Source organism: Pecten maximus, chromosome 3, assembly GCF_902652985.1.
Source record: "Pecten maximus chromosome 3, xPecMax1.1, whole genome shotgun sequence".
NCBI classification, from domain to species: Eukaryota; Metazoa; Mollusca; class Bivalvia; order Pectinida; family Pectinidae; genus Pecten; species Pecten maximus.
The window spans coordinates 18194144-18437936 of NC_047017.1; the positions used below are offsets into that span (position 1 = coordinate 18194144).

Sequence of the window (243793 nt, forward strand, 5' to 3'; positions counted from 1 at the left end):
TGTAAGGAAGTGGGCATATTACCAAGATGTAAAGAAGTGGGCCTATTACCAAGAAGTAAGGAAGTGGGCCTATTACCAAGAAGTAAAGAGATGGGCCTATTACCAAGAAGTAAGGATGTGGGCCTATTACCAAGAAGTAAGGATGTGGACCAATTACCAAGATGTAAAGAAGTGGGCCTATTATCAAGAAGTAAGGAAGTGGGCATATTACCAAGAAGTAAGGATGTGGGCCAATTACCAAGATGTAAAGAAGTGGGCATATTACCAAGAAGTAAGGAAGTGGGCATATTACCAAGAAGTAAGGAAGTGGGGCCTATTACCAAGAAGTAAAGAGATGGGCCTATTATCAGGAAGCAAGAAAGTGGGCCTATTACCAAGAAGTAAGGAAGTGGGCCTATTACCAAGAAGTAAGGAAGTGGGCCTATTACCAAGAAGTAAGGAAGTGGGCCTATTACCAAGAAGTAAGGAAGTGGGCCTATTACCAAGAAGTAAAGAGATGGGCCTATTACCAAGAAGTAAGGAAGTGGGCCTATTACCAAGAAGTAAAGAGATGGGCCTATTACCAAGAAATAAGGAAGTGGGCCTATTATCAGGAAGCAAGAAAGTGGGCTTATTACCAAGTTTTAGTTAATTGTCAAATATTAGGGTAAACATGGTACATGTACATTAGTGACAATTAATTAATATGCACCCCTTCCACTAAGAGTGCTTTGCTATCTGTTCAGGAAAATGACACCGGCATCACTGAATTAAGGTTCAGTGTTGGAGTCAAGCCCAAATCATTAATCACTTTACAACTGTAGTACAGGTCAATTAAGATGTTTGTGACAAATCATTGTTACCACAGCATTGCTAAGACTTTCATTGTCACTGACAAATGTTAATTAGCCTGATTCTGACTCAATCAAAATTCAGGTTTCAAACAAAGTCCTGTTAAATCCAATACTCATCTCATGCCATCAATACAAATCCTGTAATAGATATCTTAAAACCACTCTTTTCTTGGAAATTTGCCAAATTTGTAACCTAACTCCAAAAAGAGATGTTGTTAAGTTTCAATAAAAATCTTTGTCTTGAATATAATTGAAAAGTTTATGCAGTCACAAGATTCTGATGCAAGTACATTGCCTCCCATAATGTTGTCCTATTAGCTAACTTGCTGAAGGTTTGATGTTTTATCAAAATATACTCGCAGCATACCTGATAATGAACTTCATGGAAAAACAAACATTTTATAAAAGAACCTTGCTACTGTACGAATGAAACATGATAGAATCAAAACCATTAGAGCACTGACAAATATGGCTTGTATTGAAGTCTCAAAACCTGTGTAGTTGGCCTTGGAACCAAAGCTCTGGTCCATACAGAAGGCTGGCCTGGTCAATTAAGCTAAAAGTCTTTGTATCCTTTAATCATCCATACAAATAATTGATTTTCCAATTTAGAGAATTGCAAAAGATTAATTTAAAATGTTTTTGAATGCATAATCTGTAAATAGTCCCACAGTCATAATGGGGTGCTTTGATTTCTATTCCCTGACAATTCAATCAGACAACTAAAACACATCCCTGAAAACAAGAAGAATTACTGTACACACCTGATTTTATACCAGCCAGTACCATCAAGATACTCAGACAACTAAAACACGTCACTGGAAATGTGGAGAATTACTGCACAATCAATACACATTTGAGCCATTATGATAATCCATACACAACTGAGCCAGTATGCTAATCCATACACATTTGAGCCATTATGATAATCTGTAACAGTTGAGCCATTATGATAATCCATACACATTTGAGCCATTATGATAATCCGTAACATTTGAGCCATTATGCTAATCTGTAATATTTGAGCCATTATGATAATCTGTAATATTTGAGCCATTATTATAATCCATACACATTTGAGCCATTATGCTAATCCATACACATTTGAGCCATTATGTTAATCGTAACATTTGAGCCATTATAATAATCCGTAACATTTGAGCCATTATAATAATCCATACACATTTGAGCTATTATTTTAATCCATACATATTTGAGCCATTATGATAATCCATCCATATTTGAGCCATTATGATAATCCGTAACATTTGAGCCATTATGATAATCCGCAACATTTGAGCCATTATGGTAATCCATACACATTTGAGCCATTATGATAATTCGTAACATTTGAGCCATTATAATAATCCGTAACATTTGAGCCATTATGACATTCAAACAGATGAAAGCCAGTACGATAATTATATTCTTATAAGTTGTGCAATTATGATAATCCAAACACCATATCCAATACAAGCAAATGTTTCAATAATATTCCATACAAGTTGGTACCATTATGGAATTACAAGATTGAGTCCAGACAAATACCTAACATCAACATACATTTCTCTCAAAATATGATCACAAAACACCAAACACCAATAAAAAACAACTTCAATAAACAAATTTCAAATTCTAATTCAGGAAACCACTTCAACTTCATCAGAAAAGTTAACTTTGTTATTTAACAGGAAACAATGAAATTTTACTTCTAGTGAAACGTGAATCATTTAACAGACTGATTAAACTTTGTCACCAAAATGATTACGGCGAGCTAAATAACGAACAGCACACTGCTAAACTAGCTAACGAACAACACACTGCTAAACTAGCTAACGAACAGCACACTGCTAAACTAGCTAAAACAGCTAGAGCTCTATACAAAAACCTTCAGAAAATGGTCTGAAGCTAAAAATAGGTCTACACATCGACACAAACCGCATAGAAACATTAAAAGGTTACAATATACTGGTATATGTTTATGAGAACCATTCTTCATCAAAACTCCATACATCTAATAGCAATGTAATATGGCCAGTGAAACAGTACCATATGGAAACTATATACAAACATTTTTCAATGACCTTGTATAGAAATGACCTTGTAGCAAGCATTACCAGAACTTTAAATTGAGAAGGAATTTTATACTGAATCTGAGAAGTTCTTATCACACCCACACACATACTTATTCCCATGACCTTGTGTGGCCATTCCAAAGCACATCAGGTTTCCAACTTTCAACTTTCTCAGGATAATTCATGAATGAAAACCACATTCAGATGACCATCTTCAAATGTGACATCATAATCTTTGTATTCATATATGATTTCTTTAAGAAAATCTGCATTACATCATCAATATAATCAAAATCAAGAAATCTATATAAAACAGTACTTGCAATTCTTTTGAACAAGGAATCCTCTTTCTCTCTACATAACATTGCTCTTGACCTCTGGTACTTGATCTGTATGGGCTTAATGGCAAAGAAATCAAAACATGTTATTTTCAGACTCCAATAAGTTGAGAAAGAGCTTTTGAAGTTTGGGCAGCTATCGGCTGCTATCCTAGAGGGGATGAAGTAAGGAGGGCACTAATAGCCTGCCTACATTGTTTATGGTGTAGGTAAAGATTGAGTTTCACTTACCATGTCTATGGCTCACTACTACACAATTTACAAGTATTTTCACAGCACTGAAATAACTAAGGGGAGGCCTCTTGACTCCAGTCTTACGGATTGTATTACTGTAGTTGTCACATCTGCCTTAGATCTACATAAGTAAAAGGCCTGCACCATTAGAATCTCAAGTATTCTCAAACAGTAAGACTTGTTACAAATCCACCAACATGCACAACTTCAATTATCAGCGGTTTTATATCTTGAAATTCAGTTTGCATGTGAATATGATTGAAATGTTTCTCTTAGCAAGGCATGCCAAATAAAGGGACAACCATATTTTCATCATATCCTGCAGCATAGCATTTTCATAATTCATATCCAGAAATTATATCATTATTCAAGAGGTACTAGTTTGTTGAAGTCCTCAATATAGGCCAGCACCAATATATACTAAGGAAAAGTTAAAGGTCAAGGATATGGATTTATGAGGAGTTCAAGGTCAATGATACATGAAGAGTTCAAGGTCATCGATATATGTGAAGAGTTCAAGGTCATTTGCTTGTATATGAACCTATCATATGTTAGTGTGTTATTTAATATTTTTCTGAAAGTTACTGGTACTAAATAACTCATATTGGCAATGGGCCATAAAACAAGACAATACTCATTACTGGAACACTAGTGTGAGTTGTGTATTTCACATATGCATGTATGACCTTTACTGACCCTGCATCCATCAACCTTTTAAATACCACTAAACACGTATATCATCTAGACATATATGTATTCTTGTATGGGCAAAAAGTTAACTTTGGCTGATATGACCTTGACTTCTCATCAGTTAATCAATAACCTCATGATCACTGCCACAAAGGTGAGGAGAAGTGCTAAGTGGAGCTAGCTGGTGCCAGTTCACTGATCCATTTGACCTTGAGGAAATTATCTTTTTTATCCATGTGACCTCAAGAAACCATATGTCCAACACAATTTTTTTCTCCATACAAATGACTTCAAATTGTTGACCAATGACTGACGACTTTTTGGCTAAAAATACAGTTTACATTATGTAAGAGAATAACAAAAGCTGTCTCTAGGCTTTACTAATTTTAAGGATTTCAAAAATAATCTACTTCCACTAAACCACCCCTAGTAATACAAAAAATTCACCAGCTTTATTGATGAAAGAGGTTTTAATGGTGTATTAAACATTACTTAGTTATTCCTGCATATTTTATGTTTTATACCTTCAATGTCAAATCTTATTGAAATTCTTGTAATTTACTGTATTTTGAAATGAAAACTGAAAATCTTCCAACATACACTTATATATAGTTTTGGCCTGATCGCCACGCTCTGCTGACTGGGTATTTTGTACGGAGGAGATTACCTACAGAGTGTATGAGAACAGGTGATATCATTACTTCACACTGATGGCGAGGAGGAGATTCCTAAATGAATACTCTAACAAAAGATAACGTCACTACTACATAAATAGACCTGGCTGATGCCCTCAAATAACTTCCTTCGCTCACCAAGTCTCTCACAAAAAACACTTTTTTTATCATACAGCCGAATTTACTGCTAAACAAATATACGTGCTACAGATTCCGAAAGAAAGATTTCACGCAACAATCATTCAACTTTCTCCCTAAAACACAAAGGATAAACCTGCATGGTCCGATGACCATCAGCAGATTGTATATTATACAAGCTTCAACAGGAACCTATCATAGAAATCTATGGACAAGTGCAACAGGCCCTTGAATGTCAGGAGAAAAAAGTAAGACAGGACTATCTTGTTGAGAATCTAGAAACATCCAAAGAAATTCATTTTTGAGTCTGTACATATCTCACAGAATTTGTCTTTTTGATAGTCCAGAATCATCCAAACACAGTTGTCTCTTGATTTCCCAACAGGACTGTCTCTTGGTTGTACTTTGGTTTGTTTTTGTTTAATGTCCTATTAGAGCCAGGGTCATTTAAGGACTTGCCTGGTTTTGGAGGTGGAGGAAAGCCGGAGTGGCCGGAGAATAACCACTGGCCTATGGTCAGTACCTGGCAACTGCCCCACGCAGGTTTCGAACTCGCAACCCAGAGGTAGAGGGCTAGTGATAAAGTGTCGGGACACCTTAACCACTCGACCACACGGCCCCAGATTGGTTGTACAGAAAACAACAAATCTCACAACATTATCTATGGGGAATTTTTGGACATATTCAACAGGAATCTGTCTATACAGAAACCTATTCTAACTCTGAGAGCCCCTGGACAATAGTCTCTATAGATAGAGAGCTATGAGAGACGTATCCACCAGTATTTATAGAGAAGCTGTTGGAATTGTACCAGCTACCCCTGGGTAATAAACCATAATTATGTGGTGAAATATATCTGCTTATGTCCACTTTGTTTTACAGAACTTGAAGAAAGTTTCTTTATGATACACAGACCTGTGTCAATACTGACAATAATTTTAACAAGTGATGTAGCATACTGAACCTTACACAGTGCCTTTCCTGACCTCAATGACCTCCCTGGAGAAGGAGAATGGATTTACTACACACAAGGCAGCGTTTTATGGTCTTGTCTATAACAGCCATGTTGGTATTGTTCTGTGGTGATGCTCTAGCTGCTAGGGACCTGATGATTTTATGAGGTTCTGATATGAAGTCGCTGTATTTATCCTGTAAGAAGCCTGGGGGACCAACATCTAACATCTTATACAGAGGGTGGGCTTATTACAAGACAATAAAATTTAATTCGTTGTTAATTTTTCTGAACAGCAATAGATAAGATTGTGTTAATTGCCAGATAAATACTGTAAACTTACATATTTTAATTTAAATCCTATTTTTTCACGCTGAATGTATTCCTCTAAATTATGATTGTGTTAATTGTAGTTTATCTACGTTGGTTTCTATGGTAATCATTGTTGGTGCTCCAATTCATCATACCACTTATCTGTTTTAATTTGGTCTTACGCTATGATTTGAGTGTGTCAAATTACATACGCTTACAGTATAGCATATGCATACCATAACAAATATTTTATTTGTATCACTGTTTAAGTTGACAATTTGTTTTAACTCCAACACCTTCTTTCCTCAAACATTTAATTGTCCTGATTAACATTAAATTGTTTTTTATTATGATTTTTCTTTTTTTTTCCAATATTTATCAAATTTTCCTTTTCTTTGTCAGCGTAAGCGCCTCTACTTTTCTGCTTATAATATATACATCCAATAAATATCTATTTGCTTGGATTTTATACTGGACCATTTCGTCATAATTACTTATGAGACTTATCGTATATATTGCAGTACCAAGTAAGGAACTTGATTGCTACTTTAAACCACTGAAGAGGAAGGAATGAATTATTCAACAAAGTAGGTAAATGGCTAGCTTGCCGAAATCCCTAAATGCCTCAGTGTGGTACAACATGAGAATTTTATCTGTATTAATGGAGACAAGGAAATGTTATTAAAACACAGGCAACCCTTTGCTTTACCAGATGATCATTTAAAACCCATAGTATCTTTAATAGATGAGTAGGTCTCCATTCCTAGTATTGATTCGGAAGCAGGAGGTGTTGGAAAAACGAGTTGGAGCTTCCACGTTCCGACATTTTCTTCAAGAGCAATTCTGTGGTTTTCTTTGAAGAACTTCGCAGCGAAATAAAATCTTCATGATTTTTTTCCAATTTCAATAAAAGAAAATCTTATTAACCACATTACAGAGGGTCTATTATTTTGTACAAGGATTTCTTGACATTTTTTAAAGAACAGTTTTGGTATGCTCTAGATCAACATTGGAGGTGTTGGAGAATTATTTGGCCGGTCTATGTGCCCTGGTGTGGGGCTACAGTGAGAAAAAGACAAGCTGATGTGTAATACCTATTATTGGGCTGAATCAGAGAACTTACACAACTACAGGTGAGGAGCCTGCTGCCTTGGGATTTAATTAAAGGTTAGAATACCAGTACCTCAGGCTCTGGTAAGGCTCTTAATCCCGACACAGTGTTGTTCTGTCAATACTGGCGCAAACAACCAGACTTGTGCCAAGCAATTTTTTTTACTACATATAATAATTTCTGATGAACAATACTGCTTTAGGTGTTGTAATATGTTAACGCTAAGTTTAACTATAACCTAAACACATCATTTAAAAGGGGAAAAAAGAAATAATTACATCTGTATGGAGTGTGGAGATTAGTATATTTTAATCCAAAGACCATTATATTTTTTGGCATAAGCAATTTCATTTTTTCTGTAATAAACTTTGTCCAAAAACCACAATTCCCATTTTTCAAATACTGCTTTGCCGGACCATCAATCATACAAGAAACCGGAGACAAAGTGGATGAAATAATATTGTGATATAATATCTTTAATGATATATCACTGTCACTCACTCTCACCCATTGTAAAATAATCACTGTTACTTATATATATTCAAGCTATCCTCCTTGGTAATGCTCTTATAAGGATGGGGGCTAAACTGTAATTTTTTAGAATTTTGTTTAAATATTGAATAATTTCACTCGGATAGCCAATAGAAAAAGCCCTACAGTGACAGTGTTGAGACAAAAGTAACTGCGACTGTACAGAAATAAGGAACGATTATAATCAGATACCTACTTCCTTGTGGATAAAATCTTATCCTTGACTTCTAAATAAGGTCAAATATGATCTTGTCATTTATATCTGAATGGCTTGATAAGTTAAAGAGGCTACTCCAGATGTTTACACAGTGTGTCATCCAACACATACTTCTTCCCTGTCATTTTCTAGATGTACATACATATATAGAAATCAAATCTTATGAATTTCAGGAAATGGGAGAAATTGCTTACATTTCAACCTCTTACACAGATTTTAAGTGTCTTAAGCTGGTCGTACTTGGACTATGACAAAGTCTAACAACAACAATGACCCCACATTTGTTTCTAAATAAGTTTCATGGAAATGATGATATATTGTGTAGGCAGGTTTACTGAAAAAATCTAATGCATGAAAAAGCTGAGACATTCAATATTTTAAACACTAAAATAATTTTTAAGCAGAATGAGTCAACAACTCACCAATTTACCATATAACAATATCGGATAATGCATTAATGTTTCCTGTACTTCTATCAAATCAAACAATTTTAATACAATTTCCCAAGAATTCTCAACTCTTCGTGACATCCGCGATACTTTTCATTAAGTCCATGTTACATGCAACAATTACAAAAGTTTCCAAAAAAAAACGTAACAGAATTCAAAATCAGTTAGCATCAAATTCTTAACATCATCTGTTGAAAATGATGTGCATTCCAAGAATATTCTTAAAATGACTTTTTGCCAGTTTTCCCATCAGCTTAAACATCAGTTTAATTAATTTGTACAGGAAACTACTTTTTGTATCACCATGACATCATCACTAAAATTTAAAAAAATCTTTTAATTTGGTTTAGTCCATTAGGCCTAAAGCTTCCTTTCCATGTGACTGGGTTTTCTATTTCTTCAGCTGAACTGAAAGAGTGCCGATTTACTCAGCGGCATACCAGTGATGTCAATGATTTGATTCCAAGATCCACAGCGAACACAATTGGACGACATTAAGACACATATCAAGAAAGCTTTCTGTGAAAATAGCAAAATTGTCTGATCAATCGTTTTCAATCTATAATATATGTCACAAAAATCCTGACACTAGGGTTATTGAATGGATCAGTGATCCCGACACCAGGATTGAATGGATCAGTGATCTCGACACTAGGATTGAATGGATTAATGATAACGGTATATACACAGCGTTTATTTCAATAGAAACAACTGTCCCAGTACATATTGAGAAAATACAATTAGCAGTCAATACTGGACAGAAGATGACGACAATGATTTTAAGTGTAACCATAAACTGTGTACTGTTTACCAAACAGGACAATTAAAGTAATGTGCTGGGTATAAATGTCGGTTTTGTAAATCAATTGTCGGTACCATTGTCCTGCTAGCCAGGGTTATCGGTGTGGAGGGTGTGGGGATGAATCATACAAATCCTGTTTACACTGACAAGTGCATGTGCTCATTGATTGACCTATAGCCATTACGGCTATTACTCCAATTATTCTTAAGGAGGCCCCATTTTATTTACAGAATAACCATCGTAATGCTGAACCTAGACATCAAGGATCTGGAGTGTTTTCCCCATAAAGAAGAGTTGGTTTGGGAACTAAGAGGCTATCCATGTGCTGTCTTGGGTAATGGTAATGAAATGGACAACTGAATTAGTTACAAAGTACATTTGGACTGTGGACAATATAATCCATCAGAGGGCAATGAAATCCTGCTAACATTACACTACCCATTAAATTATCCTGAAGTCACCATGACTATTGAATATTGAATACATTAGCATAACTAGTGTTTTAAAAACAGATGTTGTATATAAGTGCTTTCTTCTTTTTAACCTCAGTCTGTTTGAATGTAGGCATCCTGTGTGCATAACTGAGCTGAAGTCAACAAAGACAACCAAACAAAAGTGCACATGTGCAGCAAGCAGAAAGAAAAGTGCACATGTGCACTAAAAGGATACAGGTGACGTCCAGATGCTCTGCCGTGATTTCTCATGTGCAATGTGATAGTTTGTTTTCCAGACAATGATCTGCCTGACTGGAGATTGAGCACGATGGAAATTAAATGCGTTAACATGGATTTAAAATGGATGTAGCCATTCCCTGCGGCACATTGAGTTTTATCCGGGAGTATAAATATGCAGAGAAAGGGCAATTAATGTTGGAGTGATTAGACCTTGCTGCAACGTCTTCTGATCAATTTCCATGGCAGCACCATATTTATGGTACATTAATGTCTTATTGGTGTATATCTTAAACCAACCATTAAATGATTCCCTACATCTTGGTTACCCAGGTCCTCTCTTGGGTATAATTATAGTGGTTATACCAAGGTCCTCTCTTTGGTAACTATTGAGGTTACCAAAGTCCTCTCTTGGGTAGTTATAGTGGTTACCCAGGTCCTCTCTTGGGTAGTTATAGTGGTTACCCAGGTCCTCTCTCGGGTATAATTATAGTGGTTATACCAAGGTTCTCTCTTTGGTAACTATTGAGGTTACCAAAGTCCTCTCTTGGGTAGTTATAGTGGTTACCCAGGTCCTCTCTTGGGTAGTTATAGTGGTTACCCAGGTCCTCTCTTGGGTAGTTATAGTGGTTACCCAGGTCATGTCTTGCGTAATTATAGTGGTTACCAAGGTCCTCTCTTGGGTAGTTATAGTGGTTACCCTGGTCCTCTCTTGGGTAGTTAGAGTGGTTACCCAGGTCCTCTCTTGGGTAATTATAGTGGTTACCCAGGTCCTCTCTTGGGTAATTATAGTGGTTACCCAGGTCCTCTCTTGGGTAGTTATAGTGATTACCCAGGTCCTCTCTTGGGTAGTTAGAGTGGTTACCCAGGTCCTCTCTTGGGTAGTTATAGTGGTTACCCTGGTCCTCTCTTGGGTAGTTAAAGTGGTTACCCTGGTCCTCTCTCGGGTATAATTATAGTGGTTACCCAGGTCCTCTCTTGGGTAGTTATAGTGATTACCCAGGTCCTCTCTTGGGTAGTTAGAGTGGTTACCCAGGTCCTCTCTTGGGTAATTATAGTGGTTACCCAGGTCCTCTCTTGGGTAATTATAGTGGTTACCCAGGTCCTCTCTTGGGTAGTTATAGTGATTACCCAGGTCCTCTCTTGGGTAGTTAGAGTGGTTACCCTGGTCCGCTCTTGGGTAATTATAGTGGTAACCCTGGTCCGCTCTTGGTTCATTATAGTGGTTACACTGGTCCTCTCTTGGGTAACTACAGTGGTTACCAAGGTCATGTCTTGGGTAGTTATAGTGGTTACCATGGTCCTTTCACAGGTCATTATAGTGGTTACATTGGTCCTATCACAGGTAATTATAGTGGTTACCTTGGTCCTATCACCAGTAATTATAGTGGTTACATTGGTCCTATCAAAGGTCATTATAGTGGTTACCTTGGTCCTTTCACAGGTCATTATAGTGGTTACCTTGGTCATATAACAGGTAATTATAGTGGTTACCCAGGTCCTCTCTTGGGTAATTATAGTGGTTACCAAGGTCCTCTCTTGGGTAATTATAGTGATTACCCAGGTCCTCTATTGGGTAACTATAGTGATTACCCAGGTCCTCTCTTGGGTAGTTATAGTGGTTACCAAGGTCCTCTCTTGGGTAATTATAGTGGTTACCAAGGTCCTCTCTTGGGTAGTTATAGTGATTACCCAGGTCCTCTATTGGGTAACTATAGTGATTACCCAGGTCCTCTCTTGGGTAACTATAGTGATTACCTTGGTCATGTCTTGCGTAATTATAGTGATTACCCTCTCTTTGGGTATTGATATCATATCACCAGTAATTATAGTGTTAGCCTTGGTTCTATCACAGGTCATTATAGTGGTTACCTTGGTCCTATCACAGGTAATTATAATGGTTACCTTGGTCCTTTCACAGGTAATTATAGTGGTTACCTTGGTCCTATCACAGGTAATTATAATGGTTACCTTGGTCCTTTCACAGGTCATTATAGTGGTTACCTTGGTCCTATCACAGGTAATTATAGTGGCTATATTGATCCTTTCACAGGTAATTATAGTGGCTACATTGGTCCTTTCACAGGTAATTATAGTGGTTACCTTGGTCCTATCACAGGTAATTATAGTGGCTATATTGATCCTTTCACAGGTAATTATAGTGGTTACCTTGGTCCTTTCACAGGTAATTATAGTGGTTACCTTGGTCCTATCACAGGTAATTATAGTGGTTACCTTGGTCCTTTCACAGGTCATTATAGTGGTTACCTTGGTCCTTTCACAGGTCATTATAGTGGTTACCTTGGTCATATAACAGGTCATTATAGTGGTTACCTTGGTCATATAACAGGTAATTATAGTGGTTACCCAGGTCCTCTCTTGGGTAATTATAGTGGTTACCAAGGTCCTCTCTTGGGTAGTTATAGTGATTACCCAGGTCCTCTATTGGGTAACTATAGTGATTACCCAGGTCCTCTCTTGGGTAACTATAGTGATTACCTTGGTCATGTCCTTTCACAGGTAATTATAGTGGTTACCTTGGTCCTATCACAGGTAATTATAATGGTTACCTTGGTCCTTTCACAGGTCATTATAGTGGTTACCTTGGTCCTATCACAGGTAATTATAGTGGCTATATTGATCCTTTCACAGGTAATTATAGTGGCTACATTGGTCCTTTCACAGGTAATTATAGTGGTTACCTTGGTCCTATCACAGGTAATTATAGTGGCTATATTGATCCTTTCACAGGTAATTATAGTGGTTACCTTGGTCCTTTCACAGGTAATTATAGTGGTTACCTTGGTCCTATCACAGGTAATTATAGTGGTTACCTTGGTCCTTTCACAGGTCATTATAGTGGTTACCTTGGTCCTTTCACAGGTCATTATAGTGGTTACATTGGTCCTATAACAGGTCATTATAGTGGTTACCTTGGTCCTATCACAGGTAATTATAGTGGCTATATTGATCCTTTCACAGGTAATTATAGTGGCTACATTGATCCTTTCATAGGTCATCATTTATGATAATTCCTATTAGGACAAACAGCTGTATAATGTGCACTTTGATATTTAACATATGGCAGAAATTCTATCCATCAAAGAATTAATATTCAAATGAGCTAATCATGTGTGTCTTTTAAACAATCCTTTGACAAGTTAAAAGTTCCAAATCAAATCCTGCCGCATCAGATGAAAAATGATTAATACATGAAATAAAATTCTAACTAAATCAATATCTCTTTACCACCTTTTACCTTATCCTTCAGATTATATTGTCATGTTGTCATGGAAACATTGACACCATCTCTTACGTAATGGCTTATAACAAACACCCTCGTTTTGAACACAAAACACAAATTGTGGGGCTGAAACTGAAGACCGCCTATAAATGTCTATAAACTTGGCCAGGAGTGAATGTAAACTAGGTTATTACCTAAACAGTAATTCCAAAGTATGATTCATCCCATCCCACTCTCGTTTTACTCGTCAGTAAAAAACGTCAGTAAAAAAACGGGAAAGTCAGGGATATACATATAAACAGAGATATATATACATAGATAGGTATACCACATATACCCAATTCTGTAGCCTTGTCATAAATAAAATCATGCAGAATTATTTTTAGATAAATATTAATTTATAGGTTTTAGTAGATGCACAATCCCACAGGGACTAAGAACAAAATCCCAGCCCACAGTACATTATATATATTTTATAATGTGATATATACATATTTGAACCAAATTGGATGGGATTTCACGCCAAGTCCCTGTGCACAATCCACAAGGATCATGTACAACATTGTCCATACATCAATCACAGTCAATGTTGTCAATGTTGTACATAAAACTTAATGGAATGTCCAGTCAGTGTTTAATACACTGACCATCAAACACAGAAACCTCATCATGACATCAGGGCTAAAAAACTTTACACAATGAAGGAATATAGCATTGGAAAACCAGATGTAGGAAATTCCACAGATAGCAAAGGTTCCTAATTCAAGTACAATTTACTCATGTGATAAACACATGATGGTATTTACATTGTAGATAAATAAGGGTTATTGACTTATCTCTCTAATTTACCAATGATACATCAGGTCCTGGTGTGAAGAACAAACATTAGAGTTTAAATACTGTAGATGTATGTATTCTAACAGGGACTTCAATTTCACAATGGAATCATTTCATTACAAAATGACTGCATCTATCACACTTTCTATCAATCTGACTAAAATTGTCTCTTTATATAATTGCTTTGTATCTTAGAGAATTTCTACATACATGCATGTACATTGAGCTTTGAGCTTAGGTATCAAAACATTTTAATGCACTAAATTTGAGGTTCCTCTACACTTTGAGCTTAAGGTATCAAAACATTTTAATGCACTAAATTTGGGTATGTCAAAATAACTTTATATACAGAATTCTCTTTTCTATGTATACAGGTTTTATTCTGATCAGGTAACTTAACAGCTGATGCAGTGGAGTCATTGACAATTTGATTTCAGTGTCCAAGATAATTATTTTTCTAAATCAATCGATAATGACATGAGTGCCAGGAATATTGATATATCCAATTCAGAAAAACTAATTCATTCTATAAATTTATCAAACTGAAGTGAAATTGTTTTAATCTCCCACTACATTTAGCATTTGTAATGCAAATCATAGATAGTTGTATAGATTTACCTACAATTGTGTTAAATTTAACCAAATGCATAAATCATTTTCAAAAGTCTCCAGAAAACCAACATGCCAAATGGGCCTGTAGATGCATTGTTATTTATAACTTAACCTAAAAGTCAGAAAGAAGACAAGTGGTTATTTTTCTTAACACTTTTCATCTAAGTGACTTTGATATTTGGCCAAGGGTCATTGTCACTCAAAAAAATTTTAATACTATATTCAATCTAATAAGTGAGCCTGCCCCTATAGGTGCACCTTCACTTTCTTCAGGAAAAGAAGATGGGTGCTAACCAAAACAAATTAAAAATATCCTTACCTGATCTGCCAATTTAAGCTTCAGTCTTTTAACCAAAGTCTCTGGATTATTTTTGCTACAGTACAAAAAGGTATGTAAATGAAAAAAAATGTTATTTTTCCCATCCAACTTTCATATCCAAAATGTGCACATTAAAATATTTCTACACTTATTATGTCGAATATGGCTCTTTGCACTTTAGCATGCAACTAGCTGAGCAAAACATATTATGGGGCTGATCCTCTGTTTCAAAGATATGCTTAACCCTGGTGACCTTGATGGGCTCAAGGTCATTCCTGTGAACAAATAGTCATCCATCAGAGATTACAAATTATCACATCCTAGATACACAATCATATCTGTTAACATAAATACAATATCTGTCACAAATATTGATCTAAGTAATTCTGCCAGAGTAAAAGATAGTTTATTTTATTCCGCTACAGAAAAAGATAAGTTTATTTTATGACAAAGACATGCAGTATTTCCTCATACTGTTTTTTTTTAACAAGGATATTCTCCTCACAAACTGATATAACTAATACAAAGCTCAAAATTCCCGGTTAATAGATTAACCTTTCACAAGATAATTTTTACTGTTGTTATGGGTGGTGTTAGGGAGTTTGGGATGGGTAGTGTTTGAGGAGAGAAATATGGAATGATAATTATATATATTACAGGTTATACAACAGTAGGAGTGTACAGATCGTAGAAAGGAGAAACACCGGTGTGAAAAGTTCAGTCTGTATCCCCTATAATCTGGTGTATATTTACTCAGCTTTTGTCAGTGGTTATAATTTCCTCTTCCTTCTTATAGATTACAGACAGCTGATTAATGAAGGATGTACTGCCCTGGTACTTTACACTGACCAGTGTCCGTGGGGGATTGTCTGTATAAGTTATAATACTGACCAGACTGACCGACAGGGAGAACAGACTTGCAACTAGTTTGACCCAACAGCATAGTATCTGTTGAAATCTTATGGTCAAGTATAGCATTGAATATAATATATTTGTACTCAATTGACCTTTGACTTGAAGATGAAGGTTGCAATGACCTGATTATAGTACACTGTGTATCACCTGTAGGCGATGTATGTATGTTTAAAATATCATCAAAGTAACTGTTCAAAAGTTATGTCCCAGACAAGGTTGTATTAGGACAACATCAACAGGAAAGTATCAAAAGAACAAAACACAAGGTACTTTTATTGGGTTGTAATGACCCAATGACAGATCACTGCACATTATCTGGAGGTGATACAGATATACAGCAACTACCTTTAAGATATCTTTAACAGTTTAAAAGCATCACACACCATCATAACTATACAACATATCTTAACTGAAGCATCACGTACACACACCACCCTAACTATACCATCTCACACACCACCCTAACTATACCATCTCACACACCACCCTAACTATACCATCACACACACCACCCTAACTATACCATCACACACACAACCCTAACTATATGACACACACACCACCCTAACTATACCATCTCACACACCACCCTAACTATACCATCTCACACACACCACCCTAACTATACCATCACACACACCACCCTAACTATACCATCACACACACACCACCCTAACTATACCATCACACACACCACCCTAACTATACCATCTCACACCAGGAAAAACCACCCTAACTAATACTATCAACATCACAACAACCCTAACTATACCCATCTCACAACACCACCCTACACTATACCATCACAACACAACCACCCTAACTATAATAACCATCTCACACATCAGACCCCCGTAGACTATACCAATCTCACAACACCACCCTAACTATACCATCTCACACAACCACCCTAACTATACCATCCCGCCACCTACTAATACCATCTCACACACCACCCTACTACCAACCCTCAACTACTACCACCTCAACACACCACCCCTCAACTATCACCACTCACCCAACTACCTCTCCATCCACCTACTATTAACACACACACACCACCCTACTATACATCTCACACACAACCCAAAACCCCCACATACACCATCCAACTATACACACCACCGCCATCACACCCACCACCCTCAACTTATACGCTCACACACCCACCCTAACTATACCATCACACACTCCATCCAACTATATGACACACACACCACCCTAACTATACCATCACACACACACCACCCTAACTATACCACCACACACACCACCCTAACTATACCATCACACACACCACCCTAACTATACCACACACCACACCCACCTCAACTATTACACACATCACACAACTACACACCACCCACCTAACTATACCATCCACACCACCCACCCTAACTATAACCCATCACACACACCACACTATACCACACACCACACCCACCCTAACTATATTACACCCACACACCACCCTACCCTAACCATCTCCACACACCACCCTAACTATACCATCTACACACCACTCCACCTAACTGCACACACCACACACCACCCTAACTATATGACACACACACCACCCTAACTATAGACACACACACCACCCTAACTACCCATCACACACACCACCCAACCTATAACCATCCACCAACTCCCACTCCTAACCTAATACACACCACACCACCCTAACCTATATGACCACACACCATCCTAACTATATTAACACACACACCCTAACCTATACCATCACACACACCACCCTAACTATATCACACACACACCACCCTAACTATATGACACACACCATCCAACTATATGACACACACACCACCCTAACTATATGACACACACACCACCCTAACTATACCATCACACACACCACCCTAACTATATCACACACACCACCCTAACTATATGACACACACCACCCTAACTATATGACACACACACCACCCTAACTATACCATCACACACACCACCCTAACTATATCACACACACCACCCTAACTATATCACACACACCACCCTAACTATATGACACACACCACCCTAACTATACCATCTCACACACCACCCTAACTATACCATCTCACACACCACCCTAACTATACCATCTCACACACCACCCTAACTATACCATCCACACCCCACCAACTATACCATCACACCACCCCCTAACTATCTCACACACACACCACCCACTATACTATCACACACACCACCCTAACTATACCAACCACACACACACCACCCTAACTATACCATCTCACACACCACCCTAACTATACCATCACACACACCACCCTAACTATACCATCACACACCACCCTAACTATACCATCTCACACACCACCCTAACTATACCATCTCACACACCACCCTAACTATACCATCACACACACACCACCCTAACTATACCACACCACCCTAACTATATGACACACACACCACCCTAACTATACCATCTCACACACACCACCCTAACTATACCATCTCACACACCACCCTAACTATACCATCACACACACCACCCTAACTATACCATCACACACACCACCCTAACTATACCATCACACACACCACCCTAACTATACCATCACACACACCCCTAACTATACCATCACACACCACCACCCGAACTAGACCATCAGCACCAGCACACACCCACCCTAACTATCCCATCACACACACCACCCTAACTATACCATCACACACACCATCCTAACTATACCATCACACACACCACCCTAACTATACCATCTCACACACCACCCTAACTATACTATCACACACACCATCCTAACTATATGATACATGCTGTATACAGAAATGGGGTGTCTGGGTATAAGGTGCAGTCGTAACACATTACTCCGTACGGTAATGTAAGCCATTCATTAAAATGGTCCCCCACGTTCATACCGGGATGTGATCCAGGGAACGGATACATAATGGACCTTTTCTTCAACCTGTGTGGCATCTTTAAAGAGATTTATTAATGTTGTCTACCAACAAACATGTAACAAGTTACGTCTGCTGCATACTATTTGAAAAGTTGTAAGTCAATATCATTTCTTTGTTGATTTCGGTATTTATCTGCTAAATACTGTACCTAAAACTAAACTGTTCGCAAATATATATCGAATACTTACCATGTCGATTTTTAAAAGCAGTACTCTTTATGAAAAGTTTATTTTTATTAATTGTTTGAGATTTGTTTTCCGATAAGCAGTCGATATTCCTGTTCGCTTTAGTATCATTTCCGTCTTTGTGCGAGTTCGCCGCACACACACGGACGAGCGCATGCTTTGAACGTGTGCTTCAGTACACAGGGAAATTATCAATAACGCAATTTTACACGAGAAATATTGAAAAATAAAATTCAACTCACCACTAGAATGGATATGGCAACGCCGATCAAAAATCTATGTAAAAACGAGAAATCCTGGTCGGGTGCTGTCTTCGACTACTTTTCTGCGAAATCCTTAGAAGGAGAAATTAAACTTGTAGCAGAGACACAGAACACCGAGTAGCTTAGGCCTTTACAACCCGGCTATCGACAACGTTCACTTTGTGACACACATCGCTAGGTCACGTGGTTCGGGTCTCGTCTGCTGGGGTTTTCAGCTTGGTTTCAGCAGTGTAAAATGTCTCGAATTTCTACTATTTCATATCGATATCGTGCCGAATAACATTACGAGCCGAACTCATCCATCCCCATAAACGAAGGGGTTTGTGGTTGTGTGTTGTGTCGTGTGGGGAGCAGTGTTGTTGTCAATAGCTAGCTGTTTTAACTGATAAATTCTTGCAAAAAAGGCAGAAAATATCTGTAACGTATTTTGTACATAACTGAGCTATATACAGTATATATTTCGATACAGAAGGGAAAAAATTGTTGCACGTGCCCCGATACATGCCCGAAATAGCTCTAGGCACGATGAGACTGTTGTCCAGACTTACATTACGGTATATGGGTAAGAAGTGATGGTTTTGAACCATTTATAAGCATTGAACTGCTTGTCATGACATGACTTCTGACAAATGTCTTAAAGAAACACAAGAATATCTATGGCTTAAGCTACATGTACATGTGTATGCAAAAGTTTTCGACACATAATATCTTTGGCGCCATTGGTTGAAAAACAGTCCATCACCACGGACAGTTAATTACAATTTTTTTGAGTATTGGAAGTGGGACATTTGAGGACATGTGATGTCTCAACTGTTGAGGAAGCATTACCGATAATATTCGTGGATAAAGGTGTGTGTGTTTTTTCAGATAAGATTCATATATTAGAAATATATAAAATTTGTTCGTACGTATAATTTTCAACCTGATTTTACCTGATATTTTCAAAAAATACACGAAGTATATTACCTCATTGATTAAAAAAATAACAACAAAACAAACAAGAAATATCTTTAAAAAAGATAAACGGCATAGTTTTAATGCTGGTGGTTATAATGTAAAACTGCTGGTAAAATAAATTAATGAACTAATTAATAAATGCGTTTCAGCACGGATAACAACATTATATCAGTTTGAATCATTTTTTGGTGATAATAAGGTGCATTTGAATCAGGAATATAATTTTTGATAATGTGTCATTTTAATAGATACATCCACTTATTCAGCTTGCATTCAATCTTAACTTTGTTTCGTCTTTAACTACATATATGCATTTTGCATTTACCGCTACATTGACCAATCACATTCTTCATCTTGACCAGTAACGCCACCTTTCGCGTCATATCCGGGACCAAAAGAAAATTAGACGGCTATGCCGAAAAAGGAAGAGTGGTGGGGTCAGAATTTTTACTTTGGTTTTTATTCTAAAAGTATGATAATTGTGGTAATTTATCATCTGATATGATGTTATTAAGTCAACCTTGTGTCAATGAGATATGCTAAAAATTGGCTGAGAACAAGACAAATTTACAATAATTGAAATTACAATAGCCAAAAAAGGGCAATAACTCTTTCAAAGATCATCAAACCAAACTCCCGCAACTGTTACACATGTCATAGGACAATAACTCTACGAAAAAAGACAATGAATCTACATGTCACTTTCATACAGCTTACAATTTTTTTTATCGAAATCAACTGAAAATTTATAGGGGAGATATCCGGACAAAATTCAGATGACGAAAAAATATCAATAAAAAAGAGTAATAACGCTTTAAAATTTTGTCAAACCAAAGTAACACTAAGAACTAAGAGCTTTATGTTGTGATGAAAAAAACTAACAAATCTTGAACATGTCGATAAAAAACAGAAAGCGGGACACCTACGGTCAAAAGATAGCAAACTCGAGTACCACGTGTGGGATATCAAACACTCGTCGTATGTCAAAGCGATACAAATTCTGGAAATACAAAATATGTATAACAAGAATTGTCCAATCAAAATGCTGTTTCAGGAAGCAGGACTGAATCGCTTGGTAATAAATCATTACAGGTCTATTAGAGATCGTTTTAAACCGAAAGGATCCCACGACAAGATTGGATTACTTGAAAACAAAACTAAGGTCATTAAATCTGTCAATGTAGTAGTCGAATTAAGCTGCCGCTCGGTAAAGCCCAACTACATAGTTATGAAGTTTGTAAAGTTTCAGTTTACAGTAGTCGAAATTAATAGAGGGAAATTACTTTTTTTTTTTTCAAAACCTAGCGAATCAAAATGCCACTCACTATAAAGTTTACCGAGTTTAATCCTTTCGGTGCAAACGTTGTCGTGACTGTGACGTCAAATAGGGAGGGCCTTTGCGGTAGCCGGGAAATTCATTAAGCTCGGAATTTCTCTGCATTTTCAATTTATGTTCTAGCATTATTTCGTGCAACTCCAACTTAACTTAGGTATTTTTTTCTCTATTTCTCATCGAATAGCAATTCAGAATATCTTAATTAATACACTGAAAACGTAAAACATTAATAGGTTTCACGTTAAAAAAAATACAAAATGATTGAAATCTACTTGATTAAAATGTTCCATTTCGCGATATCTTCCATTTAACCAAGAACAAACACGCTATTTAGATAAATGAAACGCGAAGTTTCGCTGAAGCGGACCAGTTGTACGAGAATATCTCATACATATTACAAATGATAATATTACTGTGTTTGTTACAGTATATTATGACTGATGTTGTATATTGTGACTGATGTTGTATATTGTGACTGATATTGTATATTGTGACTGATGTTGTATATTGTGACTGATGTTGTATATTGTGACTGATGTTGTATGTTGTGACTGATGTTGTATATTGTGACTGATGTTGTATATTGTGGCTGATGTTGTATATTGTGACTGATGTTGTATATTGTGGCTGATGTTGTATATTGTGACTGATGATGTATATTGTGACTGCTGTTGTATATTGTAACTGATGTTGTATATTGTGACTGTTGTTGTATATTGTGACTGATGTTGTATATTGTGACTGATGTTGTATATTGTGACTGATACTGTTGTATATTGTGACTGATGTTGTATGTTGTGACTGATGTTGTATATTGTGACTGATTGTGTATATTGTGACTAATGTTGTATATTGTGACTGATGGTGTATATTGTAACTGATGATGTTGTATATTGTGACTGATGTTGTATGTTGTGACTGATGTTGTATATTGTGACTGATTGTGTATATTGTGACTGTTGTTGTATATTGTGACTGATGTTGTTGTATATTGTGACTGATGTTGTTGTATATTGTGACTGATGTTGTTGTATATTGTGACTGATGTTGTTGTATATTGTGACTGATGTTGATGTATATTGTGACTGATGTTGATGTATATTGTGACTGATGTTGATGTATTGTGACTGATGCTTTTGATATTTTGGAACTTTGAACGGCAAAGGTATAAAAATCCAAAAACTCAAAATCGTGAAATGATTTTGGATATTTAAAAATCTAAAAACTCAAAACAATTTTGAAAGTTGAAAATTTAGAATCTTGGTCAAAAATCTAAAAAAAACAACAACTGAAAACTCATTTTTGTTTTGAAATTTGATATTTTAGGTTTTTGGTCAAAAATCTAAAATTCTAAAACATTTTAGAATTTTGAATTGTTAAGTGTTACAAGGACCTTTAAAGCCCCCGTGTTGTCATTATAAATAATCGAGGGTTCCTCTGTCGATACAGATCAAGACACCTGGATTTTGTAGACGCAGGTTGGTGGACAGTGTGTGGGCTACTCTACCTGTGAGATCTCGTGACTTTTCTCGCGGCAGTTCAACGAGGGACTTTTTGGCCCCTACGCCATTTTTAATTGTGACATGTTGGTCATTATATTTCTTTCATTCGACATTTTACATCTGTCTGTTTGGTGACCATCACATTAAGATGTCCAGGAGAATATATCACGCGTAGACTGGCCTAAATATCAAAATAAATAGTAGCAAAATATGACATTTTGATAGGTAGACATGACAACGAGGGACGCCTGCACAGGTGGCCATCAGAGATTTATTACCGCGAGGCGTTTAATGTTTACATTTGGAGGCATTGTTTATGTTTACATTGTGATTAGATGTGGAGCTACTGGATAACAATATTGACTGGCCCCTATCTCTAGAATATCAAATTTATAAATAAAATTCAGCTTTAGAATGTCAGTCTTTTGGAGGTAAATCTCATTAAGGAATTGAGCTGTGTCATATTGAATTGGTCTCTTGGATAAGTTAGAATCCAAAATTGAAATTCCGAGTTTTGTTGTCTTGTTGCTTTGATCCAAAGTTTCAAATCAGGGGAGATAATCTAGTGTACGTATTACCTTGTATCAAATTAACTAAGGAGATTTTTCTTAATATTCAATAGAGGTGAGGAAAGGTTTGGAGAGGGTGTCATCTTTTTTAAATGCAATATTCAAAATCATGAAATTCTTGAATTATGGCACTTCGCCTTCCAAATAAATTTTGACATTTCTTACGACCAAATTTGAGTTTGCTCAATCGCATCTTAGGCATACGAAATACATGAAGCTACAAGTATATGGTACAGTTTAATTCACTCTGTATCTACGGTATATAACACTCAATTAATATTGAAAGGTCTTGTCTGTTTTTTACAACAAAGCGTAGAATTTTCATTGGCCGAAATGTCTTATTTTTTAAAGGCTGTTTCTTCAACAATGGTTTTTTTTAAATTATTATTATTGTTTAATGTCCTATCAGGACGGCCTTCCCGCTCTGCGAGATGCGTGAGGCTGAGGTATGTAATGTTTGTCTTCTTGTGATAGCGCGGAACTAATGCTGAATGGTACTACCACACTGACGATACTGTCGAAGACAGCAGAACGCCCCATCCGCTTATAACATACTGACAACGGGCGAACCATTGACGTCCCAAAATGTATGTCGTTGTCAGGGGACAGAACCAAAAGTCATCGTCATCGGGCGAACGCTCAACTAAAGGCCAAAAAATGAGGCGGTGTCAAGGGAGACATACATTGGAAAACCACTCGGGCCTTCCACTATACGATAATTGTAGGGCATTTCATCCAATGTAGGCGGAGTTAAACCTCAATATGTACCGTATGATAAAACCCATATGCTAATGAAAAAATGCACCATTCACAATGTGTGTGCAGTAATTCAAGTTTGCAGGAAATAACAAAAAAAACCAACAAAAAAACAAAAACCCTCAATATATTGGAGTACGTGACGTGCGTGTATGGCAATTCAACCCTCAATATTTATCGCGCATTTACCGCAAGAGATCGCAATAGTTATATAGATGTCTTTAAGCAATAAATTATACGCATAGTACAAAAAATAATATACAACTGTACCTTAATGTTATAGAGATATACTATATTAACCAGGTCGTCCTTTTAATAAAAAAGTTACACATGTATCTTTAAATCTAATAGTTTAAAGCCCCATACTCCCAAAGAAATATATATATATAATATGTTAACAGTTTGTCCTCTTTACAGTTTTCAGACTTGATATATACATGTACCTAACAAATTATCGCGAATCAAAAACTGGAAGGAAATGTGTATTTATGAAAGTATACGTGAAATTCCCAAAAATAATAACTAGGTCCGACAGACCAAATTTCTATGCAAATTAGTATCACGATGCAACGGGCGGGTTATCATTCAACACGAAATGGCGGAACGCCGAAAGCGTGTGTCTACCAAAACGCAGACAGATTCTGCCAAAAATAAACGTAAAAGGGACTGGGATCGGCAAAACCCTAGGATATCCTTTGCTAAAGAATTTGTTAGTTTGAACTTAGCAAAGGTAGAAAAAGGAATAGACTCGATTCCGACTTCACTTATCTGAATTTTATCGATGTTTTATTGTATGCATATTGCCATATTTCAAAATTAAGTATTTAGTTGTATGTTTGTTTACATTTATGAGTTTTTACGAGAATATTTTGCTAATATGTTCACATGAAAGCATTATTAGGAAAGTTTACGTATACTCGATATGTAAACAATCGGCCATATGTGTAGTTTATGTGTAGCGTACGTTGTTGTAGCCTCGTTCTCAGTTCCGTGACGAATCTCGCGATGAGTAACCTGTCCCCGGTCAAGCGTCCAGTCCAGTGGTCATTTTAATGTAAGGAGAGCGTGACTGACCACCTTCGATTACCAGTAATACATGTGTGCAACTAGAATTTAAGGTTATTTGGGGGTATTTAAATGAAATCACATCAATGTGAATGAATGAACGGTATCCAAGAGAATTAAATTTCGACCGTTACGACATCGCACGTATCGCGCCATTACTGCAGCCTACCTGATGGCGTAGGACAACATCCTACTTCTGACACTCGACACAGCGCGAATAACGTGATCAAATTCAGTCTCTCCAATAATTGATCGTTTTCTGACTCTTTTTTCCTTTATGTTCATTTCTTTCATGTTTGATATCGAATTAACCTAGACTGTTTTTTCCATCCTATTTCCCTTATGATACTCCACGAGTTTAGTTGTCTTTGTAGCCATGCTGTCTCGGCATGCACGGGTCGTCTCTATCAAAACGAAACGAAGCTACATGTAAGTACTGAATCCCGATAGATCTGCAGTGTACCGCTCTCCTATTGCATCGCTGAGTGACAAGCTTTTTACGCAGAGCGACTTTTTAAAAACTGGATAGCTAAACAATTCAGCTTGTAAGGGTTTTAGGAAATGTCAAGCCATCCGTGCCCTACTTAATGACCGTGTGACGTCAGGTCAGGTGTCCTTGAGCGCGATCGGTAAGTTGACCCTAGAGTAGTATAAGAATCGTCGCCCAAACGAAGAGAATATTGCCGAGAACAAGAGGACAGAACTAAAAACATCACCTGTTTTAATGCAACATTTCAGGCATAGATATTGACGGACCTGTAGATGTTAATACAAGCATGAGAAGTCTTTGTCAAGGCTAGTCCATCTTTATTTCATAAACGAATATTATGAAAACAGACATGACCATGCGTTGGCGACCATCTTTATTCTCCTCACCCCCGCTAAATGTCGTGTGATTTTTTTTCTTTCGGAAACACTGCTGCGAGTTGATGTTCTTCATGTTTGTGTCATTTTTTCACCCCAAGAACGATGTTCCGTGTCAAAAATATTTCGCCTAAGGACGCCCGTTTGTGGCAAGTTCCTGTGTTATCACATGCGTGATGAAATTGACTACTTCCCTATACATATAAAGAAGTGACTACACCATACATGCGTAAACATGGGTATGAATGGTCATTAGTAACCATCACTTTTACATGTGCATACAAATTGTATTCGAACCTGTCCAAAAGACCAACTTGCGTACACTCGGAACACCTCGGCCATTAGATGGAACGGAATCGGCCGAGTAGTTACGAATGGCTTGCGCAAAGACCATGTATTTCCGGTCTAATGATCGTGTTTAACATTACAGATGTATGCTATCAAGATACATTGCTGGTCGTGTTTCACAGATGTAGCTTAAATAAGACGCCGATAAGAAAGTAGACAAATTTCACAAATTTAATAAAAAGTACCATTAATTTTTTATATATGCATGCATAGGAAAGTGACGCAAATCCACAGCTTCAGGTCCATATATATATGTTTACTTAGAATAGCAGAATATATTTCGTTTACCAGATACGGACTGTGCACATGGTCATGTGGATCTTAAAGTTGGGATTCTATGCTAAGTCCATTTGGATCTTTGTTGTAGTTCATTGTTACCGTGGAATAGAAGAATTTTTCTCCATCAAAACCTCGCAGGCTTGTGTAGTTCGGTATGGACAGGATGTGAAAGTGCACCTTTCATCACCTGTTTTATGGTTACTCGTGTTATAGGGGTCAATACCTTTGTCCATGTATAATTTATAAACTATATCTTTAGTATAGTGTCCAAGCCATTAAAACGATATACGGGGCATTCCTTATCTTACTAGCGGGCGGTATGGTGAAACAGCTGATCTTAAAATACAGTAGGGATTACGACTGTCGGGGGAGAACACTAAATTATAAACGACATTTGCAGCTAGGCGTCAATCCGGCGGTTCTAGCACTGCATCAGCAGTCTAGTCACATGGTATTTCCTTGCAAGAAGGCCGTGGAACAACTCGGAGAGAGCGTAAACGTTTATTGAGTAAATCTCGTAATTAGTAATTAGCGATCATGAAATTGCATAAGACCGCTTTCTCTGGAATATTTTTTTTCTTTATAATCACGAGTTTGAATATTTCTGTTGATTTTGCACTGGTCGTTAGGCATTAAGTGTCGTTGCCATGCAAAATTATTAAAATGTGCGCAGTGCGCTAAAGTAGTCTGTCGCTTCAGACACATATAGCGTCGGCATCGTTTGAACGTTTGACATTTGTTTGCGGCGAGAACAGAAAGATAATTGCGCGTTTGCCTTGTGACAATTTGTTACAACTTTATCATAGGGGGTATCCTCAGATACGGGAAGCCATTCCGGTCGTTTTAGTTAATTTTGACACAAATGGCTCGAACGATTTTGGCTTTTTTCAAACATATTGATATTTATGACGCGTGACATTCATAAAGGTCGTGGCTTGATTGACGTTATGATCGCCACAAAGGGAAAACGTTGTGCCATCGAAAGACTACGTCACAGTGCCCCCTGTTGGCAGAAAATGAAACATAACACATCATTTGGATATGGAAACGTATTTTTATGTAATTTAATTATTCAATGTGTCTTGTCAAAGGGGAAGACTGCCTCGAAAATGATTGAATTATATTCAGTTGGCACAGTTGCTATCTGCAAGATGCTGCTGTATATGAGATATGAAAGAAGACGTTTATTTCATTTGTGCTTTTATTTGTCTCGGCCTCGAATTCGCGATTTAAAATCATCTAATTAGCTAGCCAACTCTTCAACACCACCACGGCCTTCTCAACAATCTTGGAGATATTAAGATAAAATGGACAATACAGTCTGGTATTTTTGACTGACCGTAGGGATTGCACTAGCAATAATTACATATACAAAATTATCATTATCAACGGGTTTAAAGGGACATTCCTTCGTTTGAATGAAGTTGAGGTAGTCAAAATTAAACTATCGGAAAAATTTGTATTTTTTCCAAGTATTAAAGTAATAATCTTTACATTAAAGAGGCAGTTTTACTCTCAAGATAAACCAACGTTCTTCGAGTATTAAGTCTTGAAAATTATTAATTCGACCCGAAGTATCACTTATTACCGCAAAGACATACGGTATTTGCATACGATAAGCCATTTTCTTGTACATTTCGGCGTTAATTTCATTACATGTAGGCACAGACACTCATATAATCATCGTTCAGACATAGATTTCATCAATAGAAAGTGTGCATGTATCTGATGTCCGAAAGAAGGAATGTCCCTTTAACGTACACTATCACGACCTTTCGAACTTTTTGGAAAATTTTGGAAAATGAGAAGGGATAGAGTATGGAGTCCCGGATGAGAAACGTAGATAGAGAGGAGATTAGGGAGTCGGCTGTTGTATCTAACCTAGAATATAGCTATAATTTTGAGGTCGATGCCTTACGGAAATAGTTGTCCTATCCTAACTAGGCACGTCATAGCAGGATGTCTTGTTGTGACCGGGGATAAAAGGGGCGTGGACCCTAATCTACTAAACTGTTTATATCTATAACTCAGAAGTCCCTCTAAACTCCCTAATACCTAACCTCTGAACCGGCGTTATCACGCCTCCTCGTGACCGAATGACCACAAATCCGCCATTTTAAGTCCCGTCCGACAGACTGGTGATTAGAGGTTAAAACATGCAGCTGTTTTATAGGGATTTATTGATGCTGTCCTTTCACGATAATCCATTCTGACACAATATTGTATACATATCAACAGTTCAAAATGTATCTTCTAATTGTCCACGATACTGACCTTTATATTTGTATAACAGTTGAACTGACACCTAGTGTCTGGTGTGGACAGAGACAGTAGGCGGTAACTAGACACGAGGATATCATTCGTTCTGTTGGGTGTTATATATTGTTCGCGAAATCACATTTGTTATGATCTTGGCAATTACATTGTAATATTCTATCCAATATCCGTATATTTTGACGCCATATTGGAAGCGACGGTACAAACTAAACTCGACGACTGTGCCGTCTTTACAATGAATAATGCTACATGATATACATGGCCGCCCTATTGAAACTACCCTGATTATCGCAGGGTTTATGACCGCATGATAACATTGTCAGCATGTTATCCGAGTTATTTACCATACCTATATGTCCACTTTTGTAACAATGCTACAATGTAAGTCGATACTAATAACCGGGCACGTCAATACTATTTCTGATATCCACCTAATTAGTCCGGAGAGAGACAGGATGAGTCGTGTAATGTAACCGTTTCTAATTTATCAGCCACTGTAACGTGGGTGTGGAGGTGAGAAATCGATGGTGGGTGTCTGTTTCCAAGTCTGGGCGTGGAAACGGTCAGTCTGGGGTCAGATGAAGTGTTATGCGAATATATATATATATAACATGTTTACGTCTGATACTATCAACAGCTCAGGTAGGATCTTCAAATTTATATCAATATTTAACAAGAAATATCTTATATAAAACTGCTGGTGAAATAAATGAACGAACTAATGTGTTTCAGCACAGATATAGCCAAATGATATCAGTTTGAATCATTTTGGTGATAATACCATGCGCGTAGCCAAGTTATTTTGTATGTGTATCATAGAGAACTTTCCGATATTTTGTCTTTATTCCTATATTCTATTCAATCTGTGTTTACCTGTACCAATATCTGTTTCAATGCATTGTATGGAACATAATTAATCTTGTCCCCAAGCTTATGTTTAATTCTTTGTGATGACCAATAATTAGGAATGACACTCGAACTCCCACTTATCAATGTTTTACATCATCTATTGTTATGTCAGGAAAAGTTCACTTGCATGTCCAGTTTTATTTACCTGTGATAACGTCTTTTTGTGTCATTCATCTTAATTATATACTTTCCTACGTGTCAATTTGGACAATGGTCAGTTCCATTTTATACGCCGGAGACCCGGGCGGCAGTTGGATTCCCATCCAGCAAATGGACAACACGTACACTACGGATTACCAAGTGTGATCAGAACTTCATCATTGAACTTGCTTAATTTACAAAGTTGGATTGCCAGCTATATACATTATATTTATTGGAATACCAATACATGTGGACTTAATTATCCTGTTATAATTTGCGAAACGGTTGATATCATGATTTGAAACTATTTGAAAAAAAAAATAATATAAGAAATCATTACAAACTGATTTAAACTCTTTGTTTTGTGTCCTGTCATGCGTTCAATCATACAACAGTTCGAATATAAACAGATACAGCAAAACGCTGTATGAAATGTGTATGCAGAGAAATGAAATGAGGGGTGAATGAGTATGTACAGTTAAGTGTTTGGACAATTTAAGTCCGTCATTTAACGATGTCCGAATAGTTACGTTGTCCTGTTTTCTTGAAACGACGAGTCTTGTACAGCATTTAGAATGATAATTTGTGTTGACTTTACCTTATTTTGCACGCTTGGAACATGTTTACATAATGTCCGAATATGTGTTCAATAACCATACCTACATAACCATAGTCCATTGGGCAAAGCAATACATTTCCTGTGTGAAGGGCTGTAAAAGAAAGAAATCGTGACCAAAAACCTGAGATCAACCTTGTATTTAAGTCGCGTTACCGTAACACGACGTTTTGAGATGATCATTGTGACAATGGGTGATGTTTTCATGACGATATGTGTAGGTAAAATACATTTATATATAAAAATACAGTTGTAGTTATAAAAGGTCCAGTAAAGTCGAATTGAATTTAATATAAATGAATATTTTAACTGTACCGGTGGTCATAACATAGCACGACATGTGTTCTAGAGTTAAGTTAAAAGTTGGAATTATAACCATTATCATTATACTCAGATAGGGGTTGATTGATGAGGATTAATGTCCTTGTTCCGGTTACAGCCGAGCCGGGGACACTCTCTCAGATAGGGGTCAGAGTTCAGAAGCTTAAATACTAGGGAGCTGTGTTCATGTGACAAACCAGGGGCCAGTAGCAAGAAGCTCTCTTAAGACATAAGACCAACTTATCACTCTCTTAAATACTAAGGGCGTAACTGAAAGCTATCGTAGACAATTATAACGGTACATTTTAAGATTAACTGTACACGTCTACTTATCTCTCTCTTTGCGTTCCCTTCCATAGTTGGGATAACTAGAAGCGCTCGTAAACTCTAAGGTCTCCGTAATGTAATCTTACACCTTTCTTAGAGGATTAAGGGCGTAACTACATTCTGAACTTAAGCTAAAAATGTCCACTTAGACTAAGGCTGCACATGACCGTCTCTAAACCTCTCTTAGTACATATTCCTGCCAGCAAGAAGGAATCATGGCACTGATTTTGATGCTCAGAGAGGAAAACTGTGGTATACCGCGGAGGTTGTTCAGAGATCGCCAAAATCCATTGGATTTTTTAAGTGATCAGGCAATCATAAAGAATTATCGGCTAGATAGGCAGTCTGTATTTGAACTTTGCGAATTACTGCAAAATGATATCTCAAGGTACACAAAGAGGAACATGGCTCTCCCAGTCTCTTTACAAACGATGATTGCTTTGCGATATTACGCCAGTGGGAGCTACATGTCCGTAATTTGGGATGCGCACGGTGTCAGCAAGATGGCTGTATCTCGTGCTATACGAGATGTATCGATGATCCTTTCACGACATGCAAGATCATACATCAAATTCCCTTTGTCCGATCGGGAACAAGTAATAGTTAAGCAGAATTTCTTCAACATTCGTGGATTTCCCAATGTTCTTGGGGCTGTAGACGGCAGTTTGATTCCAATCCACACCCCATCAGATGAGGAACAACTGTATGTGTGAAGAAAGGGATTTCATTCTCTAAACATTCAAGGGATTTGTGATGCTGACTATAGATTCCTTAATGTTGTCGCTAAATGGCCCGAATCTACCCATGATTATTTTATCTGGAATAACTGTGGACTATGTAATGCTTTTGAGACAGGTCAAATATGTAATGGCTATCTTCTTGGAGATAGTGGCTATGGTCTCAGACCATGGCTTATGACCCCAAAACTAACCCCAGTCTCACCTGCTGACAGGAGGTACAACAAAGCACATCGAACCACTCGCTGTGTCATTGAGAGAACATTTGGGATATGGAAAATAAGGTTTAGATGCATATTCAAAGGTCTTACATTGTCCCCTGAACGATCAATCAGAGTTATCATGTCGACAGCAATATTGCACAATATATGCATGCAAAAACGACTGCCCTGTGAAGATCTCGATGATGATGATGGAGATGATGAAGCCAGTCAAGATGAAGATACCCAAGTACAGGGCCAACCGGATTCAGCGTCAGGAATTGCAGCTAGGGAAAACGTCATAGCAACTGTGTTTGAACATTCAGAGTAATCTTTGTGTGAAAATTAATGATGTTCTGGAATATCACGAAAAGAACTAAGGAAAAGTTAAACCAATTATAATTCTTTGCATAACGTGTTTTAATAAACATTTGCATAACGTTTTAATAACAATCAAACCGTTTGGTTTCAATCATTCATAAAAAAAATAACACTGTAAAAATGAAAAAGAAGTGATTGTCCTTGGAACAATATACATTACATAAAAGGTACATTGTCTATTAATTGATTCCTGAGCAAACAATGTTAACAGAACATAAATGTCCAAAATAAACTTAACTAGAAGGGTTACAATTGTTGAGTATTTCTTGTATTTCTTTATGCACTTGTGCATAAGTAGATCAAATCAGTCATCAGTCTAATGAAGATATTACAAAAACAAAACGTCATCAGAAATCTGTTCTGGATCAAATGCTGCTTGAGATAACAGAAACATAACTTTATGATGGAATTCTTCAAACAATAAAGTACAATGGGGCGATACTTGAATCTCCCGAGAACCTAACGACACAAGACTGCTACCAAAAACTGAGTTCACTGAACCAGGTGATGAAAAACTGGATAATGGTGTCACCATTCGTGTAGTGCACGGGCTGTCAGCATCTACTAAGAACACTGCCAAATCTTTTTCTCCTTGCATATGTTTCTTATTTAACCAGTGATCCATCAGATTTTCTCCATAAACATATTGAGAACATTTTTCTCTGGACCTAAAATGACAAAAATGCATAACATTTGAACATATATACATGTATATATAATACCATTTTATTCACAAGGCATTTTTTCTAAGTGGTCATTTGAGGCTGAATATAGGCATAATGAAAACGTAATTTGTTTCTGATAAATAGTTATACAAAGTTAACTTACTAGTATATGACATTGAATGAAGGTCAACGTAAGGTCATTAGATTGAGTAAAGTTTTATTTTGTCATGGATTGCTATGTATGACTCTGAATATTAAATTTGTTATTTATCAAAACAGACTCAAAATGTTAATTGTATTTTTTATCATATATCACATAAACACGCCAGCTTTATTTCCATATACATGCAATGTGTATGTGTCGGTTACGATCTAAATTCAAAAGGGCAAGTGATAATTCTTTAGGCAATTTCTGTTCTCCATTTTTTGTGGAAGTTTTATACAAGTTATCGTTTATTCCTATTGCACTTACTTAAAGACATGTAAATGTGAATGGAACATCCTCATCATCTGTTTGGAACTGCTGTTCGTCATAGTTTGCACCAAGATATCGTTGTAAGACATTTAGGATTTGTTGTTCACATTGTTGCCTTGTTTTTTCTATCTTTAGTCGTTCCTTTTCTATTTCTAATCTTTGTTTTTCAATATTAATCTTTTCCTTTTCCAATGCATATATCTTTGACTCATCATCAGTAAAATCACGTGTTAGTTTTCGCTTTTTGCTGCCACATGATGAAACTGGTTGCGTACTCTGACTAGTGCTTGGTATGGAGGAGGGCGAATTTGACACAATTGGCACATCGTTGTTTCGTTCTATCACTGCATTTATTGATCTATCCCAAATTCGTTCGATTTCTATTTGAGCGTCTTCAGTACTAATAGCAGAAACATTGACATCTTGTGATTCGGTAGATTCAACCCTCTCTACATCCCTTTCTACTGACCTTTCAATAAAAGTATCTGCCATTTCAGTTGCTATCCCTTCTACAGCTGTCACTCCAAGCACGGCCAAGACTTTCTCTTCTAGTGGTGTCAGTGCCGGTTCCGTCATTTGTCCACTGCCTGTTCTGTTTCTCTCTTTTTCATGTTTACTGGCCTTTCCCTTTACGCTACTTGACCAATCTTGCCACTTCTTCGTTACGTCATCCATGGACCTGCATGCCTGGGATGAGTTGTTGATCTTCGTTGCTATCAATGTCCAGATTCTCTTCTTTTTTTTTCGTTTGTAATACTGTCTGTAAACTTCCCCATTAATACATCCCTGTTTTTACTTACTTCTTCTACTAAAATTTCAAGCCCTGAGAGCGAGAAGTTCGGTTTTCGCGGCCGCTTACTGCTGCTTGATTTCTCCACTTTTGTCGTCTGCTTTTGTTTATGTTACAAAACGAAAGTAAGACAGTGTCAAAGGGATGCTTTGTAATATTTTTATAATCGATTAAAACGTTTGCTTGACTCGACAGGTAACTCAGTCAAAAAAACGAAGGCGGAGATTCCGGATTCCACGTATTCTTAGTTAAGTGTGACCTTACCAAAGAGAGCCCTAAGTGAGACATGCGAAAGGTTTAAGAATGCGATAAAGAGGCTTTTAGTTACCCACTTATCGAATACTTTGTTTGATCTTACCGCTCCCTTAATTCCAAACTTAAATACATTTTTCTAGTTACTGGCCCCTGAGGCTTTTAAGTTTCATAAAATTTTATTCAATATTTACAGATAAAAACGTCATTCAATAATTGAAAAGTAATATGGAATCAACATTGTAATTATTATCAATACATAACTCCTTTAAAAAAAAACATTTTAAATAAATAAATAAAGCACAAAACCATCGATGTAATTATAAAAGAAACAGATCGGATACCAGTTTCCCTCTTGGATGGAGCAAAATATATTTGTAATACACCAGTACTCAGAGAAAATCATCTGGGGAAAACGGGAAAAATCAGATTGCATCCGCATACTGATGTTGTTAAGAAAATGGCAGACAAGAGAATTAGAAGTAGGTGACTTTTGGTACAATTTCTTGGAACAACGGATAAACCAAATCGATGATAGGGATTCTGCCATTAAATACAGAACAAGAGACTTTACTTTTAGAGTGAGACCCACAGGGGCATGAAAACGCCAAAGCTCTGAATCAGTAGGGACCTTTCCATCTGAAATCTGGTGTACCCAAGAATTAACTAATGCAACTAAAGGTTGAATAAAGGAGCATTCATAAAATAAGTGCGAAATGGTTTCAAAACCATCACAAAATGTACAATTTTTCGACGCATCGACACCAAATTTGTACATGCGAAAATTAACAGGTAATATTTCATGAACAATTTTAAAAACTACATCCCTAGAGCGGGTATCCAAAAACTTGTTGCATAAATTCAGAAAAACAGATTTGAAGTCAACTAATGGAAAAAGTCTAATAACACATGGTGCCTTAACAATGCCAGACAATATTTGTAAATAAAAATCTTTAGTCGACGATAACTCAAAATTACTATCCGGAAAATCCGTTTTATACGGTATTCGATGACATTCCTAAGCATACGTATAGTAACGTTCACCTAACGTTTGAAAGCAAACGATTTCTTTAAAAGTATTGATTCATTTCTGCATCTTACCAACTGTCATGTAGTGAGGAAAATTCCAATAGTGAATTTTGTACTCTATGCGCATATATAACTCCGGACCTGTTCTTTTCGTTAATCTTTTATAATTTATTTTAAGATTAACAGTAAGAAATATGTAAATCAGACTTCACCCTGGTTTCCGGTTGTAAGTATTCCTTTATAGGAATGGCACCAAAGGGAAGATGGTGGGGTAGATCAGACCCCAGAATTTTTTTTAAATGTTACTATGTCCAAATTTTAAATCATATTTAAATGAGCAAATTTAAATATGTAAATGAGATATTATCTCCAATTTTCTCTATTCGCTCATTCACTACATGTACGTTTAACAATAGATGATATGGGCGCTTATTTTACTTTTCTTAATTGAGAAAGTATCAGATTATTTTTTCTTCAAGTTTCATGCAATTTGTGCCGAAATACACACACACACATAAAACAAATTATTTGAAAAAAAGTTTTGCTCGTTGTGTATAATTGTTATAATGGAATGAGTTAAATTATAATTCTATGTTGTATTGTGTTTCGGCATATTATCGTGATAACATATCTTATATAAGATAATACATTTTAAGGGGTTTACATTCAGCACGTATCTGAACATAGCTGTTACTACCTGTAGTTTTTTTTTTACAATATCCGGACTGTTACTACCTGTAGGTTCGTTACAATATCCGGACTGTTAATACCTGTAGGTCCCTTACAATATCCGGACTGTTAATACCTGTAGGTTCCTTACAATATCCGGACTGTTACTACCTGTAGGTTCGTTACAATATCCGGACTGTTAATACCTGTAGGTTCCTTACAATATCCGGACTGTTAATACCTGTAGGTTCCTTACAATATCCGGACTGTTACTACCTGTAGGTTCCTTACAATATCCGGACTGTTAATACCTGTAGGTTCGTTACAATATCCGGACTGTTAATACCTGTAGGTTCCTTACAATATCCGGACTGTTAATACCTGTAGGTTCCTTACAATATCCGGACTGTTAATACCTGTAAGTTCCTTACAATATCCGGACTGTTAATACCTGTAAGTTCCTTACAATATCCGGACTGTTAATACCTGTAAGTTCCTTACAATATCCGGACTGTTAATACCTGTAAGTTCCTTACAATATCCGGACTGTTAATACCTGTAAGTTCCTTACAATATCCGGACTGTTAATACCTGTAAGTTCCTTACAATATCCGGACTGTTACTACCTGTAAGTTCCTTACAATATCCGGACTGTTACTACCTGTAAGTTCCTTACAATATCCGGACTGTTACTACCTGTAAGTTCCTTACAATATCCGGACTGTTAATACCTGTATGTTCCTTACAATATCCGGACTGTTAATACCTGTAGGTTCCTTACAATATCCGGACTGTTAATACCTGTAGGTTCCTTACAATATCCGGACTGTTACTACCTGTAGGTTCCTTACAATATCCGGACTGTTAATACCTGTAGGTTCCTTACAATATCCGGACTGTTAATACCTGTAGGTTCCTTACAATATCCGGACTGTTACTACCTGTAGGTTCCTTACAATATCCGGACTGTTAATACCTGTAGGTTCCTTACAATATCCGGACTGTTACTACCTGTAGGTTCCTTACAATATCCGGACTGTTACTACCTGTAGGTTCCTTACAATATCCGGACTGTTACTACCTGTAGGTTCCTTACAATATCCGGACTGTTACTACCTGTAGGTTCCTTACAATATCCGGACTGTTAATACCTGTAGGTTCCTTACAATATCCGGACTGTTACTACCTGTAGGTTCCTTACAATATCCGGACTGTTACTACCTGTAGGTTCCTTACAATATCCGGACTGTTACTACCTGTAGGTTCCTTACAATATCCGGACTGTTACTACCTGTAGGTTCCTTACAATATCCGGACTGTTAATACCTGTAGGTTCCTTACAATATCCGGACTGTTAATACCTGTAGGTTCCTTACAATATCCGGAATGTTACTACCTGTAGGTTCCTTACAATATCCGGACTGTTACTACCTGTAGGTTCCTTACAATATCCGGACTATTACTACCTGTAGGTCCTTACAATATCCGGACTGTTACTACCTGTAGGTTCCTTACAATATCCGGACTGTTACTACCTGTAGGTTCCTTACAATATCCGGACTGTTACTACCTGTAGGTTCCTTACAATATCCGGACTGTTACTACCTGTAGGTTCCTTACAATATCCGGACTGTTAATACCTGTATGTTCCTTACAATATCCGGACTGTTACTACCTGTAGGTTCCTTACAATATCCGGACTGTTACTACCTGTAGGTTCCTTACAATATCCGGACTGTTAATACCTGTAGGTTCCTTACAATATCCGGACTGTTACTACCTGTAGGTTCCTTACAATATCCGGACTGTTAATACCTGTAGGTCCCTTACAATATCCGGACTGTTACTACCTGTAGGTTCCTTACAATATCCGGACTATTACTACCTGTAGGTCCCTTACAATATCCGGACTGTTACTACCTGTAGGTTCCTTACAATATCCGGACTGTTAATACCTGTAGGTTCCTTACAATATCCGGACTATTACTACCTGTAGGTCCCTTACAATATCCGGACTGTTACTACCTGTAGGTTCCTTACAATATCCGGACTGTTACTACCTGTAGGTTCCTTACAATATCCGGACTGTTAATACCTGTAGGTCCCTTACAATATCCGGACTGTTACTACCTGTAGGTTCCTTACAATATCCGGACTATTACTACCTGTAGGTCCCTTACAATATCCGGACTGTTACTACCTGTAGGTTCCTTACAATATCCGGACTGTTACTACCTGTAGGTTCCTTACAATATCCGGACTGTTAATACCTGTATGTTCCTTACAATATCCGGACTGTTAATACCTGTAGGTTCCTTACAATATCCGGACTGTTACTACCTGTAAGTTCCTTACAATATCCGGACTATTACTACCTGTAGGTTCGTTACAATATCCGGACTGTTACTACCTGTAGGTTCCTTACAATATCCGGACTGTTACAACCTGTAAGTTCGTTACAATATCCGAACTGTTACTACCTGTAGGTTCGTTACAATATCCGAACTGTTACTACCTGTAAGTTCGTTACAATATCCGGACTGTTAATACCTGTAGGTCCCTTACAATATCCGGACTGTTACTACCTGTAGGTTCGTTACAATATCCGGACTGTTACTACCTGTAGGTTCCTTACAATATCCGGACTGTTACTACCTGTAGGTTCCTTACAATATCCGGACTGTTACTACCTGTATGTTCCTTACAATATCCGGACTGTTACTACCTGTAGGTTCCTTACAATATCCGGACTGTTACTACCTGTAGGTTCCTTACAATATCCGGACTGTTAATACCTGTAGGTTCCTTACAATATCCGGACTGTTACTACCTGTATGTTCCTTACAATATCCGGACTGTTACTACCTGTAGGTTCCTTACAATATCCGGACTGTTACTACCTGTAGGTCCCTTACAATATCCGGACTGTTACTACCTGTAGGTTCCTTACAATATCCGGACTGTTACTACCTGTAGGTTCCTTACAATATCCGGACTATTACTACCTGTAGGTTCCTTACAATATCCGGACTGTTAATACCTGTAGGTTCCTTACAATATCCGGACTGTTACTACCTGTAGGTTCCTTACAATATCCGGAACTGTTACTACCTGTAGGTTCCTTACAATATCCGGACTGTTACTACCTGTAGGTTCCTTACAATATCCGGAATGTTAATACCTGTAGGTTCCTTACAATATCCGGACTGTTACTACCTGTAGGTTCCTTACAATATCCGGACTATTACTACCTGTAGGTTCGTTACAATATCCGGACTGTTACTACCTGTAGGTTCGTTACAATATCCGGACTGTTACTACCTGAAAGTTCCATACAATATCCGGACTATTACTACCTGTAGGTTCGTTACAATATCCGGACTATTACTACCTGTAGGTTCGTTACAATATCCGGAATGTTAATACATGTAAGTTCCTTACAATATCCGAACTGTTACTACCTGTAGGTTCCTTACAATATCCGGACTGTTACTACATGTAGGTCCCTTACAATATCCGGACTATTACTACCTGTAAGTTCCTTACAATATCCGGAATGTTAATACCTGTAGGTTCCTTACAATATCCGGACTGTTAATACCTGTAGGTCCCTTACAATATCCGGTCTGTTAATACCTGTAGGTTCCTTACAATATCCGGACTGTTAATACCTGTAGGTTCCTTACAATATCCGGACTGTTAATACCTGTAGGTTCGTTACAATATCCGGACTGTTACTACCTGTAGGTTCGTCACAATATCCAGACTGTTACTACCTGTAGGTTCCTTACAATATCCGGACTGTTAATACCTGTAGGTTCGTTACAATATCCGGACTGTTACTACCTGTAGGTTCCTTACAATATCCGGACTGTTAATACCTGTAGGTTCGTCACAATATCCAGACTGTTACTACCTGTAGGTTCCTTACAATATCCGGACTGTTAATACCTGTAGGTTCGTTACAATATCCGGACTGTTACTACCTGTAGATCCCTTACAATATCCGGACTGTTACTACCTGTAGGTTCCTTACAATATCCGGACTGTTACTACCTGTATGTTCCTTACAATATCCGGACTGTTACTACCTGTAGATCCCTTACAATATCCGGACTATTACTACCTGTAGGTTCGTTACAATATCCGGACTGTTAATACCTGTAGGTTCCTTACAATATCCGGACTATTACTACCTGTAAGTTCCTTACAATATCCGGACTATTACTACCTGTAGGTTCGTTACAATATCCGGACTGTTACTACCTGTAGGTTCCTTACAATATCCGGACTGTTACTACCTGTAGGTTCCTTACAATATCCGGACTGTTACTACCTGTAGGTTCCTTACAATATCCGGACTGTTACTACCTGTAGGTTCCTTACAATATCCGGACTGTTAATACCTGTAGGTTCCTTACAATATCCGGACTATTACTACCTGTAGGTTCCTTACAATATCCGGACTGTTACTACCTGTAGGTTCCTTACAATATCCGGACTGTTACTACCTGTAGGTTCCTTACAATATCCGGACTGTTACTACCTGTAGGTTCCTTACAATATCCGGACTGTTACTACCTGTAGGTTCCTTACAATATCCGGACTGTTACTACCTGTAGGTTCCTTACAATATCCGGACTGTTAATACCTGTAGGTTCCTTACAATATCCGGACTGTTACTACCTGTAGGTTCCTTACAATATCCGGACTGTTACTACCTGTAGGTTCCTTACAATATCCGACTGTTACTACCTGTAGGTCCCTTACAATATCCGAACTGTTACTACCTGTAGGTTCGTTACGATATCCGGACTGTTACTACCTGTAGGTTCGTTACAATATCCGGACTGTTACTACCTGTAGGTTCGTTACGATATCCGGACTGTTACTACCTGTAGGTTCGTTACGATATCCGAACTGTTACTACCTGTAGGTTCGTTACGATATCCGGACTGTTACTACCTGTAGGTTCCTTACAATATCCGAACTGTTACTACCTGTAGGTTCGTTACGATATCCGGACTGTTACTACCTGTAGGTTCGTTACGATATCCGGACTGTTACTACCTGTAGGTTCCTTACAATATCCGGACTGTTAATACCTGTAGGTTCCTTACAATATCCGAACTGTTAATACCTGTAGGTTCCTTACAATATCCGGACTGTTAATACCTGTAGGTTCGTTACGATATCCGGACTGTTACTACCTGTAGGTTCGTTACAATATCCGGACTGTTAATACCTGTAGGTTCCTTACAATATCCGGACTGTTACTACCTGTAGGTTCCTTACAATATCCGGACTGTTAATACCTGTAGGTTCCTTACAATATCCGGACTGTTACTACCTGTAGGTTCCTTACAATATCCGGACTATTACTACCTGTAGGTTCGTTACAATATCCGGACTGTTACTACCTGTAGGTTCGTTACAATATCCGAACTGTTACTACCTGTAGGTTCCTTACAATATCCGGACTGTTAATACCTGTAGGTTCCTTACAATATCCGGACTGTTAATACCTGTAGGTCCCTTACAATATCCGGTCTGTTATACCTGTAGGTCCCTTACAATATCCGGACTGTTACTACCTGTAGGTTCCTTACAATATCCGGACTGTTACTACCTGTAGGTTCCTTACAATATCCGGACTGTTACTACCTGTAAGTTCCTTACAATATCCGGACTGTTACTACCTGGAAATGACTTACAATATCTCAACTATTTGTACTACGTATAAATATGTTACTATATTTAGGATGGGTTCTGCACCTCTGATAAACCGAAGTAGTACGCCCAATACACATTTGATTAGAGTGTATTGACAATGTCCGACCACTCAGTTGAGGCGATATGCAATTCAAGCTCAGGAAATGTGACATATGTCCGATTGATTGACGAGTAGTGGACATCAATGGACATACGCGGTATAATGGATATGATGGTCAACACATCACAGGGACCGGACAATCAGGCTATCTGCGAGTATTATGAATATTATCAAACGTAAGGATGATTTTCACGTCCTTGAACTTCACACGCTTGACAGAGAATTACGGGATCAGAGTTTTACCACGTCAGAAATTGATCGCCCATCCGATCTCTACCATAGTTTAAAACATCGACGCTGTGTAACATGGTGTAGATACTTAAAATGCCAGACGGTCACGTGCTCAGACCTTCTGTATAAAGATGTTCATCCTCTCCGATTGATTTTTGAGTAACAAGAAGGGAGTATACCTAGATGTAAACACGTATATGTAACCATCAAATGTCCATATATAGACTATTTATTTATAGCGGTAGAGATTCTTCTGATCAGAAGCCAGACTTCGATCCTCTTTGGTGTACACACGCACAAAAAAAGGAAAATACGCCATTATGATTAATGCCCCTATATGACAGACACGCCATAAAACACATATTAATAAAGTGATCAGAATGAGGGTTTAATGTCCAGTGGGGCAAATACATGTCGAATCATACAGGTTTCTATATGTCCCATGATATACTGTGCTGTGTGGGATTCGTCAAAACCAATTCACTGGCTCCAGAACAAACTACTGACAGTGCCACGCCAGCGATTAGTCCGAATTTCCTCCTACTCTCTCGCTCGCCCATTAACAGAAATCGGACGACTTGGCGGCGACAAGAGAACAAAAGTAGTAGTCAGATCACCTCGGACTAACCAGCGATAGCCTTCTATGGTTCGTTATCATTCCACTAATCGTTGTTTTGTCTTTGCGAAAAAGCGACAATCTCCCAGCAAAGTAATATTTATCATTTCGTCCCTCGGTGTGACGAAGGTTGTCGTTGTTACGCCCCGTTGAATAAGAGAAAGAAGACAATAGCTTGGTTTTTAGCAACAGAAGGAAAATAATATATTTCGCCCCACTCGCTGACCAAACGATTGTTGTTATGTCGCCCAGGTGCGACAGAACGCATATCAGTGTTTCTGGGTTTATCGCCCCGTTAACAGCCATTGTCATTTTGAGACGGGTCTCTTTGTAGTAGTTGGTGACTACCTAATTGAAAAACCTACGGGATGCCATACAGAGCAATTAGGTAAAGTGTCTTGCCTAAGTACACTTGAACCACGAGAAACAGCAAAAGACACGTGTCGAACCATGCACCTCGGATCTTTACCTGAGGATACTCGACTATTGCGACCCGACACAACGACATCATGTTTTTGTTATTTCATTTAAGAATATTTGGTTATTTTCGCTGCGGAAATGTCTGGGTATTAACACGGATACGGGTTGGTAGTTCCGTAACGTGATGAAGCAGTAGATTCTCCACCAGACGTCGGTTCCTAATTCTCGCTTTGTACATCGACCAGCAATTCTTGCTGATTCAGCAGTTTCTGGTAACCTGCATGATCAAATTAATTAATGGTACCCCCGGCGCGACATTTGATAGTGTCGTTACATTGTCGAACCAATCCCGAGGTATCAAGTTTATTTCCGCCAGTTTCAAAAGTGATAAGACCGCATTATGAGCCAGATTCGTCATGAGAATTGCAACACGGAAAGAAACTATATCCTTTCCTAGATGCAAATTAGTATAAATGTTTGACAAATGCAACGTATCTTTGGATTGTAACGGACACCCAAGCCTTGACTTTTGGATAATTTGATTTCAATCTCCGAAGAAATTAGTTAATTGCTATGACGATAACACCTATTTGAGGTAGGATGGAATACAGTGGATGAAATGCGACTTACTCGACACAGTAGGTTTTTAGAGGCCGACACGCAAAGCAACCTTGTCATTATTTGTACCGACCGGAAGTTGTTTTTTTCATACACGATCTTTGTATTTAGTAAAGAAATTGAAGTTGTGAAGAGAAGTGGTGACCTTGACCTTGGCTTTGGAACCCGAAAAGACGAACTCGCAAAAAACTCAAATTAAATGTTATTGCTGGAGTAACAATGATTTGGGACCGCGAACGGGACGTGATACGATGCGACACGCGTCGTAGCTTTATGCATGTAACCCCCTCCCCATCCATGAAAATGTCTGAAGTGTGCATCCTTACATGAATATAATGAAATTTATTTATAAACAAAAATGTATTAATTGCCCGGAAATGTCTCATCACAGAGTGTCTAGATTCGCCTGTCCCTGTGGTGACGATTATTCCAATAATGGCAGTGTAATTAACCTTATTAATACCGCATTATATCGTGTTTGTGTGTGTATGAAATGTTTCAGTGTCATTGGTCAATACCCAGTTTAAACAACCATATTGACATATCCGACAATGGTCATAATCTTCTCTATAATGGTATTTTCACGCAGCCAGCACATGGCAATCAACGGATAACACAGGTTCATAATGAATCATGAAATGTCTTTATTGATATCTATAAGATGGCCAGACAAGATCCAATTGTCTTATTAATGTCATTACAATAGGGTCGTCTAAAACTGAACGGCCCAGTTTCCATTGACCTCCTCTGTGACATTATAAAGAGTAATTAAATTTTTATTAACATAAATAGCATATCTGCCATGTCGACGAGAGCCTTACACTAACCAAACACTAGCCCCGAGGGAGATGTGCTCCAGTAATCCATCTGTTGAAGGTAGGGTCCCGTCAGCGCGCGGGCCTTTGTGTCAAGCACGCGCGCACATTAGGTCGTGACTAATCACTTGGTCGATATCGGACAATGAATCACATTTCCGGAATATCCACTTGCGTTGTTTGGAAAACAAATGGACCCTACACTTACCACGCAAAACACTGACTTGGGCATGCTGTCGTTGAATTCGAATATGATTGATATTAAAAATATCATCGATATCATTAAACATTTGACTGGTATTATTGGATATATTACTGATATAACACAAAATATTATGATTGATGTTCGACATATATTATTGATACTATTAGATATATTACTGATATCATTAAATATATGATAATATATAAACTATTATATAAATAAAAGTAATAGTGTATTTCATTGCGGTCACTATCTTTATTTAATGATATCACTTAAGTGCGTTAGTGATATCATTAATAACCATATGCATAAATCAATAAGTGATAGTCACATTTTCAAAGAGATGGTGTACGGCCACTACGACAAGTTTGACTACAGTATGACCTAAGGGAGATATCTTGTACCGACTGTCGGGACTAATTGTCACGGATTCAACCGTTTCGGATTTATTTTCTAACGCATGAAGCTTAAAGCCACATACTCCCGAACAACCTAAAATTCTAGTCGCACACGTGTATTAATGGCAATCCAAGATGCTCATTCACGCTCTCCCAACATTAAAATGACCACTGGCCTGGACGCTTGACCGGCCGAGTCCTTGAGACATCAGTGTATAAAAATAACTCAGCATTTATATTTATGAATATTTGTGAATAAGGTGGATGCTCTATCAATTCAAACCCGAAATCGTCCTTGGGTACACAGCCCTATATAGTCAGAATAGCGGGGCTTAAAAAGAACATCCTTAAGTACCTCCTTCAGTGTCAAGGTTACTTTATTTCACGGCCACCATACTCTATATTCTAGAATAGTGTATTTGATCCCACATAACTTTTTTGTTAATTTTACACGAACTATATATATTTTAAGAAATGAGCGTATATGATGGTGTCCGATTTGTGAACACTCAATACTTATATCGGGATGGACAAGGTTTTAAACAGGTTTAATTAAATTATTTTCATAAAAAAAAAAAAAAAAAAATCCAGATATATTTTATTTTCTACCCAGAGCAGGATATTTACTACTTAAGAACAAACCTACATCCAACCTGTTAATAGGTAATTAATAGAATTTTATTTTTTTTTATGGATTTAAAATTTTGTCACTTTCCCCAGGTCTCCCACATAAGCTTTGTATTATTATTGATAATGTGAATATTGTAATAATTACTACATTATTGGTAGGGACTGCATTGCAACTATATTGTAACAGGCATACAGAGTATTGCTTCTGGTTAATATCAGTCGATAGAAAAAAATAATCCTACTGCTATCACAAGGTTGATATAGTAGGCGTTTTGACAAAAAAAATTTGTAAATTGGAGCTAAAAAAATGTTTGCTCCTTTAAGATTAAAAAAAAAAAATTTGATTTGATACATTAAAAGGATTGAAAGAATCAAAAATTCAAAATAAAATTCGGGAGCTTTGCCCTCGAATGCTAGGTCAATTGTTTTTTATATCTAATATGTGTAATTTGTGAATTTCTTCATAATTATACATTCAAAATTATTGTGTGAAAACCATTCTTACAATAGCATAATAAAAGTGATTGTGATGTATTAAATTGTTTTGTTGTAATCTGTTAATACTTAATATATAGTATTGCTTTATTTTATTAAACTTTTTGATCACACTAAAATACTTAATTATCTCTCTTTACTTAGTGGGCAATCAAAACATTTTGCTGATATTTGACATGCATAGATCTGTATCCTTATCAATTAAAAGATGGACTGCTGTACAGGCTGAATGATAAAATTCTATAAACTGAGAGATAGCAATGGGTTATGAATTCACAAATGTTAACACTAATTTCAATCAAGACGAATGAAATATTCACGATGCCTTTGGGAAAAAAATTGAAAAGTTCAAATGAAAGTAAAAATGTTAAGAGTAGTTAAACTTTGATAAAACGGATATGAAACAGAAAGGTTGTTGCTGAAATGTTTTGAAAAAAAAAGTTTGGCTTTCATTCTAGGCAGAAAAAACTGTTTTCCACTGAGCTTGTAAAAAAAAAAAAAAAAAAAAAATCCACGGTCCAGGTTTTCCTTATCAGATGAAAAATTAAATTTAAAGTACTGGAGGGATATTTCTCAAACTTCACATGTGTGTAGGTTCCACTTGGTCCCTAGATCTGCCCAAGGAATAGCGATAATCTTCAATTGTCAAAATCAAAGATGGCCGCATGTCGGCCATTTTCTTTTCCTGGTCACTCAAAATTGAATGGGCATTACTCGGAGACCAGTCGGACCCGAGAAATGTCCCTTCAGTTCTACAAGAAATAGTGGTAAGGTGTTTACGGACAGACCTAAGACCAAGGACAGCACAATTAAAAAAGCTCACCATCTGATGACGTGGGCTAAAAATCTTTAGTTATTGCCATTTCCTGTTTACCTTGGTAGATCCTCAAACGGAATTTCCAATTGTTGTACATAAATATTCTCGATTTCAATGTGATCACACAATTTTGCTATTCATATAAGTTGGCACATTATACAATACATTGACGTACATAAAAGTACATGTATATTGTGCTGCGAAGCTATTACTCATATTTATGTGTACTATATTAAATTAACACCTTCACTATATTTACTGCCAATATTAATTAAGAAATGATTAACGATGATTCATGTATTGTTGTAGGATATACAACGAGGACGAGGATATTTTACAATTAAATTAATAATGAAGGCCGCAGGCCTGAGATGTTTTTAAGCAAATCTGACGGATGGGTTTATTGAAATTTTTTGATGGTATTTTGAGAAATTCCTGATAGGATTCTTTAATTCCTCAGCATTATTTGACATATTAATCTCAAATTAATCTCTAAATCTCGATTTATTGTGCCACCAGTTATGTACAGAAGAAGGGAGATATGTTATATTTCGAGGGTTTAGACTAAGTATTTATTGTAGCAGGGAATTTGGTAGGAAATGAAATCTTTTGTATTCTAACTTGTCCAATCTATGTAATATTATGTAAAGGGTTTATAAAAAAATGTATTGGCATGGACCATCGTCAGATAAACTGTTAATGATCACTTGTTAAAGATGCTACCGCACCGGCAAAGAGTAATTATGGTCGATTTTAGACAAGAATAAGGTTGTTGTATATTTTTATACTATATCCAAAGTTAAATACTCTATAATATTACCATCCTTCCAAAGTTTAAGCTTCTGTTTGTATCTTAATAATTAAAGTAGAAAAATAATTAATTGCGTCCCGAAGAAGTTCTTTCGTGCTCCGCCTCTACCAACTTGTCGCGTCGACTTTTTCGTTTGATGTGTGTAGTACATCGAATACATAACTGGCTGGGATATCACAGACAATCGATTACAGCGAAATATGTTTGAATTAATGTTTTATTATACAACAATATTAAAAATTACCGAGCATAGTCCCCTTGCCAGACACTCAGTGTGCCTATAAAAGCAGGTAAAATGGGGGGGGGGGGGGGGGGGGGGTCATTCATCGAGATGTTAACAAGTATGCACGTTCTTTGACACTTATGTTTTCACCGACTCAATCACTTAGCCCTCACGACTGATTTGTCAATGTAAACATATGCCCAACTATTTTCCCTTCATGAATATTGACTCCACGTGTCCATCAAAAGTTAATAGGACATTTATCTCTCTGATGGGATTATGACATCGTCATTATAATTATATATTAGAACACCATTTTTTTTATCATTTGTTAGTGTTAATTGGATATTTTGTGTTTAACGTGGTGCAATTTTATGCAGTTTTGTAACAGCCAGTGTATCGACTGTTGTTAGAGAGTTACAGAGTAACGTATATAAATAAGAGTACTGCTCAATTAATTTGGGTTATTTGGGTTGTGTCCCTTGCACGTTGGTTAATTCGGATGCTCTCTAATATAAAGTCATTCGGAACTAAACTGGACGAGTTTAGCGGGAAATTTGCAAATGTCAGCTGTTTTAACAGGAACATTGCCACAAAGGTAAGCAAATGATACATGTACGTGAAACATGAAATCTATTCTAGCGTGATAGGTTTAGGGATTTTTTTTATACATTCTGCATTCTATGTACTCATTAATTTCCATAATATTGTAACATATGTCAAAACCAGGGACATATATAAATTATTATATATGTCCCTGGTTAAAACAAGGAAACAAAACATCATGATCCGTTCAAAATTTTCCAGGATGCTGACCGGTCAAAATGGATCACTTTTCCAAACCGAATCCTCTCTAAACTGGCCAATTATTCACGTACCATACGTGCATGATCGGTTTAGGGAAGTTCCACTGTATAGACCAGTTTGTCTACTGCCAAGAAAAGACATATATGATATAATAATCAATAATTTAGTAATGAAGACCTATTTAGGTCTAAATAGTATAGATCGACCTTACTAGCTGAATCAGAGACCTATATACTAGTATATAGGTCTCTGGCTGAATATAGATCGACCTTACTAGCTGAGGCTAGCGGAATTTCCCTAGTTTAAACTAGTGGTAGGATGTTTGTCTTGAGAGTGAGAGGTCCATAGTTCGAGTGCCAGTGTGAGCAGTGTATTTTCCATTACTCCTTCTTATCACAGAGAAAGCTACAGGTGATTGAGAGGCTTCCTTGGAGCTAATAGCTATAGGCAAGAACCTGGGTTGTGGTTGTCTTTGGGGGCAAATACTTTGTGCAGGAGATGGTATTGTAAAAAGTGGAGAGTATAGGTCATGTTACTAGCTCGGGCTAACAGGTATTTCCAATTAGGGCTAACAGGTATTTCCAATTAGGGCTAACAGGTATTTCCAATTAGCTTAAATTAACGGCAGGGTGTTTGCTTTGAGAGTAAAAAGTCACTAGTTTGAGCCCCAGTACAGACAGGATATTTATCATTACTCCTTACTAAAACATCTATAGACCTATATTTTTGAAATGTTACTGTTCTACAGACAGTCATGTGTGCAAACAATTCATGATCATTGCTAAAGATATTCATTTCAGATTCCTCCTCCCACGAGTCAGCAGCTTGCAGAGGATTGTTGGGTGTGTTACCATAGTTACCCCGGCCAAGATGCCAAAGGCAAACAAGTCAAAGTCCCAGTTAAAAGTAAGCAAGACAGAGTCCATTAGAAGGCAAAAACAAGTCAAGGTTAAAAACAGCAAGACGCAGTCCTTCAGATGTCAAAGTGCTTCGTAAATCAGGACAGGGTTCAAAAACAACCACAGGAAAAAGGGTGAGATTGCAAACCCAAACAAATGCTCAGATTTCTTTATATCATTTTCAGTTATTCAGTTGTAAATAATGGAAGTACCAATACAAATTGCTGATAAATTATTAAAAAAAAATGAATAAAACTTTCGAGATTTTTTAAGAGTATTTATACACAAATGTATATGAAAAGTGCCAATTGTACAAAATACATTGTATGATTAAAAAAATATCAGCATTATAAAGTACAACTCAAAATCTGCCTCCATTTCATAGTGATTTTTAGCATTTATTAATTAAATATTTAATAATTACCAGATTAATAGTTCAGAATTTCTGTTTCATCAGACAACCGCCTACAAACCCTGTACCGTCCCTGCTCCGTGACCTGGAAACAAGGTTCACAGCCAGTCAAAACAGTAAGAACGCTGTCGGGATGAAACAATACATGAGGAACCAGTTTGAATTCTATGGTATTATGTCACCAGGATTGAGGAGCATCGCTAAAGAAGTATGTATGTCGAAGAAAGATGTGATGTATAAGATTTTTTTTTTCAATATGGCCATTATGGATCAAACTGGTTTACTCATACTGATATCTAAAAATCTCCTTGGCTGAATGGTAGAAGCTGCTTGTATTCTATTGGGGTGTAATTGTAACTGACAAAAATTTAAACCTTCTGAATGTCCTGACAAAGCCAATATTTTAAAATAATCAGTTACACTAACTAATTGCCAGTAAGAGACCAAGTCAAGTTGTGCCTTGTACTAATTTATCATCATGTCCTTGTGATCCTAAAGTACATGTAAATTACCTACACTAGAGGTTGGTGTAATATGGAAATTTATTTGATGGATACACCAGACTCCTTACTTTAAGGATTTAAGACAATGAGTTTAAACTGGAGAAATGCATTTTAAAGTGCTTATTTTTCCTTGTCTTTTTTAACAATTTACCATCTGATGGAAATTAGCATTTTTTATGCCCCCTTCATGAAATTAGGGGGCATATACTATAGTGTTACCCATGTCTGACCCTGTCCTGATGAAATGTAACAACCCCCAGTAGCTAATGTCAGGAACTGCTTATGCAATCTTCACCAAACTGTGTTTCAGGATGTCAAGTGGTAGTGGGGGCATTTATGTCTTAGACATTTTCTAGTTTTTTTTTGTTTGTTTTTTTTTAATTGTGTAGGAAAAGTATAGAATTAGGAAACATCAGGGACTGATAAGTTGTTGGATTTCTTGTCATCACATGAACAAAAATATTTTGAAAATTTCGTTGAATTAATTGGGGAAAATAAGCAACATACACTGTTGGGAATACAGCGACCTAATTTTTGGACCCAAAAATATAAGCTTGGAAAACACTGGACATGGTATGGAGAGGTAATTTGGTGGTCATCTCAGGCTTACCTGTTTCAAATTTTAAAGTGAGATGGACATGATTATTAAATACATGCAGGTGTAAGGTTTGACCATATTAACAGAAGTTGCATGAGAACTTCACACAATTTACTTTATGTGACATGTAATGAAATTTGATTGTGGAATGAAACAATGAATTAAGGATGTTTAAATGATTGACAGGTGTTTGCTGCTCAACCAGAATTAACCAGGGACCAGGCACTTGAACTTCTCTTGGAAGCTTGGCAGAAACCAAATCGTGAATTCCAGATATTGGCAACAAATTACGCCATGAAAAATGCGAGTGTTCTGATTGGCACAGACATAAAATCATCTATGCATTCTCTAGATACTATACAGAAATTAATCGTTCACAAGAGTTGGTGGGACACTGTGGACATGTTAGCAGTAAATGGTAAGTTTAACCATTTTGATTCTCATCAATAGTGGCCGCACATTCAAGGAATGTATGTTTGTCAGATTTACCTCCTAATGAATTCAAAACTTTAAATATTTTATCTTGTAGTGATTGGTCCAATGGTTGCTACATACCCAGATGAACTTGGACGTGTGATGGACAGGTGGATTGATGACTCTAACATGTGGCTGAGGAGGACGGCAATTCTGCATCAACTCAAGTATAAACACAAAACTGATTCACAGAAACTCTTCAGGTAAATATACACATACACAAACTCTTCGTTCAATTTTATACTCATCACATCTCGGTCAATATTTATCAAATCACTTAGTATACAGGAAAATAACAGCCATATGGATAGCTATCTATTCTTTAGATATTACTGGTTAACTATACCTAGATGGTAAAAGCCCTCAAAACTTTTCAATTTGCCCATACATTTATCCATCTGTCGTAAAGTATTTTAGTCCAACATCATCAGATGACACTGATACACAGGTAGAAATGCAAGACTGAATTCCTCATTACTTGTAGAAAGTAATCAAATGGTTGCATGTTGTATATATGCCACAGTGGTAACACGCTCACATTTCACCAAGGTATGCATGTGTCACCTGCCTGACTACATATGGGCTTTCTTCAGATGCTCTAGTTTCCTACCCCGCGCATGCTTCAATCTTCCATCAATGTAACTTCTTACCATTGGACCTTGTAAGCATAACTGGTGTAAATATGGATAACTGATATTGATGAAATTTGGGATGCTTCAACCTTTATATCAATAAGATCTTGAACAATAAAATTTCGTTGGAACCAATGTGATAGTATTAGTTATGGCCCTTTGCAGTAGAGGTCAAGTGTCGTGATATTGGGCCAATAGAATATGCCTGGGATGAAGTTTATTTAAATGAATGACCGTGGCCTACGTTCAAGATCATGTTAAATCTTAGTTTAAAAGCAAAAAAAAATATCTATCAGTATACCTATCAGAACTCAGGTGACTGATGAAGCCCATGGGCCTCTTGTTTAACCTATTGAATGCTAGATAAAGACGACAAACAAAGTATTTATAAATTGAATTAGTTTATATATAAAGATGTCCAAGTATACAGATTGTATTATAAAGACTAATGTAATTTTGTTTTGTACAGCCCAAAGTTATGTTTTGTGTTGGTATGAGGCAAGGTTTACTAGTATGTATTTTGTTTTGTACAACCCAAAGTTATGTTTTGTGTTGGTACGAGGCAAGGTTTACTAGTATGTATTTTGTTTTGTACAACCCAAAGTTATGTTGTGTAGGTACGGGGCAAGGTTAACTTGTATGTAATTTTGTTTTGTACAGCCCAAAGTTATGTTGTGTAGGTACGGGGCAAGGTTTACTAGTATGTGTTTTGTTTTGTACAGCCCAAAGTTATGTTGTGTAGGTACGGGGCAAGGTTTACTAGTATGTGTTTTGTTTTGTACAGCCCAAAGTTATGTTGTGTAGGTACGGGGCAAGGTTTACTAGTATGTGTTTTGTTTTGTACAGCCCAAAGTTATGTTGTGTAGGTACGGGGCAAGGTTTACTAGTATGTACTTTTGTGTTGTACAGGTATTGCCTGATGAGGAGTGAAGAAAAGGAGTTCTTTATCCGGAAAGCTATTGGCTGGGCACTACGGGAGTACGGTAAGACTAACAGGAAGGAAGTGAAGGAGTTTGTGACGGAACATCAGGAGACTTTATCTAACCTCAGTGTTCGGGAGGCATTGAAACACATCAAGTGATGGGAATAGTTCTCACAAAACAAGGATTTGGCACTAACTTCATTGAACCATTGAGGTTCTCAGATATTACCCAGAGGGCCCAGAATTATACCTCAGGATCACATTAATCAAAGATTGATTACGTATCTGGTAAATTACTTGTATCTGTGGTCAAAAAATGTTTTCATTTCAGTAATACAAATGTTCATCACCAGTCTCGGGCAGGTCAGTTTTCCCAATCCTGGGGTCACTCCCACTCAATGGGATCTCCAGGCTGCCCTCAGAGGTTCAGCTTCATACCTTTCGCTTTATTACCTGTATGGAATCCTTGGAGTTTGATCTCCATCACAGCAGTGTTTCAGTGGATTTTTGGTTCTTCCTCCCAAACAATCGTCTCATTCAGATTATCTATCAAATTATCATTTATTGAGTCATTGAAAGATGTCAAAAACAATACGATATATAAAATCATTTGTGCAACTTCACATTTTGTATGGACTTGGTCAAGCCAATCAAACTATACTTTTGTGATCTGGTGTATCGAGGTCCAATGTGGAACTAAATGATAATCAGATCGAAAGTGCTCTCCACTGGACCATGTTTTGGTGTCAGTATGAAGAAAAGGAAAGCTAGAAAAAACTTAAAACTTTTACTTTAAGAAACGATTGTGCCATATCTAATATACAATACATACATGTGATATATTATATATATGTTAATCAATTATGTAACCACATGGAAAAAATGTATGGCTTTAATTTGTAGTTATATGTATCGCAATAATTATACATCAGTCTTTCTTGATATTTCAATCTCCTTACATTCTAGTAATTTTCATTGAATATTATGAGATGTTTTTCTTGCATTTTTATATGCTCGTCAAATTTGAGTGTTATAGTGTACGTATAGTGCTGTCCGCCTGTCTGGCGTAAACTTTCTTTTGTTCACCAGTCTCCTACATTTTTCAATAATCTCTTTCAAACTTGGTATATATTGTGATCATATGAAGTTCTTTCTCTGAAAAGAATTCAAATTCAATTTTTTGTACAGAGATTTCCTTCATTTATCAACCGATTTCTTTAAAACTTAGCAGACTTTATAATTGTGATACGGTGATATAGTGTTGTGTTTCTTCAAAAAATATTTTGATTTGTCAATTTTTACAAAGTTATTTCCCTTTGCAATTGTTTATTTCAGTGTTTGATTATTGTCAAGCAATTTTTTCAATCAATCTTTTTCAAACTTGGAATACATTATGATCCTGATATGAAGTTGTCTTCCTGAAAACAATTCTGATTCTACTGTTTTTGCCAAAGTTAATGCCTTTTGTGTTTAGTTTTTGTCCAGCTAAATTTTTCAACTGATTTCTTTGGAACTTGGAAGGTTTTATAATCATGATATGAAGGCGCTTTTCCGCAAAAAAAAAAATCTGATTCAATTATTTTTCTGAAAGTTAAATTGCTGTCAATTCCTGATGTTGAAGACGAGTACTTGTTTTCTCAGACTGAAAATATCAAATATTGACTTTGTAATGAAAAGTGAAATGTACAGCATACCAGATACCCACTCTTAAGGCGATACAAATCATATCATATACAAGTAGTTTATATAATACATGGTGTTTGTTGGGGTAAGAAATTTTTCATATTGTTTGTTATATAAATGAATTAATGTTTTATAAGCTATATAAGGGTGCTGTGAATTAAACTTTATTTTATATATATATCAAGATTTTCTTTTGTTTGCATTATACTGCTAGTGAAAGGGCTAATAGCTGTGTTTATCTATGTAAATCTGTATTTATCCTCAAACTAGAACTGTAAGCCAATGGAAATTTATGATGTCAGTTATAACAATACATGTATCTTACTTTCATGTTATGATAATAGGTATAAGTTAGTCCACGTGAAAGCCAATGAGATGAGGAAATGATCACTGTAGTGTTTTGGAAGAATGCAAGTCAGAACACCTCTCATAGAAAAGTTGATAAAGACATTGTCCAGTTGTCCTCCTCTGCGATGCGTTGGAACAGTTACACATGGCTGAAATCCATAGTAGTGAAGCAGTGCCAGTTCACGAGATTTGTTTCATAGAATTCATGGCATGCTAGATTCTGTACATATGTTACACTAGATATTTGCTACTGTCTCCGAAAACTTAATCTGTTAAGTCCAATGACATCATGTGTATACATTAGGGAAAGGTCCGAAGTTCTGTTCCCCCTAATTGACAGGTATGTAGTTATTAACAACAAAACAAGACAAGCTAGAAGGTGATTTCCTTTATGTATCAGGACATTCAAATAAACAGACTGTACTTTTACAATTATTTTGACATAATTATGTAATATTTACAATGTGTTTTAGGACAAATTTGTCTGCATTTTCAATAATCCATTGCACTTTTACATTATATATATATATACTTGTTCAACTGAAGAGTAACACCTCAACTAAACCAATACCAGAGTCTTATCACAATGAGAAAAAAAATGGAAATTTACTCCGATTATTGTGAACATTTCAACACAATAAAGTTTCGACCAAATATGTCTATTTGGTGTATTGATACTTCACCCCACTCAAGCACATTTGACCATTTCATACACAGAAAACACAAAACCAATTGTGATGGAAAAAAGCTGGAGGGAATGCTTTGAAATCATGAAAATCACATAAAAAGTTATAAATTGTTTCCTATTTGTAAGTAGAACTGCAAGTCATTAGCTAACTACATGTAACACCCATATTCCCAACTAAACAAATCAGAAAAGGGAAATTACTCTTGTAAAAAGTTTTAAAGTAAAATTGACGGTAATTGAACAATTACCCAAGGTACTGATCATAACAATAAAGTTTCATAAATATTGTTTTAGAAATTCAGTAGAGACGCAATTAAAACAAATGTAAACTTAAACATAATGCACAACTACTCAAAATATTAATCATTCATAACATGTACCAGAAAAAGAAACACATAAATTACAAAATCATGAAAAAGAAGTAGATAACGAAATAATATTTTCTGATGTCAAGTTACAAAAAGTTTGGTTGAAGGCAAACAGCAATGTGTTGGGATAATATTCTGTCACAGCAATGATGTTCCAGTATAATCCCCTCCCAAATTCGTTGCAGTGGTATAACAGTGTTCTTGTATAAGTTTGTATTCTTGGGAGGTTATATATACAAGTTATTAGCGAGAAATCTTTTATTGGACCAGTACTTCATAGTGCTGTAAAAAAGCAGCAGGAAAATAAATTAAGTTAAATTAGATCGTGTAGAAAATTCTATACATTCATTTACTTACATGTATTTACATTTGAATAAATAATTTGAAATCAACAAATACAGAATCACCAATGAATGGAAATTTAATTGTCATGTAATAATGCTGATATGACTTGACTCCTGCTATTCACAGATGTCATTTTAAATGAGATTTTGACAGATTCAGGATATGTTGCTTTCAAATTTTCACACACTTGTGAAATAAATTAGTTAACATGTACGAGATGAAATAATATGTGACATGTTGGTCGAAAAATGACAGTAAAACATGTTTAACATTTACTGTGAATAATGAACTTTACAATATATCATTGCAGATACTACAAATTCATAATAAATGCTAAATTTACAATAGATATATTTGTTATAAAATATGTTTCGCAGAAAAATGAACATGATCAACTCTTGTCTACATGTGGAAATATCTGGTACAACATTTTTTACACATTTACAACATAAATCTCTATTATAACCAGACAAACAAGAATATACTCCGATCTGAACCCCTGACACAGAATAATCTACACAGCTTTAAGTACAGACCAATGATGTCATTATCTTAAATCTTAAATTTCCAATCTTGGGTGTCTGTGGTAACAAGGGAAGGTGTAGGATGTTGATATTAGTAAATATATCAAACAATACACATGTATACATGTACCAAATACTGGTTGATGTATTTAACTTCTGCATGTTTCTGAAAAATGTCAAAAGGTTGAAATGGTCAATACTATTTCCACAAAGGTTCAAGAGTTATTTAGGATTAGGAAGAAATGACAGCACCGATTCATACACAAAATACTTGGTATGCAGTTCACGAGCTCAGGATAAAGAATACTGCTATGATAGTCAATGACTTAAGTTTATGATAGTTCATTTATGAAGATCATATTTGTAAAAATATACATCTTACCTGGTACTTACTTATTTCACTTTTAATATTCTTTGTAACATACATTATGCTGCTTACATTTTAAATTGTTCTGTCCCGTCAGCTGATCATACCTTCCATTGATAGATATGATTACAATAAAGCACAGCTGTACATGGTTTGACTATTATTATAATCATATGTTGTAGGTGTCTGAATAGCTAAACAATCACCACAATTTTCCTAACAAGAAACTTTTTTCTATAAAACTTATATCTTGGGTGCCATTTACTATAGTGATCTACAGGAATCTCATGGACTCGCACAATGCAACCAGAGTACACTATTTCAAATGGTAATGAATAGCTCTCATTGGACACTGATATTTTTCATGTCTATATGTTTAATTATTGAACAGAACTGTTAAATAAGTTCCAAGAACAGAAAAAAATATCCATTTTCAATGTTATAGAGAGCATAAAACACAATTGTGCTAACATAGGAAACCTAGGAAATATAAATCATAAACTATTGAGTCAATTGTAGAGAAGAAATGTAACTGGACCACATACAGATTGGACTGGTCAGTTTTGAGAGGGAACCAAATACCAAAAGTATGTAGAGTGGCTTACACTGGTCAGTTTAGACAGGTTATGCTGTGTAAGACAAAAGGAGAACAAATCTACAAAAAAAAAAAAAAAAAAAATGATGAAAGATTGAGCAGAACACTTACATACCATCACACTGAAAACAGGAATGCATCACAGTCATAATTAATGGCTTAAGTAAGTGTGATAAATCACAGTTGTCTGGCATTCATAACTAATTAAATACAAAAGGATAGAAGTCGGAGGTACATTATTTTTTCATTTGCCCACGAAACCCAGGCAAACCTGGTGGGTTTGTCATTTGGCAGGTTGTACCCTTCGAATTCCTTACCACATTCTTACTGGTACATTATTTTACCCCATTCAAACTGGCATATTGAAGTTACCACATTCTTACTAGTATTGTTAAGTTACCTCATTCTTACAGTTACCCTTTCAAAATAGTATCTGTATAGCACTTTATGTTAATCCCGAGATGCCATTTTAGTGTGCATGGTCTCTGACTATATAATTTCACAAATGTTAACGAGATCTAGTGTGCCAACCTTTCCCAACATAATTGATCTTCCCCAGCATGATGACAAAAGATGCAAATGTTTCCATGTTTACTAGGACTCTTATTCTATTGTTTGTACAGTAGAACTAGCTGCAAGCTGTGACCCTCCCCCTGCTGATTCACCAGAAGCTTTGTGTGGGCTCTCAACTAATATAAGCACAATGTACTACATACAACACCAATAATCTCACAGCATGATTTTATAGCTGACTACAAATACTGTCACCATAACACAAAATTTTAACTAGATGTCCACACTGACTAGTACAAAGTTATCTCCCTTTATAAACTCCAGAAATAGCACATATTATATAATTACTCTAAACTAAATTAATCCATGTAACACGTGTATAGAAAGTTTTCCACATGAACTCAATCACGTCTTCACCATCAAGACAACTCTGTAAAATCAAGGAGAAATTTGTTCATGTGTCACTAAATCCTGATAGTCTGTCCTGGACACATCTTTAAAACAATTTCTCCTACAGGAAATGGTTGTGCTGTATAGAAGTCAAAGGGAACAATTGAATATATCATTTAATGATTAGAGTCTAATTTTTAATTTTCTACTTTTTACCTTTGAACATATTAAATGCTTATCTTATAGTACATGATACCATCAACAGGAATGAACTAGGCATTGTCCCAGTATTAGGAATCGATTGATAACCCACTTACGGATCAGTGTTGTTCACTCGACAATACGAACACACAATAGTGGAGGTTACTGTCGATGTTGTAAATGATTCAATGTGGGTTGTAACACAGAGACCAAATCATGTACAGCTAAAATCTATAAAATATCACTTTAACAACATATTGAATAACAAAATATAACATTAGCCTGAAAAAATGTGGTCATTTCTGTGTAAAGTAAAAATATTTCCATGTTGTTCGTATCTGTGAACAATGAACAAAGCTCTCTGACTATTGTATCATTCTTGGTCTTCCACCAGTAAGAAACAGATTGCAGAAAAAGGTGCTGTAAGATGATGAGAGGTTTGTCAATCCCCGACATCTGATCATGTCCTGATTAATATTGGCCAACTGGTCGAGAACTACATTTGTGTATGGATATGTATGGCTTATACATGTACATCTAGATTGTGTACAGCCTGTTGTTCTAATCCTGTCTGGATACCACCATTTTTATCAGGAAATGAGCCAATTCAATATCTATTGCAGTTCTGTAAAAAATGTCCACTTCATAAAAATGCAGTTTCTTTTTGACTGCAATAAGCCGATCCCCTGCTTTGAGACAGTTTATTTGCTGGTCCCCTGGGCTTATTACTGGACAAATACGGTTGAGTACCATTGTGAAAACCCTGGTGTGTTTACAAACTCAGCGATAAAATGGTAGTTGATGGCTGTCAATGTCACGTCGCATCACAGTTCTATTTGAAAAGGGAGCTCATCGACTCCCTTGATCAAAGTCTAAGCCATAAAAATAAGTCATGTTCATGCTGCATCGGAGCTCTGTTTGAACGGGAACATCAGAGCCCTTGCCTTCATGAAGGAGAGGTTTGGGAGGGAGGTGATGACTTTTGTTGCCTCCGGGGTAAGGTTTTCTGCTGGGCGTACTTGTCGCATCGTAGAGTTGGTCTTCAGGTTGGCCAGGATGTTCTCCAGGGGCTGCATGGCTGCCTTCGGATCCCGCTGGCCGTGCATCAACTCGGAGTCAAATACTGCAATAATAATACAAAAAATTTAACTAACCATGTCATGACAAATGACAATTTAATGCATACATGACAACAAAAGAGGAATCAAATTTCATATGTCTATTATACTACGATACCCAATGATAGACATGTAACTTTAATTTAGTGGTTAGGATCACCATGTAGAATCATAGTATAGTATGCCTTGTATTTCACACATTTATACTGCTTGTCAAAAGAATATGCAAAAAAATTTAAAGTGGCAACTTCTCTTCTGGCTTAAATACATGAACCAGTATATATCCATCCCTATTATTCAAACTTTGCTATTAGCAAAGTATATTGTCTATCTATTCTTTTCAATGCAATATACAACTGCAAATTAAGTTTTCTCTCTTTTCCATCCCAACATTCAAATATCTTAACATTTCTAAAAAAAATAATTCTAATGTAAACATTCAAATTTTCATTCAAATTCAAAACTTGATGCCTATATTTACCAGCCAAAACAAATTTTGGTTGGATAATTTTACTTACAGATAGAATGAAGAGCAACACATACTTCATTGACAAATAATTGCAATAAATTGCCAGGTATGACTTTATATAGACCCAAATGCTTAACATAATTTGCATATATCAACTATTGAAATAACATAACGCTTATTGTTAAAATCCAACCCTTTGCTGAAATGATATTTGGACATTAGACCTGATCATCATATTTCTAATGGTGCCTTATATAATTACAACTATTATGGTAATTAGACAATTCAATGGTTACACACAACACATCACAACAACAGGATCTGTATACATAGCCCTCAAGTAAACGTGCTTCATATAGTACATAACATGCTGCAACACAAAATAAAATCACCCACTCAAATCTGCTGTCCTTTACAACTTCATCACATGACATTGGCAATAAGGACAAAGCATGGCTTAGATAAAAGTAATGTAGTACATGTACTTATCTTCTTCATGTACCTATAAACAATTCAGTATAGAGCCGAGTGGAATGACCCGAGCATAGTTTAATTATCTAACAGTGCTGTCTCAGCACTTCTGCAGTATATTTTATAAATGTGACTAATTTGAATGAAGTGCCTTTTTAGTATTTCTAAAGTATATTTATAGAGGTAGCTAGTTTGACTGTAATTATAGGACATTAAAAAAAATTCTACCTCCAGAGAGAAAGATTTCCAATCTAACGTCAGACTTAGGTTTACTACAGCTCCGAAAAGTTACCCCCCCTTGAGTGCTGACACATATCCTATGTAATCAGTTCATCATTTCCAGACCATGTTGTATCCCCTTAAAATTTTTAATCTGATATCAACAGTTTATGTTCGCTGAGCGCATATCTCTTTGGTACTTTATGGCTTGACAAAAGCATGTTCCAATAATCTTATTACTAATATCTTATGATTTCCATCTGTATAAAGTAATACAGGTAAACAATAAAATATAACTTACTACAACATTTAGGATGTCTGAAGGGTGGGTTTGTGCATCAAATAGGCTAACACAAGATCTGGTGACTAGCACATTGTTACAAACATGGACTTTTTCAACATCAACGAAACATTATTAAAGTATATTATCAGAATATATTACAGCAAGAAAAAGTCACCAAGCAAAATGAATGTTTTTTTTCATCATTATATGAAATAGAAAGTCATGCAACCCAGTTTTTATTCATTTGCCTATTGAACAGTACTGCAGTAAAAAATTTTGCTTCAAAACATTTGTAAAATTAAAGTTCAGTACACAATATTAGGATAGAAAATAAAATCATTTCCCGAAAAACCACAATGAAACTGAAAAGATACATTCCATTGATAAGAGTATCACCAAATACATATACATGTGGAAACCTCTCAAAATCCTTCTTACCCCAGTCCCATTCATCTGTTGTTAGGAAAAGATGTACAGGGTTTTCAGATGTCAGTGATTTAATACAACGTAAATAAAACATAAAAATACCAGCATAAAAACTGCTCCAAAATTCGTTTTCAGTGTGTCAAGATCCATTTATGAGTATACAACTCTATCTTTCAGACAAAGCAGTTATTAAATTAGCATTACAGGAATAAAATGGACTGTTAGGAAGGTAGTGTTTGTAACATATAGATCATTTGTTAAAATGTTTAAAACAGTTAAAAAGCCTATATGCTCTATTAAGTGCTGAAAATGAAAAATATGACTATGGCTTGTTTAAAGGAGCATGCTAGAGACATTTTCTCAGCAAAAATAATGAACAATCTGAACACTTTTCTGTTTAATATTCCAGATCAATCCAGGTCATCAGATTATATTACTGGATCCAAATTAAATGTGTACGTAAACAAAAGTATCGCAAAGGACACACACAATACTGTATGTAATATTCAGGGGTTTTAATTTTCTTATGTTTATATTTATACCATGAATGATAAAATCTGGTATTTATCAACTAAAGAGTATAGAAGTGCTCGCCTGTTTACTGTAGAATGTGTACATGTACAAGGCGGTGTTGCACAGAATTGTATAACTATACAGTATGTCTTTCATATTCATTGATGCAAAGCCGAGTCAAGACAGGTTTTTTTTCTCTCTAAAAGATGCATGAAAGAGTCGACTGTAAAAGTTATCTTCACCAATGACCTTGAAACGATTTGGTATTCATCAAAGTATGTTATGCATTTTACTGAGGATGAAGCAGATATCATTTTCATGTGATGTTTAATCTTTTAAAATATATCTAAAGTGACATGACATATACTCAGTACATGGCCCTGGTACAGCTAGTTTAAAGCAGATTATTGTTGAATGTGAATTAATCCTTCAACAAGAATCTGCAATCAAGCTTTTAATTCACTGTACTAATTATGTTACTTAATGACAAAACTTTACGTTACTTTGCACAAACAAGATATTTCAGTTTCTTAAAGTAGTAATGGTGAGTGTTAATTTGGCTGATGAACTTGATGCAAGGGAGAACTGTATGAAGTGTCATCAACATGTGTTGGGTACTTTATCTAACATACAGCCAAAAACGTATAGCAGATAAGGTTAAATGAACAAATCGACTAACAAATTGACGGAGAGATGGAACAATACCAGTATATGCTTCCTTCAACAGCAGTCATATAAAAAATATGGTAAGCAAGAAATACAATAAGATAATTCAGAGATATTGTTTAAAACAGCACCCTACAAAAAGCAAGGACCCTACAACACAGCAAACCAAGCACCAAGACAAAACAGCTCTACATATGTTCACTATCAATGGTAAAGCATTTAGGAAGCAATGGTCTAGGGCTAGTTCAAACATTCCTAGTAAAATTTGCTAAAATACAGGACTAGCTTTTTTGTCAAATAAACAAATGTTTAACAGTAATCTGTTTATCTGTATTGTTTCTAAATATATTTTTCCTGAATTTACCAGGTAAAAGCTAGCTAATTTGAATAGTATCTCTAATGCTTCTAAATATATTTTTCCTGAATTTACCAGGTAAAAGCTAGTTAATTTGAATAGTATCATTACTGTTTCTAAATATAATTTTTCTGAATTTACCAAGTAAAAGCTAGACAATTTGAATAGTATCTCTGTTTCTAAATATAATTTTCCTGAATTTACCAGGTAAAAGCTAGCTTTATATATATATAGGTAATTTGAATGTTTAAGCAGGTAACCTATAATCTATAATGGGTAACTTAGATCTAGACTTCTATTTGAAAATAAATATATTCCAGTAATTAATTGTAAACCTAGACCTGTTTGTAATGATAAAATGATTCATTATCGACTTAAAACATACTTCAGGAAAATATAGATGCTTGGGGTTAAGCTGATAATTGAAATTAGGAAAATAATATTCTTCACTAAATTTAGCATGTTACTGATAATCCAAACTGGTAAAGACAAGTAACATTAGACTGAATATCTACACATTAGCGATAAGAATGGTAATAATACGATTAGTATTGGTAGTACATACACAGGTAATATTTACGAATAATTATTGTTATATATCCGGCCCTCCACATACCAAACACTGGCCAAGCAACATCATTACGGACCCTAAACCAATGATGTGTTAGCTACACAACCATGAGAAATATTTAAAAATCAATACAGGAGGTTGAATATTATTGTATTTAAAATTAATCTGTTAAATAACTTACCTCCCATCTTCGCCACTGCTTCTGCTTCTTTGACAACTAAAAAATCCAATTCAAGGCTTTTACTGTTGGCTGGAAGAACAGATTACATTTTGTGTTAGTAGTGCCACACCAACCCCAGCATTCCGTGATAAATAGTTAGAAATAAAACCAAGGGTACCTGTGATAAACCTATGCTTACCAATAAACCGTCCCACATTTAGAAGAGGAGAGAATAACTTGAGTATAAAGCTATATATAGGTGACATAGATTTATCACAGGTCAAATAAGTTAAAATAATCATTATTGTATATTAAGAGATAAGATGTTCCCAAACTCCAAACTCAGATAAAACTTGAATTGTAATGCATTAACAAAGTATTCAACTTATCCTGCAATTTTTGAAAATTTAAGGGGAAGGTTTTATTATACAAAGTTGTAAAAATATCATAACAAATCAAAGAAAAACAATTAAACCCTAACTATAAGTGTCTAACACAGATATGTGTTAGTACAGACTGGCCCTATATGTTACAGTTACACTTATCAAAAGTCCATACATGTATACATGTATAAATTAACATCCCCTCCCCTCCCCCTCCACATACCCACTTATGATGGCCCTATCAGAGACGTCCATAGCTATTGTTATATGTAGTTGCAGGATAAATATGTAATATTATGTTAATACAGGTTACGTAAAAACATGCTGATTTTACGAAATGTCCCAAGATATCAGATTTTCAAAAGGACTAATTCTTAATCTGCCTAAGTTGCTCTTTACTCATCACCTAATTTATATATATAAGTCCATTGGTCTGTAATTAGTTCTCCTGACTGAGCTATCGTCCCGATCCCCACCTCGCTCAATGTCTATCTAATGTACCATTTAACTTCTTTTAAAATAAGAAGTTAACCCCTTACAATCCTCTCTCACTTTATGGACATTGTTTTCTATACATTTTAACAAGAGGAAGTATCTTAATTGACCTGCTCATTATTGGCTGTATATAACTTTTTTTTAATATAATAATGATTATATAATTTCATTTTTCAAATACTAAAATTACAAGTCTATTTGAACTACCAGTGAATGTATTATATAATTTTATTTTTCAAATACTAAAATTAAAAGTCTATTTGAACTACCAGTGAATGTATTATATAATTTCATTTTTCAAATACTAAAATTAAAAGTCTATTTGAACTACCAGTGAATGTATTATATAATTTCATTTTTCAAATACTAAAATTTAAAGTGTATTTGAACTACCAGTGAATGTATTATATAATTTCATTTTTCAAATACTAAAATTTAAAGTCTATTTGAACTACCAGTGAATGTATGTTGTTACCCGAACCTTTTTCATTAGTTCTCACATCAAACTAAGGATGTAGTGTATCGGTAGAGTTTAAATTACGATATGAATATTTACTGACTCTAATATCAATATTGAGAAAACTGAAAAAAAGACAGATCACTACTGTATGGTGCAAATATCTAGGTATCTAGGCACTACAAGTGCTGACAGGCATTTACATTTATTTTTGTCTTTCAGATTCGATCAGTACAAACTAGTTGTTGTTTCATCCTGCCTGGAAATTTTAGCATTGACAAGTATGTGTACAAGTATGTATACTTTAATCTGTAAACAGCCTGGATAAGTCAATGTACTCAAATCTTCCATCTGGTATATCTGGACAATTCTGGATTCGCCAATAAGGTCACAGGCCCCTAAAACCTTAAAACAGCCCCTTTATTTCAAAATTTCTTTTCAAACAATTCACATAAATGGCCCATTGATTTCAGCTCAAAGGATATCTCCTATAAAATTGATTTAGAATGTATATGGGTATTTTGGAAAATAAAACGTAAGTAAGCTTGATGAGATTTGTCAAATATCAAATTTCAACAAACTGAATTAATGACTTCTATTCATGCCCTGTGTAACAAAATTTAAATACAGTGACTTATCTTTAATTTTATATTAATTATGTTATTCAAAGTAATTAATGTACAACCATGTTGGAAATGTCCATGCATTAAAGGTCCAAGATAGTAATGACAACAATATAAATGTTCCAATGAGGTAAACCTTCCTTGTTAGTACAACTCATGGCAGTACTAGTGTAGATAGAGACTGTGGCAGGATGGAGAGAGCGAAAGACAAGTGATCAGGAAGACAGATGGTAGGATGGAAAGTTTTGTGATAAAGAAGTATTCCAATGATAGCAATGCTTCTGCCAAGTTAACCCCCCAAAACACCTGTCCGACCATTAATACTGCATACAATGTAAAAGTGTATATTAATATTTTTGTCCGATCAACTCTTTCCATTTTTGCCGTCTTGTCTTTCTGAACTTAGCAAGATCTAATTCTATATATATCTTAACATATTGTACACCTTGAACTGACTTAGCTCTTGAAAATTTACAGATTTTGCATACAAGGTATAGGCAAAATAGTTTATAATGCCCTCTTGTTCCAAGGGCAACTGAGAGAAAAAGAGGCAACTATTTCCCATTTTACAGCACCATCTGATGGGGGCCTAAACATCTTTTAAGTCTGAAACCATGTTATAATATGCAACAATTAACATACATATATGTAACTATATATGTATACAATACCATATTGACTATGACACAATTCTAGAAACACTGTAGTATTTGTTCATCATATATCTACTAAAGAAAGAAATATCCACACTACTGCCAGTCCTAAGAGACTAAACGACTGAAGCATTACAATGATATAATCGTGAGCCTTGTCAGGTCTTCAAGCACTGTAGACAATTAAACAGGTATATCTAATTATAAGCTAAAAAGACTAAATAAGGATGAAGAAAAAAATCATTAATACTAAATGCTAAATACCCACTAATACTAAATGTTAAAAGTCCATCAATGCTAAATACCCATTAATACTAAATGAAATATGGGTTTAGGTGAAAATGTACTTAAGAGTTCTGTTACTTATAGACACATATTTTATCACAAACATATAAACATATTTTATCACAAACGTATAAATGTTTACCTAAACTACAGTGCTTGAGTGACCTGTAAAGGCCCTGGACATGTGATGAAGGAAAGAGAAGTGATGATAGCGACAGACAAGCAGAAAGGAAGAAAGTTGCTGTAGAGGATAAGTGTATACATGTACCAATTTCTGCTGCGATGTCGTGATCACTGCCTGTAAATTTAACAGATAAATACCAGGTAGCATGCTGTGGTGTTCAGTGTATCGTGTGTGTACCTATATAAATTGCTATAAGATGTAGGGTCCACACGGTATGTATAAATTAGTTATGGTGTAAGTACAAGTACATGTACTGTCATAACAGGTTCATAGTGTGTAATATCTGTATTCAGTTGAATGCTTTTTTATAATGTTTAACAAATGCAGAACCATATTTGCTCTTTCAAAAAATAAGTACAAAATTTGCTATAATGACATGAAAAATATCTATATTTATCTACATTAATAAATAATAATAAACTTAATTTATTTTACAACATTTGCAAAACAAGTTCTATCAATTTTATAATCACTCTTGTTAACTATATAAAACCTGTCTTATATAAACTACCTTTAAAAGATTTACAGAAAAATAAACTAATTTAGTAATTAACAGTTATCAATGAACTATACCCACCATATTAATTTGATTCATGTTGCCATGTAAACATGTATTAAGTTACATTACCACCAGTTATATGTCAGTTGTATAGCAAACGTTTTTAGGAAGCATGAAATAGCTGGTTGCTGTGGTCTGACATTACTTCAGACATTTTTAATTGTATTTGTATCATTTTCAAGCACCATCCCAAAATCTCCCAATGTAGTTAATATTAAATAAGTCATCATGAACAGCAATATATATATCTGACCATCTAACATCTTATAGGCCATGCAAATACAATTTTGCCATTTAATATTTTGATAGTAATTTCTATTACTCTTAAATTTATATTCTATAACTGATGAATATTTGTTAAGACTGTACATGCTTAAATATAATGCATCAATTATCTAATTAGCATTGTTTATATATTTAGTGTATAGAGCTGTATAAAGACTGTGTTAAGTTTATATACATATCTATGCGAGTATGTCAGGTTGATATATATTATTGGCATAATGAATTATGTACGTATGAATATGAAACAATTATAAAATAAACAGTAATATCTGATTGGTTACTTGGTATGATCGTCACAACATGAATGGTAAAATTGGGAGAGGTAAAAATTGACTACAAAGAAACCAGCTAAGTTTAAATTAACAAAGGTGTACATTCTGCTTTAAAACCACCGATTAGACATTAAAAATATCTGCCACCAGAAGTACACCTGCCAAGCCATGCATGCAGATGTATGACCACGGGTAGATTGTACGAGGCAGTACCACATAGACTATGGAGGTAGTACCGATGTACTTACCTTCCAGGGGGTTAGTAAGCCCACTATTGCTCCAATCAAACTGTACAGGCGGGAGATCCTGAAATAGTCACGGTACAATGTCAGCCGGTATACATAAATAGCACTGGATCTACCCTACTACTGCGTTAGTAGGCCCATACTGTTGTCTACCCACCTTCCGAATAATCTCCTCCCCTCTTAAAACTTGAGCACATTTCCTCAACATATCAATTAAAAAAAAAAAATTGACAAATCTCTGACCAGTTTCGATAATCAAACCTCTTTTTGTTCTGTTCTTTGATTAAGACAGAACTCTGCCAACTGAAGGACATGACCGACACCGACACAATATAAGTGCTATCGTGGGAGAGGGAATCAAGAGCTACCCTTCTGGAATATTTTCTATAATAAATTCAAGTGTGGTGCAAAAGTAATTTGCAAGAAAAACAAGTTGCTGTTAAAATCAAGTTGACAAACAATACCTGACTTGTTGAAATCATCATTACATTCCTTAAATCCTATAAATAAGATTGTATCAGTATTGGTATCAGAGGGGGGGGGGACAGATATACTGTAAATTTTCTCAGCAGAAAACAACCACTAGAATATTAGGAGGGTGACCTAGTACATTGAACCATATACTGTCAATAGAGAATGACCACTAGATTTCAGAGGGTGACTAGGTACATAAAACCGTATTTGAAATTGAGAATGACCACTAGCTTTCAGAGGGTGACCAGGTACATTAAACCGTATTGTCAGTAGAGAATGACCACTATCTTTCAGAGGGTGACCAGGTACATGAAACCATATTGTCAGTAGAGAATGACCACTAGCTTTCAGAGGGTGACTAGGTACATTAAACCCTATTGTCAGTAGAGAATGACCACTAGCTTTCAGAGGGTGACTAGGTACAATAAACCATATTGTCAGTAGAGAATGACCACTAGCTTTCAGAGGGTGACCAGGTACATTAAACCGTATTTGAAATTGAGAATGACCACTATCTTTCAGAGGGTGACGAGGTACAATAAACCATATTGTCAGTAGAGAATGACCACTATCTTTCAGAGGGTGACCAGGTACATTAAACCATATTTGAAATTGAGAATGACCACTAGCTTTCAGAGGGTGACCAGGTACATCAAACCATATTGTCAGTAGGGAATGACCACTAGCTTTCAGAGGGTGACCAGGTACATCAAACCATATTGTCAGTAGAGAATGACCACTATCTTTCAGAGGGTGACCAGGTACAATAAACCATATTGTCAGTAGAGAATGACCACTAGATTCAGAGGGTGATCATGGTACCAGGAATAGGACACTTTGGATGATGATGGCTAATGACCTATCTTCTAGTAAACTGATTCTGTCTCGCCTCCATCTCTCCTTACACTTAATGTCAAATGAAGAGCTTAGCTAAACAGTGGACATGAATTATTGCTGAGGTATAAATTGCAACCTAAAACAATTTTCCCTTTCAATGGCAATGTCTACCAAATCAAATATTTACAAAAATTGATCCAAGTGTATTTACCTAATCTGATAACTAGATTTTCCTTCATTTGTAGATAAAACACTTAACATCAAGTTTAAAAATGACCAGCATGCAACACCACAGCTGTGTATAGGACTAAACTACGATTTATACCACAAGACACCGCTACATGCATCAGTGGTAATATCATGTAATATGGGGTTGGATATGTATTTGTACAGAGTCAGCTAATGGAGGATTATTTTAATTTCTAAAAAAAATTCCACTCGATATCCATATGTCCTTCAAGAGTTACCTCCCTTGTGAGATACAACAACTACACGTAAATGAATCTTGGTGATGTTCACAACTCCAATCCCACAGCTATATATAATCTAGTAAGGATATCAAAGGGGATATCATTCTCATTCATATACATTGAAACGGGAGAGTATGAACAAAAAGGAACTTCAGGATTACAATTCAAAAGCATTGTTATTCCACTACAAAGTATTGAAATCATAGATTTTTATGACAAAGATTGTAATCAGTACACAATCTGTAACATATACCCTGTCCCTAATACAATTGTTCCTAGTGTTGTATTCACTGTAATGCTATGGATCTTGTTCATGTTGGGTAAGAGGTTTCTGTTTGTTAAATGAGGTGTAGAAAAAGACATGTATACTGGGTTTAGTCGAGACAACACATTCAAGAACATACACAGACAGTGGTGATGATGATAGAAATGTGTACGATGTCCATCAGATGTGACGGGATGTGACACATAGGTACGTGAGGTAGGAAGGTGGATACATTGTCTCACAGACACAAGATAGAGGTGACAGGTACATTCAGGGTAGTATTGGGTCAGCATACAACAGTGGTATATACATATATATATGGTAAGTATGTAAAAGGTAATATACAACCATTATAAAGTCGAAATATGTCAACCTTAAATTATACTGACAAAGTCTGTATAAAGTTAGCTAACTTTCTGTTTTCCTTTTCTTTTTAATAGTTACGCCAATACTTTAAATCCAATAGTCCAACACACCAAATCTAAGATGCAATGCATTTCATCAACAAAGTGCTTTCAAATTCAAAATCAAGATCACATCATTCATTACTGTTAAAGTGTATATTTCATATGTGAATCACTAAACCTACAAAAATGCATTTCACATCAAATACAAAGATTTTTTACAATGTCTAGTCACATCACGATCCTTTCAATACTCATGCAAAAAACATATATCAATAATCAGCTGCCTAAGAATTTGAAAGAAAAAACATACAGACAAAAAGTGTGACCATTTTTCCTGCAAGTGATTTATAATTACCTGACTGGCTGGCTTGTCGTCAACCTTTGACGTATCCACCAGTTTATTGGCGTCTGGTTTGCCCTCGGACGGAGGTGTGGGGCCCTTGGTAGGCTCCAGCAGGGTCAGATTGGCAGCATACATTGGAACTGATGGCTTACGATGACCTAGCAACTACAAACAAACCTTGTACTTCTATATGATATTCCATCCTAGTTATTGTAATAATCCACACTAATTTTTGATTTCTACATGATTTCTTTCCTCACATAAAGTCAGGGCTAAAATATCATTTCGTGAATTTAGCAATTATAGCTTACTTCAGTGTTGTACTGTTTCAGTTGGCATTTATGGGCAATATGAATGTCAAGTGGACTAATGCATATTTAATGAAGCTCATCAGCAGTATATAGGTTTCTGGTTTGGTGTTGGAAATTCAGACCAGACTATATCTGGGGCAACTACTGACTAATTCCTTCATTTATTTTTTGCATGCATTTCTTTTGTTTTTGTTACTCTTGATAATCTTTAACTGCAAGCTGAAAGCTTATCATTGTTTCTTAGAATTTGATAATACTAATACTAATTGCACTTGACCTCATTCTTTGAAACAGAATGTACGTAAAACCAAAACAATTAATATATATTAAACATATTTTCGGTACTACTGTAAATACACAGAAATGAGCCTGTCATGAACCATGTTTAAAATTTTACTTGCACGGTTATTATTGTTTGGTGATGTCGTGGGTATTTTTTTGACTCTTTGAACATAACCAAACACACTGGTATTGAATCCAACATTAGACATGATTTTCATTCTGAAGAGTCTTATTAATTAATCAAAGATGAAAATTAGCTTATTGGCTCATGTGTATCACGACACTCAAGGACTCTCACTGGAATAACTTACGATGTTACGGGTATCGATGCGTAGTGTAGTGAAGAGTTTGGTGTTGCTGTGAGATTCCGACCACAGCTTGGACAGTTGTATAGTACTATTGGGAGACTTCAACTTTCCCCAAATCTGTGGTCCAGTCACAGATCTGTAAAAATGCATCATAAAGTTTATTATTCATAGTTGAGCATATCATATATTTAATATAAATATATATAGTTCATATACAGTATTTACTTCCATAGTAGCCAATCTTACTATAATCAACAGCTACTCTTAAATGAAATAATCAATATATCATAATTTATTATATTATTTATGGTAAATGTGATTTTCAACTTCATAATATTAGCATTGTATCAAAATTATCATATCATAACAGTGTAATTATGAAAATCATAATAACTAATAGAAAATAATCACTTGACCAGATTTTCATTTGAAAGTTTGAGCCTGTCTTAATAGCTTACACAGCACTAGCCATGTGTTAACAATACTAGAACTAACTTGTCATCTGGAGTAGCATCCCTGTGACAACAGTCGTCCAGAAGGAGAGGTGTATTATCAGTTCCTTCCTGGTCCATCACAACAGATTCAGGGAAACAAGAGGTGATCACTTCACAGAAAGTCTGCTTTACCACTGGCTGTAATATGTAACAACAAAATAAATACAAGAGTACATATATACCACTGGCTGTAATATGTAACAACCATATAAATACAAGAAAATATATCACTGGCTGTAATATGTAACAACCATATAAACACAAGAGTACATATATACACAGTGATACCACTGGCTGTAATATATTGAGGTTACACAACGAGTGGTTGTTGGATATGGAATTTATTTCACACGAGTAAGTTATTTTTTAAAAGTTACAAAAGACATGAGCTTTAGCGAGTGTTTTTTGCAACTTTTAAAAAATAACTTACGAGTGTGAAATAAATTCCATATCCAACAATTTCGAGTCGTGTGACCTGTTTCTACCATAATAATTTCAGCTTAAATCAAAGGGAAACGTGGCCAAGTATAATTTCACGTATGCAAATAAAGTGTACCGGTGACGTCCGGGACCCGGTGATGTGACATCATTAGATTATTGATGACGTCAATAACAATTGCAGCTTGGGTCGAAGTTCGCCGTGTTAGCCAATCAAAATGCGTACAGAGTTTATACCACGTGTGGTATAAACAGATTGTTAATCAACAGCTGTAATGATTAACTGATGGTCTGAGAGTTGATTAACACGGCGTATTGTGGTAGAAATATATGTTACAACCGCATAAATGCAAGAATGCCATATATGTTCACTGGTTGTTAAGTATATATAAATGCAATAACAAACGAACATTATTTTGCAAGAGATGCAACAAAGTGTACAGCTGGCAATATGATAATATGGCTATATTCTACCTAGAGATGAACTCAGTGAGCCTTTAATAATGTTGTACCTAACTAGCTATATTCAAATTGAACAGAGATTTTCATAATTTATTAAAAACAGCATTTAGTATCAATCTTCATTAAGTACTTTATCACTTGTGAGAACATGTCTATTTGACATATGTTTTGACCATTCAGACTTTTTAGACATCTTACCTTTGTCACTGCTGGCTCAGGTTCTTTGAATGCAGCAAAGTTCCCAGCACTACTACTGGTCGAGAATCCCTTAGGTTTTACAGCATGTTCAAAGTCCTCAAATTCCCCAAAGTCGTCATCGTTACTGCCTGCACCAACCTGGTCTGGTGTGGGTGGCGCTTGGAATGTTGCCCAATCATCTTCTTCCTCATTATCACCATCCGCAGCTGATGCTGATGAAAATGCATTAAAGCCGTCTGATCCAGACTTAACCTCATCAGTTAGTACTGTACTTGTACCTGAATTATTTTTACTGGATTCAGAAGTGAAATGTGAACTGAAATCCGCAAAACTATCAAAATCATCATCAACATCATCATCATTACAATTTCCTGAGTTAAAATCCGAACTAGACTTTTCATTGCTATTTGAAATTGTTTGTGGTAATGATTCAGACACGTCATTTTCTGTAGGTTTACCGCTATGAAAATCTGCAAAATCATCAAATTCTGCACCATCCTCATCGTCTTTGTCTACTGATTTATTTTCATCAACCTTAGGTGTTGAACGATTAGAAACAGAATCATCCCCTGACTTGGTCAAACTTTGGTCCTGTACACTGAACTGAGATACTGAATGAAAGTCAGCAAAGTCATCAAACTCATCATCAGAACACAGAACTGGAGGAGGTTCTGGTTTAGTATTGTCATTTTCAGTGTCCTGTTCATCTTTTCTTCCAGGAGAAACAGAATCCTCACAAAAATCTTCATTGTCAATCACAAATTCTTCATTTTTATCGACAGTTTGCTTAGAAATATCACAGTTTTCTTCTAATTTGGCTTCAGTCTCTTCCTCTTTCTTCTCAGAGTTTTCTTCTTCTGAAGAGCTTAAGTCTGTAAAAACAAATCCAGAATCTTTCATTTCTTGCGACTGTTCAGTGAATCCACAGTCTGTTTCACTGTCACCCACCTTACGGAATGTTTCACTGTGCTCATCAGCTTCATCAAATGCTGCGGAGTCTGAATGTTTCAAATTCTCTTCTATGGATTCTTGGTTTTCACCTATCTCGAGATCTGACACTGCCTTAATAGTGCTACCTGTCCTTATAAGGTCACTACTCTCACTAGCAATGTCATTATGACCATGTTCTTTCACTTTATCAGAAACAATATCCCCACAATTGTCTGTGTTACCTTGGTCTTCAACACTTGGTGTATCTTCCATAGTGTTTGGATCTACGTCTAGACATGTCTCACCCACATCCACATCCACTACCGTATTTTCCTCTGCTTCACTGTTACCATCTTTTGTGTCAGGAAAGTGACTTGTCTCATTCACATCTGGACAACAGTCGCCATCAGAGGTCAGTGTCTCATTTTTACTTTGACCAGGTCTAGAGTCCTTTCTGTCTTCTGTATATGGTAAGGATTCCTCTTTTTCGGAATGGTAATTTTTAGAGGTATCTGTAGATGAGGTACTTAGACTTGTGTACTGTTTTGTATTTTCATAGTGACTGGCAGGAGATACCTGATCATGCGTTCCCTGCTCTGACTCACACATATTGTCTTCATTTAAGTGACTAGTTCTAATTTCTTGGTCATTGACACTTTTACCTGTCATCATATTTGACACCAGATTATCAGAATTTGTGCTCTTGCATTTATCTTCAACATTTTCTGCGTTAACCATTTCTCCAATCCCTCCCTGTTTCTCTATAACGTCTATATTTTCTATACTGCCTTTCAACACTTCTCTGCCCATCGATGAATCTGAGTGGAAATCTCCAAAGTCATCTAGGTCTGATTCCTCACTCTTGTCCTCCAGACCTACATTGTCGTCCGACTGAGGGACGGGTGATATGTCGGTACTACACAGACCGGAGTCCCCAGCAGATATTACACTACTGATGCTGTCTAAATTATCAGACTGACTTTTGTGCATTTTTGAGAGATGATCATTACTATCATTGCTGTGTACTGCTGGAATTTCTTGTATGTTCTCACTATTTACAAAGTCATTCGCTGTTTTCAATGGTAATTTCATACCACCTGGTTTAATGCAATTATCTGCACTACCTTCTTTGGAATCATTACTTTGTGTATTATTATTCACTACCTCCGGAATCATGTCGCCATTTTGCATACATTCTATCTTTGAGTCGCTTGAAAAGTTACTGAAATCTGCAAATTTTCCAAAATCACTTTTTGGAGGTGTGTCTGGAATGTTATTCCACTGATCAGCTGAAGACTGCTCATCAGAGAAGGCCTGGAAATCATTTCCAACTGTGGCAGTTGCAAATGTCCCAAATTCATCATCTTCATCATCCCATTCATTGAACCCTCCTCCTCCATCTTCTAAAGGAGGGGGCGAAGATGATACCATGGGGATAAAGTTAGACATCTGGGCTGTCAGTCACTATACTTCAAAGTGACTAGACATTCACATCATGCACATTTTCTGCCAGCAGCTTTTCAAATATCTGCAAAGGAACAAAACAAATGAATAATATAATATCAACAGACTATCTATATATTGACTCCTAGTGAATGAAGAGAAGAAAAATGAAATGCCAGTCCGGGATTCAAACCCCAGACCTCCGGTTACTACTAGCCAGATGGTCTACCTGGTTGTCGATGATCGACCTGGTCTAATTTGACCCCAAAGACCTATAATATAACTCACAACCCAGGTTCGGGTATCCCTCGTCAAGTATTCACCTCACCTGAAACAAGGTTTGGTCAAAGGCAGGGTATGAGAAAATGTATGGCCAGACCGGGCTTCGAACCAGAAATCTTTGAACACTACATGTACTAGCCTGATGCTTTACCGATTGAGCTACCTGGGCCCAGCTGTTCAAAAGGTGATAAGCTTAATCACTTGATTAGTGAAAAACTCATTTCTCCTTTAAATCAAAACCTGATCATGAGTATGTGTATTCCTTAAATAGGTAGCTGGTATAGGAAAGAGACTGGCTAGTGTTATTTCATGAAATTATGTTAAGTTTGATTTTGCCAGAAATGGTTTTCATCAGGATTTTAACATTGTTGTTAAACTGTGATTAGCCTAATCACCTTTTGAACAACCGGCCCCAGTCGCAGATGATCGACCAAGTCCAGTTCCCCCACACAAGCAATATATGTATATATATTATATCTCAAGACAAATGTGCGCAACTCACTATATGTTGTCATCAAGATCTTGGGTGCTGATCATGATATGGTAAAATAAATCTACTCTCTACATATACCTTAACATACAAATAAATAAAATTCTATAAAAGACTATAAAGAAATAATCTCATGTCAAAAATATGTCAACTTTTGTAATTTTTCCTCTTTATTTCATGCATTGTCATCTTTTTCTTTAAATAGATTTGTACAAATTTGGCACAATTGTAGAATATTGTCTCCTCTTTTAGCTAATGATCATATATTGATGTCATTCTTACATTTTTTTTTTTTTTTTTTTTAGCGTCCTATTTACAGCCAGGGTCATTTAAGGACGTGCCAGGTTTTGGAGGTGGAGGAAAGCCGGAGTACCCGGAGAAAAACCACCGGCCTACGGTCAGTACCTGGCAACTGCCCCACGTAGGTTTCGAACTCGCAACCCAGAGGTAGAGGGCTAGTGATAAAGTGTCGGGCCACCTTAACCACTCGGCCACCACGACCCCCTTCATTCTTACAGTTTCACATAAAAAATACAGTGCATATCATTATTTTTTTCTGCACTGCCAACAATTTGTACTGTTTTCCTCGAGCTCTTTGCTTGTAGAAAATAACTGTCACCAAAAATGTTGCTCGACATTAAAACAGTGACTTTTCAGAAAATTGAAAACAATGTCAACGAGATGACAATTTTCGGTAATTTTGCAAAATCGTGTACAAGCTAAGTATGAAATAAAATCAAGAAAATTCAAAGAAAACAATGGAATCGTATGATATTAAGGAAAAATTACAAAAGTTGGCATATTTTTGGCCCGTGAGTGTATACTTATTTACTGCCTGACTTTGATATATGGGAAATGAAAAGAGGGGAAAGTAAAGTCGATGTCATATTTCCGATAATATTATTAATATTGAATAAAAAGTATCATTTGCACAATACAGTTCGTTCAATATTCACAACATCCAACCCTATTGCAAAAAGGATACAATTTATTAAAAATCAAAACTGATATATGTGAAGTTTTCTGAGTTCTACAGCATTTATCGTCTTCTTCCCGGGCGATGTCAAATGACCGACCGACACAAACTGTTGGAATCGCCAAATGTCAGAAGGGGGTGGGTCACAGCGAATGGCTTTGTGTAAACTATTCGATGATACTATTGGTGTACATGTGTGAAATAAAGGTATGTGCATGAAGATTGAAAAGGTTTAATCGGCGGTTATCAAAGAGTGGTTAATGTTTACCTGATTCTTTTCATGTCAACTGTGAACACGACACAAAACAGCTGCCATAGTGGATCATTTCCCAGAATTCCTTATAATGACTTCCGGTTTAGATTCCTTTACAAGTTATCTCCCTGCACTAGGCCTATAAACGCACAAGTTACTGACACAGGTACACAACACAGGGAGTGGTATATACGCCTCTGGGGTCAGGAACTAAAGTTATAATGGAATTGTCCAATTTTAATTTGCAACATCATTTCTTGTCTATTTATGCACCGATACAACATTGGAATCGATTATAAAGCGCTTTAAAAAAAAAACAAAAAAAACCCCACCCGTTTAACAACCAGAAACGGATGGTTTTTTTTAAGCGCTTTATAATCGATTCCAATGTTGTATCGGTGCATAAATAGACAAGAAATGATGTTACAAATTAAAATTGGACAATTCCATGATAACTTTAGTTCCTGAACGCAAGTACCATCATGTGTTCCATAATAAATAATAAATTTCTGTATTCAGTTTCTTATGAATATATATATCAACAGGATTTGGTAAAGTAATAAAAAGATGATTTAACAACTTTATGAACAGATGATCAAAAATCTGGAATAGAAAATACGTATACATACATATTATAAGTATATTCAGGCAAAATGCAATCTCTCAAATAAAATTGAATAAAATTCATGTCTTGCATGTATTTTTTTTTTTTTTTTAATATAAACTTTATTTTATTCATTCAATTCATACATATACAATACACAATCATAATGTGAATGGGATTAGGAAACCAGTATAAGACTTATATTAATCCGTTTCCTTTTATGACACATTAAGTAAACGGCAGCAAGTTGGAGAATACATAAGTGAGCAATGTAATAGGCCTACTTGAATAGATGAAAAATGGGGAAATTCGGAAAAGAGGAGAGATGAAAAGTCCAGAAGAAAAAGATTAGAGAGGAATTTTATGCCATGACACGAGATATTTTTGTTGTTATTGTTGTTGTTGCTTTTACATGTAGTTTGTTTTTAGATGACATGCCTACTTCACACGGAAAAAATCCATCTAAACATATATATGTACACATATATATTAATATTAAAATTCCTCTCTAATCTTTTTCTTCTGGTCTTTTCATCTCTCCTCTTTCCGAATTTCCCCATTTTTCATTTATTCAAGTATTACATTGCTCACTTACGTATTCTCCCACTTGCTGCCGTTTAATCAATGTGTCATAAAAGGAAACGGATTAATATAAGTCTTATACTTGTTTCCGAATCCTATTCACATTATGATTGTATGATTGTGTATTGTACATGTATGAATTGAATGAATAAAATAAAGTTTATATTACATATATTAATGTACAATCCTGGTGAATTTCTATTTTGAAAGCAAATTAAAAGTTAAACCAAAAATATGCCTTAATTAAGCCTTGACCTAATTATGGAAAACATTAAATATACATGTTTAGTACACTTGAAGTAGAATCTCTTGAGGTTTCCTTATAAGAAGTAAAACCATCTCATGGACCGTAATTTTTAGTCATATCATTAGAGAGTAAATTTTGAGGAATTTTGAAGCCCCTCTGAATTAACACCTGATGGTCTTAAGTTATTTCTCCTTCACTGTTTAAGGGTCTCCATCGGTTTTATATATATAAATATATATATTATATTAACAAATTGTGGAATATTCTGGTATGTTATATGTAAATTAAGGTTCATTATGAGTTTATTAGATAAATTCTTATTTTGGTAAAGTGTGCTACAATGTAGATAGCATATGTTCTTAATATTGCTTATGTAATATTTTAATGAAATTATTGAATATTTGACGTACTTAATATTAATTGCGCGAGGTGCAAAAGAAGAGTAACAAGCCGAGTCCCTGATACAATATTTTTAATTCATACTCATTTTTACACTTGAGTTACTGATGTTAAATGACCAGTTTAAGAGAATTTAATAATAAGATAATTTAACAACCCCTCATCACCCCTCTCTTTTTAGCTTAAATCATTTTTATTGCAGATAAAAGCAAATGGATTGGACAAAAGTTGTTCAACTTACTTACGTCCTTTTCGTAAGAAGGGAATATATACAAAATTTGTCACGCAACATATATTGTATTTTAACGAAGAAGGAAATAAAGATAGAAAGGGGCAGAACAGATAAGGAACACCAACAGATAAGGAACACCAACGAAAACAGAATGTGGAGTTTTGTCAGATGAAAAACATGTATGTGGTTTATCTGGTCTTGTTGACGTAGATAGACTGCTTTTCTAACACACAAGTCCTTCTGCTTTCTAAAGTTCGTCACATGTTCACTCGTAAGCCTTCTTTGGTCTCACTTCGAATACATATCCTTGGCTACCTTCGCCGACAAGACCAGTGAAACCAGGTACACCGTCAATACGACATGAAATTTACCGATATTTTATACGATAAATGATACATTTTTTTGTACAGACCTGATTTGCGTCCCCGAAAAGAAGATGTTCCACGGTGATTTCTTTGTACCAGGTAAGGGATTGGAGCATTATGCTTCTGACTTGATCATATTTTTTACAGTGAAGTAAGAAATGAGAGGAGTTTTCACAAAGGTGGCAGAGTTTGCTGAAAGATGGGCTTTATGAAGATCATATTTAAGAGGACTACAACGATTTCGTAATTGACAAGATTTCTTTCAAGATTTCTTTCAAGATTTCTTTATTCACTCTGACACACAGCGTGTGTAACAAGAGGTCAAATATTTTTTTCATGTTACAAGCATGACAGGCAATATTAATACATGTAGTTTTCTTACAATATTGGAATCATTTAAAATATTATATAGATAGAACTGGTGAAAATACTGAATGCATTAAAAGGAAAACAGTACTACTAATTATTGTGATGTCATCATAAAATATTACATAGTTTTTGGACAGATAGGCTTACGTTTATTTACAGTTTTTTTTATTAAAGATTGTAAACATTCCTTTCATTTTATAATACATGTGTAATTGGTTTTTTTGTAAAAGTAGACAGGAATATATATGCGTCTTAACTGTATTATGTTACAATTATTACAAATAAATAAAAAAAAAAATGGAATTCATCTCATATACCCGTATAACAAAGTGGACATATCCTGTCTTGTCGTTAAATACCTGTCCATCTTCCTGTTTCGACCGGAAGCTTTATGTTGGAAGTTCTAAATTTACAAAGTACCTTTCTGTCCTTTATGTTTAATCGCTTAATGTAATTTTCCATGCCAAACTTGTCTTTAAATATGTACTATAAGTTTGTCCTCGTGACGAGTTTTCCAGCTGATCAAATCAAGTCTGAATGAACTGATCGTGTAATTTTTGTGCAATTATTCTTTTTAAGCGATTAATATCAGGCAAACATATTTTCTGTTGTATCCACACAAAACTTCGCTCCGACATTGTCTAAGATATCTTTAACACAATCAATCCATTTAAATTTAATTTGACCATATTCATGGAGAGAATACATCAATTTGTACATACGGCCAGACAGTTTATTTTCACTTTTAATAAAAGTATACCAGAATTTAATTATTCTCAATTTAATATCAACTGCAATTGGATACCTTCCTGTCTCACCATATATCATAAAATTAGATGTATTTTTTCTTAAACCGAGAATTCGTTTACAAAATTGTAGATGCATTTTTTCAAAGTTGACTTACATTCTCATATCCCCATATTTCACACGAGTATAACAAAATTGAAGCAACTAATGAATCGAATAATTTAAATTGTAAGTCAACTAGTAGATTTGTATTTCTTATTTTTCGATACACAGCAAAAATTGCTTTTTTGGATTGATCAGATAAATGGTTTTTAGCCGTCGTAAACTTTCCATTATAAATTTAAAATGAAAAAGTGTCTTGGATGTCCAATTGCCGATTATCGAATAAAAAATTATGCATTTTCTTTGTCCTTCTTTTAGAAAATATAACAATTTTTCGTTTCTTAGCATTAACTGTAAGCTTCCATATTTGACAGTATTCATTAAACTTATTTAACATTGTTTGTAAACCTTCTGCTGTTTCCGACTTTGAAACTGTATCGTCGGCATATAAAATAAACATTTTTACAAACATACCAATATTGTCACGGCATAACTCATCAATTTTAACTAAACATTCAACATTTTTTTCAGCAAAAAAAGTTTCAAGGTCGTTCAGGAACAAAGCAAATAAAAAAGATGAACAATTTTCTCCTTGTTTTAACCCGATATTACACGTGACCATTTGAGATACATCAATTCCATTTCTCACACAAGATTTGGTATAGGAGTACATGTAAGTATGGGTCCTGTTACACCTACATCAACAGACATTTCTGATGTCCACCATACATTTGACTTTGCTCGAAGTGTTTTGTTGCCCAGTCACTGCAGACAGTAAAGTTCTTTATATTTTAGGTAAATATATGTTTAAAAAATCTTTTCATTCTGACACGGCTGCATGTCAAATAATGATCGTAAGAAAATATGTATTCCCTTGTTAAGTCCTGCAGCAATCTGTTATTATAATTGTAGTATAACTTGTTAAATTTTATCAATGTGTAAATCAATCCGAAAACTTAAGCAATCTTATTAAAATTAGACTTGTAATTTCAGCTTCTCTAGGATACACTTCAATACAAGTATTGTAGTGTATCGTAGAGAAGTGGAAATTACAAGTCTAATTTTAATTAGATTGAAAACTTAAGTAGACTGAAACTATTGAAAGACTTACTAGCTTGTGGTGAATGTTGTGTAATTTCAATAAACAATACTTTAAATAAACTTATAATTCAGTTTAGGCAGGTTTTCCTGAATACACATTTACTGTTGTATGTTTCCCTGCACAATTTCTATTGACATCTTGCAATATACTGGTATACCATACTGATATACGGAAATATTGTGACAGCACTATCATGCAAAGTTACACTATAGGTTCAATGAAAAACTTATAAAACACTTTTTTGAAGATCTTTTGAACTGAAGTTCAATGAAAAACTTATAAAACACATTTTTAGAGTTCTTTTGAACTGAAGAAAACTATCAGGAAAAGTTTAAAATATTGCTTCTGATAATGTTTGCTGTTCAAAAACTTTTCAGGTCGCCCTACAAGACCAACCTGTTTGGCATTTGTAATGATGGACGGTTGTTACAGACAAACTACCTGTTTGGAGAGGGATCAGTCAATGGGTGTAGACGGTGGACAAAGTCATTCTGCAAATGCTGTGGTATCCATGCCTCACAATTACTTGTCAACATACTCAGAAGGGGAGAGGGTGGTGTACTTAAATGCAGACAACCGTGGTGGCCAAAACAACAAGAGGCCCAACAAGCCTTAACGGTCACCTGATATTTGAAATATAGTTAATTTAATTAACCCTTTTTGGCCCCACTCATCAGTCCTTGGGGTCAGTCAGGGCCAACATGTGCATATTAAGCTGTCATCCCTTGCTGATAATTTTAAGAAAGTTAAAATGAATTCCAATAGACATAAAACAAATGATTGTCAAAAATATGAATTCCCTATATAAACTATTGCAAAGTTTACCCTCTCCCAAGGGGCAAATGTGAAACCCCAGGGTCATGAAATTCACAATTTAGTAAAACATCATAAAACCATTCCTTCTATGAAAAGTTTTTGATTCTATCTTATATAGGTATTGAGAATAAGATTTTGAAATTTCAGTCAATTTGACACTTTTAGCCCCGCCCGTCAGCCCCTGGGGGTCAGTCAGGGCCAACATATGCGTACAATCAAACTGTTATCCAACGTTGATAATGTTAACCAGGTTTGAATTAATTCCAATACAAATCCAATAAATAATAGCCAAAAATGTGATTTCCCTATATAAACTATAGTAAAGTTTACCCCCTCCCCAGGGGCAAAACGCGAGACCCCAGTGTCATTAAATTCACAATTTTGGTAAAGCACCATAAGACCCTTCCATCTATGTAGAGTTTTTGATTCTACCAAATATGAGAGTAGAGATGAAGATTTTTGAAATTTCAGTCAATTTGAACCTTTTTAGCCCCGCCCGTCAGCCCCTGGGGGTTAGTCAGGGCCAACATATGTGTACTATCAAACTGTTATCCAACGCTGATAATGTTAACCAGGTTTAAATAAATTCCAATACAAATCCAATAAATAATAGCCAAAAATGTGATTTCCCTATATAAACTATAGTGAAGTTTACCCCCTCCCCAGGGGCAAAACGCGAGACCCCTGTGTCATTAAATTCACAATTTTGGTAAAGCACCATAAGATCCTTCCATCTATGTAGAGTTTTTGATTTTTGGTTTTTGGTTTTAAATGTTTTTTTTTTCCCCTTTCCAAAAACTGGTTTTGTTTCCCCCACAAAAAAAAGTGAACACAGGGAAAAAATTATCAAAATATGTTTTGATAGGGTTTAGTTGAATTCTACAACTATATATGAGTACAAAGTGTATTACACATTTTCTTTTTATTAGTTTTCTATAGCGTTACTTTGAAAATAAATTGCTGTTGCTGTCAAATTTCCCATCTTTGTTTTTATTTCCACTCATTTTTAATCACACTAGCCTCATTCATATAAAAGAAGAGTGTCCTTCCCTAATGATGTTTCAAACCAAATTTGCAGGTAATCCTCCCAAGGGTTAAAAAGGAATGGAGGTTTAAAGCAATAATTCACCAAATTTCCCCCTTTGGGTCACAACGGCCTTATTTATGAAAAATATAATTGCCCTCCCCAATGATGTTTCACAACAAATTTGGTTATAATCCACCAAGGGTTAAGATGGAATAGGGTTTTTAACCAGTTATTAAATGTTTTGAAGGAAGAGTGAAAGAAGATGAAAGAAGAGAACAGATCATATCGAGCCCGATTGAATATTTTAAAGACCTGTTGAACAATTTGTTACTTGCAATTTAATTAAAGATGTGTAGCACAAATGTCCATCAGATTTTGATTAGATCGCGTTACTTGGTTCCCCTTTCATTGCATCAAGACCAATATACATCCACAAAAGCTTGTTTTTGTAGATTTATAAATAATCGAAAGGCAGACAACACTGAATATCATCACAATTGGAGCATGCTCCCACAGGAACTGGTAATGAAGTACCAACGTAATACGTCATGTCAAGGTCGGTATATATTTACCACCAGTCCCTGTGCAAGCACCCTAGTGATATATTAATTTCAATTAGCTCACAATTGAATGGTCCATGAAAGGATCTTTTCTTCCTACCGACAACAAGGAAAACCTACATATGAACTTTCCAAATGTATCCATAAATTCTGTAAAAATCCAAGATGGCCGTCTATTTTGAAAACATTGAACCACAGACAAAAGAATTAGCATAGCTCACACCTTTCCATCTAATGAAGGGCTAAACATCTACAACTTCTAGATATACATGTAATGCCATTATGTCATTTTCATGTATCTCACAATATACTGTCAAGAAATGTTACTGTTCTTTGAAAAAGTTATTGCCGTTTCATGTTTATCTTAGATCCTCAGAGTTTCAACAAATTTTGTATATTCTCAATGGCATCATCGCACACAATTCTGCATTTAATATTTGTATGCATTTCTTTTGGATGGGCGATTACTCATAATTATGTACATGTATATATAAAATTCACATCTTCACTTTATTTACTACCAATGATAAGTAATTACGACACCAACAATCATCAAAAGGATAATTTCCACGTTTGTAGAATTTATTGTTAAAATCCACTAGTGCAGGAAATTACTGAAATAACTGAAGGGCAATAACTCTTTCAAATGTCTATGATAAAGATGGAGATTACCTCGAGATAATGAATAACAAATTCTGTGTTGTTTTCCAATCTGTTTATTAATAAGGAAAATTTCAGGTGCTAGCATACATGTTTTGCTAGAAATTGGGAGAGCATGCAAAAATGAGAATAGAGGTTTGTAAAGAAAGAACATGTCTCCCCTAATTTAATATCAGCCTTGATCAGTTTACTGAAGATTACAGGGGCTATAAAAGTTACTGAGAAGTTATTGTCCAAACAAGAAATTATTGGAACTTCAGTACCATAGGCTGGAGCAAGATCAAAGTTAAAAGAAAAAAAGGGGGGCAATAACTTTTGCAACAAGAGCTGTTGGAGAACAGCATAGCTCGTCTTGCAAATGTTTGTCAATAAATAATTAAAATATATTAATTGAAATGGTTTCGCAAATTGCATTAATAATATTTATATTGTTTACTTGATCAGATTATGTTTTGTAAATTCATGCAATTTTCAAAACCATACCATTTTATATATTAAATATAAATTATTTATTGACAAACATTCGGGAGACAAGCTATGCTGTTGTTAAATGAATATATTAAATACAAATGTAATTGCTTTTGGACATATTTCTTCAATTTTTTGACAAAATATTATCCTAATGAGAGTTGTCTCCCTTGAAAAATGTGGACCAGTATAAATTGTCTATTGTGAGCATTTCGACATTGTTTTATTTTCAGTTTCACCCCTAAGAAGGGATAGTGTAATTCCATAGGGACTCTTTTACCTAATATCAGCACCCTAGTACATCATAAAGTGACGTGTTAATAGCTTTCAACATTTGCACAAAATTTTTTCAAATGTGTTTATTCCCCCAAAAAATCTTTCAGTTTAACTCCGGCAAGGGATAGTTTAACCCCCACAGGGAACCTAATACCATGTATTACTATGGCTTTCAACACTCACAACATAAACCTAACACAAAGTCCAAAGATTTAAAAGCAAAAACAAAAAAAACAGATTTAAAAAGAAAAAATCAATTTTTTTTTTAAAGTTTTACTCCAGGAAGGGATTGTCTTACTCCATAGGGACTCTATTGCCAATTATCAGCACCCTAGTACAATTATAAAGTGATGTATTAATACCTTTCAACACTTGCACCAAAAACTTAACGCAAAAATGTTCTAAGTCCAAAAATTTTCAAAAATCTGTGTTTTTTCCAAAAACTCTTTTAGTTTAACTCCGGCAGGGGATAGTTTGACCCCCACAGGGACCATATTACCATAAATTACTTTGCCTTTCAACACTTGCACCAAAAATTTAACATTTGGAAAACCAACGCCGACGCGACGACATAAGCTCTCACTCTTCTTCGAAGAGACGAGCTAAAAATGGTCAAATCAAAATACTCTATACATGTATATCATGATTATAAAGCCTACAAAGTTTCAAGGAAATGGTTCCAAAAATGTAGCAGCTAGGTGCCTTTAAATAATGAAATAAACAAAGGGCAATAACTTTTGCAAAAAAAAAAAAGTCAATTAAAATTCTTTTCAGGAAATAAACTTATTATCATGAAAATAATGCATACAAAAATTAAGATTGATAAAGATGTAAATCAGCCACAGAAAGAAAGCTGCTGTTCTTCATTATTTTTGTAAAGATTTCTGCAACAGTTTTTTTGTTTTAAAAGATACAGCCTAGCTGGACAAGAAACTGTTGGAAAAAATTCACTTATTTGATTTTGTATCAAGGACACAGCGACCCAGCTAGCACCTAGTTCTGCCAAGATATATATACGATTTAGAAGTAATTACCCAAACAAGAAATTGTTCAAAGACCGTTACAAATACAAATATTTCAAGGGGAGACATGTGCAGAATGAGGATGTTAGCCAGCCCACATAAACATACATTTATGTGTGTCGTATTTATCTTTAATAAATCCCTTGCCCTAGCATTTTTTTTGGTAAAATCAATGATTCTGCAAAAATGATTTGGCGGGGGAATAGTTAATTTTTAGGCATGGGCTTATTTGCCGATAAATACGTCAAGCTGTTACCAGTTCTGCCACGGGGAGGCCTCCTCAACAGAACCACCTGAAACAAAAAAAAAGGAAAAAAAAAGAAAAAGATGGTCTGGGTCCCGTCCGACCCCGTCTGTCCCGTCCGTTCCCGTCCGTTCCCGTCCGATCCCGTCCGTTCCCGTCCGATCCCGTCTGTGGAATAGATATAATAGCTTTTATTAGACCAACCCAGGTAAATTGGAACCACTGTTGATATAACAATGTTACATACACTGTATGATACAGCATTTACAGGTTTACTATTAATTGCTGCTAACAATACACAATCCAAGAAATATCCTCTAATGAGTATAAGAGAATAAGAGCTAGCAAGATGTTGTAGAGTTTATTTTTCTCTGAAACTGCAAAAAATATAATGGATATTTGTTACAACACGTGGCTCCATTCTTTTTGCAGTGTGGGATTGGTCTTACAAAAATGTAATTGACACAGGAGGATTGCCCGTTTCCTTAAACATTTAACACTTAAATTTGAAATGAAACAAATTTTGGCCGTTTATGTGGGTCAGTCTGTTGAGGGCAAACAAAGTTTTGACCCTTGTGTTGATTGTTTATGTTGTGATACACACCTGAGGTTTGGTGGGGCATGGCAGTCCGTCCTTATAGCCAGGATTCTTCAAGTTTACGCAACCTTGACTCCAAATAGACTTCAAAGCAATAAAGATATCAGAAATCACAAAATGACTCATTCAAGTCTCAACAAGATCTGTCCGTTCCTTCACAATTATTTAACTCAAGACACAAACAATCACCCAATACAAGATTGACGAGCAATAACAGTCTGACACATGGTGGTCCATTGGATTACCAGGCCCGGACCACAATGACCTGGCACTCCAATCATGATGCTGTATTGCTCAACTTGTACCAGATTCATGTCTATGCCACGAGTCAAACATTGTCAAGGAAGTGACAGAACGAATTGATAAATGAATGAACCATCTTTAGATTCCAAATATCTCCATTCGCTAATTCATCTATCCAGAGCTAGATCACGCTCCCTTTGGAACCCTGACCCGGTGAATGTCCTGACGTAGACATTCCCCTGCAAATAACATTCTCAATGTTATTTTCAAATCTTGGGGGGAAAAAAAACAAATGTCCAGGGTATCGTTTCATAAAGGTAAACTTGCAAAGTTGTTATGAGTGCGTTTGACAAAGGTGTTCATAACTTTTTTTTGTATCTTACGTCAAAACCATACGTTCTCTCTAACTTGGAGGTAAAAAAAGACGTCATTTTTTAGGTGAAAATTGTACGCCGGTACTATTCCCAAGTCCCATACACCGACTATGAACTTCATTTTGTTCTATCAAAACAACCGCATTATTGATTGATCAAATTTCTATATCATATTGTTTATTATTCAGTAAAATAAACAGTAACGCAATTATCAGATTTTGCTCAATGCCCATAAATATACAGAATGTTCTCCAAATATATTAACTGTTGGCACAGTCTGCGATTATGTGTACAATTAGTTTCATGACAATGTGTATTTTGCCGGCATCCCTCCTTGACATTCCAAATACGATTTCACCTCAAAGCAATTGCTCACAAGGCATAGTTGTTCTCTTATGTTAATTTGTAATTGAGTAAGTAAGACGTCATTTTCTGTTCCAAAGGGCCAGCTTGCGCACAATTTTAAATTGTTTTCGTAAGTTGCGACGCAGTGGATATGGTGTAAAGTTATGCAAGGCTTTGTGAAACGCTTTGTAATTTGTAAATCTGACTTAAGCAAAATTCGTAAGTTAAGTAGCTTTATGAAACGATATTCAGAGGCCTTATTAGTCACCCGAGATCTCGTCTATATGCGTGTCTGCTTAGAAACCAATATTTAACATACAGTCAAACCTAAGTATAATGGACACCCAAGGAACAATGCAAAAAGTGTTGTTTTTTATAGAAAGGTATCCTTTATGTAGAGGATTACTTTGTTTAACGAGTTCAATTAGGAACCAAGCAGGAATGGTTTGCAAAACTGTTGTACTTAAATCCAGATTGAACTATTCCAAAAGAAAGTGGTGGCTGACAATTTAAACCATTTACTTGCTAGTTGCATCCATTAAAATTTGCATCAATAAAATAATTGTCTACTGTCCCAATTAGAAAGGTGTCATTGGGATTCTTTGCACTGTCCATTATGGACAGGTGTCTGCTATACACAGGTTTGACTGTAGGACTCTTGTGACCTTGAAGGTACACATATAGGCCAAGGCCATTCATCTTAATTAACTTCATCAAAGTATGCTACTGGACTAGCATAATAACCCTTAATTTAAACTGCAAACTTTTGCAACCCAATGTTGAAATAACTCAAGATGTTGTGAAATTTACAGCATACCAAATTTCATAGAAATCTATTCACATTCATGCAATTATGCTCACAAGGTTCAATGTTAACAAGAGGCCTATAAGTCTAAATGTTCACCTGATTAGGTAATTATTGCTCTTAACCTTACTTAGCCAAGACATTATATGTAGATTTGAATTTAATTTTTTTTTCTAATTTTACAAAATCTATTTCAATATGTTTACAATTCAGGCAAAATTCCCAAAATTTCCCACTAGCCCAAGATCCTATTTTTTGCTAGCCCTGATGAAAAATCCTAGCTCCATGCACTTTTGTGACTTTCAGTACATGTATTCCAGAAAACAGTATGTTTTCATTAAAAAGAAATAATTTTAGATATTGTTCAGTCTTTATCTGTTTTTCTGTGTGAATATAACTGTCTTTATCTGCAGTTTCTCTATTGCAAAAGAAAGTAACTGTTCAGAATAAGAAGTTTACACGCACAATAATTAGATCGATATATGCATGGATTTTAGTTTTCTGGGTGTATATTTTCTGACGGTATCAATACCCAAACATGAGAATTAATTTCAGAAATTTACAGCTGCTAATTTGATAAACCAAAGCTTGATTACAAATATTATCACTTCTCTAAAATAGCTTCTGGTTTCATGTCAATAGTACACTTGAAATTAAGTAATTAGTCATCCTAATCCACTACTTTCTAAGATATTCCATTCTATGTCACTTGAACATTCATACTGAATCTTATTACTATGAAGCTAATAATATTCGAGCTAAAAGATATAAACAGATTTTAAAGATGGCGGTCATGGCAGCCATGGTGAATTCATTAGGACCTGTTACTAGTCATTAATATCTGTGGAGGAAATTTTAGACAATGGATGCTGCCCCATGACAATGACTCGCATGAGCCTTTGGGCTCAGGTGAGCAAATAAAACTACAAAGGGCAATAATTAACATGTACACTTATGAAGTAAAAAGAACCTACATATGAATATTCAGTAAGTACCCTGTGAGATATAGTGGTAAAAATCCAACTGTCAAAATTCACAAGTGTTATCAGAAGAAATGTGGATTGAAATTATGAATTCAATTTTTCAAAAGGTCAAAGGTCAGATCAAAGTCATCAGGTACATCAATGGAAAGGTCTTGCCACAAGGAAAACATCAAATATGAAAAGCCAATCTCATAGTCAATAAGACCGTATTTAGTGTGCCCAGGGGACTAGTTAGTGAATTAAAAATGAGAGGAAATTTCAGGAAATATAGACGATAGCTCGCTACATTGATGATCTATGATCAAACTATTTTATTCCATTCAGATCTTCCGACAACAAATTACAGATGACGGGTAAAATTGAAAAATGTTTTTTTACAAGGTTTGGAAAACATGTTCAGTCACTGTATACTTAAACACAGACAAATAGAAAAATATCAACCACTTTATCCATTCATGTTCTTCTTTCACAAGTAGATATAGGCACCAAGAAAAGTTTTTATGGTAGTCTACATTATCTTCATTGATAATATTGACAACGTCTATGGTTTGTATAGTGTATAGGCTATCAAAAATGAGGGATGAGATTTATTCCCAAAATATGGGCTAATACCCAGAAAAATGTGGCCAAGGTTAAAAGTTTTAAAAAAGTAGGTCAAAGGTCAGCAAATGTAGTACCAACAGAACGGTCTTGTCATAAGGATCATAAATAAGTTGTATCCTCATTAGTATAGACACAACAACAACAAAACTTAAAATACCTCTATTTGTATCTAGATTTTACAGTCTAAGCCTTACCTGAAGGACATGGCACTCATGCTTGTGATGCAGCCAAAGCGTGGATCTCGCGCATCTTACTGTTGAGAGAAATAAAACCAAAATTAGCAAAAAGTAGCAAAGGCAGGTTTGGGTAAAATTTGGTCACACGAGCAAAGGCAAACTATTAACTTTCACCCCATCTAAATATGATACAGCTATATTTTTTTTCTCTTATAACGAGATCCGAGAGCGATATTTGCCCCCACCTTTGAATATTGTTTGGTTCAATGTAAGACAGCCACATGAAATATTAACTGGATAACAAACAGCCACACGAAATATTACTAGGATAACGAACAGCCACACCAAATACTAACTGGATAATGAACAGCCACACCAAATACTAACTGGATAACAAACAGCCACACCAAATATTAACTTGATAATGAACAGCCACACCAAATATTACTAGGATAACGAACAGCCACACCCTATGCAATTCTAACTGAACTACCTTAACAGGATAAAGATGGCTATACCTCAACTAGGTAACTTATATCAAATGGAAACTGGGCTTTAATTTGCTGTGTATGATTCTACTACAATATTTCGTTAATGCCTTACCTTGCCATATGGACATGCCCTGCTCTACGGAGACTATAGTCCTGCCACTATGTCCCACCCGTAGGATCTTGGTGACCTGATCCTATTGCACTGCCCCACACTGAATCTGGAACAAGAATTTTACTGTGCTCACATCAATAACATCCAAACAATTTCACCATTTAACAATTCAGTACATGGCTAGTTTTGATTTTCATTTCTAAATAATATGAATGAATGAATGAATGAATGCAAGCTATTTACACCTTAAAATGATTTAACTCGTTGCTATAAATGTATACTATTACAGAAACACTCATTGTTTGCCGAAGTTTGAAGTTGAATGAGACCAATCTCCACATAATCAGTATAATGTAGAAACATTACACATGGCATTGTATATCCTTAATTGTATGCATACAAATACTACTTACATCAAGTGTGCAAAGCAGTAAGCTTTCGGAGACCGACAGGGGCTCCAGCACCACATCCAGGTGCTTGGGCTTGCTCTGGACCTATCCATCAGCCTGATGGCTGGAATTAGAAACGGTAAACAATACAAACCAACTCCAAGACAAATTGACAACCATTATTATAGCAATGCACTCAACAGTTCATCGAATTGTTTTATAAGAATCAAGACTTATTAAAACGCGATCTTTTGGCACAGGAAAATATTTCTGAAAGCCACATCAATCACCAATTTCACAGGAATTACCAAAGTACAATACAGGACAAAAAGTGCTCAACTAAACTGGAGATTTAGTTTTGTAAACGGAAATAAATGAATCTGTACAGCATTTGTTGGATATGAAATTCACAAAATGCTACCTCCAGAGAAAAAACATTTCCAATGAAACAGAAGACTTGTCCTACATTTAAATAATGCTTGTAAGAGTTATCCCCCCTGGGAGCACTGATATTTGGATATGACTCCAAGAAAATGTTATAAAATACACAAAAATGAAATATAAAGGGGAGATAACTCCCTTTTACATGGTAATAATAATAAGTTATTTTTGTTTCTATACTTGCATAATCTAATATCTATCATAATCTGTCGCTGCAAGAAAGGTTATGATAATATTGTTCTTTGAAATAAAAACATCACCCCCCCCCCCCCCCCCCCAAAAAAATCTAGACAATACATTGATAAAATTTACATAGTAAGACATATTTTGCAACAGAGCAACTGGTGATGTAAGGAACACTCGACAATCGATTGAGTTCATGAGTTCAATACTGTCATCTACCCTTATTTATAAGTTTTATTTATAAAAGTTATTTATGCTCTGGACAAGAATGTTTGTTTATTAGAATAGGAAAACACAAGCACGGTAACAAGCACTAGTACTAAAAACATGACATGTCTCCTTTCATCGGAGGCAGAAAAATACAATTTTCATGGCGTATAATCTATACTTACAAGGTTTATATCCTAATCTAAACATTTATAATAATTCATAATTAAAATATTTATAATAATTTGGGACAAATAAATTTTAACCCGATATATTTATCATAGGTGAAGAGGAGTATGTACCTTAGATCCAGGCAACCACAGCTTTATGGAATAAACAGATTACTGCCACTCTGTCCATCCTTAAAGGGCCTTTATCGCCGTGTTGACAAAGGCCCTTTGATAACTGACTCTACACCGCTACACTAAAAACAGAAATTAAATGGATTAAGGTCGAATAATCTCACCTGAAGAAAGACTCTACATATAATTCACCAATACAGTTTCTAGCACTTTCTGCTTAAACTATTGATTGAAATATCCGACATTGAATTACCCGAAATACTGCATAAATAGCTAACACCTTTTACTATCAATATCGCTGGACACAACCTTTCAGAAGTTGACTTGCAAGGGTAAGAAGCAAAATCAGTCACTTAAATATTTCCATTGAATTACAAACTTTGAAATTGTTACACCACCACATAAATGCTTTTCAAATCCCTTATATACTGCTATCAATACCTCTAGTGTGAGCAGTTTCTGCTTTCCTCGAGACCTGGCAGGGTTCTCCTGATGCCACCTCTAGGCACGTCCCCCGGTTCTGAAAATAGTAAAGATAACATGTTTAGGTATTTAGCAATGTTATTCGTCTCATAAGAAAAATGATATAACATCAGAATTTAAAGTTGAATTTCTGACAAAGTGTTAAAATTACTGATTAATTTTTCATCTTATAGATTGGAAGAGAGAATATTATAATGAAAAATTAATTAATCATAATAAATATGACAGTAATATCTGTTCATTACCTCCCAGGACAGAGGGCTCGCTGTTCAACAGATTGGAATAGAGAAAATTGTAAGGAAATATTTAATATAATAAGAATTGATGCAAGATCTGTTCATTACCTCCCTTGACCGAGGGGCTCGCTTTTCTGTCAGACAGAATAAGTTGACCCTACACCCCGATCAGACTTTCCAACACCGGAGTATCTTTTACTACAAGAGACTAATTGCAGATCAACGACACTTACCCGCCCCAATTACCACAGAATTTAACCCCGAAATATCAGTGATAAAGTAACTAGAACCTAAACAGTCACATGCCCCCCTTAGGGTCAATCATGGAGGGGATCATGATTTTCCCTAACATGCAACCATAAAGGCCCTAGCCCCTCATCAATGCTATTTCCTGGCTTAAAAACTACCGCAAAAGAAACGAGAAGATGTGCTGAACTGAAAGAAATCTATTGAGCTCCAGATACCACCAGCACCAGATCACCCAACCAGAGCTTTGGACCAACTCTATCCTGACCAGGATCTTGTCTGTGGACAGTCCTGTCAATAAAACATAAATGGTCTAGGTTTACGAAGTGTTTATCCTGAAAAGGACATTGACTAGGCCAAACTATTGCAGGCATTTTTAACTACTATAATACTATTACAACTATAGTGATATACCAGTGTTTTTTCCTGGGCATTTTGGGAAACAAGTCAATTCACTGTTGGTTCATTTTTATTTTAAAGTGTTTTTATGCCAACAAATTGGTTCATTTTTAAAGTGTTCTAATGTTAATAAATATAAAGTACCGGTAGGTGGTTTTGTTTTTAATTTCTAAAAAAATGGGCAGGGTGCATGATTTAATGCTTTTACAAAACTGAACATTGATGAGAATTGGCTACAAAACTGTCAGAGGAACAAGAATATCTAAAATTTAAATATGCACAGTAAATATGACCTTTATACTTTTGGCAGTCTAGAGTAAATATTTAATAGAAATCAAAGGTCAATATGTAGGTCATAGTGACCTACTTTGGTTACATGACATTGTCACCTAGGTCAACCCTGCATACCCTAAATTAATGAAGTTCCAGCAATGTGTTAGATTTTTTTTATGTAGGTCAAAGGTCACAATATCTTATCAAGATTCATACACCAAAATACCGAGCAAAATCAAAATGTGAATCTAGGAGACAACTCATCATTAACGAGTAGTAATAAAAATATATCTACCTGATGGTCTGGGGTTGTTCATCCTGAAAAAAATAATACACTTGATTAATCTCTGAAGTTAAAATCTTTCATTCTGTGACAATATATATACAATCTTTATTTTCTAATTTCAAATTGATCACTTTCTGAAAATTTGGGGTTAAAGTAAAAATGTAAAATTGAAGCAAACTGAACATCGGAATAGAATAGTACAATAAACAAATAGCCTTCTAATTATTTTATCAACAAAAAGCTCAATAACCCTTTTATGTAACAAATGACCTTAGACTGTACTAGTAATTGCTTTAAGAAATAGTACTGAACCAAAATATCCCTATATAAATTGATAATACAAATTTATGACCCTACAGATTTATCCAAGATGATATGTTTTGAAAACAAATTAATTAAAATACCTACCAGTACCACTAACAGACTTCCGACCCGTCATGGACCTGCAAAAATTGAAGGCCAATATAGATATATCATTGTTATAACAAAACATATTGACAGTCTTACAGAGTATTTATCAGGTCGGGGAAAATCTCCAACTTGCAAACTTACCCTGTTGGGATTATATGGGTTTGTTACGAAGAACAGCCCCAATCGCTTAAACCACAGGGGCATGTCGTTTTTTTGTTGTTTTTAAATAGTCAGAAATACCTATATATTTTGACAATATATATAGGAATTGCTGACAATTTTTTTTTGTTTAATATAAAACTAGATATGATGAAGCCTCTGTGCTTAAAGAGTAAATTTTGTTATACATTTTATTTTACTGCAACTTATGCAAGATAAATATTTTATTAAAAGATGTTTCTTGAAAGTGTTGGCTACTTAGAAACTTTAAAAAAAAAAATTTCATTATGACCAGTATATTTTCATAAGATGTTAATGGTATATTTTATATTAATTTATAATAACATATGTGTTTTTATTTAACTGCTTCTAAACTATCCCCCAGGGACATTGACCACACCTGTATTATAATTACCTTTGAGATATACATCAATCAACAGGTGTCTCATTGTTAACACCTGTCCTGAGGCTGGCCATGTCCATCTCCCCAAATAACTAGATTAAAGGGTGTTCATAGCATGCTATGCAGTATACAATCTTAATATTTACCTGTACTATAGAAGACAAAAATCCCTCAGGTGTGTCCTCATTCCCCAATTAAACTTAAATGGGTCCATTCATAATTTCATTTGTGTTAAAATTATTCTGATTTATACAATTATATATATTTTTAGAAATATATCTTAAATTAAAGATTAAATTAAATCTTATAGAAGCTTTACTGTCTATTCTATACCATAATGTATCATACTTTTTTTTTCAGAAAGCCAAAGAAAAGATCTACCATTGGTACATGACCTAAGCACTATTAAAGTATTCAATACTAAATAATACAATATTATCAATCATCATACATGACAGTATTATAGGGACTTCAGTTAAAAATTACAACAAATTATGAAAGTCATCCAAAGTCAACAATAAACATTTTCTGGGATTGTTTGACTGTAGATTAATTACAATTTAATTAATGTGTTATTAACTGGGTCACGATCAAAAAGAGGGATAACTCAAATAAAACGAGAAGCTTTCATAGAGTGTTAGTAACGGAAGGGAAATAACTCCTACAGTATAGTCTGTTTCTCTGGTGCTGAACAAATAAATTCAAAACTGTTTTTTATCGTTACTTCTACATTAAAATTATGGTCAATACAGTACATGAGGCAACATAATATGATCAAATCTGTTTGTATATCACGAGTTGTTTCTTATAAATACTTCATGCCAATTTACAACAAAAACGTAGATGTAAATACATTTTTCTGGAAAAGGCTATACCACGAAGGGAGGTAACAGTACATGTGATTTTATAAAAATATTAATCGCTTTTCTCCGCTGGCATTTAGAAGCTTGAAAAATTCACTTAAAATACCTTGATATATGAGCTTTCATTTAGCATATAGATTTTATTGACCACAAATATTTTCTGGTTCAAAAAACAAAAACTCAAACGAACATACCACACTCGGGTACAGGATATTTGCGATCAATACGTTTTACAGATGAAAGAACAAGTATTGAACTTAACCTAAGAAATGAGAAAATACCTTATAAGTCATAGATAACTGGTGGTCTCCTTCCTTATTGTGACACTAAGCATCAAGGCTTATTTCAAATATACTTCAAATAACATGTGCTCGGACCAACTGTCATGGCAAATTTAGACATTGCGGTTACCTCCCTTTTCACGCCATCTAGCGATAACTGAAGTCCCTACATGTTACTTTAGACTATTGCATTTGTCTAATAAACAAGAAATATCTCTAAAAAAGATAAACAGCATAGTTTTAATGCTGGTGTTAAATTAATGAATCACTGGTCTAGTGTTGGGTGCAGATGACCGACTATTTTTCTCAACTTTTCCTTGCTCATTAGGTTTCGGGTTTTCAAAGTCACTATCACTATCGAAAACATAAGAATCGTCGTCAGTGTATTTCTCTAACAATACATCTTAATTTAGATCATCATCCCATGACAGAAAATTTTCCATATGTTTCTATATGAATATTTAACGGAAAATGGTGCTTTTTTCGGTTAGACACTACTTAATTATCGTTGTTGACATTGCAGATATTCTTCACAGGCCAAACGCGGTGACACATGTGCACAGACAGCCGTCGCCATCTCTTGGAACGGCACATGTCACTAATATAAACTCCCGATATCCACCTAGTGTGCAGCTGCAGCGCTTGGTCTCGCTAGATCTTGTGCTAAATATATACCTCCGGTTATGAGAACAATAGACGAGGTCTTGACTCGCATTCGGAACACGCTCGGCCTTTAAAAAAAATTGTTCGTGGAAATGGCAGAGTATTAACGATTGCGTGACTCGGCGAGAAACACAGAAGTTTTCGAATCCCATTGATATAGGTCTTTGATGATATGTAACTAGGTTTCTCTACATATCCGCATTACATTCAATACGCTATTTTTTGTAGCCGTCACGTTTCAGGCCAACTGAACACTCTGATGTATTTTTCTTGTGAATTTAAGTTTAGTCTTAGCCTATATATCACCTGTGTACCAATTAAGACGATTTATCATATTTTCAAGCGGCCCTTTCGACAGTTGCATGCTTACGGCAGATTCCCATTTTGGCGGGAAAATATTAATGTTGCTAATTTTTTTAAATAATAAGTCTATCGTACTAACGTCTATGGGCCTACGTGGTTTTCACGTTTGGTACGTGTTTTGCTCTAGGCCATTAGAAGGGCGACTTGAAATATGCAGACACTGACAATTCCCGAGAACACTTTGCATGCTTACGGCAGATTCCCATTTAGGCGGGAAAATACAAATGTTGCTATTTTTTTTGAAATAATAAGTCTATCGTACTAACGTGTATGGGCCTACGTGGTTTTCTCGTTTGGTACGTGTTACGCTCTAGGCCATTAGAAGGGTGACATAGAAATATGCAGACACTGACAATTCCCGAGAACACATTCAATTCAACAATTCAATATTCATGCGCTTCCTTATAAAACAACTTATTGAAATAATGGTTAATAAAGTGTGAAATGAATTCATTAATGAGTCATAAACATGTATAAAATCACAGTAAATGTCTATCAAAATATCTTACCGAAACGGTAGGTCCTTCTTGCTTGACGGTGGCGGGAATACTGACTTGGTTCTGTGAAAACCCGTGCAATATTAGACGGTGGTCTCACTGGCTAGCAGTATTTCCATTGGTCAAAATTTTGCCATGTGGGGCACCTCGAGGGGAAAATAACCTCAAATATACCATTAGAGGAAATGGGATTGAATGTTCAAAAAGCTTGCCATACAAATAACGTATGCTACCAGGAGCGACGTGCTATTACAAGGAGGGGGGGGGGGGGGGGGGGGGGGGGGGGGGGGCCTTCAAAGATATTTACCTCCAACTAAGTCCTCTACATGTATAAAACTTAAATTATCAGATACAGCAAGATGATTAAATATTGGTAAAAATCTTGCATAACAAAAAAGAATGTACTGGTTTATTCTATATATGAGATTTACACGTAAGCAGAAACTTCTCGCGCATTAGATTGGGCTGAAATGGTAAAGAACACTTTATCTCAGATATAGGCTCTTAGATATATCTAAATATTATATGTATATAGTCACACAAAAAACAAAAAACAAAAAAAAACAAAAAAAAACATGTTATGTAATCATGGTTTTGGTTGTTTCGCTTGAACAAGGAATTTTTGTTAAATTAAAAACGAATATCATTCTCTTAAGGGATATCACTTATACTCAGAAATAAGGTCAGTTTTTGTATCGGAAAAATAATGTTAGATCTAATGTTTAAATTCATAGATGTTATATGTCATCAGAGAACTGTACCATCCTTCAAACCTTGGTTATGTATATTTACAAAGAAAACGAATTAAGAAATGAAATACAGTGAACTGTCTAAACCGGACTCTGTCCAATCCGTACATTTGCCAAAACCGGCAAAATAATTTGGTCTCGAAAATTCCCTTCTTTATTTTATAGTAAATAAAATCTGCATAATCCGGACTCTGTCTATTCTGTAATCCGACCGTATCTTCCGACCCCGTTCCTTCTGTATACTAGTAAATCTAGTGTTTAACAAGCGAGGCATGTGGAATTACGTGTATATCATCCTTTGCTTTCTTTATGGTTACACTGGTTTTCATGCTTGAATGTTCAGTCGTTAACACTGGTGCATACAAGACGGAAAGGTACCCTCTCACCAGCTCTATGTATAGAAGAAGGTAGGTATCGCAATAGTCCAAGGGCGAATAGAATTTGTCGTTATTGTGACCAAAACCAGGTAGAGAACGAGTTTCATTTTGTTTTAATATGTCCATTCTACAAAGATAATCGAAAGAAGTTCATTATAATGTATTACTGGAATCGCCCATCTTCATATAAACTTGTCCATCTGTTGTCTGTACGTAACAGGAAAGAGCTTTGTAATTTAGGGAAGTACTTGAAATTGTGTTTTACAGCACGTTCTAGATCACAGCTTTAGCTTATATTGTTTTCACTCATATCAGTTTACCCACACTATAGCCGTCTATCCCCTGACTACACTATTGTATACTCCACTCACTTATCCATTCGATATTGCCGCTCAGAAATGTTAAACATCTGTAACCTTACTTTAATATTTATTTTCAATATGATATACTTTGATAGATCTTGTTATATGTAAAGTAATTATATCAATGCTGTCCACCTTTCGTTAATTTGTATTATATATTAAGGATTGTAAATTATATGATGTAATCTTTTAGTATGCTTATGAGCCGTCAGGCTTAAAGTGAATAAAATATTGAACATTGAACCTTGGTTGGTTTTTGTTTAACGTCCTATTAATAGCCAGGGTCATTTAAGGACGTGCCAGGTTTTGGTGGTGGAGGAAAGCCGGAGTACCCGGAGAAAAACCACCGGTCTACGGTCAGAACCTGGCAACTGCCCCACGTAGGTTTCGAACTCGCAACCCAGAGGTGGAGGGCTAGTGTTAAAGCGTCGGGACACCTTAATCACTCTGCCACTGCGGCCCCTAGAACATTGAACCATCTAATACACTACATAAGAGATTAAGATTAGAAAAGTGGAAATTTCCTCGCCCCAGTGGAAATTTCTGACACTTGCTGCTCAATACACCACATGGTTTTTAGCCGTATAATATGCTTTTGGCCCCGGATATGACGCGAAAGGTGGCGTTACTGGTCAAGATGAAGTATGTTATTGGTCAATGTAGCGGTTAAGTTAAGAATTAAAGCTGAATAAGTGGACGTATCATTTCAAATGACACATAAATAAAATCATATTCCTGATTCAAATGCAGTCCTATTATCACAAAAAATGATTCAAACTGATCAGATTTTGTTATCCGTGCTGAAACGCATTAGTTCGTTGATTTATTTCACCAGCAGTTTTACATTATAACCACCAGCATTAAAACTATGCCGTTGATCTTTTTTAAAGATACATGTATTTCGTGTGTACCATTACCACATTAAAACTATGACTTTTATCTTTTTTTTAAAGATACATTTATTTCATGTTAATTATTCTATTATTAAGTGTTTTTTTTTTATTATTATCACAGGTTTATCCATTCGGCTAACCTCGGCCGATTCCGGTACTCTTCATCAAGATGTAGGTACGGAATCGGCCGAGATGTGACGAGTGAGGTTTATCATCACTAGATTTTGATTATAGCCCTTTTTAGATTTTACCACCAATTTAGTTCAATTGGTAAAACTAGACCGCTAAATCCCTCATGGCGTACTAAACATCATGTTCGTTGTTTTATTTGTGTGTAGACTGTAGAGAAGAAGATGTATCATCCAAAATAAATTGTCATGACTAGCCTAGCTTGTCTAGTATCGTTCTAATCTTTTTTTTTTCTTTTTTTTTTATTTGTTATGTTCAACGGAAGAAAGTCAACTCGTACCCATTCAAAGTCGTACCCTCAAACTCGTACCCAAATTTTGGCGAAGTCGTTATTTTTGGTACATACATTCTATGTAGAAACATGCACTACACCTTGTACATGAAGCCAGTCAGCTTGTATTTTTTTCAAAACTATGATTTCAATCTGACAAAATGAACAATGACCAATTCTTGATTTTTATTTTTTTTTTTTTGTCATTTTTGGATACCGGCAAAAATATCTGAAACCGCGTGACCGCCGATGATGTTCGTGCAGTGTAAACTAAAATAGCGCACTAGGAAGCCAGTTTACGTAAAATGAACACAGGTAACACACATGAAATAATATTACCAATGATTGTCATGTGTATAATCACAGGTTCTGTGGTATAATGTACGAGTGTAGGACAAAAATTATTTATTGACAAACATTCGGGAGACAAGCTATGCTGTTGTACATTAAATGAATATATTAATACAAATGTAATTGCTTTTGGACATATTTCTTCAATGTTTTGACAAAATATTATCCTAATGAGAGTTGTCTCCCTTGAAAAATGTGGACGGGTATAAATAGTCTATTGTGAGCATTTTCACATTGTTTTATTTTCAGTTTCACCCCAAAGAAGGGATAGTGTAACTCCATAGGGACTCTTTTACCAAATATCAGCACCCTAGTACAATCATAAAGTGATGTGTTAATAGCTTTCAACATTTGCACAATTTAAAAAAAAAAATGTGTTTTCCCCCCAAAAAATAAATATCAGTTTGACTACGGCAAGGGATAGTTTAACCCCCACAAGAAACCTAATACCATGTTTTACTATGCCTTTCAACACTCACAACATAAACTTAACACAAAGTCCAAAATTAAAAAAACAGATTTTAAAGTTTTACTCCAGGAAGGGATTGTCTTACTCCATAGAGACTCTTGCCAAATATCTGCACCCTAGTACGTGTACAATTATAAAGTGATGTATTAAAACCTCTTAACACTTGCACCTAAAACTTCACACAGAAATATTTCAATTTCAAAAATGTGAAAATTCTGGTTTTTTCCCAAAAAAATCTTTTAGTCTAACTCCGGCAGGGGATAGTTTAACCCCAGAGGGACTCTATTGCCAATTATCAGCACCCTAGTACAATTATAAAGTGATGTATTAATACCTTGCACCAAAAATCTGATTTTTTTCCAAACAATCTTTTACTTTAACTCCGGCAGAGGATAGTTTGACCCCCACAGGGACCATATTACCATAAATTACTATGCCTTTCAACACTTGCACCAGAAATTTAACATTTGAAAAATGTTTAGCTCACTCTTCTTCGAAGAGACGAGCTAATAAAAATTACCTCAAATTACGTTTAAAAACCATCCTGCAAGATCAATTTATACAACAGTGGTATACTGATATTGATAAATCTTCCCGTGGTAAAACATATGCAGTATTTAAACATCAGTTCCAGATTAAAAATATTGAACTATGCTTAAACAAAAAGATAGAATAACAGTATGTAAATTCAGAACTAGTAATACCTGTACATTTCTTCCGGTAGAGACTGGGCGATGGACCGGAACGTCTCGTGAAAATAGGATGGCATAATAAGTACTATTGTATGGTTATTAAGTAATGTAGAAAGATTCATAACTAATTCGAGAAGGTTTTAATTCTCTTTAATTTCTCTTTGAATCAATTTATTATATAATATTTCATTGATATGTATGTATATCATTATAATTGTTCAATAAAATACTCTTATTCCTCACTGTCAGGTAGGTGAAGCGCTTTTTCTTTACAAAGTCTTGTATAATTATCTATTTTCTATATATAATGTATATAAATAAAAATATTTCCTGAACTTTCGATCCTTTTTAACTATAAATCATTCCATTAAACTATGAATGACTACTTAAATCATTACAATGATGTGTGTATGAGTGTATGTGTAAGTATTACAAATAACCCTAATTATATAGTTCTATTGTTCAATTTGTCAAGAAGAATTCTACCAATATTATTTTATCAAAATGTCATTTATGTGGGAGAAGACTGATATAGGCAAAGCCTGTTGTCAAATCCCTTTGTACTATAACATCTTGTATAATAAAATTTGTTGAAATGAAATGAAATTGTATGGTTAAATATACCATCCTGTATTGAACGAACGTTTTATGCAGTGTATACTACAAACTTTGTCTCAATGTATGTTTCACTACTCTGTACAGAATATTATATATTGTATGATGTTGTAATTTTTGTTGACCTCTTGTCGCACACAATAGTGTAAATAAAGATCTCTCTCTCTCTCTCTCTCTTAAAAATCAATAAAAAAATTTTATGAAGGGGCTTTTGACCACTTTTTGATAAGTGTAAAGGGGCTTTTGTCCTAAGGGCTAATGTCCGGGGGGGGGGGGGGGGGGGAGGGGGGGGGGGGGGGGGCAACTGTCGCGCGCACATTAAAAAAAATAGGAACATTTTGATGATTATTCACTCGGGCAACAAAAGGTCTTTTTTGTACACGTATTGTTGCAGCAGTACAAGATGGGGGAATATTACATTTGGTATTAAACTGACTATTTTTCAATGTTTCTGGTAGCAACAGAATATTCTTTTTATATTTGAATAGAAATACAGCGCGACACCTAATTTGTTAGTTACGTGACTCCGCCTATTGATAGATTTCGTCACCTGTCATCATCGCAATTGAACATAGTAGGCGGAGACGCGGGTTAGTTGACAGCTAGACAGGCGCCAAAGTTATATAAACTAATCCAATTAGACTACACCGCAGGTGGGCGGAGTCACGGTTATAAGTGTCTTATTTCAGGATTCCGTAATTAACATAGTAGATATGTGTTCATAGGAAACACAGAGAATGTTTTTATTCTTCTCTATCAAAAATGGTATAGATCCAAATTTTCATTGTGTTATCACGCCAGAAAGTGTAGGGGAAATCCGTAATATTTTGAATTCACATCATCTGAGACAACCTAACTTCGGCAAGAAATATGCGTAATTCCTTCTTTCCGTCGTCCACCAAACTGTGGAATGATCCAGATATTACTATAAAGAATGCGTCTACTTAGAAGTTCATTAAAAGAAATATACATAGGAAGTGTCCAATAATAACTGCATCTTGGTGTGTGGGTCCCGCATAAAAATACTCCATAGCCGTTTGAAGAACTGTACTAGCTCTCCTAACTATATATATATGACCTTTTCAGAGCAAATTTTAAAATTAATTCTCCTGAACATATGTGTGGTAATCCTTGAATGACCCTTATAGGCCCTCATTTGTTTTCTATTTACAATAAACATTGTTATAATCTTTCCTCAAAAATCAAACCTCTGCCTTTCTCCTATTTGGCGAACCAGAATACAGCAATGCAGATATTACAATTTATGTATGTATTTCAACAGAGACATATATACATATATATATGCCTCTGATTTCAATTATTGAATAAGTCCGTAGCCGATTTCACTTGATTTTTAACAGATTTAGCATGAGACATATACATATATATATATGTGTGTGTGTCTGGATCTAGCAACAGAGTTATTACGTAAGAATCAATTCTGTGATAATGCTTTTCATTCTATTTGATTTGCAGGAGATTAATAATTGAGTGATATATTCATGATAGTTTAAGTCGTTAATTGTACTAGAATACTAACAGCATATGTAGGTCTGATTTTTTTTTTTAAAGTTTTACTCCAGGAAGGGATTGCCTTACTCCATAGGGACTCTATTGCCAAATATCAGCACCCTAGTAAAATTATAAAGTGATGTATTAATACCTTTCAACACTTGCACCAAAAACTTAACACAGAAATATTCTAAGACCAAAAATTTGAAAATTCTGGTTTTTCCCCCAAAAAATCTTTTAGTTTAGCTCCGGCAGGGGATAGTTTAACCCAAGAGGGAGTCTATTACCAATTATCAGCACCCTAGTACAATTATAAAGTGATGTATTAATACCTTTTTAACACTTGCACCAAAAACTTAACGCAAAAAAAAATTCAAAAATCTGGTTTTTTTTTTTCAAAAAGCTTTTAGTTTAACTCCGGCAGGGGAAAGTTTGACCCCCACAGGAACCATATTACCATAAATTACTATGCCTTTCAACACTTGCACCAAAAATTTAACATTTGGAAAACCAACGCCGACACCGACGCCGGAGTGACGACATAAGCTCTCACTCTTCTTCGAAGAGACGAGCTAAAAATAATTGATAGGTGAATTGAAAACACTTTTAAGAAATATTTGCTGAAAATATACGATAAAATTTTATAAATTTCATTGGCTTTTTGCAAACAGTCAGAGTTTAAGAAAAATATATTCATTGTAATAATATACTTACAAAAGGAAAACCTTTTTCCATTTTTCCCACCCTTTGTTAAAACATTCAAGAGAAGCTTCACCCTTCCCAATTGCTATATACTTTTTGACATTGTGGATTTCTCTTATTGAATTGATAAGAGCATTTAAGTTTAGGGTCGTGTTCAGACATCTGGTTTTATAGATATGTTTAATGATGTTAATCTCATTATCAACTTTATTATACACATTTCTAACTGATGGGAGTCCAGATATAAACGACTGTTTATTCATAGTAAACTAAATAAAAGGTGCATCCGGAAGTTTTTCTAGACTCTGCAATAAATCAAGTACTTTTTGACAATCCCAAAAAATATGTGTTATGGTTTCGGAGTCTGAATTACAAAATGTGCAAAGAGGGTTTATAACAATATTTGCCTTGAAAAGCAATGAATTTGTTGTCAAAATATTATGTAAAATTCTGTATTGGAACCACTGAAGTTTTGAATCATTGAGTTATTTTGAAAGGAAGAGAAAATATCTTTCCCCAGACAGAATTATCAAAATCATAATTATCAGCCCATTTTTTTTTTTTTGCCAGTAGATATTTCATCATTCTTAGACAAGATTTTATATAAATGTCTGGTTCCTTTGTCCTGGTAATGAATGGTTCTATGTTAAAAGGAATGAAGGGGAGTATACGTTTTGTATATTGGATACCTTGTATATCTATATTTAGTTTAACTGCATTGATAATACCTTGAAACTGAAGAAAGTTGGTAACTAATCCATATTTTTGAATAAATTCGTAATAGGAGTAGAAAGTAACAGGAGAAGTGTGTTTCAACATATCATTTATTATCTTAACACCCTTTCTATACCAATTATTATAAAAAACAGAATGTCCCATATACCACAGAGGTGCTTCTAAAATAGAGAGTTGTCTGCCCTTGAATATATCTAAGTCAAGAATACAAAGTTTCCGATATAACCTCGATCACGTCCTTATTACTGGGTATTGGTTTGGTTTATTTTGTTTAACGTCCTATTAACAGCCACGGTAATTTAAGGACGGCCTCCCGTGTGTGCGACATGAATGTGTGGTGAGTGCGTATGTGTGTTTTGTGAGGCTGCGGTATGTTCGTGTTAAGTCTCCTTGTGATAGGCCGGAACTTTTGCCGATTTATAGTGCTACCTCACTGGAGCATACTGCCGAAGACACCCAGCAGCACACCCCACCCGGTCACATTATACTGACAACGGGTGAACCAGTCGTCCCACTCCTTATATGCTGAGCGCTAAGCAGGAGTAGCAACTACCATTTTTAAAGACTCTGGTATGTCTCGGCCAGGGGACAGAACCCAAAGCCTTCCTCACAGCGGCGAACGCTCAACTAAAGGCCAAAAGTGAGGCATTGTCAAGGGAGACATTAGGAAGAAGACAGTTTGTTAGAAAGAAAAGAAAAGATAATATCCCAAATTCAGTCGCCTCTTACGATCATGCAATGGGGGCAGCAGGTACAATTCTTACGCCCTACCTGCAGGGCAGTATTACTGGGTAACTGAAGAAATAATCGGTAATAAAGAAATAATCGTAACTGATTAAATAATTAGTTGGTTATTTGTATTTTGTTTCGGGTTTCAATGCGTTACATTTGTGGGACTTAGTTGTCATATGTATGCCAATTTCATTGAATTATTTTTGTAAGATGGGTACGAGTTAGCCAATTTCTTTGGGCACGAGTCGTACCCAACGTTGGCGGACTCGTACCCAAAGGAATTGGCTAACTCGTACCCATCTTACAAACATTACCACTACCGCTGAATTCCAAGACGCTCTTTCCAAAACACACCTATACATACTGCGCGTATGAAATCGCATGTTGTCCCCTAATACCGCGTGGATGGAAATTAACTGTCCAACGATGGACGCCAGAAAACGAACGCTGACTACGCGTCTACCTACGCTCAACTGAGCCTTAATGTTCTCCAAATACTGAATGACCTGTAACATGTTTTCCTTTGTATCCCATATGCAATCTCTGTACGGGTATCCAAGTACATTTTTCCTCGACTAATAGAAATCCGAGACTTATCAGGTCAGACCTAACCTGTTGACTAATTCTTTGTACCGCCTCGACAGACTTACCTCCCCCTATTCCGTCGTCCAAATACATCAGAATGTTAAATCCTTTCGTTCGCCAGAATTTAACCACCTCTAAGTTTGGTAGCTTCTGTGAAAATATGTCCTGCTGAACTGATACCAAATGGTAGCACGTTGAATACGTAAAACTTATCTTGCCAACCAAATCCTAGGAATGTGCGATGTGGCGGATAAATCATGATGTGATGATAAGCAGATTTGAGGTCGAAACTGAATAAAAAAAATCCCCCTTGTCAAATGTGCTTCTGGCTACTTGAGCCGAGCGTCCTCATACTTAAATCGAAATTGAAACAAATGTGGATTGACATGTCTGCAGTCTAGTACTAACCTATGCTTATCCTTTTTGTTACATGCCACTGTCAAAGGATTGACTACCTCTGTTTTTTTCGTTACCATGTAAACGCATCATTTTTTAACCAAATTTTGTATTTTTTGTATAACGAACTCGGCATTATTCTTAGCAGATTTATTGTTGTCTAAAACAGTACTTACAGGGATGGTTTTCAATGGTATCTTGTACCCTTCTTTTAAAATGGCGAGAATATGACCGTTTTGTGTAATTTTCTCCTACTGGTGTACCTGAGCTAACAGCCTACCTACCGCCGTCGTCACAGCGTCGCCTCCGACCAAAACATTTAGATTACTGGATACAGTACTACCCGTATTCAAATAAAAATAAAAAAATATTATAAAAATAAAAAAATGAAAAAAAAATGAAAGAAAGAAAAACTACTTATCACTGGTGAGTCTTGCTCCCTTGGGACACTCCCCTTTACAATGACCCTGGTCCCAACAATTGAAACATTTCCCAGGCTTCTTTAGCGGTGGGCTCTCGTGCACGTGCTTTGGTTTTGTCGAAACGCTGGATTATAAGGTCGCCTGTCGTTCTGACGTTTTTGACGTTCTGCCTTGATTTTCCTATCGGCTCGTGACTGTGCCTTGATAATCCCCCTTTCGTCGTCGCTGTCGTTAGCCAAAGAATTTGTTTCGTACTCGCTGAAGACGAGCCAACCTACCTCGGACGAGTCTGCTAATTTAATTAGCTTTTGGCGGTGGGAAACTAACTGCATACCTTGTTCGACTTTTTCCATGAGGCTTGGTGTGTGTTCGTTGTTCATGGAGGAAACAACTTTCTCAACTTCATTATATTTGTTTAAAACTCTGACGTTGTGTTTGTGTTGCTCCTCATTTCCACGTTTTTTAAATTTATAATCACCGCTAATATTATCCGCAAGCCGCGCATTCTCTGCCGACATAGATTGGAATAAGTTCCTCATTTCGCTCATTATGCTGTTTTGTGATTGAGATATAGCTGCTGTAATCTGGGCCTGTATGCGGACGTCTGAATTCGAATCCATGGTGTAAACCGTACTGTGGGCAGCTAGATAATGCTATTTCACCTTACTACAATACACTATTTCACCTGTGTCACGTGTCTTATTACACGTACGGAGCGAGTAGCACGAGCCGTTTATACAACATTTTCCCGGCTTATACTAGCGAAACGCGGGGAAATTTAAATATTTCACCATTTGAAATGATTAAAGATGCGAAACAAAATCACATCAAGCCATTTACTACTATCCGATAACTCTTAACACCATGGCTAAATACCGCTAATATTTTTCTTGATACTAATTAACTTAACTGATTACAAATCATATATATATATATGATTGGAAAACAGGCTAAAAGCTTATACTAATTCCATTCCTGAAACACGATTACGGCGTTATAAATAATGGACATTTATTACACACAATAATAAGATGGACAAATTATCTTCTCAACAAAAAATATTTCAGTTTATTACATATTTGATACTTTCAATTCTATAAAATTTGATGTAATCTCAGTGGTGTTTGAAAACTAATCAAATATTGACATTATTAAAATATTTTTACTGCTATACAAATGAAATTCTGCACAGAAATGAATATTTCTTCATTTTCCTTAGTGTTTACCAATTGATCTGTTACTAGCTAAACAGATCCTAATCACATGTCTCATCATTCCTAATAAATTCTTTAACGCTTATTCTAATAACCAGCAACTCACAATACCAAATACAATCGTACCGAAGTACTTATGAAAAAAATGCCTAAAAGTTACCTTGTTATACGAGTTGCTTCCCTTACGCCACCAGCTGTTCTGAACACTTGAAAACTCATACGTTGCAGCCGGTTTTTATAGTACAACTAACGTGTCACAATGGTAAAACAACAACAAATACAATACAGAGATTCAACTGTACACATTCCTATGTAATTATTTATCATTTCTAAAATAATTACTATTTACAAAAGCGCGATTCCCAGTGACGTATCATACTAAAAATAGCTAACAAGGCAAATGCAGATTCGGATGAAATTTCTTCGGTAAAAGAACATCGCCTAAAATGGATACATACAGGACCCCAGGACAAAACACTACGGTTATTTTATTAGTTGTGTAAGCATGTTTACCTTTTTTGATTAATTAATCACCCATCATCCAGTGCCAAGTATTAATAGTTACGTATGCATATTATAATTTCATGAATGATCTAGCATCATTGTCCAGTGCCAAGTGTATATGCCAAGTATTCCTCGTATACATGTAAACAATTACTATTAACTTTAACTGCAAATTACTACTAGATAATGGAGGGTTTCATTTAATTTTTAATCAGCCAATGTCTAGTGCTAAATATTTTAAGTATGCTTTTTACTTTAGCATTCTCATTTCAGGCACATATCACGTACAATGATGTAAATGTTTTGTACAAGTGTATTCTCTGTATACATGCTAGTGTTGAATTATACTATCTTTCTTTCTCCTAATATTAATTGCCATATGCTTCAGAATTTTTGTATTATGCTCTGAAATTGCACTTGGTTAGTTGAATCTGGAAAATATCATTATAACAAAAAGAAATAAATATAAATAAAAAAACAAAAATAAAAAAAATAGAAGATATACACAATCAGAGACACATATATACATATATTCGTACAGCGACAGCCACCTTTAATATAAGATACGGATATATTGTGATATATATAGTACATGAAGTATGACTTGGTAATGTGATAATACAGGTAAATATATAACAGTACATATGCACATTCCCAGAACAGACTATAATTAGCGTTTCAATGTTTTCAAGTGTTTATATAATTTGTTTGATCCCCAAAACGTGGGAGAGGAGAACAAACCGTCTTCCCACTCAGCCTACATATCCTATTTTAACATTAGTTCAATCTAATTTCATGTATTTTTTTTATAATTCTTTCATTTTTTGAAGATTTTTCACATATTAAACAATAGACATGAATGAAAAAGGTAAAAAAAACCACCAACATACACACACATTCTCTCACACTTACATGCTGTGATCATCATCATCATCATCATCATCATCATCATCATCATCACGAATACTCGTCATCAGTATGCAGCATCATCATTATAGTCAACATGCATCATGCATCATATATCATAATCATCATCACGCATCATCATCATTAAAGTAAAAACATGCATCGTCATCATCATCTTAATCATCATCATCATATATCATCATCATCATCATCATCATCATCATCTTTTTCATCAAAATCATCCTTATCGGCATCATCATAATCATAATCATCATGCATAGTCATTAATTTTCATCTTCATCATAATCATCATGCATCGTCATTGTCCTCTTCATCATACATCATCATTACCATATCGCACATAACATGCATTTTATTACATGTATTACAAAGAAACACTAGTCTGTATAATTAGGGATTTCTATTTCGGATGGAAATCCATATTCTTCTTCTTCTTCTTCTTCTTAAACTGATAAAACAATTGAATGTTTATGTTCAGGAAACACAAGTATATGATACACGGGTATATAATTGTCATTATCCTAAACTGGCATGTTGTAAACATGTGAGCTGTAATGCATGTACATTGAAAGTATTACATAATGGTATTATATTACGTGAAAAAGAACACCAAAGTCTCGGCGCTTTCATGACTTTTCGCCCCAGGCGAGACAATTTAGAACAAAACTAGTTTGTTCAAAACCCGTGTTAAAAACTACCACGTGAACACGTCAAAATTCGATCATCTTTCCAGAGGAACACCTGTCAGGGTTATAGCCCTTTACATTGCGACATGGTCCACTGACGAAGGCCGCGTGACAAATGAGTAGTAAAATCATCTTACAGATACATTTTTTTGATGCACACTGGTTTTTTAGTGAACACTAAATGCTAAAAATGAGAATAGTGTTATCAAAAACAATACCATATCAATGTAGTCACGTAAATAGTCACAATATAATGCTACTGCTTTGTTTGCATCTTTTCACCTTTATTTTGGTATCAAAGATATATACGCTGCTTTAACAAATAAAATTCACATTTGGAAATCATGCTGAAATCGATTAAAATGTAATCTCCCAAAATGGAGGGGGGGTCAGAAATATAAAAATATTATTCCTGCGCCTCGGACTCCATTTTGCGCACACTAAATTGTTTGTCTATAGCTATGTACGTTACTCCTGGTTAAATACAAAAATGGTGATATTCTCGATTTAATAAAATTTTAATATTTAACTGTAAGTATACCGTCATTGTCTAAGATCCCGAATGGATAATTTCATCACACACAACTATTTCCCAATTTTGCTTGGCGAGCAAAGTATACATACGAACTTAGTGCATCTGTACGCGACACATATTGTGTCTACTAGCGGCCATGATACCACAACACTACTACACATTACTAATGTGTAGTACACACGCACCTATTTCTGCCCTGCAGGTAGGGCGTAAGAATTGTACCTGCTGCCCCTATTACATGATCGTAAGAGACGACTAAATTTGGGATCTTATCTTTTCTCTTCTTTCTGAACAACTTTCTTCTTCCTAATGTCTCCCTTGACATTGCCACACTTTTGACCTTTAGTTGAGCGTTCGCCGCTGTGAGGAAGGCTTTGGGTTCTGTCCCCTAGCCGAGACATACCAGAGATGCTTAGCGCTCAGCATATTAGAAGTGGGACGACAGGTTTGCACGTTGTCAGTATATTAATTGTGACCGGGTGGGGTGTGCTGCTGGGTGTGTTCGGCAGTAAGCTTCAGTGAGATAGCACTATAAATCGGCAAAAGTTCCGGCCTATCACAAGGAGACTTGACACGAACATACGCACTCGCCACACGCATGCATGTCGCACGCACGGTAACTTTTGTCTCATTAAGACTCTATTTTGATGGAATGTTCGAACATCTAATGTTTCCCACAGAAATGTTGAGCTAGTACGAAAGGACGGAAATATGTACGGACGGAATGGGACAGACATATATGTTACTAATGTAGGCCAGCATAAGATAGTTGACCTTGGCGTACTACTCGTATCAACTGCCCTTACTACATTTGGCCGACCGTGTGACATGGCTCAGGTCAAAGTGGAACATCAATATTTACATTCCAAGTTTACAATGGCACGCGGTCTCTGTGGATCTGAGTAGTGGCGAAATATTGACCGTCAATGAAGGAGGACAATGTGTTTGTCTCGGTTTAATACCACTTATTGACATTATCGACGAGTTGACACGTCGACATATCCCAGTATTATAGTATTCCTTTATTTAAGTATTATCTGACATACTTCTTAATATGATAATGACTTTCTTTACAATGTCATCTCAGTGGTAGACTTATCTACTGTGACTTCGTGTGCTTAACTCTATTGAGTGAGACGTTATCTGATCCGGGTAAAACAAAGCCATTGGACACGGATCTTATAGCAATAGCATTGTTGCAAAACTTCTTTAATGGGTGAGAATGCTTACTTAGTGTATTATTATGGATTATATGACATATACTGTTCTGTGAAGGAACATGACACACTACAAGTTGCTTTAAAGTGTTTTTTAAGATAAATCAACCCTTAAACAATCATTTTGTAATTTATTTGGAAGAGAAGGATGATTGCATATCGTCAATTGGTCAAAATGATTTTTTTTGTTAATTTTAACCTTTGACCTTCACTTGAACTAAATCAACCCTAACCTGTCTGTTGTCTAATTCACGGGACATGTACAAGCTACATAGAAGGTCAAAACCCATATATAACAGTCATGTGAGAAACTGCATTGAACTTCAACAGTGAGTAGGAAACTAACCTTACCAGTTTCCCCTATACCTCCATTATATTTGCAAATTTGGGCATCCCACAAATGACACTAATATATATATACATAAATGTGTATGTATTTTTCCAATTTTATTTTCTTAAATTGTGAATATGTGTTGTTTAAAACATGTTAAAGATGAAAGAACACAAAACAAAAACAAAAATGTGGCATTCTTATTTTTTCCCAATAGATTGAGATAAAATGAGCAGTATCAATTTTCTTTTTTGAACTTTGACCTTCACGTGACCTTGACCTTATTACATACTTTCATGTTTTATAGCTTAAACCTTATGCTTTATTTAACTATTGTGTTATAGATTATAATGAATTACAATATTGATTAGAAAACAAAATACAACGAATTTAGTTTCATTACCCCTATCAATATGATTCAATATTTCTTTGTAAGGGTCATTTCATAAATGAGTAAAAAAAAATATTTTCCCCACATTAGATTTTTTTAGATTTTTTTTATGTTGTACAGAACATATCAAAGGTGACAAAAATGCAAAGATACTTTCTGTTGCTATTTGTTTGTGGTTTGGCGATTTTTTTGCCAGAATGACTAGACTATAACTGGACCGACCGGACATGTCTCAATCAATAGTATGTGGGCTAGGTATGATATATATATAACTAGACTTGCACACGTCATTTATATCGATCTGTATTACTTATCAGTCGACCAAGTGTTTCCTTTCAGAAAACAAAAAGTAACAAATTTTCAAGTTTAGATCAAGAACAAAAATACATCTGGTTGATGAATAATGAAGATGGAGATATTTTAAAGTTGTTGTCTAATTTCAAGACACAGGTAAATTACACACGATCACATTTAGACAAAGAACACGGAACAGTTACACAAATATAGTAGGTATAAACAACAATAAATATCGTTATGTTGTGAAAACGATCCCCCTCGACCGATAATTAGTTCGCCGAGGGCCTATTATGATTAATTAGAAAACATCTAAGGTGGTTTACAGATGGTAAAAGTAAATAAATAAATAAAGTAATAATATAACTAAAAGGTTTAACAAAATAACATCGCGAGTTGAATCGATGTGATGACAGCGCGTGCATATATATATATATATATATACATACATTTTTGTAATTATGGTCATATGTAATTAAACATTATTTAAAATTACCAGACCTAAAGAAATAAAAGATCGTTTTTTAAATCTTTCATACTAAGGGGCATGCAAGGACACTCGCTATATAATCCCTCTCGTGATTAGCTATTGTTACTATTGGGCTACCCTTTACAGTTTAAAGTCTAGAGAATATTGATGTAATCCCATTCAATTTCCTTACAAAGAAATCGAGTGAAAAATGACGTATCTGCAGATCTCTATATTAGTCTTTGCCGCGAGAGTTCAAGGAGCGGCGAGCTATACGTGTACAATTGTATTAAACAATGAAGGAAACGTACTTAAAATCCAAGGCTGTTATGGATTATAATACTCCCACGTGTACAGAGTCCTTGTGAAAAAACCGACAATATGTCTTATAGACTTGTAGTTATGGTGTTATATATCAGAAAACAACCAGGCTCATATTCACTCCTTTATTCTCGAAAGCTTGTAGCATATAGGATTGACTGTTACCACGTGGCACGTGGGTATATGATCTTGAAAACAATAGATTAAGGAAAATCAATAGTTTTAATCTAGAAGTCAAATAAAGACAAAGCAAAAATGTAAAAGAACGCAAAACTAAAAAAGAAGAAAATTAAAAAAATTCAATTTCTCCAACCTTGTAGAATGTATTGTGTATTGTTTAGAGACACAAAATGAGTTGTTTTCTACGTGGCCACTACAGGGGCATAGATTTAGTTTAAATGTGAACACACAGTCATTAATCACACACGTTACTGGAATCCGAGTAAAAACGTCTGGTCATGGCGAATTAAGACAGGCGTTCTATAACTGACCTATGCTCATTGTGTATATACATACCTATGTTGTAGGATTATAAGTATTGATCAATATCGTTAAATCGCGCGCCGAACATTCGTGTTTAAACCAACTGCACTATACCGCCCTACTTTAGTTATGTGCACAAAAATTCTACACCTTATAAATAAATCTAAAGAAAATGTTGAAGTTGACGAAATGCAAGTAATTTTTTTTATAAAACTGATAAGATGTTACATTTTGCCAGAGACATATGTCTCTGATTTTGCACTAGCGCTTTCACTGTATCAGATCTTCTGGTGCATAGTAACAGTACATTATGTAATTACTATATATATATAATTTCTTTTGATGATATAACTGATAATTATGGGTGGGGTGCTGCTGCCAGCGGAAGTGACCCACCAAAAAAAGTATGATCCCCGCGTTTTTACGTCAGGGCTAAGAGGTTACAAAAAATGACTATATTTAGCTTGTGTAAAATTTGACAGGTGATACCGCATATATATATTTTGAATAGATAATGATGAAAACTTTTAGGATATTACTAAGTGCAAGCTTTATTTGAAATCGTCTATCATAATAGTGATAGTACATCTCAAGTTTTGAGTAATTATGTAAATCACAGCCAGTACATGTGTCAATAACATGCATGTCGTTTACAGTGAAGTATAAACAACGGTTCAGCAGACCTAACGGAAAACTGGCCGACAATTGATGAGGTTCGTGGTTAATGTATAACAACAAAACAAAAATGTCTCATACACTTCGTCGCTGTGCGAAGATTCATTGTTTAAATTAATCATGTCAACTGCATATCTGTTCAGAGACCTATCTGTCGCTCAGCAGACGACATTTACGTATGCGGTTTACTAGAGGAAAATTCCGTGACGTAAATGGTGGAATAGATATACATGTACTACGCACTTAACTATATTCACGGTTGTAATTATTTGATAATACTATAACAGTAGCTTCATACATGAATTTCATCAGGCGTGTTACATTACGCGGTAACTAGTCGTACGACTTGGCACAAAGGTCAAGGTAATCCATTATCTGACCCACTTCAGATTGTAAAAAAAATCCAGATTAAATAGTGCCGTACACGTGTACACGTATAGAGTACGTCATACTAATTGATTAAGTTCTTAGTTCAGATAGGCGGATCTATCAGATTATTAAATCTACTGTATTAAAATCTATTGTCAAAGTCTCCCCACGACGGTTTGATTCCCAGATAAGTCAGGATATATGGAAGTTATGATATCAGAAATTATAACGATCTGGTTATTATGGGGTATATCAAGTGTCGGTGGTGGCGGAAGTGTAATACATTGGTGGTGGTTGTTGCGAAAGTGTAATATCATTGTGGGGGTTGTGGCGGAAATGTTATACATTGGTGGTGGTTGTGGCGGAAGTGTAATACATTGGTGGTGGTTGTGGCGGAAGTGTAATATCATTGTGGGGGTTGTGGCGGAAGTGTAATACATTGGTGGTGGGTGTTGTTGCGAAAGTGTAATATCATTGGTGGTGGTTGTTGCGAAAGTGTAATATCATTGGTGGTGGGGGTTGTGGCGGAAGTGTAATATCATTGTGGGGGTTGTGGCGGAAGTGTCATATCATTGGTGGGGGTTGTGGCGGAAGTATAATGCATTTGTGGTGTTGGTTGTGGCGGAAGTGTAACATCATTGTGGGGGTGGTTGCGGAAGTGTCATATCATTGGTGGGGGTTGTGGCGGAAGTATAATGCATTTGTGGTGTTGGTTGTGGCGGAAGTGTAACATCATTGTGGGGGTGGTTGCGGAAGTGTAATATCATTGGTGGGGGTTGTGGCGGAAGTATAATGCATTTGTGGTGTTGGTTGTGGCGGAAGTGTAATATCATTGTGGGGGTTGTGGCGGAAGTGTAATACATTGGTGGTGGGGGTTGTGGCGGAAGTGTAATATCATTGGTGGGGGTTGTGGCGGAAGTGTTATATCATTGGTGGGGGTTGTGGCGGAAGTGTAATACATTGGTGGTGTTGGTTGTGGCGGAAGTGTAATATCATTGGTGGGGGTTGTGGCGGAAGTATAACATCATTGTGGGGGTGGTTGCGGAAGTGTAATATCATTGGTGGTGTTGGTTATGGCGGAAGTGTAATACATTGGTTGGGGTTGTGGCGGAAGTGTAATATCATTGGTGGAGGTTGTGTCGAAAGTGTAATATCATTGGTGGAGGTTGTGACAGAAGTGCAATATCATAGGTGGTGTTGGTTGTGGCGGAAGTGTAATATCATTGGTGGTGTTGGTTGTTGCGGAAGTGTAATACATTGGTTGAGGTTGTGGCGGAAGTGTAATATCATTGGTGGAGGTTATGTCGAAAGTGTAATATCATTGGTGGAGGTTGTGACAGAAGTGCAATATCATAGGTGGTGTTGGTTGTTGCGGAAGTGTAATATCATTGGTGGTGTTGGTTGTTGCGGAAGTGTAATATCATTGGTTTGAGGTTGTGTCGAAAGTGTAATATCATTGGTAGGTGTTGTGGCGGAAGTATAATATTTTTTGTGGGGGTTGTGGCGGAAGTGTAATATCATTGGTGGAGGTTGTGTCGAAAGTGTAATATCATTGGTAGGTGTTGTGGCGGAAGTATAATATCTTTGGTGGGGGTTTTGGCGGAAGTGTAATATCATTGGTGGTGGGGGTTGTGGCGGAAGTTTGATACATTGGTGGTTGTGGTGGCGGAAGTGTAATATCATCGGTAATGGTTTTGGCGGAAGTGTAATATCATTGGTGGTGTTGGTTTTGTCGAAAGTGTAATATCATTGGTGCTGGTTGTGTCGAAAGTGTAATATATTGGTGGGGGTTGGGGCGGAAGTGCAATATCATCGGTAGTGGTTTTGGCGGAAATGTAATATTAATGGTGGTAGTTGTGGCGGAAGTGTTGTATTATTGGTGGCGGTGGTGGCTGAACTGTAATATTGATGGTGGTGGTTTTTGTGGTGACGGGAATGAACATTGGCGACGGTGGTGACGGGAATTTAACGTTGGTGGTAGTAGTGGTGGTGACGGGAATTTAACATTGGTTGTAGTAGGGTGGTGACAGGAATTTAACATTGGTTGTAGTAGGGTGGTGACAGGAATTTAACATTGGTTGTAGTAGGGTGGTGACAGGAATTTAACATTGGTTGCGGAAGAGTTGATGGTGATATCGAGAAAAAAAATCGACGACTACTTAAAATTATATTGTTGGTTTATTTATAATTATTTATAATGCTATACTGTTACATTCAGACAAAAATCATGTTTTTAATCTCATATACAGAAGATGGTCACTTATCTTCAACGATTCCTTTAATTGACATATAGAGCTTCGCTCGATGGTCAAAAGAGATTTTATTTGTCACTCTATGCTGCAAACATAGAACCGGATACGTATATAACATATAGAATGGTCATTGTTTGTTGTTCTGTGTTGATAATTATGAAGTTAGCGCGGTGAGTGCATGACGTTTTTATATGATCTTCGGAAAAAGGTTTCCTGATAGGAAATCTTGAACAAAGTCTTGAACTTGCATCCACGTTACAAAAGGTTGTCGAATACAAAATGTTCAATATATTTTAATATCTAATTGAAGAAAGGTCAATCTTCTCTGTTACATATACTATTTCAATGAGTCGGCGTATCGTTTTCATTTCGTAGAGCGTCTAAATAGTATCCACTACATATTTTAGATTTTTATCTCAATAACTATTGACTTATTATCGGACAATGAAGATCTTTCATATCAAGCAAAGTAAGATATCTCAACGAATGTGCAAACAATTAATGAAGGCCAGTGATGTCATAAAATTTATCTTATCAAATAGGAGACGGAGGCAATTTGTATGTGTGCTCTGTAAATATATCAATACATTGTATGTACAGTTATTGGCCAAAAGTAAGTTCCCCAAATTGAATCATATTACATGTACAATGTATATAATTTTACAGCATAAACATTTTTTCATAGAATTTTCCTGAATTTGTTGATATGCCGATTTTAACAAAAAACTTTTTTTTTTTAAATTGCACGCTTAACGATATTGGTTCAACTTTCCATTTCATAATATTTTAAAAGTCATTTACAACATAAACTTTTACAATGACATTTTGACGTTACTTTGATAGGCGTATGAAGGAACATGACTGATGCCGCGGAAATTTGGTTTTTAGACAATTTTGACTTGCAACAGTTGTCCCTGTAAATCAGTGAGTAAACTCACATATCTTTCTTCAACACACAAAAGCATTTCTGTATGATTCTTTTGTCGTACAAAAAGATATATATTTCAAAAATAGCTTGTGCATGGCCCGGAATATATATATGTATTGATATTTTGGTATAAGGTTACAACACTGATTTTCATGCGGGAGAGAGTTAGTCAATTGTAGATCACGATGAATCTATATATTACTTTTTGAATGTATTGTCTTTCAAGACTAAAAGCGGGTTTCGTGTTATGCTTAAGTATATTTAAGAAAAAGTGAAAATAGAATTTTTACTTTCAAGAGAAAATGGCATGGTAAGAACACTTTTTTTCTTTTCTTTGTTTTTTGTTTTGTTTTGTTATTTGTTTTTTTGTTTGTTTGTATGTTTTTGTTTGTTCGTTTTTTGTTTGTTTTTAGTCATACGAAATCTTGAAAGTGCATAACCACTCAAGGACTAATTCTATTTTTTCATTAAAATATTTTCTGTTTTACACCAGCATTTGGTTTGGTTTATTTTGTTTAACGTTCAATTAACACCAGCAATAAACACAATAGAAACATTCACTAGAATATCAATGTCCAATAAGAATCATCCTTTATCCCGGCTAGATCAAACCCTAACGTTACAGTAGACTATACCTGGTAGACTGTTCTAATGATATTTTCTAGAAATGTGGGGGTTATCAGAAAAAAAAACTATTCAAAAAAGTATTAAGACTGTTTAACCAAGAAACCATGACACAACAATGAACGCTGTTGTGTTACAGTAGCCTAAGCTAACTTCAGATTCCGGAAGACAAATTATTTCTAGAACGGTCAATTTATGTGTCAACAAGAGTGAGCTCCCTTTGCAGCGTTTAATCCCTTTACATAACATGCGTAAGACTATTTTAAGATATTTGAAAACGTAGCTTTTTGAAATATAGAAAAATCTCAAACTGACGCAAACAAAAGAAGTAAGAAAAGACTGAAATCAGTCCTTAGGCCGTAAATACTTTAAAATATCCCGTCGCACCGCGCACGGAGTAACCTTTAACCTCACGTTACACATGCATCCGGGCATTGATAATGGTTACACGCTGAAAGGCTTGAATCCTCATACAGCACTCGTGGACAACGCATGCTTGTGATGCTTTGACAGCCCTCAAATGAGTCCAGAAATTCGTTGAATCAAATATAAGACAAAGGTAAGGTTGTTGTTTTACGTGATGTTGATATTAAGTTGCACTGCAATCCCTAATTTACCTTTTAATTGCTACCTACCGGTGAAAATCCATAGACGCAACGTGTTTGTGAAGGCCGCATGTTCTTACATTTCATTGGATTATCGTTGTTTATGTTATCCAATGAAATAAAAATACCCAACCACTGCCTCTTTTGTAACTTGTTAGCTCATTAACGGTCATTTTCTGTCATCAACGTTGTGTATATTTTATTGGTTTGATTGGTATAATTCTAATTTATACAAATGTTACCCACGTGTATGCTAACCTGTTAGCAGACGAATTTTTAGTTGGTGACGTATACGTTTAACGTATGCCAGCTGATTTATGAACACATCGTGTTCTTCTTCATTTCAAATGATCAAATCATTCCAAATGATGTTGATTTCATATTGCTGTGTTGTATGTGTTATCTAAGTTTACTTCCTGAATTTGTATCGATGTCTTGCCTGACCTCGCATATTTAGCAATCTCTCCCATGGAAAATTCCCCATGCTGACGCAACTTAGCTAACACAGAAGGGTATTTCTCAATACCTACTTGGTCTAGAATGTAAAAACAAAATGTTTTGCATCAGAATTAAGATTTTATAAATAAAAGTATGTACATTTGTACTATACTGTAACCTTATTTCATTGTATGCCTTCGAAGCATAAGCATGGTATGTATATATATATGTATTCTGTACTAGATTATAAATATGGTGTCACTGTGACTCTGAATGCACTAGAGCTTATCTGACAGTGACAACTTAACTGCATTTTCATATATATTTGTTAGACATTTTATAGTTGTTTTATCTGTTGTATGTGGACAGGCCTACCATCATCACCCCCCTTCCTCTTCCTGCAATGCATATTACAATATAATATCAGTCACAGGGAACTTGCTTGCAACATGATTTGTTTATAAATAAGATGTTTTTCATAATGCTGTTAACATATTAACTCGAAAGAAATATTGTTGCAGTAGATATATATGGTACATATAATTTTATGTCATCATGTACAAATTATTGCTATCCTGCTATAGTGTAAAAATATTATATTATTATTGCAGTGTTAGTAATTAAGTTATACTGAATCAGTAAATTAGGATTTCCCTATTAATTATTAATGACAATTTGTTATCATGATGACAACCAGGGTTTTATAGTTGAAACCATTTAACATTTATGCATGTAAAAAGTCATAAACGCATTTAAAATAAATGGTAGAAACCACATGATCACTCATTATTCTACCTATAGTTATCACAGCTACCTATATATCTGCATATTTAAAAGCATTCGGGATGTAGACAATTTTAGAAAGATATAAGATTGAATTTATCATGGCTTTCTGTGTTTTGTCATCTGATGTTTAATGTGAAGTTAATGACACAAAATGGCAGCCACATCTAGCAGTAAATGAAAATGTCCAAGTTTGGTTCCAAATGACAAAACTGCATGATGATGTTTCTAAAAAGCGATAAAATTCATGTTGACACATTGTATGAGTAGTGACGTCATTGAATAACATATATTGTCTTTTCTGATAACACAGGCTCAAGATGTGGTAAAATATCAGATGATTTGTTAAAAATTTAAAACATTACCTGGTAAATGAAAAAAACTAAATATTAAATATTTTCTCTTTTATTTTTCTGTTACCTCCCTTGGCTCATGAAAATAGTGATGAGAAATTTAATATTTTCATAGGAAAGATCTTTTTTTAATATGCCAGACCTCAGGAATTGAATTGTTTTCTTGTTTTGTGACCTGCTCATGTACTGTAAAGAATTAAAATTCTCAAAATAAATAAGAGAAAAACAAAAGATGATGCCTCATTACCTTATAATTTGTTGTAATATATCTAAAGGATATGTTCATGGCATTGTACTGTTTGAAGAATCAAACTTGATTTATGAGTCTTCTAAATATTTGGTGTTCCAGTTGGATTGATATTTTCAGCAGTGATAAACAAGCTGATTTTTTTTTTTTTTGTGGCAATGATTGTACAAAGGCACACAAACCTTGCTAACAGATAACATTGATTTTTAGCCACCAAGCAAGAGATTGTGATGGACCATCAGAAAACAGCTATAAATGAATACTGTGGAATCAATGTCATGATAATTCTAGGTCTAGAAAATCAATTTTCATTGTGTCAAAGTTTTTGATTATCTTTTTGTCACCATTGATTCTGTTTCCATGAAGTGACATAATTTGAGTTATATAAATGCCACAATTAAAGAAATTCATTCAAAATTATCTCTCCTTCGTCAATCGTTGATTATTATATTGATTTCGTTTGTCAACACAGCATTTTCATAATTCTTAATTAATAATATCATATCACTTGGTTAGTTGGTTTTCAATAAGGTTAAATGTGGCCCGATTTGGACCATCTGAGAATGACCAATGTTGGCCTACAGTAAATGAAGAGCTTGCTTGATGTGTCCAAATACTATCTGAAAAGAAAAAAGTGTAAGAGGAAAGTCAACATGCATCCATCAGGCATTGAATTGCTTATCTTAGCCACAAAGAGTAAAGACAAACATATCTTCATCAACTTGTGAACTTACCACATATTTTACTATTTTGCATGGGAAGTTTATGCGGATTTTTCAGTTTAATGGTTCGTTGACCTTTTTAAACTAGGTAATCTACCAGGTACCAGCTTAGCTTAGCTGACCTAAGGCAAAACCTAATCTACCTACTAATCTGGAATATGTAACATGGGAAATTCACCAGCTTACATAAGTTGTAACCTTTGTAATTTGGTAACATGATATTTTAATCCATACTAATAGGATAGGAACATTATTGTAATATCTTTTACTAAAACAGAATTTTTTGACAGGATGAATGCTTTTTGTCATTTTTTTCATTTGTTAAGAGTAAATTGTTATGAAAATATATTCCAAATAATACTGATTATGTATTTTCCAAGATTTGAAGCTGAACAGCAGAACAAAATATATGCAGTGTTGTCTTGTATTAAAGAAATGTAAATTGGGACATTTCCATACTTAAAGGAAAGCAATGGAATGATTTAGGACCAGATTCTTTAGTATCTTGGATATTTTCTAAAAAAAATCAATTTTAACACAAATTCCTAGCCATGCTATTTGTAAATATTAAAGTGATGAATTGAGGAGGCAGGATTCTTTGTGAAACGTCATCAGTTTTGCAAGTGATTGTGTTATAGCACACATGATGTGCCTTTTTAATGGCCATATTAAGCAAAACACTGTACAACATTTTTATGTCTTAAATTAGCTATTTTAAATCCTCTTTATCTTTTTCAGAGAATGTGATCAATGTAGCTATTAAAGCGTTTTGCTTGTTCTTGAAGTAATAGCTCTTTCAAAGAATGTACATTTATTTAAAGAATTTGGTTATTGTTAATTATTTAAATGAAGAATGAAATGCAAGCTCTACATAAGTGATCAGTATTTAATGTTTTGAAGATAGATTAAATGATTACCATGATTGTACGATGGTCTAGTGGTGTGATGTAGGGCTATGTGTCTGAAGGGTCGCTACTTTGAGTACCAGCATGGACATTGTGTTGTGTCCTTGAACAATTAAAGTCTGCCTTTTTGGATATATCTGTGTTTAAATCAGTCAGGGACACTTTGCCTCATTGTGACTCAGCTGTAAATAAGAACATGGTAGGGCAGTGCAAGAAATGTTATATAATATATATAAGCTGTTAGTGCCAAAATGGCAGCTCTGGCTGTCTGCTTCTCAGGAAGTTGAGAAAGACATTGGCTGCATGGTTGCTTAAGGCCCAATAACCACAAATAATTTGTGAACAGCTACGAGATGGCTATGTGATTAAGCTGTATACAGAGCTCCAGTGTGAAGATTTCTTTGAAATAGTAGAATGCAAACCTGTTACTCCAACAACACATTCATATTTCTTTTAGCCAAATTCTTAGAGAAGTTGTAATAAAATCTTGAGAAACCTTTATATATATATATGTAGACCCACTAGCCTTAATGTACAGTAACATTAATCTATTAAATTTATATTTAGGAGCTTTTCACTTGTGTATGTCTTTTGTACAATACTTGCCACCTCCACTTGACCTGACCAAATGACAAAGATGAATGTTGAAATAGTTTGTCGAATTAGCGATATGGGTAGCTGAAGGTTTGCCAAACTTGTAATTTGCGATAACTATATATATATATAGTGACTAAAAATATATATGAGTATATAATTCACACTCTGGCTTTGTCAGAGTCAAGAAGTCAAGTTTACCTGAGGTCTACCTAAAGAAAGTGTTAAACTGATATATCTGACCAGGACGGGTTACACTCCAATTTATATCACTATACCTCACAGGTATTCCACTACCTGTGTCAGCATATGTATGCATGATAACATGGAATAGGTAGATCAGTGCCTCAAGGGGGAAGGACAGGTGAGAGGGTATATCAGAATTTAACAAATTTGAATTACAAATATTCCCAAAGCAAGATTGTTAGGCATGTCACAACTAACTGATGGCTGAACATTTTCATATTGATCACTTATGATCAACTGTTGATCGTGATAAAGATATTGAATTCTGTGTCAAGAGATTTCACCCCGGCCCAGGTTGACAGTTCAAGAAAGGGGCTGCTGATTGGCCAATTGTTCTCCATCTTTATCAAATAGGTCACCAGCTTATTTATAATCCAGCTCTATCAGTATGTGATTTTTGCACTTGAAGTCGAGGTCAATGGTATGGTCCCAAGGGTAGAGTTTGAAATAGCTTGCCATTGTGGAGTTATAATGATGACCGATATGGGAGGATGGCTGCTCTCCAATGCTCGGTGACAATCTGTCCAGCAAGTAGGTAGGCAACCTGTAATCAAGGCTTCTTATTTCACAATTCATAATGGCGAGTCAGTTGTACAGTTGAATATGCTTATTGTTTTCTTGTTTGTGAAAGAAGCCCAATTTGCATCCTCAGGCTGAGAATCAGCTGGTTAACATCAAAATTATGATGAATTATTATCCCTACAGCGATCTCTTTTCCTAGGTTCTCTGTTCATTAATACGGCTTGTCATACTTTTTTCATTTGTTGGAATATGAGTTATAACAAGCATTATTGTGCCAGTGCCCTAATGAACCAGCCCCCCTTAAATAACAGTACTATTATGAATGATACATTATTGTGCAGTGATGGATTATACCCTTTCAAGGTTCAGTGAACCTTACATTAGGATGACAGACACCTTATATAATTACTTTGTACCTGGACCAAGCAACAGTATTTTTGTGTTGAGGTCTACATCCTAAAAAATAGCTGCATGCATATAGTTAGGCATTTATTGCCATTAAAAGGTTGCTATGCACATGTGCATGTACAGACTTAAGATTGCTTGACTTTGTGATGTAAAACCTTTAAGGTCAGAGGTTAAATTATGGTTAGGGTAGCCGTTAACGGATATATATTTTATTTGGCCTTTTATATAGTTTAATACATTACTCTAGCTTAAGAGTACATTGACCTATCTGTTGTATTAACCCGAGTTTCATTCATGACTTAGTGACTACCATATATCATTGCAGCATCTCCCTCTATATGGGGTGGTGGTGGTGATGGTGGTAGAATGTTATTACATAACATTTATTACTGAATAATTAGAATTTATTACTGAATAATAAGATGTATCTATATATATATAAATGGTAAATTGGTTTGGCATACCTTTCTATGGTGCTGGCAATTTGCTTATAATTGAGGTTATATTGGTTTAGAATTGCTTTTCACCGAGATTTATGACTGTCCAGACTTGTAGAGCATAATACTACAGATGTGTATAGTGTATACAAATCTATTGGCAGATTTGGAAAAATAAATAGTAATGAAAATTTTTAACAGCCATGATGCAATATATTTCTTGCCTGAACATAGTTGGGGGCACAGGGGCTTGGCACGATTTTCCAAATGATAGTCTATATATATATGTATATAGTATCAAGGGTAGTAACTACAAAGAGGGGGAAGACGAACGTATTTAAAAAAAAAATAATTTGTCGTATTCTGCGGGTCAAAAATCTTAGTGACACATACATTACCTTAAAGAAAAATGTTTCATCTTTCCAATGAGTGTTCGATGAACAAAATTGGCCAAGTATTAACCAAGTTATGACCTGACGAATTCGGAAATAGATGCTGAAATGGCTAGGTCGGAATCTCCCTGTCCGGTTGAATAGTCGCCTCGCCTCTAATGGGTACCTCAATAACCATTCAGAAATCGAAAAATCGACGCTTGCAGCGGTAAACAGTAACCATAACTATGTCAATATAGGATGTCAGTTGGTTATGTTATCCGTCATGTGCCGTAGCCAATTCCATATTACATCACCGAGCTTACCGTCTTCAAAAAGAACGGCCATCTTTCCCTAACCTTTCGTGACTTTGTTTATGTCGTCACAGTGGTCGTACAGCCAAGAAGCGTTCCGAATGAAGGGAAAGATGGCCGTTCTTTTTGAAGACGGTAAGCTCGGTGATGTAATATGGAATTGGCTACGGCACATGACGGATAACATAACCAACCGACATCCTATATTGACATAGTTATGGTTACTGTATACCGCTGCAAGCGTCGATTTTTCGATTTCTGAATGGTTATTGAGGTACCCATTAGAGGCGAGGCGACTATTCAACCGGACAGGGAGATTCCGACCTAGCCATTTCAGCATCTATTTCCGAATTCGTCAGGTCATAACTTGGATATTACTTGGCCAATTTTGTTCATCCAACACTCATTGGAAAGATAAAACATTTCTCTTTAAGGTTATGTATGTGTCACTAAGATTTTTGACCCGCAGAATACGACAAATTATTTTTTTTTAAATACGTTCGTCTTCCCTCTCTTTGTAGTTACTACCCTTGATACTATATACATATATATATAGACTATCATTTGGAAAATCGTGCCAAGCCCCTGTGGTTGGGGGAGTGGAGTTTCAAGCTATGTAACAACAATGATGATTATATTCATTTACAATTTCATACCGAAAAGTCGATAGTTTTTTTTGTTTTATAATTTGTCATTGATGTATTTATTTCTAAAGGGAATCAGTGTAAAAACTAGATTTCTGTACAAGATCAAGTGTATAGGATCAATACATTCCTGTCAAGAAGTAAAGATGTTTTTTAAATAAATATCATTGTATTAGTAAAAACTAAAAAGTCTGCCATTTTGGATAAATCTGTGTGTTGATTCAGCATCAGGGACAACCAAAAACTGTAAAATAATGAATCTCTACAGTCCAACCTGTCTATAAAGATCCCAAAAAATTAGCATTGCGTCACAATTCAATCTCAAGTAATAGTGTTACCCTCAACTTTGAAACTTCTATTTTTGGTGTGACTTTTAGCCAAGCCCATACAGAGATCCTGTTGGATTATGTGATTTGTGCGTAATTGTTTGGTTAACCAATATCATAGAAATATGCAGGTATCTTTACTGCACCTAAGTTGTTATTTCTGCACTCTCATCTCTGTATCCTGTTAGTTGTTGTCATGGTGATACTTTCAAAAAGTTTGTTTGATTTATTGATCTCATACAGGAACAGCAGTCTAATTAATTTTAATGTTTCAAGGATGGAGTTTTGTGTGTGGGTGGACTCATTAAAATGCTGGATATATTTGAATATGAAAGCATGCATATTAGTTAAATTTTTTGTCAATGTATTTTTGAAATTTGAATTTTTACTCGGTTTCTCTCCTAAAATCTTTTAACATTTTCAGCTAAATTTTTACCTTCTGCTAAGTTGATCCCAACATTAAATAGAGGCATTGCATGTTAGTTATGTTGTACATGTATAATAATCAAGTTTGCATCTACTGGTTTTATTTATATTTATTTTTCATCAGATGGTAGACTGATCAAATCGTCTTTTTTCCATGGTCCATCTGTCTGTCGTTCGCCTGAAAGCAATCTTATTACCACTATTTCAAGAATTGCTCATTGGATCTTTTCTAAACTTTATATGTTGGTTCCCCTTTGTCCCTAGTTGTGCATCTTTCTTGAGACTGATTGTAAGAAATTATTAAAAAGAGAAAAAGAACTTTCAATGGCTTGGTCCAAATTAGCTCTGTGATCTAAATTTATATAATATTTTTTCCATTTTGTTTGACTAGACACGATAAAACTGAATGGTTTGAAGTGTAGATATTAAAGTGACAGTACGAGAAATGAGTAATTATCACTTGTAGCCTTAACTCATTTCCTGATTCGGTACATAAGGAAGCATTTGACTATTATGTCACGGCCGAGTAACTAATGCATCATAAGATATACATAATTATCATCTGTTGGAAAATTCTGTAAAGAAATTATTTATCATAACTTTATATTTGGAGATATTTGCCCACACATCATAGACTCAGTTCTGTATAATTTGTAAGGGACTGTCAGAAGGAAGGGAGATAATCAATCTGCCCTGACCTTTTCAACTTAAGGTACATTATGTTGTACTAGTGTATGACTTTGGTTAAAGTATACAGAAAAAGTTCCTGATGTTGATTAAGTTATATATACCAGGAAACCTAAACAACACATTTAATTCACAAATGGGATGGGATAGATTGATTTGACAATAAATACTGGGGGAAAGAGATGATCACCCTGGCCAGTAAAGGGTAGCAGAGGTCATATTTTAATTATAGGATTGACGTATCTGCCTAACTAGAAAGTACAGTTCTTTTGGGCTGTTTCTCTTGATTTGTGTTAGGATCCATAGATTGGATTGAGTTTGCATTCTATCTTGACGCGGTATATTGCAGACGATTGATCGTCTACTCGCTAGCTCACCTAACCTCCGATGGCATTTTCAAGTTGGGCTGAGTATTGATTTGGCATTTGTCAGTGTAATAAGCCACTGGAAAACAAAAACTGAACAAAAAATTCTTTTACAAGCACCAGTTTACAAAAATAGAAAGCAGTGTTCTGTCAATATATCTTTATCAAATTTAGTTAACATTATATGCCTGCCTATGTTGTAAATGAGCTGTGGACCTCAGGCTTTGCTGCAGGAGGTCAACACTCCACAACAAATCTCCAAATTGGGTATAGGTTTGACATTTCTGTGATTAGATAGTGGGTAGATGTGGCAAGAAATCTATACAGCAAACCTGAGGACCTGATAGTTTATAGTGTTTGAAATTCCTGTAAAGTGCCTGCCTTTCATTTTTAATGGAGCACTGGCCTTTGTTGCCGATACTTAAAGTTACATAATTAGTATTTTTATAGAGAATATTACTTTGAGAACCTGTATCTTGAACTTCATCATGGACAGTGGTCACGGAACCTTGTCCATGTTTATATGCAAATTTTTATTGTGTAATATTATATGTGATTTTGATGAAAGTGCAGGAAGGACGAGTCTTGTCAATCAATAAATGTAAAGAAAATTAATTACCTTTAGTTCTCACATGGTGCTAACTGAGAGACATTAATATCTTTCCATTGTCCGAGGCATGTCCTATGCACATCCCTCAGTAATATATGACCCCTTGTACCCCACCACTGATCATGACCACATGTTCTGGCTCTTTAAATATTTTGTAAATAGGGTTACTTTTGACAAATTTTAATGCCCTGCCATGAAGTGGTCCTCCATCGTGTTCATGTCTCATTGTCCATTAATTAAGAAATTTCGCCAAATTTGCCATTAACTCAATAGTAGTGATAGTATGCTGATATTTTGCATGAAAGTTATTTTGGGATAAAACAATTGCAGTGCATTTAAATTTAAAATAAAATCAAATTTTCTTGTACCTTTTAACTAAATGTTAAAACATGTCAAAACAGGAACAGGGGCATATACATGTTCACAAGCACTCCAGGTTGATAATTATTGTGATTATTTCAGTCAAAGTCAGAAATCTCAGTGCCATGCTTACCTTATTCAAGAGTCAGATTTTGAGTCTATTATGGTGTAATGGTTCTTTGATAGATTTGTGGAACTTTCTGTACTTACGTAATATATTTTGCTTTGGCAAATAGGGAACTAGAATTATTTCTATCATGTATTTTTAGAGATGTGGATATTTTTATAATGTTAATCTAGTGCTGGAGACCAACAGAGAAAATAAACCAGATTTTTATAGTCATCTAGATAAAAATCTGATAGTGTTTATACCCCTGAGTCAGTAATTTGTCCTCGAGTTTTTGTTAAAGGTTTATTTCCTTATTCAATATTATATATTCCCAGGTTTTCATCAGAATATTGAATCAATTGAAATGCGAAGTAACCTTTACATGTATAGAATATGTTGAGCCTTGGAATATGCATAATTGGTGCAAATGTGATTGGCAAACAAATTTGATTTAAATGATCTGTCAGAGTGACGTCTGAATGTTAATTTAATCGATATGTTAGATTTTATCATATGCTCCACAGTTGAAAATCAGCTAGAAGAATACGTAGGAATATTCAAGTAGATCATTATAAGTTGTTTGAAATTGCAGTTCATTTAAAATTATATTCCTGACATAAGTATTAATGCGGTTGCTTGTAACAATTAGTGAAGGCAGATTGTCAGGACTTGGTATAATACATGTACATTATTAATACAGCTATCGCTGCAATAACAACATGATATGCAAGTGTAACAGAAATGACTTTATTATAGCCACACAATGTCCGTTGACTATAAATCATCGTGGATGCTGTTAATCAAATGGAAATGTTTTTAAAATGTTTGTATCATAGCCTAACAGTGTTCAATATACTGCAGCAGGGCTATGCCTAACAGTTCTCCAGGGACATGCATGCATCTTCGAATGGAAGAGCATTTATTGCCCTTTGTATATTGCGAGTATACTAACTATCCTACAGAGGAATTAATAAGACAAATTAGTACCCTTTAGTCATTCTAAATGCTATATATCATGCAGAAGGTGTAATTGGTTTAAAACACCCTGTATGGATTGAATACACTCAATTTTTTGTCCCCTACTGGTGAAACCAGGGACTATAGATTTCCTCCCCATCTGTCAGTCAGTCCATCCACTCAGTTTTCCACACTTTTTTCAGCCATGCTTAATGGTATTGGTAAAAGTTGGTATGTAACTTCGGTAAGAATAGCAACAGATCAAGTTCAAGTTTCAGGGTTTTGGGGTCAAGGTCAAGGCCACTTACTATTTTTAGTGAGGGCCGGTAGGGGACATGTATTGTTTTAGCAATACCAGCATGCTTGTTGTATCTATGTATTGTATAGCCATTCAACATAATATATAATTTTGGCCATTTGAATGTCTATATGGATTAATCAAAATCAAATTTTGTCATTCTAATTGATATGGTATATCTGTTCTATAGGTGTAATGAATTAATGTCCCAGATTTTTGTGTTGTTTAGACGCTCATGGATTAATAAGTCACAATCTTTGGGCAAGTTTAGTTATCAGGTATTGACTGAGCTAGATACAGTAGGATATGGCTATTGTAGGTCATGTTTACTCTGTTAAGTATGGGAGGAAGTCTGCACTTGTTAGGTTGACAGATTCCCAGGTATGGTGGCTCTTGGTAGGCAGACTACACCTGCAGATCCCAACACTATAGTATAGAACCATTACTGGTTACCCAGATCCCACACTATAGTATAGAACCATTACCGGTTACCCAGATCCCACACTATAGTATAGAACCATTACCGGTTACCCAGATCCCACACTATAGTATAGAACCATTACCGGTTACCCAGATCCCACACTAGAGTATAGAACCATTACCGGTTACCCAGATCCCACACTATAGTATAGAACCATTACCGGTTACCCAGATCCCACACTATAGTATAGAACCATTACCGGTTACCCAGATCCCACACTATAGTATAGAACCATTACCGGTTACCCAGATCCCACACTAGAGTATAGAACCATTACCGGTTACCCAGATCCCACACTATAGTATAGAACCATTACTGGTTACCCAGATCCCACACTATAGTATAGAACCATTACCGGTTACCCAGATCCCACACTATAGTATAGAACCATTACCGGTTACCCAGATCCCACACTATAGTATAGAACCATTACCGGTTACCCAGATCCCACACTATAGTATAGAACCATTACCTGTTACCCAGATCCCACACTATAGTATAGAACCATTACCGGTTACCCAGATCCCACACTAGAGTATAGGACCATTACTGGTTACCCAGATCCCACACTATAGTATAGAACCATTACCGGTTACCCAGATCCCACACTATAGTATAGAACCATTACTGGTTACCCAGATCCCACACTATAGTATAGAACCATTACCGGTTACCCAGATCCCACACTATAGTATAGAACCATTACTGGTTACCCAGATCCCACACTATAGTATAGAACCATTACCGGTTACCCAGATCCCACACTAGAGTATAGAACCATTACTGGTTACCCAGATCCCACACTATAGTATAGAACCATTACCGGTTACCCAGATCCCACACTAGAGTATAGAACCATTACCGGTTACCCAGATCCCACACTATAGTATAGAACCATTACTGGTTACCCAGATCCCACACTAGAGTATAGAACCATTACCGGTTACCCAGATCCCACACTATAGTATAGAACCATTACCGGTTACCCAGATCCCACACTATAGTATAGAACCATTACCGGTTACCCAGATCCCACACTATAGTATAGAACCATTACCGGTTACCCAGAGACCCCCACATGAAATGTTAGGAAAACTTTTTTGGGGGATTATATTCAGGAGGAAGTATAATCAGGTTATTATTTATAAGAACTTCCGATAAATGTACTGTAGTTCATGAGGCGATCAAGCTAACCTTCTCATTGGAAATCTCTTGCTGTGCATTGAATAATATTACCGGCTAAATTGGTTATCAAATCGCACCTTCTGCACATCCTAACTTCATTCTCTTTTTGGTGGAAAATTTTGTGAAAATCAGTTTGATTAGCTCTTTCAGACAGCAAGAGTTTGCATTACAGATAAGATTTGTAACTTATGGAGACGATGTCAGAGTAACAAAAGTGATGATTGAGAAAAAAAAAAGGATCTGATGGATCAGATAAGGAATTGTCATTCAGAACAGATTTTGATGTGGCTAGTAGATTCAAACTGTACACCATAGTCTATTTTTCTGTCTTTATGAAAAGTAAAACTCTGTGTTAATTAAGTCATTATTCCATTTGGTTCTTCATTTGCCAGTCTGATGCTATAATTAAAACACATACTGTGTGAGTTACGAAACATCCTAAACCCTGGTCTGCAAAATCCTTGCATCAATAATCAAATATATTTTTTCTGTGTATTTGGAATTGTATTATTTTTGGTATTTTGTCACTTATTGAATCTGTGATTTTGTAAGAGTAGCCTCCCTTGTAAACATCAACATAATCTGGTGAATTCTTATCTTTCTTTACAGCTTTGTGTACATTACTATTGTCATTTATCAGATAATATGCAAGTTTGTTACTGTAGAATTCTTCAAAAATAGGAATATATGGCAGTATTTTTTCTGTACTTCTGCTGAAAATCTTATTGGAATTCTGATAAAGTATTTTTTTTCAAAACCAGGAAATCTCCCAGAATTTTTTTTTACCAATCTATACAGTATTGCAAGCCAGAAACTAATCGTACGGTATCAGAACGAATGATAGATCTTTTAAAGGGAAGTAACTCTAAGGTCTGAAAACTGCTTTATCATCAGTTATATAAGGGAGATGTCCGAGGAGAATAATGAAAACAAACAATATTCTGGAGGCACAATTATAATTCACAATTATAATTAGCATAGGGTACATATACATGCATTATGTGTGTACATGATGTTTGTACTGAGATAACCTGCAATGATATAATTACCTGATATACATTTATAATTTAATTTGTAATGTCAGATGATATCATTGTACAAAGTTCATACCATCACCATTGGTAAATTTTTGGGTTACAGTTAAAAAAAAAAAGTTGGACTATCACGGAAATGTAATGTTAAATCTACTGTCCTGATAACTGATGAGCCGATTCAGGATGATGTCAGTCTGCTGAATCTGGACGTAAATGGTAGCCTGCATATTATATACATAATGGGTGAGGTTCGTGAATAATTTCTGAATCGTAATATACTGATAGCGATAGGCACTAGAGCTGTTTAAATGTACATAAATTAGTACGTATGTGTAATTAACATTCTGGCTATCTTAATTTGTAGGCAAAACTTCTGTGTAAATCCAGACAGATCTCAAATGATTACAATAAGCTAAAGGAGAATAAAGCTGAAAAAACGTCAAACATGGCAACAGACACAATTTTTCTTGTCTTTTTTAATTATGGCTCGTATATCAGCTCATACATAAATCTAGGTTATTATATGTCTTACGCATTTATACCTTTTCTGACCTCATCATAAATCTCCATGACAGCTAGCCAGAGACTGTTGAAATATTCATATTTTGTTTAAAGATTAAACCGCCCATGTTACACTATCATAAAATCAGCTTTTCATAAATGACATTTTACTCCAGATGTATAACTGCTACTACTACAACTGCTGTTTGCATGCTAGGACTATGTTTAGTGAATGAACAGCTGGAATTTTCCCACATTAGGCTTAAAGTTTAAGGTAATATGATACGGCTGCTGCTGCTGCTTCTGGTGTACCATCACCTCTTTTTTGTAGATAAACATAGAGTGCAAAGTCATACAGTGCATAGGTTTTTAAGTGCATTGCGATAAAATATTTTTCTATTTTCAAAGTTTTAATAATTTATAATGTAATTTATTGAATTTGATGTTTGTTTCATTAAATATACCAGGGTATGTACTGGTATATTTGAATTACATCCTTTACTATGTCATGAACTGTGGACACGATATATAGGACAAATTCATACTCGTAGTATTGTTCGATCATTCAAACGTGATTGTGTGTTTGTGTGTTTGTGGACTTGCTATTGTGACATCGGGTGGTTTGTGCTGTCCTGAGTGAGGTTAAGTAAACAGTCCAGTTGAAAGTGTTTATGTGTATTTACTAACAGGACGACTTCCGTAGAGTGAGTACACGTCATAAACTATCTGTCCTTATATAGTTCAGCAACTAACAAGTCTGAATATTTAAGTACCGGTTAGCAAGTATTTTTTTATAAAGTGACAAAAATCATTAAAGCTTGTCCAGGTAGTTTTACACTGGATGACACACCACACATACGTGCCACAGCTCTAAATCTTTGTGTGTTTGGGGAAGACTTTTCACTTTGTGGATTAGTATCCTATTAACTGTTGATAGATACCAAAAACTACTGCTTGTACGTATACACGGTTCCAGCCAACATGCAATGAATGCAGTTTGCGTCATTGAGCATGTGTTTTATCACGGGGAGGCCTCTTTTGATGCGTGTGAACCTGACGTCAAGACACTACAGCTGAGTACTATTGAGCCAGAAATAGCTTCACTCCGCCAGAGCCATGCTGGACTGCTATACTTAGATGAAGGAGTGGGATTGCTTGTAATCAATTTATGTAAAAACGGAGGAATTTCTGAGCTCACACTGGCAAAGAATGGAATCGTAGCATCATAGCATACGTAAAAAGGTTAATATTACTGGAGTATATGATAGATAATGTGGACAGATGCTATGGATATTCTGACTTTCTAGTGGCTAGCTAGCAGGTAAGGTCGGATACGGTACAGGATACGGTACAGGATACAGTGTGGGCTGTGATTTCTCTCATACTATCTTGTTTATAAATGACACTTTATGACTACAACTGTATACATGTACATGATTGACATTTTCAACATGCTGGCTTTTAGTATCCAATTTGATAACTGATTGCTATTGGGCGCTAAAAAGGTGTGTATTGATTTTATATAAGTGACAACTCAGCAGTAGGGATCTGTTAGCTCTAAAGACAAACTTCAGGTAAATCAAGTAGAAAGATATTGATCTAGCTATACATTAATTGTGGGTGTTTCTTGTTGTCACTAAGAAAGTTTATTCTGATGATAATCAATACTGTGAGAAATTCATGGCTGTAAAATGTACGTGAAGAGATGTAGCCTGCAACGTTTAAATTGTTATTCCATTACCTATTGATTGTTTTATTTCACTAACCATTTACTGGAAAAAGAAATTAACTTCCTTTGAAAATTTATTTTTCTGCCTCGCTTGGCATTTCATGTGGTATTGACTTGTCATTAATACTCATTTATTCTATGTGTTTAGCTCAGTTTAATGTTCCCTGGTAGAATTAATCTATTTGCAAATTTGGATACAGCAATGATTGGTATTCATGAGTTAATTTGAAGGCATGCTCCCCCATTCCTGGCCAGACTTGGGTTTTGTATCAGCTGTTTTTGTCTTCGCCACATAAATCTTCTCAATCCCTTGCTGCAATGCCAAGTCTTATCAAGACCAGGTCCTTCAGTATAAGTAATTGCACGGTAAGCTACCTGTGTTTTAAATTTACTGGCTAACCTCAAGGACACAATCTAAGGGCCAGTTTGGTATAATTACCTTGACAATCTGTACATGTGAATACATGCTTCGCACCAAAAAGTACTTATATTATAACACTTCTGCTTATAGTACTTCCTTGGAGGAAATGTGCAGGGCACCTGGTGGTTCCTCACTCCTCGTATGGATCTCATCTGTCAGGTAGCTTATCAAAGTCTCCACCGTGTGGCCATCTTAGATCAACATCAGATACTGTGGTATGCTTAAGACATACCTGTAGTCCCACATCTTCACTCTTACAGCTTCATTCCTTAAGTGTTTTCTCCGTAAATATTTACCGCAAATGAGATTTTGTCTTTTCCGAGACAATTTATCACCAGAAAAGTACATTTTGTGGATATAGCTTTAAAAGTGTTAATATCTTTTTAAAGAAATCAGTTATTGTTCATGCAGACAGTCATATTCAGGTTTCATGATATTTGACACACAGACACATGATACCTAGGTTATACATACTACTGGGGTAGTCTATAGATACTGTCTTGACATGTGACAATTAAATTTTAATTACCGCAAACTTTAATAGTAAATCTTCAATTCAAATTTAATGATGCATTTTAAACTGTTGGGATTTAAAAAAATGAACCCTGTCCTAATTTAGCTAGGAGTACAGGCATTTATACCTGTTCAACTTGTATCACATTTACTTCATATGTATCAGGAAATTAATGTTCATATCATTGCGAATGCTATATTTGAGATAATGATATGCAAATGTTTAATCTGTTTTTTAATGGCAATTGAAAGGACAACAGGCTTCTATATCAATTCTAATCACAGAAGTTGTAAATACATTTATAGACATTATTGTCAGTGCCATACATTTTATTCAGAGATTAAGTTGTATAAGTCAATTTATATATTCACAAATTAATTACCATCCCAAAAAAATCTATGGATGATGAAATTAAGCATGCAGTGTCATTTGACTACAGAATTAGATTGACGTCATTTATACTGCCGTTTTACTATAGAGGAATGTCATGGTTAGGTAATTCATTGTAAATCCCTTGTCGTAATAGCCTGTTGGATTTCACGAAGAAAGCAGATCTTGAATTAATGCCAATTTGATAGGATTCATATTGATACCCGAGCACTATACACAGCACTACGTCACTATATTGCAGTACTGTGAATACTTCCACCTAGCCCTGTAACTGTTAATCTGCATTATTGTAATCTCCTTCAAAACCTTGTAGTAGATAATACACAGGCGATACACGTACAAACGTTGTCCCCAGGAATTAGCGGGGTGTAGCATTTCTGTCTATACAAGAGATCTCAACTGTAAACTACAGTATAAAACATAAAGATCGCTGTCCTAGTCCTATCGGTCTGTGTGGTGTGAGGACTAACTAGTCTGTACATAATGATACACTGGACGTAACAGGTACGTTGTTAAATAACCAGTAATTGCACGTAATTATTAATTGCACCATCAAAATAATTAATTAATTAATATTTGTTCCACTGCTTATATATATGCTAATCTGTATCTAGCTGTTGAGGATTTCTTAAGCGTATTTGCAGTGTTAGTGGACTACTACATTAATTGTGTATTCCTGAATAGCCCGTCTTAATTTTCATCAGATAATTCTATGACTGTTAACTAACCTTACAGCAGTAATCTGCACGTAATTGCGGTGCACAGGTAGGTGTGAATGCAATATTATTGATAGAAACCTATTAGCTGATTACAAATTGGATGGATGAGCATGGATAATTGTGTGTGAGATGATTTAGTGTGCTGTGGGCACATATTGGGGATGATTGATGTAGCCACCTTGCAAGCTCACCAGAATACTGCCAGTAGAATCTTGCCATGGGTTCTGGCTGACGTATATTGAAGTGCTGCTTCTGTTTCCAGTCACTACTGCAGCTCCATACATACATGTACCTGGATTGTTGTAGTCTCGATCAGTGTGTGTTGTGATTCTATTATATGCAACACCAACAGATTCTGTTTGAAATTTTAAATGTGATGGATGTTGTGTTGAACAGAAGAAATTGTACACTATGGTTTTAAATACAGAACCCAAAGATGTCTGCCAATGTATTGATTTTCACAAATCTTTGACATTTTCCTGGAGATTTTTTGTTTTAATTTTTCTTGTTTTTTGTTTTGTCTCCAAATAGGACTTGGCTGTTTGATAACTTCTGGATTGCTGACTCAACATCTTGACAAAGAATTTTGGAAAAAGCACTGACTGCAATTCAAACGACTCCAAACAAATCTGACTTTTGTTTTTGGAGTTTTAATTAAACACATAACAACCATATAAAGCCATCAAGATGGATGTGGAATCGAATGTAAAGTGTGAGCCTGGGAGCCCTCTTGGCCTGAGTAGGTGCACACAGCCCTCCCTGGATGAGAGTTTTGGTAGAGATGTATTTGCAGACTACAACGTAGATGATTATGGATCTGATGGAAATAGTGGGGATAACAGTGGAGACATATCCCCTTGCAGTATAGACAATGGAAAAATGGATTTTATATCCAGTTCTTTCTCTTCAGACCCTGAAAGTATGGATGGACCTAAACGTATATGTTTAGTATGTGGAGATATAGCTTCAGGATATCATTACGGCGTTTCTTCTTGTGAGGCATGCAAAGCTTTTTTCAAACGAACAATTCAAGGTAAGAATTTGAAAATTTTATTGTGAATTTTACCTTTGTTTTCTCTTAATTTCATATTTTGTCATGAAATGTTCTTCACAGGTGCTGCCAGAGAGTAGTATATATTTAGATAGGAACTAGAGCTAGAGAGTGTTGTGGTATGTAGTAAGGTTGGTTATATATTGGTGCATGTAGGTCAGCTTCCATCAGGACTGACGTAAATGAAGATGTAGACTGTTTGATCTGATTCACATCTCAGCACCACTATCTTGTATATTTATTCTTGTTTTGGCTGAAGCCTCGAGCTACCTGGGTAATGCCAATTGTGTTATTCCATTACCTCCACTGTTCATGCTAAGTCTTAGATTTATCATCTAAATATAGGGATGACTTGAGGACAAAATGATAGTACTATAGGGTCATCTTTGCAAATTGCACTTTTGTTTACTTTCATCATTCTCCTGTTTTAAGAGGATAGACGATGATAAGAAATTCTAGTCTAGGATGAAACTAACAAATGCTGTGTATTTTCATCAAAGCTCAATGTGTTCCTGAAGTTGTCTCACATGTGTTTCGCAGAGTGCTGCTTGCAGCAGGCTGTTATACCAGTAATTAGATAACGCCTATCTGAACTTTTTTACCACTCTTTATATAATCCGAAGCTCCAGATTGTACGAAGAGAGCTATGACTGTCTGTATTGTCATGAACGATGTATGTTTGCATATTCTTGCTGTTCTCAAATTAAATGGTCTTTCCGAGACAATAACTAGTTCATTTAGCTGACTATAGTGAATAGTGTCATTGGACCGACTGAGATATGCTTAGTACATTGGAATCCTTCCATGCATAGACCAGGAGCTATTGAACTTGTCAATTTGCCAAGCAAATCAGAATCGCTGACCAGAATCAATAGGTAGAGTTGTGTAGTAAGTTGGCTGGATATGTAACCGGAATGGTCGGCTCACCTAGGACAATCAAATCTGACCGGGACAACTTTAAGTACAACTTTAAGTAGTCAGAAATTCCTGTAAAATATATATTTCTATTTTGTCATATGAAAAATGCCATTCACAGTCAATGTCAAATGTATAACACAACTTCTATTTATCATGACGTTGTACAGTTTTGCTACTGTAGGCCTACCGGAGTCTGTTTGGTAGTGTGATTGGCTTCTATCAATCCTATATTGATACAGATAACATACAACTAAAGGCCACGATCTGCTTAAGATAGCAGTACTGGTAGTGTAGATAGTAGATAAGTCCATTGAGCCACACACTGCTGCAATCCTTTCATATCTTTTCAGAACTATACCAATTTTGACAAAAAGAAAGTAAAATTGTATTCTCAAATAAGTGCCCCTTGTGTAAAAGTTTAATATTAAAGTTTGGGGAAGGCTTATTTGTGAAACACTTGACTTAGTGTAATTTTTGGTTTTTGTTTGGTTTTCTCTAATTAATGATTTTGCAAAACTGAAGAGGGATTGATTTGGAGAGCTATTCATAGTAGTATTTAAGAGGGAAAATGCATCAAAGACAGTGCTGAGGATTCTAACCCTCTGACCTCCAAACTCTAGCTAATTATTTCAGCTATCTTGTCACAAGCAGCCAATAATGTATTGCATTGATATTGAAATTTTTGAATTGTGTTTCCAACTTTAATTACAAGACTCTTTTAAAGCTTATTTGTTTTAGTGGTAACTGTAGAGGTAATGGTCCTGTTGTGTTAGATAGTTTTATGCTGATGATTGTTTTCTAGTTGTTAGAGTGATAATTTAACAAATATCCCATTTTTTGATTGGTTGCATCTGTTAATAATATATAACAATATTTTTTTATGAAATTCAAATGAACAGTTGAGTATTTAGAGGTCTACACAAATTTGTCACATTCCAATTATCTGACTCCATGCATTACTGTTCCATTCAGTTGTAAAGATGTTTGAAAAGGTTAAGAAATGATTGAAAAACAGATAAAAGTACACACAGACATTTAACCTTTTTGAGAATGCATGCACTATTGAAGCCAGTGTTTTGATCTGAATAGCATTGGATTGGAAATGTGATGCTTGAGCTTGCAGACGTCAAACCTCTTTGACGAGAATGCCATCAATCCATTGGTCTGTTGGTGTTCTGTTGTAACTGTATGGGTAAAATAAAAGATCCATTCCTTTGGGAGTCACCAAAAAACTTTTTTTTTATAAAAAAAATCTCCCCTGACCCCCATATCGGTTCTTTTGGAATCATCAATGAAAAACGTTTTGCCCCTCCCCCCACACCCCCATGCTAGTCTCATTGACCACTGATACCTCTGTAGGGGGTCAATAACTATACAAATAATGGTGTTGGGTTAAGTGACAGGCAGAGGTAGTAATTATACACATATTTAAATATAAATGACAAGATAGTTGCCACTTTACGTACCAAACACAAGTGAATGTCAAGGTATATTGATTTAATGAATAACTTAACATTTTATTAGGACTGTGCAAAGACACCTGCCATGGACAATGATAGAATTGTTTGACTGTCCAGTAGATACACACTGAGGACTATCTGTAGATATATCGTAACTGTAGCGTTATATCTACAGGTATATATCGCATGCTCCAGTAGCCATATTAGCTAGATAACTGTGTCATGTGTTAAACAGTATTTGCCTAACAAATCAGCTTACTCTATGGGTCTGTGCATGATACTTTAAACCGTACATAATACCCAGGGCATACGATCTTCGTCCTCGACTGGCTCACAGGCCACCGAGGCCACCGATAGAATCAGAATTAACAGAGATTAAATGTACCCCGTGTCTATTATCTGGTGTTGGCCATAAGTTGTTTTAAATACTATCTATACAGTATGAATAAACTGCTTGAAATATAAGATTGGAATATGTTCCTGCATGCTGACTTAGTCACTCCTTTTAATCAGTTTGTTTTTACAATGAATTTGTACTAGTATTGAAAATCACACACTCAGATTATAATTAGAATTCCAAAGGCTCAAGAAATCAATACATGGCATGGCACACCTTTTGAGCCTTTTTATTAGAAGATTCAAATTTTCACGTTTTACATCTAGGCATAATGCCTTGTACCTCTACAGAGTTGTGCATAGAAATTAAATTTTAACGTCATTATAAACTATTTAAGAAATTCCTTACGTTACTAAAGTAAAATTCTAATTAAATTAGATTAATTTGATTTATGCTGGGAAGCTGCAGGATGGGTTTCTACTAGATAGGGATCAGATACAGGTACAGACAGTTATAGATTTGTTGTGGGGGTTGGTTGTTTATAGATCAGAATAGCATATCAAGTAGTAACAGCTGCAGAAGATCCTTCTGTAGTCATTATTATCATACGTGGCCCACCAATTGTGATCTGCATACCATAGTCTCTATTTATTTAGCATATGAACCAAGACTTTAAACATTACAACTTCTTCTTCTGTAAAACCTCAGTATGAACCGTCAAAGGAAGGTACACTGTAAAAAGAACACCCAATGATAGCAATAAAAATATCAAACTATGTATTTTCACAGATGTTCAAATGGCTTTCCCCTTCTCACATTATATATTTGTTGACAATGTAATTGATTTTGGGTGTGGGATGCAAATGAAAGTCCTTCTGAGGAATTGCTGAAATAGATATACTCTGAAAAAGCATGCCCCAAAGAGCATATAAACCAGAGGATATCTGCACTTCGGAACACATGCCACAAAGGACATTTGCACCAAGAACATGCTGAGAATCTCAAGGAGCAAAAACGTTTATGAACCGATATACCCTGAATAATATACAGTCTAAGGTAAAAACAGCATGGATGCTGAGAACAGCTTTAACTACAATTGAGTCTAATATACCTCACAGAACATAATTATATATATAAACCAAAAGAATGGTGAAAAGCATGACAAAAGGTGCTTATATACCAAAAGAATGGTGAAAAGCATGACAGCAGGTGCTTATTGAAAAACTAAATCTACACACTAGGGGTTTTAATGTCTTTTTCATAGGTTGATAACATAATAATAGTTAGTAATATTGTATAATCAATTAGATTTGATTACCAGGTATTAATAGTATTCAGTAATATTGTATAATCAATTGTAGGGTCTTTTTAGAGTAAGTTTCATTGAACCTATAGTTTATATAAAAGCTTTGGCTTGTGGCCAGTTGGCCTAATTGTACAACAATGTACTGAAAATTTACAAAGAGTGAGTCGAGAATCGGAAACCGCAGCGTCATGCATGATGAAATGTTAATGGAGTTATGACGTATTTAAAAGATTTTTTTATCTTTTTATAAGAATTAATTTAAAACATGAATATTTTATAAGAATAAGCAAACATTGTCTTGCAGATGAAATTTCTTGTCTTCTTTGATATATAAATTAATGAACTAGTGTAGGAATAAAACATGTCAAACTTTTTTTTAGAGATAAGAAATATAAGTTAGTTGAAAATTGAGAATAGCCAGAAGTGTTGAGTTTCCTGGGAAATCATTGATTGTGATGAAATGCTTTCTTGTTGGTTCAAATTTGGTGTTAAATGTTATTTATCAGTGGGAGAAGGCAGCTTTCCAGTGTGTGGATATATGGGATAAATCGATTATGAACGAGATTTTTCGTGATCAGAGTAAGCCTGAAGCATTACTGGGTTGTAGATCACAAAGCCTGTCTCTGACTTTATGGAATTGACAACGAAGGCCAAAATGGCAAATATTCTAATTGAATGTTGTCTGTCAATCAATCAGTGCCACTAATTGCTTCCCTTTTCCCCAGTCTTTTGCAAATCAATTACTAGGCTTTATTTGTACTAGCTGGTGGCTACTGATATACAGTATGTGGGTTAGCTAATGCAGACCCAACAATTTCTGCTTACATTAGGTAAATCTTATTAGATTGAAAATGCTTCAACATTTAACAATTTGGACATTGCTGCCTCTCTTAACCTCAAATTTCCTATTAGATTAAAATTGCTTTTAACATTCAACAATTTTAACTTTGCTCTCTCCTAACCAAAAGTTTCTTTTAGGTTTAAATTGTCATCAAACTTCAACAACGTTTATATTATTGCTCTCTGCACTACAAATTTCTTGTTAGATTGCAATTGCTCTCATTGTTCAGCAGTTTTCGCTACAAAACCTACAACACATACAAACATATACATCAATGTGACATGTTCACACTTTTGATTATTAAACCATTTTTTTTTTTTTTTTTTTTTGGTACTTGTAAATTATTCACATAAATATTCTGTCAGACATTTCATTATGACGATGTCTCATCTGGAAGTTGGTACAATGTCTGATTATCAAGTGAAATGTTTCATATAATTTAATGCTTAGACAGATAAATTATATAAATGAATATTCAGCATGCAAGCATTGTAATCAATTATAGTGACGTGGCATAGTGGTACTGACGTCACACCCAGGACCTCAGAGAACTTGACGTCTCCCTCATTGCTTTTATATCTCCCATGCAACACTCTGACGTCAGGCACTATTTCCGTAACCTTTGACATTTACTGCGAGAAACAGATTTGACTACAGAGCCCAAACCCCCTGTTGGCTTCAATAACTTTCTGCCACTGCTGGGATATCACAGCTAAGATATTGATTGAATGTACAGATTTAAATACTGTTGGAAGTGTTTTTAGGGAAGATCATTAAACAGAAAGTTTGTTTTAGTCACTTTGATGAAAGTGTGGTCCACTGGTGGTTCCATTTCTTAACTACTCATTCCACCTGTTTTAGAATTTCAAATTAATTTAGTCAAGTGCATTTAAAAAAAAATTTAACACAATTTTTTGTGCAAATTAGAAAACAAAGCTAGTTCTAAATTTAACTGTTCTAATTTTATATGGACACCACTTTAGGATATGGTATGAGAATGAGTTGTGGCCTTGTGTTTATATGTAGAGTTGTGGCCCTTTGTTTTATTGTATACTTCAGTTTTCAAGTCAAGGGGCAGTTGACTGAGTTCGATTTATTTTATCAAATATGTTAATGTAAAGATTATTTTACTAATATAAAAAGCCAGTCTAAATGAACAAGGTTTCTAGTTTACTGCTGTAGTATCCCTTGAATAATTTAGGCAGAGAATGACTCTCCAACCTAGGACAAGGACCTTACCCAGGATAGCATGACTGACCCTTGATTCAGTTGATTTCAAATCACCTCATGGCTTCATATCACCAAGCTTTAGTTAACAGTCAATTAGATCCATTGAGAAAGACAGATTACCAAAGAATACATATCCATCATGCATGTAGTGTTAAAGGACTGCCTAGCCATAGTCTCCTGTTTTCTGGTCTCGTTCAGTAAAGGGATAGGTTACGGCCTGTAGTATTTGATATCTGTGATAAGATAACAAGGAATAGATAATAAAAGGGACAATGACATTCAGTACTTGTCTTACTGATTTTTGCTTGAATTTCGACCTGTAATGAAAATGTTAGAGAGGTTAAAGATTTGATGGGTATTGATAGACAGAAAAGAAGGCAATCTGAAATATTTTACTGTTACGTTAAGGCCAAATTTAGATTGTGAATATATATCCGCAAAAAGTTCTGTGTATTGGTATAATGTTGAGGTAACTTTAGATGTTACAGAACAACCAGTAACTCTATCTGAGCTCTCCTGTTACAATGTAGCATTGCTTTCTATAGGGGAAGCGGCCTTATTCTTACATCTTCGTCTAACTTGTGTATATTTAATGGATAAATCTGGCAACAGAAGTGTTAAGGATGTAATTCATTATTCATTATTTTTTCACTGATAAATATTCATATGGGACAAAATTTGTACGCAGTGACTGTAAATGTAGGTGTCCAAACATTATGTATAGTGTCTCATTTATTTAAAGTGTCATATATCTCAATGAAGTGAAGGGTATTTGTCAAAAGATAGAGGGCAAACTCCAAATATGAAAAATGATGCCTGGTCTTCTGATGTTCCAGATAGGAACATTACTTGTCGGTTTGAAAAGGCTTGGTTAAAGCTGTTTTATATAAGGAAATGATGGCAATTTTACCTGGGAGATTCCAGGTAAATTTTCAATATATTTTCATGTCCGTTTCATAGCACCGTTGGGCTTCAGTCGAAGGTCTGACAACTGAGCAAGAGAAAAGACATGGTGTTTTGTATTAAATATCAGGCTTTGTACAACAGATACTGGTTTGTTCTTGCTTCAAGCTCACTGCCTAGCAAGAAAAAAGACATGGTATCTTGTATTAAATATCTGGCTATGTACAATGGATACTAGTTTGTTCTTACTGTGCAGAAAAACCAGAAACCTTACTACCTTTTGTCTTTTCTAATATGAATGTTAGGAGGTCTTTTCTGAAACCAGTATCCTGTAATTTTTTTTGAATGTTCCTTGCGTTGAGACAATTTCATGAGATCTTTGATCTGTAATTGTCCAATTACATGGTTGTTAACACTTTAGGTGTTATTTCAGCTGATTTTCTTCTGAAAGATAGTAATTGCTCTGGCTATTCCTCTAGTGCCTTCCACCATTGAGAGAAATATTGGACATTAAGTGCCAAAATGATAAAGACAAACAAGTTCAGACAAGAAGTTAACATTCAGTGGTTGTGTTTGTACGTAACATACAATATACACAGTTATGTCTTAACGCATTGACTTAAGTGTAACATTCAGTAACATGAACTATAGTGTATCCTACTGTATTAGTATATTTATATTGCAAAATATAAAATGACTATGTTAGTAAAATGAGGAAAACTTGCACTACCTACCAACATTTTCATCCCAAGTCTTTCCATGGTTTATGATAGTTAAAATCTAATGAAATAAATTATTCAATGATTGATGGATGAAAACCACAATTTTTCACAATTTTTCACAATTTTTTGTAAAAAATGACAAAGTTTGATTTACATTGTATTGATAAAGTATTGTGATACCAAAAATATACTATAATAAGAATAAAGGTGATACCTCTACTGTGTAACCATGAGTACCTGTGTCTCAGACCTGCCATTGCTGAATTGCACCTCTCTTGATTATACAATGGCCTTACCACCATCCCTCTTGGCTTTTTGTTTGTGACACCATTGTATAGAGTCTTTGTTAAATTTGTTCTCTTGATCTTAGATCAGAGACACAGGTTTCAAGTGCAATATTCACTACTGGTGCTCTACAACATTGCAATCAACTGTTCAGTGTTTAATTGACAAGGAAACAGTATAAAATTTATTAAGATTTATGTAATAAAATTCTGTGTATAAGATTCAGGCTAGATATTCCAGAGTACAAACTGGTGATAAACAACACATTTTTCACTGTTCCTGACATTGATCTCATAAGTTATATTGAAAATTGAACAAACGAGAATAATTTTCCATCAGTTTATTTCTTTAATTTGAACATAAATCTGATCACAGATGGAAGTTGTGTGTAGTTTATGTGTGATTTGCATATAGATAGCATGCAGTCTCATGCCCTAGAGTGTTCCTCAATGGTTTTACTATGTAATCTTTGGATCCAGATGTCTGCCAGGAAGACAAGTGAACCAGAGACTGTCATATATCTTATTTCAAAAATATCTTAGCTGATGTCAGGCCATTATGCAAAATTATCCCACAGATCAGACAAAGCTTGTACCATTTCCATTGATAATTGACTTCCAGTATATGTCTTGTGTAAACATTAGCCAGAGAAATCATGTTGGGCTTTATCACTGTGTATATTTATTGGAAACCCATATGTTTAATTCAAGCTGTCAGACCTTATCTTTGTATCTAAATGTGCATGATGTGTGTTTTGCAGGCTATATATCTCCATATGTTCCTTCGTGAGGTTATGCAATCCTTGTTTAATGGTAGATTATCAGTATTAAAACTAGCAGATATTTTTACCATTTTGAACACCTGTCACCAAAAAATGAATAATTTGTGGTATATTGGAGTACTATAGGTATAAAGTAATAGAAAATATAAGAATGTCCACCATCATGAAGGAGTTTTCTCATTCATAGAAAACCAGAGGTTTCTTTGTCAGTACACAGTAGTACTCACAGCAGTTAAGTGATGTAATAATTACTTAAGCTAAGTGTTCTATCTGTGTAAATCTGCCTCTTTAAAGAGAATAATCTTTTTGCATTTAGTATTTAGCAGGCAATTACAGTACTTTTGGGAGTACTTAACACACAATGCCCATGGGGACACAGAATTGCTTTATTATACAAAGTTTTAATCAAAGCTACAGGATTGACTTTAAAGGCACAACTTTACCACCTTTCTCACTGTAAGCAAACTCTCTTGTTCTTGCTGTACATTGAGGGGAAATCTTAGGCTAATTAAATCAGAAGAAATAGCACTCATTGCTGAGTTGGCCAGCTGTTCCAATTGGTCCAGAAGCCGTGTCAGTTTGGTACTGGCAGTCTTACTGTCACGTAAATATCAGATATTTATGAGAGCTCTTTCTTTCGGCATTGATTCAGTTGTACAAAATTAATTATCCTTTTGAAGATTCCCATGCATTGCATGTACAGGCGTGATTAGATAATGCCCGGGCTGGAAGCAAGGCCTGGCTCTTCAGAAAAGGTTACAGTGGATTGGAACTGGTAGATATGAGGTTTTGGAAATAAATACGGTACAAGAATATTTGGAACTCATGGTTTTACGTCATTGTTAGGTCACAAGATGCCAGTACTGGAATAAGAACGCTTGTTAATTAGTTAAGATACAATGTATTCTGATATAAGGGTTTACCTTCATCATTACTGACAACAAATTATTGCCAAGAAGTGGGTAACTTTTTTCATTGGTCATTAGTGAGCTGCCCTTGTTCATTGGTGATTATTGACAAGGAATTTGTTACTCTTTTCATTGGTCATTACTCACAGGAAGTGAGCTGCCATTGATTGTTACTCTTTTTCATTGGTCTTTACTGTCAACTCAATTAATCGTTTTCATTGGTGCTTATTGACTAGAAGGGGCGATTTTGTTTCTCTGATGATTATAGGCAAGAAGTGGCCAGTTTGTTTCATTGGTGATTATTGGTAAGAAGCGGAGTTTTTGGTCAATGATCATTAATATTGACAAGAAGCGTGTTGTCATTGATCAGTAGGCCTGAAATAGCTTAATGTGTGTGTCTTGTTACGTGATGTCTGGTGCAGAGGGATTTGACATAAGACAGTGGTGTTGGTGTGTCTGGTTCTGAAACCTCAACATGACCACACATCTCTGGCGTTCCCGCTTTCTACATATAGCCACACAGCTCTTGTGATGCCTCTTTCTGAAGCCTCGGAACCCTGGTGCTACTACTTACTATCAGCACACCACGTTGCCCTTCCCTTCCCCATGTTTAGTTTCAGGGTTTTCTTAACAAATCAAAATCAATTTAGCTATTATGTAATATATTGCATATGGCTACTGTTCTCACAGCTACAAAAATATAATACTCCTAAGCATTTGAAGGACAAATTAACAATTGTAACACCAACACATGCAGCTAAAAATAATATAATTGCAGGCAGTTTCATTACTGTAGGCGGAATCTCTATTTTACCCCATTAATAAGCTTTTGTTTTCTTCTATTTATTGTTATGTGCAAAGCCTCGAAGACTATATATATCACATGTTTTTTACACAAGGTACACAGGAGATATCAATAATGTTCTTATTGAGTTTCTTAACATGAGTAATTTTCCATTTTACATCCAAGTGATATTGATTTAAAACATTACTGTAGGGCCAGATCTAAAGCAGGTGTTCCAATAAATTACACTGATGCAGTTAATGGTGTCTGGCGATGATTTTCAGCCTTGCAGATCGAATCAACCTCTGACTTTCATTTGTAATAAAACATACAGTAAAATGTTGAATAGTTGACATGTTTAATGTCTACATATCTATGATATGGCTATTAACATCATTTCCTTTATTTTAAATAGATTTCATGTTATCTGGAGAGAGTTGTTCCCTTTGCTCATTTCCTCCTGTCTTAGCGAATACAAAGGTGAAAGTTTGAAGGAAATCTCCATCACTTGTCTCATTACTAGAACCATTACCTGGCTTCCTTACAGAGGCGACCTTCTCCAAGATATAACTACAGTCTAGCCATGCTAAGCTCAGAATTAACTATTAATTGACAACTGCATTACTTGAAATAGTAGATATCATTACAAGGCAGTGTCCAGGAGGAAGTGAAGGTTTTTTTCCTGGGTGTTAGAGGAGGCTTGCATTAGTAGGGATTTGCTACCTCAGTACCTATAGGTTTTAGAAGTTTTGCCACATCAGCATAAGGATCATCTATGCAGTACCTGTACCTGAGTATTTGGATTAAGTTGTTTTTTATGATATAGGTAGCAGCTATGAGGTTGTACATATCATTCCATTACCAGTTCTTGAGTGTTTGGTTGTAGTTGTTTGTATGAGGAAGGTAGCAGATATGAGGTAGTTAAGATCATTCCTATACCAGTTCCTGAGTGTTTGGTTGTAGTTATTTGTATGAGGAAGGTAGCACCTATGAGGTAGTATAGATTGTTCTCTACTCTGTGTAACCCAGCCATCAAGTTTATGTAAAGTCACACCTATGTTTATCCTATTGGCACACTGATGACATCCCACCTACTTAGATCAATCAGTATTTTATTGAACGCTGGTCTAATGTCCATTCAGTGTTGCAGGAAATCAAATAGGGTTTGTATGAAAATCCTGGTGGCAGTGAGACCCACAAAAAGCTTAATCGTGTTTGGCAAAATTATTGATATCTTTGTGAAAGGTCAGGCTTTTGAAAAACCAAAGTGGAATTAATCAGAGCATGACATTGTTGTTTGAGGTTGGGTGAATTTGTAAATATCATTTTTTTTATAGTTTGCTCCAACAGGTAGCAGAGATACAGATCGTAATGTGGATATTTATGACAAATAATCCAGTATGGATGGGCAAAACATACCACCATACAACAACCAGTATAGTAACATGGCAAAAACACTGGACATGGGGGATACTGAGGAAACCGTGTCTTTTTGATGAAGTTAATAAAAATTGTTGATGCGAAGGGAAGGAGTGAATGTGATAATGATGGTGATTAGACAGAATGTGCGATATTGGTTTGTAATCTGATAGAGATGTAAACCTAAGAACAGGAGTTAATGAAATGTTTCTCCTTCAGTATTATAACATAGTTGTGGTATTTTATGCCTAAATGAGTAGCTATCAATACTGCTATTTGCAGACAATGTGGTCTTTTAGAGGTTGCTTTGACGCCTCTGTGGAGACAGTAATTTAATGAAGGGTTTCAGAAATAGACTTTAAGGATCTGTCCATCACATCACTAATGTTTTATCACTGCAGAGGAGTAGGTACTCGACTATTGTGTTAAAGGGGAATTTGTTATTACAGAAAAAAAACTATTCTCAGACCCATTATAATAACTTACAAGAAATGTTCACGATTAGAAGCTAGTCTTACTTGAGAAATTTGTCTTGCCATTAAAGGAAATCAGTCTGGAACTCACTACAATAGCAAAAACATCTGTATACTCATTGTAAATAGACAAAGCAGTCAGAGGCAGATACTCGATACAATATAGCAAATACAAAGCAGTCTGAAACTCGCTACAATAGCAAAAACCTGAACCTAAATGCTAAAATTCATTGCAATAGAAAAAGCGCCTTTACTTGTAGAAAATCTTAAGACTATACTGACTAATATTTAGAAGTATATTCACATACTCTCATACCCATTACATTACTAGAGATTTAGTAATTCTCCTATTTGTTACTGTAAAGAATCTGTCTGTCATTGGATGAGATGAGCATTCAGTCTTGTTAGAGTCATTGTTCTAATAATGTGATTGGCTAATACTCTTAAGAAATGCACTTTAGCATCTGTATTATATCACTGTCACAGCTAAAATCAGGCCCGATAGTTAGGTTCCTGTTAGGGGAAGTGCTTGTAAGCATAAACTCGTAGAAGGGCACCATGTACAAAGTTATATTGTATAATTCGTAAAGAATTTGTTAGCGATTTAGGTGTTAAAACTCCTTGACATCACAACAGCTCAGATATTGATACATTTGTTTCTTTCTAAGGTGATTGATTTCAATTGTGATATTTTTGATGAAGTGTTTATATCCGAGTTTTCCGGGGTTGATCCATCACAGTCGCTCCAGATAGGGCATGCATTTAAGAAATCACCAGACTTATGATGGAGAACTTTCTCATTGGTTTTTACTGTAGGAGCTTCATCATAATTTCTGCATGTATTGATTTAAGGTTATTTTACCAAATCCATGGAAATAGGACCACTCCTTTCATCTGGTATTGAGCATATAATTATCAAGTATCGCTTAGACTTAAAAGTTTTCTCTTTTTTAATGCAATAGTAGTTTTGTTTTTTTACTTTGTTCCAATAGACAGATGAAAATGCCAATGGTAATATAGATGTTGTTCAAACTAGAGGAATGACAGATGGTGAGATCAGAATTGTAGTTGTATTACATTAGCCAGTTTTATGTAGACCAATACTTGTGCTAGAGTTACATATTACTGCACATTTTATCTGTAAGGTATGCTAACACAATGCCTCTAATCAGTTGTTTGCATCTAGTTTGCTCTTATCAAATTTCCATGCACAGGCAAGCGCAGTTGTAAACCATTTAAAACGTTGGTATCACTCCAATGGAAAGTGTGTCAAGTTTTTATTTTACAATAGAAAAATAAAGTATTTTTGGTTGTTTTTACCTGTGGTATGTATTCTTTAATATAGGAGTTTAGGAAAAGAGCCAAAACAGACAAAAAAAAAAAAAAAAACACAGACAAAAAAAAAGTAGGCTGATATTTGACAATACTGCATGTAGTATGTATCCTTAACATGTTGGAATACTGACAGGAAAACAAATGTCAACCTCTGAGGGTATTTGTATCAATTGTCTCTTAATGTATAGATAAATGGTATTAAGTATACCTGTTTATCTAAGTCATATTGTCTCCCCATCCCCGGCCTACAATTGCATTCCTGAGAGAGATGGTGGTACACTGGCCCTTCGTCACCTTGTTATTGTCCATCTCTCCAATAACATACTGCTACAGAATTTATCGGGCTGCTAAGCCAAGTTTTATGGATAAAAAAATAATCATTTGTGCATCAAAAGCTTTTCCTTCAGTGGAACCTGCCTCTGAGTTTATTGATGGGTTCAGATGCTTGAGAAGATAGTGGGATGCGATTCTTGGCACAAATAAAGATATAGTGGAATACAGAGTTAGGAGACCAATGGGTTCACAAAGAGATGGGCAACTAGCCTTTTCCGATGAAATAGATTGTTTCAGCAACCCTGTTTAAGGAAGATCTTGTGAGTAGAGACCATTTATCGGGACCTGGGAGACCTGTAACTGTGGCACTTGTCTCCGGTGATGAGCAGGGCGTGCTGATTGAAGACATTTCTGTTTGTTGTCTATACTTAACTTTATATTTGGAATATAAATGTTCCCTGGTGATAGTCTGTCTGTCTTGTTATTCAGTGACGTCTTTCCAGTAATTTATGGTTTACTATTATCTCAACTGCTGTGGAGATATTTCTGGAATAGGTTTCCAGCATGTTTTCCCCTTCTTTTTTTCTCTTGCCTATCATCCTCCTACACTGTGAATGCATAGCCACAAATATCTCTTGATATCATTATAGAATGAATGTTTACAGTCTAAATCTGTCTAACTTTCATACAGCTGATTTAGGTATTCAGACTTCATGTACACCACATTGATTTCCTATTGAAAATAATCAATACACATTCAAGACCAGGTTATAACAACGCCTCAAGTTGAACTCAAGTTCAAGCCTTTTTGATATAAATGGGACTGTCTAGAGCATATATTGGGATAAAAATCTGTCTAACGTTCGGTGTTCTGTCTTTAAGATGCTCTGTAATAACCAAAGATCTTGTTATCTGTGGAGTCGATTGAGACGTATGTTAATGTGTATTCAACTTGTTATCAACAGTGACAAGTTGAATAAAGGGTTGATTAATTAAGAGGCCTGGCCAGATGATTTTGTGTAATTAGTGAAGGGTTTATTGGTAGGAGAGGGCACCTGTCACTCGAAGTGTTAGGTGTTACTACATACTGTTCTTATCTTCTTAGTGATAAAGGTAGAGTAGATACTGAGGCTGCAAGACCAATCAGGAAGACATTGATAGATTTTTTTATCATATAACTGGCATCAAGTGAAGAATGATGAGATGTTATGGTATGGCTCTCCCATTTAATTTTGTGAGATAAATAATAGTACAGTTTGATAGCCCCCATCAATGTATTTGAGCAACTTTTAGTACCGCTAGACACTTTTCAATATAATTGTGAGATATATTGATTCCTTCCTTGGTAATGCTTGAAGGATTTACTGTTATTGGTCTGATAGTAGAACTGATATTGATTCCAAGATCTGAGCTTTAATAACTTATTGGATTATGAGGATGATAGTTGTTCTGTTTGATAAGCTAACATTGGTAGTATTTGGATTTCTTGAACTCTGAAACAGTAGGCTATAGGGCAGCAAGAGTTCAGCCGTGAAAGTAGAACTGATATTGAATCAGAGATCTAAGCTTGATAAGTTATTGGATTATGAGGATAATAGTCGTTCTGTTGAATAAGGTGGCCTTGGTGGTATTTCTGGAACTCTGAAACAATGCTTTTGGGATGCGAAAGTTCAAATGTACGGGCACATTTGTTATATTCATCCGGTGATAATGATCAGAAACTGCTAGCACTGAGGGATGAAAGGAATCTGTTTGATACATAAGATCACTGTTTTTCTCCTTAAAAACATTGTTTACATATGCTAATGGCAAAACACACTGGAAAATATTGTTGTGCTCTCCTCACCATCTTCTCAATGTTACAGGCTCTTGGTGCAAATTAAATCACACTCTGTTGGTCTTCACTGAGCATATTCGCACATGTGATGCTACCTAAATGCTCTTTGTGCTCAAGATAGAAGAGAAACGGTCTCATATGATTTGTGTGGTAACAGGTATCCTGTATTGCCTCTTATTCCCAGCCTTGGCACAAAAGAACCATGACAAATAGACATTACTGTTACATGAATGTGTGTACGATTCCTTCATTAGCTCTTAGGTATGAGGATGTCTTCATTACGCCATTGTTTTTGAACCTCAGTCCCCATAGAACATTGTACGTCATACTGTGATATACAGATGTCGTCATCATTGTTTCATAACATAACAGTCCACACATGTTTCCACTTACGATCGTTGTTGTATAATTACAACAGGGTCACCATGGTTTCTTGTTTATGTTTATTCTTGATGACAAAGGTTGATCACATAATGGTGAAGAGATTGTGACACAAAACCTGAAACACGCGCGACTATAAACACTGCAGTAACATGGATCCCCTGTTTTCTTTGTTTATCATTGTGTATGTTAATTCTTAATGACAAAGGTTGATCACTTAATGTGACCCTGAAACACATGCAATTATAACCTCTGCTGTTAGGATCGAAGCACAGGCTTGTGACAAGTTGTGGTAGATTAGAAAAAAAATATACAGTGTAATATTAAATAGATATATAACCTTCAAAGGGTGATTACATGTAGTGGATGATGACACTCTATACTATTCATGTGTTAATATGCCTGTCACTGGTAATAATGATAGTTAACACTACCTCTTTGATGGTGTATGCAATATTGCCTGCCTTTCATCAATAATTACACTTTATTTCCCCTGGAATAATTGATGGTTTATACCTATATCAGCTTGACTTTATATATACTTACCAATCTGTATACCTTGGTACATATAACGGAAATATGATGCACTGTTTTGTCTATAATGCCTACCGTTATAGAAACACAGAACAAATGCTGGCAGTTTTCAGTCAACCCAGATTTATATACAGTGATAGAACTATCAATACCATTATGATTTATCTGTAGCTGAAATATTAGACCAATGCAAATAATCAATAGATCGGCCATAAGGTCTGGCCTCCTGACTACTGAAGGAAGTGTTCATTTTCTGACCCACCATTTTCATCATCTGATGAGTGTAAATGAGGACGACAACATCCTGTGTTGTTTGGCTATCAGGGTATCTCTTCAAGACAGGAAGAGAATCTAGATTGAAAGGTTAAAAAGCAACACACTCTTGGCATCAAGCTATAAATGTATTGTTAGGGTCTCTGTGAAACTGGCCGCCGGTTTTGTTAGCCTTGTTATCATGCTCAGTATGCCCCTAGTTGATTCCTTTGAGGCTTGCTCTATAAAGATCACACTTATAAGACATAGTTGTTTGGGTTTATATGTCCCCATTATATAAATGTCCATCTGCCTGAGGAGACTGGCAGTCTCAATATTCTCCTATTCTTTAGACTTCAACCTTTGATGAATGTAATGATAGTAGGATAGTAGTTTGCCTGTCTATATATTGGGTTACTTATAACTGTTTCTGTGAGAATATTGTTACCAGTTTTGCATTCAAGGTTTCAATCATCTATTTTGTTTTTTTTGGTACCATGCAACCAAAGATACAATTTTTTGATTTATGTAGACTTTATATATATTGACTGGCTACCAGCTTCTGAGGTTTTGTAAATATATGTCTTATTTGCATTTTCTACCATCTAGTTATCTTCCCTAGTTTGAATCAGACTATTAACACTAGATAATTAAAAAAAAAGAAAGAATTTTTGCTTATTATTCATAAGGACCAGTCTACAGCTGAAATTGTGAACAGTTTTGTCCAAGTATATTTAAAACAACTATTTACGATTTACTATCTGGATAAATGTTTTAGGGGATGGCTGCCACCTTCGGTGTTTTGTCTCCGTGTAGTCGATTTTGGTTGTCTTGTAAGTTGCATTGCGAGTCAAGGAAGATATCATTACCACCTGTAATTGTATTAGCCCATGGTTTGTATCTAGTCAATACCATTGAAAATGTTCTCCCGATAGAGTCAGTCTCTACACCATATTGCAGTTCTCAAAACAGCAGGTTTGACATTTACGTGAACAAATACACATGTATGTATTTCCTACTTAGATGTTCGGTTGCAGCCTTGTCATATGTAATTATGTCCAATCTCATCCAATGTGGGTTAGATGATGCAATCGCCTTGGTAGGTGGGGAATTTTTTCTCAGTTTTACTTTTGCTGATAAAAGGAGAATGCTTCATGTTGAAAATCTAAACTTATAGAAAGTTTTGTGTTTCTGTGAGATAAGATGGATTTGAAGGCATATTTGGGTTAAAGATCACTCGTGTCAAGGTAGGCTTATTTCGCAATACTGACCCGGAAATGCAACTCTGCCTGTGAATTACGTAATGCTGTCGTAATACTGTCGTAGGATTTGTGGTTTTGGCATTATCTGACACATGTCATCTGAAATGAAATACAATATGTAGTTATTAAAACTTTGTATCTCATTTAAGTTTTTCAAACTTTAGTTTTAATAAAACTAATGAGTCATGAGTCGAGGAGACAGGAATATATTCTGTTCTGAAATTTATTTCACGCTTGGCCTTAGTTCTATACCGATCATAATCTAAATATAGAGCCTTCTCTTAAAATAGCATGTGATTAGCATAACTAGTGCAAGGGAATTTTGATGTGGGCCATATATAGTGATATTCAGATAGGAGTGACCTGGTCTATCAGCCCTACAGATATAAGTGATAAAAATGGCTAGGCTGACAATATATGGGTCGTGTGATACATATACCTGTATACTGACCTGGGAGGTGGTGTAAGTGCAAAATAGCTACCTACGAGTGCAGGCCAAGGCCTTCAATCTGGCATGACCACCAGTGATTGTTTGACAAAGTGGTCACATTTATTTGGACACTTGAGATTAGACTTGTCAGGTCACAGATTCCTTATATGTTGAGTTGACCGTGGTATGTCGTACTGTAAATCTACTGTAAATCTTTGTATAGATCTATCACCTGACCTCGCCTATCTCATACCAGTCTGCTTGTCATATGTCGCTTTTCTTCACAAACACAGGAATTTGTCTTAATCTTTTTTTTTTCAATGCCTGTTTCTCCACAAAATACAAGAAAATAAAACAGTTTCTCTTGTCTGAATCTTCAGTAAGCCTATTTACTTTTTATGTCCCTTTTTCTCCATGAAATTACAAGAAAAGAAATAAAAAGAAATTGTTCCTGTCTTTATTGTCAGCTTCTGCAACTTCTCTTGTAATGTTACTGGGTACCATTGGTCAAGGTTTACTGAACAGCTACTGGTTTCTAAATGCTACATGCAAATGACATTACTAGATTAAGTGTAAAGACAATTGGATTGTCTCGGATAGCTAGGGTGTGTTGTATGGCCCAAGAGACCTGACCGCAGTGTTCAAGTGATACCCAGCACCCTGCACTGGCTGTTCAGACTTGGACCACCAGTGTAATATGATTACGCTGTCTTAGTAACAAAATTGGATCTGAGGTTGTTACTAAATAATTGAGTATGGTATGTAAAACATTACAGAAGTTGGAATGAAGTGTTTGGTTGGTTTATTGCATTTGCTTGTTCTGGTATTAGTGCAGGGCAGGTATGTAGGAATTTTCCACTGTCCTGCATTGCAACCTTGCAATGCAGGGGTAGTAGAACGGATGTGGTCTAGGACTTATCTCTATAACGGATGTGTTATAGTTACCATGGAAGTTCCTCCAATTAGATTCTCATTGTCCTAAATAGTAAACATTTTCAAATTTAAAAAATGTCCTTGAGACCTGTCACTTGGATTTGATTTATGAACCTTTGTATTGAAGAGGATATGCATACATGTTGGCATTTTTACAACTTTGATAGGTACTTAGATAAACTTTAATATATAATACCGTATATAGGACTATATGTCTGTTTAAATTCAGGTTGTTTCTACCACAGTAACTGTCACACAAACATATTACATTTGGAGTGAAATCTGTGTGACACCAGTCTGGGGACCAGAGTGTTGGCCTTAAGGGACAATCTTTCGAGTAGGGATATATATCATGTGTTATAAAACAGCAGTGTATATTCCCTGAAGTAGGAGCATGTCTGATTTTGAGGAAGGAGTACTGGCTAATTGGCTGCAATTTATAACAACAGTATGCCCCGAAAGTTCATTGCCGTGCTGTGTTTTGAAACTTGAGAATTGCGTTTTGGTTGACTTACAGAGCTGTTTGGCATTTCCTTGCTTTTGAATAAGAAGCATTGTTAGTGAAGAATACAATGCGATATATATATTCAGTCTTCAAATTTCCCTTTGGGCAATTGCAGTAACACTGATGTAGCCAGTGTATGGAAAGCCTGGCAATGTTTTGGTTTTAGACACACTGACTGGAGCCTGGAATCTGAACTGGTGTGATGGGTGATGTGATCAGCATCACAAACCATCACCACCACCCACACACATACCAACGGTCTGTATCTGTTGGCTGATGCAGCCCAAACATCAATACAGACAACTACACAGAGTGGGGGGACACCAAACAACACTTCAATACCATCCAACTAATCTACGCAGCTTTCCTTCCTAAATGCCAACCGACCAAAGCATACATAATAATATCTATACTACAGACATTTTGGGCCTCCAAGAGCTGATAGGATTTTTTTTCCAGGAGAGTTCAGGTTGCAAAATGTTCTCCTCCACTGACAGTTCACCTTAATTGGTGATCAGTGATGGTGGCACTGGGGAAACGTAAAGAAATAGTTGTTTTATCAATCAGAATGTTTCTGCTTTGTTCTGTGATTAATCTATGATGTACTTTAGTTTTAAAATATTACACTAGATCTGTTCTGGAGTTGGTTCTGATATAGGACTAGCAGTGAAAGGAACTTATTTACATAATTCTCCGCTATTGATTACTGAAGTGTTCCCTCGGGCATGTTCAGCTATGGATATTGTAGAATTAGCTGTGTTAACTAAAATAACAGTCAGAAAACAGGTTTTTAACATCTTTTATCAAGCTCCTATGTGTACAGCAGACTATGTATGTACATAGCAGGTCTTGTTTTATATAGGATGTAACAAAGGTACTGTACTGTCTGTCTGGAGTAGGCTAGTGGCTCCCTTTGAAGAATGGTGTGCAGTCTTAATTCCACCACGACCCTGTGTTTATCCCCATCCCTTGGCCAGACTTGTCTGTCACATGATACAAAAGAGTTCCATTATAACCTAGCACTAGTTGTAGGTTTGAAGTTCCTCTGTCAGAGTCTTGTCTCTTGTAGGGGGCTACAGAGCAGGACTGGTGCATTATCAAGGCACCACACAGTGCAGTATCAGAAGAGTGCACTGAGGCATGTGTGTTAATTGATCAATAGAGACATACTGATGCATGTTTTTATTAGCCCACCATCATCAGATGGTGGGCTATTCAAATCGCCCTGCGTCCGTGGTCCGTCGTCTGTCCGTCCCTCCGTCCGTCCGTCCGTCCCTCCGTCCGTCCGTCCGTAAACAATTCTTGTTATCGCTATTTCTGAGAAAGTGCTGATGGGATCTTTCTCAAATTTCATATGTAGGTTCCCCTTGGTGCCTAGTTGTGCATATTGCATTTTGGGACCGATCGGAAAACAACATGGCCGACAGGCAGCCATCTTGGATTTTGACAATTGAAGTTTGTTATCTCTATTTCTGAGAAAGTATTGAAGGGATCTTTCTCAAATTTCATATGTAGGTTCCCCTTGGTGCCTAGTTGTGCATATTGCATTTTGGGACCAATCGGAAAACAACATGGCCGACAGGCAGCCATCTTGGATTTTGTCAATTGAAGTTTGTTATCTCTATTTCTGAGAAAGTATTGAAGGGATCTTTCTCAAATTTCATATGTAGGTTCCCCTTGGTCCCTAGTTATGCATATTGCATTTTGGGACCAATCAGAAAACAACATGGCCGATAGGCAGCCATCTTGGATTTTGACAATTGAAGTTTGTTATCTCTATTTCTGAGAAAGTATTGAAGGGATCTTTCTCAAATTTCATATGTAGGTTCCTCTTGGTGCCTAGATATGCATATTGCATTTTGGGACCGATCAGAAAACAACATGGCCGACAGGCAGCCATCTTGGATTTTGACAATTGAAGTTTGTTATCGCTATTTCTGAGGAAGTACTGAAGGGATCTTTCTCAAATTTCATATGTAGGTTCCCTTTGGTGCCTAGTTATGCATATTTCATTTTGGGACCAATCGGAAAACAACATGGCCGACAGGCAGCCATCTTGGATTTTGACAATTGGAGTTTGTTAACGCTATTTCTGAGGAAGCACTGAAGGCATCTTTCTCAAATTTCATATGTAGGTTCCCTTTGGTGCCTAGTTATGCATATTGCATTTTGGGACCAATCGGAAAACAAAATGGCCGACAGGCAGCCATCTTGGATTTTGACAATTGAAGTTTGTTATCCCTATTTCTGAGAAAGTATTGAAGGGATCTTTCTCAAATTTCATATGTAGGTTCCCCTTGGTGCCTAGTTGTGCATATTGCATTTTGAGACTAATCAGAAAACAACATGGCTGACAGGCAGCCATCTTGGATTCTGACAATTAAAGTTTGTTATCGCTATTTCTGTGAAAGTAATGAAGGGATCTTTCTGAAATTTCATATGCAGGTTCCCCTCAGTGCCTAGTTATGCATATTGCATTTTGAGACCAATCGGAAAACACATTGCTGACAGGCAGCCATCTTGGATTTTGACAATTAAAATTTGTTATCGCTATTTCTCAGAAAGTAATGAAGGGATCTTTCTGAAATTTCATATGCAGGTTCCCCCTCAGTGCCTATTTATTCATTTTTGCATTTTGAGACTAACAGAAAAACAAATGGCCGACGGGCAGTTTTGGGTTTTGACAATTGATTTTTTTTTACGTTTTTTTTGTAAAAGTATGAAGGGATCTTTTTCAAATTCATAGTAGGTTCCCCTCGAAGTTCATTGCCGTGCTGTGTTTTGAAACTTGAGAATTGCGTTTTGGTTGACTTACAGAGCTGTTTGGCATTTCCTTGCTTTTGAATAAGAAGCATTGTTAGTGAAGAATACAATGCGATATATATATTCAGTCTTCAAATTTCCCTTTGGGCAATTGCAGTAACACTGATGTAGCCAGTGTATGGAAAGCCTGGCAATGTTTTGGTTTTAGACACACTGACTGGAGCCTGGAATCTGAACTGGTGTGATGGGTGATGTGATCAGCATCACAAACCATCACCACCACCCACACACATACCAACGGTCTGTATCTGTTGGCTGATGCAGCCCAAACATCAATACAGACAACTACACAGAGTGGGGGGACACCAAACAACACTTCAATACCATCCAACTAATCTACGCAGCTTTCCTTCCTAAATGCCAACCGACCAAAGCATACATAATAATATCTATACTACAGACATTTTGGGCCTCCAAGAGCTGATAGGATTTTTTTTCCAGGAGAGTTCAGGTTGCAAAATGTTCTCCTCCACTGACAGTTCACCTTAATTGGTGATCAGTGATGGTGGCACTGGGGAAATGTAAAGAAATAGTTGTTTTATCCATCAGAATGTTTCTGCTTTGTTCTGTGATTAATCTATGATGTACTTTAGTTTTAAAGTATTACACTAGATCTGTTCTGGAGTTGGTTCTGATATAGGACTAGCAGTGAAAGGAACTTATTTACATAATTCTCCGCTATTGATTACTGAAGTGTTCCCTCGGGTATGTTCAGCTATGGATATTGTAGAATTAGCTGTGTTAACTAAAATAACAGTCAGAAAACAGGTTTTTAACATCTTTTATCAAGCTCCTATGTGTACAGCAGACTATGTATGTACATAGCAGGTCTTGTTTTATATAGGATGTAACAAAGGTACTGTACTGTCTGTCTGGAGTAGGCTAGTGGCTCCCTTTGAAGAATGGTGTGCAGTCTTAATTCCACCACGACCCTGTGTTTATCCCCATCCCTTGGCCAGACTTGTCTGTCACATGATACAAAAGAGTTCCATTATAACCTAGCACTAGTTGTAGGTTTAAAGTTCCTCTGTCAGAGTTTTGTCTCTTGTAGGGGGCTACAGAGCAGGACTGGTGCATTATCAAGGCACCACACAGTGCCAAACCATGCAGTATCAGAAGAGTGCACTGATGCATTTGTGTTAATTGATCAATAGAGAGACATTCTGATGCATGTTTTTGTTGACCAATAGAGACACTCTGATGCATGTTTGTTTTTTTTACCAATAGAATGACATACAGATGCATGTGTATGTATATGTGCCTTGTGCATGATGATTTCAATTTCCATTTTGTTAATTTTCCATTTCTAGATAGTAATATACCTGTTTCAAGCAATAGAAAAGGCATGCTGATGCATGTTTGTTTTTTGACTAATGGAAAGGCACGCTGTCATTTTGATTTATATGTATTTTAGACCAACAAAATGGTACACTGATATTTTGTGCAGAAGTTTATTGGCTAATAGAACAACACTGAGCACCAATGTTGTAGTGATTGGCTAAGAATTTAGAGCCATGAGCAATATCTTTTTTACCTTAAGGGATTTATTGATGTTGCTCATGTTCCATCAGGAAGATTTCTTTACAAGTCCCTTGGAACAAACCTTGCTGATTATTTGGCTATTACTAGTAATGGGTATGTTTTCTTTGTAGTGATGGGCTTGTCTGTGGGGGATTATAAATTACCCAATAAAGTGCGGAACTATCATAATAATTTGTCTGTAACATACTTGCATGTCCTGAATCTCTAAAAACAACGAAGTCTATTTCCTCATTCCTTTCATGTGCAAGCAATATGATCATGTGAATTTATGACCTGCAAAAGTGTTTTTCTTAAAATAGCAAGTAACTGAATGCTGGATGAGGCAGGAAATTTATGAACTGAACAGAACAGAAAGAAATAACACAATTACAAAGCAACTTTCAAAACAGTAATATGTGGTTTTGATTAAGGTGTGAAGGAAATTTCTTGTATGTCACTTGCAATCATCTGGGCGGATTTATTAATGGTGTGAAGGTAACAGTTGATTTCACATTACACCTCAACACCATTCCTACATCGGCAATAACATCATACAATTAAAGGTAATACTTAGGGACAGTCTTTCCCACTATATCAACCATTTGTATTAATTCATAAATGGCTTATGAAGTAAGAGCACATAAAATAAGGTATTATCTGTATCATTAGTATTGCATTAAGCCTGGGCTTTATAGTTTTACTGATGTTGTGTATATCTCCATTAATAGAGCGGAATCAACTGGAAGCATGGTTTGCTTGGCAAGGTCTAGTGTTAGTGATAACAGTTGATGAAGAATGTAGGGGAGTTTTGATGTTACCATTATGAGCTCATTGGAAAATATTACAAAATCATGTTCAGTGCTTGTAAGTATCCCTGGCAGTTTCATTGTCGATACCCTGGTTCTCAATTTGAGAACATGACATTGCACTGTATATGACCTAGATTTACATGGAAGGTGATGTTGATGAAGCAGAAGACTCTTACTCCTCTGGAACACCTGGTCTTATTCATCCTATACGTTTTCTAGGGCCTTTGAGTAATTTTCTTCTGTTCATGTTTTGCTCAATTTTAATCTGTTTGAATTATAATTAGTTTTGTTAGAAATAGGTCAATAGTTAGAGGTAGTTGACACACTTCACCTGAATAGTTATTGACCTACAATTGTATGTCTTGTTTATTTTTCATCAAACAAAAAAGCAGTGAAGTTTTTCTTTGATACTGTTAAATCTAAACAGAATCATCAGTCATTGTCAAGAAATCTGAAAATCTAAACAAAAAAAACACAAAAACAAAATAGAAAAAAATGTGTACTACATTAAAATGTAACAAAGTCATTTGCCATTTCTGCAGTTTTTTTGGATATGTCTGCTTAAGTGACAGATTTGCATTTGATCATGTGTATACCATGCATGAAAACCATTACTTAAGGTTCAGTAAAGACACACAAACTAATGACTGGTGTGGATCACAAACCACAACTAGAGCAAGAAATTGCTGTTTATCAACATCAGTTTTTTTTTTTTTTTTAAACTGTACATATGCAGCATACACCAATCACCATAGAAACCTCTGAATATGTATGACATACACAACATGTCATAAATAACAGGCTATTGTGTGCCTCAGTTTTATGATAATTATATTCAAGGCTATAGATAAGAAGAAAAACATATGTTTCGGTATGGTTACTTGACTGTTTTAGGAATTTGAAACATCAGATGTCTTGTTTGAAACTATAAAACCGTGTTTAAGGACATATAAAAACTTTGTTCAGGAATTATAAAACCCTGTTTTAGGATGAATAAAAACTTTGTTCAGGAATTATAAAACCCTGTCGTCGAAAGTATAAAGACTTTGTTCAGAAATTATAAAACCCTGTTTTAGTATGTATAAAAACTTATCAATTTTATTTAAATAGCAAATGGGATTACTAATTTATTGAATAGCTCTTCAATAAAATATAACACGACTTGTCATTTATATTTTCAACAATTTGCTTCTAGAAGTCAAGTATAATTTTGTGCATATTTTGTTCTGGAATACATCTGATTTAATATACAGTTTGTCCAATGTAAGGTCAATTCAGAAAACATGTTATAAGGGATACCAATGATGGATAGCACAAAAAAATCCGCAGAATTCTGTATAAACTGTGTAAGAATTTTAGTTCAATATTGGATTAAAATCATACAATGTATGCTATAGAAGGAATATTTTAAGCTATTAGTAAATAAACACAAAAATCTGAAAACCCCTCTATTGTGTAAGTTTTTCAGTAGTTAGATTGTAGTTGAGGAAGTTCCTGGTGTTTTGTATTGTTTTCTTGCCAAATTGCCATGGGTGGGTCATTTATCGGATGCCAGAAAGCCTATACAGAAGCCAGGATGACAATTACTTACCACTTATTAGTTGGCCTTGACATATTGAAGACAATTTTTTTTTTTTTTATATATTTATGTAAACAGGAATCCAGTATGTAACAATAGACTATTTTAAGGCTTCCTGACAAACCCTGTAGTGTGGAAACAGATACAAGCGGATTCAGATGATGTGGTGTAGTTTTGTAGAATTACCGTGTTTATTACATGTGTTGACGTCAGTGATGACCTAAGGTTGTCCTGTAAGTCATTATTGTTAAATTTGATCTGATATATGTGACTTTGTTCCTGAGGACATTTTTCTTTATACTGTGTTTCTTTTTTATTTATTTTTTCCAGGCAAGAAAATTGAAACACTATATATAATAACACTTAGGATTTATTTGCTTTTGACAAGGGAGCTAACGGTATTCAATATCATTATATTAGTATCAACAATTAATGTTTGCATCAAATGTTGGAATTTGCCAGTCAGGAAGGAAAATGTTTATTGAACACTCCTGAGGAAACACAGCTAATGTATATTCCACCACAGGAGATTGTGGTAGCATTTAAGCGTTTACAGTGAACCAACAAGTACAAAAAACATCACATACGTCATACCATACCTATACATTAACCTACACCTTTTTTTTCCGTTCTGCATACTTAAATATTACTGACTGTGCAGAATTATATTCACAAGAACCGTGAATGTTTAAATGCCAATATGTAAAGCCAGTGTTTCCAATGAATGGTTCGTATATAACAAGTTAGCACTGGCCAACTTATCTCCATTGGGGTTTAAATGTCCGTTAAACCTTTGTCTATAACAATTGGCAGATGGCAACAATGGCGCTAACACCATGTATCATTTTATGTCAAGGCCACGGGTATAATACAAATTTTGGAAAATTGAAAGAAGCATTGTCTTAGTAGAGTTCAGTACAGCTATTTCATATCACGCCACTGGTAATGCTCCGTACAAATACACAAGAGACCCATTGACCCGGACAGATTAGGGATTAGCGGCAATGGCTTAAGACAGTTGCATCAGACAATAATATACATTGCCTTAAGATTAACATATAAAGACATATGTCTTATTCGTATTTTACGATTAACTGAGCTTGCATGTTTTACACAATAGGTTATGAAGGCCACCTAAGAAAACTGCTTTGAATGATTTAATATGAGCGTAGGCCATTAGACATTTTATAAGTGTGAACGACAATACCAGTAATGAGATTTGCAGATAAACATGAATTATCCAGACTATATTGCGGGCAGTTGTCTTTACATCTGAATGAGTCTTGTACAATTAACAATGCTTTGGTTCATTGACTCCTTATTGCTGCCACAGGTCATTTGCTAAATGCGATTGATATGATTTAGTGTTTAACATTTAAATTTTTAATGTGCTCAGCTTGACACAGGTTCACAATTTTTCACACCTACTCTTCATTAGTATATCATGTCTATTAGTCATTTTCTACCTGAAAACTTTACTTTAATGTAAAGTAACATGAAAACTTGAGCAATTTTCCACTGTTGCTTTACAATGGTAAAAACCAGCCTTTGTTTGTTGTTCACATCAATAAATGTCGGTACTTCTGCACTAATAACCTATATTCGTATTTTTTCTAAGAGATTACTTTCTTCATATATACACCTATGGAAACCCTTGTTACCATTATTGCATCGGGCAGTGAGTGGATGCTGGAGGAGAGGGTTTCCATCTTGTGTAATACTAGGCCATACTCTGCTACATCCAGGCATATGATTAACAGTCACATTTAGACCAAAATAAAAATCTCTCCCAGCCTCCTCCTTTTCCCCAAGTAGTCTTAAAGCTAAATGTCGGAATGTTGGTTACGCACATTTCATGCTTATGTAATACATGTTATGAAGTGGCACCCAAGGCAAGCATTAGACACAGAGCGCGGAATCCCTACTAGAATGAGTTTGTTGTTGCCATATTTGAAGTTAGGCAATTGTGACAATATAGCATGGTATTGATTTAAGGGATGCCGACAGTATATGCCTTATCTACATTTGCAAATGTCTCAAATAGTTTGCATTTTGCATTAGATAGGTTAGAGATGACTATTCGGTAAACATCATAATCAAATGTTGAATTCTATCCAAATTTTATGTATAAAAGCATTGTGCTAAAGACGCACAGTGGAATAGTGCTTTTGAATACTACTTTGTCCTTTTAGCACTGGAATGATACAAAGCCAGATCCACAATTGTGGAAAGAATTCAGACATGAAATGCAGGGTCAAGGCGTTTTACCTTAGCTGGCTATAATTTTCTTCAAGAGCCAACAAAACAAACATTAACAAAACAAAAGTATCTATAGATTTTGAACTCTGGTACACATTTGTTACTGAGCATACAAAGAGGAATATTTAAATTCTATACTGAGTAAAATGTTGAACGCATCGTTTTTTTAAACCAGTTTTTTTTTGTATGAGTATTTGCCTATAGTATCTGAGAAAAATCAAACTCAGGTAAAACATTTCTATGTTGTCTGTGATCAGCAGTAATGGCTGACTGTAAAAAAGCAATGCTAGACACAACCTCAGTGATATTGTACAATTAGGGATGTCGCAGACCATTTCTACCCTCCCGGTTGGAGGATGTTCGCAGAGTGCCTGCTTCCTGCATAAGCAACCTTCTGATAAAAGGTGGCGCTCATTTCTTCTGACAAAGCCTATGTATGATGAGAGTTGTTCAGATTCAGAATGTTTAACTAATGTCTACAATTTTTTTTTATATTTTGACGTGCTATTTCTGTACATGAAAGACATTTTAATACCACAAAGAAACTTAAGACAGCTTTTATATGATGTCAGTAGTCGTATACTGTTAACAGTCTGCATGCAAATTGGTAGACGTTCCTGTGATACAATGCATTGATTTCTTTTCATCATGGCTTACATGATGTGTTAAAACCCTTACAAATCAAATGGCATACAGATCCAATTGTCTTTTCAGATTTACATGTCATAAATATCTTTGTATCAAAGTTTATTTGCAATCATACAAACATATAATGCATAAACTATCAGAAGCTGAAATTACCAACTCTGAGAAAATAAAGCTCATCATGTAATAATAAAAGTAGATCAGTGGAAAGTAAATTGGCTATCAATTACCATGAGAGAATGGCAAAAGTGTGTGTTAGTGGGTTTAATGTTGTTTTAAGGTATTTCATTACCTGTACAAGTAGAAAATATGGACATCATACCAAAGATGTAAACTTCACTCGTTGTAATAAACAGAAGACTAATGTTGATTTATTGGGCTTCTGACGTCACACTGACGTGTTGTGGACACGTGGACAGGCGCAGGGTGTCGCTCTAGCTCTGCACTGCCTTATTAAGAGATACCATCAAGCAGCATGTATAATAAAATATTATTGTGTGCATTTTAATAGCACAATATAAAATGCCATCAAAATATTTACACATTTTAATGTTTTTTGTAATGTTTGTGTCAATAATATTTCATTTAAAGGTTTCTTTGTGTTTCACATTATACTGTTATGCAACCCTGTCAAATAGAATATACCTACACCAGTCTGGATTTTCACAGCGTAAAGCAGTAATTCGCAGTTTGTATTTATATCAAGCCTTTTATCTCTGAAGGTTATATTTATATATAATGTGCTACAGGTGTATAAATAATTCCTACATCCTCACACACAAATGTTGCAGTAAAATACTACAGTAGATAAACTTCCTGTTTCAGGAAGCAATACAAATTAAGTGGGGGAAGATACTCTATACACTATATTGTAATGAGCTTGATGCCCCACCCCCTCCTGTCTGATTTACATTAATACTAGACACATTAGCTGTTATTAAAACAATCAGTCATGCTAACTGTTTACACTACATTTGTAATAATTTGTAGCCAATATTTTTCATTATGTAGGCAGGTTTGGAATTAGCAAGGTGTTGACGACTAATGTCGGCCCCAGGAAGTTAACTATAAACTGTTGCTGGAAAAAGTGGATAGACTTAATTAAAACCTGGTTATGTTAAACTTAATTTACACCTTTATAAAAAATACTTTCTCATGAATAATTAATCACTTGGTTCTGAACTCTATTGCTAAAAGTCTGTACAGGACTTGAGGAGAATTAGGTATGTAGTTCTATGACATTCATACCACAACAATAATAACCCTTTGGCATTCATATTCCAGAAATAATAGATGTTTGGCATTCATATTACAGAAATGAAATCAGCGTTCCATGGCATTTGTATTACAGCAACCACACAATCCGTATGACAAGTATCTTTAAAGACAGATTCCTTATCAAATTGAAGCAGCATCAATAAAATGCATTTCTTAATGGCCAAAAATGTCATAAACTGTAGTTCAATTACATTTTCAGCATATGAAATAGAAACAATTTGCATAAAAGGAGTTAGATGCCAGCAGAAGTATAAACGAAAGAGACATGTCTGTGTAGTACAATCGCTTTTCAATAATTGTGGATGATATGAGACTTCAGTGTTATTAAGACATCATCAAGTCCCAGGCAACTTCCTGGAATAGAGGTTGATAGAGTAGCATTGTGAAACCTCCCACCTAATGTATTAAGGGCATATTAACAAGCTTCAACAGCAGCCAGGGGACACTCGTTAATCTACAACGAATCAAGTTTGCTTGATTAAATGGATTTTACTTTGAACTAAATGTAATTAAACCCCAGACAGCAACCATTTATTACATTTTATATGTATTTTGAATTTTTCTGTGAATTTCTAGTGGTATAGAAATATTTTACTGTGCCAGTCTTTCTGTGGGGTGTCTCATTACTCATAATACTCATTCTGCAACATTGAACAAGAGGAGATTTTGGTTTGGTTCACATGCCAACTTCTCCTTTCTGATTTTGTGGAGTGTTTTTAATACACTTAAACTGCCTTGTGCATGGTGTTAATGTAATCAACATTCAGAAACAGATTTCTTCAGCGTTTTTTATCTTCAGTCTCAAAGCGATGAAGGATATTTTGTTGCAATGAAGTTCTGTTCCTTACTTTCTTTTAATGATAAGCCACTGTTTGGCATCCCTCTTGTATTATGCAATCCAATGACAAATGTCTGTCAAATATATCAACATTTTGGTATTTTACAGCCAATTATCGAGCTCTTATAGAATAGATAATGCGCAGCATGCTGCTATAAGTAAACACTATCAAACCTTTGTTTGTAACAATTGGTAGATGTATGTAAGAGGAGTCTGGGGATTTGTGTAGCAATCATGTGATGCACAACGAGTACATCTGCACTGTGTAAGCACTTTGAATTCTCCCATCTCTTCGATGATCATCATTTCTTTTTATGTAAACAAATTGTTACCAAGTATGTAAATGGATGTGGATATGAAGTACACACCTGCTTGTCTATAAAAATCTGTATTGTCAGGTCTCGCTTATAACATGGGAATGTGTGAAGGATTTATAAAAAGAAATTAACATTAAGTCAAATACTGATTTGAAAAAAAAAATCACCATGATGACAAATTTTTGCCATTTTACTTTAGAATAATGCTTTTTCTGGGTAACTCTTGTAGAATAAACAATCTTATCTCTGCTCTTTGGCAGCATTACAGGTTCGCTCAATGTTGAAGCATATGTTTGTAACTCTTTGCCTGCTGCTGATAGAAGTCCTGCCCATGCTTATCTTTGCTACTGGCAGTTTGAGATCCTTCCTCGCTGCTACTGTAAAAAGTACTTTTGTTTTCTAAATATAAGCAAGGCCATATCATCACTATCCTACAATTCCTATTAACTTTTATCATAAGAAACAAAGATAGAAGTCATGATAAACAGCACATGGGTTATCAGTGTTTTGAAATAAACATTTTAGTAACTTTTATTTTACGATTTTATAGAGCACATAGAGGATAATGCTGTCGGCAACATCACTCCATGGACATGAAATATAGAAATTTAAAGAGAAAGAATTTACTTTGGTTTGATTGATTATTCAGACATGAAACTTTGAAATTTGAAATAATATTTAGTAAAATAAACTTGATAAAATTAACTGATGTGATTAAGTGTAGCAGGATACCGGGGACGTAATTACAGCAACACAGGGGAGATAATTACAATATCACATCTAACTTCATTTTTGCTGAGCACTATATGACTTTTAATTCTAGAGTTGTTAAAGTGTTAACGCCCATTCAATCAAAATATGTTTTTACAAATGATGATTGCTCTATGTTCCTGCTTTAGCAATCGCTCATCATTTTTTTTCTGTCTTTATTTTCTTTGGTCTATGAAAATTTTGGTTGATACATAAAACTATTACATTCCAAGTAGGTTTAAGTGAACTGTTATTGCATGGATTTAATAAAATTGTTTCAGTATTGGTATCTTAGGTTTGTTAAAGGAAGCGTAAGGTTTACAGATTAGCTGAAGTTTGTACATCCTGGTGTGACAGTGGTTAAGTGTACCAAGGTTTTAACCCATCTCTGTTTTTCTGCTCCCTGTGATAAATTGTTTGATACCAATGTCACCTGGTTGAGCCTACAACAGCTACCTGGGCGATTTGATGTGTCAGTTGTACGACCACTCATTTAGACGTCCTAACTGAGATTTATGATTCTGTCAACACTTCTCAAATCTGTTTTATGACTGACATGAAATCAATGATATTTCATGGTGAACATGTATCATTTGTCATCACAGGAAACCATCTCCACCGGAAAGCAGTTAGCCATCAGCTGATTTCCTGACTTGGTCAGGCTCTTATAGATACAGCATGCTTTTGTACATCATATAATAACTTATTGGGGAAAGAAAGGAAACTAAACTGTCATATCGGGGAGTGTATTAATGTTTGTGTTGACAATACACATAAAAACACAATACCTCACGAAGACAGACGTGGGAAGTTATCGTTTGGTAGACACACATCTACAAAGTTTATAGTACTACATTAGCTGTAGCTGAATTTCAGCATAGAAGATATCGCTGGTATGAAATCATTTTTCTGAATACTGGACTGGAAGTCTCTGATGATATTGTGTACAAAGCGTTAGAGTCACGACAAATGAAACATTATATCAAAGAATTTATGTGATGTAGGTAAAAACATTGTAGTGTTCTATTTGTTATAATTAATTTCTGATGAGACAATGGGGATAGGAGATACATATGCTGAGGTTATGGTTGGATCAGGCAACCTGCCAATTTGAACTCAAAAGAGCTGAGAATATGATGTAGTTTTGTTGAAAATGAAAGTAAAAGACTAGTTATCAGGAGAATCCAATGTGTTACACATCTTTTTAATGTCTTTGGTAATTGGACCGATATATTTGAAGGAAAGTTTCATTGTTGATGCACAAATGTCAGTATGCTAAACAGCGAGTCTGATACACAGGGAGGAGCTGGTATGCCCCTTAGTACATTGCACCCTTGATATTGAGAAGGGTTAATTAACACCACCAGGTGACTGGGATTTACAAGTCTTTCACGCTTCCTCCACACATATGGGATGTGACATAGTAAAGCTACTATTTTTTATTATTCTGTGAGTCTGCCAGTGTGATGTCAGTATAGCAAATCCTCGCAACACCTAATGCATACGATTACTGGGTACCCAACTACCACACAACATCGTTACTTGGTACCCAACAACCACACAACATCGTTACTGGGACCCAACTACCACACAACATCGTTACTTGGTACCCAACTACCACACAACATCGTTACTTGGTACCAAACTACCACACAACATCGTTACTGGGTACCCAACTACCACACAACATAGTTACTGGGTACCCAACAACCACACAAGATCGTTACTGGGTACCTAACTACCACACAACATAGTTACTGGGTACCCAACTACCACACAACATCGTTACTGGGTACCCAACTACCACACAACATCGTTACTGGGTACCCAACTACCACACAACATCGTTACTGGGTACCCAACTACCACACAACATCGTTACTGGGTACCCAACTACCACACAACATCGTTACTTGGTACCCAACAACCACACAACATCGTTACTGGGTACCTAACTACCACACAACATCGTTACTGGGTACCCAACTACCACACAACATCGTTACTGGGTACCCAACTACCACACAACATCGTTACTGGGTACCCAACAACCACACAAGATCGTTACTGGGTACCCAACAACCACACAACATCGTTACTGGGTACCCAACTACCACACAACATCGTTACTGCGACCCAACTACCACACAACATCGTTACTGCGACCCAACTACCACACAACATCGTTACTGCGACCCAACTACCACACAACATCGTTACTGCGACCCAACAACCACACAACATCGTTACTGGGACCCAACTACCACACAACATCGTTACTTGGTATCCAACTACTACACAACATCGTCACACAGAAAATCTATAGACTGGCGTCACGTGTATACTGGGTACTTTGTACCCCATAACCACACAACATTGTCACACAGAACATCTATAGACTGGCGTCACGTGTATACTGGGTACTTTGTACCCCATAACCACACAACATCGTCACACAGAACATCTATTGACTGATGTCTCGTGTTAACTGGTAGGTGATATAACCACACATCGTCACACAGAACATCTATTGACTGATGTCTCGTGTTAACTGGTAGGTGACATAACCACACATCGTCACACAGAACATCTATTGACTGATGTCTCGTGTTAACTGGTAGGTGACATAACCACACATCGTCACACAGAACATCTATAGACTGATGTCTCGTGTTAACTGGTAGGTGACAGTGCGTAAATATATTAGCAATGTCAACAGTCCTCATCAAGATCTGTTTAACACTGATAATACAACGTTTGCTCTGGTCCTATATGTTTGTTCATATTTAAAACAGATAACATCAGCTTCATCGGTCACATCCTGAAAGTTAATGTCACAATCTTTTTACCTGGAGATGGTATCTGCCTCAGAGTTCATGATCTCGGAGGCGTAATGTAGGTAAAATTTCAGAAGATCCTTCGGAAAAAAAGTTATTTAAGGGCGAAAACTTTAACTAGAAATAACAAAATCCTAGCTAGTGACTAGAAATGGAGATATCTACATATTGAGCTTAAACTGATTATCTTGTGCATGGTTACTTGTACTGTAGCATTCATATCAGTAGTTAGAATACTTCATTTTCTGCCGTAGGCCTATATATATGTATAAAGTTACAGGATATGTGATGTGCAATAAATTGAGTACATTAATTATTCAATTGAGTGTGTTTTGAGCTGAAAAGATCACCATGAGGAGATTACTTACCTAGTTTATGATTAATAGTCAAATATAGACCTCCCATATAAATAGATATAAATAAGCAAGTCTGAAGCAGCAAAGGAAAATTGCAATGTACTTTTATCGGCTTGTTGACGGTAGGGGCATGCCAATATACCACCTCTATCTCCCATGCAGGCTTTAAAAAAATCAAAAGGAGGAAAGGCGACAGAGATCCGAGACCTGTACTGTCTCTTACTAAAAATGGAGATCTAGCGGTAATACAATCCATCTCCCCTCAAAACAACATAACAATTTACATGCTAAGTATACTTGGCAGATTCTATCAATTGTTTTAAATGCAGGTTGGCATTATGTAACGGAATTTGTTCCAAAGGTTAAAGACTTCTCGTGTTAGATGAAGACTCTTGTTGTGATATTCATACAAAAGTAGCACTATGGTAAATGCCAGATCTTAATTGGAGCTCTGTTATTTTAGTCCCTTGGTTTTCTTCGGGGAAAGGTTGCGAGAACTTGAGTGTTATTGGGGGCGGAAGATGCACATAGATGATGCATGAAAATGAACTACTTGTACATCCTCACCCAGGGAGATATGCACAGTGTTTACAATACAGAGTTTGGCATACATCTGACTGTCTGGTGTCGGGCCAGTCTTTCACTAATGTGCCTGTCATGTCAGAGCTGTGGTTGAGTTGTGATGCATTTCCTCTACACGGAAATAGGCCATTAGATTACTATAGACATCATTGCATGTTGATGTGGTGTTGCAGTGTCAGTAAAGCCATCAGGCCATACTAACCTTAAAACGTTACATTTATTTTATACCAGGTTATAGACAGTTCTGTGTACATAATTCTCAATGTCAATGATAGGCCTGTACCGCTGATGGTGTCAGGAATGATGATTGGTTTGTTGAAAGGTGCTATTGTTACAGGTGCTCCTTATGTCTGAAGAGTAGTACCTGTTATACAGGAAAGTCCTTTGGTGTTTTAAATGCACTGTATCTACAATATTTCCTCACAAAAACATTGTTTTAATCAATATAATTCCATAATTTGAAATAAGAAACATGAAACTTACTTTTGTCTTGAATATTTTAACAAGAAATTATTTTTATGTATTGAAAATTCGTAGGTAATCAGTACGCAAATAATGAGTTGGTGGAAACAATCGTCAGAAACTTCATAATTACGATTATGACGGTGAAAACAAAACATTATGTGAAGTACTTTTTAAATTCATTTGTTCACCCGGGGAAACATTTCTCTGAGAACTGGGCATGTATTTTTCATATAGTTTGGCATACTTCCTGGTTTGAAAAAATGTAACCAGACTTGATATTTTGTTGGAGGCTGGATTAGGCAGGGTTAATTAATAGGTTCCAGAAAAGTGGTTAATTTAATCAAATACCTGTTGATTAACGTAATAAAAGGCATGGGAGTATGCAATGAACGTGTTTTCCATTATTTTGACTTCATTATAGAAGTAAATAACAAAATGCCCATAACAAAAACACGGCTTGAGCCAGCAAATGTTAGTTATAACGTAATGCTAATGGCTGGCAAACATGTTTGCTCCTGACAGCACACAAAAATTTGTGTTCTGAAGGTTTGTCATTTCATGGTTGAAATGGTAGCACCGCACTTAAAGATGATGTACCGCATAACTCCTTCATTGCTGGAGCTACCTTATTGTGACCTCTGAACTATTGATGTATGTCCCATTTACCAATTTAGGGTCATTTTTTTCCCCTGAATATCTGTGAATTCCATCAGGCAAGACCTACCTGAGTTATATTGCTGATACAAGAATAGGTGTCGTAATTGGCACCCGCCCAAACTAGCAGACCCACAACTTGCCTCCATCTGAATGTTGGAGAAAAAAACAACAGATGGCCAACAATTTACCTCTAATTATCACCAATAGATTTGTTTTCCGAGGGTAACAGGAATACTTCATTGAGTAGGGGTAAATTGTGGTATCGAGGATCCTGTGTACTAGTACTACTAGCCAGGGCACCATTATAGTCCTGTAGACACCTCAAGCTTCCAGTTGGTATCTCGCTCTGATTTGTTGGTGTCATTATAGGAAGGTTTTGTGGACGGGTTATAATTAAGGTTACATTCTGTTTCCAGTCTGGTATTTGTTGTGGGATAAAGGTGCCAATAGTTTTGACCATTAAGTACCTACATGTATTGTTAAGTAGGTCTTGTCATTCATCACCTTCCTGACACAGTCTGTACTGAGGAACTGGTACAGTGCACCAGGAATAAAGGTCAGGGTTGTTTAGAGAGTCATAAACTATGTAAAACTTTTATGTCGTGTTTTTGAAAATAAATTATTCAAAGTAATTCCCATCCGACTTTTTATCTTGATTTACGTCAAGTATTAAGCTTAAAGCAACAAGGATGTATACCGAGTCCTACGTCATGAGTGGGGAAACCAATGGTAACACAATAATGAAATATCATGTCTTTTTATACGAGTGCATCACCATATCACTGAATATGCTTGTATAATACCCAGTATTACGTCAAGATATTTATTATTATTAACACGAGTATAATTCAGAGAAGTCAGGTGATGAAGTGATACCTATACTTAGCATCATGGATTGTCCAAATTGACTGCCTTTTGATTTCTTTTGGCCTCAATCTTTTTAAATAGTTTGTATTGTAATGGTTTCCTTTGCAGTCTTGTTTGATAAATCTGATTTATTTATACTGGTTTATGTAAAGATACCCAAGCTTCTAGACTTGACTCCTGTGGGGGGGGGGGGGGGTTCCCATTCATTCTAAACATTACAAACTAATTCATGGGACTGATCATTTGTGTTGGTGAATGAAGAATTGCGTACGTGTATACTATCACACATTTTCAATTTTCTCAGAGAAGTGACAGTTATAAGCAGTAGGCATAATAAAACATCCCTGTATTTTGCCAAGTATGCTGCCTTGGTTTATGATCAGTGTGAAGGCTGTGAGAAATATCTAAGACAGCTGGCATTTCCATTAAATAATATATTAAGGATAAGCTAGATTAGCTTGGAAATATATTTGAAAGAAAAAATATTAAGTTGTGCTACAATTTTTGCTTAATTAATCTTCCTGTTTTTTCAATGCTTTAGAAATATATACCTCTAATCCTTGCAAGGTGCAAAAGCGAAATGGCTCATAGTGTTCGAGAAGTTAGAGTTTGCTCACTTTTAGCTATTAACGTGAACTACTTCAAACATTGAGTCAAAGTCATGAAGGTCAGCATTTCACTCTGGCCAGGTTTTCATGACCTTTGTAAATATTTATTGAAATAGACTCTACGATTTAACTACAACCTGACAATAATTAATTAGCTCCTTTTGAACCTTGGCAATAACACTTGGATAGGGAAGACTTCAAAGAAGTTATTCAAATTTCTGTCCAATCTGGTAATAGTACAGCTATATATATATGATGTATGCCTGATGTGCACTGGGCTACACTGTGCAGTAAGTGCACATGGCTTACCATTAACATTTCATATCATTCATAAACGGTTTAAAATTAAAATGCAGTTGAAGCTGTCTGGCGCTGAATATCTCACAAACAAATTGGCCATCAGACTGTCTGTTTTGTGTTGATAATGATTGAAGGGTATATCTTAATTGTCCTTGAACATTGAAGAGGCACTGTGAGTATAACATATTACAAGGGCTTCCATCGAGGTGTCACTTTGAAGAACATGCCTTGTTGAGTTTACTTATTAGCCACTTGAACCTCCTCTTGAGCTTGCCTAATATTTGACTAGAATAGCTGGATTACCTACCATGTTACCAAGTTAAGTCTACACAGTAAAGAATGGATTTGAAGTAACTTGCAAGTTCTTTTATTACTTTATGGCCAACACTTTCTTCTAAAGTATTGAGGGAATGAACTATATAACAAGAATTTTGTTGACTTTTCGGAAGTATTTGTACCTTGTGCCGTTTACACACTCATGTGTATTAGACATGAAGCTCTTCTAAAGAGGACCAAAATAAACCTAATTTCAGGGCTGCTTGCTTACATTTGGATAACATCTTTTCAAATACTAAAAATTTGCATAAAAGTCTTATTGTAAGAAAGTCTATTGTGGTTGCAGATTAAAATCTCCAGCTTAGCACTATGCTAATTTTAGGCTATGTGAATTGAGTAGTACTGATACCTCAGACTCCAGGCCATTGTAAAATAGGGAGACTGACAGTCATAAAGTTGTATAACTGGTGGCTTTTTATTGAGAGAGGGCAATACAATGGCTCTCTCTTCATATTGTCTGTCAGTATTTTCAATTTGTTTGGTAGGTATAGTTGGGGACATGTTCCTATATTAAATACCAATAATGTACAATTGAGGTTCAGTCATGGAAGTAAAAGTAAATTGTTATCTGTTTTGAGCTTTCTAGTTGCATATAAATGGAATCATTACAGTAGCTTTGATGTTTATTGTGAAGCTGCCCTTTGTATACCACTGGTACTCCCCCTTACCAGGCTGTTTTACATATGTACCACAACACTTTAACAGACATGTTTGCTTTCCTAGCTCAAGGGTCAAATAAGCTGTATGATTTTCTGTCTGTGAAGAGTAGAGGGATGAGGCTTTTGAGATTTTATGATTGGATTTTTTCCATGGTTTTATGGCAGAACAGAGCCTTCTTGTATTGACTTGTGTATATATACTCTATATATGTCTATCGTGATGCAGTCTGGTTCAGCAGCAGCAGCATCTAAACTCCTATTGATCTATTAACAGTTCTGTTGGTGAGTGGGAGGCTGTGGATAAACAGTATTGAAATAGATCAACACGAAAATCCAATTAAACAATATTCTATATCTGTACATGTAAGAGTTTTGTATCATATTTATTTTGATTGCTTTGAATTTTATATCATATTTTTTTTTATTGCTTATAGTTTTATATTGTTTGTTTTGGTTTGGTTTATTTGCGTGATTGTGAAAGCCCAATGAGGGAATAAAGTTACATAATAAATGGCAGACAATTGAACTCTGATGTACATTATAAATTGACGACATGTTAAGTCAGACTACACCACTGACTATGCAATGTTTCATTGTCCTATTGATGTATACTTTATTCAATGTAAAGATGGGGTTTTTTGTTGGGGCAAAGGTTTTTGAAGGCAGAGAATTTTGCTGTGAGGCAAATTCAGATGGGAATGGTTTTTCAAATAAATGAAGACTCATTGTATTTGCATGCAATAGAAGAATAAATTTATCATTATTGAATTAAGATTTACACAAAAGAAATAGTTATATTTCCTTTGTACTGTGCTTATTGTCAAGCTGAACGAAGGCAAATTCTGCTGATATTACAAAAGGTCCCATTAATCTTTTATGATGATTTTGTTTCCTTGTGATCTTGTGATGATGTTTGTGTCATCTACCTGTTTGTTGTGTCATCTACCTATTTGTTGTGTCATCTACCTGTTTGTTGTGTCATCTACCTGTTTCTTTTGTCATCTACCTGTTTCTTGTGTCATCTACCTGTTTCTTGTGTCATCTACCTAATCTTTGTACTTTTCTGTATATTCCAGGTAACATAGAATATTCTTGCCCAGCAAATGGAGACTGTGAGATTACAAAGAGAAGAAGGAAGGCATGTCAAGCGTGTCGTTTCCAGAAATGTTTACGTGTTGGCATGCTAAGAGAAGGTAAGTGAACCTTTCTTCAATAAAAAGATAGACCTTTCTTGATCTGTTAAATATTGCATGTGCTTTCCCTAGAGAAGGATATTGAAACATGATTCACTGAATTACTCACTATTTACCACTGCACAGGCTGCAGTTAAATTCAGTATTGGAAAGCTCAACATCCGTGATGGGATCAAGGACATACTGGACAGTTGTTATGGAAAACTTTGACCCTTTTTTCACATGTGAATGAAATTTTTACAGATTATATGGTTGCCTAGAGCAGTAACCTGTCAAGTACCAATTAGAGGCATGTGACAATATGTAGTAATACAGGTCAGGATTGTTGTGCTTCTCTCATGTTGAGAATTTTTTCATCACATTTCAATGGTACACTCTGAAACAAAATTGGCTTGGTCATCACTGTACTTGTAGGCTGCATGGGTAGTAAGGTGCAGTCGTTTTTGCTGACAACAGCTCTGTTTTGTGTCACGTTTGGGTCTGGATCCAAATCCTTTCCAAGATCGAAGTTCTTACTATTTGTCAGAATAAAAATGCTTTAAGAAACCTCTCTTAAGTAACAGTCTAGACGTCATTGTTTTACCAGATGTTAACATAAAGAAAAGGGTTATAAATACACCTTAGGTTAATGACATCGTATATACAGGATTAGTAGGGTAGAGACGGTCATCGGGGCCATTTGTTTAGGCTGTATTTAGTAGAATTGTGCCCCTTGGTAAACCACGTTAATTAATCAGTGCCCTTTGGAGAACCTGACTGGCGCCTTAAAGTCTTACAAGTATACAGATTTTTTTACTTTCATAATGGATTACTGAATCTTTGAGGTTTGTCGGAGATTAACCCTGTGGTGAATGCCCGGGTTAAGAATAAGCCATATAGGTGTATGTATACAATCTAGGATGTGGTACTCCTGTTTAAAGATGTCAAGGATTTTTATTGTCAGTATTGAAGTATATTTACCTCAGGACCTTGTCATTTACATAAAATATTACTTCTTAGGAGTTGTTTCACATGATACTTTTGGACAAGACCGTAGGCTTATCTCCTATGATCCAATCATCAAGAGGGCGAATTTCCTCAGGTCTATTGAGCAGTGAACATATAATCTGGCTTTTCAACACCTTTTACAGTAATTTGATGCTTGTTTGATTTTATTACAAGCTCATTTCCACGCATGGTATACTTCCTCTTTCCTTTTTACAAGGCACTTTATGGAAAGGTTAGCATTTTAATGAGCTTGTTCCTAAGTTAAACACATTTTCAAATTACCAGTGAAAGAAATAACAATGGTGAGATATGCAGATTTTGACATTAAATCTATCTTTCTGTCACACCCATGGAGACAACAAATTGTTTTCTGTTTGGCTGACTGCTTTTAAAAGATGTTTATGCCAATGTGGTATGGAAATGAGTGGGAGTTGGTGACAGAGTTTCATCTTGTTGACCTTTGACCTATCCATGTGACCATGAACCCCACTTAATTATAAAATAGATGGAAAACAAGCAAGTTAAGGTGCCAGATATTACAATATGTCAGGACTTAGTTCTAAATAAACACTTGAACTTTCACACCTCATATTTCATTAGAGAAATGGACTATCTGGAAATTGTGGGATGGCTGACAAGGGAAACAGGTACTTGGATGACTGCACACAACATACTTAAATAAAATGGATTAGTGGCCAGGGGGTTAACTCAGTTGTCTCCAGATTCTATTTGTCTCATGAGAGTATACCAGTGACAATATAGTAATGGTAACTGCCTCTCTGAAAGCTGGATGCTCTTAGCTGTTGAAGATTATTTTTGATTGATTGGGTGTGATTTTACTGTCTTCCCACAGGACACGGGTTGTATATACATAAATAAGTTATTTGGAAAGGAATATTTTTCTTAGAGTGTTATAAATTCATAAATTCAAATCACTCATGAATAGCTATTCACATTCTCCTCCAACGACAATATAATACCCATTATTGCCAATGCTGAAATTGCTGGAATAAATCTTGGTCAATGTCTGGGAAAAAAAATCATTTGCAAAATGTCAACAAAATTTTCTTTAATAAATATACCAATATAGAAATAGGTAAAATGGTGACTCAGTCTGAAAATGACACAATAAATATGTCAACATACTCTTCAAAAGTGAATTACAAGTCTGAATCATGCCCTGTGCAGCGGCTTGAGAATAGGTTATAAATATTCAAACAGAATTTTATAATAGACGTAGCCTTGCAATATTGAAATCTAATTACCAAAAAAGTAAGATATGTAATTCATTCTAAAAGACAAGGATGTTCTATTGTTCCGCGATGATATTAACTAGCCTAGATGATGTCACACTAGTGACTGCTATACTGGGGCTTGTTGGGGGCAAAACGATCAAATTGACTGACAAGCATAATTCATATGTATACAACATATTGACATTAATCGGGAGTTCATATTCAAACATTTTCGACCCTAAATATGTTAATTTTTGACATTTAATTGTGCAAATTTGAATGACTTTAATGTTTGTCAGTGTATCTGGTGGTGTTCTGTGAACAAACTAAAGATTTCTGCTAAAGCTTTCCATTGACATGCAGTAAAGCAAACATTCTAATGACCCTCTTGGTAGACAGTGCTACTGGAGTCATTTAAAATCTTTTTGGAAATTTAGTTATCCACTTATCGACAAACCATCTCCTGGATTGAAGATGTAGTATTCAATCATTTTTGTTCCCCACTGGTTTATCCGAAAACACTGCATAGATCACATAATGACGGCTTTCACAGAGGTTTCGTACATGTTGGCACCTCTTTAAGAAATACTTTATGTGATGATATTGGTTACTTCCCATGATAGACATTTTTTTTTGCTTCTTCAGTGAAGCTTGGATAAGTAGGTAAATCATCCTCCTGCACATTTAGCAAAATTCCATGATGTGAATATGTAATGAATTGCAGGTATTAAACCCTCCATTGGCATGCTGTTTTGATGTTCAGCGGTGAATAGTCGGTCTTGTTAGGTCTACTTTATCCAAATCAAGTGAAAAGCTGGATAACGGGACAGTTTCTATGCATTACAGAACAAAAAATGTTGTTTTGGCAAGTTCACAATATCACGCTAAAAATATGCCACATTTGCATTTTCATGTGATGGACCAATATTGTCCATGGGAGGGGACCATTGCTGTAGGGACAACCTCGTGTGACGGTTAATATTGATTCTGTTCAATAAATTGCTGCCTCTGTCAGAAAGCAATCATCTCCCATTAAATTAAATAGAATCGGAAAGCAACACCAAATTTGCTGCCTGCATTGGTACAAGAGAAAACGATGAGGAGGCAGAATGACTGTTAACTGGTACCGACACTTTGTTCTGGTCATTTGAATGAGGATCTCTCCAGCTGAAAACACTGTATCCTAGCCTGTCCCTAGAGAGTGCCTTGGTTTTTGTTAGATGGACAAGTGTGTGAACTAGACGTGTTGGAGACAAATTGGTACTGCCAAGCTCTGCGAATACTACCGAGCAATTATGTGTTGTTAGTGTTGAAAAAAGGCCAGGATTATGTAAATATCTGTTGCATGTTGCCTTGCCATCTATTTCAACAACCCCTAACAAATTTGAATCCTTGCCAGTTGGAGATGGAAAAAGAACGGCTTTAATATAATTAGGAAAAATTAGAGATTAAAATAGATAAAAAAAAGTATGTGCGTGTTGGCAAATGATGCCATGTCATGCAATTCTTTTTGTGTCCACTGCGTACTGCTAGGATGCTTTGTTGAGTAGGTCTCTTGACACGCTTGGCTCATATCATTTCCCTCTCATGCTTTGAAAGTAGGAAGACCAAAGACTTCGTTATTCTTTTTAACCATTTTACAGAATTTATTTCTCTCCCAAATGTCTAGTGAAGAAATCTTCGTAAACATTGTTATTCAACAAGATGCCAGGAAGGCCAAGGTCACAGAGCAAATTGATTGGAAAAGTACTTTGGTTTTCTATTTCAAGCACTGATGAATATCATCTTTGAATGGCATTTGAATAGAAGACTTTAAGATATAATTAGAATTCAATATCACATCAGACTATTTTTGTATCAGGATATAACACATCAAAATTTTCATTTTGGATTAAACCAACTCTTAAGATTTTGCAAGCTGACAATTACTTATTAAAATGTTCAATAACAAAATTGATTCACCTACAAAAAGTCAATAGCTTTCACAGCCAAAGTTTATTCTTCTTTGCCAATTAAAAGAAATATAAACTTCACTGAAATAGTTATTAAACTCATCAAGTTTTGCAGTAGTGCATGCTTTTCATATGCACCTATCAGTCTCCTACTGATGAAACCGTGAGGACTGTTGTTTTCCTCACTGTCCGTCTCGTGTGTATGTATGTTTGCCAGTGTTCTAGCAGCTTCTTTACACAATGATAAAGGACAATAATATCTTATTGATTTTGAGTTTCATGGATTTTGGGTCAAGTTCACTTACAATTTATAGAGGACATGTATTGCTATAGCAATGCCCAGTATGCAGATTTTTTCAGAGTTCAGTGGGTAGCAGTGAAACTGGGATTGTGATTTGGTTTGACATTATTAGAGTTCCTCCAAAGTCTAATAAATGGAAGGTGTTTTATTCTATGTAACTGTTCTCAAACAAATAATGTAAAACAAGAACGTCAGAGTAATTGAATTCCCTTTTCCTATTCATGTTCTTTCTACTTGCAATTCAATTTAGAAATTTGGACAGTGTTTTCATGGTGATTGGAAACATCGGTATACAAGTAAAATTGAAGTGAGTGTGTAAGCACTGGACATACAGAGGTCTATTAATTCTGTTTTAGTGGTTTTTACTGGTCCCATCAGATAACCTCTATTGATTTGTTGTCAGCTGGTCATTGCTTTAAGACCCCACAATCACCTTTGATGAGAATGATGCATGGACGTATACTAGAGGTGAGTGTGTACCTCCCCTACATCAGGGAAGGGGATGGTCCTTTCACTGGCAGGTTGACCTGTCCGCAACCTGAGACAAACGACTGGCACTGAAGTCTAGGAGTACCTTTCGCTTCAGAGCAAGCTCCCACCCATGATTACTGTCATCTAGAGCCAGTCTAATTGACCATTCATCGTCATATTTCAACTCTTGTTCTGCAAAGTACAGAAACCTTGACATAATCAATGGGGAAGCATTGATCGGAAGCATTTGTCCTGAAAGGACATTTCTAAGACCTGAGGTAGCATTTGATGGAGCGATCTAACACTAATTTCTGCTCTTGGAAAGGTTAGGTTGAAATGTCACTATACCAGCAAGGGTTATAAACAGCACTATGGATCAATCTTGACTCTGGTTGTGACAGAATCTAAAAGCTTTCATTACTGTTCATCAATTTCTCTGTCTAATTCTTGGGTAATTGGTCTTTACATTTGGGAATCATCTCCATATCTAAAGTGCAAAGAGATTGTTTATGATACAATTTTCTCCAAGAACACGTGACTTGATTCTTTTTCAGTGGTACAGGTGGTGCTGGTTGTTTGTCCTTCTGTGATATTACCATGTCAAGGCCACAGTGTTAATTTAGGCTGTTGATTTGTTAAAGGATCTGGGCTACTGTTGAGTTTGTGATGTGTCATAGTGGTGTATACAGTCTGCGTCAGGCATGGAGACGGTACACATGACATGTGCTATATGTATGATCGCATGTTTCTAGTGCACTTACGCTTAAACAGTGTACCTATGCTAATGTCACATCTGCTATCCCCCTCAATCCTCACATAGCTACATTGGGTGGCAGCAGCATCCTCCTCAAGGCTACAACATCAACATTAAGGTGTCTTGTGTACAGCCATATATCTTAACTCCTGTGTAAAATTGTAAACTATTCATTTGACAACAATTGCGAAACTAAAAGTTATTTTAACTTATATTAATCATGCTTGTTGGCCCGGATTGAAGCCTGCTAGGGGTTTTACAGTGGGAGGAAACCTGAGAACCCGGAGAAAACCCACTTGGCCGGGCATGCGACGTCATACCGTTTTCTTGTCGAATGAAGGAATCAAACCCAGTCGCCTAGGTGAAAGGCAAGTGTGTTACCACTGTGCCACCCTGCCAGTCCGAAGTTACAATACAAAGAAATCATACTGTATTTGATCAGTAATAAGCCCCTACCTGGCGATAGACCCATTTGTCTCTATTGCAGTTCAGTAGAAAATGTTAATTCATTGTCCTGCAATGAGCCCCTAATAGACATCGGCCTCCTGGGCTTTAATGGCAGGATAAATATGGTAAATTTCCATCACATTATTTATTCAATGTGAAAAGATATGACTCCCAATTGTATCAAGTGAGATAACAAAAGCCGTCATTATACATGGCACTGGATTCCAACATCATGACACATGATTTGATTTGCATTAATTGTCAGCAACACCACCCAGACATTTCATATTGGTACACATTCACCTAGTCTTTAGATAACGAACCATCAATCTGCAGTTGCCAAAACATGGGGTCCAATCACCTTGGATCTGTCATAAAGGCTATAACATTCAAGATCTTAACCTGGGTCACAGGTATATAGAGTGTTTGTGGTTTATTAGTGATGTCACTCATGAAAACCTCAACCAGCTTAACACATTGTTTCTAGTTTGATTTGTCAACATTTTGACTTGTTAAGACATTTAATTTGTGATCATTCTGTTTGAATGGAAGATTGATATGACAGTGATATTCTTTCCTGTCATAAATCCTATGTCAAAATTGGAGTTGAGGAGGAGCTCTCAAACATTTATCATTATTCTATGTACTACTGACCATTGGTCTGTATAAGAGATCCTAGTCTGTACCAAGGATGGAGATTAAATTAGCTGTGACATTCGATTGGTCTAAGTAGTATTCCTGGAGGAAGTAAAGATCCATTATTGCACCATTAGTTGTGAGTGAGGTTCAGCAGGTGGCTGGTTCCAGCCATGATATTGGGTAAATACCCAACAGTGATGAACATGTCTGATCCTGTTGGGAAGATTTGACCAAATACTTAGCTCTTAAATTAGAAGGAAGGAGTTTGCGGATAAAGAGATTTCTTATGTTAGGACATCTTATGTTAGTTTTGATCTCGGCACTGTTTGGAATTTTTGCTCTGATTCATTATTTTTGAAGGATTTCACATTGTTCAGAGTGATTTCTTGTTGAACATCAGACCAATTATTGCGACATAGATCACAAAGAATAAATGGTCACAAATGGTAGGGCTGTTCTGAATTTGGGTGAATTTTATGCTTGACTCCTTTGTTACACCATTGATAGCCACACCAGATTCGGAAATTACAAGCTTGGTCTCCATGTTGGACTACCAATGCCCCAACAGGCTTGTTTCTGTCTCAACGATCTTAATGGAAATCAGAGGAGTGCCAGTGTAACTATAGCTTTCTCAAGCACCACACATTACTTACAGCATTTCCCTTTCCTGGGATTAATCTACCAGTTTAAACAACCTGTATATCATCAAGTGATATATTTTCATGAAAAATCAATAATATTTAAACTGTAATATGTGTACAATCGGCTTTTCTGATGACAGTTATTGATTCTGGATTTGTCACAGTATTTAGATTGTAGGCGAACATCAAGTGAAATCTTTGTATATAGATCTACGGTAGTGATGTTCTCATTAATTATAGTGTTACTGAGATCCTGGCAAATTCAACTGAATAATTGAAAAAAAAAAAAAAAATTAAAATAAATTTGATATAAACATTTTAACAATCTGGTTGAAACACCATTTTGGCATGTAGCTATAGGCATTTAAAACATAGACACCATTTTTACTCATTTTGACAAATGCTGTATTTAATTTTCTTTCAGGATACATCTGTTAAATGGTTTGAGGAATAAAATGTAATGATCAGAAAATATGGAGTGATTATATTCATGGTCAACTTATTTATTGCCAGATGGAAAGTATTGATGCCTTCTGAGATAGAGATTAATGCAACATGTACAATTGACAACACATGTCAACACAGATTGGAAATCTTTACATACTGAATAGTTACTGCATGAAATCGGCTGAAATTTAGACGAAATCTTAGAATTAAATTAGATACTCCCACTGTAAACATGAGTATGTAATGTGGTTCTCCTACGCTTCGCTCAGCCTTTATACCTCTCAAGTGATTGGAGCTGGAGCAACATGGCCGTGCAATTACTGCAGTCAATTTCCCTTTAAATGTCAAAGGTAGTTTTTCTCGCACTCGCAACAAGCTCGAAAGGCAAGTTACGGCCGGAACAAAATGTTGTTTTGAGCACAGCTTGATGATCAGTGTCGTTTTTAACAAGCAATTAACTTGTGTTTTCTTGACATTAATATTTGCACGCCTTCAGCACATTGCAAAACAAATATATGTACTGCCCATAAACAGTTACACAGGCTCTGGGATGAATTTCCTTGTTTTCTGGAGGATATGTTTTCTTCCTTGGCATTTAAAACAAATGCTAGTTACAGCTAACTGTCGAGGGACAGGCAAAGTCTAAGCCTGGCCGTTCAATCAGTGGCATCTGTGGAGCATCTTTGAGAGCTTATTTCACCTCATCAGCAGTAGGCCATCGTTGGAGGCATATTTACAGTGCAGGAGTAAATGATTGATACAGGGTTTATAGTGATGTACTTACTATATACATCAGAACATCAGGAATTCTGGCTGATTTTCTTTTGGCTATCTTTTCCTTGCATCAAATAAAAACCATGAATTGTGTCTAACATTTGTGTACAGTTGGTCGCTTTCCACAGTAAATTAGATACACAATTTATTATCTTTGTTGTCATAAAAATACCAGAAGGTATGAGCAGATTAATAGCCTCACCTCGACTGTATGTGAATGAATTCCTGCTCACAAATCAGAAATCATCCCTGTTGGCTCCTATCATAGTTGTGATTGTGTGAGAGAGTGGCTGATATAGCAGGCCTGACGTGTTTGGGTTTTATGGGGGGATTTCTGGCATTGTTGATCGTGCTGTCTACTACTCCTAGAAAATTGTTCTTTGCTGAAAGGTCTTTAGGGAGCTTTGCTGTTTCCTGATGGAAAATTAAAAAAATAAAAAACAGTTCAGAGTTGAGTGTTTTATGCATAAATATATCTTGTTTTCTTTATAAGCTATTTCTTCTTAAATTTGATATTTCACTGCCCTTATACTTAACGAGAAAACTACAGATTTCTAGATAAAACTTTTTTTTTTTTTTTTTACACAGATAGCGAATAAAATGACAGTGTTAGGCCACCTTTGGAAATACATCTCCAATATCAACTAAATGGGAATGTAACATTTTTCTGATATAAACATAATTTATAAAAAGAATTGCCTGCATTATAAAAGTAATGATCTTGAAGATATTTTTGTGAGAAGGCTGTAGGTGTACAAATTAGGCAATATGCTTTACTGTTGCGGAAGTCATCATCTGGTATTTTTATCGTCTCCAACGCAGGCAGTTCAGCCATCAAAAACAACACGCAGAACACTATCGGACCAACTAAAGTAACACCTGCAAACAACGTCACTGGAGAATATTGAAAGGAACAGGATAATTCCTGATTATTTATGCATAGTTAGGCTAATTGTGATTCTGATTTAATGTAGTCCGCAACACAACTTTGATTGTCTTGTGAAGTGCGGTGAGTTTTTTCATTGCCATTTTATCGTAAGAAGTAGCTGTTTCCTACATAACTTCCAGAGCGAATGCCATGTAGTACAGATAGGTCTATGTTGGGAGTTTGCTGCTTAAGTGTGACGTCTGTTTGCTAGTGAGTAGGTGTTTGGAGAAACATATTGCCAGCCACACAATAGCAAAGAGCTCTGGTTCTGGCAGAGTTTTATGTAAGCCCAGAAATTGAATAAATACATACGTATGTATCTACAGCATGCTTTGATAATGGCATGTTTTCTTTTCTTTGGTTTAAAAAACTATTTATTGAAGAGGCAAACAAACCAATCTTTAGGTGATTTGTCCTCAGTGGATTCCAGGCTGCGTCTGCTGCCTGTGTATCGTAAAGTAACCTTGACATTTACGTGATAAGGAAACAAGATAATTATCAAATATTACAGATGGGCGAGTAACTAATTACGACTTGTTTTCTGCCCTTTTTGAATCTTCTCCTTAATGTGACCGTAAGCCAAAAGCATTAGTGGAAGCATTAGAGGAGATTTCCCTGTATCAGTGGAGGGTGTTCTGTAACCACTGTGGCTATAGTGCCAACAGACATATTGTATTCTCCTGGACGGACAATGCCTGCAGATAAGGGGGGTACAGATCAGATCAATACAAAGCGATAGATTTTACGAATATGCATGAGAGCTGTGCTTTATATACATGGCTTATATATATGCAGATTGACCTCTGTGGTAGTATGATACTAGTGTGATACCCCCCCGAACTCTAGATTTTACAAACGGGACTCGCCACGCTGATCTTCAGATGAGTAATGAGATTTTTCAGCTATCTTATTGATATTGACCAAATTTGGGTCTAATGCTTGATTCGGAAGGAGTCCCTGAAGACAGATGAGGAAGTTGACATCGACCATGGTGAGACAACAACATGGCCATACAGGCTGGATGCCAGTGTTGGCTAATTTGGACACAAGCTTCTCAGTGAACCAGACACTAGACAAATGTCCAGTAGCAGAAGAATATATAGCCTTTTTACCCCTAATGCAGAATGATATATAGCTAATTAATCATGTTTCTAGATGCATTTACATTTTCGCCAAGCTTATAAAACTAATTACAATAATGTATGATTATCGAGTTTTTGTCTTGCGAGATGCAAGCCCACGTTCCAACACCCCTGGAACAGTATATAATCAGACATAAGCTGCCTTCAGAACTATTTTTCTTCTACAAATGCTACACAGACTGGCTCTTTGACATTTCTGTGTAGAGTTCAGTCAGATACGTAAAATAGCATAATGCATTCCAAGATAATAGAAGCACAGAACTAAAATAGAGATAATAAAACCGAGCAGTTGATATTCCCACTGGTTCAGACCTGCTGAGCCGAGCCCTAATACCAACGTACAGATAAAACCTATCGGCCAATAACAAACATATATTGGATCTTGTCAAATAAAGCATTGATTTCTGATCATAATACCATGCTTTCATGAAACAAATTAATATGACAAGAGAGGTTCCGGTTTCTGCATAATAACACAAATAGATATAATTGATATGAATCCATAATGACTGCTAACCCTCTGGAGTAATTCCTTTTAAATAGAATGAACAAAAATTAGTGATTTAATAAGTCGTATGAGCGACTCATGTTGACAGGTACATTGGATATAGAGTGGCCGACAGCTTTTTGAGGTTAAATATTACGTGTGTATTGTAAATGTTGTTTAGAAATCACACTGTGCTGGTGGTGTATACTGGGTATAAAAAGATGTATTCCAAGTATGAAAGGGTAAAGGCTGATCTGACAATAGGGGGACGGTGTAGATGATCTTTTAATTGGCTGACTTTTCCAACTATTAAATTCACTATAAGAAAGGTGTGCTTTTTGTGTAGATCTCGTACTGATTTTGTAGGCCTATATACAGCGGGACGCTAAATTCCTCTCCAGAGCTCAGCAGTAGGTGTTTTGGAAAATGGAACAAGTCCAGACGAGTGTTTCGTTTATACAGGAATATTAGTGTTAATCCTGAGTGTCTGAAAATTTACCAGAAACTTGTAGCTCATTAAAGTATTAGGGGGATAACGCTTGGTAGCTCTAGTGAAAATTGACTGTTAGGTGATGTAAGTGTTGTAGAACCAGAGGGGATCTGTAAGTAATTAATTCATTTTCTGTAACACTGGGAGCTGTGTTTGATCATAATTGTACATACTGGTGTATTTTTTTTTTATCTGACATGTGTCATAAGTATTGATTTAATGACACGTTGTCTATATCATCAGTTATGTAGTAAATAAACATGTGATTTTAAACCTCCTTGTTGTATTTGGATTCATAAGAATAAAAATAAATTTGCTGATGATATCTTTATAGCTATTAGGTGACTACTACACGTGTAAGTGATATTTGATAAGCACCTGAATCGGTTCATAAACGGCCTGAATTATCCCTCACCCATTGGTCTTAGGCGGATCAATTTGACAGCTTGGGGTGTGTAAATTTAACCAAACTTTATGATTAAAAACACAACCATCTATCTCATCAACAAACCATTAATTGATTGATATAATCCTAGATTCTTTAAGCAAAACTGCACAATATTGTCAATTTGGCTTCTGGCAAATAACTTTTTTAAAACAAGTTTTACTGTGGCAGTAATGAGTGCATAGAGATCACCTCATCGCTAATGATATTGTACCAGACACCTCTGATCTAATGGTATTGTACCAGGTCTGTGGAGACTGACAAGAACAGTTGTACTTCCTCACCAGTTCAGATATCTCACATTTGTTGGATTGTTGACAGTTTTCTTTTTACTGTCATCACATCTGGTATGATATCTGATCCCAACGTGATCTCCACCTGACAATCTGACCCTTAATCATCTACGTTGTTGACAAATCTCATTATGTAAACTCCTTCTAGACTTCTTTGGTGACTTGAATTAGTCATGCACTTTTCAACTCTCAGGCTTATTCTTGTCATTTTTTCAGAATTATAGTATTACTCTTCGTCTGACATTCTGACCACATTTGACATGGTTTGTATTAAATTATGATAATGTGAAAATTGCAGAATTCATCCTCTGTCAGCGATATGAGCTAACACCTGCACTAGTCAATCAAATGTCTCATTGTTCATTACTTCCACATTGTACTAGAAATGCAGGTTGCACTGCATCTACATATTATAAATTTGATTTGTTAAATCGACATACATATAGCACCAATCAGAAATCCTATAAAATGTCTTTAACTAATAGGACATGAAATATTATATTAGTCATCAGAATAGTTATGAAATGGATCACCATATTTATTTAGAAGAATTACTGATTTTTTTTATGGATTTTTCATCATAATTAATCTATAGTACCAGAGTTTGTGATTTAAATATAAATAGTAAAAGGAGAGCGTTAGTTTTTTATCCCTGTCCTATTCTTTTAATGGCAGTCTAAAATAGCCGAGTAAATCTAATAGGGGGGAACCGCATTTAATGATAGATACTGCTTCATCATAAAACATATTACAAGTCTCTGGCCGGAGGAAGTGTCAACTGTCCCACTTCAAATCACACACATGGATGATTTACTTGTTTCAGTCAGAAATTTAAATAAACGGTCCATAATTTATATACAATTACATATAAATAACAAAGAATGTCAGCTTTAATGTATAATTATAATCATGATTGATGAGTGTAAAGTCTATAAACTGGAGTATCATTAGAGAGCAGATGAAAGGTTCAATTGGAGTCCAGATGTAAGTGAAAAGAATGGGTGCTGCTTTCTGGTTATGGAGAAAAAGACAGAGAAAAACAATACAGAAATTGATGATATTCATATAGAAAATATTTCAATAGATTCGACACTATTTTCATCAGTTCTGTTAGATTTGTCTTCTTTATTGAAACACTTTAACTTGTAAACTGAAATACTGAATTACAACCATGTGGCAAAAGTGGAATTTACCACAGTTGTAAGAACCTATTTCTATGAAATTGTCTCCATTAAATGCAGGTGCTCTACATGGTTTGATGACAGTATCAGTTAAACCAAGTCATACATTGTTTACTATTGTTGGTGATATCTTGGATGATAAATGTGACTTTATCTGTAGTGACACAGTTGTGACGCTGGTGTGACGTCAGGGTGACGTGTCTGTGAAGAGGTCATTATGCTAGTGGATTGAGACTTTGTCAGAGATAACTTTACTTCTCTCTTGTACTATGAGGTTATCTTATCTGATAATCTCCCAAACTACTTACTTCTCTCTTGTAGTATGAGGTTATCTTATCTGATAGCATCTCCCAAACTATTTACCTTTTTTTTTTTCTTTTTTTTTTAAATATGTACAAAAAAGGGAGCAATGTGAATCTATTCATATTTAGGCCCTCATTGGTCCACACTTTTATTGGTTCAGTTTTGGATTGATTAGACAACAAGATGGCCATCTTTGTTTTCGACATTGAAATTATTAACAATTAATAATCATTAAGAAGTATTGGAGGAATTTTAATTGAAATTACCTATATTAAGCATTTTCTAGAGTCTTAATTCTGCATGTTTCTTTTTCTGGTTGATTGGGAAAAAAATAGGCTATTAGGCAGACATCTTGAATTTGAATTTCTCAACATTTCATAGTTATTTTTTCCCTTTCCTTCCCATATTTCTATCTCCATTTAATGTTTAACTTGATTAAAATAGGATGACAGAAATAAGAATGATTTCCTTTTTAACACACCAAGCAATTTGTCAAATGACACTCCCAGCTAGTAAGAGAAAGGAAGAGAAATGGGTATTAAGACTGTGGGCATCATATATTCCTCTGGGATTTCGCCATGCATTAGTATACCGTTCTATGACAGAATATATAATGTGTGTAAATGTAGATTACAATATTAATGTCGCCAATCGTTAAGTTACACCTACTTCATATCAACACATGGTAATGCTGTGTTGATAGATGATGAGTGGCTTTATTTGGCTAAAAATGGCTGCCTTTCCGTGGTTACAGGGATAGTCCCTTGGACTAGCTTAGTTGACCTTCCTTGGAAGGTATATAATGTTATTGTGGTCTAGTGGGCTTTACCTTCTGCTTAATGCATTGGTCTTGTGAACAACACTCATTGATAATCTTATTCCGAGTTAGATATGGAATTTTATACCTAAGTAAATTATTGAAATTAATGTCCTTCGTTAAATGATGACCAGAGTTTGCCTAAATGCACTTCTTTGGCTGTGAAAATGCTAGATATTGAAGGCCAGAGGTGAAAGACTTATCCAGTACTATCTTAAAGCATGACAACTTTAGCATGTCCTATTTAATTATTGATAAAATCTCCAGGGAAGTGTATTTCATTTACATCATCATTGTTTGATGGTCTGTTCTGATGACATCATCATTGTTTGATGGCCTGTTCTGATGACATCATTGTTTAATGGCCTACTCTGATGACATCATCATCGTTTGATGGCCTACTCTGATGACATCATCATTGCTTGATGGCCTACTCTGATGACATCATCATTGTTTGATGGCCTACTCTGATGACATCATCATTGCTTGATGGCCTACTCTGATGACGTCCTTGTTTAAAGGCCTGTTCTGCTGTTTAGTAGTCAAAACTAACTTTGGCATAAATGCATGTGCATTTCATTGTCCATCCTTGACCGATTCACTAAGGTGTCAACAGACACCAGATTAAACCAAGTAATTACAAATTCAGATATGTAAAGCTAATGTGTGTCATGTTAGGATATTATCATGATTCAACAGAACTGCGGTAATATGCTGTAGCGATGTAGGACACTTGTTTTTGCTGGACAGTGTAATATTACCAAGTGTAAGATTTATGACTAGTCTCAACCATATGAATGAAGATTGGGCTTGTACATCATACCTTTTCTGCTGTAAAAAGACTTCTTCCTACTTTATTAAGGAATAACTAATTGTTATAAATAATTGTCTGACATTTTCTATACCTTCTCCTTAACATCAGCTGTTTCCTGTTCTGTGTACACACGAGTGACATAATTCATGGCGTCTAGCCTCATCAAGCCTAGGGTCCTATGAAAAATATGCCCATATAGCTATGTCATGCCAAATATACATCATGTAGCAAATTTTTCTCGGCAAGCAATGCATCTCTTCCGGAATAATCTGGCATGTCACATATCAAGGTAAAGTACATAATGTTATAAAATTGTACAGCGGCTTCCCATCTTGTCTAGCAGCCATAGTTTAGGTGGCTAAAATAATTTCCAGCTGGGACGACTGGTGTTGTGAAAATTTTAAAGGAAAATTTGGTTAAATAGCCACTTATCAACCTGGTATCATGGTGTTTTCTGATCTACTGCAGTTGTTGTTTCAAAAAACTCTTCTCAATTGGAGGCATCCCATGAGGTTGTTACAGTTTCCATTTGTTTCCAACAGCAGTTTTTGCAAGTATCCTGCATAGAATGCAGTGTAGAGAAAGAGGAATATTTCTTGATTACTAGTTTAATTTGGTCTGCCCCTCCCTAGATTTTCATTATCGGTTGTTGGTCATGACAGGACATTACAGATCGAGAGGGACCCATCAAGAAACAATGTAAAGGCCAGCATGGTTTGGATAGAAATCAATGACAAACCAATGTGTTGTCAGCAATGGAAGAAGATGATTGTAGCCTTGATTACATCCTGTGAGATGTGGGGAGGTGTCGGGCCTTCTTAACCTTGATCTTTGTGTGTAAATCAGAGTTAACGTTGATTGGAAGTATCTGTAACATTTCATTGTAAGAATCCTGGTTTAAATGCCTCCCATAGTGTCACGTTTTCTCCTTTTTTTTCACTCATTAACGAAGAACATAGCAAAACAATTTGTTTTCAAAGTATCAAGCAATGCAGTATGTTATACAGGTCCACTAACACAGATTGTAAAAAATGAGTGTTTTTTTTTTTTCATTTGTAATAAAGGCTTTGCAAGATGTGTTATTTTGATACAGAATATTGCTAGGGAAACTCGTTTTTTCTAAATTTTGGGGATTGTGTTGATGTTTCCAGATATGTGAGGTGATTGGTGTGACATTCCATTGTAAGTTAGGTCCAGACACTGTGTATGTGTTTTATATTTAGCCCTTGCTCCACATACATTACCTGAATCTGTACTGTACTAGGACTTCTAAGTATGCCCTCAGGGAAAACCTATTTCCCCCCTCCAAACATTATCAAGTTATCGGCAATGTTGACATACACAGACAAACCTGTTTTGCACTGAGTGTACATGTCTTAGATGCACCACTGCAGATAAGCTGAAGTTGTGTGTACCACTGTTTATTTACCGATCTCTCAATCTCTCCAGTGGTGATTCCATTCCTGTTGTCAAGCTGCCATAATCCTAGATGTTTATTCAATGAGTGCTGATTAGTACAAGAGGCCATAATTTACAGCTCATCAGAATTGGGAGGCTGATATAGCCAATAGCATACAGCTAATTAGGATCAGGGCAGGCATACAGATTACACCTCATCAGGACCAGGGGAGGTAATACAGACTATAGTCTACACCTCATCAGAATCAGGGGAGGTAATACAGACTATAGTCTACACCTCATCAGGATCAGGGGAGGTAATACAGACTATAGTCTACACCTCATCAGAATCAGGGGAGGTAATACAGACTATAGTCTACACCTCATCAGGATCAGGGGAGGTAATACAGACTATAGTCTACACCTCATTAGGATCAGGGGAGGTAATACAGACTATAGTCTACACCTCATCAGGATCAGGGGAGGTAATACAGACTATAGTCTACACCTCATTAGGATCAGGGGAGGTAATACAGACTATAGTCTACACCTCATCAGGATCAGGGGAGGTAATACACCTCATCAGGATCAGGGGAGGTAATACAGACTATAGTCTACACCTCATCAGGATCAGGGGAGGTAATACAGACTATAGTCTACACCTCATCAGGATCAGGGGAGGTAATACAGACTACAGTCTACACCTCATCAGGATCAGGGGAGGTAATACAGACTACAGTCTACACCTCATCAGGATCAGGGGAGGTAATACAGACTATAGTCTACACCTCGTCAGAATCAGGGGAGGTAATACACTCTTTAGTTACTAATCAGGATCAGGGGAGATAATGCAATATATAGTCTGAAGTAAGTCTCTGAAGCTCACCAGGGGCAGTAGTCCATAGATCAGAAGAACTCAGATAGTAACATGCAATGTAGCCTACCGTATACTACCACAGCCAGGATACCTGTCTACCAACCTACCACCATACATACAATGTAACCTATACTACCACAACCAGGATACCTGTCTACCAACCTACCACCATACATACAATGTAACCTATACTACCACAGCCAGGATACCTGTCTACCAACCTACCACCATACATACAATGTAACCTATACTACCACAGCCAGGATACCTGTCTACCAACCTACCACCATACATACAATGTAACCTATACTACCAGAGTCGTACCAGCTGCTTGTCAACAGCTGTGTCAATGTTTACAAACCCTAGATTTTCTAAACACATTTGATCCACTACATACAAGATAAATTCTGGATCATCTGTACAGGTGATATTGGTACATGTCTAGAGTTTCCTGTTAATAGTTATCTGGTAATGGTGCTGTTGTTTGTTTTGTTTAAATGATTTAGATCTAGTGTTATCGGTTATACATATACCCATCATCCTTTACAACTCTGAAAGGTGTGGTCTGAACCATCTCCTTTATAAATGATTATCTTTCTGGTGTGCATATTATTTAGAAGAGAATGGTAAAACTCAATAGGTGGCATATGAATTCTTGAGAAATCTATGATTTATTCATAACATCTTCTTTGTCACTGGTTATGTGGAAGACACTAGTGATAAAGCTGATAACAGCTGTGATTTGTATCGCTCTTGGTGAACCTTGTCTGGTTAACCAATCTGACCCAGCAAATGTTGAAGTGTTGCACCAGCTCGATTTGCCTCGTAATATGTCAACATTACACATTTCAGTCAGTAGTCAATGATAGAGGTCATTCTCTGTTAGATACCCCAATCACTACTCATCAGTCACTACATTTCCTGGACTGTGGTACTTCTTCTTATCGGCCAAAATCCACTGCAAAGACGCTCGCGCCAGAAGATATGTTATCCAGAATAACTAAGGCATGATCTGTTTTAGAGAAACCTGTGATGAATGCTCTCCAAAAAACACAGCAAAGTTATGTTATCCAGAATAACACGACATGATCTGTTTTAGAGAACTCTGTAAAGAATGCTCTCCAGAAAACCATGCAAAGACATGTTATCCAGAATAACTAAGCCATGATCATCTCTTTTAAAGAACATAACAAAAAATGCACTTCAGAAAACCTGACATCACTGACATCATGCTCTCCACAATAAGTCTGCAAAGGCATGCTATAATGAAAATTCCAAATAGGAATAAATTCCTGTGATATGTTTTTGTTCCCAAGGCTTTTTGTCTGAAAGTTATTACAAAGGTGTCACGTCAACTAGAGCCACTACTCTCTGCTAGCTGCTCTTAATATAATATACATGCAATCTGTTGGATGTGCTTTCCAATCAGTTCGTGGATGTTTTGTTGAAATAAGAAATTTCAGAAAGAAATTTGCTTTTTGGAGGGAGTTAATATGTCTGTCATTTTTGTATTGCAAGTTTTGAATATATGTCAGAGAATGGTGTCCCTTGTCTCTTCACTGTGAGCGGAGTAGACACATTTGGCAGCTGATATGTCCAGATGCCGCTGGTTGTAGACAAGTTTGGCCAGTCCCTGTGGATTCTGCATTGACTGCACACGCCAGTTCAGGCGGGAATCCATCCCCAGCATTGTTAATGCCATAGGTCATCCCAATGCAGCTTCCACGATTTGGGAACAAAATCAGATGAAACACCATCTAGTTGATAACCCTACTGTCTGGGAAAAAAGTGTTATGGAATGATGGTGTATTGATTTACCTTTGATGTTATAGTAAATAATGAAACATTGCTGGGGAAAGGTTAGGCAGTCACTATCATAGATAATAGGATTGTGTGGATAAACAGCTCACCTGCCCGGGCCGGTCGCTGCATATCAGCTTTAATGAGGCTAAGTATGCAGGTGTTAGAAATTAAATAAAGACATATTGTATTGCATTTGGTCTTTTAATTTGTTTACAAGAGAGATGCATAGATATAGCTTCCATACACATTGTGGTACATTTATAGCGCACGTATAGCTCATAAATAATGTTGTTTACTTCTATGACATTTATCCACAGTCAATACTGCTTGTCAACAAACCATTCTCCACCACAAACAATCGGCATAGGAAATGTGCCAGATTATAACAGATGTGCCAACATTCTTGACACTGTCCTAATCCAATAAACACTGAAACGTATAATACAAGGGAAGTAACTCTCACATAAAAAATGTCAGTTCTGGCTTGTTTTGATAGACTGTTTGGGTAATACCTGGGTTTCCTCTGGCAATTACCTTAGCAATGTACTCAAGTACCTGGCCATGCAGATTCAGCAGTGTTCCTTAAATATCTTCCATGACATCAAATTTTCCATAGGCATTCATTATTAGATTTAAGAAAAAAGTCTTTCTTAATTATTTAAATGCTTTCCTATGGAAAATTTGAAGTTAACAAATGTTTAAGAAACTTGAGCCAGGTGTAAGGAATGCTCAAGGGTAAACAACATTTAGCATGTTACAGGAAATACCAATGTTTGGAATATAACAATGATTAAATATTTTGTGTGTTGCAGGTGTACGTCTTGACCGAGTAAGAGGTGGGAGGCAGAAGTACAAGAGAAGCTTGGACAGTCTCAGTCAGCCACTCATACAGCCTATACTGCCCATGGTGAAAAAGGCATGCTTTGAATGTGAGTAAGCTACAATTGTTCATGGCTTTACTTCGTGTATGTTATTTAGAAGTTAAATTGGTTGGATCCAGCATCCGAGAAGTCCCCAGTAAACTTATCGGTGAAATAAAATCTGTCTGTGCCATAAACGACAGGTGTGATTTGTTTTATGCTAATCTATATTGGCTATATTTTCTCCACTTTGTCATTATAAATCATGTATGTAATTATGGTTGCCTTAATTATATAAAGCATTGGTAAGTGTGGTCTTTAATCTTGTAGGATGAATTCATAATATTTGATGTTTGTTTAAATTACAGTCCAACATGAAAACAAGATTTTGACCCAGTTGCTGAACATTGAATCACAGTTAGACAAACTATATGCCAACCCAGAGCCAGAGCTTGTTAATGATGAGATGCGTTTTATAGCAGCCTTTTCTGACCTAGCTGACAGAGAATTGGTCATTACTATAAGCTGGGCCAAACAGGTGCCAGGTAGGTAGCATTAGGGTCAAACCTGTATAGAATACAGAGGATAAAAATTGTTCCTCACCAAGACAAAAGAGGTGGTTGGTGAAAGGTTTTCTCGTAAAGTATTAGCACTAAGGTTTTTGCTAAGTTGATAAGGTTTACATCACAAGCTTGACAAAATGAATAATTGCTTGTGTAAAAAAAATGTTTTGAAAAAATAGTACTTTTGACAGATTGATTATTTGACAAACGATTCCTTAACTTTTTTTTAAATTTTCTTACATTAAAATCAATAATTGGTAAGGCATAATTTCACAGAGATCTTGTTTTATTGTAATTAAATGTAAAATTGCTGCTATATGTTTGGCCACTACAAGCTAGGGTAGATATAGGGGAAGTGAAGACAAGAATGCTGAAGGTGGTACCAAAAGTAGCAGTCTTAAAAATTAATTAAAGTTAGTTGCTCTTCAAACCTATTCCTGATACTGGAATATATAAATTTATGTCCAAATGATATTATATCTCTTTGCCTGTTTATATGTACATGTATACTAATTGTTTATAATGATACACAGGCTTCTGCAATTTGTCGCTGAGTGATCAGATGAACCTGCTACAGCACTCCTGGCTGGAGATACTCTGTCTGAATCTCGTGTTTCGATCCTGCCCCTACATTGGCTACATTCGCTTTGCCGAAGATTTACAAATGACAGTGGATGAGTGTAAAAAATGCCAATGCAGTCCAGAACTTGATAACCTCACCCGCAAACTCGCCAAAAAATTCACAAATATGGGAGTAACCAAGGAGGAATACCTTCTACTAAAAGCCATGACACTGTGTAACATAGGTATGGTCGTATTTATATGTTTTAAACGAAAGTGGCCCTGAAAATAAATTAGCTGTCTGATAGCTAGAATTATATATACATTAGAATTGTTTTAAACTTCTTGAGTTTTAAGAAGGGTATTGATTAGCGTAAGCTGTAATCGTGCTACGATGTCTGGGCTGTGGTTACGGCAGTGCTGAAGATTGTAATTATCTGGTAGAGATACATCTATTGACTTTTATCAATATTACATGAGAATGCACCATATGGATTCCAGCATGCAATATTCATACGGGATGCAGGGAGAAGAAACATTCATGAGTCATCTGCTGCAGTCTTACCACTAAATCAAAATCTGATTGAGCTCTGTGGCCCTCGTTAAGGTTACACTCATTCCTTCATTAACTGTTACAGCTTACCGAAATAATTTATGGCTTTCCGTAACAAAAGGTGATGATTAGTATTGAACACGGGTACAGACGCATCTTTACATAGAAGATTATTAGTCAAAAGATCATTGTAAGAATATGTTATAATGGACAGGTTTATTATGAGTACGAAATGGGAATTCTTTAAAATCACTTAATATTATTTGAAATAGTTGTCTTAATTGTCAGCATATCATTAAAAGTATTACCGTTGAATACCACAAAGAATACCAACCCAAATACCCTGTTTAAAGTGGAATGATTCCATGCATGCCCCAGTCATTACCTACAAATGATGTCTTAGTTTTATTTTCCTGGGTGCCCTTTCTGGATTTCAATAATCTGGCCCTAGCATCTCCGATGTCCCTTAAAGAAAAAACAGCTGTATGAAGAAGCTTTGTATTCATTATACAGCATACACTTTATCTACTGCTAAATTCATATGTAAAGGTGATATTCAGTTGTGTCTTTTGTGCAATCCTTTTAGCATGATACCCTGTTAAGATGAAATTATTTCAAAGGCCGAACATCATCTTCAAGAGATGAGATTATTAGATTGTGTTTCATTTTAATGCACTGCTATTAAGAGTATCTAGTAGGAATCTAAGGTACAGGAACTTACTGTGTGTATTTGATTTACAGATGTCGTGATCGAGAACAGTGAAGCTGTACGCAACCTTCAGGACAAACTCCAAGACGCCCTTATCGACTACGTGAAGTCTCGGTATGCTGGGAATCTGCGCCGCCTCGGCCATCTTTACCTTCTCCTGCCCCCACTTACACACATCAAGCTGCTCGCCAAACAGTACTGGTTTGATGTGAAAAAGGATGGACGTGTCATGATGCACAAGCTTTTCTTAGAAATGTTGGAGGCAGATTCTTGATAAATCACCATGAAATTAGGAAGAAAGATTTTTGTCTGCGTGTGATATTTTTATTATGTGCTTGTGTGGACCTAGATCAGCACAAACTGCGGGAGCTGCCCGCGGCAGAACGGGTCACCAGCCCAAACGTCCGCGGCTGACTTACCACAGTTTCTCGTGTCTTAGGAAGGTAGACTTTTAAGTGTTAGAGATGTAGATATGTTTATGCAAAATTAAGATCCACAGTTTTTGCAAATGATGTTGATGGTTAGAAAAAGTATGTCTGCATTTGAATTGTCATACTTGATCGCAAACTTTCACAGAAAATATTGTAACAATATAATTTTTGTTGGGAGAACTGTGTGTGGTCATACCAAAAAACAAGTTGGTGATGGAAAGCAGGAAAGGAACATTGAATCTAGTTTGAATATATGCAGCCACATTTTTTTTAGTCGTCTCATTTGCGAAGATGTTGACGACCATTGCAGACATGAGGTTGCCAGGTCAACATGTTCACAGTGTACTTCGTGGACTTAGAAAAATAGTATATGTGTGACTTGTATGTGTGAATACAAATATATATTATATATATATATATATAGAAAAAGATATATATAATGGAAAAAATGTTACAACTAGAAATTACTCAACCGATAATACCAGTTTATTATACACAGGAGGCAGATCCTGGATACCTAGTAGGTATGTGGAAGTCCTAACTACTATAGGACTTTATTCCTATGGAGACTGCACGCTCTGCTACCACCTTGCAGGCTCACTCGGTAGATCACCAACACTGTGAGCTGATTGGTGGATGCTAACGTCCACTCTCAGCGCTAGTACAACGGACCAATCAAACACTGCATTGTATCAGGATTGCTAACGTCCCCTCACAGCGCTAGTACAATGGACCAATCAGGTACTGCATTGTATCATAAGAACGTCTTCCATCTTAACTTATTTACAAGCAATTTGATTGGTAACGCTACATTTGCATTTATATGATGTATTGTGACAGAACAATATATTCACCGTCTTAAGATGCAAATACACTGTATGTATTTTAACGTCTTCATATAAGGATCAAAGATACAGATACATTGTCCACATCATTTCAAAACTTTGTAAATATACGCTCATTAAGTACATCTTCGTTACCCTTTGTATAATTATCATGTGTGATTCAAGATTTTATTGATTACTTTCTGTGTGTGTCAAAATACCATATGATTCTAGGATTCTGAAATCTGAGGTCTGAGTTTTAAAAAATAAATGTAGCATTACTTGTATATGTTACTCCAAGTAATGTACTAGTAAATATGATTGAATTTCATTAAAGATAGTATGATTCAGGAAATGTATCTGTAAAAACATGTAAAAGCTAATTATTCAAAGGTGAAAAAAACAACAAAAGATATTTAATTTCTGTAATGAAAATCTAATGCAAAGATAGCTGTTACACGAGTTGATTGTGGTGAATGAGATTTATAGGGTAGATTTAGAAGACATATCAGATTGTGATGCCGGCAATAGACCGCTAGCTAACCGTATCATCGTCGTAGCCACTATAGGGCATCGTGATAGTAGAAGCTGTGTTAAAATAACACTGTGATAATGTAGTAGCTAGCCAATTATATGTCTGTTTAAAAGTCGTACTCTATATTTCAGATTTGTTTTTATTTACACAGTCAGGTCATTTAGAAAATACACATATATTATATATTATCTATATTACCCAGGAAAAACAGATAGTTGGCCGTTATATCAGTGGTGTGGTACATTAAGCACCATCTTATACTGTACTCCTCATATCCTTGTTGTCTGTATTGTGTACTCAGATCTCATTGGTTAACATGTTTTGAATGGCAGCATCAGAAGAGGTGGGCGGAGCCTAGAGTATGCGAGTGAACCAATATGAATGTCATTCCATTTGATTAATTCATCATGTCTGTAAGATGCATTTCCATGATCAAGAATTTAGCCTTCATAGTAACACCCAGGAGTAAGAGGATGAAATGAAAAACTAATCTATAAAATAATTATGAAAAAAAAAATAATGAAAAACAAAAATGAGGGAATTAAAAAAAAAAATAAAAAAAAAGGAAAAAATAAAAAAAGGAAAAAAATAATGAGAGAGAGAAAAAAGGAAAAACAAAAGAATGTCAGAAAATGTTTAAATTATTAATATTTACAATTTGAAACATGTCCTGCAAGATATTTTGAGAATAAATGGTATGAATCTGTGTGATTTGGTCAATGACCTATAGTTAAATGTGTGTAGAAAGTAGATACAAGTTACTTTGCTCAAATTTCTGTTTAATGCCAAATATACACAAATATGCATATATTTATCATACATATATGTATAAACATCTAATGCCTGTTTTCAAGTAGTTTGTAGAAAACTGCATGTTCTTGCTACTTAATTTGATACACTTACGATGCCGTCCGAGCTTTAACACATGAATTTATTCACCTACTTTGTTTTTACATGTAAAGTTCAGACTACATTAAAAATGAAGTCATTGGTAAAAAATATTTTCTTCTCTTCTAGTCAATGTATGGATGGAAATTGTTAGCTTCTGAAAATGTGATACCCCCAATGTACACGACCACAAGTTCCCTGTATTTCACCTCTGATGTGTAGCTACAGTATCTTAAATGTCTGTCAGCCCCAATTCTCCAAAGTCATTTGTGACATCTGTTAATGAAGATCTCTTTAAATTTTGGATAATAGACTACCAATGCCCTTCGTCACATTTCTAAAATATCTTAAATTTCCAGCAGGCCAGATTCCTAGCATCCTTTGTGACATCAGTTTATTATTTAAGATATATGTTAAATATTTGACAGCAGAAATTTGTCATATCTATAAAAATATTCTAAATGTTTTAGATTTCAAATTACTGGACAGTGGTCTCCAGTGTCCTTTGTCACTGCAGTGTAAAACCTACCAAATCCTAGAAACATATCTTCATAAGTTATCGGATAAGTAAAATGATCCTGTATATATATATATACCAGTAGAATTAGATTTACAGTATCACAGAGAATCTATAATTAGGTCAATTTAACTACAAGAATGATAATATTTCGATGAAGACTAATCGTGTATGAGAGTGTTGAGACATTGTGTAAGGTAAAAGTGACGTTGAGTGAATGTCGCCCCTCTTCCTCAACATATGCAGTCCTGTACATAATGTGCTCCGCCCACCTTTGCATGTCCATTGCTCATCCAGACCCTGTACGTATTCCTCCCCGTCTGTGAGATGACCGTTATCATTCCTTGTGTAGCATGTACATATTGGTCGACCCGTGTGTGGGTAGGTATGGCCTCATTATTATTGACGATGATGAGTTAGTCAGGTATTGTAGTTGTCTTTCACCATTTACAGGTATCAAACTCATTCATCATTTGTTTTGTGTGCAACTATTTTCTGAACAGATTCTGCACAGCTTACATCATAGTACGATATTACCATGTCTTGTTACACTAGTCAAAACTGCATTTAAATCTCGGTCCATTCTACAACTATCTCGACACAGAAGACAACGGCGTCTTGCACAAAGATGGACTAGATATTCTGTCTGCCCCCATCATACGGTCTGTAGGATAGATAATTGTTTTCATGATTCCATCGAATATGGTCAGTACTATCAGTTATAATTGAGATTATTTATTTATAGTGTGCTTGTAATTCATTTTCAAAAAATGGCTAAAAGTCATAGAAATAAGAGATGTCCATCTTACTTTAAAAAAAAAAAATCTGATAGATACAATTTGTATCCCATGCATTTTTAGTTACGTTATTCCAGTACATTATGTTGTGATATTGAAACAAATTCAGTTTAAACCTAGGTACACAATCTGATTTGAGATATATCAGAAAAAAATGATTTTTGCAGTTACAAACGTGTGCAAATCTGTTCAAAAACCTTTGTACATTATTTTTTACTTGTTAACTATGTTGAAGTGTGTTATTTTTAGACAGAAAAACAAAAAAGTTATAAAAAAAAAATATTAGAAAAAAAAAAGATTGTTATTGAATATTTGTTATGAAATTGATGTGAATGTAATCACATTTAGGTACAAATTTGTATATAGAGTTTGTGGTATATATCTATACAATTGTATGTTCTGTAACCTAGAAGTATGTGACAAATCACATTTTCTCGCTTTCAAACGAAGAGTTCCCCGTAGTGTGATTAAATCGAGAAACTGTTACTAAATCCTTCACTCCTAATTTGGGCAAGAAGGTTTGGAATTGTTCTGTTTGATCGCTGAGAAGAGTGATTCAACTTATAAACCCACACAAAGAGTGCTAAACTAAATATTGTAGAAGTCTAGTTTTTGTTTTCCTATTTCCTCAGTGTGTGTTGATTTTTTTTCCCTCTTAAATCTTCTTTCCTAACTTATTAAGTTTGTGAACAACTTGTTTTAACAAAGTTTTTAAAATGTATGAGATTGTTCTGTCATATTTGCCAACAAAATAAAATTTAACCATTTACAATTGATTTCAAGATAATATGGCTATATCGTAAGTGTATATATATGAATCGGATCATGTATTGCTCCAAGATTTGTTAAAGAGCTGGAAATTAGCTTTTCGTTGAGAAGAAAATAATTTCAATTAGTAAAAAATTAATATGCAAGGATGATTGTGGTGAAATGATGCTATGTGTCAGAATTGTGTTTGACACAGAAAGGAACCCAGGGCATTGTTGCGCAACTTATTTCTGTGCTGTTGAACATGAATTGAATTAACACTGAAGCAGATTTGTTAAGTTTGTTAGTGTGCGGTCATACTTGACTGTACAACATCCGAAATAGAATTTATCTGTATGCAATATTTTTTTAAGGAATTTCTTTATTTCATTGAACATTGTTGTTGAATTTATTTTTGTCTAATTTAAATCACGAGAACATTTGAGAATACAGAAAAGGTAATTTCATTTGTGATTAACAGGTTTTTTTCCCCCTCTGTCTAAAAACAATCATTACAATACAAATAATATTTATCATAGAGAAATGAGTTATACGGTGATGTGTCATATAATTACCGGGTTGATAATGAATTGATCATTTCTACCCTGGCTAGTTGCAGTGCTATAGTAATTGTCTCTGTTAATTTATTGTGAGTTGTAATATTTTACCAAATTGATTTTTATTCACAGAATGATAATTTATACACTAGTAATTTTTAGCTCAATATTGTTTCCATGCAGCCTCCTTGTGGATTACCAATTGTACTGGTATATGCCACAAGTCATAGATTTAGTCCATCCTGCTTATCATGGGTTTTTTATAAATATATTTTGAGTACAATATTTTGTTCTATGATAGTTTAAGTTCCTTTTTGACAACAAGTTCCTTTGGTGAAGCATTTAGTGTACAGACTATGTGTCGACTACATTCCTAATAGATTACTGTTACCTAGAGTATGTGTTATTCCTATGGAGTCTTAATGTCTTGCCAAGCCATCAACAATTGTATAAGCTCTGTCGTACTGCCAAATTAAGTCACATCATACTTATTAAGAATTTTGCATATCTCTTGGTTATCTCCCTTAGACAGTCCAAGGCTGTTAAAGATCCGAACTGACCAAAAAGTATTAAGATGTTAGTGTAGAGTACTAACCATCAGCTGTAACACCAGACATATACGCCACTTGTATGGTTTCACCAATATACTAAATTCAAAAACAAAAACAAAATCTCAATTTATGCAAATTACAAAAGTTTGTAGAATGAAACCATGCTTCTGTCACTAAACAAAAAAGACAGAAAAGTGAACTTTAAAACTTCTTACATAGTCGCCAGTTAATTTTAGGTCTACTGAGTTAGTTCATTGGTATCTACAGTGATTTATGTAATGAATCTAATGCTAAAAGAATCTCTTACTTATTGAAAATAATATTTGTAACTAAACCTTTGGACTTTTTTAATCATAATTTATCAATGTATGAAGTGAAGGGATATCAATAGTTCTAAGCTAAACCATGGATTTAGGGGTCGTGTTTGATTGAGAGTGGTTTTAATTGTCTTTTTTCTGTAGTGTAAATGTCAGCTCACTTCGTGCGATATAGGACTATCAGTATTATTATGTTTGGGAGAAGTCATCGGTGTTACACATAATGGGGTTTCATTTTACCAGTCTTTATCGTTCAAACTGGCATTTAACCATGCCATAGTGATGGTCAGTGTTTCTCTACAACTGTAATCATGACACACAATTCTGTTTGTATTTTGACAGTGAAGTTGTAGTTCATACATCAGTAAGCAACTTGTAGCATAATGATTATCTGTACATCTTGGGTACCAAAGCTTTACGGGCAGAAATCCATTTAGTATTATCCACCTTTGCCAGGGTACCACACATCAAGCGGATGCCATCTTGAATCATGAAGAACAAAATAACATTGTGTCATGTTTACATCTGACCATTATTCTACTGTACGAAACACATTCACTCCATCAAATGTAAGAATTGGGAGATCAGTGCATAGTTTGAACTTTATGCAAATGAACTTGGCAGGACTTCTTAAAAATCTTTTAATAAATATAGTTTTGATTGATATACGTTAAGTTAGTGACCTGTTCCCAGTTATTGCTTCGATATCTTACTATTCAGTTAATACAAATACTGAAAATGGAATTTTTGAGATTTGTTTAATTGATATCTTTTTTAGGTCTTTGATATTTATGAAAATTTAGTTATGAATTTCAATATTCTTCAACATATTCCAGAAGAAAGATAAACATTCAGTCATTGACTTTTTATTAGGGTAGCCAAGCTTTAAACTGGGGCCCTTATTTAGGTTTCTGTAACAAATATCTATATAACTCCTATAGCATTGAGAAATCAATACTAGAGATCTCCAAGAGGTCTTTGATTCCTGGACGAGTTGTCTGGCTTCCTCGTCGTGTTTGTAACCCTACTTCCAGTAGACAACCACCCCATCACCTTTTTCATGAAAAATGTATAAAACACATCCAAAGGTTAAAAACTGTTTGGTTTTCTATTTAACTTCATATCAATAAGCAGTTATGTTTTATACTTTGAAAAAATCAAGAAAAGTAATGCATGCTCATGAAAAATTTTAAATCTTCCAAAACTTGTTTTATTTTTTTGTAAATTATTATTTTCTATTGTTTGAATATTCATTTACTATATGTGAAAGTGATTGTGATAAATCATTTTGACACCAAAAATTTATTTATGGTTCAACACTTTCCCCACAATGTGCTACGAGCATCATTGAGAAATGAGAGAATTTGCCGCATACAAAATTCAAATGCTACATATTTATTTGTCAGTATAATAATTTTACACCAGAGTCATTATTTTTAGTAAATCATTTTTACACCGAAATCACTATTTATTTGCATTTTGCTGTAGATTCTATGTTGACATGCCAATACCACCACTACCACCACCACCATCATCAACATCATCCTTAGTGGTGGGGGCCGCTGGGACAAGCCAGCACCCCTTACCCCTTCACTCGACCCCGTTATTTCTTTCCAATCTAGCATATCCACCGTATGGTTAACGAAGGCAGCATTACAGTGTGTTCTGTTTGAATGTAGAGATGCTTCCTGGCAGTCTAGGGGTCCCCACCACTTGTCAGCCCTGTAGTGATGGATGATATGGTGACACTAGATTACCTATCTAGAGTTTCTGCAGTAACATTGCATGAGTTTGGAATCAGATTGTTACATTATCAATATTGTGTGCATTTCTTTATCATTAATTTCCTCAGAAGAAGAAAATTATTTATCTAGTTTACTACATATATATTATGTCGAAAATTTTACTTTTCCTGGATTTTGTTTGGTTTCACATGCATTTCATGTGAATCGTTCTGAAATAAAACAGCTTTCAAGTTTATATGGATTTTGTTTTTCTTTTTGAATATTTTGTACTCTAAACATACATAGTGTTATTTTAACATACATAGTGTTATTTTAACATACATAGTGTTATTTTGTACTGTAAACATACATAATGTTATTTTAACATACATGATGTTATTTTAACATACATAATGTTATTTCAGTGCTTTTTACACTAAAAGCATTGCACTAAATGATGATTACACTAATATCACATTTTATACAATATATATTCCTGTGGAAAATAAATTTGGCAAGCCAACTATCAACGTGTTAAATCTTAAAATTTGAAATATGCTAAAACTTGGATGCACAATTAAGTATGTTTACAGTACTGGACAATTTTGTTTACATGGATATCATCAATGACAGTTCCCCAGTGTGAAAAATCAACATAGTTTTGGAAATATAATTCTATGATGTAAAAATTCTATTTTTTAAATCAGTTATCTGGTAATCAGCCCAGGAGATGATATGCAAATTCAAAAAGAGATGATGATTGTCAAAGGTGCAATAAGTGGGTTAGACGTCGCTAGCCAAGTGTGTTCAATACAATACTCTCCCATTCACAAGAAAGTATCATATAACAAGAGGCCCAACGGGCCTTAACGGTCACCTGAGATTTGAAATATTTCAGTTAATGTAATTGACCCTTTTTGGCCCCACCCATCAGTCCTTGGGGACAGTCAGGGCCAACATATGCATATTAAGCTGACATCCCTTGCTGATAATTTTAAGAAAGTTAAAATGAATTCCAATAGACATAAAACAAATGATTGTCAAAAATATGAATTCCCTATATAAACTATTGCAAAGTTTACTCTCTCCCAAGGGGCAAATGTGAAACCTCAGGGTCATGAAATTCACAATTTAAGTAAAACACCATAAAACCATTCCTTCTATGAAAAGTTTTTGATTCTATCTTATATAGGTATTGAGAATAAGATTTTGAAATTTCAGTCAATTTGACCCTTTTTGCCCCGCCCATCAGCCCCTGAGGTCAGTCAGGGCCAACATATGCGTACTATCAAACTGTTATCCAACGCTGATAATGTTAACCAGGTTTGAATAAATTCCAATACAAATCCAATAAATAATAGCCAAAAATGTGATTTCCCTATATAAACTATAGTAAAGTTTACCCCCTCCCCAGGGGCAAAACGCGAGACCCTAGTGTCATTAAATTCACAATTTTGGTAAAGCACCATAAGACCCTTCCATCTATGGAGAGTTTTTGATTCTACCAAATATGAGAGTAGAGAAGAAGATTTTTGAAATTTCAGTCGATTTGACCCTTTTTAGCCCCGCCCATCAACCCCTGGGGGTCAGTCAGGGCCAACATTTGCATAGCATCAAAATGTTATCCTATGGTGATAATGTTGACCAGGTTAGAATGAGTTACAATACAAATCCAACAAATAAGTCAAAAATGTGATTTCCCTATATAAACTATAGTTAAGTTAACCCCCTCCCCAGGGGGAAAACGTGAGACCCCAGGGTCATGAAATTCACAATTTTGGTAAAGCACCATAAGACCCTTCCATCTATGGAGAATATTTTATTCTACCATATATGAGACTAGAAAAGAAGATTTTTGAAATTTCAGTCAATTTGACACTTTTTAGCCCCGCCCATCAGCCCCTGGGGGTCAGTCAGGGCCAACATATGCATACTATCAAACAGTTATCCAACACTGATAATATTAACCAGGTTCGAATAAATTCCAATATAAATCCAATTAATAATAGTAAAAAATGTGATTTCTCTATATAAACTATAGTAAAGTTTACCCCCTCCCAAAGGGGCAAACGTGAGACCCAAGGGCCATGCAATTCACAATTTTGGTAAAGCATCACAAGACCCTTTCATCTATAAAGAGTGTTTGACTCCACCATATCTGAGAGTAGAGAAGATTTTTGAAGTTATAGTCAATTTGACCCTTTTTGGCCCCACCCCTCAGGCCCCTTGGGGGTGGGGACCATATAATTCACAATTTTGGTTGACCTTCAGCCATAGTAACTTTCTGCCAAATTTCATCGAATTTTGTTCAGTGGTTTTGGAGAAGAAGTCAAAAATGTAAAAAGTTTACGGAAGAACGACGGACGACGACGGACAAAAGGCGATTAGAATAGGTCACTTGAGACTTCGTCTCAGGTGACCTAAAAACAAATGACTAGCAAAATGGGTTGGATTGAGGACATCAAATTCTGTATACCTGGTGTAGTACATTGTAAACATTGTTTCTGAACAAAGAAATCAGGTCCGATACACATTCCATAGGTAGTATATACCTTGACCTTTAACCCAATGACAAGAAGAAAACTTGAGATGTGATGGTTGTGAGTAATTTTCACATGAATAAGCCAAGATTCTCAAAGCAAGGACATAATTTCAATGCTTCCATTTATGTAGATGTTTATATCCTCTCAGCGACTTCGTACTTTCATTTCTGTAGATCCAAATATCCTCTCCACCGCTTACTAACAGATATTGTTTACACCTCAGAATTGCATAAAATCAGTTATGGATGAAAATTAATACCAAATACATATGGTGACTTAATAAACAACATACCCAGGTCATTTGATATCAAAATGTTTTATTTCCACTATATCGTGTCTAACCGAACAGGATAACACAAATGTTTAAATGATACAGTCTCATTTGGAATCAAAGTTTTCATTCCTCTACTTACTACATTGTAGTGTATCGTAAAGGAGCGGACTTTACAAGTTTAACTTTAATGAATTTGTAGACATTTATTTAATCATGAATGCTGGTGAAATTACATACCAAATTGTAAAATACCTCGCTCTAGCTTAATAATGACCTGAATATATATTTTACATTGTGTATACTACAAAGTAAGGAAACAGAAATGTAAAGATAAAATACTCGTAGGAATGTGAGGTATAACTAAACAAAATTCTATATCACTGCAACCATCGTACCTCCAGGGGTTAAGATCACATACACCCTCTGCACCCGTATATCACTGCATAAACGTTTTATAATTTGTTTACTACAGAAAACTGGATTAGTTGGAAAAGTAAGATTTTGATCGTGAGTTATTTTTAAAAGTAAGATTTGATCACATGGCTGCATGCTATAAAAGATGCTGTTAAAACACTTGCAATGAAAAGTAAATAATAGAAGAAAGACCTGATCTTCTAGAAACTTATATCAACTCCAAAAAAAAGTTAATGAAAAATAGATCCAGTTAAAGATTTTGTCCTGAATTTCATCTGCAGGGGAATATTTCACTACCCATAATATTAAATACATGTACTGGGTTATTATTTGTAAGTAAGTGAACATAAAGTAATTTGAAAAGACGAAAAAATTCTAACTTACATTTTAATCTACAACCAAACTTGTATGTGAACTCTGTGTAAATGAATTGACAACCCTGATACTTCTAAAATTGAACTTATAATTGTATGTAAAAATAAATCATTATTTCATGGAGTAATATTTTGGCACTGATCCAAGGTCATAGCCGACAAAGTCAGAGGTCATCACGAGGTTGCACTAAAGGTCATCTGGTACAAGACAAGAAGGATTTGCATCTTGTTCCGTCATTGTAAGTGTCTCCTTGTAACACCTCCAAGTTCTTCAGCTACAAAAACAAAACACAGAATCATACCTCACCTCTACCTCAATCTCATCAAAATATGCCTACATTATACATGTACTGCATCGTAACTTTGCCGGCACATTTCTGTAAATATTTGCGCAATTTATGCACATGCTTTTCAAAGTGAACAGGCAAAAAAATCTCACTACAATCCAACAAATTACAACTGAAAATTCCTATAATATAAACAGAAGCATAACACACATTTTGAAGGGTTAAAATTACGTCAAAACACTGGGCAATAACCTCTCCTATTCTATGTATTATCCGTAAGAGTGTATGAAACCTGTTTTCCATGGCCTCCATGGACCTTGGTTTTTCAGGGTTTTACATCTTCGTGACTTCCCAAGTCATAAGAATACAGTATTTTATGAGTAGGGGTGATGAGTAAACCATTAACAGAAGTCTTGTCACAACTTAACATCATTTGATTTTTACAATTGCTGTCATACATGGAGTTACAACAGTGGGTTTGGCTGTATGGAGCATCAAAATAAGAAAATAAGAAGGAATTTTGAATTCCAAACAAGTGCGAATGAAATGGAGTCCATAAATAAACAAATCATATTTAGTGATAAATTGGATGGATTTGCGAAATGTCATACACATATTTTGTAATATTTTCATTTCAAAACAATTGTGAAATTTCGTTTTCTTGGGTGGTCATGTGTGACAGGTCTTACTGTGGGAGGAAATAAGAGTACTTGGAGAAACCTATGTGGTAGGGAAGGTGACTCAATACCGTTTCCATATATGATCAGGAAATGAAACTCCATCCACCTAGGTTAAAGGCAAGCACCATATCAAGTCACATTACATAGTATCCGGTCATATGATTTTTTTTTTTTATTTGTGTTTAACTTCGGAATCCACCAGACAATACCTAATCTGATCCGTGATCTGTGGCCGTTTTCCTACATCAAGAAGCAGCTCTAATAGCACTCTTGATCTTTTCGACTTTGGCCTCATTGTCGACATATCCATCACCATTCTAGAGGAAGACAAAAGAAAAAGAAAATTATTGATATAGAAGGTTTTTGTCATATTGGTAAGAAAGTCTGCTACCAAGCAAAGTGTCAAAAAGAGGTGCATTTATTAGGTTAGTAAAATCAGAATTTATCATTACAATAATGGCAATTTTATGTTAATTGACAACTGAAACTAGAGTCCCATGTCACCTGAGTTATGAAATATTTCAGTTAATTTGACCCTTTTTGGCCCTACCCCTCAAGCCCCTGGAGAGTGGGGACCATATAATTCAGAATTTTGGTTGATCTTTGGTCATGAAAGGTTCCTGCTAAATTTCATTGAATTTGGTTCTGCGGTTTTGGAGAAGAAGTTGAAAATGTAAATTGTTTACAGACAGACAACAACAGGCGAACAGAAAAGGTCACTTGAGACTTTGTCTAAGGTAACCTAAAAATACATAAAAATAGTCTATGTAACTGATGACAGCTAAGGGTGAATGCTTAGAAAGAAAGCGAATCTTTCGCTACATTTTGCCATTGAAACAGTGCAATTTTACTAAATTGATTATCAGGTACAATTTATATTGTAGATATAGCGATATTAATGTTTACTGCACTATATGCATTTACTAACATCACATGCATATTTCAGAGTACATTTGTATGACAATTTGAAATATCATGAGAGCAAAGCAGATGTCAAACCAGTGAAAAATATATACTTTTCCATAGGAAATCATTTACATTTTTACATTCATTACCTATAACAGAAGATGTTTCTGAAATTGTAGGAATCGGCATGGAAATTTAATATAGTACCCTAATGACATAAACACCGGACAAGCTGATTGCACAATTTTGAATTGGCTGATCAATGCAATTCCATCATGTTTTCTGTTCTCTATGAAGAACAGGGCCTGGAGAGTAGAAAACACTGTACATGCAGTCTTACTTTGGTCAATACAAGCAATGATCAAAGTAGTTTTAAAGTAAAGTATTTTTTTTATAAATTTTTTACTTCTCTTACTGCATATACATATATAGGATATATGACTGCTTTCTGTATGCGATAATCACTTCTGTCATCCTACCGGTTATAAGTGTACAGTATTTAATTTGCAGATACCAGACTGGCACACAGCCGACAAAGGGACATAACTGTGCAACAGTTGGGCAAAACCATCTATTAAAAGAGTATACACGAGACGAGAGTAAGTTGATAGTGGAATGGGATTATGTAAAGTTTGGAGTCTATCTTAATGACCTAGTCATGGTAATACATTTTTTCATCAAATTCTTTGAAACTTGGTAAGATTCATAATCATGGTAGAAAGTTGTGATTGCCTGAGAGGCATTTTGATACGACTATTTCAACAAACTCTGGTCCAATCATTCAATTCATTTGTACCAAGATAAATGAAATCGGCTCCTGACAAATGTTCCACCAACATCAGTATAAAAGTTGGTACAAAGGGAGGTAATTACCTTCTTGCTGTGGATCATTTTTCCGTTAACACTAACTTCAAAGTTTCCAGTCATTCTAGGCGTGGCAAAGAAGCTCTGAAATAACAAACAGTCGATGTGAACAATAAATATCATAATTGGACCATCTCAAGAGTACATTTCTAATCGCTCTGTGTACATTGTCTATAAAATACCTTTGTTTTTTCCATACCCAATATATTTCAAAGTTCCATTGGAGCAAAAACAAAGTCAACCGCTAGTTTTTTGCCCATGTTGTGCCCTACCCATAAACATAGGAAGTGGGGAAAACAAGGGTCTTAACTGTCATCTTACTCTAAAAGTCCACTTGTACTAATTTCTCAGTAGCAGTTACTCTAAAAGTCCACTTGTACTAATTTCTCAGTAGCAGGTAGTGGTACTGTTGGCCATGACTGTCATGACAGCCGTCTTGGATTTTGGACCAACCAAACAAAATAACAACACTAGGTCAGGACCATCTCATGATCATTTCAGGTAAAAAGGAGCTGAATGCCAATAGTGTAACTTGAGAATAAGTTTGAAATAGGTGTTGTTCAGGAAAACTATGACTGCACTTTCATTTCAAAAAATGGCCACTGGCTGCCATCTCAAAGAATTTATCAGGCCAAAAATAACTAGAACTGTCGCCAGGATGGCTGACTAATACCCCCGCAATCTGCACGAGTCAATGGTGAATTGGAACTGTTAATAAGAGGCTAACTAAGATAACCCAGTAATATAGTGACCAGTTGCCATAACCCACCATAATTTTGAGAAAAGAAAGGTGCATGCACTCTACACATGGTCCCTATTATATTTGGTGAAGTTTCATTGAAATCGGCCCTTCGGTTTGAGGAGGAGTGTCCCAGACAAACTTTTAAGTTATGGTTCCTACCTGCATTGAAATCGGCCCTTCGGTTTAGGAGGAGTTGTCCAGACAAACTTTAAGTTATGGTTCCTATCAGAAAACCTGTTTATAGTCACCAGTTGCCATAGAAACCATAATTTTGAAAAAAAAAGAAAGTGGCATGCACATCTACCCATGGTCCTTTATATCTGTGTGAAGTTTCATTGAAACGGACGGACGGACAGACAACCTGATTCCAGTATACCCCCCTAACTTCGTTGCGGGGGTATAACAATACTTTGTTGGCTCCAATTCTTTCTAATTTCCAGCTTGATGGTAGCAATGAAACTTGATACGAAGCTTAAAATGTGTTTTTTTGAGATGGCTGATATGGCAACTGCCCCACTTGGGTTTTGAACTCACGAACCCTGAAGTGGGGGCCCCAGAGGAGGAAGGCTAGTGTTAAAGTGTCAGGATATCTTAACCACTGAATTGGCCAGCAAGTTCAACCCCCTTAACCCCACTCCTAAATACTGGTATACATGTGTGTGTGTGTGTATGTGTGTGTGTGTGTTAACTGTTTAGTAATGACCCACCATTTTGATGCCATCTCTAAACACCTCTGCCAGCTTATTCTTCAGTGACCGGTACTGAAATGACAATTCATTATGTAAGGTATTATACTTAATACATGCACTCTGTAATACGATACAATAGAAACATTGAACACTTTCCTGAGAACATGAAAATATATACAAAAATGTGATTTCAAAGTACTGTACCTTTCAACACTCCTTAGGAATTGTTAACAACTTTTAGTTTACTAATTTTACTAGCTTGATATATGATATTGAATAGATATCTTCATCTGGAATATTTTTATGACTGAATATTTTACCGTTTGGTATTCAGCTATAAGGTTTCATAAAACCCCAAAATAACGAATCTTAATAAGGGCGCCCCCACTGTCAATTACCCGCGCCCTGCACCTTAATTAGGTCATATATGGTACCTGACAATGTGTTATTAGATTATTCAGTTTTCACTCTGTTATCATTGTGGGTTTCTGTTCATGCAAAGCTATATTTAGGAAGACCAACATTTTTCACCTCCATTGATTTTGTAAGATATGTATTTTAATTACATATATAGCACTTAAAAATAAAGACCATCAAAAGCAATATGGAATTGAAAGTGAAAATAATGGAGTTCTTATATAACAGATGATTGAAATGTATTAATGCTTGTACCATATATTGATGTAGGTACACCAGGTTATGAGGTATATCTAGCGAGATGGTTAAATGGTTGGTCTCCCAGCTGTCACATCAGCCCACCAGTGATCAATCATAAATATCAAATGGGAGTGCTCAAATGGGACAGAAGCCTAGATCTGAAACCCACACAAGCCGTAAAAAATGCAAACTGGAGAAAACCTGGGAAAGAGGAGTTGAAATGTATAGGGTTTTTTTTTCACTGGGTTGAGATGGGGCCTCTTTGTCTCATGCAGGCTCTCAACCTACGAACAGGAAAAAACCTTATCATGATAGATTGGGTGGTGTAACATGTTGCATAATGCAAGTCAAGGTCTTTCTATAGCCTTGTTTAATACAGTATTTTATGTATAAGGTATCAATGATATAGGAACTCCTCAAATAAATCTCCTCCTACAGGGCTTTTTCTGGGGGCCGTTAATGGGCCCCATTCCCAATTGAAATTATTTCATATTTAAGCAAAATTCCCCTGGGGGCCGTTAATGGGCCCCATTCCCAATTGAAATTATTTCATATTTTAGCAAAATTCCCAACACTTTCAGTTTACTGCTGAAAAAATCTTTCCCAATTTACCAATTTTCTTCCCAACATGAGACAAAAAGCTAGGCCCTTTCCTAAATCAGTGAAGCCTTGTCCTATGATAAAGAGTTTAGTAATCAAGTTTGGGAAGAGATTGTTTGTGAATTGCTTTTATCTTATTACATGTATTTTAAAATTAGTGATCCTGCAAAAATGGATGGGCTTATTTATGGGCAGAGGTTTATTTGTAGATAAATATGATAGCACATCTAGTACTTTCTGCATTAGACAGCTGAAAAGCACCTCTGTACCAAATTGATAAAAATAAACTCTATTAATCTATTAATTAACGCTTGCCAACAATTACAATCCTATCATTTTTAAATCCAAAGGTACAATTCTTGATAATATTACTGGCATATATTCTACATAATTCTGTAATATGTGAATGTCACAAGTCAGAATTTCCTCAGAAATATGCATGGGGTCATCGTCAATTTGATCATTTGTGTCATTGCTACTGATCATGACGATGTGTTTATGATTGATCCACTTGTTGTCGACTTGAAGAATTTCGATTTTAATGTTAATGTTACTTTTAATGTTAACACAAAACACTAAAACAGAGGCCATATACTTACCTTGGACTCGTACCCTCATGCTCCGCTGAAATATAATTAAGATGTCAATTAATAAATGACGGAACAATTGAACAATATAGCTATAGGGTTAGTTAAAGCAGTTATAAAGTAAATCTTATCATATCTTTTCCTTTTTGTGGTTTGAATATCAGCAGTGAAATTATTTTGGGCGATACATGTGAATGTGTCCAAAATAAAGCTCTCAATTTAAGCACAAATTATATACAAATGTATCTCATCCATTTAATATAGTGTACACTCTACCAGACCAATTCTTTCTGAATATTTCCCATAATTGATTGGTATTAGAAGTGATTTTTACTAGTATCCAATATTAGATGTCCACTGAAGTGTCATTGTGCTGTTTTTATATTGATGTCCTTAAATGATGCAATATTATATATTACACATTTTCAGGGTCCGTGTTTGAGATCAAGCTAACAAGGCTAGTTGCACTAATGCCGGATCCCCCCGGATCTCACCATTCTTAAGTTATGTTTACTGGGGCTTTTTAAAAATATTTCAATCAGACTTGTTGCCTCTGCCTTCCGAGATATTATTTCATATATATACAAACATGGTCTTTTCATCAGAAATGATATGCCACAGTGATTTAACACACATACCTGTGCATGATACACCATTCATTCTGGTCCCAACATATATATACATATCAGACTAAATTAAAAGTTAATAATCAAATATTACAAACAATAGTAGGAAACAACTCAAAATACATACCAATACTCTACGTGTACGTCTACGACCATGTTGATCAGCTAAATATGCTGACAATTTGCAATAACCAGTCTTGAGTCAAACACGGCTGTGTACTGTATGCAGTCTAGGCGGTGTCGTGGCAAATTCTATGCTTCAAATATAATTCCGGTTATATGATGATTAAGGTAGTTTGCACGGTATAACTAAACCACAAAATAAGAATGTAGAATACGATGTTCCTTTTACCCTTTTGAAAACGTTTTAGTGGCCCGGATGGACGCGGGCGAGATTTTTTTACTGTGGAATGAAACCGGAGTACGGCAAATACCACGTGGTCGGACAGGTCACGAGCACTTCTATAGATGCGTCCGAACTGGAAATCGAACCTGGGTCGCCTAAGCTGATAATTAGGTGAAAGGCAAGTTAGTATTCAATGTGCCACACAATATATATCATTTACAAGGAAAAAATAAAGTCTTACTAGAAAATTAGTCTACCACCGGCAATAGAGAAACTTTGATAATACAAATGTGAAAAGTAAGCCCATTAATTCATACAGTGATGTCATTATCTCCAGTTTAGCTCCTTTCAAATACTTTTTAAAGAAATTGTCTCCCATGCTTCTGTCGTGTTTGTCTGTCTATGTGTGTGCGTTCTCTGTGTGATGGTGTGTCCGAGTATGCGTCTGTCTGTGCGTGTGTCTGTTTGTCTTGTCTGTGTGATGGTGTGTGTGTGTGTGTGCGTGTGTGTGTGTGTGTCTGTGTGTCTGTCTGTCTGTCTGTCTGTCTGTCTGTGTAATGGTGCGTCTGTCTGTGTCTATGTGTGTGTCTGTCTGTTTGTCTTGTCTGTGTGTCTGTGTGTTGGTGCGTCTGTCTGCTTTTCTCTCACTCTGTATAAATTTAGTTTAGGTTATGTATGTTTGTTAATATGTAAATGATGTAAGTAGATGTGAGGCTTGTGGTTCAAGTTCTTTATGATTAACTCCACATCATATGATGATGAAAATGAACTTGATAATAAAATGTAAAGATGATGATGATACTCAATTGTTGTGATCGAATGATGAATGTAAGATGATGTAAATGATGATAATTACGGTGAAAAGGATAATTTCTCTTAATAGGATGATGACAAGAATGATGTCTGTATAGATGTTAGCTTAAAATGATCGTGATGGAGATGATGTTTTTTGTGTGATGATAAGGACGATGATGTTAAGTATGGATGATGATATCATGATAGATGATGATGATGATTAAGCGTGATTCTTTTGATGATGATGGTGATGAGGGTGATGATGATGATGATGATGAATCGATGATGATGAGGAGGAGTATGATGATGATGATGATGATATGATGCTGATGATGATGATGCTGATATGATGCTGATGATGATGAATCGATGATGATGAGGATGATGATGATGATGATGATGATGATGATGATGATGATGATGATGATGATGATGATATTGAATCATAAGTAAGGATTATAGTTACTGTGGGTGTAAGTGTGAGAATGTGTGTGCATATATGTTTCAAATGTTTTGTATTTATGAAAAAAATCTTGAAAAATAAAAAAAAAATATATATCTCCAGTTTAGCCCCTTCCACTGACTGATGGGAATGATTGTATTCTATTCTCCTATATGGGAATAATGATATGCCAGGATGGCTTTTAAGAAAACTACTGATTCTCCAGAAATTCACTTGGACAGCTCCTGAATGGAAAGGAGAGAACGACACTCAAGATAAGACAAGACAGGGTGGGCTGACTTTGGAAGTTTGTCTATGTATCACTATATATTAATAGTTAACCCAAGCCAATTAAGACCACCTGTGCCAGAGATATACATTTTTGTATATACATATAGACACATATACATATATATGTCTCTGATGTTACTTTGTTATTCTTATAGGTAACTTTAAGTATAACTTCTTGACTCTTAATAAAGGGGACCCAGTATCCTTAATATTCGCATGGGTGGCTAAAATATAAGGGGTGCTAGTTCAGGTAAACACTGTTTATCGTGAATTATTCCAGTTTCACAACTTATATTTGATGCAAAAACCATTTCATGTATTATTTTGTGAATTATTACTGTACAATTTTCTTTACAGTTTGTTTAATCCCTAGCAGTAATTATAATGTGGATCATTGTGTTATTTTCTAACATTTCAGGACTTTTTTGAAAATGACTATAGGATGTAGTATACTGCGCGCGCATTCACTGTATTAGATTTAGCGCCATTTATGAGGAGAGGAGGGTTTGTTGACAATCACCAAAAGGGCGCTAATGTAGACAAATAAGGCAAAGAAAGAAGTTTGCCGAAAAAAATGGCAGATCTCAAGATTTATAGCTTAAGCAGTATACAAGAACCCCCAAATCAACTTAGGTAAGTATGCATCATCTAAGAAAGTTAAGTTTTTAGCAAGTTCAGCTGAGTATCGTGTTACCTAACAGTACAACACAATGCTGATCATGTAGAAATATATTTTATTTGGAAAACAAGAAGTACGATTTAAATTAGTTATGAAAATTGATAAAAGCAACATTTTATTCTGAATAAGTCCATATAATTAACCATCCTAGAAAAAAACGGTCGCTTTTGTTTAATTTTGTAGAATTTCTACACGCGTTTGGACTATGAACCATATTTTTTCTTTTATGAAATAATGACGGACCTAGTAATTTTATGTTGCAAGTTTTGATAAAGACTTTCTTGGTCTGTATTTACAGCTGCAGGTCTGTTTAGATGTATGCATGTAATGCTACCACTATAAAATTAAACGGGTTTATTATGTGTCCACCAGAACACGGACACCGTGATTGTTTCTCGAGAATGGAGACCTCTCACCATCCCCGAACACACGCACGCACCGGTACCCGATACCATCTTCGATTGATTTGTTAGAACGACGAAGTTCTACACAAAACATAATAAATAGTTTTGGAGAGTTTTTAGATGACACTACTTTATTTTCAGCAAAGCTTTTTGTATAATTGCAAATTTTCCTGTAAACTGTCTGCGTTTATGTTTAAATAAACTATGATTATATTATATAGGGTTATAAATAAACTAACTTTTAAAATGTTCAATTCATGAGAAAATGTATTGATACCATTCTCTGCTTTGAAAGTGAATGGGAACCTTTTAACTGATTATCTAACATTTACAAGTTCAAAACAAGACTAGTGTTGTATATATCTGAATGATTTTTTTTTTCATGCAAATTCTGAACAAATTTTCTAAAGTTTTCAGAGGTACCACAGTATATACTGCTGTGGTCATTCAAACTTTCAGTGAATTCCACTGAAAAACCATGACACGAGTCACAAAAAATAATGGAAATCTTAGGAAAACAATTAGCCCAGCAAATTATTATTTATATTCCCTGCTGTTCACATGTCTTTAACCCAAAACATGAAGAAAGTGCATATTGTTCAAATTGTTGGACCAATATTTGTCATTTGGCTTGATATACCAGATGTACAGAGAGTCCAAGACACAATTTTTAGTCAATGAGAAATTATACCCATGCTTAATTAATTTACATAATAATTCAAAGCAATATTAGATAATTTACGCAGTAGATATAAATTCCACAAATTAAATGAAACTCGTGGCAAAAATCACAATTTTTAACAGTTTTACAGTTGATATTATCTTTATTGTTTCAGAACAAGTGATGGCGGGTTCTACCAGTACTGTTCAGTTCCATTGCCTGATCAAATGGTTGTTTTCTGTTTGGGAAAATTCCCTGATGGTGATGGAGATGTGTCAATCGAAGCCATGTTTCAATACAAAGATGACATTTTGACACTGGGCACACTCAGTGAAAAGAATAGGTAAATTGAAAATGAAGAGAAACTATTTTCCAATTCTATATATATAAATGCAGGGATTAATCTAGAATTTATGGGAATTACCCTTTTTGGACCATAAATGAAAAGGGGAAATTTAACCTCACAAAGTTTCAGTTTTTCACATTTTCCAAGAAAAAACAGCAAATGGTTAATTAGGAAAGCAAATCTGGAGTAGTTGGGAATATTATTGCCATAAAAATAAGGGAAAATACAATATTTCAGGGAAGCTAACAGAAGTCCTGAGGGGGGAAATGGAACAAATCCTGAGGGGGAAACTTCCAATAAACGGTAGTAAAAAATATCAAGATTGATCCCTGAAATGAAATATTTGAAGTATGTCAAAGGATCCTGATCAGTATTTAATCTAATTGTAACTTTTAAACCAAGCCACCGAAAACATCTGGGTCCTATGAATGAACATGTAGGGGGACACCACTAACTTGCATATTATATACCAATTTAGGTGAGCTTTGTTACTTAAAATGGCCAAAATTACTTTAAACATAACTATAAAAAGAAAAGTTGTCCAAGTAGCATTAATTTGGTCATGAAACATCACACAAATGCAAAAAAAAAAAAAAAAAAAAAAACTTATTTATGTACTACTTCCAGTAGAGTAACACAAAGTTTCAAAGACAATACTTTCAGTAACATCTTTTATTAAAATATTATTTATTATGTAATAATTAATGCAATATTAAATGATATATTGCAGAATTTACTGTTTAAGTGATTTTGGCTATTTTAGTAATAAATCTATACTCCAAAGCTGGTGTATAATACTCGAGGTTGCGTATTAAACACAAGTTGGCGGTTTCCCCAATTTATTTAGTAGGGTATTTATTTATGTAATCAGTTTGTTGTTTGGTTTTTTTAGCTCACCTGGACCGAAGGTCCGGTGAGCTTATGTCATGGCGCAGCGTCCGTCGTCCGTCGTCCGTCCGTCCGTCCGTCAACATTTGCTTCAAATCGCTACTAGTCAAAAAGTTCTTATTGGATTTTGACCAAATTTGGCCAGAAACATTCTTGGGGGAAGTGGAACAGATTTTGCATAAATGGTGACTCTGACCCCCAAGGGGCCAAAGGGGCGGGGCCCAATAGGGGAAATAGAGGAAATTCTTTTAAATCGCTACTAGTCATAAAGTTATGAATGGATTTGAACCCAATTTGGTCAGAAACATCCTCGGGGGAAGGGGAACAGATTTTTCATAAATGGTGGCTCTGACCCCAGAGGGGCCTGAGGGGCGGGGCCCAATAGGGGAAATTGAGGCAATTCCTTTAAATCGCTACTAGTCATAAAGTTATGAATAAATTTGAACTTAATTTGGTCAGAAACATCCTTGAGGGAAGGGGAACAGATTTTGCATAAATGGTGGCTCTGACCCCAAAGGGGCCAAAGGGGCGGGGCCCAATAGGGGAAATAGAGTTATTCCTTTAAATCGCTACTAGTCATAACGTTATGAATGGATTTGAACCCAATTTGGTCAGAAACATCCTTGGGGGAAGGGGAACAGATTTTGCATAAATGGTGGCTCTGACCCCAGAGGGGCCTGAGGGGCGGGGCCCAATAGGGGAAATTGAGGCAATTCCTTTAAATCGCTACTAGTCATAAAGTTATGAATAAATTTGAACTTAATTTGGTCAGAAACATCTTTGAGGGAAGGGGAACAGATTTTGCATAAATGGTGGCTCTGACCCCAAAGGGGCCAAAGGGGCGGGGCCCAATAGGGGAAATAGAGTTATTCCTTTAAATCGCTACTAGTCATAAAGTTATGAATGGATTTGAACCCAATTTGGTCAGAAACATCCTTGGGGGAAGGGGAACAGATTTTGCATAAATGGTGGCTCTGACCCCAAAGGGGCCAAAGGGGCGGGGCCCAATAGGGGAAATAGAGTTCTTCCTTTAAATCGCTACTAGTCATAAAGTTATGAATGGATTTGAACCCAATTTGGTCAGAAACATCCTTGGGGGAAGGGGAACAGATTTTGCATAAATGGTGGCTCTGACCGCAGAGGGGCCTGAGGGGCGGGGCCCAATAGGGGAAATTGAGGCAATTCTTTTAAATCGCTACTAGTCATTAAGTTATGAATGGATTTGAACTTAATTTGGTCAGAAACATCCTTGAGGGAAGGGGAACAGATTTTGCATAAATGGTGGCTCTGACCCCAAAGGGGCCAAAGGGGCGGGGCCCAATAGGGGAAATAGAGTTATTCCTTTGAATCGCTACTAGTCATTAAGTTATGAATGGATTTAAACCCAATTTGGTCAGAAACATCCTTGAGGGAAGGGGAACAGATTTTGCATAAATGGTGGCTCTGACCCCAAAGGGGTGGGGCCCAATAGGGGAAATAGAGGTAATTCCTTTAAATCGCTACTAGTCATACAGTTATGAATGGATTTGAACCCAATTTGGTCATAAACATCCTTGGGGGAAGGGGAACAGATTTTGCATAAATGGTGGCTCTGACCCCAAAGGGGCGGGGCCCAATAGAGGAAATAGAGGTAATTCCTTTAAATCGCTACTAGTCATTAAGTTATGAATGGATTTGAACCCAATTTGGTCATAAACATCCTTGGGGGAAGGGGAACAGATTTTGCATAAATGGTGGCTCTGACCCCAAAGGGACGGGGCCCAATAGGGGAAATAGAGGTAATTCCTTTAAATCGCTACTAGTCATACAGTTATGAATGGATTTGAACCCAATTTGGTCATAAACATCCTTGGGGGAAGGGGAACAGATTTTGCATAAATGGTGGCTCTGACCCCAAAGGGGCCAAAGGGGCGGGGCCCAATAGGGGAAATAGAGTTCTTCCTTTAAATCGCTACTAGTCATAAAGTTATGAATGCACGTTCTAAAAACAATTCTTGAGGTTTTTCAGACCTTAGAGAGTCTGGACTTCATTAATCTTTAAAGCAGTTCGGATTCCCACACTATAACCATATATAGCATTGTTAGAGATTTACAAATAAAACAAATTGAATATGAACATTATTTTGACATTTGGTCTAATCCAACCAGGTGAGCGATACAGGCCCCATGGGCCTCTTGTTTAATTTTAAAGAATGTCTCAAATTAGGACAAGAAATTCATAATTTTAAAGAATGTCTCAAATTAGGACAAGAAATTCAACAAAGCTTTGTAATATCTTATTGCTGTATTTTATGAACCTTAATTTTACATTCGCCAGTTTTAAATGTTGAATACAATGTCACATGCATTAATCATAAGATCAACATTTTGTCTGTCATCAGAGCCCTGTGTTGGGAGAGAGGCTGTAGTAGCTTACCAGAGAGTATGGTATCAACCGCTGAGAATGGTATGGCAAAGCTAGTATTGGAGATCCACGGGGTTACAAAGTCCTCCAGTGACGAAGAGATGCACACAGCACCAGCCGTTGTCAAGACAAAAGCATCAAAGAAGAGCGAACAAGAAAAGACAGAGAAAACACCACAGGTATATCAGCATTATTTTCATTGCAATGTAGAACTTTAATAGAAACAAAAAGTTTAAAAACCCCCAAAAAAACTTGTGCTGGTGGTAAAGGTGACATCTTCAATTCTTGTGTTTGTTTCCTCTTTAACGACCTGTGCTAGAAGGTGATAGATAGGTATTAGGTAGATAAAGAAATATTTTCTTTTTCAAAGGTAACATAATTATTGATTTCCCTTCCTAAACTAAGACATAACATATGAATTGTATTATATAAAGGCATTTCAACAAAACAGAGAAATCAATGAAAACTTGTCATAATAATTAGAAAGATTAACAGATATCGTCTTCGAAAACAGAACTGATTAGATATTTTTTGTCTGCAAAATCACAATGAAACATTTTGAGAGGGGGGGATATTGTGGTTGGGTGGGGAGGAAAGCAATCTTTTATTCTAGATCCTGGACAACATACATCTCTACTGTTTCTATAAGTATCTTGGTTTGCTGTAACCTGACCAGGGGGGTGTACATGTGGGTAGGTAGGTAGGGCTGGAATTTTTTTTTTTTTATTCAGTTCTGAAAACAGGTTTTCAGCTTAATAGGAAAACAAACCAGAATATAGAAATCATTATCTATTTTTTGTTCTTAAAAGAAATACACACTAACCTTATTTGGGTTTGGGAGATCAAACCTACACAGCAACTTCCAGACATAAATATCCACAGCGGTCAAATCATTAAAAAACAATGTTTTATTTTTCACCTTAATTTTTTGAGTCGGCACATTTTTTCTGGGTCGGGCAGTTTATGCCAAATCAACTATATTTTTATTTTGGCCAAACATTTTTCATTTTCAGATTGTTGAAAAGAAGACTGAACCAATCAAGCCAACCAAACAAAAAAGAAGGTCAAGCACGGGAAAAGGAGAGAAGACACCAACCGGTCCATCCTCTAAGAAACAGCGTAAAAATACTCGGGTCCGAGGTTTGAAACTCAAGTTGGAAAATGAATCGTCATCAGAGGAGAAATCTGACAAAGAAAACATCACTACGAAGAAAAATACCCCATCCAAGTCGGACGAGTTAGAAAAGAAGATCATCCATCGCCAGCCTCCTAACCTCACCAAAGTCACTCTATCATTCTGTAAAGATGTGACAAGCAGAGGTACGAATTACAAAACATATTATTTATCAATTTTCCTTACAAGAAATAAGTTAGCTTAAAATTTTCCATAGGTCGGCATTATTGTATGAAAGAAAAAATCTTAGAAATTTATTTTGAAGTGTAATGCTTTCTGTGAAAGGAATATTGATGATACTGTGGCCAGATTTTCTATGTTTGAAATCATTATCCAAAAAGTTAATTTGGTAGATTTATATTAATTCATGACTACTTTTATCATATTAGCACATAATTTAGCTGATATTTATCTCTTAAAAATATGAAACTGAAGAAAAAGCTGTGGAAAGTTTTTACTTGTGACCCTCGGCTCCACGAGAATGGTCTAGATCTTAATTTATGTGAGTTCCGTTTCGAGACACAATCTGTCAGACTACCTAGTACCATTCTGATCTCTGATAGTCCGTTTCTCACAGCTTCAGAGAAGTGAAGTTGTGGTTTTAGACCATCACAGAGAAATCCATGTCCTCCACCGGTGAGGGTGTGGAATACATTGCTTCACCCAGGAAAACTGAGGACACGGTTGTCCTTTATAGCTTTACTGGTTTTGCGGATGTATACATAATAAAAACCCCTGGTCAATCTCATAAACAACCACACCAAAAACTGTTTTTACTAAATCATAAACAGTTTTTATACGCCCTTCAACGGCGGGTCGTGTTATGGTATACCCTGCTCTGTCTGTCCGTCCTTTGACTTTTCCTTGTTAGCACTCTCTCACCTTTATTTATCAACAGATTTTGATGAACTTGCTACACATATTCTATAGCCCAATAGCTCGAACGAGTTCATTTTACAGAATTCCACGATTGTTTTTTCTAGAGTTATGCCCCTTTTATTTGCCAAATATGGGCCTTGTGCAGAAAATGCTAGAAGTTTTCTTTTTTTTTCTTCTATTCCTCTTAAGATTTTGCACAGTACAACCAGAAGCAATTATGTTTAACATATAAAACAGGTTTTGGGCTCGTTCAACTTTTTGCATAACAGCAATGTATATTTTCCAGAAGAAGGCCCGTTCATTAGCATTTCTTGATAGCATTCTCTTAACTTTATTTATCAACAGAATATAATGAAACTTATTACAAATATTCTGTAGCCTAATAGCTCAAACAAGTTCATTTTGGGGGATTTTACAATTATTTTCACCAGAGTAATGCCCCTTTAATAGCCAAATATGGGCTTTTGTAGAATATGCTAGATCTTTTCTATTTCTTCTTCAATTCCTCTAAGATTTTGCACAGTACTACTATGAATAATTATGTTAAACATATATTACAAGTTTTTGTCTCGTGTTTCAATTTTTCTCATACTGACATAGTATATTGTGGCACATTAGGGCCCGGTCATTAGTACTCTCTTATTGCCTTCTTACCAATATTTATTCAACAAATTAAATCTTTCTACTAAACATGTGAACCAATTCACCCTTCCTTTTTCCACAGTTGGACCAAACCCAAGCAGTCGATGGGGACACAGCTTGTGTATGGTACATGAAAAGAAGATGGCTGTACTTGTTGGAGGACAAGGTGAACGGCAACAACTCAGCAAAGATTCAGTCTGGACACTTGATCCAGGTAAGTCAGAGATGTATTTATAAACAAATGACTGTAAGGACTCAGGTCATATACCTTAGAAATCAAGAAGGAAAGTAAAATACTGCAAATCCTAAGCCTCCAAATTTTCTGTATAAAATACATATTTAGAATTTTATCGACTTTTTAACAACAGATCACAACTTTCTGGCACTGCATATAAAGTCCAAATAATTAACAAATAAACTTACTGACCAAAAAAGTGAGTAATCAATTTGTTAAGAAATGTTTTGACTTGTATATTTCAGTGACGAGGAAGTGGCGATGCCCAGAACTGAAGTCTGAGACCCAGAAGCCAGAGTACAGGATGGGCCACACAGCCTCCTATGATCCCATGGTCAATTGTATATACGTGTACGGAGGGTCCAAAAACCTCAAATGGTTCCACGATGTACATATGTTAGACATTGATGAATGGAAATGGCAGCAGCTTAAGGTAAATTCCAGATATTTTCAGGTTATGGGATAAAGACTAGTTTTGATTTGAAACTTGATTCATAGCTCAACAAATCTGAAAAATAATTTTCAGCGTTCTTACTAAGGTTTAAAAGTGGTGGTTCATCTTAGAAAATAGCCACCTGAATCTTAGAAAATAGCCGCCTGAATATTAACTTGCTGTGTCATCCCTTTATTATGGTCAGGTCAAATTATAAACAGCAATAAAAAATAAAGAAAGTGGGGAAAATTAGCAGTTTAGGTTTGAAAAATTACATGTTTACAGTTACTTTTGCCAGATGCTTTTAATGGACACTGCATTTTTGACCAATGAGAAAATTATTGTGAGTTTTTTCACTCCAAAAATGAGTAAAAAAGGCCCCATAAGATACCAATGAGAAAAAGCTCTGGGAATATGAAGAGGCTGGTCTAGACTAACTGCATGCAGCCCGACCACAGTACTGGGATGAGGGGAGGCAACTCTACAAGAAATAAGTCGTATCTATTCATGATGTCTATGTTTTATTGTCAGGTATCTGGGAAAGCCCCAACACGAGCGTACCACAGTGCAACACTGTATCGTAACGAGCTATGGATCTTTGGTGGAGTGTACCCTCGACCAGACCCCCAGCCCGATGGCTGCAGTAATGATGTACACATCTTCTCACCTGTCATGGAGAGTTGGTATTCACCAATCATTAAGGGAGACAAACCCATCGCCAGATCTGGGTAAGTCAACTCATCTTTGTTGATGTACTTTCTCGTCAAAAGGAAAATAACTTTCAGTATTGCTAATTGTGTAGCAAAATATTGCTTATGATGAAGCATAAGGTTAAAAATGAAATGTTTAATATCAAAATTACTAAACTATCAATATGCCTGTGAAAATTTAACAGGTGTGGTATTTTAGCATTGTACTATGGAATAGATATGTTATCAGTAAATATCAATCTGATTTGTGAATTTAATCTGATTTTTACACCTGAATATGACCAATTAGTCGTGTACATGACGAGTCTCCAGCCTGAAAACTCAAAAAGATTTACTGAGATTTAGAGGAGACATGGAAAAATACTTTTCTTTTACTCAGTTCTGCCTGAAACTATATTAATGCAATAATTCCACAAAATAGGTAGGTTATTCATATACTGTCAACATATTAATTTTGGTGTATTCAATTTTAGTGCATTTCCAAATTATAACAAATCAGTGCAATGAAGAGTTAGGGCTTTTGCAGTAAAACATCTATCCAACTCCAGGTTTGGTTAAGGGGTACCACCTATAAAATTTTTAAAATAAATTACATAGAAGTAAAAGGAAGGCAATCCAACCATGGATAGAAGTGATATAATGTGGAATCCTGCGGTCAGGTAGATATTTTAATGGAATAGCCCTTAGCACATTTGTAGGAAAAGCACATATATAATGTAAAATCATAATTCAGTGAAATTCTTCAAGACAATTAGCTAAAATATGTATGTTTTCAGTATACCCCCCACTAAGTGATGATTGATAGTAATTTCAAGCCATTTTGAATACATCAGTTCTTGGTGACACATATACTTTGTGGATACTCTTATAACTGCTTTCAATGTTTTCAGTCACTCAGCCACCCTGATGAAGGACCAGCTAGTGGTATTTGGAGGCTGGGATGCTCCTTATGTTTACAACGACCTTCACATCCTTGACCTCAGTATGTATATTACTGCTTCTTAGTATTTTCCCTAATTCTTGGCCTATGGCAAGGGCATTGGCCCCTGTGAGAAAGTCGGCTAGTGTCTTTAAAAAATGGTAGCTTCTACTTTCACATTACAGGGGTGAAATAACTGGTCCACCAATTGTCAGTATAATGTGACCTGGTTGGGTCTTCTGCTTTGACAGTAAATTTCAGTGAGATAAAACTTTAATGTCGACATCAGTTCCATGCTCATTTGGCGTACACTGGAAGACCTCCTTAAATGACCATTGCTGTGAATAGGATGTTAAAATAAAACCAAATCAAACTATTAATATTTTTATAGAGAGTAGATAGATCGGTGAAAATTTTACACAAGGATATGACGTCCTTGTTTCTGTAATTCTTATGTTACATTTAGATGATTGTGGGCAGCTTATGATGGATTTCTACAGAGTGAATCGATTATTCAATCATTCCCCACAGCAAACAATTTAAACTGTATTTCTTAGTGTAATTCTTTCATGATACAACAAAAGTTTTCAAAGAATACTTGTGTAAAGAAATATGTGAACAAATATTGAAAGGTTTAAATGTTTTCTCATCTTCATATTTCACAATATTGTTAACAATGGAAACTTTGGTATAAGCACATCCTTGTGCAGCTTGTTTAACTTTTTAGCCACAGACTCTTGAGTAGAGATTTAAGTTATCAGTTGCTGCATATAAACAGATATCATGTCATCAATATTTTCTGTTTTAGGTATGGTGGAATGGTCTCAACCCAAGGTATCAGGCACCCCACCTAATCCACGCAGGTATGTTCATATAGTTGGTTTTTCTGGTAGTATCAGCTTGGTATCAATATCCTTAAGTTTTCGTAAGAAAAAAGAGAATATAAGAAATGTTCTTTTCAGTCCAATAACTCTGAACAGTTTAATATACACTGACACATCATGGTCATATTAAAATGTTTGTATTTTCAGTTGGCATGCTTCCAGTGCACTGACTGGAAACCGAATCCTTATTCATGGAGGCTATGATGGCAACTTGGCTTTAGATGACACTCATGTCTTCTGTCTTGGTACGTTCCGGATCATTTAAATGTTAGATAGGGGGGGGGGGGGGGGGGGACAAATATCGTATATTCATACATTTTAGGGGGGAAGTTCACTGAAGAAAATGTTATGCTCCTCACAGGTGATAGTCCGTTTCTCACAGCTTCAGAGAAGTGAAGTTGTGGTTTTAGACCATCACAGAGAAATCCATGTCCTCCACCGGTGAGGGCGTGGAACACATTGCTTCACCCAGGAAAACTGAGGACACGGTTGTCCTCTATAGCTTTACTGGTTTTGCGGATGTATACACTATGTAAAACAGACATGAGAAATTTCTGTTATTGTCTGATTTCAGACTCGTTCGTTACATTTTTAGCCCACCATCATCAGATGGTGGGCTATTCAAATCGCCCTGCATCCGTGGTCCGTCCCTCCGTCCATCCGTAAACAATTCTTGTTATCGCTATTTCTCAGAAAGTACTGAAGGGATCTTTCTCAAATTTCATATATAGGTTTCTCTTGGTGCCTAGTTATGCATATTGCATTTTGAGACCAATCGGAAAACAACATGGCCAACCGGCAGCCATCTTGGATTTTGACAATTGAAGTTTGTTATCGCTATTTCTCAGAAAGCACTGAAGGGATCTTTCTCAAATTTCGTATGTAGTTTCCTCTTGGTGCCTAGTTATGCATATTGCATTTTGAGACCAATCGGAAAACAACATGGCCGACCGGCAGCCATCTTGGCTTTTGACAATTGAAGTTTGTTATCGCTATTTCTCAGAAAGCACTGAAGGGATCTTTCTCAAATTTCGTATGTAGTTTCCTCTTGGTGCCTAGTTATGCATATTGCATTTTGAGACCAACCGGAAAACAACATGGCCGACAGGCAGACATCTTGGATTTTGACAATTGAAGTTTGTTATCGCTATTTCCGTGTGTCGAGCTAATCTCACTCCTGGTAAAATGTTTTAGCCCACTGTTACTCATTGCCAGAATACTGGGCTTTATTGATGTTGGTCGCTCTAGGCTTAAAGTATTAATGGAGCTTTCCTTTTGTAGATTCTCTGACTTGGATGAGAATCCGTCTGGATCCCAAACCAATCGCCCGAGCTGGTCACCAGGCAGTCTGTCTACCTTACTCCCATGACAACGACGATCAAGACGAGGTGTTGGTGTTTGGAGGCGGCGACAATGATGGCGCCTTTTACAGGGATCTCATCAGTGTCAATGTTGCTTTTAACCCGGAGCTGGAGATTGTAAATACAGACAATGATGCTCCGCCAATCTTGTCCTGCATAGATGGAAATGTGACCTGTTAAATTGATGTCAAGAATATTCTGAGACATTGTTAAGGAAAGAACAAAAACAATCAATAATTACCTGCATGCAATTAATTTCAAAATTGTAAATTAATTGATTTTGTTCTTTTTAGAGAACAATCTGTTAAATTATAATGTTTACCATTTCATTGTAAAAAGAAAAAGATCATGTTTCATTATTAAATATGTGCAATTTTCCAATCTTATTTGTTGGCAGCAAAATCTATGTTAAGCATTTCAGAATCGAGTTTTGATCCGTTATGGAATTGTTTATAAACGTTCATGCTGTTGTATTAATGTATTGTAATGATATTGTTATGCTTCTTCTGTCACAGAAATAGCAACTTCCTGTAAGAATTTGTTTGTTGGAAGATTATAATTTTGTTTTCTTTTGAAAATGGAATATACAAAATCAGGTCGAGGAGTTTCAATGTATTCATGTTATTCAAAGTTCTTTTACTTGTAAATTTACTTTTTAATATAAAGTCAATTTTCCTCACAGTAACTGTAAGTTTATGTAGCATATTTATATATATCAGAATTTTAAATCCTGTATAATGATTAACATTGAATGATAATGTTTTGAGCATGTGATCATAAGTATCTTTGTCCAAAATGTTGTAGTGGCAGTATTGCCAAATAGTTAGAAGGGTTAAATATAATTAATAAATAATTCAAATTCAAAACATTTGATTGTCCAGATGTTGTTATTGAAAACAAATAGAAACACAAGATTTCCTGTTGGCAAGTGTACCCCCAGGAAAGCTTGTAAGTCCAAAAATATATGCATTCATTACAGGTCTAGGAGTGATGTTATAGCAAAATAATGCAGAAAAAAAGAAAAAAAAAATTCCCCATTTTACCATTTTGTGGACTGACAACTTTTTTAGCACCAAAACTCACTTTAAAGTTTTGGGGGTACGTCCAAAATTATGCATCTCATACCCTTCTCATTTGGTTTATACATTCATCAGAGGTCCAGGAGTGATGTGATGGCAAAATCATGCAGAAAAAATGTGATTTTTTGGGCATTTTTAGCCCATCATCAGATGGTGGGCTATTTAAATCGCCCTCCGTCCCTCTGTTAACAATTCTTGTTATCGCCGATTCTCAGAAAGTGCTGAAGGGATCTTTCTCAAATTTCATATGTAGGTTCCCCTTGGTCCTTAGTTATGCATATTTCATCTTGGGGACCAGTCGGAAAACAACATGGCCGACAGGCAGCCATCTTGGATTTTAACAATTGAAGTTTGTTATCACTATTTTTCAGAAAGTACTGAAGGGATCTTAATAAAATTTAATATGTAGGATCCCCTTGGTCGAAATATTTATGCAGATAGTAAGAGGAAGTGGAAAATAGAGAGAAGATCAATCTGACATGGAACCTATCTAGATCATTTAATGGTGGGCCCTCTGGGATCTCTTGTGCCATTTTGACTTATTTTTTTTTTTTTGCACCAAAACCCGGTTTTTTGGGGGTAAGTTTTGGAAAGCTTGTAAGTCCACACCCTTCTTTTTAACACACCATCATCAGATGGTGGGCTATTCAAATCACCCATCTTCGCTAGCCAAGGCTTCTGATTACGTTACACTCCACGAACCCTTGGCAGATATAGGCGTCAGTTCTGGCCCTCTAGCGGAGATTCAAAATTACCACTCTTTACGCATGAAATTTTCGACCAATCAAAACGAGCGTTACCGATTTACTTCATCTGAGATGTTTACAAACACACATGGAGGCTTGTGTCATTTTGATGAGATATGTGATCAATGACTTAAATAGATTGATCAAACACTGCGAATGTTTCCCTAAAGATTGTGTGTCTCTGTATATAGGTAAAATGCCATGACATAGTCGACATTGTAGCTCTGTACTGGGTGCCGCAATTTTTGTTTACTGCGAAACCAAGCCTGAACGTAAAACGCGATTTGATTGGGTGCCCTGGGATTCCAGGGCGCGACGGTTTGAACACGACTATATCCGCCAAGGGTTCGTGTAGTGTAACGTAATCAGAAGCCTTGGCTAGCGAAGATGCAAATCACCTTGCGTCCGTGGTTCGTCCCTCTGTCTGTAAATAATTCTTTTTATCGCTATTTATCATAAAGTACTGAATGGATCTTTCTAAAATTTTATGTGTATGTTGCCCTTGGTGCCTAGTTATGCATATTGCATTTCTGGGACCAGTCGGAAAACAAGATGACCGACAGACAGCCATCTTGGATTTTGACAATTGAAGTTTGTTAATCACTATTTCTCAGAAAGTACTGAAGGGATCTTTCTGAAATTTAATATGTAGGTCCCCCTTGGTCCCTCATATTGTATTTTGGAATCAATCTAAAAACAACATGGCCGACAGACAGCCATTATCACTAAATCTGAAATTTCATACATAGGTTTCCCGTGTTTGAAAAGTACTGGAGAGATGTTTCTCAATTAACACAGATTAGTAAGACGAAGGTAAAAGTAGAGAGAAGATCAATCTGACATGGAACCTATAAAGATCATTCAGTGGTGGGCGCCCTCTGGGATCTCTTGTTTGAGTTATACATCTAGGAGTGATATTACGTGACGTACAATTTCAAAATGACATGCTTATGAATACATAAAAAATGAATGCATAGTGTGATTGCTGCCGCCGGTGAGCTTTCGCAATCATTGATTGCACTTGTTCCACTGCACCTTTCCGACCGTTAAATTGATCTCAAAGTTGTTCCTTTGGCTATTGACGAGATTTTAATTTCATATTTCTCTGATTGATACTCTGAAAACAAAAACATAATATTATGTCGGACTTTCAAGGGGGGGGGGGGGGGGGGGGGTGAATACTACATTCACACGTGTCCACTGTGACGTCATTTCACTGATGAAATTTCCGGCAGCGGCGTCAACATTACTGTTAAACTTTGAATTAAATAAGCTATAATCCTGAGATGTCAATTACCTATACTATAGCTAACAGGCCATGAAAAAAGTTCGATACATCGAAAACTTCGATTTATAAACATTCAAATCATACATAGGTTCGTTAGTAGCGTTATATAGTGAGAAAATTCGGGACCAAGCAAAAAGTTCGATACAGCGAGAAATTTTATCATAATGGCACTGA

General features: G+C 35.7%; 4 protein-coding genes and 2 long non-coding RNA genes across 20 annotated transcripts; 3 read left to right on the forward strand and 3 right to left on the reverse strand.

The window, feature by feature from the left end:
• Nucleotides 1-49475: 49475 nt before the first annotated feature.
• Nucleotides 49476-57543, forward strand: LOC117323434. Its single transcript, XM_033878667.1, has 6 exons — nucleotides 49476-49535; nucleotides 50545-50777; nucleotides 51101-51263; nucleotides 52343-52574; nucleotides 52686-52833; nucleotides 54172-57543. The coding sequence occupies exons 2-6, from the start codon at nucleotides 50722-50724 to the stop codon at nucleotides 54341-54343; spliced, it is 771 nt and encodes a 256-aa protein (XP_033734558.1). The 5' UTR covers nucleotides 49476-49535; nucleotides 50545-50721; the 3' UTR covers nucleotides 54344-57543.
• Nucleotides 56589-79639, reverse strand: LOC117323432 (aftiphilin-like). 12 transcript variants are annotated; one of them, XM_033878659.1, is made up of 10 exons: nucleotides 79577-79639; nucleotides 75188-77645; nucleotides 74091-74227; nucleotides 73599-73731; nucleotides 72707-72859; nucleotides 69902-69959; nucleotides 68622-68651; nucleotides 65479-65514; nucleotides 63205-63219; nucleotides 56589-61329 (listed from the first exon to the last, which is right to left on the reverse strand). In XM_033878659.1, exons 2-10 carry the CDS (start codon nucleotides 77564-77566, stop codon nucleotides 61103-61105), a joined length of 3168 nt encoding a protein of 1055 aa, XP_033734550.1. In that variant the 5' UTR covers nucleotides 77567-77645; nucleotides 79577-79639; the 3' UTR covers nucleotides 56589-61102. The 12 variants fall into 12 exon arrangements, 11 of the variants coding, with proteins under 11 accessions (XP_033734550.1, XP_033734547.1, XP_033734553.1 ...); XM_033878656.1 differs by having other exon boundaries at nucleotides 65479-65547; XM_033878662.1 differs by lacking the exon at nucleotides 68622-68651.
• Nucleotides 79640-89502: 9863 nt separating this feature from the next.
• LOC117323435 lies at nucleotides 89503-101285 on the reverse strand. Its single transcript, XR_004531730.1, has 11 exons — nucleotides 101211-101285; nucleotides 97967-98001; nucleotides 97568-97590; nucleotides 96463-96891; nucleotides 96077-96155; nucleotides 95636-95757; nucleotides 94527-94626; nucleotides 94114-94219; nucleotides 93529-93587; nucleotides 89988-90463; nucleotides 89503-89551 (listed from the first exon to the last, which is right to left on the reverse strand). It is a non-coding gene; the product is annotated as an uncharacterized LOC117323435 (long non-coding RNA).
• Nucleotides 101286-123903: 22618 nt separating this feature from the next.
• Nucleotides 123904-216026, forward strand: LOC117323436 (estrogen-related receptor gamma-like). 4 transcript variants are annotated; one of them, XM_033878669.1, is made up of 7 exons: nucleotides 123904-124029; nucleotides 142703-143204; nucleotides 184894-185010; nucleotides 205449-205565; nucleotides 205865-206041; nucleotides 206593-206865; nucleotides 207915-216026. In XM_033878669.1, the coding sequence occupies exons 2-7, from the start codon at nucleotides 142859-142861 to the stop codon at nucleotides 208154-208156; spliced, it is 1272 nt and encodes a 423-aa protein (XP_033734560.1). In that variant the 5' UTR covers nucleotides 123904-124029; nucleotides 142703-142858; the 3' UTR covers nucleotides 208157-216026. The 4 variants fall into 4 exon arrangements, with proteins under 4 accessions (XP_033734560.1, XP_033734562.1, XP_033734563.1 ...); XM_033878671.1 differs by lacking the exon at nucleotides 123904-124029 and adding an exon at nucleotides 139076-139719; XM_033878672.1 differs by lacking the exon at nucleotides 123904-124029 and adding an exon at nucleotides 139076-139640.
• Nucleotides 216027-218613: 2587 nt separating this feature from the next.
• On the reverse strand, nucleotides 218614-226398 carry LOC117323438. Its single transcript, XR_004531731.1, has 6 exons — nucleotides 226141-226398; nucleotides 225400-225424; nucleotides 223562-223615; nucleotides 222122-222196; nucleotides 220552-220659; nucleotides 218614-219650 (listed from the first exon to the last, which is right to left on the reverse strand). It is a non-coding gene; the product is annotated as an uncharacterized LOC117323438 (long non-coding RNA).
• A 1944-nt stretch (nucleotides 226399-228342) lies between these two features.
• LOC117323437 (tip elongation aberrant protein 1-like) lies at nucleotides 228343-241374 on the forward strand. Its single transcript, XM_033878673.1, has 11 exons — nucleotides 228343-228520; nucleotides 229807-229974; nucleotides 233247-233448; nucleotides 234283-234589; nucleotides 236047-236178; nucleotides 236445-236632; nucleotides 237164-237360; nucleotides 238233-238324; nucleotides 239070-239124; nucleotides 239293-239390; nucleotides 240427-241374. The coding sequence occupies exons 1-11, from the start codon at nucleotides 228462-228464 to the stop codon at nucleotides 240684-240686; spliced, it is 1758 nt and encodes a 585-aa protein (XP_033734564.1). The 5' UTR covers nucleotides 228343-228461; the 3' UTR covers nucleotides 240687-241374.
• Nucleotides 241375-243793: the final 2419 nt, after the last annotated feature.

Excerpts from the sequence above, each read along its gene's own strand:
- LOC117323432 (XM_033878656.1), bottom strand. The coding sequence starts at position 77,566 with ATGTCTAACTTTATCCCCATGGTATCATCTTCGCCCCCTCCTTTAGAA. Across the intron at positions 72,860-73,598 it reads GCATCGATACCCGTAACATC|TTGCTAGGTCATCGTAAGCC; the intron begins GTAAGTTATTCC and ends GTTTGTTTGTAG. Across the intron at positions 69,960-72,706 it reads ACGACAAGCCAGCCAGTCAG|GATCTCCCGCCTGTACAGTT; the intron begins GTAATTATAAAT and ends TGACTATTTCAG.
- LOC117323437 (XM_033878673.1), top strand. The coding sequence starts at position 228,462 with ATGGCAGATCTCAAGATTTATAGCTTAAGCAGTATACAAGAACCCCCA. Across the intron at positions 236,179-236,444 it reads AGTCTGGACACTTGATCCAG|TGACGAGGAAGTGGCGATGC; the intron begins GTAAGTCAGAGA and ends TGTATATTTCAG. Across the intron at positions 236,633-237,163 it reads GGAAATGGCAGCAGCTTAAG|GTATCTGGGAAAGCCCCAAC; the intron begins GTAAATTCCAGA and ends TTTTATTGTCAG.
- LOC117323436 (XM_033878669.1), top strand. The coding sequence starts at position 142,859 with ATGGATGTGGAATCGAATGTAAAGTGTGAGCCTGGGAGCCCTCTTGGC. Across the intron at positions 143,205-184,893 it reads TTTCAAACGAACAATTCAAG|GTAACATAGAATATTCTTGC; the intron begins GTAAGAATTTGA and ends TGTATATTCCAG. Across the intron at positions 206,866-207,914 it reads CATGACACTGTGTAACATAG|ATGTCGTGATCGAGAACAGT; the intron begins GTATGGTCGTAT and ends TTTGATTTACAG.
- LOC117323434 (XM_033878667.1), top strand. The coding sequence starts at position 50,722 with ATGTCAAAGTGCTTCGTAAATCAGGACAGGGTTCAAAAACAACCACAG. Across the intron at positions 50,778-51,100 it reads AAACAACCACAGGAAAAAGG|ACAACCGCCTACAAACCCTG; the intron begins GTGAGATTGCAA and ends CTGTTTCATCAG. Across the intron at positions 51,264-52,342 it reads TGAGGAGCATCGCTAAAGAA|GTGTTTGCTGCTCAACCAGA; the intron begins GTATGTATGTCG and ends AATGATTGACAG.